General features: G+C 52.0%; 10 protein-coding genes and 3 pseudogenes across 23 annotated transcripts; 6 read left to right on the top strand and 7 right to left on the bottom strand.

Moving 5' to 3' along the window:
* The first annotated feature begins 579 nt into the window (after positions 1-579).
* On the top strand, positions 580-60,864 carry DNAJC11 (DnaJ heat shock protein family (Hsp40) member C11). Its single transcript, XM_063104678.1, has 16 exons — positions 580-659; positions 18,627-18,756; positions 21,004-21,077; positions 24,980-25,081; positions 40,450-40,578; positions 41,554-41,676; positions 42,745-42,818; positions 46,150-46,339; positions 46,968-47,053; positions 47,444-47,560; positions 55,311-55,466; positions 56,494-56,563; positions 57,693-57,750; positions 57,861-58,003; positions 58,661-58,790; positions 59,213-60,864. Exons 1-16 carry the CDS (start codon positions 588-590, stop codon positions 59,236-59,238), a joined length of 1,680 nt encoding a protein of 559 aa, XP_062960748.1. The 5' UTR covers positions 580-587; the 3' UTR covers positions 59,239-60,864.
* LOC134385275 (U2 spliceosomal RNA) lies at positions 32,180-32,256 on the top strand (annotated as a pseudogene).
* A 361-nt stretch (positions 60,865-61,225) lies between the features above and the next one.
* THAP3 (THAP domain containing 3) lies at positions 61,226-67,077 on the bottom strand. Its single transcript, XM_063105989.1, has 4 exons — positions 66,974-67,077; positions 65,544-65,736; positions 62,350-62,454; positions 61,226-62,071 (listed from the first exon to the last, which is right to left on the bottom strand). The coding sequence occupies exons 1-4, from the start codon at positions 67,045-67,047 to the stop codon at positions 61,802-61,804; spliced, it is 642 nt and encodes a 213-aa protein (XP_062962059.1). The 5' UTR covers positions 67,048-67,077; the 3' UTR covers positions 61,226-61,801.
* A 905-nt stretch (positions 67,078-67,982) lies between these two features.
* Positions 67,983-75,885, bottom strand: PHF13 (PHD finger protein 13). The gene is made up of 4 exons (XM_063104946.1): positions 75,522-75,885; positions 73,014-73,115; positions 71,064-71,598; positions 67,983-70,579 (listed from the first exon to the last, which is right to left on the bottom strand). Exons 1-4 carry the CDS (start codon positions 75,558-75,560, stop codon positions 70,353-70,355), a joined length of 903 nt encoding a protein of 300 aa, XP_062961016.1. The 5' UTR covers positions 75,561-75,885; the 3' UTR covers positions 67,983-70,352.
* Positions 75,886-82,546: 6,661 nt separating this feature from the next.
* Positions 82,547-93,080, top strand: KLHL21 (kelch like family member 21). Its single transcript, XM_063104807.1, has 4 exons — positions 82,547-83,630; positions 85,792-86,197; positions 88,758-88,830; positions 90,128-93,080. Exons 1-4 carry the CDS (start codon positions 82,610-82,612, stop codon positions 90,419-90,421), a joined length of 1,794 nt encoding a protein of 597 aa, XP_062960877.1. The 5' UTR covers positions 82,547-82,609; the 3' UTR covers positions 90,422-93,080.
* Positions 93,081-98,131: 5,051 nt separating this feature from the next.
* Positions 98,132-106,370, bottom strand: ZBTB48 (zinc finger and BTB domain containing 48). Of its 2 annotated transcripts, none has more exons than XM_063105092.1 (11): positions 106,257-106,370; positions 105,085-105,846; positions 104,206-104,447; positions 101,439-101,550; positions 100,693-100,785; positions 100,195-100,281; positions 99,836-99,990; positions 99,327-99,463; positions 99,093-99,257; positions 98,543-98,631; positions 98,132-98,467 (listed from the first exon to the last, which is right to left on the bottom strand). In XM_063105092.1, exons 2-11 carry the CDS (start codon positions 105,769-105,771, stop codon positions 98,171-98,173), a joined length of 2,064 nt encoding a protein of 687 aa, XP_062961162.1. In that variant the 5' UTR covers positions 105,772-105,846; positions 106,257-106,370; the 3' UTR covers positions 98,132-98,170. The 2 variants fall into 2 exon arrangements, with proteins under 2 accessions (XP_062961162.1, XP_062961163.1); XM_063105093.1 differs by having other exon boundaries at positions 105,085-105,774.
* Positions 106,371-106,828: 458 nt separating this feature from the next.
* Positions 106,829-116,567, bottom strand: TAS1R1 (taste 1 receptor member 1). The gene is made up of 6 exons (XM_063105692.1): positions 116,329-116,567; positions 113,203-113,509; positions 109,802-110,563; positions 109,156-109,368; positions 108,735-108,855; positions 106,829-107,760 (listed from the first exon to the last, which is right to left on the bottom strand). The coding sequence occupies exons 1-6, from the start codon at positions 116,565-116,567 to the stop codon at positions 106,829-106,831; spliced, it is 2,574 nt and encodes an 857-aa protein (XP_062961762.1).
* A 902-nt stretch (positions 116,568-117,469) lies between these two features.
* On the top strand, positions 117,470-144,311 carry NOL9 (nucleolar protein 9). Of its 2 annotated transcripts, none has more exons than XM_063106631.1 (12): positions 117,470-117,840; positions 118,876-119,095; positions 120,456-120,583; positions 123,784-123,919; positions 124,044-124,140; positions 124,898-124,995; positions 135,329-135,490; positions 136,028-136,088; positions 136,748-136,859; positions 138,760-138,937; positions 140,234-140,367; positions 140,978-144,311. In XM_063106631.1, exons 1-12 carry the CDS (start codon positions 117,472-117,474, stop codon positions 141,110-141,112), a joined length of 1,830 nt encoding a protein of 609 aa, XP_062962701.1. In that variant the 5' UTR covers positions 117,470-117,471; the 3' UTR covers positions 141,113-144,311. The 2 variants fall into 2 exon arrangements, with proteins under 2 accessions (XP_062962701.1, XP_062962700.1); XM_063106630.1 differs by having other exon boundaries at positions 136,028-136,325.
* On the bottom strand, positions 123,275-123,605 carry LOC134383208 (large ribosomal subunit protein eL33-like; annotated as a pseudogene).
* Positions 130,982-131,315, bottom strand: LOC134383000 (large ribosomal subunit protein P1-like; annotated as a pseudogene).
* Positions 144,312-164,899: 20,588 nt separating the features above from the next.
* PLEKHG5 (pleckstrin homology and RhoGEF domain containing G5) lies at positions 164,900-190,631 on the top strand. Of its 8 annotated transcripts, none has more exons than XM_063104320.1 (21): positions 164,900-165,011; positions 180,391-180,520; positions 181,497-181,599; positions 182,003-182,063; positions 182,408-182,499; positions 182,841-182,977; positions 183,269-183,414; positions 183,954-184,148; positions 184,226-184,417; positions 184,775-184,870; positions 185,588-185,638; positions 185,742-185,891; positions 186,201-186,311; positions 186,390-186,539; positions 186,628-186,765; positions 186,886-187,005; positions 187,599-187,731; positions 187,809-187,924; positions 188,018-188,193; positions 188,669-189,448; positions 189,702-190,631. In XM_063104320.1, the coding sequence occupies exons 1-21, from the start codon at positions 164,988-164,990 to the stop codon at positions 189,709-189,711; spliced, it is 3,111 nt and encodes a 1,036-aa protein (XP_062960390.1). In that variant the 5' UTR covers positions 164,900-164,987; the 3' UTR covers positions 189,712-190,631. The 8 variants fall into 8 exon arrangements, with proteins under 8 accessions (XP_062960390.1, XP_062960389.1, XP_062960391.1 ...); XM_063104319.1 differs by having other exon boundaries at positions 183,227-183,414; XM_063104317.1 differs by lacking the exon at positions 164,900-165,011 and adding an exon at positions 175,082-175,201.
* Positions 190,632-190,978: 347 nt separating this feature from the next.
* TNFRSF25 (TNF receptor superfamily member 25) lies at positions 190,979-195,486 on the top strand. Of its 3 annotated transcripts, none has more exons than XM_063106305.1 (10): positions 190,979-191,017; positions 191,551-191,674; positions 191,926-192,060; positions 192,424-192,591; positions 192,685-192,763; positions 193,534-193,589; positions 193,697-193,804; positions 194,068-194,105; positions 194,556-194,736; positions 194,970-195,486. In XM_063106305.1, the coding sequence occupies exons 1-10, from the start codon at positions 190,979-190,981 to the stop codon at positions 195,296-195,298; spliced, it is 1,257 nt and encodes a 418-aa protein (XP_062962375.1). In that variant the 3' UTR covers positions 195,299-195,486. The 3 variants fall into 3 exon arrangements, with proteins under 3 accessions (XP_062962375.1, XP_062962374.1, XP_062962376.1); XM_063106304.1 differs by having other exon boundaries at positions 193,514-193,596; XM_063106306.1 differs by lacking the exon at positions 191,926-192,060.
* A 1,006-nt stretch (positions 195,487-196,492) lies between these two features.
* ESPN (espin) lies at positions 196,493-232,682 on the bottom strand. 3 transcript variants are annotated; one of them, XM_063106376.1, is made up of 15 exons: positions 232,389-232,682; positions 229,341-229,534; positions 213,263-213,449; positions 212,975-213,157; positions 212,761-212,892; positions 209,623-209,824; positions 208,284-208,555; positions 205,556-205,717; positions 205,273-205,465; positions 204,028-204,054; positions 202,758-202,903; positions 202,419-202,676; positions 197,802-197,881; positions 197,696-197,707; positions 196,493-196,640 (listed from the first exon to the last, which is right to left on the bottom strand). In XM_063106376.1, exons 1-15 carry the CDS (start codon positions 232,680-232,682, stop codon positions 196,493-196,495), a joined length of 2,490 nt encoding a protein of 829 aa, XP_062962446.1. The 3 variants fall into 3 exon arrangements, with proteins under 3 accessions (XP_062962446.1, XP_062962447.1, XP_062962445.1); XM_063106377.1 differs by lacking the exon at positions 204,028-204,054; XM_063106375.1 differs by lacking the exon at positions 204,028-204,054 and having other exon boundaries at positions 205,273-205,717.
* Positions 232,683-235,094: the final 2,412 nt, after the last annotated feature.

The raw sequence follows: 235,094 nt of genomic DNA, 5'->3' as shown, positions 1-235,094 counted from the left end.
AGGAGGTGGCCAAGAGAAAACACAACGGAGGTAAGAGAGAAATCTCATCTTAGAGATCTTCTGTGCAAGTGGGGCCACGAGCAGCCCCCGCCGGGATGTGCTGTCCCGGCCCGGGTGGGGATATTCGGGCTCCGGCTGCGCCCTGCACTGGGGGCGCCTCAAGCTTCTTCCCCAAATTTGGAGCAGGGAGGTAAGACACCGTGGTGTCGCAGAGGCCTGTCTCCACAACCTCCCAGATCTGTCTTTGAAGTTTCCCTTTCTAGTCCAGCAAAAGGCCCAGGGCGACCTGGTTGGAGCCCAGGCCCCCGGGCAGGAAGCCACCCCGTGTGCCGCGAGCCGTCGACAGCACGTGGAGGAGGGTCCCGCGCTGCCACTCCGCCCCGCCCCGCCCCGCTCGCCGGCGCCGAGTCCCGCCCTCAGCCGCGCGGGGGCGCAGGGCGCAGGCGCGCTCCTGCCGGGCGCGGGCGGCTCCCGGCCGCCAGGGGCCGCTGTGGCGCAGCCGGGCCGGCCCGCGCTGTCGGAGCCGCGGATCGGAGGGCCCTCTTGGGCACGGCCTTGCCGGCTTAGCGGGGTGAAAGGTTGCGAAGATGGCGACGGCCTTGGGCGAGGAGGAGCTGGACAATGAAGACTATTACTCGTTGCTGAACGTGCGCAGGGAGGTGAGGCCTGCGGCAGGACGCCGTCGGGGCTGAGGCCGAACCCGGTCGTTCTGGAGGGCCGGGCTGGCAGCGCCCCCGCTCCGCCCTCGCCACGGGCGGCCGGGGCCAGCGGGGAGGCCGCGTGACCCTGCCGACGTGCGCGCCCGCCGGCAGACGGAGCCGTCTCCGGGGTCGACCTGTGCCCCTGCTCTCGGCGGCCGGGGCGCCGCGTGCACTGTGCCCAGGCAGAGCCAGAGGCCGTCGCACCCACCGAGGGAACAGGGGCCCCGAGGGGGCTACTGGCGTGGGATTCTCAGTCCGCGGGGACCCGGTGCCACGCTCGGCTCACATACCTGCCCTGGCTGAGGTGCTTTGTCATCGCCCCGAGCCAGCAACCTGTCAAACTGAGTCTTAGGCACCAAGGTCAAGGCCACCAGGGAACCTCCCAGGGCTCTGTCAGGTCCCTGAATCTTCATGGGGACGTCTTGCCTCCGAAACGAGGCCAGCCTCGGAGGCACGTGTCTCGTGCCCTTCTCTCTTCCCCTGCGCCGCTGTCCAGAAATTGAAGGCAGAGCCCCCCGGACGTGTCGCCTCGACTTGGAGGCCGCAGATAGGAGGAAGCCCTAGGCCAGGAAAGAAGCGGTTAACCTAACAACGTGTTCAGCATTCACGCCAAGTGCTTGTACCCCGTCTCCTCATCTAATAAAAGATACTGAGAGGGAACCTCACACTGTTTGGCACGTAGTAGGGCCCCAGTTCATTTCCTTTCTTGATAACTAGCAGTTGAAATGGATGCGAAGGGCAGGAAAGCTTCCAACGTCAGGCCATGAGGTGGATCGGTTACCTCTAAACTGCTGGGTCCTGTCTTTTTAGCCCTACCAGAGAGTCCCTAATTCCATTTTCAGGTTTTCCAGTGGTTATCAAAACTAGCCAAGTTACCATTCCAAGCAGAAATGGTCCAGTGTAACTTGTCAGTAAACGTTGGTCTGTGTGGTGTTAATCACAGCTAACGTTTTTTGAGTACTGAATGAACACTTTACGTTATGTAATTCTCATGGCAGCCTTTATTATGGGAATCCTTGATTTATAGTTGAGGAAGCTGAGGCTAGGGAGGCTAAGTAATTTGTCCAAAGTTACACCATTAGAAAGTACAAGAGCCTGAATTCAACCCTGTGCAATTTGACTTTGGAGCCCCCGCTCTTGACCTCTGTGCTGTGCTGCCACCTCAGCTCACCAGTCCTCAGACTACAAAGCCGCTAGTTATGCTGCTTTGTCCTTGGGTTCCCCACATAAGCATCCGTCAAATATATTAGCCACTGTATACTATGGAAATGTTTGATGAAATATTTTTGAGAATTGTATATCTTGTTAGGGTGCTATGGGGCACCTGGGGGTTCTCCATTCAATGATGAGGCTTTAGACAAATCACTTCTTTGACCTTTAGTCTCTTTTCTTCTCAATGAAAGCTGTCTGGCTAGTTATTCTGGCTAGTTTTTTACAGTTCTTAGAAGCAAAGTAATAAATGAAGCCAGGCTTTCTGAAATCAGCCTTTCTTTTATAGACAGTTTGGGTTATCAGTAATGGAGCAGCCATTTACCAAGCTTACTCAACCTCAGGCAACTGTAGATAATCAGAGATCTAGAATAACAGGCTTAGCCAGAACCCTAGGTAAACATTTATCAAAGTTATACCTTAAAACTGCTGGAATTTTAGGGCCTATCATTGTTATTGTGCTGGGAGGCAAAGAAATATTTCTTTAAAAGAATATTTTACTTCTCCCCATGAGTGAAGGCACTATAGTGAAGGCTATAGGTGAAATCCTTAATGAAACTTGCCCTCTTGCTTAAGTCACTTCGTGTTGCCGTTGTAAACAAACCCTGTTCAATGTTGTCATCAGGCATAGTGTGCTGATTTTCTGTTTCAGGATTCCACTAGAAGAGATACTCTGAAGGTGATGACTGGACGTGGTATTTACTAGGATTTTTGTGTGTGTGTGTAAAATCAAACCTGAAGTTGAAATAACCTGATTTAGTTGGAGAAAAAGGTAGAAGTAATCTTAATTCTTACAGGAGTGGTTGGAAGAATATAATAACACCTGTTTATGTGTTTTCTGTCAGTTCTGGAGCTCGATGCCATTTAACATTTAAGTAGAACTATAGGAGGTGAGATCCTCTTCTCACCAGTACTTCAGAGTACCTTCAAGTGAGTTTCTTAAAAACCGAGTATTCAGGCTGGCCAATTAGCTCATTTGGTTAGAGCATGGTGCTGATATCAGTGAGGTCCAGAGTTCGATCCCTGTATAGGTCAGCTGGAAAACAAAACAAAACAAAACTCTCAATACTCAGTAGAGTTCAGACTTTTCCTTAGAAATCTCAAATGAAAGCAACCCAAGACAAGCCAGGGAACCTATTTAAAAACTACAGCATAATAGAGTTTACAATTGGAGTAATGTAGTAATGTCAAAAATCAGCCTAAGAATCTCCCTTTCCAAGTTTTAAACTTTAAAATTCCCCTTATATTTGTACTCCAGAGAGTGAAGCAGGCAACTAGACAGGACCACCGTATAGTGCTAATAAACAGGACTCTGGTCTTTATGATTTCCTTTCTCTGGTGTCCTGGATTTCCTGTTTATAGAGTGGAGCCATCATCTGTCTGCCTTCCATTAAGGGGAGGGAGTAATTTCTCATTAATTGGGCACACCAAAACCAGATGGGCTTTCTGATTTAGTGTTGTTAGATGCATCACCAGGTGCCTAAAACCTTACTCATCTGAGGTTTCTGGGGTGATTTTCTAGAATTTATTTTGAGAAAGGATTTCTTAACCATAAATCAGAGTGAAATTTTCTTGATCTTTATGTTTTTGGTTTGGGGTTTTTTTGGTGGCTGGGCGATATAGTGATCAAACCCTGCACTTTGGTGTTATCAGCACCACCCTCTAACCAACCAAACTAAGATGTCCAGCCCTATACTTTTTATAGAAATTTCAACTGACATATTTTAAACCTAATTGATTCCTAAATAATTGACTCTCGTTCCCACTTATCAATGTCATATTGCCTTTGAAAGAATTTAATTTTTACAGCATGTCATTCAGCAGTGTTTATAACCTGTTTTAAGATCTCTGGTCCCAATCATTTTAGCCTTGAGGAACCAACCTCCTTTTCAAATCTTAAATACTTTTGAAAAAAACACAGTTGTTAAGTAAAAATAAAATTAAGTAAAAAAAAAAAAGTTTTTTTCTCACAATCCATGGAGGTCAGCGTTCCAGGGTCTTCATCATTCCAGAATGGCCATGAAACTAGAAGTACAAAAGTATCACCTACCAGTAAAAAGTTGTCCCCAAGTCCCTGCATTTTCATTGCTTCCCTGGTAAAGGGTACGTGTTCTTTCCACAATTTTTGGTTGTCTGGGTTCTCTGGCTGCAAGTTACAGCCACAGTGTGGCTAAACAATCAAGTTTGGACTGCAGATGGAAGAACAGACTAGAGCAGTAGTCCACTGGTCACTCTCAGGATTGACATAGGATCAAAGTCACCCGCAAAGAAAGAGGCAGCAGCAGGGCCGAGCCCGTGGCGCACTCGGGAAAGTGCGGCGCTGGGAGCGCAGCGACGCTCCGGCCGCAGGTTCGGATCCTATATAGGAATGGCCGGTGCACTCACTGGCTGAGTGCCGGTCATGAAAAAAGAGAAAAAAAAAAAAAAAGAAAGAAAGAGGCAGCAAACCCCCCAGTCAGGATGACTGAGCCTTCTGCAGAAATTGTGTTGTAAAAGGGTCAGCTGATCCAGGTGTACACGCAGGTCCCCAGAAGCAGTGAGGAGGTGTGTGTTTCTTCGTTTCTTCATTCATTGCTTATCTGACTTTGTGCTGGGCAGCGAATTTAATATTAATGAGGGAAATAACAACGGGTCTGAGAAGGTTGATACCTTCCACGAGTTCCCTATCTACTACATTATGTTGAAAGTTTGATATTCATAACAATGACCTTGGTTAAATGTATGCATTGGGCACATAGGGTTAAGCCTTGGTTGTCCAGAAACAGAAATTGTATACAGATGACTGCCTTCTTCAGGGTAAGCCATGAGGCTGAGGAGCAGAAATTTCAGCCCATGATGCCTGCCTCTTGGGTGACCTTGAAGGGTCATTTAACCTCTCAGAGCCTCCATTTACTGATCTGCAGAATGGAGGCAACAGTACTTCATAGAGTTATTGAGAGGAGGGAGGGTGAGGCTGTGTCGGGCTTTGCAGCCATATAGTCATATTTCATTTTTACTCAACTGGGAGTTTCATGCCTCTAGGCTAGGAGTTTAACCTTTCTGCTCCTCCTTTTCTTAAAAGTTGAAGTGCACCCGACAGGTAATGTATTAAGCACCTGCTTGCTGTAAGCCAGGATGACATGTTGTGTATGTGTTGTTACGTGGTAAGGATGTATGCTAGTATACGTGTACTGGCGTCAGTAGGTATTCAGTTAATACTTCTGCTGTTCCTTGGGCTTTGATAAGCATGAGGGTTTGCTTATTTTAGAAAGACATACATGTGCATGGAAAGCCTTGATATGCTTCATCCCAGCGAAATTTCATCTGTTGTGTTCTAAAAAATACAGTGCCGGAGTTTATGCCAAGCATTAGGTTATGAATTTCTGAAGCTTTCTTTACTCTTTTTATTCAAAATGCTGAGTTTATTTTTTTCAGAATACCGTTATCTCTCTGCACTGTGTTTCCTGCAGAGTTGACTTGGGATGGGGGTTGCTTTCATGGGAGGAGGGTGCAAGTTCAGGAATAATCCCCCCAAAAATATTGTCTGGGGTAAAGACAGAGTGGGACCCAAAGATATGAGGGTGCTTCAAAAAGTTCATGGAAAAATTAGTATTATCTTTTAATTCCATTTTTTCACAAACTTTCTGAAGTACCCACGTATAGTTATGAGCTATCAACTCTGAAGGGTCCAGGCAGAGTGGGGAGGAGGCAAGGAGCCTTGGATGGGAGGGGAGTCAGGTGGGTGCCCAGGAGGTAGAGTTCAGAGAAGCTGCCTGTGTTCTTGCCTCTGGATGGGGAGGGAGCTGTTGGGGAGCCCAGCCAGTTCTGATGTAATCTCAAAGATAATTAGCAAACAACGTAAGGTTAAATTTAAAAATTGTGTTTCTTTAAAGAACCATAAGCCAGTTATAACTTTTCTGCTTTGGGCATTTAAGACAGTTGCTTCTTGAAATTTTAATGCACTAATTTTGCATTATCTATCAAAAAATACTTTCTTCTTTCTTTCTAAAAGAGAATTCAATTGAAAGCTTTTGTATTTGCTGTGAGTTTAGTAATAAAATAATGGAGAAGAAAATGAGGGACATGCAAGCAGTAGTGTTTTGCTTGGCTATGGAATTTTAGTGTTTACTTTCATTAAACTTTCATTTTAATTTCATTTATACCTTACCTTGTACAAGAAAGTATTTAAGACAACTAACAGGTTGATAAATAAAATTGCATACATTTTTAAAAGGGGGCACACATTTTAAAAAAAGAAGACTCTTGGGAATCTTGCTGCTTTACTACTGCTGCTGTGGCACTTGCACTGTATTAGTCCATTTCTGTTGCTTATAACAAAATACACAGAACTGGGTAATTTATAAGAAAGTGAAATTTATTGCTTACAATTTCAGAGGCTGGAAGTCCAAAATCAAGGGAACACATTTGGTGAAGGCTCTCTTTGATGGTGACTTCAGTGACGGCAGAGTATCTATCACATTGTGAAATGGCAGAGCAGAGAGTGAGAGATTAACCTCCTCATGCTCTCTCTTTTTAAAGCCCACAGAACCACACCCCTGACCACCATTTTTAATCCATTCACTATGGCATGGTCCTACAATCTAATCACCTCTTTAAAGCCCCACCTTTCAGTCATCGTAGTAGGATTTCCCACCCTCAACAATTACAGTAGGAATTAAGCTTCTGATAATATAGACTTTGGGGAACACAATTCAATCAAGCCACAGCACGCTTTGTACAGGTCCCACTCCCTGGAAGAAGGTTGGAGCTTGGAATGGAACCTCCTCCAAGACGATGGCCTATGGCTAGATTCCTGTTTGGCTCCTGGCCTGTCAGAACCACTTCTGCATGTCATGAGTATACAGTCTACACTCCCTAGCTTGCAGGAGCAAGAAAATTCTTCAGCAGTAAAATGCCAAGCCAATAGACATCGACCACAAGAAGTCTACATGAGTGAGCAGGATGTAACAGATGAACATGGACCAGAGAAAGTACAAGGTTAGGCTTTTAGGGAAAAATAAACCATATTCTTAAAGTGAAGATAGGATCGGAACCATCAATTTTGATGGGACTCAAAAGTTCGAAAGGAACTCGAGTTTGTTTTGAGAGGCCCTGGCCTTTTTATTTACCATTGTGTTTCAAGGTCACCAAATAAATGTATGGACGTGACCAGGAAGAGTAATGAAAACAAAGTTGTACAGTGATTGGAAAATATTTCTTAAGCCCATGGAATGATTTCTGATCAGGCATCAGAATTTTGCTCCTTTGACCCATTTGTTCTCGAGTTCTGTTCTATCAGCAGAGATATGTGCTGGAGGACATGATGTCCCCTTCCCCCTATAAACCTTAAAGGCCATGTGTGTCCTCCCCCCCCACCCCCCAGTATTTAGGTTTCTGTTGTTACTGGTTGTTTAATTCTTTTTTTCGAATTTATTTTGCCATCTTGGGGGTATTGTGTTCTGTGCATTTTATAAGTTTTTCCTTAACTCTAGGTTAAGTGGATCTCAAAGTTAGGTAGAACTTAAGTTCCAAAGGTTATTTCTAGTTGTAGAAACTGGGAATTGTTTTATCAACCTGTTTAGCTTTTCTGATTCACCCATGATTTGATTGTCTCCTAAGCTATTGTCTTTCCAAAGTAAAGTGTCCTGAAATGGCTATAGGAGGCAGACTTCCAAAATCATGTGAAATGTAGTGTGTCCACCTGACCCCTCAACAGAGGTGTGATACAGCTCAGAGTTTCAGAGATTGACAGCTGAGATCACAGCCTGGCACTCTGCATGTTAAGCACCTATGAGCGTTGTTGATGGTTTGAAATGGCCAGAGACGATAGTGGAGCTTGGAAAGGGTTCCAGTGTGTGAAAACAGTGGCTTTAGAAAGCACAGCGGCTGGAGTCATGTCTGAGTTTGACTTTCTAACAGCTTCACCTTGGGCAAGTTACTTAGCCTCACTGAGCCTGTTTCTTCATCCTTAAAATCCAGACAATTTTACTGTCATAGGGCTGTTGTGAAAATTAAGTGAGAGTGCATGTAAGTGTGTGACATAGTAATGAAAAACAAACAGACAAACGAGCAAACAAAGGGCTGGCCTGTTAGCTCAGATGGTTAGAGCACAGTGTTGTAACACAAAGGTCAAGGGTTCAGATCCCTGTACCGGCTGTCACACACACAAAAAATACTCATGGGCACATTACTCCGTATAGTAAATGCCAGTATATTTTTATTAGTGCCATGAGCTTAAAAGTTAATGAGGAATGCTCTTATCGTTTATATAGTTTGGAGGGGTCCTTGATTGGTATACGTATAAGATATCTGTTCCCTCTCTGTAGGTTGCCTTTCATTTTCATGAAGTGAAGTTTGGTTTGAGCCAGGCCACACAAATTATTAGTTTCCAGCCAGCTTTCTGGTCAGGAGTCCATAAACAAATAAATTCCCTCTCCATCTTAGAAAAGTTGTTTGATCTTTTTGATCCTCAGTATTTTTATCTGTAAAGTGGGGATTCTGATACCGGCTACAAGACCGTCTCGTGAGTGTTAAAGTATCACATGAGGAAATATCAGTGGAATGGTTCTGTAGCTATAATCTGTACAAGTGCATTTGTGACAATCTTGAAATCTTCAGCTTCTGTGACACTCTCAGTCCTCCTTTTTTCACTTTGCCAGTTGCTCCTTCCCTGACTTCCTGGGATAGTGCTTTCCAGAGTTCAGTTCTCACTTGCTGGGCTCTTCTTTAAATCTCGTTTCAGCCCTGCATATCATGTCTATCTGCTGTCTGGACACTACGCCTAGGGGTTCGAGTTCACGTTCCCCCCAGGTCTGACTACTTCCCAATTTCTCCCTAACCCCTACATTTGAGTCAGAAAGCCTGGGATAATCTCTGGTTCTCCTTCTGTATTTAGCATTCAGTTATTGAGCTGTTTTTTTCCAGGATCCATGAGTCCTACAGGACTTCAGCCAACTCTGATCCCTTCATTTCTGTTTCAGCTTCTAGGCTGCCGGCCAGCCCCCATAACCTCAACTCTGAATTTCTTCTGCTGTTTCCTTCCAGTCTCTCTGGTTTTGGTTTTTACCTGTTTTAGTCAAGCTGTACCAAACTAATATTAACAAACAATACTGGTCACATTATTTCTACCCAGAAACCTTTTATGGCTTCCTCTCGTTTCTCTGGTAAGGGTCAAACTCTTTGGCTCCATTTTTAAAGCCCCTTGTAAATTAGATGTTTTATATATTTTCTGTCTACTTTGTGGTGATGTACTCTCTTCTTCCACTACAAAGGAAGCTACATGTCGTCAGGGACTGGCTGTGTACTTCACCATTACATCCCCTGCACAGTGCTGGGCACATAACAGGTCTTTTTTCTGTATGTTTGCTGAGTGAATGGGCAGATAGATGGATGTCCAAATTAGTTTCTTGCCTATTTATGTTCCTGTACTCTTTTTTTTTTTTTTTTCAAAGATGACCAGTAAGGGGATCTTAACCCTTGACTTGGTGTTGTCAGCACCACACTCTCTGAAGTGAGCCAACCGGCCACCCTTATATAGGGATCCGAACCTGCAGCCTTGGTATTATCAGCACCACACTCTACCAAGTGAGCCACAGCCTGGCCCTTATGTTCCTTTACTCTTGCCAGTTTGGTCAGTGCTCTGTCTTTCTGTCCCCAACGCCAGCCTGTTTCCTCTGGGTTCTCTTTTCCCCTGAAATGCCTCAGCCCATCTTGGAGACCCAGAGCAAATCAAAATCCACCTTTTGTGTTCCATTTCAATCTTACCACTGTGAAGTTTTCTTTGTAATCTGACTGCTCTGAACTTATTCCTGCACCATTAATATTAACATTTCTGTTTTATATTGTTTAACTAAATCCATGTGTGTATGGGTTTTTTAGTGGGGGGGGAACACATTTAGTTTGTACTCTTCTTGAAGGCAGGGACCTTACTGTATTTCGTTTATACCTCTGGTGGTACCTAAAGCCAGACTGGCATTCAGTAGACTTGCTGATTGAAGTGCTGAGTATTTGCTAACGCCATGCTTACCTGGTCTAGGCTTATTTGACTTTGTGGAATACCTGTGTTCTTGAGGAGCACATCGCAGTTTTAGCAGTCAAATCGTTCTAGAGGAATTTATTATTGGAAGGAGTTTATTATCAATTTGGTAAACCTAAATTTTCACTTATGAAAATTGTTTAGTCAGGTACCAGAGGAGGAGAGCAAATTCAAACACATCCCGTTAGGCTTAGGCCCAATGTCAGCCAAGGCCTGTGGGGACCCAGTCCAGGACTGAACAGCATGCTGGAAGGTGAAACAGTGGCTTTTCCCTGGCTAGGCTTATTCTTTTTCATCTGGCAGATATTGATTATCCTCTTCTTACGTTTCTTTATTGCAGTAGGAAAAGGTTGCTTGTTTATCATCTTTTGTACTAGCACCAGTAATGAAGACTGTAAAAGAAAATAAGTTTCAGATGGGTCAGATACCTTTTTGTACAGTTATTTTTCTTTTGTCAGTTAAATAGAGCCAAATTTTTACAACAGATATAGATTTGTCTAGTCTCACTTTAAATCCTGTTCTACTTGAAATGTTCCTTATAAAAATCAGTCCAGCAGAATGAGTTAGTTCAGTCTGCACTGTGCTTGACATCGTAGAATGATTCCAAATACATTGTCATTGTCGGGGTCTATTACTGTTTGTGGATGGATCCCATGTACAGGAACTTATTTCCAGACCCTTCAAAGAGATTCTACATGTAAATGAAAAGAGGAGAAGGCTGTTGAGCAGGACAAATGGCATCAGAATATGGTAGGGCTGAGTTTGAGAGGGATTTTATCGTGTAAAGCTTCAGGCTTTACAAAACAAAGTAGGTAATTTTTTATCAAGTCCGGTGAAATAGTTGATTTTAGTGCCTGAGCTAGTGTCTTAGTCTCTTAGTATAATCAATATCTACTAAATAAAACCAAATAATGTGTGACACCCTTTCTGTCCATGAAACAGCTCTTAGCACAAAGCACCCATGCTGTCTTGGTGTTTGTTAATTAGCTGTGAAATCTGCTTTTTCTTTTAAAGTCTATGAACACCAAGTAACATTAAAAAATTACAGGTTTTTATTAGCTGATACAATTTATTTTAATCAGATTATTGTGGAGCATATGGACAGTAATGAATCTTCAATTGTGGTAATTAGGCAGACTTCCCAAAATCCAATAGGATAGAATTTGTGGAGACTTAGTTGCTGAAATTCAGTAGTACAGAGACAGCCTGGAAGTTTGGGTTTGGAATTACAGGCTTTGGCAACAAAAAGCCCAGTAGCTTCACCCAGTAGTGCAGTGTGAGGGGTTGTGAAGTTGTCGCTTGCGGGCTTTGTCCATCTTCAAAATGCTGAAGCCAATACCATCATTATGGCGGTTTTAAGTGCTGTATGGCACACATCACTGGCTCCTTGCTCACCTGGCACATGGTAAGGCTGCACTTTCTGGTCCTCTTGTGGTTGAGTGAGAACGTGTGACGAGTTCTAGCCAACGGTGTGAGTGGAAATGATGTGTGTCACTTCTAGGCTCAAGCACTGACAAGCCATGCGAGCCGGAGCATCTCGTGCTCTTCCCCCTGCCCTGGTGATTGGCAGTGGTCCCCAAGGGTGAGTGCTCTGTCAACCTGGGACCTGAGGAAAGCACTAGCTGACTAGAAATGGACATGTAAAGTGAGGGAGAAAGAAACCTTTGGAATTTGGGGATTCTTTGTCACCGCAGTATCATCTAGCCCAGCAGTTCTTGAGTTTTCGGTGTCAGGACCCCTTTACATTTTTAAATGATTGAGGACCCCAAAGAGCTTTTGTTTATGTGGATTATAGCTATCGATATTTGATTAAATTTAAAACTGACAAACTGATGAAATGTTTTAAAACAAGACACAAATACAAGTGTACTTCTTGAATTTCAGTATAAGCATAGGAAAAATTAAGGATTTTAAAAATAACTGTATTGGACAATGATGAGGTTACAGATATTACAGCAGTTAACCAAAGATAGTAAGACAGTAAAAGAACTGAGAAGCAATTGAGATAATCTCTGAAAATTCTTATATTTCTAACCTTAAACTACTACCTTAGAAATTTCTAGAAAACATAAGACAGTACACATTCCTTTAATCGTTAGAACAGTTATATCGTCACACATCATGTAGCCTCAAGAAAATTCCACTGTACACTCATAAGAGAATGAGAGTGAAAAGGCCAAATAGCAGGTTAGCATTACTATGAAAGTAGTTTAGACCTTGTAGACCCCCCAGAAGCATCTCAGGGATTCCCAGTGGGCCCCAGAACACACTTTGAGAACCCTCATCTAGCCTTTCCTGACCAGTATGACTGTTGTTCAGACTTAGTGACATACCTCATGTGTTTTGGCTTGCTTTGTTCAATGAAGAAAGAAGGTAAAGCAGAGCAGCAGTCTCCTCTTCGAATATGTGCTGGCAGGTTGATTCCAGAGATGGACTCCACCACCAGAATTTGTTTGTTTATTTGTTTATTACTTTTTTTTAATCACTAGAATTTAAATAAATGAAAATATAGCAACTTCTTCAATTGCTTAATTGTTTAAGGGAAGCAAGTGTGATGAAATTGGAGTTAGGAGACTTTTCTAACCATGACATCACAGCAGAAATCAGAAAAGAGACAGTTGATGCGTTTAATTTTAACCTAAATCTATAAAAATGGGAAAATTCCATGTTTGTTAAAGGAAAAAAACCTAACATAAACAATTAAAAGACTGAAAAAGAAATTTGCAATATATTCGATAAAAGATTCATATTTCTAATATATGTAAGGAACTCTTGGAAATCAAAAATAAAAGATGAATACACTAATAGGAAAACAGTACAAAGGAAATGAATAGGTTATTTCATGAAAGAAGAAATCTGAAATGCAAGTAAATATATGGAAAAATGTTCACTCTCACTGGTAAACAAATACAAATTAAAACAAGAATTTTTTTAGTAGTAGTCATCCTGATGTGTGTAAGATAGTATCTTATGGTTTTGTTATTCATTCCACTAATGATTAGTGATGTTGGGTGCGTTTTCATCTGCTTCTTGGTCATCTATATATTTTCTTTGGAGAAATGTCTATTCAAGGGCTTTGCCCATTTTTGAATTGGGCTGTTTTTTTTTGTCGTTGAGTTTTAGGAGTTCTCTATTCTATGTATTAATCTCTTATCAGATACATGATTTGCAAATATTGTCTCCCATTCCATGGGTTGTCTTTTTACTCCATTGATAGTGTCCTTTGGTGCACAAAAATTCTTAATTTTCATAAAGTCTAATTTGACTATTTTTTTCTTTAGTTGCTTGTGCCTTTGGTGTCATATCTGAGAAATCATGGCCAAATTCAATGTTTTGAAGCTTTATCCCTAGTTTTTCTTCCAAGAGTTTTATATTTTTAGCTCTTTTTTTTTTTTTTTTTTTTTAAATTTTTTTTTTAAAAGATGACCGGTAAGGGGATCTTAACCCTTGACTTGGTGTTGTCAGCACCACGCTCAGCCAGTGAGCGAACCGGCCATCCCTATATGGGATCCGAACCCGTGGCCTTGGTGTTATCAGCACCGCACTCTCCCGAGTGAGCCACCGGCCGGCCCTATATTTTTAGCTCTTATGTTTAGGTGTTTGATCCATTCGAGTTAATTTTTGTATTTGTTGTTAGGTAAGGGTCCAACTTCATTCTTTTGCATGTGGATGTTCAGTTTTCCCTGCAGTATTTGTTGAAAAGACTGTCTTTTCCCCTGTTGAATGATCTTGTCATCCTTGTCAAAAATCATTTGACCATATATGCAAGGATTTATTTCTGGGCTTTGTATTCCATAGGTCTGTATTCTATCTTTATGCCATACTGTTTTGATTGTAGTAAGTTTTGAAATAAGGAAGTGATCCTCCAATTTTTTTTTTCCAAGACTGTTTTGGCCTTTTTAAGACCCTTGCAATTCCATATGAGTTCAAGAAATGGCTTTTCCATTTCTGCAAAAAACATCATTGGGAATTTGATAGAAATTGCATTGAATCTGTAGATTGCTTTGGATAGTATTGACATTTTAACAATATTAACAGTATTAAGTCTTCCATTTCATGAATATGAGATGTCTTTCCATTTGTTGTGTCATTTTTCATTTCTATCAGCAATGTTTTGTAGTTTCTATTAAGTAATTCTTTTTGATGCTGTTATAAATGGAACTGTTTTCTTAACTTCCTTTTCAGATTATTCATTGTTAGTGTATAGAAATGCAACTGATTTTTTTTATAAGTTTGTTTATTAATTTTTTCTCTTTTTTTATTGAATCATAATTGATTATACAAATTTTGGGGATTCAATGCTGACATGTTGATCATATCAATATTACTAGTTTGTATATTGTTACAAATTGTACTTATTCTTTATGCCCCTTGTCCAGTCTCTCTCTATCCCCCTCTCCCTCCCGCCTCCCATCACTGATAACACTGATTTCTTCTCTCCCTCTGAAAGAGTAATGTTACTCTGTTGATTTGTTGCCTAGATGATCTGCTCAATGCTGAAAGATGTGTTCAGGTCCTTCAATATTATCATAGAGCAGATGCTTCTTCTGTCACTCTGGAATGGACTTTGTGGAGAGGAACATCCTTTTTGTTTCTTTGGACTCTGCTGGTGACTATCCTTGTGTCAGTGCACTCCAGTGGCTGGCGGACCATCTGTGTGGTGGTTGTGACATCCAGTCACTTTCACAGCAGCTGTGGTTACTTTGGTGGCTGTGGTGGGCCACCCACATGGAGGTGATGTTTTTGGCATGCTCCTTGGCTCTGGTGGTGTGCTTGGTTGTAGGAGGAGGGGGGGTCCAGTCCCTGGCTCCTATGCCACAGGGCCGCAGTCTTTCTTGTTTTTTAACGTAAGAGTTTATAGCTATACATTTCTCCCTTAGCACTGCTTTCACTTCATCCCATTAGTTTTGGTATGTTATGTTTTCATTTTCATTTGTCTCTAAGTATTTTTTAATTTCCTTTGTGATTTCTTTTTTGATCCATTGGTTTTTTAAGAGAGTGTTGTTTAATTTCCACAAATTTGTGCATTTTCCAGTTTTCTTTCTGTTATTGATTTCTAACTTTATCCTGTTTTGGTAGGAAAAGATACTTTGCGTGATATCAGTTTTTTTAAATCTATTGAGACTTAATTTGTGCCCTAACATATAATCTGTCCAGTGAAAATATAACCAGATGATTGAGATGATGAAACTTTTCAAACTTGAAGCATGATACATATCTTAATTTTATTTTGGAATTTTAGAAATAAGTATGTAACTTTAGGTATCATTCTTAATGATATCTCATTACATTTTGAAATGATATCAGTATTTTTATGATAGCAAAAGAGGTTATCATTCATGAAATATTGAACCAGTGACCTTAGTTATTCAGTTATGATAAAGGGCTCAATCTAACCTTTCATTGAATATGATATTTATTAAAAATGAAACTTCTCATTCCTATTACTTAATCAATAGCCTGCTAAGCCATTTATTAATATGATTAAGGAGGTCTTGCAGACTAGATATTCTACTCCCTTGTCATCTAGTATAATTTTAATAACCGGGAAATAGCAGTCTATCCTAGAGTCTGCCAAATCTGTGTAATCCTATACTTGTAACTTTTACGAGATACAGAAAAGAACAATTAAAATTTAAAGAAAGAAAATAATTTATGCTGGCCGGTTAGTTCCATGGTGCTGATAACACCAAAGTCCAGTGTTCAATTCTTGTACCAGCCAGCAAAAAAAAAGAAAGAAAGAAAGAAAATAGTTTGTTATGGCTGTTTAGGAAAGAACAAGCCCCTTTTACATCATCACATAAGTAAACATACGTGGAGAAGATATATTGATATATTTTATTTTCCTGTTGTTTACTAATATTTATGTTTTAAACAGTGGGACTTGGTACAGTTGGCATATTGGTAAGTGTGGCAAGAGATGCATCACGTAAATAGCATTGGCAAGGAAAGGAGCCTTTGGCAGGAAGAAGAAAAAGAAGAAAATGCAGAGCTGGAAATATCAAGGCCCATCTCTTCTCAGGAGCCCTGTATTTTTATTGAAATAGAATATACATACAGAAAAGTGCCCATCTCATAAGCACACTGCTCAATGAATTTTCAGAAACAGGTCCCTCTCTCTGAGTTGTTCCAGTTTCAGTATTTATGCCACTGAAGGGATATCGAAATTTAATTGTGATGATAAAAATAGCCAAAGCGGTTACATTCCTACTATGTACAAGGCATTTTTAAGCACCTGTGCATGTATTATCTTATTTCTGCCTCACCATACCTTTGTCAGAGAGACCCTGTTGTCCACAGTGTTCAGATGAGTAAACAAGGGGTTTTAAAAGAGCTATAATTTATAAGTTTTTGTGTGAAGCACTTGATAGTCACTGTCTCATTTCATTCTCATTCCGTCCCTAACCCTAACCCTGACCCTAACCCTAACCCTTTTACAGATGAGAAAGATAAAGGTCACAAAGCTCATCTGCCCAGTCACAGAGCTTGGAAGTGACAGATCGGGTATCCAAACACAGGCTGTTGAACTCCAAGGCCTGTGTTCTTAACCACTAGAAAGGGCGGTTGGTGAATTACCGCACTGCAGAGTAAATCACGTAGATAACCCGACAGAGAGAAGAGAGGAAGGCAGTCAACTAAAACTCATTCAGTAGTGTGATAGGGCTGGCCAGTTAGCTCAGTTGGTTAGAGTGAGTTTTGTAACACCAAGGTTAAGAGTTCCAGTCCCCATACCAGCCAACTGCCCCCCCCCCCAAAAAAAACAGTATGATTTCCAAAGGCTGCCCAGAAGAGAAGATGGAAGAAAGGGATTAGCGGGAGATGGGGGCAGAAGTCTACCTAGTTTTTGGAGGCAAAGGGTTGCCAAGTCAGCAAGATCCTTGACATTTGCTGATGGAAGACTTCAAGGAGCTCCTGCATGAAACAGCGTGCGTGTGGATGTGCCTCTGCACAGCAGCCAAGCCCTCTATGGCCTGGCTTAAAGGACAAGCTGAGTGGCTCAGGTCTAACTGTTTCTTTTGTGGATGACAGAATCATGTGAAGTTGGAGAGACTCTTGCAGGTCATCCACCCAGCCACCTACTCCTCATGAAGAAACTGCCCTGGCCTGAGCACACAGAACCCAGGCCACCCCCGCAGCCTCTCCTCTGGGGCACAGGACCCGTGGGCCATGCATCCTGTGTGTGTCTTTCCAGTCACATCTCTTGTCTTCCTCTTGGAGTTCTTCAGAATTTCTTGTTTAGAATCTCTGGTAAACGGGCACAGATTTCCTGGTTTTCTAGCATCTGAATAACTTAGTCTTACAGAAAATACTTAAATTACCTGCCAGAAAATATTGCTAAACTACAGTAAAATCTTACTTTCTTTTGTTGGCAAAAAAAACCCGTTAGTCCTAGAGTTGAAAGATATTGAAAATCATGGCAATTATAGAGAAATAAGTGTAACATTCTCCTTTGTAAATGTGGTCCCTGGACTGATTATGTCATGTTCTTTCTCCTTGAGGATCTGTGTTCCAGGTCCTGATATTAGAGCACCATCAATCCTGGGCCACTGGGGACCTGGACCCATTCTTCTGTCCAGATGACTGGTTTTTTGGGCCCCTCTGACATGTTGTCAGTGACCCAGAAATGTGCTCCAGCTATCAAAATGGCTGGGTTGCGTCCAAAATAAAATGGTCTTTCCTTGACAAATCATCCAGATCTAGAGGTGCCCCTTCAACATCACCTCTGATAGACCAAAATGTTCCCCAAAACACACCCAAAGGGCCACTAAATAGACCATAAGTGTTCCTGGGGCTTCTGAGAACTTCTTGGCAGCTGAGACAGGCCAAGGAGAAGGCGGATTTTACCTCTGCTCCTTCTTCCTGCCTTCCACATGGTTAAGCACACCCAGGGCCCATTCTGCTCTTCGTGTCCTCTGTGCTTTGAATAAGGTGTGTTTTTCCCTTTCAAATGGACCACTCAGGAGAATTGGAGAGTTACTGTGTTGAGAAAAGGCCTTTAGGTTTTGGGGAGATGGGGGAGTGGGGGTTTGGTTACTATAGGTTTATAAAGCCACTTTATGTGCTGCCTTTTGGAATTCGAGGTTGAGTTAGAGGGTGTGTTGGTTTTACAGTTTATTTGTCTTTGTTTTTTGTTTTTTGGCAGCTGGTGGGTACAGGGATCTGAACCTTTGACCTTGCTGTTATCAACACTGCACTCCAACCAACTAAGCCAACCGCAGCCCCCTTGTCTTTGATTTTTAAGGATTAATATTCACTAAATCTCCTTTGTCAAAAACTGATTAAATAGATGTTATTTCTGTCTAATTGTATATAGCTTTCTTCTTCCTGAATATATTCTCTGTTGAGAGTACGTTGGCATGATTTACTTGAAACAACTTAGGTTAAAGAGTGAACAGGTCTCTATGACATTTTAGTTTTCAGCTCAGAGCACACTGAGCCAATGTAGAGACATAAGCTTTTATTCCATCTGATAGCATTTCCCAGCAAAATTCAGTCGCTATTGATGTACATAATTGATCACTTTATTAACTGTGGAAAAAAGAAGCTTTATTGAGGTAATAAAGAATAACTTCATTATGTCCTGTATGTAGAGAGCAAACAGTCGGAATGCAGCTGAAAGGTTCCCATTTCAAGGCTGATTCTGATAATGATAATGTTTAAGTGGCATTGATTGTTCTCTAATTGAATTTTTCTTTCTGTAGGCCTCCTCTGAAGAGCTTAAAGCTGCCTACCGGAGGCTGTGTATGCTTTACCATCCAGACAAGCACAGAGACCCAGAGCTCAAGTCACAAGCGGAGCGACTATTTAACCTTGTTCACCAGGCTTATGAAGGTCGGTGGAGGGCTTGGTTTCATAGAAACACCATGGTAGCAGATATTCGATTTTTAACAGACTTGATTTGTAGAGGATAGAAAAAGAGAGTCCTTAGAGGTATATAAAAGAGGTGGTTAGTTTAGTACTTTTTACTGACAGGGTCCTTTGAAAGAGTAGTATTTTGCTTTGGAAATCAATATGTGTCCAGTACGTAGGAAATGAGAGTCCAGGTGAAGTAATAGACCAGAGTCTGAATTGCAGGGGAATGCTCAGGTTTTAAATCGTTTACCAGCTTTCTTCTAAAGGGAAATCTTAGAGGTAAAAGGCTGATCATTACAGGGAAGCCTTCTTTGTTCTCCTCTTTTGTGAGGAGATACAAGGACATTTTTTCATCCTGAAGTGATTTTATTGGTTCTGTAGCATTCAGTCAAAGAGAGGTTCTAACAAAAGAAGGAAGATGATGTTAAGAAGGCTGATAGGAAACAGAACCAAGTCACTCAGATTTTTACACTTACATCTTACATGTATTAGAAAGAAAATTTTGTGATACATGTTTATAAAATATTGAAGTCACTTAGGGGTATCGAGTTTCTGTTTAGGATGACGAAAAGTTCTGGAAACAGATACTGATGATGGTTACACAGCATTGTGAATGTACTTAATGGTACTGAATTATATACTTTAAAATGGTAAATTTTGTGTTATGTATATTTTACCATAATTAAGTAAAAATTTTAAATATGCTAATCACTCCTAGGATATATGCAGTCTTCAAAAAGTTCATGGAAAGATATGTGTTATCTTTTTTTTCCCCTGAAAATTTTGTAGGCAAGGCGGTATTCTCTTTTAATTCCATTTTTCCATGAACTTTTTGAAGTACCCTCATATATCAAGTAAAATAATTATTTATTCCAGTACCATTTGGTGATTTACTCCTTAATTAGACGAAAAAATAGATAATGTGTTTCTTTACAAAATAATAAAGACTTTACTGTGGACATAATAGCTTATAGTGTATTTCACTTTATAGTTTTATCAAAAACTTAGATTTTAATGACTAGTAAAAAGCCGGCTGTAGTACATGATAAGTGTGTGTAGTTGGTGTTGTGTTATTACCAAATTTAACTCTATTCAGAACATTTATGTGGCAATCGAGACCAAAAGCCTTTCCTTTTTGTTATAATCTGTTGTCTAAATGGCTGCATTAATTTTACTGTTTAAATTATCCACATAGTTTGCTTGTATTGTTTTGGAGATTTGGGGAAGAGTTAACAGAAAAACTACGGGTGCTTATGAAAGTACTGCAGCAGCAGATCTGGCCCCATGTTGAGCCTTAAAGGGAAACTAAAGTAAAATAGTAAATAAATATTTCCTTATTAAATCCCAGAGGTTAATTCAAGAGGTCTGGCTCCTGTGTTTTCCAATGGTCAGCATTTCTTTCTTTTTCATTAGATTTGAATATGGATAGAATTTATTTACATCATTTTTGAATTGAGCCTAAAAATATATGGTAACTCTCGGGGGAACAAAGATGTAAAAGTCTTGAACAGAACTTGGAATAGTAGAGTCGAGGAGGGAGCTGAGGAACGCTGGCTTCACTGACATTCACGTTGGAGATCCTCAGAATAGCCTTCACCCTTGCTGGGAAATCTTCTCATGTACTTTAGGTGATGTGGCCCACAACATTGTGAGAGGTGTTTGTACCTTTTAAAATGATTTACAAGTAAAGAGGAGAGGGGCACCAAAAAAAATGAAGACTGTCTTTGGAATAGGTAAAACTACAGAGTAAATAATAAATCATATTTTTCTAGTATCAGAGCCTATCCCTAGTTTTACATTAAGCTTCTTTAGAAACTGGAATCAGTTCTTTCAAGCCAGTGTATTTTTTGCACTGTGGCAGAAACTTACCAAATTCTTTTGAAAATAACTATCCTCGAGTGATTCAAGTGCCAGCGCAGCTTCCTTAACAGTGCAACTTATATGCCTTATTAGCTACAAGATGTACCTTACAATTAAGAGTAACTTGGACATTGGAAAAATCTGACTTTTCTCACTCATAGCCACCTTTAAGCACATCCTAGGTTGGCTTGGAAACACAATTAGGAGGAAGGACGCTTAGGAAATGAAGAGGGTCTCTAGGAAGCTTATGATCAGACCAGGAGGAACGAGAGATGGACTTACCTAATAACATTGTTGTCATTGTTTTCAGAAAAGACTGAAGAGTGAATTTTGTATTTGTAAACATGTTTGATTTTTAATTTGCAGTGCTTAGTGATCCCCAAACCAGGGCCATCTATGATATATATGGGAAGAGAGGACTGGAAATGGAAGGATGGGAGGTAAGAGAAGCTGTGCGTCTGGTGTCCCAGAAAAGTCATTAAACTACTACGAAACAACAATCCCCCAAAACCCTTCAACCTGTGATAATTGTCTTGAGAATATTTGAAGACACTAGAATCCCTTCCTTGCCTTGTATTTTAGTTTCAGAGGTTGAGTTCTAGACTTGGCTTTGCCATTCTGTTACTCTGTAAACTTGGGCATGTCAGTCATCTGACTTGTCCTTAGTTTCCTAACCTGCCACGTGAATTCCTAACCTGCCACGTGAAAAGGAAGAGGGATGGGACTGTACCAGGACTTTTTAACCTGGAGGTGGGAGCGGGAGTAGGTGGGCCGGGGATTGATGGGAGATGATTTCTTCAAGGGTGCAGTTCTTTCTACACATACACTCTCTTCCACCCTCCACAATTCTGTGCCTCTCTCTCCACCTTAGCTAGGAATAACCACATTCAGCAGTGTTTCTGCTGGGAATGTGTTACGCATGTAAACATCATGGAAGCAGAGAAAAGTTGAGAACTACTAGACTACATTGTCTGTAATGACCCTTCCAGTTCTAATGCACTGTACTATTAGAACGTTGTCAGATATAATGAGTAAAACAAAATACATAGCAAGTATCTATGAAATAGGTTGCCCTGGACAGCCATGCTGAGTGAGAACAGTCCCTAAAATCCAGATGACTCTGTTTTCATTCACTCTGCCACTGACTAGCAGGAGAGTCTCAGGCAAGTCATTTGTCTCCTTTGTGCTCCTATGTTATTATCTGAAAAATGAAGATGTGAGGATCAAGTAGAAAAATGAATATGAAAATTAGTTGTAAAACTCTAAATTGCTATGGGAACATAAAGGTGTTATTACTTAATTTCATTAAAGAAACTTGGTTCTGATGCCCAAGAAATTTTGGTAAGCTGTTAATAACATTGAATTGACTCTCTTTGAGTTATTTTTCTTTTCATCATCATGTAAGATTTCCCTTGAAGTTCTTTGGGGTCTTAATCTCAAGTACGTGTGCCTGTTTCTTCCAATCCTAGCATGAAAACCTAGAGACCTTCAGATAAAGGAGTGAAAGAGAAGTAAAATGGGGTTTTGTTCCTCTTCCCACTACTGCTTAATATTCCACCTACAGCATTGTTTCGACCCCACACAGTGAATTGTAGTTGCTAACATTTAAAACTTGGGAGATTTTGCATGAAAATCCAGTCTTCTGTCTTCTCTTGAAACATCAGAAGATCTGGTAACACTGAATCAGAATTCCCCTGAGAAGCAACAGTCAACCAAATCTGAGGAGCCTGTGCCCTTTAGACTGGGCTGTGCTGTCCAGTTTACCCCAGTCCCCACCACTCCCTATCGTATGACACCTGGCCCTTCACTCTTCTGCATGTCCTGCCTGTCTCCAGTAGGCAGTGGGTCATGGCCTCTGGCTTAATGGAAATAGCAGCACCTCGTATCACATTAGTTTGTTGTAGCTAAATGTTAAGTCTCAGCTGAAATGCTGTAGTTCAGCATTTTTTTTTATCCAGAAAGGAAAACAGAATTCTATTGTATTTACTAAGTTTCTCCTTACACTTTATATACCAGTGTAAAGCAAGCTTCCTTGTTTTCTAAGATGTGGGTTGGTTACAATTTTTCAAGGCAGCAGTTAGGGTCACTGAAAAACTGTAGGCCCCTGTTACATATTCCCATTTCAGAATGTAGGTTTTTAGTTCCCAGTAGTGTTATGACAACGCTAATGGAGCAATGGGGTCTTCTGGCAAAATATTGCATGGTTTCCTAGTGCCAAACCAGGTTATCTCCCCATTAGAAACAAAGCAAAACCACACACAATAGTGTTTATAAGAATATGTAGGCAGTTATAGGTGGTGAATGGATAAACTTTATATTCATATGTTTCAGTAATCTACTTTAAGGAAATCTAGTTCTTATGGATCAGAATGGGCTTTTTTTTCATATTGATAGTAAGCCTTCACTGCGAGATAACAAAAAAATGACTTAGGGCTGGTGGGTTAGCTCAGTCAGTTAGAGCTCGGTGTTAGAACACCAAGGTCAAGGGTTCAGATCCCCATACTAGCCAGCCACCAAAAACAAACCAACAAAACCTTCAAGGAAGACTACGTGAAGATACTCACCCAGATATTATTCAGAGATGTGTCAGTGTTTACCATGCAATAGGAAAATTGAGCCATTGTTCATACTGTAAAGGAAAAGTCTCACTGAACTCCAGCACCTCTTGCGGAGCTGCATCAATGCTCCTTCAAGGAGTTCCTTCAGCTAGATGGATGCTTCATGTGAGGATTCTCCCGCTGCAGTAATAGCTTACACCCCAGAGAGGAAGCTCTGCTCCCTTCATGCTGTTGCTGGTACAGTCATGCACCATGTGACATTTCAGTGAGTGGCAGACCACATGTACGACAGTGGCTATACCTTATAGCCCAGGTGTGCAGTGGGCTGTACCATCTAGGTCTGCATGAGTACACTCTATGATGTTTGCAACAACAGTGAAATTGCCTAACAGTGCATTTCCAGAATGTGTCGTGGTCATTAAGTGACATGTGACTGCACACATGCGAATATATGTGCAAACATGTATTCATGCATATGTACACATGCTACATACATACACATACATGGAAGATTTTTAGAAAGTGACATAAAAAGTTAAATGTTAACCTGTGAGAAGAGAGAATGCAGTTAAAGGGGGAAACATACTTTTTACTTCATAACCTTCTGTACTATTGATTTTTTGCTATAAACGTGTATTTTTAAAAAATAATTTAGAATTTTCAAAATAACTTTTTGTCACATTATCCATCTTTTTAGTATTCTCTGAGTAGCATCTCATGACTTGCCTGTATTGTATGGGGAATATGCTTTTGGACATCCGCCCAGTCCACCTCATGACTTTGGCCATGACAGAAAAACAGTAACTACTTTTTCTGTCCTACTCCCATGCTCTGTGTTTCTCACAGGTCCATGAAATTTTGCAGCCATAGACAGGACCCTTAAAAATCAGGTAGTGCCTAGAGGTGGTGGTCACAGTGCATTGTGAATGTTATTAATTCCACAAAATAGTACGTTTAAAAACAGTTAAAATGGCAAACCTTCTGTTGTATATATTTTACCACAATAAAAAAAAGAAAAATCATGTAGTGCAGTTTCCTCTTTCAGAGAGGTGGCACCTGAGGCCCACAGTGGCCTTTCCTTTCTTATGTTTCTTTCTGCCTCTTTGAAATATCAGCTAGATTATCTTCCTTTCATATTGATCTAAGAAAGGCTAAGACAGAATGCCTATTTTCTCACAGATTTGACATCGTTGTGCATCCCTGTGTTTTACGTGGTATGCTGCTTGGTACCTGACCATTGTTATGGTGAAGTACAGGGCTCCACATGCCAAGGTTCATAGCATTTTGCAGGAGGAATCCCATGATTCAGAAAACACACAGGTCTGATAGCTTGAGAAGAAGCTCAGGAGTCTCTAGTGATCGCCCCAGCACGCTAGGGAGAGCCGGTGTGCCTTCGTTTTGATGTTTAATATTGGTTATCTGGGACTCATTAGGAAATTTAACCTATGATATTTAAGGTGATGTTTTCCTTGTAAGATTCCTGCAGCCTCAGAGATAAGTCACTAAAATAAAGAAAAGAAAAAATGTTTAAGTCTCCAGAGAGTTGAGAGAGAGCATGACTTGGGAATGACCAGGAGGGAGACAGAGCCCTCACCTCACGGGGCCTGGGGCCTCTGATGGAAAAACTCGTGGCAGTTTTATTGATGTCTTTTAAGGTCCTGGGAAAGAGCATGGCCAAACCCCAGGCAACATGTACATGCCGAGGTTAATGACTCCAGTGCTTTGGGTATGTTTTCCTTACTTCCTGGGTCCTCAGTTGTCCTCTCTTCTTGATTCTGCCATAGGTTGTGGAAAGGAGGAGAACACCTGCAGAGATCAGAGAAGAGTTTGAGCGTCTGCAGAGAGAGAGGGAGGAGAGGAGGCTGCAGCAGCGAACCAACCCCAAGGTGGGCCGGGGCCCCCTTTTATGAGGACACGTTGAAGGGCTTTGTTACCAGCAGGCAGGTCTAAAATAACTAGGTGCCAGTGGGTGTTAAAGCAACAATATACAAAATTGGATGGGACAGAATTTCAGTTGTTTTCTCTCAAAGTGGTATCTTTCTGGAAAGCAGCTCCTGGTAGCTCTCAGCAGAGCTGTTGCTGATGACCAGGCAACATGTGTTTTGAGCCATCTGGAGAAAAGACAAAACCAGTCCCCTGGTTTTCCCAGAAGCCAGGGAGATTTCCCAAGCAGAAACACAGGCTAGTTCTCTAAGACCTTTCCCCCAGCTCTGCTGCCCATGTCCTTGACATTGAATATCAGTTAGAGGACAGTGTCAGGGGAAAGGACAACCACCTAACAGTGTAAGCATTTAGGCAATTTTTCGTGTTAGGACCAGTTAGGATAAAGAGAGCCAAATAATGCAGAGGGTTTAGGGCATTTCCAACTTGCATTAAGCAGGGGTTTCTTAACGTAAGTTGACTCAAGTCTCCATTGGAGTCTGAGTCATTTAACCCAGTGACACTACTGAGTCAGAGAGTTATGTTTCAGTCCTGCATATATCTTTTTTCCTTTGATTTACTGGGGAGAATGTTCTGAGGTCTTCTCCATCCCTGTGGCAAGTAGAATATCTCAGTCAATGTGAGATGCCAGTTGTATAAATGGCTAATTGAACATGGCCAACGTGCTGTCCAACTGTGTTTGATAAGAGGACTCAGCGGCTGCGCCCTGTCAGTATAGCCAGGATGGGCTGGCAGACAGCCTGTATCTGTCAAAAGGAGATAGTTGCCTCCCCAGCTTTGTCATTGGCCTCTTCTCGAAGGTTCATCATTGGAAGGAGAGGTGAAGCCAAACAAAGTAATAAGAAGCATCATTACTTTTTAAAATCTTCTAAAGAAAAAGAACAACTGCTAGCTTAAACCGGGAAGCATGATAAGATGAACCTCTGATCAAATACATTCAAGAAAACAGATTTTTAAAGACCCCTACAGCATTTAAAGGACCATATATTCAGAACATGCCCATCTGTTTGCATCCTGCATCTCCCGTCTCCTCTTCCCACCCTCCCCTCGACAGGAGATGACTTCAGTAGTGCAGCATGGAGGTGGGGAATCCAAACACTGGGTGTACCAAGGCAGGGAGTTAGAGATGATTGGGAGAGTTGGAAATCTCTGAGGTGCCCTGAGCTGTGCTAGTGGTTCCCTTCCCACATCTCTCAGCCCAGTGCTAAGGGCCAGTGCACTAGGGGGAGGTGAGTGTTGGCAGGTGGAGGTGAGGATGGCGGGGATAAGGTAGGGCCTGGCAAGAGCAGGCTGGTGCTTTGATGTTTTTGCTGTTCTGGCTGGAGTTTGCTGCATTCTGAGCAGTGAAAGGGAAAGAGGACCTCACTGTGGTCCTGAGCCTGTGTCCTATGATCAAATCGGCCATCTGGGTGTGTGCGGAAGTTACTTATTGGGATTCTATGCAAATGTGTCTGCAGGCCATGTTTTTGTGGAATGAGGGAGCACAGCTGTGACTATTTCATACAAGCAAGCAAGTTATTTTAAAATCTCCAATACTTTGCTATTTCCATAAACTGCCTCCAAATAAATAAAACATTTTCTAACCAGAAATACTGAGTGATAACCAGATGTTGGCTATACAGCATTTTTGAGGAGAGAATTTGAGTTGGGTCTTTTGTTTCATTTACAAGGGGGGGAGTTTTGCTTTTCAAAATGAGCAGAAAGGTTTGGGGTGTCCTCATCCTAAGAAGAAAGGGGTGATCTCTTATAAGAAGACAGTAGGGAGAAGGACACTTTTGATGACTGTAGAGATCAGCCTGTCATCTGGGCCCCCACAAAGGCCCATAGTTTGTACAGGATCAGCAGACCATATGACATGTGTGATACTGCCACCTGAAACTTGGATGAGTATTTCTCTCCATTTCCATCAATACGAGTGTTAGGTAGGGATTTTCCAGCAGGATGTTATGTACCAAGCAAAAAGGCCTCATGGCAAAAAGCACAGGTTAGAAATAATGCCTGACACAAGTAAGGTAGGACACAGAACAAACTACTAGACCTATGTTTAGTGTTTTCGTTTGTAAAATGAGCACATCTGTCCTAACTACTATGCCAAGTTGTTAAAAGACTGAACAAAACATGAAATAGATGTTATTTATTAGAGAAGGATAATCCTGCTATATAAATGCAAAGTGGTACTAGTACCAATGTGAGGTTCAGAACTAGACTTTGTTTTGGTATTTCATTTGGCACTGAGTTGGAAATACGTGGCTCAATCAGGCAGTTCCTTTGCCCGTGGTGGTGGGGTTTGAGTGGGGTCTGTCTATTAGGTTATGAAAATGACCATCTTCCAATTCCCTCCACCTTCTCCTGTGGCCAGGCCCGATGCCGTTTGCAGCATGGCCACTGCCTGTATTCTTGTCTTGTGTGAAATGTGCTGTGGAAAGCACTGTGGGGCCCAGGAGTGAGGGGATACTCAGCTCCAGTGTGCGTCCGCCTTGCCTCCTGGCTCTGTGGCTGACGGGATGCAGGCATGTGCACACACATACACTGCAGGCAGCATGGCAGACTTGGACTTAGAGACAACAGCCCTGGATCTGGATTCAGATTCCAGCTTCCAGTCTGTGCCCTTGGTCAAGTCCTTTCTCCAGCCTCAGTCCAGTTTCTCTCTGCATGAAATGGGAGGTTTGCCACGAGGCTAGCCGCATGGGGTTGAGTCCTTGGACCCCACAGTCCTTAGTTCTAATTCCCTGATTTCTGCCTTTGCTACTGGAAAACACCAAGCTCAGTTGCTGGGGTCCCAGCATCACCAGGGCCCTCCACATGGAGCTGGTGCAGGAGGGAATTTTGTGGCTGGACAGAACGTGAGGTTCATCCACGACTACTGTGTGAAACTGGAATCTGACTGGACCACCCTGGCCATCCTCCCTCCATCTTTGGATTTCTATTTCATGTACATAATTCAGCTACATTTCTTGCCTTTTAGAGATTAAGATCATATAACCAGGTTGTTCTGTGCTCTACTGACTTCATATTAATTCTTTTGTTAATGCCCATAAATTTTATCTCTCTGTGGACAGCAGCCACTTTGAACATCCTTAGAAGATGACCAGCCCCCAGGCAGCTTGTCTGAGTTTATTGCTGCCTTCTTCATGCACTCCTTTAGGTCCCAGGTAGAGCAGAGGATTAAGTTAGGATTGTTTTGGGGGGCGTGGCTGTCTGTCTCTAATGGTATATATTGCTTTATTTTTTTAATCCTGTTAGAGAATAGTTTCATGGAGATTGTTATTGTTACCTTATTTTATGGACCATTCCTTTTTTTTTTTTTTTTTTGCTATTACAGAGGTTGATATAAACTCAGCAAGACCTCCTGTCTGATTTTAGAAATGCTCTATGATCAGTGTGGTTCATGCAATAGTTTAGAAACACAATTCAGCTGTATCAGAAAAAAAATTAAGGGCTAGCCCATGGCTCACTTGGGAGAGTGTGGTGCTGATAACACCAAGGCCATGGGTTCCGATCCTTATGTAGGATGGCCGGTTGCTCACTTGGGAGAGAGAGCGTGGTGCTGACAACACCAAGTCAAGGTTAAGATCCCCTTACCGGCCATCTTTAAAAAAAAAAAGAAAAGAAAAAAAAAATTAAAATAATATATTGAGGAAGGCATATAACCATAAAAATTTTTTTAAATCCCAAAATGTTTTCATAAAGATGTATGAGTACGTTACTCAATTATTTTTAAAGGATTTTAAGAAAAAATTTTTGATTGCCCTGGTTAATGATTATATCCATCACAATGAGCCTGTGGTTATGACTTCTGTCTATTCTGTGGAAATGATTCTGATGTCATAAAACTGACTCGACTTGTCTGACAGGATAATAGTGCAGAAGAAAAGCTGTTGGAACTTATGTGTTTGTTGTGCTCAATGGCAGGAAGGGGCAATTTGCCGTATGCAGAAATGGGCTGCTACTGAAATTGGAGAAATTGGGAAGTTGTCATATAAGGGGAAGGGACAACTGCATATTTAATCAATCAGGGAAAGTGCTGTAATATAAAACTGAGACTTTGGAGAGGAGAAGAGGTGGCTGTCTATGTAGAAGGCACAGAGGGATTCAAAGACAAAAAGTTCTTTGTCTTTAAGTGAGTGAGAGTTGGAGGGCCGTCCCCCTCTCCATCATGTCAGCCTGACCACTTACACACAAGATTTCAGAATTAAAGTCTACTGCTTATTTGGGTGCTGGGGGAGGGTGGTAGGGCCAGGAATGGGGACCAGTAGTGGTTGGGCTGGAATTGTTCTTAGGAACCCTGGTAAGTTTGAGTTTGATCCTCCATAAAATTTGAGAATATCGGTTCGGACATTCAGCTCAGAGACAATGATTGTGTGGCAGCAGTCATCACAAGAGCTGTCCTGCGTTCATCAGTTATAAAACAGGCAAACTTCACATTGCCCTTTATCAACTCTTTTGGTGGAAATTTCAATTAGTAACAAGTTACTATTGAGATTGCGTTTGACAGAAATTTCTCATGTTATCCTTATGGACAAATAAAGAAATATAAACATGAAAGCAATTCAACATGGATAGTAATGATGTGTTAATTTGTGATAATCACCACACAATGTATATATATATATCAAATCATCACGTTATACACCTTGAATATATATAATCTTGATATGTCAAATAAATATTTTTTAATTTAATGATTTCAAACAAAAAAAATAAAAATAATTTAGAATGGCACATTCCTGGCTGAATAAAAACCTGATGCTACTCAAAGAGGGCTGATGAATGCAGCATTTCCTACCTGGTGAGAAACTGCTCATTGTGGGGGGAAGGCTCCTGCTCATCACTAGGAGAGGCTCCTGCTCATCACTAGGAGAGAGGCTCCTGCTCATCACTGGGGAAGGCTCCTGCTCATCACTAGGAGAGAGGCTCCTGCTCATCACTGGGGAAGGCTCCTGCTCATCACTAGGAGAGAGGCTCCTGCTCATCACTGGGGAGAAGGCTCCTGCTCATCACTAGGGGAGAAGGCTCCTGCTCATCACTGGGAGAGGCTCCTGCTCATCACTGGGGGAAGGCTCCTGCTCATCACTGGGAGAGGCTCCTGCTCATCACTAGGGGAAGGCTCCTGCTCAACACTGGGAGAGGCTCCTGCTCATCACTGGGAAGAGGCTCCTGCTCATCACTGGGGAGAAGGCTCCTGCTCATCACTGGGGGAAGGCTCCTGCTCATCACTAGGAGAAGGCTCCTGCTCATCACTAGGGGAAGGCTCCTGCTCATCACTGGGAGAGGCTCCTGCTCATCACTGGGAAGAGGCTCCTGCTCATCACTGGGGAGAAGGCTCCTGCTCATCACTGGGGAGAAGGCTCCTGCTCATCACTAGGGGAGAAGGCTCCTGCTCATCACTAGGAGAAGGCTCCTGCTCATCACTGGGAGAGAGGCTCCTGCTCATCACTGGGGAAGGCTGCTGCTCATCACTAGGGGGAAGGCTCCTGCTCATCACTGGGGAAGGCTCCTGCTCATCACTAGGAGAGAAGGCTCCTGCTCATCACTGGGGGAAGGCTCCTGCTCATCACTGGGAGAGGCTCCTGCTCATCACTAGGGGAAGGCTCCTGCTCATCACTGGGAGAGACTCCTGCTCATCACTGGGAAGAGGCTCCTGCTCATCACTGGGGAGAAGGCTCCTGCTCATCACTAGGAGAGAGGCTCCTGCTCATCACTGAGAGAGGCTCCTGCTCATCACTAGGGGAAGGCTCCTGCTCATCACTGGGAGAGGCTCCTGCTCATCACTGGGTAAGGCTTCTGCTCATCACTGGGGGAGAGGCTCCTGCTCATCACTGGGGGAGAAGGCTCCTGCTCATCACTGGGGAGAAGGCTCCTGCTCATCACTGGGGAAGGCTCCTGCTCATCACTGGGAGAGGCTCCTGCTCATCACTAGGGGAGAAGGCTCCTGCTCATCACTGGGGAAGGCTCCTGCTCATCACTAGGGGAAGGCTCCTGCTCATCACTGGGGGAGAAGGCTCCTGCTCATCACTGGGGAGAAGGCTCCTGCTCATCACTGGGGAGAAGGCTCCTGCTCATCACTGGGGAAGGCTCCTGCTCATCACTGGGAGAGGCTCCTGCTCATCACTAGGGGAGAAGGCTCCTGCTCATCACTGGGGAAGGCTCCTGCTCATCACTAGGGGAAGGCTCCTGCTCATCACTGGGGGAGAAGGCTCCTGCTCATCACTGGGGGAGAAGGCTCCTGCTCATCACTAGGAGAAGGCTCCTGCTCATCACTAGGAGAAGGCCCCTGCTCATCACTAGGAGAAGGCCCCTGCTCATCACTGGGGAGAGGCTCCTGCTCATCACTAGGAGAGAGGCTCCTGCTCATCACTGGGGGAAGGCTCCTGCTCATCACTGGGGAGAAGGCCCCTGCTCATCACTGGGGAAGGCTCCTGCTCATCACTGGGGAAGGCTCCTGCTCATCATGCTTGACATTTCTGTGAGTGATGTCAATAAAGATGTGTTTATCACATTCACTGGTGACCCAAGGCAGAAGGACAGAACCAAGATTCTAAAAGAGCCTAGTGAACAAGAATGAGTTAAACTACAAAATAAAATTTAACAGGGATAAATGTACTAGGAGAAATGGGGAAAAAATGGAAATGGTAGTCTTTGATCAACTTGCAGGCTTAATATCAGCAACAATTTAGCCTATTTTGTGTGATGGGTAAAGATGGCCGTGGCGCTCTGGGTAATGTCGGAATCCTGTCAACACAGCCAACTGCACAGCTGCTTATCCTGCTCCTGACGCTAACTGTTAAGCTACATGACCACGCCAGTTGTCTGGCTCGGGCTGGGTAACTGGCAAACAGGTCCCTAGGAGCCAGGTTGGAAACTCCAGGCCAGGTGGCGGCGCGTGCAGGCGCACTGACTCCGCCCACAACCTATTCACAGCAAATGCTCAGCAAGACTGAACTTGTGAGGGGCCCTGACCATTTTCCTATATTTTCCTAACAATGGCTGATTTATTCAGAAGGTCCTCTAAATTGGGTGCCCATAATGTGCAAGAGAGAGAGATCGCTTCTCGGCCTTTTGGCTAAGATCAAGTGTAGTATCCATAATGTGCAAGAGATTGTTCGAGATGTCATTCCACAGAAGGGTAATATGCAATAAGCACAATAAATACATTATATATTAGAAGGTGATCGATACAATGCGGGAAATGGAGCGAGGTGGGGGAAGGGTCACAATTTTAAGTAGGGTGGTCAGGCCTCACTGAGAGAGTAAGCTGGATCAAAGATGAGAGTCGTGTGGCTGTCTGGGACAGCATTCCAGACAGAGGGGAGAGCCAGTGCAAGGGCCAGAAGGGACAGTGAGTCTGGTGTGTTGGAGGAGCAGCAGAGGCTGGTGTGTCGAGAATGACCATGGAGGATATTAGTAGGAGTTGACATGGAAGAGGTGCATCTTCCATTCCCTGATGTGAAGCAGGGACTGGGCTTCACCGCAGTGGTTCAAGAGACCAGAACCAGCGGCAGTGAGTGGATGTTACAGGGTGATCTGGGCAAGCTGGGCTGCTGGAGATTCATAGAAACTGCATTTTTACCTAGTGTCTCACTCTGGACCAAGTGTAATGAGGACCTCCACCTTCCAAGTGGGGCAAGGGGTGGTCAGGATCTATAATTAAGATAGAAACTAAGGGGCCGAGCCCGTGGTGCACTCGCTCCCGCCGCGGGTTCGGATCCTATATAGGAATGACCAGTGCACTCACTGGCTGAGTGCCGGTCACAAAAAAAAAAAAGACAAAAAAAAAAGATAGAAACTAGGTTTTATAGGCTGTCCTGTGAAAGCTGAGAGTGGAGGAGAGGAGGGCAGAAGTGGAGCCCCATCTGGGCTGGATACTGCTGGATGGGGAGTGGTTGGGGCCCTGATGACAGTTCATGGCCAGCAGGGATGGAAATGTTCCCTACCTTGAATGAAGTGGTGGAAATAGAAACCCTGATAAAATTGTAAGAAAGTAATACATGCACACAAGTGAGAAAAAATTGAGGAAATCTGAATAAGGTTGTTGGATTGCAGTGTCAGCATCCTGGCTGTGGTATTGTACTATAGTTTTGCAGGATGTTACCATTAGGGGAAACGAGGTAAAGGGTACATAAGCTCTGTCTTATTATTTCTTACAACTACGTATGAACCTAATTATCTCAGTAAAATTTCAATTAAAAATAAAGACTGAGGGTGGGAAGAAGTAAACTAATGGGTACAACACAGTGCTATCTGCCCTAAGTGAGTCATTGTGCAGTATATGCATGTATTAAAACAATGCACTGTACCCCACAAAAATAAATATAAGCAAAATTGAAAGAAAAAAAGATTATGAACTTTTTTACTATGAACTTTTTTAGTTTACGGTACCCAAAGCCAGTCAGTTAACTCAGCTGTATCACAGTAATATTTGCTCATTAAAATGCTGATTTTTAAACCATACCTCAGGACATCCAAATGGCAGTCTGTCAGATTGCTGCCTGGGGATCTGCATTGTGACAGGGAATTCAGATGGGTGAGAACTTTTGAAGTAGGCTGGTGGTGAAAGAATAAAAAGGTATCTGTTTTTAGGGTGTTTGTTTTTAATGGGTAAAAAAAAAAAAAGGCATTGACTTACGAATAGAGCATTTGGTAATCCAAGGGGAAAAAAATGGTGATCCCGTGGCGTTGTAGTTAGCAGGTTGGAATAGATGCCTATTGGTGGTCGCTTCAGCTGCTTCCCCTCGTGTTTCATTCCTTAAACCTTCGAATCTTATCAATTTGTGGTTTTTATTGGGTAGCTCAAAACCTGAGGAACTGAGTAAATCAGATTCCTCTGACGACTTGTGTTACACTCTTGTTTCTCTGACCTGACTAGTTGAGTAGTCGGAAACTGGGGGGCAGGGTCCCCATGGAGTCTGGTTAGTGCTAGTACAGGGGGAAAAAAAGTGTTCTATACTATAGATTGAATCTTTTAACTCCAAAAAAAGTCACAAAGGTCTCAGTTGAGTATCCATAGCTGCCGGGTGTCCCACTGATCATTTTTCAGTAGTATCATCTTTATGTGCAAAGGACTGTATATAAGTTGTCACTTTTATACACTGATAGCAGAATTAGGTACTCTGTAATAGGGGTTGGCAAACTATGGCCCACAATCTGTTTTTATACAGCCCATGAGCTAAGAATGGTTTTTACATTTTTAATGGTTTTGTAAAAATCAAAAGAAGAATAATATTTTGTGACACATGAAAACTATGTGAAACTCAAATTTCAATGTCTGTAAATAAAGTTTTATTGGAATACAGCGAGGTTCATTCATTTACATATTATCTATGGCTGTTTTTGCACTACAACAGCAGAGTTGAGTCGTTTCAACAGTAGTTGCCCACAAAGCCTAAAATATCTGCTATCTGCCCTTTACAGAAAAAGTTTGATGACCTTGCTTTAGAAAAATAAGATAAAACATGCTGGTAGCAGAAAAGTAAACAAAATGCTTTAAAAGGTTTGTGATTTGGACTTGATAGCAGGGGTTACTTAAAGCAATATATTTTCCTTTGTAAACCCTTTTTATTTGAAAAATATGATCTAATAACAATTTAATAACAGGACATGAACCTGCATATATTGTTACAAGTTGTTGGAAAAAAATCTAACCCATTTGATTTATGTAGTGTTAAATTTCTGTTTATCTTTGGCTTTATATTTTTGATCCTGTGTCAAAATTCAGGTCTTTTTGTTGTTAAAATTTAAATCTTTCATTTCTCTCAAACTTGTGACTTCTCATATGTAAAGTTATATTATCTTGCAAGTGAAAATGAATTGCAGCCAAACCCCTGTTGGGCACACAGAGAGTAAATCTATTCCAGTGCCATGTCCAGTCCATTTTCAAAAGGTTATTTCCTTGAAATGGAAGAAGATTCTTCAGAATCAAGAAGGTGGGGGGCCAGCCTGTGGCTCACTCGGGAGAGTGCGGTGCTGATAACACCAAGGCCGTGGGTTCAGATCCCATATAGGGATGGCTGGTTGGCTCATTGGGTGAGCGTGGTGCTGACACCACCAAATCAAGGGTTAAGATCCCCTTACTGGTCATCTTTAAAAAAAAAAAAAAAAAAAGAATCAAGAAGGTGGGCGTCCACACCACTCTCTAAACTAAAAAAAATGGCCTTGTCAACTCAGAATGACTTGATCAGTCACTTTCCGGGACAGTTAATTTAATCAGGCGCGTTGGCACTTGAGCCTACTATTCTCCTTGGCGCTCTGTGACTGTTCTACTTTAGTTGTTTTCCATAGACTTGGATCAGCACCAGAGGCTGTTGAAACTCAGAAGTCACTGGCTCATTGGGTGTTTGATTATTTTGGCCTTATTTGAAGAAACCACAGAAAGATTAAAAAAATTATGACTTGACAATACTTTTAAACTTCTAAAGACTACTTTATCCTCTGGTGAATAAGTTGATTGGCAGTGTGGAGTTAACACAAGTATTTATCATTTAAAAAGTTTTCTTTGGGAAAGAAAATAATAATGCATGCGATATTTCATGTGCACTATTTGCATATGATATGATTGCCTTTCGCTAAAGAACCAGCTGAAAATATCAGGTCTGATGAGTTGAATGAGGTGGCTGATTATGAAATACATATGTCATTTATATACATAAATCATTAGTTTTTGCCAGTGCTGTCGTCTTGAGCTAAACTGTTATCATCTCTTCATGGATCGTGTTGTAGCCTTTCCTGCCTACTCTCCCTACTTCCATACTTGTGTCTGCACGGCTGCCAAAGTAAGCCTGCAAAACTCGGGTCAGACCAGGTCATCCTGCTCAAAGCATTCCCACAGCTTTGCCATCATTCATTGTAAGCCAGCATCCTTACAGTGGCCAAGAGAGAGGAGGACCATGTCATTCATCATCCAGACAAACTAGGACATTTTTGAGAGTGAAAGGGGGTGCTTAACATAATGAAAATTATATCATTTTTTGAAATATTTATTGATGAACATTGGTTTTATTATATTGGAGAACCTGTAAAATAGTTTATTCAAAAAATATTTTCTCAAGTAAACATGTACTTATGCACATTAAAACAAATTTTAAAAATTACACTGATTATGTGAACATTAAGAGTAGCAGAAGCAAGGGCTGGCTGGTCAGCTCAGTTGATCACAGCATGGTGCTGATAACACCATGGCCCAGGGTTCCATCCCTGTACTGGCCAGCTGCCAAAAAAAAAAATAGTAGGAAAAGCAAAAACATTATTTTTGACATAAACTGTATTCACATGCTCTAATCAGGTCTTTGGCGAGATGGCCTAGCATCTCTCTACACTCAGCCTCTTCCCTGGCTAGCTCGGGCTTCCTCACAACATAGCAGTGTCTGGGTAGTTGGATTTGCTATGTATTAGCTAGCTTCCCCCACCCAGATAGGGCATCCCAGAGACATAGACAAAGCTGCACAGCTTCTAAAGCTGCACCTGGTTCTAAAGTCAGCACCATCACAACCACACATTCTGTTGAACAAATGCACGTTTCAGGGCAAGTTCAGAATCAAGGAGAGGGCCCTGTACAAGGGAGCGAATACCAGCAGGCATGATTCCTTCGGAGGTCTTCTTTGGATTCTGACTTCTGTACTGTGTCACCACTATTTTTCTGAAGATTGTATTTCCAGTGTCTTCTTTTTTTTTTTTTTTTCTTTTATAACATTGCCTACCATCTCTATGAAAGTTGTGTTTATATTTAGTAAATTTTAAAATTTTTGACACATATAATATTATTCCTAATTATTCTTAATTTATAAAATACTCTCAATTCTAAATTGCTTAATATTTGAACATATAAGTATCTTGGCCCCAGTATTTTCACAGGTATTGTCTTTTTGCCTCCATTCAGAATAGTTTTCTTTGACTGATTTTTTAAAAATTGTCTTTATTTATGATCTTTTGAATATTTCATCAACTTTATATGCTACAAAACTAGGCCTTTTCCATTCCATTCCATTCTATTCCAGGACAGAATATAATGTCATCAAAAGATTCTTAGTAAAAATTAAAACATTCCAAAATGCCACTGTGGACTTTCAAAATTATATCTTATAAACTGTTTGAGCTCTTAACTTGTTCCATTTTTTTTCTCCTAAAACAATTTTAGGGCCAGCCCATGGCTCACTTGGGAGAGCGTGGTGCTAACAACACCAAATCAAGGGTTAAGATCCCTTTATCTGTCATCTTAAAAAAAAAAAAAAAAATCAATTTTAGACTATTCTTGGTTACAAGCATTATTTTCAATGATTGCAATTTCTTAATATTTTTTAAATTGCAGGGTTTTTTGTGCTCTATTTTTAAAAGTTCTACAAAGGCTTAAATATTCCGAACACAACTGTTAATGTACTGCCATGCTGCAGATTTTTTTGTATTCAGAACATTGTCATCACAAAAACCTATTCCGTTACTCTGAATATACAAAAATATTTGTAAATTTTGACAACTACAGATTCATTTTCCATAGGTAGAATACCACAGCTTATTTTGACACAATGATTTGTTATGTGTGCACTATAACTAATTCTAAGAATGTTTCTGCTCCACAGGTTTCTTGATTTAATCAGAATATTTTTTTACCATGACACCGTATTCCCCCCAAACTGGTATTTGAGTATCACCACAAAAACAATTTTACATTAAATGTGGAACTTTTTAACTGAGTTTGCGGTAGCATTTATAATGTCAGGTGTATCACCCTCAACAAAAATCAGGTGATTATTAGGGTGAACTAATCTTCTGTTTGAAGCATCTGATGCACTGATATAAAGCTGGCACTGTTAGCAGTTGTAAGGTTCTGCTTATGGAGCCAACACAGAAGCAGCTGTTGCTTTATCTTTCATTTGTGCATCATAAACCTTGGAATGGAAGACTGGGTGAAATTAACATAGAGCAACCACCATTTGATCTAAATGAAAAGTCATTTTTCATAGTTATGTGTAAATACACATGCTGCTGCAGCCTCACTTCTGGGTGCAGTCTTCTTAAAAGGACAACTAACGGTTAGAGATGCTGCTGGTACTTCTTTAGCAGATCTGAGACTTTTGGTTTTCATGTGGTTGTAGTTAGCATTTTGGATGGCCAATGTGGAAAAATATTTTGTACAACTTATAAATTCATCAACTGTCTGAGAACATGGAAATACAGTACTTAATTTTTTCATTAAACATGCACTATGTTTAACCTCATTGCTGCCTGAAGAGTTTACCAAAAAAGAAAGCATTATCAGACAACAACAAAAACCTTAGATTTATATCAGGGGGTTGCCAAATTCAAGCTGCTGCCTGTTTTTGTATGCTCGTGAGCTAAGAATACTTTTTGCATTTTTAAATGGTTGAAAAAAATCAAAAGAATAGTTTGTGACATAGGAAAATTATGTGAAATTCAGAATTCAGGGTTCATGAACAAAGTTTTCTTGCAACATGGTAACGCCCAATCATTTACTACTCATCTGGCTGCTTTCCCACTACAGCAGCAGAGCTGAAGAGTTGCGACAGAAGTTGGATGGCCCACAACACCAAAAGTATTTACTCTGGCCCTTCAGGGCAGAAGTGCCAACTCCTGATTTACATCATTCAACAGATGACAGAAACACTGTGGCAAGGTGCTCAGAGTGCTCTCTAGTAGATTCTGCTGCAGACCCACCTCTGGTCCCCATACTTTTTCCTATTTACCTAGAGTTTTCCCTGGAGGGGGCTGACTGGCAGCTTGACAGTTGCATACATCCCACAGGCCACAACACTGGGCACCTGCTGGATGCATAAAATGGGCAGAGTATCTAATCCTTCTCCCACCACCAGCTGAGACTGGAGGGAATTGGCTGAGCCTAGCCATGCACCAGCGAGCACTGTGCATGCCACTCCAGAAAATGTAAGGCGCTACTTACATTTCATCTGGGAAGAGAAGAGCCGTGGTTTATCACTGGTATTCTAAAGTCGCCATCATCTAACACACCATCAGATGAGACCATGGCAGATGCCAGCAGGACAGAGAAAAGGTCTATCTGCCAAACGTACTCTGGCACAAAAATGAAAACACTGGGCTAATTGCTAAACTGGTGGAAACAACAGGGTTAAACCTGTGCTATCCCCAATGAACCCCATCTATGACACTTGGGGAGACCACCCACACTCCACCCCCTCTGGACACTCAGCCCACGACAGCCCCTTCACTCCTTCAGGATGAGCCAGCCCTCATTTCTGTCACACATCACCTTCTCGGAAATGCCTTTCTTGACTAGTTAAAATTAAAATACACCATCCCAAGCTACTTTTGGGGTGATAGAAATGTTCTGTCTTGATTTTGGAGATGGTTTCATGAGTGTGTATACATATGTATTCATACTGAGTATACATACTACTCATTGAGTTGTACACCTCAGATGGGTACAGCCTATGTTAGGATACATAAATCAAACCTCAGTAGTTATTTTTAAGCATGGGCTGCAGAGAAGTTAATAAAAATTGTGTGATCATGTTTTTTATACATTGGATTAAGATATATGCTCATTTGAAAGGTCTTATAAGAGAAAATAATAAACATTGATTTTCTACATAAGGATTTTTATCAGTCAGAAAAATCTTTTAAAAAAATTATTAGCATATTCATTGTTACAAATCATACTTGTTCTTTATGCCCCGTATCCAATCTCTCCCCTTCCTCCCCCTCCCCTCCCCTCCATCCTCTAATAACCATAGATTTGTTCTCTCCATCAGTCAGCAAAATTTTAGCTTAGAATTTGAGAAAATGTGTTCTGTTTCTCATAACTTAATTCTCAAATTAATTTTAGAAGGTGAGGAATTTTTAAATTACCCATTTCTTGATAGTTTATTTTGTTTGTGCTTCTTTATCTTTGGAGGTACTTTTCTGTTTTAAGGTAGTTTTGTGATGTAAGAATGTTTAGAGAAAAATGTTTAATCCATGTACCTAGTTTCTGCTAGGTTGTTTTATGCATTCAGGGGTTCTGTTTGATCTTTGAACATCAAATTGTGTAGATCTTACTTCTTTTTCTAACACTTGTCTTTGGCAGGTCATTCCTCTGTGATGTGCACACTGGTTCTCCTGGTCTACAGGATGCTTTCTAGCTCTGGATGTTAGTGACATTCTGCATTTGTTTGCTTTGAACTGTGACATTCACACTTCGTGGTTTTCATGGTGGAGTGTCCTACCTAAACCCGTTGCCGTGAAGTCACATGACTTGTTCAGTTAAACTGAGCAAGGTGCTAAAATGTAGTATAGTCTTCATCCCACAAATACCACCCCTTCATGCTGACTGCCTGTTGTTCTGCTCCAGGGAACGATCAGCGTTGGAGTAGATGCCACTGACCTTTTCGATCGCTATGATGAGGAGTATGAAGATGTATCTGGAAGTGGCTTTCCGCAGATTGAAATTAATAAAATGCACATATCCCAGTCCATTGAGGTAAAGCACACAAACACCTCTCCAAGTACAGCAATGGCTTGAGTTAATGAGGCACAGCACTCCAAGCAGCTGGAATGAGAGTCTGCTCAGGGTTTTTCTCATCTTTATTCATGAAAGGATGTAATCAGCCACTTTAAAAAAAAAAAAAAGGAGCTTCAGTCACAGCCTTGTTTGTTACTGCTTTGCCTAATGCTAGCCAGCATATGGCTGGGGCTGGGGGTGCTTAGCTCCCAAGGCCGCAGGTCTCCAGTTAATGGAGTTAATGGTCTGGGAGAAGTAGAAGCCCAAGGTCATGGTGATTTGGGGAGTGAAAGCAGTCCTCCTAAGAAGGGGTTTTAGTTTTAAGGCACACTATTATGTGCTGAAAGGCTGGAACAGCTCTGCATCCTGAGCCCTGGGGCCACTAATGCGTCAACTTCCTGCCCACTATTTGGATGCGGCAAAGTCAGTCCATTCTAAGAACTGAGGGTTACAGTAGGTCTGTACCTCCTCAGCTCACTCATTCATTTTCAAATGCGTGGAGTCCTAACCCAAGGAAACTTGCCCCTTCTTGGAGCTACCAGTCAGTTAATATGGCTGTGGGAACGTCTTTGGTCCTTTCGAGGCTGTGGTGGTGAGCCAGAACTGGAGAGGCCCAGACATCCCACAGTGGGAGGCACACGGTGAAGTTGCTGGCATGGTGCAATGTCATTGGTACACTAAGAACCCAGCATTTAGCCCTCTGCTTCCTCCTGGTTTTTTGTGGCTTATTAAAGCTTTTACAAAGCATTACCTTCACGGCCACATGCAGTTCGGATGACAAAGTGAGAAAAATAAAGCAGCTGAGGCCATCCCACATCCCTGTGTGCTTCCTACCCTGGAGCCCGCTGCCACCTTGGCCTTGTACTCCCAGTACTCCTTGTATTTACTGGGCTGCTGCCGCTGGCACTTCTTGTTGCTTTAATTCATTTATTACCAGCAAATTTCATTTCCTAGGCACCCTTGACAGCTACAGACACAGCCATCCTCTCTGGAAGCCTCTCAACCCAGAATGGGAATGGAGGGGGTTCCATTAACTTTGCGCTCAGACGAGTCACTTCTGCGAAGGGATGGGGAGAGGTAAGAATGTCGATTGGCTGGATTGTGCTGTCCAAGCAAATCCTTATTTCTGGATATTTACATTCTAGGGGCTGGCTGGTCAGCTCAGTTGGTTAGAGCGCAGCCATGTGACACCAAGGTCATGCGTTCAGATCCCCGAACCGGCCAGGTGACAAAAAAAAAATACATTCCAAAAGTTAGTCTTCAGAATGACCGGGTGTGGCCACGTCATTGAGTAAGGGTACCAAGTGTCAAACTACCATAAGTGGACTGGCCCCAAACGAAGAATGTGTCTTATACCTGAGCAGCAGTCCTATAAGTCTTCCAAACGGTTTAAAGTTAGGATAGAAAAACAAAACAAGATTTCCTTTGAGATAACAATTTCCAGAAATCCAGCCTCTAGAAACTCAGCATCTTTGTTCCCTTTGAGCAAATGCCTGTGGGTTCACCCCTTTTCCTGCACAGCTCACAAGGCAGGTGCTTGTGTTCCAGTGCTCTGGTCCACTGATGGGTGGTCATTTAACAGCTAGTTCTGCCCGGCGAGTTGAGCTGCACCAAATTAACATTGCAGAGTTGCCTTGAAGGTCACCCAGACTGGTAAACGAGGCAGCCAGACCGCTGCGAGTGAGTTCCAAGCCCTGTGAGTGTAGAACTGCTGATGGGCTTTCTCATCAGGCCGCTGAGGACCATCTCCAGCCACCTGTGAGACCTTCAGAGTGGCAATAAAATGCAAAGGAGTCGGCGTGGGGTGGGGGTTGGCCACACCTGACCGCTGCAGGCGCTCTGCAGATGGCGGCTCTGCTGAGGGGAGGGGATCTGGTTGACTTCTTCTAACCTGAGCCAGAAAGGTGAGGATCAGAGGAAGCAGTGTCTTAACCCGGGCCTCCTTTGGTTCTGTGGCAGCAGTTATCTCCATTTGGCAAAGGTTAACATGAAATATTGAGAATCTTCCACCCCCTACTTGTACAGCTCTGACAGCAGCATTGAATTAAATGAAGAAATTGTAAGCAGATGTGCGTACCTGAGACTTGGGTTGCTGCTCTGAGTTAAAAGCACCGTTAATCCTTTCCCCTTTTCTTTTTCAAACAGTTGGAATTTGGAGCTGGAGACCTACAGGGGCCTTTATTCGGTCTCAAGCTGTTCCGTAATCTCACACCAAGATGGTAAATATAAGAGATAAATCCTCTTTGATGATCCTTATTGTTGTAGGAGGCTGGAGCCTGTGTGTTCTTTTTATCAAGGTCATCTGGAGATGTCTGTCCTACAAGGTTCCCGAGCACACTGAGGGCCGATGCTGCAGCACTGACGTGCAGCCTGGGCAGTGCGCAGGCTGGAAAGGGCACCGGGTTGCGGGGGCCTGACCTGCCCCATCCCTGGCCAGGCTTTGCCCTCTGTGTTGCCTCTTCCCTCGTTGTACCCTGCCTGCCTTACGGTGGGCTCCGAGGACCACAGGATGATGGAGGGAAAGTGTCTTCACAGGGAAGTTGGACTTGTGGATCATTTCCTTGTCCCAGAGAATGTCAGTCTGCCTAGTAATCTGATCGGTTTCCACAGGCCAGAGCTTGTTACCCCAGCCTCTGCTTCCCATCACCTCTGCTGCAGTGATGTCACACCCTTAGACCTGTACATCCCTGCCCCTTCCAGAATGACAGCATTATTTCCCAGGTGGTGGGGGGCTCATATCAAAGAATTGAGTGGAAGGTAAATGAAACCTCTTTCCTCCAGGGGAAAAAAACATAGCTAAAAGAGTCCTGGAATGGAGTACATGTTTGATGAGGTTATTTCACTTCTGGTGGGACGTGTGTCTGTGTGCCTGCCAGGTTCTGCAGTGTACGACCCATCCCTGCCCGCCAGCCTGGTCGTTCAGTCCAGAGGGCAGGGAGGCAGGGAGCACAGGCAAGTTTGCAGGTCAGTCTGACATAAGGAGAATAAGAGAAGTGTGTAAGGGAAGGCAAGAGAGCAGAGAAAGAGAATGTGGCATGTGGGACAGGCGGAGACTTCAGCCTGGGCAGCTCAGGCAGAGGCACCAGAGAGACTGGAGACAGCCATCACCAGTGGTCACCTGGGTGCTGCTCAGAACACAGCTCCTCAGCCCTCTGCTCTAGGAATTGGATTCAGTGGGTCTGGGAAGCAGACAGGATGTATCCTGTTAATCAGAACATCAGGTGATAGAGTAAATGTACATGTCAGTGTTGTCTTAACCTTGTCTGCTTAGAATTGTCGTCTTGGATGCTGATTAAAAGCTGAGTCGAGTCCTCTGAGGGAGGGACCTGGGAATCCGTGTTTTCAAGCACTGCGGATGATTCTTCAGATCAGACAAGTTTACGAGTGTAGGGAAAATATAAGAAAATGGTCAAGGCCCCTCAGATGTTTAGAATCTTGCCGAGCATTTGATGTAAATATGCGCGTGCACCCCGGTGTTGCTTGGCCATTGCCTCATGTAATTGTGCATATATACCCAGGTGTCCTGGGTTATGGACTTAAGTATAAAGGATGAGTGGCTCTGATCCACAGTGCCCCCAGCCCCGGGGGGGGCCATGGGGAGGCCGCTACTGCTGCTGTTACTGAGGAAGGTGAGCTCATGTCTGCCAATGGCTCCCAGGATCTTTCCCAATTACCTAGAGCGTGGACCTGGCATGAGAGGGGTTCAGTGACCCAGCCATGTGTGTGAGGGGTCTGTGACCCAGTCTGTACAATGAGTTTGAAGGGTCTGTCGGCCCTAACCCTTAGCAATACAATTGGCTACATCAGCAGGAGTCTGACGGTAGCCCCGAACAGACAGACAGTGTAGCTATTGCCGCAACCAGACAACAAGACACTTAACTGAAGAAAGTTTTTTGGTCACTTCATTCTGGTTGAGCCTCAAAGCGTCTGTCCATTGAGTGGTCACCAAAGGGTCTTAGGCTGGCTGGTCATCGGCTTTCAAAGGTTTGGAGATTGAATTTTGTTATAGTACCCAGAGTTTATCAGACTTGAGAGAGGAGATTTATGAACAGGGATGCCAGTCTGTTAATGTATAGTGACCGGACTAGTTATGTCTGCTATTCAGGGCTCCCTAATCAAGTTATTTGTAAGTCCAAACTGCAATAAAAGGTTGCTGTTCTAAGAAAGGCAACAGCCTTGTAGAATGTTCTCTATCTCCCCACCAAAGTCTGTTTTTTCTCTCTCTAGGACAGTGCTGGACAAAAATAGTAAATCTCTTTGGTAAAACAGGGATCTTATTCTTTGTATTTTGATTCTTTTAAATTTCCCTCTGTAACTTTCTCTTGAAATTCTGGAGGTGACTTTTTCTTTCTTCTCCCTGCTTGCTCTCCTGATGCCAGTGTGGCTAGAGCAGGAAAATGTTGCTGTTCTCCAGTGCGACTTGGGAGCAAGGAGTTAGTTCTTAATTTATTTGGCCCTGGGAAGCTGCTAGAAGTGAGGAGAGGAGTGATAATAAGAGTTAATCATATTTATTGGTATTTTAATGGCAAAAGTGTCACCTCCAGAGCTTAGAAAAGAGAGAAAGAAACTAAGGCAATTTAGTGAATGTTGGGCTGTTTTCTAAAGAAACCATCTATTCACCTTTCAACACCTTGAAGGAAGTGGTGTGAACTCCTTTGTTAGTGAAATGAAATACTCTTTTTTAACCAGAAGATGGGGCTGGACTCTCTTGGAAACAAACTTCAGAGGCCTTTCATGGACACTAGTTTGCTGCGTTAGCTTTTCCAATAGCTTCAGTCAATAGTGGGCATGTGTGGGTATGCATCAGAATCACATGGGGGCAGTTTTCAAAATGTACTGATGCCTGGGCCCCCACCCAGAAATTCTGATTTAATTGGTCTGGGGTGTGCTTTGGTAAGTGGTTCTCAAACTCTGTTGCACAATTGAGTCTTCTGGGAGGCTTTGAACATTCCGAGCCCATACTCAAGAAATCAGAAAGCCTGGGGGGTAGGGCCGAGCCCGTGGCGCACTCGGGAGAGTGCGGTGCTGGGAGCGCAGCGACGCCCGTCGCGGGTTCGGATCCTATATAGGAATGGCTGGTGCACTCACTGGCTGAGTACAGGTCACAAAAAAGACAAAAAAAAAAAGAAAGAAAGCCTGGGGTAGGAGCCGGCCATTGGTGGTTTTAGATCAGCCAGGTGATTCCAGCGTGCAGCAGTTTGGGAACCACTGCCCTGGGCTACTTGGTTTGAGAGCCTCCCCAGGTGATTCTGCGCTGCAGCAGGATTGCCTCTTCTTGCCTACCAGCACAGGCATTTAGGAGCCTCCTTGAGCTGCAGCTCAAGTTAGAATGGACGGGGGTAGGGAGCACAGCTCGCCAAGGAGGATTACTGGAAAGATTCCACTGTATCACTCTCCCTCTCCCCTGCGTGGATAGAGGCTGGGTCTCCTGCCTTTTCTTGCTGGGAGCTGGTCCAGGGATTCATGCCAGGACTTAGCCTGGCAGAAGGAAGTGACAAAGAACAGCTGAGAGCAGGTGCCATCCAGGACTCTATCTGTGTGTCCCCCCAGCTTTGTGACGACAAACTGTGCTCTGCAGTTTTCATCCCGTGGAATTCGGCCTGGCCTTACCACTGTCCTAGCTCGGAACCTAGACAAGAACACTGTCGGCTACCTGCAGTGGCGCTGGGGAATCCAGTCGGCCATGAACACTAGCATCGTCCGGGACACTAAAACCAGCCACTTCACTGTGGCTCTGCAGGTGAGCCCAGGAGCTGCAGTCTCCCGAACACTCAGGATGCCTCTTAAATCCTTTACCCCGATCACCCTGCTCAAGCCTAAGCACCATGGGTCCCTCAGGGGCAGGGTTTGGCTGTTCACACTCAGTGTTAAAATACTGTTCTCAGGTGCCCAGGATAGCTGTATTCGGATTATCCTAAAGCATAGTGACATTTCAACATCTTCTGATGGGAGAAGCCCACAGAATCAGGGTGGAAGCCCTGGTTGGGAGTCAAAGCCCCAAAGCAAAATCATGTGCTCGGGTGCCTTGGTGGCCAGGCAGTGAGTGGAAGGGACCAGGACTGGGAAATGAGAGGCCACCCCCTCACAGACAGCTACTCCTCCACTCTCACAAGCTACTGCCACCTAGCAGCACAATCTTGTGGCAGGAATTTTTATTTTTCATGAGAAGCTAGAGAACTGGGTTTTTATATGAAATCTCCCAATTTTTAAATACTGTGGTAAATTTTCACACACTCTGTGGCTGCCAGATCACAGCCCCTTCCTTAAAGAACTGGGCATGGTGGATGCCCAGTGTGTGGGGGAGGGCGAACCCCACTTTCCCAGAGTCTCCGGTGGCCGCCACGCATCCCTTCCCCCTGTCTCCTCAGCTGGGAATCCCTCACTCCTTTGCACTGATCAGCTATCAGCACAAGTTCCAAGACGACGATCAGACGCGCTTGAAAGGATCCCTCAAGTGAGTCTGTGCCCGGCTAACACAGAAGCAGGGGCTATGCAGGGCTTTCTCAGAGGCGAGCCGGTGGTGTCAGGTGCCTGCTCGTGTGGGCCTCTTTGTGCATGTGGTGCTTCTTGAGAGCCCTCTGGTGTGGGTCGGCAGGGATTTCATGCTCTGCAGTCCCCACCCTCAAGGAACGCAGAGTCTGATGGAGGAACTGGACCGTGGGTGTACTGACTTCGCTCAGTTAGTGACTGAGAGCATCGGTCATGAATCTGCTCCCTGTGGTGGGGAGGGGGCCCAGGGAGGGAAGGGCTGGGGACCCAGCCTCTGCTCAAGTGGTAGCCACACCATGGGGTGGTAGGGGAGAGGGCCACAGGCGCTGATGGCCCGGTGGTTTGCTCCCCACAGGGCAGGCTTCTTTGGGACGGTGGTAGAGTACGGGGCCGAGAGGAAGATCTCCAGGCACAGTGTTCTGGGCGCAGCTGTCAGCATTGGAGTCCCACAAGGCGTTTCCCTCAAAGTCAAGTAAGTTCAACCCAGATCTTTCTGGCCAAGGAATGTCTGGCAACTTGACTCAGCTGGACTTCAGCTCAGTTAAGGGTGAAATAGCCTTTGCTTTGTGATTTTGTTCTTAAAGATGCAGTGGCCTTTATCTTTTGCGCAGAAGCAAATATCAAGGAACACAGAGTCGGTGAGATCTGAATCTGCTTCACGGCCCAGGCTGGCCCACGCCTCGTTGAGACACTGCTCTGGTGGTCTAACCTGCACGCCCGGAGCATTCATTTACCCTCCTGCTGGATGGTCCCTTCAGTGCTCCCACCCTTTCTCCTCTCTGGCTAATCCCTGACCTCCTTTCTCCTTAGCTCTTCAGGAGACTTGTCTGTGTTGGTTCGCATTCGCTCTGTGTCTCTAAACCCTCTGCAGCCGGATTTTCTGCTGCAGCCCTCTCCAGAAGCCAACTTCCTTGTGTGTCGGATCACAGAGTAGTGCTTAGTCTCTGCCCCTCTTGGTATCTCTGCAGCTTCTGCCTCAGTGGCTGTTGCTTCCTACCGTACAGCCCCTGCACTGGGATTCCAGGATGCTGCACTCTGGCTCTGGGTTTACCTTACCACCTGGCTGCTCCTTGTCTCCCAAACTTCTAAATGTAGGACGCAGTCCTCCTCTGTCAAAGCTCCCTCCCAAGTGGTCCCTTCCAGCCTCGTGGCTTTCAATACCTTTGCGTACTGACAGCTCTCATATTGGGAGCTCCAGCTTGGGCCACCCCTGAAATCTCCAGCTCATGTATATGTCCAAATTCCTTTTCCAAATCTCTAGATGGATATCCACCACCATCACAGACGTCACTTATTCAAAACAGAACTCTGGGTCCCCTCCCGCTCCCCTCAGACACACATCAAAACCTGCTCGGCTGCAAGTCTTTCCCCATCTCAGTACATGACAGCTCCAGCCTTCAGGCTGCATCATCCAAAAACCTTTGAGTTACCCTTGATCACTCTTTTCTCCCACACTCCAAATCTGACGTATCCCAAGATCATCTCATGTCTGCTGTGAAAGCGAATCCTGAATCTGCCCATTTCTCTGCTTGTCTGCATAATTTGCATTGTCCTCCTGACTGACCTCTCTGAGGCCATCCTCCCCACAGACAGAATAATCCTTTTAAAATGTAAGTCAATTCATGTCTCTTCAGGGCCTCCAGTGCCTCCATGGTGCAGCTCCTCCCTGTCCTCTGACCTACGCCCCCCCCACACCCCGCAGCCATCCTGGCCTCCGAGCTGCTCCTGGGACATGCAAGTTCACTCCTGCCTCTGAGGTGGCATTTGCTGTTCTTCAATCCCCAGATGAACGTATGGCTGGTTCCTTTGCTTCCTTCAGTCTCTGCTCAAATGTCACCTAATTGCGAAACCATCCCTATCGGCTTATATAAAATGGCAACCCCTCCCCTGGCGATTCTGTGTATTCTCCAGTGCACCAGTCTCCCTCTGACAAGCCATCTGTCCCCTGCCCCTCACCAGAAATAAGCTCTTTGACTTAGTCCATGGTATTCTGTACCGTACTCCTGGAGCCTAGAACCCAGCCTGGCACTCAAGAGGAACCGAGTGTACACACATGAACCAGGGAGCGGATCACATCGCGGTTTTGAGATGAGAGCCAAAGCCACTTACTAAGATCAGAGCTGGCATCAGCCATCTCTCCTCAGATAAGACATGGGAACACCTGAGATTTAATAGGGGTCTTACAGAGACCTGTCAAATTTTCTGCACTTTAATCCCTACCCACCCTTCCCACCTTTTTCTTATCTGAATTGGGACCACTAGTAAGCAGGGCACATCAGCGAGGCACAGTTCTCTGTGGTTCTGTTTGTTTTTCAGCACTTCTCCCGTGTGGAGGTTACATGACGTAATGTGAATTGAATTCTTACCCCAAGCATGCCACTCTCTTTGAAAGGAAGCATTTTCATTTCAGCCAGGTTTTCTGTGTCAGTATGGCTGAATGATCCAAATTGAATTGGTATATAAACAAGTTCTGCCAGAAGGCACCAGTTTCAACACAAGCAGATGATCTTACTTTGCTAACTTTGCTCTTAGATTCTGTTTATTTGATGAATCACGTTAACTTTTTGATGTTAAACCAACCTTACAGTCCTGGGAAAAATTCCACTTGATCATGACATACTCCTTTTTATATGTTGCTTGATTTGATTTGCTAATATCTTAGGATTTTTGTATCTATGTTTACAAGGAATGCTGATCTATAATTTTCTTTTTTTATTATAGGGCTGGCCAGTTAGCTAAGTTGGTTAGAGTGCAGCCTTGTAACACCGAGGTCAAGGATTCAGATCCCCATACCAGCCAGCCGTCAAAAATATATATATTTACTTATTTAGATACATATATAACGTATGTATATGTCAGGTTTGGGGTTGAGTTCAGCTAGCCTTAAAAAATAAGTTAGGAAGTGTTCCTTCCTCTATTTTCTGAAAAAATTTGTGTAAGATTAGCATAATTTCCTCCTTATTTTTGATAGAATTTGCCAGTGAAATCATCTGAGCCTGAATATTCTTTGTAGGAAGATTTTTGATAATAAGTTCATTCATAAATACAGGGCTTTTCCAATTTTGTTTCATCTTGTGTCAACTTTACTAATTTGTATTTTTCAAGGAATTTGTCAGTTTCACCTAGGTGTCAAGTTTGTTAGCATAAAGTTGCTCATAATATCCTTGTATCCTTTTAACCTCTATAGTTATCTGTAAATGATCGTTCTTTTTATTTCTAGTAGAGGTTGAGAATCCCTAACCCAAAATCCAAAATCCCAAATTTTTTGAGCACTGACATGGCACTCAAAGGAAATGCTCATTTGAACATTTCAGATTTTCAGATTAGAGATGCTCAACCAGGATATATTCTGGAAGTACTACAAAACTCGAAATCCAAAGCACTTCTGATTCCAGTCATTTCAGATAAGGGATACTCTACCTGTATTGGTAATTTGTATTCTTTATCTTTTTCTTGATCAGTCTGGCTAGGGTACTTATCTTTTTAAAAAACCACATTTTGGCCTTGTTAATTTTCTCTATTGTTTATCTGTTTTCTATTTCATTTCTCATCTTTATTCTTTCCGTCCTTGTACTTACTTTGGTTTATTTTGCTCTTTTTTCTAGCTTTGTAAGGCCAAACCTTAGGTTATTAACTTGAGACCTTTATTTTCTAATATAAACATTTAAGGCTATAAATTTCCCATTAAGCACTATTTACTTCATCCTACAAATCTTGTTTTTTGGGGGCAGCTGGCTGGTATGGGGACCTGAACCCTTGACCTTGGTGTTATCAACACCATACTCTAACCAGCTGAGCTAACCAGCCAGCTCCATCCTACAAATTTTGATGTTATAATTTCATTATCTTTTTTAAAAAATTTCATTATCTTTTAGTTCAAACTATTTTCTAATTTCACTTTTAGAAATATACTGCTGAGCCGAGCCCATGGCGCACTCGGGAGAGTGCAGCGCTGGGAGCGCAGCAACGCTCCCGCCGCGGGTTCGGATCCTATGTAGGACTGGCCAGTGCACTCACTGGCTGAGTGCCGGCCACGAAAAAGACAAAAGAAAAAAGAAATATACTGCTTAATTTCCAAATATTTGTGGTTTTTTTTCATAAATATTTGATTATAATTGGTTTCAAATTTAGTTTCATTTTGGTCAGAGAACATATTCTGTGTGATTCCAGTCTTTTTAAATATATTAAGAATTGGGGGCTGGCCAGTTAGCTCAGTTGGTTAGAGCACAGCCTTATAACCCTAGGGTCACGGGCTTGGATCATCATGCCAGCCAACCACACACACAAAAAAAAAAGTACCATGTGTGATTGAAAAGAATGTGTGTTCTGCACTTATTAGGTGTAGTGTTCTAGAAATACCTATTAGATCAAGATGTATGGCATTTTTCAGAATTTCTGTGACTTGGGCAGAGGCAGGCAGGGGTAGGGCTTTTATCAGTTGCCGACAGAGATGGGTTAACATCTCCAACTATGATTGTGGAATTCTCTTTCTCCCTTTGTTGATTTTGCTTCGTGTATTTTGAAGTTCTGTTCTTCGGCACATATGTTTTTTATTATGTCTTCCTGATGAGTTGACCTTAACATTATGAAATGTCCCTTTTTATCTCTACTAATACTCTTTGTCTTTAAGTCTACTTTATCTGATATTAATATAGCTACTCCAACCTTCTTTTGCTTCCTGTTAAAATGATTTATCTTTTGCTGGCCATTTATGTTCATCCTATCACTGTTTATTTTATTTTTTATTTTTTTTAAAAGGTGACTGGTAAGGGGATCTTAACCCTTGACTTGGCGTTGTCAGCACTACGCTCTCCCAACTGAGCCATGGGCTGGCCCCAAATCTGAGTTCTGACAGTCACGTATAGTCATGTAAACACCCTCACAATCAATATATAGACCATTTCCATCTACCCCCAAAAACCTCTCCTGCTTTGTGTCATCAATCCTTCCCCCCACCTTCAGGCCCTGGCAAACACTAATCTGTTTTATTTCCCCATATTTTTGCCTTTCTCAGAATGTCATAAAATGGAATCATAGAGTATGTAGCTTTAAGTCTGGCAGCTTTCACTGAGCATAATGCATTTGAGATACATCTGCATTACTGTATATGTCAGTTTGTTCCTTTTCATTCCTGTTTAGTATTAATAGATGCACCATCATTTATCTGTTTATCAGTTTGAAGATATTTCAGTTGTTTCCAGTTTTTGGTGATTACAAACAAAACCAATATAAACATTCACATACAGGTTTTATGTAAATATAAGTTTTCATTTCTCCTGGGTAAATATGTAAGAATAGTTGTGCTGGGTCATATGGTAAGTGAGTGTTTATAAGAAAGTAAGAAACTGCCAAACTGTTTTCCAGAGTGGTTGTTTTGTTTTACTTTCTCACCAGCAGCACATGAGCATTCTAGTTGCTCCACATCCTTGCCAACCCTTGTTATGGTAGTTTTTAATTTTTCTTTTTCTTTTTTTTTTTTTTTTTAATATTTTATAAGTATATCTGTGGGTAAGGAAACTTACTCAGTAACAGTCCCAACAGAAGACAGACCTCTGACTTCTGTAACCAAATGGTTACACCACCAGGAAGCAAGTAACCAGTTCTGCAGTGGACATCAGCTGGGTGCCCTCCAATTCAATTCCGACACCATCTACCTGGATAGCATCAGATCCCACAGGTTGGGGACTCAGTCCCCAAGAGTGCCCTCTACTTCAGATGCCAGACCAAGTCCCAGCCTCTGGAACTTCAGACCAACCACCTGTAAATTGGGATTCCCACAACCCCCGACCTTGGGTTCAGTTAACTTGCTGAGTGGCTCACAGAACTCAGAGAAACACATATTTAGATTTACCTCAAAGAATATTTTAAAGGGTACAAATAAACAGCCAGATGAAGAGATACATAGGGCGAAGTCTGGAAGGATCCCGAGTGCAGGAGTTTCTGTCCCCGTGGAATTGGGGTGTACCACTCTCTGGGCACGTGGAGGCAAAACCACATGTACTCACTATCTGGAAGCCCCCAAACCCTGTGCTCTTGGGTTTATGGAGGCTTCATTACATAGGCATGATTGCCTAAATCATTGGTCACTGGCAATCAGCTTAACCTCCAATCCCTTTTCCCTCCCAGAAGGTTGGGGGGGAGGGACGGCCTTGGTCTTTCCAGTGACCAGCTCTACCCATCCTGAAGCTACCGAGTAGCTGCCAGCCTTCAGTCAACTCATTAGCATACATTTGGAGATTCTAAGGATTTTAGGAGTTGTGTGCCAGGAGACTGGAAGAAGACTAAATACGTATTTTCACAATATCACAGTATCCCATTGTGGTTTTGATTTGCATTTCCCTAACGTCTGTTGATGTTAAGCATTCTTTCAAGTACTTATTTGCTATTTATATATCTTTTTTAGTGACGTATTTATTCAAATCCTTAGTCTGTTTTATTATTGGGTTGTTCAATTTCTGGTTTTTTGAGTGTTCTTTATAAATTTTGGAGTTGCTTTTATTTTTGAAAGATATTGTCACTGCCTAAAGAATTGAGGGTTAAAGGGCCGGCCCGTGGCTCACTGGGGAGAGTGTGGTGCTGACAACACCAAGTCAATCAAGGGTTAAGATCCCCTTACTGGTCATCTTTGTAAAAAATAAAATAAAAAAGAATTGAGGGTTAACAGTTTTTTCTTTCAGCATTCTAAAGATGTTCTGTGGTCTTCTGGCCTCCATTGTTTCTGATGAAGAGCCGGTAGTCATTTGAATCATTATTCCTGTGCATGTAACGAGTCTTATTTTTTTTCTGACTGCTCAAAATTTCTTCTTTACTTCTGCTTTTCAGCAGTTTGACTATGATGTACCCAGATGTGGTATTTGTTGTACTTATCCTGCTTAACGTTTGCTATACTTCTTGCATCTACACATTTGTCCTACAACAAATTTGGAATTTTTAGGTGATTAATTCTTCAAATATTTTTTCCTGTCTTATTCTTCCTCCTCTGTGGGGCTCTAATTACCCCTGTGTTAAACCTCTTGATACTATCTCGTGGGTTTCTGAGGCTCTGTCCATATTTCTTCAGTCCTTTTTCCCTTTGTTCTTTATATTGGATGCTTCTGTAGATCCGTCTTCAGATTCACTGACTGTTCTTTTCTCTGCAGTCTGTTGCAAGCGCATCCAGTAAATAGTGCATTTCAGATACTGTGTTTTTCACTTAGAGAATATCTATTTGATTCTATTCTATAGTTTCTGTTTCTCAGATGAAAGTTCCTATTCTTTTCTTTCTTTACAAGTATATTTTCTTCTATGTCTTTGAACATAGTTAAAATATCTGCTCTAAAATTCTTATCTGCTAGTTCCAACAACTGGGTCATCTGTGGTTGGTCTCTGTTCACTTTTCTCAGGTATGTATGTGTGTATGTTTGTAGAGTGGTTTGTATTACATCCTCAGTATTGGAAATGATACATTGCAGAGACTCTATATTTTATTATGTTTCTCAAAAAAAGTGTTTTTAATTTTAAAAGGTAATTAATTTGGCTGAACTGAAACTGCAAACTGACTCACCTGTCAAAGTCGCTCTCCAATTATTTTAGCCTTAGCTAGGTCACTTGAGAGATCAGGGGTCAGCAAGAAATTTGTGCCACATTCATACCCAGAATTTGGTGCTCCCTATCTCTGGCTTTCCTTTTCGGGGACATTTCAGCCCTCTTTTAGTATCTGCCCGCTTTCAGTTGCTGTTCACTACCTTAAAGTCTTTGTTTTTTACATGTGGTCCAGAGTTTAGTTCTCCATGGGATGATTGGTCCAATAGTGGCTACTTAGTCATTACCGGAAGCAGAACCTCTTTTATTTGCTAACTTTTGAAATCTTCACAAACTTCTTTCGAACACATCCATTAGGGACTGAGATGTGACTCTCTCCAGGACACCTGGAAGATGTCCATTCCTGTCCTCTAAGGTCTTTGACCTAACACAGTTGTAGGGAACATTTATTCTGGCTAAGCATTAGCTCTATTGCTTTGCTCTCAAGGTCAGCAGGAAGTAGGACCTTTCTTCTGCACATATGTCAGATCCAGCAGCTAAACTTTGGAACAGGGAACTAGCAAAGGGGAGAGGACTGTGGCACAAGCAGTTAGCTGGTAGTCTGTGTATCTGAGAGGTATCTTCCCATGGCTGAGACCCCCATTACCCTTCCCTGGAAAACCTGACTCATCCTGGGTGTTTTGTTTCTGTTTGTTTCCCAGGTTAAACAGGGCCAGCCAGACTTACTTCTTCCCTATTCATCTGACGGATCAGCTGCTTCCCAGTGCTGTGTTCTATGCCACTGTGGGGCCTCTCGTGGTCTACTTTGCTATGCACCGTCTGATCATCAAACCATACCTCAGGGCTCAAAAAGAGAAGTGAGTTGAAAATGTCACGGGGATATCACTAAACAACCCTGTGCCTCAGTTTCCTCATCTTTAAAATGGAGACAATAATAGAACCAACCTCACAGAGTTACTAGAAAATTAAGTTAATTAATACATGTAAAGTGTTTAGCATGGTGTCTAGACCATGCTAAGTATTCAATAAATGTTAACTCTTATCATCAGCAGTAGTAAGTCTACTATTATCCTTTCACTGGTCATTCTACTTTCAGAAGGGACTAGAGGTGGTTTATAAAATTTTTGAGACTCTTAGACCATGACCACAAGAAATAAGAAGTTTTCCTTTTTCTCATTCTATTTCTTTTCCTGGCACTGAGTTAAAGAGGAATTGGTTCTGGGTTCTTATATAAGGGATATGCATTAAGTATAGTCTTCGAAATCTTAGAAATGTAATTTATTTTGCAGCTTCTTGTAGATAATCTATTAGGACATAATATTATATCTAATCTCTTAGTGAGAGCATCACTACAGAAAACTGAGAGGTGGTGTAGATTTGTTACTTTATAATGATCTAATTTAATAAAACATTTAGAATTTGGGAGAAAGAAATGAATCTCCTCTTCTGGGCTCCTCTAGCCTTTAGATTACTGTAGTTTGGGGTCCTAATTCCCCAAGAAGCTTGAGGCTTGGAACAAAGAATGTGCTGGGTCAGGTCTTCTGAAGGGACAGTGGTATGCTGACCCCAAGTCTCTCTACTTTGCCACAGGAGTGCTCTCACCTAAAGTGTTATGTAATGATCTCAGAAGTTTGGTAGAATCTCCTGAGTCTGCTCTGTGAGGAGGTGGGGGTTCGAGCCTTCCAGGGATAAAATGAAAGCTGCACAGGCCTGGGACTAACATATGTGCTTGAGATCGTCTTGGAAATATTTTTTAAAGTTCTAGAACTAGAAATCCAACGAGATCACAGACTGTTTGCTGGGCTCAGGTCCAGCAAAGGGCTCTTTTGACTCACTGCTGGGTAACACCACGCTAATGTGTGGCTTGTGTTTTTCTCGTGTAAGGGAATTGGAGAAGCAAAGGGAAAGCACCGCCTCTGACATACTACGGAAGAAACAAGAGGCAGAAGCTGCTGTGAGTGCTTTGCAGACGTCACCAGGAGGTCCTTCTGATTCACCAGCATCCCCAAGAATGTTCCCCCTGCTGTTGTGTGGAATATAGAATGCAGTGAAAGCTCCTCCGTCTCTTCCAGCCCACACTTAGGCTATGGCCACAGGGAAAAATAACCACATCCTGCAAACTGGTCTCAAGGGCCTTAGGTCTCAGACTTTTCTTCTCCAGTAGATTCATTCACCGTTTTAATCTTTATTGCCTTTGGGATGCAATCCTAGGAACTTCTGTCCCTGTCCTAAAGATTATATACATTTACCCTCAAAAGGCATAACAAGGTTTTTTTTTTTTTAAAGATCACCAGTAAGGGGATCTTAACCCTTGACTTGGTGTTGTCAGCACCACGCTCTCCCAAGTGAGCCAACCGGCCATCCCTATGTAGGGATCCAAACCCTTGGCCTTGGTGTTATCAGCACCACACTCTCCCAAGTGAGCCACGGGCCGGCCCTAACAAGGTTTCTTTAAAAGTGGTGGGTATCCTCTTTTTCTTCCCTTGAAGTGTACTTCCTATTACAAGATACAAGGGAACGGACATCCTGGATAAACAGCAGGGATACTGCCGGTTCTCTGTGGCCAGGGAAGGGCTAAACACAGAAGTGTGTACAGCACCCAGGCAGAGAGCCTGATGCAGGCTGGGGGCCATGTGTGTGGCCGGCAAGCACGTGCCTATCTGAGGGGACAGTGCAGCTCTGCCCTGTGGGATGGCACCTGGGAAAACAGGTCCTTTCTCAAGAGGAGCTGGGAGTCCAGCTTCTCATGTGAAATCTATTTTTAAATGCTGACAGCATATTCAGTGTTTTCTTTTATTATGATCCCTGGAAAGGGAGCTGAGGCACCATCACTCCCACTGGGGTCACGGGGTCAGGGGGTCATGCCATTTAAGGTGCTTCTTGGCCTGCTGACTCCAAGCTGCCTACTTGAACTGAGGGTTTCAAAGCATGCCAGTTGGGGAGCCAAGCTCTCAGGGCTCCCTTCCCTTACAGACCCTGAGCAGGTGTCTTGGTGCAGACACAGACTGCATGTGTGTGGCCCTCTACACAGGTGGAACAAACCTGGTGGGGCCCCGATGGTGCTTATCTTTGTTCTTTGGCAGGTGCGGTTGATGCAGGAATCTGTCCGAAGAATAATCGAGGCAGAAGAGTCCAGAATGGGTGAGAAGGCGTGTCCTCTCTGGGGCTGGGGTGGGTGCTGAGAGTCTCAAAGCAGCTGGGGGAAGTGCCCAAAGGGAGCCCCCCTCTGCACTGACTCAGTCTGTCCTCAGGCCTCATCATCGTGAACGCTTGGTATGGGAAATTTGTCAACGACAAGAGCAAGAAGAGTGAGAAGGTGAAGGTGATTGATGTGACAGTGCCCCTGCAGTGCCTGGTGAAGGACTCGAAGCTCATCCTTACGGAGGCCTCCAAGGTATAGCAGCGCCAGCCACCTCCTGCTGTATGCTCACAAGACCCACAGAGCCCAGGCCAGTCGGGACAGGCTCAGTCTGACAGGGCAGCCTGGCTTCTTGCAGGGGTCATTTTGCTGCAGTAGGGTCTTTCACATTGCTGGTGTTGCTGTGTAGGATACTCGAGTCATGTCCACGTTGGAGCTGTTTACTTCATTCATTCTTTCAATCTATTCACTCAACAAGTGTTTATATTGTGCCTGGTACAGCAGCAAACAGAACACACTCTGCTTTTGTGGCACTTACTTTCCCTTTGTGAGCTTACTTGTAGCATGTGTGTCTCACCTACAGAGCCTGGAGTAGGGACGGTACAGAAGAATTAAAATGCAGATTAGCTCAGGCTAAGGAAGCTCCCTGAAGTTGCCTTGGTAGGGCTTCTGGGAAGATTGAGGTCTGTTTAGCATGGGGAAGGGGCCTGTATTGAGAGGCAGGTCTAGGACTGCATAGGCAACGTTTTGAAATTCTCATTTCTTTTTCCTCAAGTTCCAAAGTTTGCATCTCCCAAGGGACAGTTCTGCCCCTCTATAGAACTGCCCCTCAGGTGATAGCAGAGAGGAGTAGAGCTGGGTTTAAAGTGACCACCTGGAGTAGTCCTGAGACTAACAATCTGTTCGCTGCAGGCTGGGCTGCCTGGGTTTTATGACCCGTGTGTGGGTGAAGAGAAGAACCTGAAAGTGCTTTATCAGTTCCGAGGTGTCCTGCATCAGGTGATGGTGCTGGACAGTGAGGCCCTCCGGATACCAAAGCAGTGTGAGTAGCTGCCCTTCACAGCCACCTGCCCTGGGCATGGGCCAGGGAGAGGGGGCAGGGACATCAGAGTGGCTGCTCAGCATGTAGGATGACGACCACCATCCCTCTGTTGTCCATCTGGGGACAGGGAGGCCGACCGACTTTGGCTTTGTGACTTGCTCAGAGTCCATGATTTACGCCCCAAGGAGGGGCTTTTGGCCCTTTTCCAGGTGGAATTAGAGTGAACTCTTTGCTTGGAAACTGCAGTTTGGGTGGCTGGGTATGAAAGCAAACCTCTGTGTTCCAGAAGCAGTTGGCGGCTTGTGTTTAGCCAAGCCATCAGCCCAGGCAGCTGCTGGTTGGATGACTGCTGAACCCTAGGTAGAAGGAGGTTGGGGAAGAGGTTGCCTTCTGACAGCCTGAGTTGGTCTTTGCCTTTACAGCTCACAGGATTGATACAGACGGATAAACTGCTCGAGGACCAGATTAAAAAGCAGCTGCAAAAAAATCTTTTCCTGGGAGTCTACAAATTTGGAAGCAGGGAAGAACCCAGACATGAGATGTTTTTATTTTATATTATTCCCATAGAAGGTGGCACCCTATCACTTATGTGAAGGGACACACAGACACCCCAGCTTTCATGGGTGCTGTAGGTAGGATGGAGGCAGCCCCACCTGGACCAGACCACAGCAGGGCCCATGGCTGTCTTCCCAAGGATCATGTTCCTGGAGCGAAGGACCTTGGGCCCATGGACTCTTCCAGGTCGCTCCCCGGGTTTCCCAGTATGTGTGCTGGCACAGCCTGCCTCCCATAGTTCCTGGTTCTGTCTGGAGGTATTTATGGAACACCCTGCCCTCACACATAGGACTGTGAACTACTTTTCCTCAAATGCACACTAAACATGGAAAACAAAATGGAAAGGAAGGCAGGCGTTTTCACATGCCGAGGCCTCCAGATAAAGGGAGCATCTGTTCAGTCGACTTCCCACAAACCACGTTATTTCTGCTGAAATATTACTAAGTGAATCTGGAGAGGAGTGTGGGTTTATAAAACTGCTTTTTATCTGAGAACAAACAGGTTTGGAAATTAGTCTTTTTTCCCCACTCCCAGAGCTTATCAAAAATCATTCCACCGGCTCCTGGCTTGGGACAGAGTGGCATAAGTCCTGGTCCTGAAGACCTTCCCTGTTACCAGTCGCTTCCCATATCCCTGTGGGAAGAGACCCTACTGCCAGCCAGCGGGTGCAAGCTGATCTATGTCCCTGTCACCCTACGACACAGCGCAGCTTGGCCTGCCTGTGCCCACCCCGGCTAGAGTGCAGGGCTGGAATGAGGAAAGGGCAAAATGTAGACGAAGTGGGGGTGAGGCCCGGGCTCAGACAAGCGCTCGATCCCAAGGTGCGGGCACCACGGCCACAGCCCTTCCTCCTGGACTCCCTTCACTGGCCTGCTGTGTGGGTACAGAACGGCGTAAGAGCTGGGATGCCCCCGAGCAGCCTGCCCTGCAGTGGAAAACAGTTCGGATGAGCAGCGGAAAACAGTTCGGATGAGCGGAGGCCTGTCGCGTGGGTCCTGGAATTGCAGTGGTCACTTGCTGACCTCCAAGCAGGTGCTGCGTGGGCAGTGGTTGTGACAGCTGGATCTGGAGGCTGGCACCCACTTTTGGCCTGCAGCTGTTGCCAAATTAAGGCCTCCCTCTCAGGCCCCTGTATCAGAGTAATTGCTAAATAGCCTCTTCCTCCAGTTAAAAGCAGTTCAGGCTGTCTAATTCTGTAGTATTTATCTCCATTTAAAAAAGAAGGCTGGCCAGTTCAGTTGGTCATAGTGAGGTGCTGTAACACCAAGATCAAGAGTTTGGATCCCCATACCGGCCAGCCACCAAAAGAATAGAAAAAGAAAAGGACAAGGAAGTTCTCAGGCTGTCCCCCTGACTGAGCCGTGCAGTAAAAATCATGTTGCATGAACCCCGACTTGGAACGCGGCCCTGTGCATCCTCTGCCATGGGAGGTTCTTTTGGGCACCAATCCTCTCTTTTGTTTGAAGTTGACTGTACAGGAGGCACTCTCTTACCACAATAAACCTTTCCTGAAAGCTGAGGACAGTAGTTTTTAATTTAGTGGGGTGTTCATTTTTAGGAGTGAGCAAAATATCAGGGAAGTGCCCCCTTCCCTGAAGGCCCCGTTCCCATCCTCTATTCCTCACTGTTTAAGCCACATTGTAAACCATGAGGCTTAACCTGAAGCTGTGGTTCTGTCTTCTACATTAAACATTTGCCTGAGAAAGAGAATCCAGAGTTAGGAAGTCAGTTAGGCTAGAATTTTTGTTTTGTCTTAATTAACTGAAGTCACAATTTTTTTTTTTTTTTTGGTAGTCAAAGGTAGTCACACCCTGCCCGCTCTGAAAGAAAACCAGAAGTCAGTCGTCTTAGCAGCAGTGAAATATGGCAGGCGAGAAAGCTAAATGAGAGACACTTTATTACATCATGTGCTCAAACCAGGCCAGGAGAGGATTCACTCTGTAGGACAGAGACTGGTCTCTGCCACATAGAGCTGGCTGTCCAGGCTCGTGGAGGGGACCCACTCACCCTGCCACAGGGCCAGCCATTGTCCCCTCCATGCGCAGGGTCAGGAGGAACCCCACGAGCTAAGTATATGCCTGGACACAGCTGTCCCTCAAGGAAGTGCACTCTGGGAGAATGGCTTCCCCTCCTGTGGGGGAGTATCTGCTACCCTGGGCCTGGGACAGATCCTCACGCACTGCGGTCCCCTCAACACTTGCTCAGCTGTGCTGAGAGGACAGCAGTACAGACGGGCTTCTGTTACCACAGGGAGGACAACTTGTCACGCCCGTGGCCCTGTTCTCCCAGCCTGATGCCTCTAACCTCACAGCACACAGCAGTTGCTGTGCTAATCCCCTGCCCTTGGGGCCTCGCTGCCACTTTGTGTCAGCAGCAGATGGGAATGTCCACAGCTAGAGCCCCAAAGCCACTGCCTGGCCTGGGTGCTGCTGCCCATCCGGGCTCAGCTCCGCTGCTCAGGCGGAGGTGTGGCCTGGAGTCCCCACTGCCCCTCTCTGGGCACGGAGGCGGCGGGACACCCTCTGCATCGCCAGCCTCTGCGCCTTCAAACGCCTGCGGAGCTTCGCATTCTCCTTCAGAGTCAGGAAGAGTTTTTTTTTCAGGGCATCTAAGTCCAAAAGGGCATAGCTGTGATCAGATGGCTGCTCAGGGAGGGGACTTCTCAGCCCTGTGGCGCTGGCCAACCGGCCAGGGGCCTCCGTGGCTTCTGTTCTCTGTAGCAAGACCTGAGGACAGAGGAAGGTGGTCCAAGGTCAGGGCCCCATGGGAGGCACGTCAGACTTGCTCAGCACCAACCCTGGGCAGCAGGACTCAGTGAAACCTAAATGTGCCCAAATCGTGGTGGTAAATGCACTGGGAAGTTGTGAGATCAAGGCCACGTGCCATGCTCCCCAGGGTCCCTGTGGGTGGGTTCTTTGGGGCACCAGCCTTCGTTGTGCCTGAAGCAAATCATCTCGTGCTGAGACTGACCACGGCTGCCTCCGTACTCGTCCCCATGTCTTACCTGCTTTACGGGGCCTTTAGCATTTGGGGGCAACTGAAGCTCTTCCAGTGCAGTGTCCATATTTCTCCCTGAGCTGTACTTCCCGGCCCCTGCCTCGGGGAGGACCTGGGAACAGCAGAGTGGAATCAGGCTGGGGAGCCCCACAGACACCGGATCCTCCCCCAGCCCTTACGTGGCCATCCCTTCCCAACGGCTTGTCCCGGGGAGCGGCTACAGCAGGGGACCAGCTATGTGGTCTGTGCAGCGGCATAAACAACCAGCCTCTTCCTACGACAAACTCTGGAACCGGAGCCTTGAGAAATCAGGCACGCGCCTTGTTACCAACTGAGATTTCTTTGATAGAACAGATAGAAGGAAGCCTGAGGGACTTCAGGTTTCTCCTCCCTAGGAAAACAGGCAATTCAAAACTCTAGCCTATGAGGAAACACGACATACCCTAGCAGGCCAGCCTTGCTAGAAAAATGCTGCCCACTCGGCCAGTGTCATTTAAACATCCAGGCAGTGGCCTGGCGCAGACTCACCTTTTCTCTCTGAGAGTTGGCACTGCCTCTGTCGCTGGTGGGGGTCTGTGTTCTCCCTCACCAGCTGCAAGAGACATGCTGGAACTGATGCAGACCGGCTCCATGGCCCAGCTCCCTTGGGGGCAATTAGGAGATCATCCCCCAAGGTCCCTCACAGCCAGCCTCAGGCATCTGTGCCCATTGCTCGACCAATGCATGACATGTGTGATAAGTATCTGCTAGATTAACCTGATCTGAAGTCCAGCCCAGCTCTGCTCTCACTGCCCACTTGGTGTCCTTATCTTTCTCCAGAGACGATCCCAAATCATGGCCTCGGAGGCCTGTGAGCAGGTCCCTATAGAGCCAGGGATGTAACTCATATGTGTCACCCAGGGCCTGGCACCAGACCTCAATACGTGTTTGCCTTGTGAGAGCCAGCACGTAGTATAAAACCCGTCTCACACCCCAGGTGCGATCCCCAGGTGCAATCCCCGGTACTGCCGGGCAGGGTGCCCTCAACCAACTTCCCACCAAGCTGGCACTGGAAGCACCAAGGACAAGTTACAAATGTCCTGCACCCCACCTGTTACACTATAATCTTACTTCAGGGGCAAGCATTTTACCACAAGTGCATGAAAGTGACTGAACCACTCCATTTATTAACAAACATGCACACACACAGCAGGAGCCGGTGCCAGGCAGCGTCCTGCGTGTCCGGCAGAAAGTGAAAGTCCCTGCCCTCGTGGAGCTTATATTCGACGGGAAAAGACAAAGCAAATGAAGGAAGCATCAAGTATGGCAGGTGGTCCAGGTGCCAGGAAGGCCACTGAGCAGGACGGTAGGGAGGGCCGGCAGGGGTGCGGGGACAGGGTGGGCAGGGACCACCTTCCTGAAGGAACAGGAACGCAGGCCGGAAGGTGGTGAGGAGGAGGCGTGTGGCTGTCTGGCAAATGGTCTGGGCGAGGCAGAGCCAGGCAGAGGCCTGGACGGGCTGTTCCCGGCATGTCTGCTCATGAGCAGCCCCTGCCTTTCCTCCCGCCCCTCCGCTCACTCCTGTTGGTCTTTCACTTGTCCCACCACTACTTTGTCTTCCAGCTTCAAAGGGGTGTGGCCCTGCAGGCCCACACTCTGGGACTGGGAGCCCCTGCAGGATTTATGAGACGCAATATAATCCCCTCATGGCTTCAGTGTCCCACTGTTCATGAGCTCGCTCCTGAGCCAAACCCACACATCTGCCCCTCAAGACACGTGCTCCTCAGTGTCCGACAGGTAGGTCAAACTCCACAGGCACAAGACCAAGCTCCTCCGGGAGTGAGGGAACTACATTCCAGGGCTTGGTGAGCTCTGTGCTCCCAGCCCTCCAGGTCCACGGAGTCTGTCCACTCTGGCCACACCTTTCCTCACTTCACTGCATCCCGCCTTCTGCTCAGGCCACCATGGTTATTCTCACCTGGGACACTGCAGTGGCCTCCAAACGAGTTTCTCACTAAGCCACTCTTCACCTGCAGCCAGAGAGAGCTTTCCAAAGCCTTATCCCTCCCACTGCTGTGCTCTGAATGTCCCCAAGTTCATCTATTGAAATCCTGACCCCAGTGTGATGGTAGTAGGAGATGGGGCCTTTGGGAAGTGATTAGGTCATGAAAGTCGAGCCCTCATGATGGCATTAATGCCCTTCTAAGAAGAAACAGAGGACCAGCTCACTCGGGAGAGTGCGGTGCTGATAACACCAAGGCCACAGATTCGGATCCCTATATCTACGTAGGGATGGATGGCCAGTTAGCTCACTGGGTGAGCGTGGTGCTGACAACACCAAGTCAAGGGTTAAGATCCCCTTACCGGTCATCTTTTAAAAAAAAAAAAAAAAGAAAGAAACAGGAGAGAGCTTTCCTCCTCTCTGCTGTCTGCCAGACAGCCGTCCACAAACCTAGAAGAGAGCCCGCACCAGAACCTGACTGTGCTGGCACCCTGATCTCAGACTTCTCAGCCTCCAGAACTGTGAGAAGCAAATGCTGGTCCTTTAAGCCATCCAGTCCATGGTACTGTGTTAGAGCTGCCTGAGCTGCCTAAGACATCCTAAAACCCCACAGCCTGTCCAAGCCTCTCATGTCCTGGCCCTGCTCATCTCTCCAGCTTCTGATGACTCTCCAACCAGCCTGAATTGGTACTGTTCCTGAACATGCCAACTCTTCCACTCCAAGCCTCAACCTGCTGCCTCCAAATCTCCCTCCCCCACTTCCCCCATAACATCCTTCATTCTCCTGCATCCCAATGGCGCACAGTAAGACTTTAATGGAGACTTGCTGACTGACAGCGGCACACAGCCAAACCCTAGGTGGATGGGGACAGAGCACTGGGTCCAAATGCAACACTGAGCCTGCTGCCTTCCACGTGGGAAGGTCTTCACTGTGTAGCCTTGAGCCTACATGAGACCAGCCAGAGCAAAACGCATAGAGGACCCAGCATCCTGTTGTGCAGTATGATTTATCTTTTTAAAGTGGCTTTAAATTGTTACTTCTCTTAAAGCAAAGGTCTCAGCCAGCAGGGGCCACAGGGCTAAGGACCCTGGAGGCTCGACAGCACCACTCTCACTGACCTTCGCTTTCCCTATAAATGCTGCTGCCCCTGCTCCCCAACTGCTGGGTGAATCTGTGCAGGCTGGATCTGAGAAGATAAGAAACAGCCGTGTGTTCCTACCTGCGTGGGATCCTGAAAGGCAAACACCGTGGGCACGGCATTATGCTTCAGGTTTTTGCGGTTTCCAAAAGCACTGAAGCACTCGGGTCTGAAGTGCTCGGAGCAGATGACCGTGTGCTGCTTGGGCTTGAAGTTGCCCCGGCCAATGTTCAGCACCCATTCCTTCAGCAGCTCCGGGCGGCTGAACGGGAACCTGTGGGGCAGAGGCAGGAGATGTGCGAGATCCAGCAATGACGAATGCAGCACTTCAGAATCTGGTGGAATTGTCACATCACCAGAGTATTTCACTGGACAGCTTTGGAAATTCAGTAAGCTCACACTGTTAAATCGTACCTAATTTCTGGAAGCTTCTGTCATGGCTGTTAATGGCATCTGGCATCCTTAATAGGAAACCTCAGACCATAAACGTGGCCAAAACGCCCAAGTGAGCTGCTTCTGAAGCTATATTTGCCGGGAGCCTTCACTCATTCCTTCAGGAGCCTGCCATGCGCCAGGCCCTGCTCCAGGTGCTGGGGGTGTGGCAGTGAAGAGACAATGTCCCCGCCCTCAAGGAGCCTACATTCTAGCCAGGGGACACAGCTAATAAACTGAACAGATGCAGATGGTGTCGGTAAGCAGGGGCTACAGAGAATAAGCAACAGGAAGTGCTGAGGTGGTCAGGGAAGGTCACCTGAAGAGGTGACTTTGAGCCGAACTGCAGGCAGTGGGAGAGCGAACCGTGCGGGCTTGAGAAGCGACAGCAGGAGCGAGGCGCTGTGACAGGGGCTGTCAGGGGCAGGTCCGGCTGAGGCACTGAGAGCCTGGGGGTCTTCCGGGGGCTGGTGACGTTCTAATAAAGCCGTGTCCACTTGCTGAAAACTGCTCGGGCTGTGGACTTCGGATTTGTGCATTTTTCTGCACAAATGTATGTTAGGCTTCAATGAAAGCATTTATTTAAGAACAGAGTGTCATGGCGGCAGAGGGGGTGCGGACAATGAGCACAAGCCGCCCTTTGGAGTCGTGTGCTGAAGGGGACAGAAATGGTGCAGCGGCTGGAGCCCTGGAGAAGGTGGGCGGCCTTCACTGCGCCCCGCACGGGCTCTCCGGGGAGGACCCGGCACGCCGGGTGGGCAAGGACAGACTGCAGGGTCCCCACCCGCCCCCCACGACCCCGCCAAGCCCCTGCCCCCCCCGACGCCCTGGAGAGTCCCCACTGCTCCCTCCGGCACGGGACGCACGCAGGGGCTTGGGATCGCGCCCGGTGCACAGCGAAGCCTGCCCAGCTCGGCCAGCACGCGCCGAACACCTGCTAGTGCCGGCCGCGCCTGGGGACGAGGGGCGCGAGGCCAGGCGGGGGCGACACAGCCGGACACGCAAGTCGTTCCAGAAGAGGACCGCCACACGCGCCCCGCACGTCCCCGGGCCTCCCGCCCCGCGCCCCCGCCTCTCACCGGTGGAAGGTGAGCTGCTTCCTGCGGCTGCTGTAGCGGTTGCAGCACTGCCGGGCCGCGCACGACTTCGGCATCTCCGGAGCCACGTCCGGCTGCCCCTCACAAAGATGGCGGCGGCGAGGCCTCGACGCGGGGCGGGGCCCGGGACGGGGCGGGGCCTCGGGGCGGAACCTGCGGGGCGGGACGAGGCCGGCGGGCCTCCCGGAGGTGGGGGCGAGCCTGGCTCGGCTCCGGGGCGCGCTCCTCCCGCGGTACCCCACACCCGCGTCGCCTCAGGGTCCGGGGGGCCCCGGGGGACGCCACACCAGGGGGTGCCCCCTGCCCCAACTCGGCCCCAAACCCCAATCCTCAACCTTGGCCCGGTGCAAGTATCATCCCAGTTCGCTAAAGCCCATCGCCCTTCACCTCCTTGCTTTGGGGCCCCACCCCAAGATTCCCCCCGACAGCCCCGGAAACCAAAAAAAGGAAAGAACTGGAAACCAGACACAGGCCTAACCCCCAGTTTAGCCAAAATCTTGAGGTTTAGAGAGGTCTTAGTAAGTACGGTTTGTGTCCTCTGATGTCATGGAGGACGTAGAAGTTGGCCAGTGGTTGGTCTCAGAGAAGAGTCTAGACAGGGCTGGTTGACAGAACAGGATCCGGAATTGCGGACCAAGCGGGAAGGGGCAAAATGAGCCCCCAAGGGGAGATTCCCATGTTGCGCTTGCAGAACCTCAGAGAAGACTGCAGCTTTCACTAAGCAGGCTAACCACTCACTGGGGTTTAAGCTAATCCACAATTTGACAAGTACACCGTGAAAGCGATTCGTGTCTACTCACACTGTGGTTTGTTTCTTAAGAATTCACTAGAAACGTGTACTAAGGGCTGTAGGCGTTCTTCATCCTGCTAAATGCAAACTCAGACTTTAATTTCCCAGAGTCTTCATGCAATCATGGTTTGGGGGCGGATAAGGGGAGAAGAAACACAATTATCCTGCAGCACAGGACACAAGCACCTGAGGCTAGACGTGAACCTCAAAGTAGCAATATATTTATTTACAAAATATACAGTTTCACAGAAACAGCTTTGCTTTATACACATAAACTTTAAAATTACACAGAACCATGTAAACGATGTTAATTGTGGCCTGGCCAAAGCCGATGGGAGGGTCCTACTTTTGGGATGACATCTTTCCCTCCCTTCACTTCACTAGCCACCAACCAGGAGCCCCTAGATGGGTCATGCCTAATTTGCATAAAGAAGCTGATTGCAGCTGCCCAGCTCAATCTAACACAAAAACCAAGATATCTGACTTCGTAGACACCACCCACAGGGATAGATCTGTTAAAAGAACAAAAATGAAATAAGTGAAACAGAAATCGAGATGAATACTGAATGCGTACCAGAGGCATCAAACATTAGCACGTGTAACAATTGCCAGGGCTGGCAGCTCCACTCTAAAATCACGTGTGTTCTTAAATGCACTTGTAAAATCTAGTGGAGTTTTTTTAAAAAAGAAGAAAAACACTTTGGAACTTTGGTTATTCTCACGGTGAAGACACTGGACAGGCATTGTCATGGGGCAGATCTTTGGCAAATTCCTCTCCAACTTGTCAGGGACGTTTGCCCTGGTCAGAGCCAGAAAACTGTCTGGAGAGAATGTTGTTTCTGAACCAGCTTACTATTTTTCTCTACAGAACTTCTCCCTTGGGATCTTCACAATAAACTGGGTTTTGGAAACAATTACTCTCCACTTTTGTGTTTCTATAAGCAACAGAATTAAAAAAAAAGAAAGAAAAAAAAAGTTGGTTGGACAAATGTGAAAGATGCTAGGACAAAAAATGGGCTCTGATTACCCCAGATGATGGTTCAACCCCCTTGGTACTTCAGTGAGAGAACATGGGAGGAGTGTGCCTGGTGACCCCATACAAAGGTGGCACATGGAGGGGGAAGCCCCCCCATTGGGGAGACTACATGCCCATCCTGCGGCAGATAAATATGACTAACTTGGGCATTCTCCCCTTTTTCACGCCTTACAAGAAACAATGCTTATGAAAACATACCCATCAATTCACAAAACATTTTTGAGAGCAAGTACTTGAACTGCTGAGGGCAATGTCAATTTCAGAGAAAGCTGAAGGCCTCCTCTCACTCCAAGCCCAAAAACCACCAGTGTCCCAGGGCACACTGCCTTTGAGCGAAGTTCTGCGGGACTCCAGGCAGGAACTCCCTGGTTTCTCCAAGGGTGGCCCTTGCAGGGACCTCCCCAGTCCAGATCTAAGAAACTCTGCACAATGGTATATTCCTGAAAGCCAATGTTACCCTATCACTCACTCATCAATTCAAACCAAAAACAGGACTCAAGCCCTAACCTTGCTCCACAGAACCAGCAGGCCAGCCTGTATAAAAGGCATACTAAGCACCACCCATGGGAGAGGCCTACCTCCCAATTTTTCTGTACCCCTTTATTTAGAGGAACACCACTCGTTAGATTGCCTAACCTTTACACTGCTACTAAAATAAGGTAAGAGGAAGAGATGAGGAGAGAACCTAAGTGCTCCCACACTTGAACACAGTTTGCCTGGGCCCCACCAGGACCTCACACACCAACTAGAGATAAAGGGCACCCAGCAAGAAACTGGCCAATATTTTTGGCTGTATCGTGCAAAAAAGACAGGTTTTTTTACATCGTGCAAAACAGGAAACTGAGTTATGAACACAGGCCACCTCAACCCCCCAACCAACCCCCTTTCCACAGAGAAGTGGCCACATACTGTCCCTTTTAATAAACAGAAGAAAACCTAAGAATCACTAGCTAGCCTGCCCTCTGGGGCTCGCGAGGACTCCAGCCCGCAGCTCCTACAACTGACTGGAAGCAAAGGAGGCAGAGAGAGAGGGCGTGCCACTCAGGTAGGGGCAACTTTGATGGCTGCTGTACAGACACTTTTGGTAAAACACTTACACGCAAGAAAAAGCATACACATATGGCTGTTCATTAACAGGCCGGGGAAACTGAACATCTCCTCTCCCCAACACAGGGGAAGCAGGAATAACAGCTAGCACTTGTTCCAATCGGCGGGAATTTGTTAACAATGATAGCAAAAATTCACAACTACCATGTGCCCTCAGTTTCAGCTGAACCAAACCCACTGTACTTGGGTGTTTAGTCCACCTCCACTGCAGAGAACAGAGCTCTCGCAGCAGCTTTGGCCAACAGAGATTTTATTCGGTCACTGGCTATGTACAGTTTCTACCTCGGACAGCCTGTCCTTTGCTTAGGCACCTGAATGGCAGGGTTCTGCCCGCACCAGAGCTGAGAGTTCTGCTCAACTAAGAGAGGGACCAAAAAGCCCACCGTCCCTTCTGATTCCTTGCTCGCAGTCTCCTCGCCGGCCAGCAGTCAGTCCAGAAACAGCTTCCGGGAGCCCATTCGGGAACGGTTGGAACGACGGATGTCAAACTTGGAGTCCCGGCACTTTTGGCAGACAAACACTTCCGGAACGTTGGATTTCCGGATTTTTGCACAGGACAGGTGAATCCAGGTGTGGCACTCATTACACTCTATCATGGGGCGGCCGGCAAATGGCTTCATGCAGAAGCAGGTGACAAGGTCCCAGGAATCGTCATCTGGAAGGAAAGGAACACTTAAGAGGAAGGGGAAAAAACTTTTCACAGTCCCTCTCCACCAAGAACACTGCTCATTCAATGGGACAGAGCAGCTGAGTTTTGATGAAACCCATTACCCGACTAACAAAAATGACTTCAACTTTCACTTACCGCTGATATTTCTCTCTGAAAATGCAACAAACGCACAAGGGGCACTAAGTGTGCGGTGGCCTGGGTAACCTGTGAGATGTTCCGCACTACATGGATTCTACAGTCTAAGGCCTGGCTCCAAATCTCAGCTGCTTCTAGCAGCGATCAACCCCTTCCCTAATCGCCCCGCTATCCACCTGCCCGCACTTTGCTCCTCCCCGGACATGGGGAGGGACACGCTGCAATCGCATTCCAAGGAAGGGAATGGACCCTCTGCACCAAAGACATGACTGCTTAAAAGAACCTCTTCTAGCCACGATCCAGCAAGCATCTCCATCCTCCAGGGACCACTTACCTGAATCCACCATTATGTCCTCATCATTGCCAGTGCTGTCCTCATCTCGGAACACCACCTGCTTTCCCTGCCGGACAATAGTCCGTTTGCCTTCAGTTTTTATTTCTTTGACCTGATCAGGTGACACGGTGGCACAAGAGCCACTCGAGGGAGTGTCGGAGTCCCAGCCCGAGCACGCGTCGCTGGGGGCCTGGGGGATATCCTGCAGGGTGGGGCTCGTGGGGGTCTCTCCGTATGGATCAGCAGCTTCCAGCTTCAGCAAGCCCCCCCTGTACCCCTCCTTCCCAGGCACGTCACTGTCCCTTCGCTTCCTCTTCTTCTTCTTCTTCAGCTTGTCTGTTTTCTTTCTGTCGAGCAGGAAGTTACTGGGCTTGGCTCGCTGCAAGAGGGTGGGCTGCAGGTGGCTAAAGCAGCGGTCAGAGACTGGCAAGGGGACCGAGGATGCGATATCACTGAAGCTCGCGTCCCAGCCATCGCTGTCAATGGTACCAGCAGTGCTGTTGGCAGGGCTGGGGCTGCTCCTCAAAGGGAGTTCCTGAAAGCAGAGAGGCAAAGGCGGCGGGTTCTGTTACTCTGACCAGTCTCGGGAGGTGACAAGAACCCCCCCCCCCCCGAGCAGGTTGGGCCTCCAACCATATGCTGGCACAACCTCAAGCGTCCCAGCTCTCACCAGCATGACACACGAGGAACAACGTCATGAGGAGTTTAATGTGACACCATGAGGGGAAAAATCACCTTCCCTTTCTGAACTCTGAGCCCCTGTCCCAGAGCCAGGAACTCAACTGATGGTCACTAAATAGGTGCGGGAAGGAATGCTGGGGACAACCTCTCGTATCCTCTTATCCTCCCCTAACTGTAAAATCTCTCCATTTATCCTCCCAAGAGAGATATCTTTTAATTAAGTGAATTTAAATTAGTTTTGAGAATTTCCTGACACTCTTAAAAACCTGGAGACATCTCAAATGTTACAAAATCAAAGTAGGCAATTACTGTCCCGAACCAATTACTGCCCCCAAAACTCTGCGGTTACTTCAAATAATTCAAGCATATTATCTGCAAATAGTGGCAACATTCTGCTTGGTGAACAAGCTTTACCCACCTATACAGCAAGTGGAAATACTAAACTAGTGCTGGCATTTTGTCTCCTAGAAATACTGGATTCTTTTATTTTAACCTTAGTACAATATGATGCAGACCCTAAAGTCTGAGCACCACAGCAGCTCTGGTCCACAGCTGTGTCCTTTTCACAGCAAGGAAAAACAAATCCTTTCATTTACATGGGATTTTGGCCATGAGTCCCTGAAGACTCTGTTATGTGGTATTCACAACAACTAGGTGGCCGTTTGAGAGGCAGGTGTGCACCCCAAGTCCAGCCATCTGGTTGAACCCCAAGCTCCACCACTAATTTGTTGGTGACCTAGCACAAGGTAGGCCCCTCTCTGTGCCTCTATGTCCTCATCTTTCTTTCTTTCTTTATGGCAATTGGCTGGTACAGGGAACTGATCCCTTGACCTTGGTGTCACAAGGCCATGCTCTAACCGACTGAACTAACTTGCCAGCCTCTGTGTCCCCATCTTTAGATTGGAGATAAAAAATAGTACCTACTATATATTATAAGGGTCAAGAACAGGGTCTGGCCATGGTAAACACTCAATAAGTACTGGCCATCATTAAGAGCAGGTATATATCAAATGTACTATTTACAAATAAACTTTTAAAGTTTATCAAATCGTTTCTACCCAAGTGTGAATTTTCTATCAGTTTTAGAAACTACTTCCCTGACTGATCTAAATCCCCAAGAAATAGGTTTCTGCCAGACTGCTGCTTGAGCTCATCACAAGCAACCCCTTGTAGATCCACTGTCCAGTCAGGTACCCAACAGCATATAGCAAAGACACTGGAGTTCCACTGCCCAGCAAGAAAGTCTCAAAAGCTCTGAAGACTAATTACCTCCTTCGGATAGGGGATATAACCAGCATAGGCCAAAACAAAGGTGCAGAATTTGTTGAAGTCTTCCACAGTCCTGCGCCTCTTGTAACCGGGGGAGTATTCCTGTTAACAGGCGAGAAAAGGGAGTGTGTTTGAAGACACTTCCAGGTGGAATCGCAGAAACAATAACAAAGCAAACTAGAGCTTTTATTGTCAATCACTCAAAAAATACAGTTAGATTTACATACAGTCTGGAAATAAAATAAGTTTAGGTCAAAAAATAACACCATTTTCAGAAGGTTGAAAGAGGAGTATGAGGAGTTTATGCCAAGAACACTGGGAAACTGGCTGGGAGACAAAGGCCTGTCCACGAGTCTATTTCTTAGCACTCGGGGCATTTTCTGACCTCTACTAGTCTCCACAGGCCTATCAGGAGCGTTAGTAACTACTTTTTTGCTACAGATTTTCCACGTTGAAGATAAACTACTGCTGCAACTGTATGGAAAGTATTCTAAGTAATTTCAAAAATCAACTACTTCTTTCTTCCAGGGCTCCCTCAGGCCTGGTACTCTGGAGCTGAATCCCACCAGACCCTGCCCCACTCTCCCGCCAAAGGGTCCCAAGTGTTTCCTGACTCAGAAATAAACCAGAATCATTCCTGCTAGGTTTATCTGCACATCTAAGATGGAATACTAGAGATTATTCCTTGGGAGTTCCATCCCCATCCAATCTAGCGACACCCATAACAAAAAAGGATTTTCTTTTCTTTTCTTTTTTTTTTTTTTAAAGATGACCGGTAAGGGGATCTCAACCCTAGACTTGGTGTTGTCAGCACCACGCTCAGCCAGTGAGCGAACCGGCCATCCGTATATGGGATCCGAACCCGGGGCCTTGGTGTTATCAGCACCGCACTCTCCCGAGTGAGCCACGGGCCGGCCCCCAAAAAAGGATTTTCTCTTAAGAAAGAGAGCCCTTATTTGCTCCAGAGCAGAACCACGGGGCTTTATAACTGTCTATCCGACCAGCATGCATTTACCGAGGTCACCGTAAAGCACCTGATCGTCCCCCCACCCCGTCCTTCCTCAGGTGCTCAGCTGATCTCTGCAGAGCCCGGGCCCCCGCCGTGCTACGGTGAAAGCGAGGGGGGAACCGGGGGGCGGACTCCCGGGAGCAGGGAGAGCAGCGCGGCACAGGCTGCAGCCTGAGGTTTTCCTCCAAAGACTCGGCTGTTCTCTAACTTTTCTCAGCTCGGTTCTGGCGAGCCCCCTACTCCCCCGCCACCCCGGGCCGCCGGCCCCGAGGGCCGCCCGATGAGCCCGATTGCAGCCGGAGCCGCCCGCCCACCCCGAGGAGCCGGCCGCTCGCCCTCCTGCCGTCCTCCAACTCTCGGGAACAACTTTTATTTCGGCGGGGAACGTGCACGAGCGGGTCGGGAGCCAGGACGCCAAGTGCAAGGCGGCGGGCGGCATCGAGCCCTGGGCGGGCCGGGGACACCGGCGCGGGGCGCTGGAGGGACCCGCGCGCCCCTGCCCCGCCCCGCCCGCCTCTCAGGAAAGCAGATGGCGCCGCGGCCCCCTCCCCGCCCTCCCGCGGAAGCCGCCCCCCGCCGAGACCCGGCCCCGGAAGGTGCGGGGCCCATCCCGCGGGGCTTGGGGGGGCGCGGGACGCTGGGCAGGGCTTGGGGGTCCCGGGGCAAGGAAGGCCCCCACTCACCCCCCGGGGCGGCGGCGACACGGGCGAGTGTCCGGAGTCGCCTCCCCTCCCCCACCCAACCGCCCGCCGTGGCCAGACCCGCACCCGGGACCCCGGCGGGCCTCGGTGGGGGAGGGGGCCTGGCGGGGCCGCCGACCGGGAGAACCGAGGGCCGATCCCCGGAAGGAGGGGGAGCGAGGGGGCGGAGCGAGCGTAGGCCGCGGGCGGGGGCCCCGCAGAGAGACGCGAGCTCGCCGGGGGGGTGGGGAGGCAGGACGGGGGTCCCCGACGGGGGGGACCCTAAAAGACGCGGCCGCCCGAGCGCCGGAGGGGGCGGGGGCCGATCCGGACGCGCGCGGAGCCAGGGGGCGGGGCGCGGGCCACCGGGCCGGGGGAATTAGGGGAGTCGCCGGAGGCCGAGCGGAGCCCCCACGGGAAGGGGGAGGGGGACGCCCCCCAGAGAAGCGGGAGCCCCGGGCGGGCGGCGGCTCGGACCGCGTCCCCGAGGGCGGGGAAGGAGTGAGCAGGCCGGCGGGGAGGGGCTGGGGACGCAGACGGGTCCCGGGGCTACGCGAGACAGGAGGAGCGTCCCCGGGGAGAGGGGTGGGCCCGGGAGCCCCGGGGAAGGGGCGCGGGAAGGACGCGGACGTCCGGGGAAGGGACGCCGAGGCCAGGGCCCGCGGGGAGGACCCGGCGCGGGCCCGAGCGGGGGACGAGGGTTGGGCTCCGGGGGGACGACGAGGGAATCGGGAGGGGCGGCCACGGGTTCGGCTTCCCGGGGAGCTCGGGGTGGGGGTGGGGGTGGCCGGGGACGATCGGGGCGCAGCTCTCACTCACCTCCGGGTGGAAGGCGGCAGCGCAGGAGTCGGAGTCCATGTTCCGGGTGGGGGGCGGCGGCTGCGGGAGTGCAGGGGCTGTGATGAGGGAGCGGGGTTGCTCCGGGCTGGGGGCTTCAGCGGCCGCGCAGGGCGAGGGCGGACCCGGGAGGGGTCGCCCCGGCTGGGGGTGATGGCGGGCTCGGCGTGTCGCTTCCCGGGCTCTGTGCTCCTGGACTGGCGGCTCCCCGGTCGAGTAGAGTGGGCGATGCAGCTCCCGCGGCCGGCGCGGCGGGAGAGGCGGGAGAGGCGCTGCGGGGGGCGGCGGCGGCGGCAGCGGCGAGCGGGAACCCGACCGGCTCCCCGACCTGACGCCCAGTTCGGCTCGTGTCTCGGGAGGGAGGGCGGGAGGGCCGCGAGGGCTGTCGGGAAATGTAGTCTGGGGGGCGACTGGAAGCCGAAGTCAGGGGGCGTGGCGCGGGTGGGGTTGGCGCGTGGCATTGTGGGAGTCGTAGTCCCCGGCCCGCCAGTACGTCGCACAAAGGCTGCCTGAAGGACTCCAACCCCCATGGAGCTCCGCGGCGGCCGCCCGGTGTGCGGAGGCGGTGTCTCCGGGACTCGAGGCCGCGGAGCGGGGGAGGTGCGGGGGTTCGCGCCGGCTCGGCCGGTGGGGGAGGGGCGGAGGTAGCGCGTCGATCTCAGTGGGGGCGGGGGTCGCCCCTGCAGTGGGGGCGGGACTGGCGCCTCCTCTTTCTGCGCTGGGGCTTGGGGTTCGTGCTCCTTTGTGGGGCGGGGGGTCCCCGCTGCTAGGGCGGGAGGGGCGGGGGCCGGGGCCACGCGGGGGCGCTGACGTTGCGGCCGCCCCTGCCCCGCTCCCCGAGGGCGGAGTCGTCGCCGGGTCCCCGCGCCTCGGCTGGGAGGAGCGAACTTGTTTTCGCGGCTGCGGGATCCGCAGGGACCGTCGGTCCTGAGGCCGGCAGAGTCGGGACTGTGCCCGGCAAGTTCTCGTGGGCTCTGTCGGATTCACTGGGCGCCGGGGTAGTGCGTTAAAAAGCAAAACTCTGGATCGCGTTATCAGCGTTTCACGATGTTGGCTTTAAATTCGCCTTTTTGTTCTCTTGGCTTAACCTTGGGACCGCCCCTGAGTCTGTTCCTCGTAGGATTCCCGCGGTGGAGGGTGAGGTGAAGACACGGTGTGCGACATTTGGTATTGACATTTACTTTTACTTGTTTATTGATATTTAATTGAGGAGTTGGCAGCGTTCAGATAGGGGACCGCAGAGTGTTTTACAACGTTACACGTTGAAGGTCGACTCTCAACACTTAGTTGGCTGCCCTGGTGAGATTACCAAGAGGAGGCCTGCTGTTCTTTAACGTTTTAAATAGACATTTGAAAGGGAAAATCTATATACCAAATGCAGATGACTCAGTGACATCAACTTAGTTGCGTGGAAGACAAAAACTGTTAAAGGGAAGTGTCATAAAAATTTTAAATCTAAATCAGAAAATGGACTCTTCCACACCCTGGAAAGATGAGATTATTTGAGAAGCGGTGGACGCTGCATTAGTTGGCCATGGCTATTTCGGTGGTTAAGATCATTCTGATGGAAACGTTTAGTGGTTAAGAGACTGGGGTTATCTTAGAAATACTTGTCTGAGCCTCAGTTTCCTAAGCTATAAAATGTTTAGTGTAGTGCCGGACTCAGTAAATGATAGCTTACTGTTATCGTTGTTATTTTATTATTGCTGCAACATCACCCCAGAGATGATAAAGTGACGTGCCTTGCACGATAAAATAGATAAAATTACTAAGACAAAAACTGAGACTTTGAGCTTGTCTATCAAGACTTCATTAGCAAATTCTTACACAGTTGTCACATTCAGATGGTTTAGCCGCAGATATGAAAAGTGGCCAGATGTCCTGAGGTTAGCCAGTGATGCCCAGGGTCAGGTTCACCAGGAGCAACTTTTTTTGCATCAATAAGAAAGGGCTAAAAAGGCTATTATCCTAAAAAAAAAAAAAAAAAAAAGGCTATTATCCTATTGCTAGTTTAAAGGTGTACAACCAAAAAGAATAATTATTACAGGTGAAACTCAAATGAAAGAAGGATTTTTTTTTCTTTCTTTTTTTTTTTTTTACATCTGATCATTATTACATATGGTAAATTTTTTACATAATAAATATTAAATCCCCCCACACACAGATTAAGAAACTGATTCTCAAACTTCTTGTGAATTAAAGGACTTGCTTAGAATGATAAAGGACTTGTTGACAAAACTAAGCCTAGAATTCAGGGACTTATATTGGACCACTTGGTCACACTTAGGAAAAATCCCAACGTGGATTGTATCATGTGGCAGATTTTCAGACCTAAGCGAGAACTCTTGCTCAGAATGGGTATTCAATAGATATTTATTGAATAAATCCTCAGTAAACAGTAATTCTTAGTACATGGATGTGACCAGTACTACACTGTGTACTGCACTGCTCTCCCTTCCTGTCACTCCTGTGCAAGAGAAGACATCATGAAGGACCTTTTTGTCTCTCCTTAGATTTCCCTTAGAAATGTATCCCTTTGGAGGAGGGTTTTTTTGGGTGGATGGCCAATGCGGGATCAGTACCGTGACCTTGGTGTTACCAGCACCACGCTCTCCCTGGTGAGCTAACCAGCAAGCCCCTGCAGGAGGTTTAGACATTAATGTTTACCATCTGTTCCACAGACACAAAAAAGGACTATAACACCAGTAACTGACCCAAACTCAACAGCATAGTATGTAGTAGCTAGCTATGGGGTAATAAAGTTGATTTTCTCTGTATGACAGGCTTAGGCTTGTTCAGTGTTTCTACTTTATTCCTCAGGTATTCTGTACTACTCCTGGGCTCCAGGGGGCGAATCTAGAGTTCCCTGATTAATTCAAGAGCCTTAGCCACAGTAGCCAGGTCCTTGGAGTCTATGATTCTTTGTTTTCTGGGGAAAAAAAAAAAAGATAACTGCTGCCGAATGCTAATTCTCAGATAATTATAGTTACTTAGGAAAGAGGAGGGAAAAAAGCCAACGTTAGCACAGGTTGTGACAAGTTAAAAATACTAAGAATACCATGGTTTCCTAGTAAGAAACTTGAGAATGTAGTTATTTTAATTGTTACCAAATATAGTGTCACCTTCCTAAATCTCACTGGCTACACTCCATTCATTTGGGGGAACATTCAGGAAAGCTTTCTGCTTCCCATTTTAACTCTTTGTGCTTGAATGTGGCTGGGAACATAACCAAAGGTTTATTTTTCCCAGAATCATTTTTTTGAGATGTTTCAGCTTTTCGTTCAGCTTTATCATGTCTCCTATGAATTCTTCCCATCAGTTTTCTGCCCGTCTCACTTCCGTGTTCAGGAGATGGGAAAAAATTAATTCCTTGAAATCATATTGTTTCAACATTTTTTTTTTTTTTTTTAAAGATGACCAGTAAGGGGATCTTAACCCTTGACTTGGTGTTGTCAGCACCACACTCAGCCAGTGAGCAAACCGGCCATCCGTATATGGGATCCGAACCCGGGGCCTTGGTGTTATCAGCACCGCACTCTCCCGAGTGAGCCACGGGCCGGCCCTTGTTTCAACTTTTAGTACCCTGACTACTGCCTGTATATATGTGTGAATAATTTGAAATCATTAATAATTCCTAGACTGTGTATTGTCAGCTTTTCACATAGTGAGGAATATAACCAATGGATAGGAGAATCAATTGAATTTTTTGAGTTACGGTTCATACCGGTAGTATGTAAGGATAATAACTAAACCTATTTGCCAAACACAACACTCTGTCAGTGTTTTTACTTCCAATAGCTTATCTACGTATCTAGATTAATAAATAGAGAATACTGTAAGATTCCTTAAAGAAGAAAGTTTATGTATAGTAAGTGCATTACAAACCACACCTTAGGAGGTCCAGAATCAGAAAAAATCAGGGGCTATCACAGGGGAAAAAGGCATAATTGCTCCTGATGCTCCAAATGCTATGGTATGTGTTCCCAAATGTTCTCAAAAAAAAAAAAAAAAGGATATGTAGCTCATACGATGTGAATTTGTTTTTTGTTTTTGTTATTTTGGTTTTTGTGTAATAAACGTGTTTCTGTTCACATAAAAGAAAGGATAATAGCAGCTTTTTAAATGATCTGTCACCTCTCATCCTGTGCCTAAAATTAGGATTCAAATATCAAAATTAAGTAGTTTGATTTTTTTGTTGTTGTTGTTTTTTTTAAAGATGATCAGTAAGGGGATCTTAACCCTTGGCGTGATGTTGCCAGCACCACGCTCTCCCGAGTGAGCCACAGGCCTGCCCAAGTAGTTTTATTTTTTAAATTAAATAGTACCATTATTTTTTAAGTCATTATCACACATTAAATCACATTATCATAAACAAGTTATTTAGGCAAAGACCATTTTCCTGATTTTAGAAGAGGTAAACTTCTAAAACTTTCATGACTGAAGAAATTTAATCTATAAACACAAACATTTCTCATAAAGTACCACTTGTTTGGCAGAGTTAATATCTTCTCCACCAACAACAGTGTTTCTACCACACCAGTGCGTTGGATCATCTTTGAGGAGTTTAAATCACATTAATTAATATAGTTTGCTGACTGTGTCAATGATGTTGTCATACTATGGCAAATGAATTTCTCATATTCCCATTTTGAACTCATGAGATTGATGAGCAAAAAGAGGAACTAAGTAGCATGCCTGGGTTAGTAGGTTGTTCACAATCCAAACACAGTTGATAAGTCTAAATCTGTTCTGTTCAAGGGCCGGCCTGTGGCTCACTCGGGAGAGTGCGGTGCTGATAAATCTGTTCTGTTCTTTTCTAACTATATTCCTTTATTGACTTAGCTATACACACATGGTTTCATATACTTTTTTCTTCTCAAGAACTGAACTTTTTATTTCATTTGAACATGCATTATTTCTTTAATGCACAGGTTACATATGTTCAGTACAGTAAGAGAAAATGTAGGCAAGCAAAACCTACAAAACAAACCTATCACCTAGGGAAAATGTTAACTTCACTATTTTTTTCTAGGCATGTGAACGCATATGACAGATGGGGTCATATTATGAGTAATCTGGATTTTTTTTTTTTTTTTTTCAAAGATGACCGCTGAGAGGATCTTAACCCATGGCCTTGGTGTTATCAGCACCGCACTCTCCCGAGTGAGCCCCCGGCCGGCCCCAAGTAATCTGATTTTTCACTTAACACTGTACCATGAACATCTTTCCATTTCAATAAATATGTACATCATTATTCTTCCAGGCTGTGTTAGTAAGGCTGAAACATCATGTTTAGGTAACCCCCTGTTGTTGTTAGGAATACAAGAAAAAAACAAAAACAAAAAACTGTGCTCCACTCTCAACTATGGAAACATTATTGATTTAATCATTTGATTTATGCAAGGTGGATGAACTGACCCAAAGGGACTTTAGTAGTTTTCCCTGCAAACATCCCACTTCCTGGCTACTCAGACTTTCTTGTCACAAAGCCTGTGCAAGTAAGCTATTGGCCAGGATTCTGGGCCCAGGAATGCTGCTGCTGCCGTTAATAGCTGTGTGAACAGTCCATCTATGGGCAACAGGCAGCCCGCCTGGGTACCTGACTGTTTTCTCTCTTAGGCCTGTGCTTCCCATGCTGACCCTGAAATTTCTACCAGACGCATTCTCACGGGGAAATGATGTGAGATTCCCAAGTGGAAGACAAAGCCAACGGTTCTCACTTCGGGTGGAACAAAAACAAAGTGTCTCCTCCAAAGAAGGCTGTGGGGACCTAGCTGGCACCAGGGCATGACAGCCCCCTCCCAGTGCGCCTGGCCTGCGCTGGGACGCAGTGGGCGGGCGCCTTCAGCAGGAATGCTTTCATAAAGCTCCCCCCAGGAGTGGGCGAGGGCTAGGAAACAGCCAAAACTCAAGTTTTCTCCACCAAATCGGAGGACTGGAGGTGGAACAGGGTCTTGTTTGAAACTAAGCGAAGCGTACCTTAAGCTAAAGAAAAGACGGCTTCCCAGCGAGGGGTCTTTTTTCCCCTGTGGTTACTACGTTCAGAGTGGTCCTATATCTATTAGGACTAAAGTAAGGGAGATGCCTTTCTTCATCGTCACCTGTCACGCCACGAGTGACTGTGACTTGAACGGCCTCATCAGCTGGTCTTAAGGCAGTGCTCCTTCTGACCTCAACTCTCTGAACCCCTCGTGCCCCTCTCATGGGACAGGAAAGGCTGCTCGGGGAGGCCAGGGGGTCCCGAAGGAGGCCTGTCCCTTGGGAGGCAGCCCTGGAGCCCGAGTCTCTCTGCCTCGGAAGCTAAAACGGTGCCTCTGCTGACTCAAGTTAACGACTGTGCTGTTGAGTCTGAAACTCCTGCAGGAGCACAGCGGAGCAGATGGCTCCGATCTGGCCCCGTGTCACTTTTAAATGCGCCAAGAAAAGACGTCACCGAAACACCCTATCGGTTCGTGCTTTGGTCCTGAATTGTGAAAGTCCTATCGCTTGCAAACTGTCCCGTGACAGGGTTAACTAGCAACCCTCGGAACAAGTAGAACTGGGGGGGGAAAAAACCCAGCTATTGTGCCGCCCCGGGGCCTGGGGGCGGGCGCAGCTGGGCAGCCCGGCGCGAAAGGGAGTGTTTTCGGCTTCGGGCGCCGAGCTCGCCTCCCCTGGGTTTTGTTCAGCGGCCGGGCCTGGGTGGGTCGTGGCCAGGCCCGGGAGGCCCCGGTCCCGGCGCGCGGCGGGGCCGCTCCTCGCAGCGGGCACTTGTCACCTCCCGTCCCCGGCTCGGGCGTCGGCGGGAGGCCCGGAAGGGCGGAGAGAGGGAGCGGGGCGCGGGCGGCGGTGACTCAGCCGCGAGCCCCGGGGGCGGGCGCCGCGGGAGGGGGAGGCGAGGCCGCGCGCTCCGGCCAGCGGCGGGGCGGGCGGCGGCGCCGGGCGAGCAGGGGTTAAGCGGGCGGCACCGGCGGCGCCCCGCCCCCCGGAGGCCGCGGCGCCCGGCCGTATTTATAGCGGCGGTGCCCGCCGCGTCGCGTCTCTCGGTAGGCCCGGGCCGCGGCGTCCCCGAGCCCCGCAGCGAAGGCGCCATGGAACGGCCGGCGCCCCTGGCCGTGCTGCCCTTCTCGGACCCCGCGCACGCCCTGAGCCTGCTGCGTGGCCTGAGCCAGCTCCGCGCCGAGCGCAAGTTCCTGGACGTGACCCTGGAGGCGGCGGGCGGGCGCGACTTCCCGGCGCACCGCGCCGTGCTGGCGGCCGCCAGCCCCTACTTCCGCGCCATGTTCGCCGGGCAGCTGCGCGAGAGCCGCGCCGAGCGGGTGCGCCTGCACGGCGTGCCGCCCGACATGCTGCAGCTGCTGCTCGACTTCAGCTACACCGGCCGCGTGGCGGTGAGCGGCGACAACGCTGAGCCGCTGCTGCGCGCCGCCGACCTGCTGCAGTTCCCGGCCGTGAAGGAGGCGTGCGGCGCCTTCCTGCAGCAGCAGCTCGACCTGGCCAACTGCCTGGACATGCAGGACTTCGCCGAGGCCTTCAGCTGCGCGGGGCTGGCGAGCGCGGCCCAGCGCTTCATCCTGCGCCACGTGGGCGAGCTGGGCGCCGAGCAGCTGGAGCGGCTGCCGCTGGCGCGCCTGCTGCGCTACCTGCGCGACGACGGGCTGTGCGTGCCCAAGGAGGAGGCCGCCTACCAGCTGGCGCTGCGCTGGGTGCGCGCCGACCCGCCGCGCCGCGCCGCGCACTGGCCGCAGCTGCTCGAGGCCGTGCGCCTGCCGTTCGTGCGCCGCTTCTACCTGCTGGCGCACGTCGAGGCCGAGCCGCTGGTGGCGCGCTGCCCGCCCTGCCTGCGCCTGCTGCGCGAAGCGCGCGACTTCCAGGCGGCGCGCTACGACCGCCACGACCGCGGGCCCTGCCCCCGCATGCGCCCGCGCCCGTCCACCGGCCTGGCCGAGATCCTCGTGCTCGTGGGCGGCTGCGACCAGGACTGCGACGAGCTGGTCACCGTCGACTGCTACAACCCGCAGACGGGCCAGTGGCGCTACCTGGCCGAGTTCCCCGACCACCTGGGCGGGGGCTACAGCATCGTGGCGCTGGGCAACGACATCTACGTGACGGGTGAGTGGGCCGGGGGATGGACAGGGGGGCCCTGGGCCTGTCGCCACTTCGCCCCTGGAGGAGCCCGCCTACGTGCAGGAGAAACCCACACAACCTGGAATCCAAGGGCCGCACCTGAGTCTACGCGGGGGAATGGGTAACTACGTTTCTTGGGTTGGTGCTTTCAACCTGGAAGAAGGGCGCCTTGTGTGAGCGGGGACACGTAGCTGCTTGTGGTCTCCCTGTGCCCCTGGGGGCGGGCCCGCCTGGCTGAGCCAACTCGTTGCCCTGAGGTGCCTCCGCTCCCCGCCCCGTTTGGTTGGAAGATACTGGGGCATTGACCCGCACAATGGGTGCCTTCTTTCTCTCCCTAAGGCATCCAGGGACAGGCGGGAGGCTGACGCCGGTGAGACATCCCATGCTGAGCCACACGGGGCTTCCTGACTCACTCTCTTTGTCACCAGTGACAGGTTCCCTTGGGCTTGCACCTAGGTTGTGCACTGTGGGTCACATGGTGTTTAGGCTGAGCTCGCTGGCGACTGTAAACACGGTCACATGTTGAGAGGTTTTCTTCCAGTTACTTGGCCCAAACCCCAAAACACTGCCGAGTCATGGTGGGCGGGTCCCAGCCTGTCCTGGGCTTCTCCCACATTTTTTATGAAAGATAAATCCCCGTTCAAACACGAGGCTACGTCCTTCCGAGGGTTGAGGAGGGGCGGTCTCTGTGATCGCTATATAAGGAAGGAGCCAACGAGGCAGGCATCTGCGGCTCTTATCAGGCCCCGGCTGGGTTATCGCAGCAACTGCTTCCAGCCTAAGTATTCCGGAGAAAGCCCACTCTTTAGACGTGCTCCTGTGGGGCTCTGAGCTGACACATGGGACACATCCCGGCCCAGGGACATCTTTAGCTCTGTGGCCACAGCTTCCTTGGTCTTTGGCTTCTGATCCAGCCTCTGCTGAAATCTGCCAGAATCTGTCCCTCTTTCCAATCTGCAGTTGGTCCCATGTTTGGGGACTGTGTCTGCACTCCACCCCACCCCTACGCCTCCACACCATGTCTGGCCAGTCGCATTGAGCATAGAACTTCCTCCCAGAACTGGCCAGACTTGCCCCTGCCCTGCACACCCTTCTGTAAATATCGCAACTAAGCAGTTAATCCTTTGGGTTTAGGCAGGTGGCTGGGTCATTCCATTCAGCTGCCTGTAGGGAATTTCGTGGGGGCGAGGAAGCTGGCTTCAGCTGCCTTTGACACAGCTCTCCTTTGGAAGGAAGGAGGCCGGCAGAGTGGACTCTTCAAGAGCTTTATCTTTCTCCTCTTAAAAGCTCAGGGCTGTGAGACAGATTGAATGTCGCATCTGCTCCGCCCTGTGGCGCCAGCCTGGGAGGCCAAGGGATACAGGTCCCAGGATTCTTGGGATCCCTTTATGCCCTGGGAGTTCTAACGTCCTTAGCATGCCTGGTTTAATTTATGATTACACGCATACTGGCTAGCCACCAAAACACACACACACACACACACACACACGACATTTTTAGTTATAACTAGCGTATTTTTTTTAAATCGAAATAAAAAATACATACATAAGAGTACACATCATACCTGTAAAGCTTGATGAATGTTTCCAGACAAGACACGCCTCTGTGACCTGTACCAAAGTCAAGAACTATATGCCCGGAGCGCCCTCACAGCTTTCCTTCTGTGTCAGGTCTCTTGCTTGCAGCATGAGGTGGATTTTCTTTCATCTTGTCCTGGCACAGCCTTGGTCGTTGGGTGCTCGGGAAGCCTAAATTTGGCGAGCAAGCCCCTGTGCATCCCACCCATGTGCTTTGTGGCTCCCCAAGAGAATTGACCCCGAGGCCTGATGCCCTGGTCCAGCTGAGGTGTTTGACCATGTACATGGGGGTCCAGAGGCTGAGTGTTTATTTAGCTCTGCCCCTAGGGCCCTTGGCCTGTGGAGGTTCTGTGGGGTCACCCTGTCGCGGGTGGTGAGTGCCAGTGTACACATTGCCTTGGCCACGGCGTGGCGATTCTGGCCTGGGTTCTGGGGGGAGAGGATATGTGTTCAGGGTCAAGTCTGCCGAGGGAGGCTCCTCCCAGGGAGGCCCTCGGGGAAGTTCGGGAAGGCACAGGTGGTTGCTCAGTGGGGTGGGCTGACCGTGTCCCTGTCGTGCATCCCCGCAGGTGGGTCCGACGGCTCCCGGCTCTACGACTGTGTGTGGAGGTACAACTCAAGCGTGAATGAGTGGACAGAGGTGGCACCCATGCTCAAGGCCCGCGAGTACCACAGCTCCTCTGTGCTGGACGGGCTGCTGTACGTGGTGGCCGCCGACAGCACAGAGCGCTACGACCACACCAGTGACTCCTGGGAGGCCCTGCGGCCCATGACCTACCCCATGGACAACTGCTCCACCACCGCCTGCCGTGGCCGGCTCTATGCCATCGGCTCTCTGGCCGGCAAGGAGACCATGGTGATGCAGTGCTACCACCCGGACAGCGACCTGTGGTCGCTGGTGGACTGCGGCCAACTCCCACCCTGGTCCTTCGCCCCCAAGACTGTGACTCTGAATGGACTCATGTATTTCGTCAGGTGAGTCCCCAGGGCCTGGTCCATTGCGTGTCTGGCATTTCTTACCGGGCTGTGCTAAGCGCATTGTCACTGTTCTCCCTGCCCCACTCACAAGGAAACTGAGGCCAAGCTGGGACTGGAGGCCTGGAGTTTCTGACTGCAGAGCGCTTACTCCGCCCCTCTTTTGAGAGAACTTTCTGTGGGCCTCCAGGTTTTCTTTTCTTTTCTTTTGTCTTTTTTCCTTCATTACTGACCACTTCCAGGTTTTCTCAGTCATGTGATCCCAAGAGTGGTGGAGTAAGGTCCTTTCAGAGGAAGGGCCCAGCTGCAGCCTTGGCTGCACCCACTGGTCTTGATAACCTGTCTGGTCATGTCCAAATGCCCCCTCCTGACTGGCTAGTGGGCATCCAGCAGGGTACTAGGAGCTCCCTGCATGCTGCACACGGCTTGTGTGTGCGTGCAAGCATGTGCCTGTACACATTCATGCACTGCTGCTCCCCTCCCCGGCCTAGAGCCTGCCTGAAGGTATGGGACCAGGAGGGAAAGAACAGGATGACCCTGGGTGCACGCCATTGGCATCTCCACCCACAGCCTGAGCAGTGCTGCCCTTTGTCTGCCCCACCCCCCCAGTCGGGAGGCTTCTTCCATGGCTTTCTGGCTGAGCACCAAAGGGAACAGAGGTAGACTCGCTTGTCATGCAAGTGGCTAAGGGGCCCTGTCCCGATGGCCTGCTGTGAGAAAGCCCTGGAATCTCAGCCAGCTCTGGTCCCGTCATAAGACATCATCTGACCCAGCGCCCGGCTCTCCCTCCCCCAAGTGTGGAGATGTCTTCAAAGAGGGGGTGGAGATGGCTATAAATACAACTTATCAGAGTGCCAGCACTTGCGCTTTAGCCTGAGTGCCTCTGAGAATGTCCCGTCCCTGTTCCCCACCCCCCGTGATCCTGGAGCAAGATGTGCCCGGGGTCTGGTCTGTGTGCATGAGACCCACCCACTTTCCAGTTGTTAAATCGTCCCATGTGGGAGCATTAGGGTGCCCCCCACCCCACCCACTGTTGGCCTTGGCAGGCGGCTTACCTAAGTCATCGGGCAGGTGGGAAGAGGCCACTTGTCCTAGCTGTGTGACCTGTGGGGGAGGAGTGGGAGCCAGCCTCAGCCTGGGAATGGAGGCTGTTTGAGCAGGAAAGAGGAGGTCTGGGGGGAGGGCAAGACCTGGGGCGTGGCGCTGGAGCCCCTGGAGTGTCAGTCCCGATGCCGCCCTGTTCATGCACTTTGGCTCATCACAATCTGTGTTACCCCCTGTCCGGGACCTGCCATCGTCAGGGAGGTAGCCAGTGCTGTGTGGAGGCCACAGGCTCAACTGCCATCCTCGTGGCCAGTGAAGGGGGCTGCTGTCCTAGGCCGCCGCCTCCAGCCATGCCCCCATCTGGGCCCCTGTGAAAGGTGGCTCCTTGGCTGGGATGCGGTGACCATCACAGAGGAAGGACTGGGGAGCGCTGTGGCCTGTATGTCTCTGCTGGGGTAAGGGGGGCGGGGAGCTGCCTAGCAGGTTCCATTATTTAATGAGTGTCATCATACGGCCCACACACTGAGGATGGTTTTTACATTTTGAAATGGTTGGGGGGAAAAATCAAGACGAGTGATTTCACGACATGTGAAAAGTTACACGCCCGTAAATGAAGCTTTGCTGGAACACAGCCGGCGCCCTTGTTTACGTAGCGTCTCTGCTGGGTTTTGCACAACCGTGGCAGCGTTGAACGCCTGTCTGCTCCTTTTGTCGACCCCCTGACCTGTGAGCATCGTTATCATTATCATCACTACTGTTTTTTGGGGGTTTTTTGTTTGTTTGTTTTGTTTTTTTTCCTACCTCTGCCTTCTGAGGCTGTACCTTGGAGCTTTTTATTGTGGGGGTAAGGAGGGTGTCAGACGAGGCTTGAAGGATCTTGATGCCAAAGGCAGGGGCATTGCCAGTATCTTCCTTCCTGGAACCAGGACACAGCAGTGCACAGGACAGGGATGGGGGCTCACGGTGACGTTGAGGGTGGTGGCAAGGAGTGTTTTGGGGCACGGGGGGGACAGGGGATGCAGTGGGACAGATGCCCGGCCTGGTCAGCCACGGAAGGCTTTCCTGAAAAGGTGGCTCAAGTCCAAGTCAGAAGGACAAGTAGGGAACTGGGGCAGGGTTTGGAAGCCTGGGATGGGAGACTGATGCCTTCATGGTCTGAAGGACGCCATCGTGACCACAGGGAGGAGTGGGTCGATCATGATGGTGCTGGGCGATGGGGAGTCACAGAAGGGCTTCAAGCACCCGAGACCATGACCTTTGGGTTTGTAGAGCAGGGCTGGGTTCAAGCCTCAGAGCCCAGACCAGGCAGGTGCAGGGGCCTAGAATTGGCCCCTAAGAGCTGGGGATGGGTCCCACCCAGCAAGGGAGCTGCCATGTAGCATCAGAGAACACCAGGTCACTGGAGGAGTCAGTGGCCCAAAAGAGAGGGGCCTTGAGGACTCTCCTCCAGCCCTTTCCCCCCAGGAGTGCGTCCTCCTCACGCTGACCTGCTGTCCTCCCCTCACTCCCTCTGCAGGGACGACTCGGCCGAGGTGGACGTGTACGACCCGATGAGGAACGAATGGGACAAGATCCCATCCATGAACCAGGTAAACTTGCAGACAGGGCAGTGTGCAAGCACGGGCAGGTCCTGTACTGCAACCAAAGTGTCATCACAATGAGTGTTCGGGAGACAGCGTGATGGGTCCTCTCTGGGTATTGCCTCAGTTAATAGAAGGCTGGTGGTGTCGTCATTTTGCACTTGAGGCCCACTGAGGGATGTTAAATAGAATCCCAGGATCACAAAGCTTAGAGAGTTCATCCCTTCCACCAGTCTTTATCGAGCACCTACTTTGAGCCAGACAGCAGGAAGAGGTGGGGGAGCAGCCATAGTTACTTGGAAAAGAGCTTTCCATAGAGGGACAGTGAGGATGAAGGCCCTGGGGCAGGGTGCACCTGGTGTGTTCATGGAACAGCCAGCAGCCCAGTGTGGCTGGAGCAGAGGGGATGAGGTCAGACAGGCAGCCTTTGAGGACTGACCCACCCTCAGCTGGTTCCTGAGGAACTGACCTTGAGAATACATTTACTGAGTGCCTGCCTTATGCTCTGAATGGGGCACCCAGACTGATTCTGCTGCTGCCTGATCAGGGCCTCCCTTTCTTTATCTGCTAACTGGGAAGAGAGATGCTGAGCCTGACAACGTGGTGGTGCTGGGGAGCCCAGTGGCTTTGGCACATGGGTGATCTTAGTCCCAGATACACATCTGTACCTGCCTATGTCCTTCTCTGACTGAACGTTTTCAAACCTCCTCTTACAGTGTCTCTGCATGGCAGATGTCACAGTTTACATCACAGTTTAACATCCTTACATTCAGGAAATGGACCTTTACCTTTTCCCCACAAAAAGCTGCACACATTTATGCCAAGTTTGGGAAAGATGGACTAGTCCAGCCTCATAGTTCAGAGCCTAGGCTTTGGGTCGAGTCCCTGCTCTGCCTCTGTCAGTCATGTGAGCCTCGGCTTCCCTGTCCATAACATGGATGGGACAGTTGTCCCTACCCTAGAGGGCCTTTGCAAAGATCACGAGATAATGTGAGGAAGACCCAGGGGCGGCCTTCACACAGGAAGACCCAGTGCTGCTGTGGCCGCCCTGACCACCACAGGGAAGGATCATGGCTTGAGACCCCTGGGGAGCCCCCTCTTTTCCTTGTTGGGGTGTAGGAAGGGTGTTGGCCTATCCTGGCTAAATCATTTCCTGGGAAGTCCACTGAGGACGGCTCCCTGTACTGCTTCCAGGATGTGCCCAGGCCACCCCTCTGGGGGGCTGACAGGGAAGGCCTCGTCTCCCACGGGGCCACAGGGGCTCTGTGGCAGCCGCCCTCCACTCACCCATCCCCTTGGCCCACAGGTGCACGTGGGGGGCAGCCTGGCCGTCCTTGGAGGGAAGCTCTACGTGTCTGGGGGATACGACAATACGTTTGAACTTTCGGACGTGGTGGAGGCTTATGACCCAGAGACTCGGGCGTGGAGTGTGGTGGGGCGGCTCCCGGAGCCCACCTTCTGGCACGGAAGCGTCAGCATCTTCCGCCAATTCATGCCCCAGACGCCCCTGGGCGGGCATGGCTTTGAGCTGGACAGTAGCAGCAATGACGTGGACGCTGGCTACCGCCGGCTGCTGCCAAACCCTGCTGAGCTGCACTAGCCCCGGCCTGGCCCAGGCAGGGCCTCGGTGCAGGTGACCCAGCACCTCTTGGGGGGCAGTTCCCCCTTTGTGCACGAGGACAGATTGGGTTCACCAGGTGGAGTATGGGCTCTTGGGCAGCCGAGTGAGCCCCAGGATTGGTCGCCTGAAGGTTTCTGTGCATTTAGAACTTGAGTCACAGCTACTGGGGCCAAAGCTGGTTGCGAATGCCCCTCCCTCGGTCAAGGAAGAGCCACCTCTCTGCCAGCACATGTCCCAGAGATCACCTCCAACCTTCGGACCCCCAGCTCAGCCACGCAGTACACACCTCTCCAGCTGTGCCTGCTTGTTTCCATCTTGGGAGGGCCACTTGTTGGGGGCAGAGGGGAAAGAGAGGGGTCCTCCCATGAGGCTCTCAGAATGGCCTGGGCCCAGAACACTGGGAACCAGGCAGGTGATGGTTGCAGTGGGGTCCCACGCTCCTCGTCTGGTCCTGGGCATGCCCAGGCAGGCCAGCTCCCCAGATGGAGCTCCCCGGATGTGCTGCCTCGCTCCTCACCAAGTCTCACCCACAACACCTCGCTGGGGTGGCCCTCCAGAGGCTGAGCACAGCTTTGGGACCGAGTAGGAATGGGAGCCTGAAGGGGGTCCAGAAGGGTCTGCTGAGTTTTCTGTCACAGGAGGATCTTGCCGTAATGGATGCTGCATCCCCCCAGCCGGTGCATCCTCACCCAGCGTGGAGACTCCCTGGACCTTTGTCTCAGCTAGGGAAGGGGAGGGTGAAAGCCTGCCACGCAAGGTGACAGCATCTCACCGGGAGGCCCTGTAAGTCTGCCATTGACACCCAGGAAACAACCGCAAACACCCACAGCCTTGCCCCGACAGTGAAGAGTCCCATTGCTTCCTAGGGACGCCCTGGGCAAGGTGGCCTTGGTGGTTGGGTCCTGGGTTTGAAGTGCTTGCAGTTTGACCCTCAAAGAGGTGGAGAGGAGGGGGAGCGAGAATCAGGGTCAGCTTTGATTTTCACATCTATGAAGTGCCATTGGCAGAGCTTTCTGTGGAAGCTCGGGCCCGGATCCAGAGGGGCTCCAGGGATCACCGTGACTTGGGGGACCCTGGCTCTCTCTCAGAAGTGGGAGGGTTTCGATGGATCGTGGGGCACGGGCCCTCGAGGCACCCGCAGTAGCCTTCCCCATGTTTTCTCACTAGGTGACGTGAAAGCAAATGTTTAGTGAGTTGCCTTTTCCTAGTGAACTGGTTTATGGAGATATGTTCTCATCAGGGGAAAAATAGTTGCAGAGCCATCACTTACAATTGTACTTAAAGCCCTTTAATTGGCTGGATGGCATGTGTGCTGCCTTAATTTTCCTGGGACACCTAGCAGGGCTGTCGGGGTCCCCTGCCTTGCCTCCCTCGTGCTCCTGAGAGTTCCTGGTACACTGCCATACAGTGCATGTCATCGCTACTGGGTTAGAGAATCTTGTTCTACAGCCTGGTTGGAGAAGCACCAGCTCATAGCAGCCCTTGTCCCTCCCTTTGGGTTGTCACTTGGGGTAACAAGTGAACGCCTGCTGTGTGCCAGGCACTGGTGGGAGGGCTGGGGCTGATGGGGGACAGCACTGTCTAGGGCCGTGGGCCTCTGTGGACCACAAGGACAGGCAGCTGGGCTTCCTGCAGCCTGCACCTCTCTGGCGCTGCTGTGTGCTCTGTGCCCCAGACCTCCTCTCTTGGGTCCTGCCTTTACCACTCCTGAGCCAGGTGAGCCCCTCTGCTCCTGTCAGCCCTAGAAAGATCCCTCCCACTGACCACTTAAATTTCCTGGGGTTGCTGAGCCCACCCAGAGGTTGTCCCTGCTTGATCTGTCGGCAGCAGGGGAGCTGCAGCCTTACAGGACTGATCAGGCCCTGAGCTCAGTGCCAGAGAATGCACCCTGTCTGGTCTGCACAGACACATTGGGTTGACTGTTGGGCCGGGGGTTGGGTACAGGGGGACAGGCTGGGAAGCCTCCAAAGTTAGGAGGTAGCCCTTGCTCTTATGGAAAAGATCTCCAGATTCCTGCTCTTCTCAGATGAGGGTCTTAGTGTGGGACGGCACAGGGAAGACGGGCCTGGGTTTGTGTCCTTCTGTGTCTGCTCTGCTGAGCCACCCGGGTCTCCACCATCAGGACCCCGTCTTTTGGTTTGAAAGACCAAGGATGGAGAAGAGCAGGCTACAGCCTCAGTAACAGCAGGTCCCTCCAGCCTACGGACTCCAGCTGGGGTCCAGGACCAGGTCTCTCCCCTCCCCACTTCCCCTTGCCTGGACTGTCACATACCTACCACTTACGGATGTCTTTACACTGACTTTGGGACAGATGCTGGGCCATGTGGGGATGGAACTGTTACTACGTGTTACATGTGCAGAACTTTTATCTGTCTACAAGACAACTTAAGTTATGAAAACTCAGTGACTGGTATTTAATGCTGATCTGCTACTGTAAGGTATTCTATATTTATATGACCTCAGAGACTTATGTGCTTAAAGGATACTCTCTCTCCAGTGTCCAACATCCACTTCCGCCCCAGAGGATGGGGCAGATTTGTGTATTTATTTTTGTCTATTCTGTAGGCTTACATGTCTAGAACCCTGTTTAAGGTTTTAGAATGCCGTCAATCCTTTTTGAAATAAAACGTTTCCTATACATTTGGTGTCATTACCTTTATCCTCCTGCTGCTGTGTCTTCTAGGAATTCTTTGGCCTGAGGCCAGACAGGAAGGCGAGCAGAGAGGTTTGGAAGAGCAGAGGGGAGGGAGGGTCCCCGAGCTGATGGGGGTGGAGAGAGAACAGAGTTTGGTGAGCCCAGGGTGCATGCTAATGGTCTGAGGTGGAGTTACCTTTACAAAGCCCTCCAGGCCCATTCTCATGACAGATCATCTCAAAGTGTGAAGCAGTGGGGCCAACCCATTGCTCACTCGGGAGAGTGTGGTGCTGATAACACCAAGGCCATGGGTTCGGATCCCATGTAGGGGATGGCCGGTTAGCTCACTGGGTGAGCGTGGTGCTGACAACACCAAGTCAAGGGTTAAGATCCCCTGACCGGTCATCTTTTTTTTAAAAAGTATGAAACAGTGGAAAGGAGGGAGGCCCAAGATGCAGAGGAGCGTGGGGTGATTCAATCTCTCCGACTTCCGGGGAGGAATCACCTCACCTGCCTGTTACAAAGCTGGTCGCAACCCCTCCTGCAGGGCAGCGATGAGACCCCCACATGTAGTGGGATGAACCTTGGACCTGGGGAGATAGAGCCCTTAAAATAAAGGAGGATCCCAAAATAGGCCAAGTCCACACAAGCCATCAAGTTCTGGATGTTTTTCACATCTGCAGAACCTGTCAACCTCAGGAGAGGCCAGTTCCTGGGCTGGTGTATTAGTCCATTTTGTGTTGCTATAACAGAAATAGCTGAGACTGGGTGATTTATAAAGAAAAAATGTATTGCTTACAGTTTCTGAGGCGGGCAAATCCAAAGTCCATCTGGTGGTGGCAACGGTGACCCAAGTCTCACATTGCAAGACGGTGGAAGCAGAGAGAGCAAGAGAGACAGACTCTCTTTTAAATCCCTCAGAACCACACCCTTGACCACCATTTTTAATCCATTCACTACTGCACGGTCCTATAATTCAATCACTTCTTCAAGGCTCCACCTTTCAATTACCATAATAGGATTTCCCACCCTCTTAACAGTCACAATGGGAGCTAAGTTTCTTTAAAAAAAAAAAAAAAAAAGACTGGTAAGGGGATCTTAACCCTTGGTTTGGTGTTGTCAGCACCACACTCTCCAAGTGAGCCATGGGCTGGCTCCTGGAGCTAAGTTTCTAATACATAAAACTTGGGGGACATAATTCAAGCTTCAGGGAGTTTGGGGACAAAGTTCAATCCACTACATTCTGCCCCTGGCACCCCAAAGTCATGTCCTTTTCACATGCAGATACATTCATTTCATCCCCAAAGTCTTAACTTTTTTCAACTCAAAAATCCAAAGTTCAAAATCTCATCTGTGAAATTATTACAAGTTATCTACTTCCAAGATACAATGGTGGGACAAACGTAGGGTACATATTCCCATTCCTAAAGGGAGAAATAGGCCAAAAGAAAGGGGTAACAGGTCACAAACAAGTCCAAAATCCAGCAGGGCAGTTGTTAAATCTTAAAGCTGGTGAATCAGGGCACCTTAATTCCACGTTCAATGTCCTAGGGCTCCTGTGGCTTTCCTGGCTTCAGGTGGTGCTTTAGCTCTCGCAGGCTGGTGTTGTACGCTGGTAGCTCCACAGGTCTGAGGTCCTGCTCTCACGGCTCCACTGGACATGGCGCTGTTGGGGTTTCTCTGCTGCAACTCTGACCCCATGCTTCACTGGGCATTGCTCTAGTGAAGGTTGTCTGCGGTGACTCCGCCCCCGCGACAGATCTCTTCCTGGGTCCCCAGACTTTTCCATACATACTTTGAAATCTAGGTGGAGGCTCCCAAGCCTTCCCAGCTCTGGCATCCCAGGAGCCTGCAGACTTAACATCACATGGATGCCGCCAAGGCTTCTGGCTTGTATTTCTCAAAACTATGGGTCCAGCCACACCTGGGGCCAATTTAGCCACAGCTGGGGCAGCCAAAGCAGCTGGGGTGCTGGTGCTGGAAGCAGCTTCTGGAGGTGGCCCTGAGCAGTGAGCCTGTGGAGGGTGCCTCAGGCCTGTTCCCAAGACCATTCTGTCTCCCTAGGCCTCTGGGCCTGAAATGGAAGGGTTGGCCCCAGAGGCTTCTGCAATGCCTTCAGGGCCTTTTTCCCCCCCTCTCTCGATAATCCCTTTCTTTTGTACTAATCTTAGCTAATGGTTGCTGGGCTGCACCATTGCATGCTCTCTGCCTCTCTACCACATGGCTGGTCCGCAAATTTTCTAAATTTTTACGCTCCCCTTTTAAAGGGAATTTTATTTTACTTATTTATTTATTTTTTTTTTTTTTGCCTTTTTTTTTTTTTCGTGACCGGCACTCAGCCAGTGAGTGCACCGGCCATTTATATAGGATTCGAACCCGCGGCGGGAGCGTCGCCGGGCTCCCAGCGCCGCGCTCTCCCGAGTGTGCCACGGGCTCGGCCCACTCTGCTCCCCTTTTAAATTCTGGCTTCACGTCAAGCTTTTGCCGCCATAACTCAGCGTAGGCTCTTCCAAGTAGCCATGCAGCTTCCTTAATGTTCTGCTGCCTAGAAATTTTTTCCACCAAATACTCCAGTTCACAACTCCTAAATTCCAACTTCCACAAAGTCCTAGGGCGTGGATACGGTGCAGCCAAGTTCCTTTCCAGTTCATAGCAAGGGTGACCTTTGCCCAAGTTTCCAAAAAACTCCTTATTTTTATCTGAGACCTCCTTAGAATGGTCTTTACAATCTGTATGTCTATGAGCATTCTGGTCACCACCATTTAACCAATCTCTAAAATTTCGCCTGGTTTTCTTATCTTCTAAACTTTCACTAGCATCTAGGCTTTTTCTAGCCTGTTCCTCCAAATTCCTCCAGCATCTCGTCGACACCCAGTTCCAAAGCCATTTCCACATTTTCAAGTATTTGTTATAAGCAACACCTCACTTCTCTGGTACCAATTTTCTGTATTAGTCTGTTTTGTGTTGCTTATAACAAAAGACACAGAACTGGGTAATTATAAAGAAAAACAAAATTTATTGCTTACAGTTTCTGAGGCTGGCAAGTCCAAAGTCCATCTGGTGGTGGCGACAGTGACCCAGGGGTCTCACATTGCAAGGTGGTTGAAGCAAAGAGAGCAGAGAGACAGACTCTCCTCTTCTTTTAAAGCCCTCAGAACCATGCCCCTGACCACCATTTTTAATCCATTCACTACTGCACGGTCCTACAACCCAATCACCTCTTCAAGGCTCCACCTTTCAATTACCGTAAAAGGATTTCGCACCCTCTTAACAGTCACAGTGGGGGCTAAGTTTCTAATACATAAAACTTGGGGGACACAAATCAAGTTTCGGGGAGTTTTGCACAGAGGACACGATTCAACCCACTACAGCTGGGAAGGGGAGCAAAATTTTTTTTTTTTCTTCTAAATAGGATCCGAACCGTGGCCTTGGTGTTATCAGCACCACACTCTCCCTAGTGAGCCACGGGCCAGCCCAGGGAGCAAAATTTTGAGGCTAGTATTTGCCATTTTATTTTTCTGTGTGGGTTTTGTTGTTTCCTTTTTTCATACCCTTCCCAGAAGATCTGAAGAAGTTCACACCCTGTAAATCAGGAACCTGGGGTGTCAGTTACTGCATTTGAATACTGTCTCTACCTCTGAGCTCCCAATGGTCAAGACATAAAAGGAAAGACAGTTGGATGGTTCTGAGTCTAAAATAGGAGAGACTTTTCCCTAGTGTCCAACCCCAAGAGGAATTTAGCAGGGAGGGATGGCATTCCAGGAAGCCTCTGGTGATGGAATTTAAGTAGTGCCTGGCACTGAAGCCATTGGGTCGTGACCATCATTACCACTGATTCAGAACTTACTCTCTGGAGGAAGCACTTCTAAAATGTGTCTAGATTCGCTGACACACCACCCATGGGGGGGCAGGAGGAGGGGGTCTGTCCTTCCCCTTGAATCTGGGGAGTGACTTCTTTTAGTGACTGCCTTGACCCACAGGATATGGCAGAGGTGATGCCACATGACTTCCAGGGGTAGGTCATAAAAAGGCCTTGCAGCTTTGGCCTTGATTTGGGACATTTACACTTAGAACTGAGCCACCATGATTCCAGGAAGCCAAAGCAGCCCATGGAGAGGAACCCAGGCCCCCAGCCAGCACCAACATGCCAGGCATGTGAGTGAGCCATCTTGAGAGCACATCCCCAGCCCCCAGATAAACTTTGCAGTGGTTTATTATGCAGTAATAGGTAACTGAAACAGCGAACTTTCTTGTTGAATAATTGTCTGTGAAGCATGTACTGTTACCAATTCCATTAAAAGGAAGAAAATGAACCCATTAGTAACTTGCCCAGGGTCACAGCTATAATTAAGAAGTTGGGAAAAAATTTAAATGCAGGCCATCTGTTCCCACACCCATGCACTTTTCCTCCATGACACACAGCGCCCCACAACTGGAGAACCCAGGGACCACCAGGCCTCTCACCATTCCAGGCTTGGCCTCACCTGCACCCAAGGCCCCCTGGACACACAGACCAGACACGCAGACCAAGCTAGGGCACTCCCGAGGAAAGGGCCCCCTCTGTGGACACACTGCCAGCCAGGGCCCATAGCTTGCTTAGCCACGCCTGGCCCTTCTCAGGCCCCCAGTTGTGCATGGCTACACTCTAACTGGACCTGGGTATTGACCCTGGCCAGCAAGGCCATCATCATGGACCCTGGCCATGCCATTTGGACACAAGAGGCTTAGTAATAAATTCTACCCCCACATGCTGGCATCACCTCAACTCTAAAATAGGCACACTACTGCTCTATCTGGCCAATACTCCCAGTTCTAAAATCCTGAAAGGAAGGACAGAAAATAGATGTGGAGAGCAGCCAGGGCCACAGGCTTGGCCCCCAAAGCTACTCCGTGAGGTCTCTCAGCTGAGGTCTCCCTGCTGAGTTCTGAGGCCCACAGAGGACTGGCCAGGACACCATTTCACCCTGCACTGGAGTCCAGGTCTGAGGCTCCAGGGTGGTGGAAACAGACCACTAGAGAGGCTGAAACAAGTGAGTCCAAAACCATGTGGTTTATTGAGGACTGGGGCCAAGTGGGCTATGTGGGCAGGTGGGCTACGTGTCACAGTCCTCAGGGACAGAAGCCGTGATGATGAGTGAGGGCTCCAGGACTCCCGGGCTCGCAAAGCTCTCTTCTGCACACAGTCTCTGGCCAGGAAGCTGGGAGGCCAGGCCACCCTGGGCCAGGGACTCCACAATGACCTCGGCGGAGCCCACCTCCAGCTCTGCAGGTGGCTGGAGTGCCACCACCACCATCTTCTCATCCTCAATGACCAAGTTGCGGAGCTTGCGCTGCCGTGGGTTGTAGTTCTCCACTCGATCGTGGATCTCCATGTGCCTCCGCAGATGGGCCTGAGGGGCGGGGGGAGGAGCTCAAGACCGGTGGGAGGGGCATGGATGGGGGGCGGGGCCCAAGGCCTGGCCTACCTGCCGGGTGAACTTGTAGCCGCACTCAGTGCACTCGAACTTCCTCACCCCCTTGTGCCGTCTGACGTGCACACGCAACTGCTCCACAGCTGCAGAAGGGAAGAGACCACCCGGCATCAGGAGAGGTGGGAATATGGCAGGGATCTTGCCCAGAGATGGGGGACCAGGAGTCCCAGGGCCCACAAGGAAATGCAGCAAGAGGCTGGGGCAGGGACAGCCAGTGTGGCGGCCGAGCAGTCGGCAGGGCAGGGGCTTCTTCTCTGTCCTTAGGGCCAGCAGTTTGCAGCTGCTGCACAGGCCCTGCCCAGCCCTACAGCACAGCCCCAAGGTCGCCACTGCACAGGGTCTTGGAGATCTGCCCCCGCTTCAGTCAAATCAGCTCCATGCTCAACTCTTTAACACATGGGGACGGAAGAGATCTGCAGGCAAGAAGGTTCTGCTGCTACGAATAAGCGTTGGAAAACGACTGTTGCCCCTGACCTCTCCAACTCAAGTCAGCGGGAAGTGGAGATGGCCGGGCCCTCGGCTCCCCACAGGCTTGCCCGGGTACCTTTGAAGGTCTTGCCGCAGATCTGGCAGAAGTGAGGCCGGCCCTCCTGGTGGCGGCTGGCCACATGTCTCAGAAGGGGCCCCTTCTCGGTGAAGCGCTGGTCACAGAACTCGCAGCTGAAGGGCCTCTCGCCTGTGTGAGTGCGGTTGTGCTTGTCCAAGCTGGCTGCAAGGATAAGGGGGGCTCGGTTGCTGGCCTCAGCCAGCGGGCAGGGAGGGGATGGGCCTGCCTCACCTTGGGTACGGAAGGTCTTGCCACAGAGGTGGCACTGGAAGGGCTTCTCGCCCGTGTGTGTGCGCAGATGCATGTTGAGATTGGCCTTCTGGGTGAAGGCGTGGCTGCAGAACTCACAGACATATGGCCTCTCGTTCCTGTTTGAGTGGGGACACAGGGCAGAGGCCATCACCCAGGGAAGCAGCCCCCTTCACTCTGCTACAGCTGAGAGCAGCCCGGAAGGAGGGCACGGGCACTGTCAGGAAGGGGCACCACCTTCATCCCAGGAGTAGAGGGAGATCTATGGAGGGAAACTAAGAATTTGCCCCTGGAAGTACAAAGCCTTTTCTTGGCCTGAATCCCCCTCCCCCAGCCTCTCTCTCTCTCTGGTAAACTCTAGCTCATCCCTCCGGTGTCCCCACCCCAGAAAGGCTGCAGGCGCTAGACTCAGGGTGGATGGCAAGCTCATCCATGTGAATGTTGGCAAACTCTGCCTTGTGGGGCTCCAGGAAAGGCTGAGTTGACCGCACCTGTGCTTGGCCTTGATGTGCATCTGCAAGCCATTGCGACTTGAGGCCCGGTGCCCACACTCCTCGCACACAAACAGCTTCTCGCCACGGTGCTTGAAAGCCTCGTGCAGCTGCAGCTCTGTCCGGGACAGGAAGCACTTGGCACAGGTGGGACACTGTGGGGCAGACGGGTTGGACAGAGGGACGGGGGCCAAGGTAAGGACAGGGCAGGGCCACCTGGGAGCCCCATGGGTCCCCTATGCCCCCAAATGGTAGAAACCACAGAGCCTCCTGCCCATCCTTAGTCCAGCCACAGCCACCTCACTCTTGCTCGGCCCAGTGTCACAGTGCACCCAGCCCCAGCCCTGTCTGGCACTTACTGCATGGGGCTTGGGGGCTCCGTGCAGCTTGATCATGTGGCTCTGCAAGTCCTTCTTCTGCATGAACTGCTGGGAGCAGGAGGAACACTGAAAAATAGGCCGACAGTCACCTCCAGGGCAGCCTGCACCAACAGAACCCTGGCCACCCACCCCCCAGCCATCAGAGTGCGGGGAGGCAAGGGCAGGACCCAACACAAGATGCAGGGAGTTTCCCTGGTCTGGCATGAAGGGTGGCGCCAGGGAGGGCCCCAGTGCTCAGTGGGATGCTGAGCCTGCCCTCTGTGGAAATAAACAAGGGCCCATAAAGGATCCTAGAGTGAGGCTGCACCCCAGTGAGCCTACCCACAACTATGGGGGCACTGGACTGGCAGGGAAGGCAGGCTCCTGGACAACAATAAGGGGGAGGCGCCTGACACCACCCCACGCAGAGGGCTCAGTGGAAGGGATCCTGGGGCTACTCCACCCAGCCTGTGGCCCTGAGGACAGGCCGAGCCTGACCTTGTAGGGCATCTCCCCCGTGTGGGACACCATGTGCACCCGCAGCTCCATCCTCCGGCGGAAGGTCTCCTGGCACACGGAGCACGTGAAGACCTGGCAGTGTGAGGGGCAAGCAGGGCCGGCATCAGGGGGGGCCTCTGCCCGCTACAGCAGCCTCTGCCGGGGCTTCCACTCGCTGCTGGGAAGAGTCTGCCTGATGGGGGGGACGCTAGGGTGGGAGAGGGCAACACGTAACCTGCCTGCCCTGACCGTCACTGAGCACGGCAAACCCACCACACACCAGGCCAAGACAGGCTGTGGGGGCAGGGGCCAAGCGGCCTCACCCACAGTCCCTGGCCCCCACTGCCACCAACAAACTCTAGGAAGAGAAGGGCAGAGTTTAGCCAGACCCCACGACATGGGCCAGCAGTGGGTTGGGGAGACGTAGCCAGGAGAACTCTCCCAGTAGCCACCCCCTAGTAAGGCTCCCCTTCACCAAAGCTCAGGGTGGAGCTATGCCAGGGGCCTGGGAAGACAAACCCAAAATGCCTCCCACAGAGTCCCTCCTGGGCTTGTCCCTTCCACCCCCTGTGACCTGTGTCCCCACCTGCACCAGGGTGTGGACTTAATGATATCCAGGGACCCTGCAGCTCTCTTGAGTTTACAGTCCCCGTCTGAGACAGTCTCCTGGGGACCCTTCCCGGATGGCATGAAGACAGAGGCCAGGGTGCCCCTGCCCACAAGTACCTGGGCCAGTTCCCAAGTACCTGTTCTGAGCGGTTCATGCAATTCCGGGCTTCATGCTCCAGGAGGTTCTCCTTCCGAAAGTAACACTTCCCACATTTGGGACACTCAAAGGGTTTCTCCCCAGTGTGTTTCCTGCCGGGAGGAGAAGCCACAGGGGGTGCAAGGCTGAGAGGATTTCCCAGCTCTCCACACCCGGGGCCCCTCCGGCTCCCACTGCTGGCCAGTGCTGTGCTTCACAGCAGGGAGCAGAGATGTCCTGAGGCTGGCCCGTGCTCACCACGTGGGCTTGGAGAGACGCTGGCTGGTGAACATGCAGGGGCAAGCCCAGATATCACCCTCTAGCATGGAGAGTTAGCAAGGGACAGTGCCACAGCCAGAAGCCCACACAGGTGCGAGCTAGAGGCGACACCCCAGAGCCCTGAAGCAGTCCATGAGCCCCACCTCCGCCAACCTCCTAAGTGGCGGCCATGAGGCTAACTGGCACAGAGGCCAACAGGAAGATCTGGCCAAAGCCTGGCGTTCTCTCTGAAGGCACTAATGACCCCCAGGGCCTGCCTACCTGGAGAAATAACTCAGTGTTCCCAGAGCTTCAGGGGCCTCTACCTTCAAAATCGTGGCCAGGATGTGACCACTTTGCCTCACTCCACTGCTGCCACCTAATGGGACAGCAGCATCTCCTGGACTGCCTGTGAGCCACCCACCTGGTCTCCCTGCTCCATTCCTGCCTCCCCGGCAGGCTTAAGTTTAGTAGCCAGAGGGACCCTTTAAACATAAGTCAGGCCTCAGCACCTCTTGGCTCACAAACCCCCAGTGCTCCCCGGTTCACTCTGAGAAGAGGCCCAGGAGGCCCCCTGAGGGCGCAGGCGGCCCTCCCTGAGCTGGCCCACCCTCCTGCTGTACATCAGCCTGTGGGGCTCACTCCTCCCCAGAGCCTTCATGCTGGCTCTGCTCTGTCCAGAGCCCTCTCCCCAGTCATCTGTTCATTAACTTCCTCACCTCCTATAAGTCTTTGCTCAAACCTCACCTTCTCAGTAAGTCTCCCTAAACCTTTTTGTATTTTTTTTTTGGTGGCTGGCCAGCATGGGGATCCAAATCCTTGACGTTGGTGTTATAACACTGTGCTCTAACCAACTGTGCTAACGAGCCACCCCACCATACTTATTTAAAAGTGCAACCTGATCGCACCCTGAACTCCCAACCTCTTGGGCCTGCTCTTTCTTTTTTCCGTAACACTTCTCACCTTTCATGCTGCAGACTTCCCTATTTGTTACGACTTTTATCTGCATCACCCTGCAGAAAGGCACGCTCCACAAGGGACCTTTGTTTTGTTCACTGATGTACCCCGAGAGCTCACAACAGTCTTGTCAGCTAACTGGCAAACAGTCTGTTGAATGAATGAAACCAAATGAACCCTAAGCTCAGAGCCCGTGTACGGCACTGGGAGAGCTGTTACAACCTGCCAGAGGCCAAGGGTTTCTCTCATCCTCTGCTACTGTCCTCATGCCCCACTGCAATGACCTCATGAAGCCATCACTCTCCTCCCAGTTCTCAGGGCCAATCCAGCAACCTGAAGCCCAAGGTAGGGACAGAGATGAAGTCTTATGCTGGCAGAGTGCCCAGGAGCATCCAGGCAGAACACGTACTACTCCAGGGTTCCCCACACACTAGGATTACTCAAAGACTCCACTGGTAGCAGCTGTTCCAAGCAAAGCACACAGGTATAGCAAACAGGTGTCACCCCCAGCTCCAACTCCAGATGATTGCTTGTGGCTTCCGAGTGTCTGACTGAGAACAGGTGTGTGGCCCAATCTGACTTGGCAAGGTGGCACACCATGATGGACTAGTGATGTCTTGGGCTGGGAAGCAGGAAGGTTGGAAGGCATGTCACCTAGCTGCCATCCCCAGAGGCCTTGCAGGAACTCTACAGCAGCACTACCCAAGAGAACTCTGTGATGATGGAAATGTTCTATATCTGCACTGTCCAATTCAGTAGCCAGGAGCCACATGGCTACTGAGCACTTGAGATATGGCTAGTGATCTGAGTAACTGAATGTTTAATTTTCATTAATTGTAAGTTAAAATAGCCCCATGGGGCTCCTGGTTAACTTACTGGATACTGGTGCTTCAGACAAAAGATCTTTTATGCTCCATTGACACCCCAGAGCTAACATTTACCCAGAAACGCAGGTAGCACCAACCCAAAAGCTAAACATGTTGGCCCAAAGCCCAAGCTGCCAGGCTTTAGAAATACCTAAGGTCAGGGCCGGCCTGTGGCTCACTCGGGAGAGTGCGGTGCTGATAACACCAAGGCCACAGGTTCGGATCCTATATACGGATGGCCGGTTCGCTCACTGGCTGAAAGTGGTGCTGACAACACCAAGTCAAGGGTTAAGATCCCCTTACCGGTCATCTTTTTAAAAAAAAAAAAAAAAAAAAAAAAGAAATACCTAAGGTCAGTCGGGCCTCGGCTCCAGCACAGAGGCCACAGGCTCTCTCATCCCCTTGGCAGAAGCCAGCTGGAGGTCAAGGTCCACAGTGGGTGGAACCTGTTGACAAGGTATCCACAAACCCATCTCCTACCAGAAAACTCACAGTAGGAGGGGAGGAAGAAGAGTCTGAGCCAGAGTTAGCTTTTTAGTCCCTGATGATCAGAGGCGTGCCAACTCCAGGCCCTATGTGGGTCTGAGATGAAGCCCCCTACACATCCCAGAAGTGGGGAGCACAGGTCCCCTCCCCCAACATGGGAATGGCAGACAGAAAAAGAAAATAGAAAAACAGAAGGTTTACCTGTTATGAACTTTTAGGTAATATTTGCTGAGGAACTTTTTATGACACGTAGGGCATTCAACCGGCACCGCTGTACCTTTTCTGTTCTCAGCGGGCTCAACGGCGAGGGAGCCCATGCTCAGGGCTGGCTCGGTAGCACAGGGCTTTCTCATTATGTTTGGTTTCCTCCTGGACAGCACAGTCTCAGGCTCAGAAATGTAATCACCATCCCCATCGTCCTCAACTTGAACCACCACTTCCCACTAGAGCAGAAGAGGAAATAGGAGGGGGTGGGTCACCAAATTAATAAGCAGTGTTGTGGGGACCCAGCTTCAGTTCCATCCCAAACCCCAACTTAGAGCAGTCCCTTCATCAGGGACTGTTCCCTTCAGGGGCCCAGGGCAGACAGCATCTGAATCTTCGATTTGGAGGGCAGTGGCTCTATTTGAGAGAAACTGGAAGGCTGAGGGCCGGCCCGGGGCTCACTCGGGAGAGTGTGGTGCTGATAACACCAAGGCCGTGGGTTCGGATCCCTATATAGGGATGGCCAGTTAGCTCACTGGGTGAGCGTGGTGCTGACAACACCAAGTCAAGGGTTAAGATCCCCTTACCAGTCATCTTTTTTTAAAAAAAAAAAAGAAAGGAAGAAACTGGAAGGCCGGCTGTATTTCGCTACACTGTGGAAACCCTGATGCTGCCCACTACACTCCCAAGAAGTTGGTAACCATAGAAAGCTGTAGAAAGGTCAGCCTGAGGCCATCAGCTTCCTTTATTTGGAGAAAGCCTGTTCCAAACTCACGTTAACAGAGATTCTGCCTTGGGCTCAAGATTATCCAAGAAATGTATCAGTCTTTTCCCCCCACTCTTATCTCCCCAGTCCCAGCACCCTTGGCACAGTACCTCATTACTGCCACCCTGCAGCTGGGCACCTTCAGCCTCGAAAGGCTTTGGGGGGACTTTGCAGTCCTCAGGCTCCTTGTCATCTGGGGGACATGGCTTCAAGGCCTGCTTGAGTTTCCCACAGAAAGAAGGGCTCTCACTCTGAGAAGGGGGACGAAGCTGGGGCCTCTGGGGGCTATGACTGCCTCTAGGCCCCTGATCCCTGGGAACAAGACCCAGAGTCCTTGAAACTTCCTCTTCCTCCAAGCCCACTGGCTCCTTGAGGTGGCTGTTCACATGCCGGGAGGCAGGCATTCCCAGCACACTCTGGCCACTTGGTGCCTGTCCCACCAAGGTTTTGGGCTTGAAGCTCTGGCAGAGCTCCACAGCTTCTGGCACTCGCAACTCCCTGGCTGCCAGGAGCACCTGATCGCGGTTCCCCGAGGTGAGGGCGAGGTGACCAGTGTAGAAAAAGTCCAACAAGAGGCCAAAGATCTCAGCGAAGCCGGCAGGGAGGACAACACTGCCCCCTGAACCATCACCATACAGACTCTGGAAGAAGTGGCTGCAGCAGGCAAGGACACTCCAATGCGCCTTGAACACAAGGCCCCCAACATCCAGGGTGGCATCGCAGTACTGGCCCTTCTCCCGCTGCTTGTTGAGCTCCTGCAGAACCCTCACACTGTGCTGAACGAAGGAGCCGTCCATGGTCTGGAGGGGAGAAAGGCAGAAGTGACGACCTGGCCAGGCCACCCGAGGATAAGCAAAACAAAGTCCCTGGATCTGAAAAGAGAGAAAGGTTGGACTCTACTCAATCACGTTTATCAGAATGAGGACTCGGGTCAAGGTTAGAGGGTGCAGGCGGAGAAAAGGAACAGACTGACAGCCTCCGGGGGGTGGGGCATATTGAACCGGCCGGAGAGCACCGTGGCTGGGGCGCAAGCAGACTAGCTGGGGGAGGGGGCATAGCAGGAGAGAGGACAGAAGTCAGGAAGGGCGCTGGCAGGAGGAGTCAAAATCTGGTGGGAGGAAAGGAAGCAGAGGATGAGCGCGAACTGACTGTCCGGGCACAGCGAGAGGACCCCGGGTCAGGAGGGCGGCGGCCGCGGGCAGATGAGCGGAGCCCACGCCGCGCCCGCGGCTCCGGAGCGGCCGGGCAGAACCCCTCCTTCCCACGCCCTGTGCCTTCCTACCTGGGCCGGTCCTCCCTGCTCCGGCCCCAGGGCCCCCGGGATCCGTCGCCTCCACAGCCCGCGGAGCAACTGCCCCGGCCGTACGTGCCCGACCGACCGTGCCCGACGGACCGTGCGGAGACGGCGCCGTCGCCGCCGCCGCGCCGGACGTGACGTCAGAGCGCTCCGGCCAGGAGGGGCGCGTCGGTGACGTAGGCCTTTAGCGCCAGCTCCTGGGGGCGGGACCCCCCGAGAACGGCCAATGGGATGTAAGAGAGGCGGGGCCAGGTCCTGTTCTTTCGCTGTTGGGCCGTCTCCCCGGAGTTGCCTAGTAACGACACGCTGGGCACCGGTTCTCTGCGGCGGTCTGAGCTCGCTCTCGCGCGGGCGACGCCCCGCGCTTTCCCCAGACAGGAAGCGCAGCCGAGACGCGGACGCACATTTCACCGCTTTATTGGCAGCCCTGGGCTTGGGCGGGCTCTCCCGCGCGTTTACACATCCCAAGCCAAAGGCCTCCCAACACCCCAGGACCCTCATGGCAGGGGAGGCCTACGGTGCGCCCCGCCCCGGCTTGGCCCTGCCTGGCCCATTGGTCAGGTGGAGCCACCACGCCTCGTGTATTCCTGGATTGAGGCCTGGAAGTGCTCTGTGCTGTTGAGATCGGGGCGGCGAAGGATCACATAGCACTTGGGAAGGAAATAACCGCCGAAGCCACCGCTCAGGCTGCTCAGCACGGCGAGCACATTGACAGCGGACAGATACTGGCCCTGGTAGACGCTGGCCACGGTGAAGAAGGCGATCCAGGACACTAGGTTGAGGAGCAGGCTGAAGGTGACACATTTGGCCTCGTTGTAGTTCTCTGGCAGGTCCTTGCCAAGGTAGCTGCAGGCAAAGGCACTGACCAAGAGGAGGCCATTGTAGGCAAAAGCCAGCATGAAGCCCCGTGAGTTGGTCTCTGTGCACTCAAGCACCACCAGCTGGGGGAAGCGCTGGTATTCCCTGGTGGGCAGAGGGGTCCACACCACAAGCCAAGTTAGACAGATAAGCAGCTGGGCCACTGAACTGATCATTACACACAGGCCAGCACCATGGTTTTCGACCCAGGCATGGTAGAAAGTGGGTACCTTGGTGGAAAACTTGAAGATGATGACCAGTTGGAAGGAGCGAACTGTCAGGCAGGACAGGAAGATGGTGAAACTGAGGGAAAAGAGGGCCTGGCGCAGCAAGCACGTGGGAAGAGTGGGCTCCCCAAAGAAGCCATAGAGACTGCAGCTACCCCCTGCCAGGGAGGCCAGCATGAGGAAGCACAGCCTGCCCCCAGCTGACCTCACCACAGGGGTGTCTATGTGCCAAGCAAACAGGCCAGCAGTCCCAACCACTAACAGCAGCAGCAGTGTATTAGCCGCCAACAGCACCCAAGAGACGTGTTCATGCCAAGTCAAAAACACCACGGTGCGTGGGAAGCAGGTCTGGCTTCTCTCAGGTGCCCACTCTTCTTTCCCACAAGGCTGGCAGCTGTAGAGGTCTGAAAGGGAGGGCAAAGAAGGTTGCTGAGATCCAGGTGAGCAGAGTAGGGATGGAGAAAGGATGTGCAGGCCTGCAAGATGCTGGGAGAGCCGTAGGCTCTAGGCCTAGCTCTCTAGGCTCTCTAGGCTCTCTAGGCTCTGCCAGGCATAGTGAAAGGGGGGTGGCCTGGAGTTAGTTACAGACTGGAGACACATGGGTAAGTTCTATGTAGGTCATGACCCCAGAAGGGGGTTGTAAACCAAGAGATCCCTGGGGCTTTATACTGGCAGCTGTGCCCACATGCCGGAGAGGCTGTGATCCAATGCGAGCAGCCAGCCCCAAAGGAAGAGTGTTTTCATCTCTCTCTTCAGCACTTTCGCTAACCAAATCCACCTTCCTGAGCTACCACTCTGTTTTTTTCTCTGAGTCCTGACTGAGGACAGAAGAGATGCATTCCCATCCCCACAGAGCTGGTGAAAAGAAAGAATGTGACCCCTGGAGTCCAGCTCTGGACTGAGCCCTTAGCTACCTAATTTGCTTTCTGATCTCGACCTTACATCACCGGGTGGGGCATGCTGCTTTTTTTCTGCTACAGACCTTCTAGTATCTGTATTCAGGCCAAGCCATTCGAGGTACTGGCTGTCTTTGGCATGGGCAATAGAAGGACTTTATACATATAGGAGGGAGGGTACAAAGGGAACCGTAGCTATATCTATTTGGATAAAAAGCTTGAATTCAGGATAAGAATTGTGATGGGAGTTCTCTAATAGAGAACATACCTTAGTCTAAGGCTTTCAGTTGGTTGGGTTTTTTTTGCTTGATCAGAATTCAGTCTGGTGGCAGGTGTCCTTCAACCTGTACCTAACTGGCAGCCCAGTGACCGGGGCCCTGGTTCTGGAGCGGTTGCACGCACATGGGGCCCAAGGGAGGTCCTTCCATCCACTGTGCAGCCCTGGGGGTGTGGCATCACTCGCCCACTCGCTGTTCACTCACCACTCTCGTTGAGGAAGGTCCCATTCTCACAGGGCACACACTCAAAGCAACAATGGTGAAAACCCACAACCACTCGCCGGTACCCTTCAAGACAGTTGCTGGAGCACACAGACTCGGGCATCTGTAAGAAGCCACAGGTTTTCTGCAACCATATGGACGGGCCCAAGTCAAGGGACATCTCACATGTGGAACAGATAATAGAATCTATCTCTATCTGCCCTTGTGGCTCACTCCCAGGGCAGAGCCCCCAATCAGGTGAACCAACGCCCAACTGGCATCTGTGAGCTAGCCCATGGAGCCAGCTTCCCTGCTTCTCTGACGGGCTGGCACCCAAGGTCCCCCTCCTGCTGTGTCAGCATCACCCCCAGGCTCCAGGCTGCCCATAAGGTGGTCACCTGGTGAGTAACCACATCCCCATTACCTGGTTGTTCTTTCCATGCCACTGGATTTTGGTCTTATTTATGTCCAGCTGAACTGGAGACCTCGTGGAGGAGCCAATGACCCTGAAGGTCCACCTGGGCCCACTCCAGTCCCAGGCAATTATGTTGTAGCTATTGATGGGGTCCCCGTTGTCGTCAAATGTCACAGTGTCATTGTGTAGAAGAAAATTCACCTTGTGGATCTGCTCCAGAAGCTAAAACAAATAGATATTCTGAAGCCACCGTGAACAACACAAAGACGGCCTGGAAGCAAGTACCTGGGGCCTTCTTGGGCTTCCACCCTGTGTAGTTTCAGCCCACCTAGAAGGTCTGGCCCCTTCCTCAGAGCCCCTCCCCTCCTACAAAGCCCCTTGATCCTCTTACCAACATCCTGAGAAGGGGCCCTCTAACAAAGGACTCCTTTACAGAGATTTTTAGCCCTGGAATTTGTCCCTTGATGCTTCTGAGGCATGGTGGGTGGGAGAAGGCAAGATTCAGAGAGGAGTAGACTTTGTCTAAGATACCAGCCCTCAAGGCAGTGGCTTTTGTTCCCTCTGGCACTTAGGGTGGCCAAAGAGTGCCCAGTCTGCTTGTCTTAGGATTGGCTGTCCTCCCCCAAACAGGGTGCCTGGGGCTGGACTCTCTTACCTGCCAAGGATAGACTTGGCTCCTGGAACAGGCTCCAGAGGCACAGCCCAGGAGCTGGTGGAGGCCGTGAGCCACAGCGTACACAGCCTGGTACGTGTTGTAGGCAGAACTCATGGAGAAGGCTTCAAGCGTGGGCATCGTGTGTGCTGAGAAAGCATGACAATCTGTGCAGAGCTGATTGCTGCTGCACCAGGAGTCCTTGGAACAAGGCCTGGGAGCCTCCTTGTCTGCCTGGACATAGGCCTCTTCAAACTCCTTTAGGCCAGTGATGAGCTTCTTCTGGATGGCCACACCCAGCACCATCCCAATGCCCCGGATCCCAGGCACCTCAGTAATGTGTCTGGAGATGGCCCAGGCTTCTGAGGCGATCCACACCTTGCCAGTCAGGTTGGTCAATATCACGGACTCGAAAAACACCCTGGCCAGCTGCCGACTGGAGAAAACTACCACGACGGTGGCCTTGACTTGGGCCAGGTGGCACATCATTCTCTGCATCTTCTCATTGCCCACACGGGCAAAGGAAGGCACGGTGTCCTTGAAGGCAATGCAGATGCCATGACGGGTGGCCTGGTCCTCCAGTGCCCGCAAACCCAGAACCCCGTAGTCATCGTCACTGCCGACCAGTGAGATCCAGACCCACCCGAACTTCTGCAGCAGCAGCAATATAACCTCCACCTGGTGCTTGTCACTGGGGATGGTGCGCAGAAAAGAGGGGAACTTCCACTTCTCGCTGAGCATCATGCTGCTGGCCCCATAGCTGATCTGTGGGAGTCCCATTCAGTGAGTTCAGTGGCATGGACCTGGACTGAAGGCCCCCCAGTGCCTGGCCCTGTGCTAGGTGTGGGGATGCAGGGAGGATGGAGATCAGGAGAGCAGAACTTGCCACATGAAACCAACAAATCACACCTAAAGAACTGCACAGGCTCCACAGGGGAGGCCTCTTGGAGGGGAGTGGGGATCTGCCTGGTAGATGAGGCAGAGGAGTCACGTATTCTAAGCAAAGGGCACAGGACCTGCATACGGGGAGTGAGAGAGTGTTGTGTGCTGGGGACCTACAGGCACTTCAGTTTGGCCAGAGGTCCTGTGCAGGGAGGAAGGGGAGCTTGAGCAGGTCAGGGCAGGAGCCTTAACTCTCCATCTGAGGGGCTTGGTGTTTATCCTGTGGGTCATGGGGAGCCCTGAGGGTTTCCACAGGTAAGTGATACATTCAGACTTGTGTTTTAGGAGTATGTCTCTGACTTCAGTAAGGAACGTGTTAGAAAAGGCTCAAGACTAGAGTACCCTTAGGAGAGAGGGAGAACCCAGGGAGAACCCTTAGAAGTCTCATGAAATAATCTAGACGAGAGATGACAGTGGGCGGAATTAAAGCTGTGATAGTGGCAATGGAGAAGAGGGGATGGACTTGGCAGCGTTTAGAAGGAAGTAGAGGCCTCGGTAATAGGGGAAGGCGGAAGGTAGGTAGCTTGGCCTGCTGGGTTTCTGGTCTGGATAGAGACGGTCGCTCTAATCACCACGTGGGCTGGTGGGGGTGGAGTGCAGGAAGAAAAGAGGCTGCTGTTGTGTAGCGGGGAAAGGTTAAATCACAGCCTGCTGCGGAGATGCCAGGTGAGCATCAGATGCTCAGAGGCCAGGATAAGAAGGGACTGAGAATGGGAAGTTAAGCCACGGAGCCTATGGCCTGCCTGGGGGTGGGAGAAGAGGAGGGAGTCACCTGCCTTCTCAGAAGAGGTGGGGCCAGAGGAGCCTCTGTGGAGCCCAAGAAAGGTGCTGCAAGTGACAGCTGAGGGGTCATAAATGCCCAGGAAAGAGTGTCATAGGAGGACTGGTCAGAAATGTCACCAAGAGGGCCGAGCCCGTGGTGCACTTGGTAGAGTGCTGCGCTGGCAGCGCGGCGACGCTCCCGCCGCGGGTTCGGATCCTATATAGGACTGACCGGTGCACTCACTGGCTGAGTGCCGATCACGAAAAAACGACCAAAAAAAAAAAAAAGAAATGTCACCAAGAAGTCCCATGAGATAAAGAAGGCCTGAGAAGCGCTCACAGGATTTGGAGAGCTGGAAAGCCCTGCAGCTCACAACAGGAGCAAGAGTGGAGGGGCTCCGCGGTCCGCAGAGAAGTTCTGGGAAAGGTGCAGAGAGAGCGCGCAAAGCAGAGGAGCCTGCAAGCCGGAGAGGGGTCCCGGCCAGCTTGTGGGAATCCATCTGGTGAGACCGATGAGCACAGCAGGGAGCCAGGCCCGAGGGATGGGACTGGCCTCAAGAAGGTGAAAGATGCCACCACCTCTGAGCCTGAGCCGGGAGGGAGGGCAGGCAGGCAGGTGTACAGCCAGGACAGAAGTGACTCCATTTCGTTAAACCTTTGAATTTAAAAACTTGTTCTTTCCTGTAACCCAAAACTTGTTCTGTCCTGTAGTTAATTGTCAGAAAACAATGACTCTTGTTCTCACAATGTACACAAATAATTAGAGAAACATTATCAACCCAGATGGCCACTCTTTACTAGCTTCCTAACCTGATCTTATTTGAGAATAACAGGAAGTGAACCCATGGAGAATGAAGTATGACACTGGTCACCTCCCACCCAGGAAGTTCCTTGATTATTGTCTGAAACACTCAAGCATGTCTGCTTGGTCAACATGAGTCAACTTTGTACCACAGACCCCTATAAAAACCCTTTGGCAAACCTGGGAGAGGCGGAGATGGTCTTTGAGACACGTCTGCCATTTCCCCAGGCTCCCAGCTTCCTGATTAAATGCTGACTTTCCTTACACTAACACTTGTCTCTCAATTATTGGCTACTGAACAGTGAGCCAAGGGACCTTTGGGGTCTCGGCAACAGTGAGGTGGGGGAGATGTGGAGAAGTTTATGGGGTGGGAAGTGAAGGGTGTTGAGTTCTTAATGGAGGCAATGGGACCTTTGGACAGATGGAGGGGAGTGGAGCCCAGAGGGTGTACAGCCCAACAGCGACAGTTCCAAAGGAGAATGGGTTTCCCAGGGAGGGCTGAGGCTGGGAGATCTGGAAGCACCCCTTGGAGAGGAGGGAAGGTTGGGGCAGGGACCATGATGGGCAGGGACCTCTGGATTGTGTTTATTTTTTATTTTTTTATAAGATGACTGGTAAGGGGGTCTTAACCCTTGACTTGGTGTTATCAGCACCACGCTCTCCCAAGTGAGCTAACTGGCCATCCCTGTATAGGATCTGAACCCGTGGCCTTGGTGTCATCAGCACCACACTCTCCCAAGTGAGCCACAGGCCGGCCCCCTGCATTGTGTTTAGAGAGCAGTGTCCACCCAAGAGATCCAGGGGGCCAGACTGGCCTCAGGGGGCAGCAGCTCCTGCCCACCCATCCCAGCCCACTTGCCAGAAGGGAGATGGGCAAACCTCAGAGGCTCCAGCTTACCAGGGGCACCAGGAAGGAGCCCAGCAGGGCAGCAGTGGTGGCAGCTCGGGTGGTTGTGTCGGGCCCAATCACGGCCACCACCTTGGGGGAATAGTGGGGAAGGCTTCTCTGGATCTCTATGTGGTTTGTCCCCGGCAGGGAGAGCATGTTCAACGTGGCATACACATTGGCAGACTCTGAACACACATCATACAGCTCGTACCCCAGGGTGATATTGGGCAACAGGGTCGTGGAGTTGTTTATCTCCTCAATGCCAAATCGCATGGCCTGCAAGAGGTGGTAGCCGTGGCCGTTGAAGCTGTTGGGCCTGTGGGGAAGCCAAGCAGAGTGCTGAGAAGGACAAGGCCCTGCTGAGACCCTGTGGCCTCCTAGAATCCCAGGCTTTTGGGGTAGAAAGGAACCTCTGAGATCATCTGTCCAGTCCCCTACAACCATGACCTTGCCGTGGGCCCTGAAGCACACACTCAGTCCCTTCCAGTGGGTGTCAGCCCAGGGTGAGGTGGGGAGCAGGGTGGAGAAATGGACATAGCACACTCCCCCGCTCCCCAGGAGCATATTAGCCTGTAGCAGAGAAACATTTTAGTCAGGGTTCTCCACAGAAACAGAATCAATAGGATATATATATGTAGAGAGAAAGAGGTTTATTTTATTTTATTTCTTGGTGGCTGGCCAGTATGGGGATCTGAACCCTTGACCTGAGAGAGATTTATTTTAAAGAAATGGTTCACATCATTGTCAGGGCTGGCAGATCTGAAATTTGCAGGGCAAGCCAGTAGGTTGGACATTCTGGCAAGACTTGATATTGTGGTGTTAAGTCCAAGGGTCGTATGAAGGCAGAATTTCCTCCTTTTCCGGGCACCTCAGTCTTTTCTCTTAAGGCTTTTGACTGATTGGATGGGACCCACCTGCCGTCTGGAGAGGCATTTGCTCTTCGGTCTATTGATTTACATGTTAATCTTAATTACACCTTAAAAAAATACCTTCACGGCCAGCTGCAAAAACACCCCAAAATACAAAACCTTCACAGCAACATCCAGACTGGTGTTTGACCAAACTACTCTGGGCACCATATCCAAGACAAATTGACACATAAAATTAACCACCAACCTGTTTAACCTTGTTAAATTAGTGCTTCTCCCCAGGACACTTATGAATGTGTTGACAGCCTGTGTACCTTGTTGCCCCTACTTTGGGAACTGCTGTCTGGAACGCAGCAGGGACAAGCTGGGGACGTGGCTCAGCCCTGTTAAAGAGTATACTAGCCTGTTCCATTTTCCAGCCTCTCCACTCGTTAGAAAGTTCTTCCATTGCTTCTTTCACCTCTGTCCCTTGAGTCACTCAGAGGGGGCTCAGTGCCTCCAGCATGCAACAGTTCTTCAGTTATCTGAACCCAGTTTTCATGTGTCCTCCCCCTCCCCCTGCCCCAGACCTAACCCGTCTTCCCAGACCATTTTCTTTTCCTAGTCTCCCAGCTGCAGCTCTTTGGGCTGGTCATCATGCGCCAAGATTTCCAGAACTTCCTCCTGGGCCAGTTGTTCGGGGTGCTTCACATGTAGGGCATCTTGCAGCCACGCACTGACAGCACCCTCCTGCCTGCAGACCTTTCACTTGCACGGTCTGCAAGCAACTCTCTTATTTAATTTTTTTTTTTTTTTAAAAAAGATGACCGGTAAGGGGATCTTAACCCTTGACTTGGTGTTGTGAGCACCACGCTCAGCCAGTGAGCGAACCGGCCATCCGTATATGGGATCCGAACCCGGGGCCTTGGTGTTATCAGCACCGTACTCTCCCGAGTGAGCCACGGGCCGGCCCCAACTCTCTTATTTAAAAGCGAAGCAGTTTTTCTGTACCTAGACCATTTGACTTCATGACGGCACCTACTTAATTTATCTTTGCTAAACTCCTGAAGAATCTACTGGTGTGTGTCTCCCCTTTCTGCCCCATGGAGAACCATACTTGCCATCTGGGAGACTAAGGAGCTTTGAACTTGGGTAGGAGTGGGGAGAAGATGGAAGGGGGGAAAGCCCACTGTAGGGAAAGTGAAGGAAAATGGTCAGGGCCCCTCAGGTGTTCAGAATATTGCCGAGCATTTGATGTAAATATGCACGTGTCCAGGTATTTTTGTTTGTTTGTTTGTTTGTTTTTTTTTGTCTTTTTCATGACTGGCACTCAGCCAGTGAGTGCACCGGTCAATCCTATATAGGATCCGAACCTGCGGCGGGAGCGTTGCTGCGCTCCCAGCGCCGCACCCTCCCGAGTGCGCCACAGGCTCGGCCCTTGTTTGTTTTGTTTTTACTTAAGAGATGACTGGTAAGGGGATCTTAACCCTTGACTTGGTGTTGTCAGCACCACGCTCTCCCAAGTGAGCCACGGGCCAGCCCTTCCTTGGTTATTTCTAATGTAATTGCACATTTGCACCCGGGTGTCCTGGGGTATGGACTTGTATAAAGGATGAGTGGCTCTGGTCCACAGGGCCCCCCACCCCCAGGTGGGGGGTGGCCACTACTGCTGCTAGGGGCTGTTGCTGCAAGCTGTTGCTGCCAGTGCCTCCGTGATGCCCCTAGAGGCTGCTGCTGCTGCTATTGCTGCTACTGCTACTGAGGACTGAACTCGTGTCATCTGCCAGTGGCTCCTGGGATCTTTCCCAGTTACCTAGAGCACGGACCTGCTTGTGAGGAGTCTGGTGACCCAGTGTGTACAACGGGTTTGAAGGGTCTGTGAACCCTAGCCCTTACAATACAAATGGAAACTTAGTATAACTAAAACAACAAAACATTTTGCCCTAGTTATGAACTGCCTAGCCATACAACTGGTGTAGCTTTACACCTACTTGCTTAATCCTAGCCAGCTAGTTATGGCACAAAGCCAGGAAACAATTTCAGTTACAATACAACCCATTCTAACAGCAAGAACAAAATAATGTACCACAATGTGGAAACTGGCAGAAGTGTCTGGGAAGGTCCAGCCAGCACTTACAGGTGCGACAGGATTGATGGGGAGGGACTGGGTGTAGTTCAAGTGGCATCCACAGAAACAAGAGGCAAGGTCCTGGCTGAGGGGGGGCAGGCAGAGGGGTCCTGCAGCCACAAGTCCCACTAAGTGATGGTTTCCCAGCCCCTCACTCACCTGTCACAAAGGGTCACCTTGGGTCTGTGTCTCACCTGCAGACACTCAGCGTGGAGAGGGAACAGGCCTGCAAGGAGGTAATCCCCAGGCAGGCTGAAGTCAGGAGAGGACTCTGTGGCTTGGCAAGTGAAAGCCCAGCAGCAGGAGATGGAGAGCTGCAGGCCGACCAGGAGAGCTGCAGGCCGACCAGGAGAGCTGCCTGGAGTAACATGCTGGCCGGACGCCCCTGTGCCCAGCATGGCAGAGCAGCACCCTCTAAAGAGGCCAGTTGCTTAAATAGAATAGACAGCAGCTGCCCAGACGCTTCGCAACTTCATGCCTGTGAAAGAGGTGGGACGAGCCCAGTTGTAGAAACCAGGTTGTTTGCCTTGGCCTTCCGGGCCTGTGGTCTCCCACTCAGGAACTGGGCAGGGCACAGGCACAGATGCAAACCGGGTGGCAGCCAGTGACCCATCCTCTGGACGGTTGTGGGTTCTGTCCTTGCTCTGTTGCGTGTGGCTTTAGCTGGCTCAGGAAGGGAGCTCTGGCATTTTGGTGAGAGGCAGGAGGTTGCGACACAACTTCCCAAGCTATGTGAGGGACGGGGTAGGGAGGATTGCTATCAGGGACCTGCGAGCTTTCGAACTTCTTAGCTGGATCTCAGTTTACCAGATGAGACGTAGGTTTGCCAACCCTAACCTCTCAGCACCCAGTTTTCTGACATTTCGATTCTGAGGGAATCATCATAGTTTCACCTTGTTACCCAGGGTTGCTCCCTTTAGCCTAAAGACAAATGCATGCAAACCGAAGAAGGTATGCAAATAGACCAGTTTTGTTTAAAATGCTAATCCTGGAGGTTTTTCTGCAGGAAAAAAAAGACCTAGGTGGATTTCCGGAGAGCTGGCCGGGTGGCTGGGCTCAGGGTTTCTGATTTTCCCTCTCTAACCCGCCGGGGTGGAGCTTTTGCATAATGTAAATAGCAGAGCCGCCCCAGGCCGGCTGGCGCCTCCGCGGGGTCCACAGATTCCCCTCGTGCGCTGCCGGGGGCCGCCAGCAGAGGGCACCAGCGGCTCAGAGGCCGCTCCTTTGGGCGTCTCGACGGGCCGCGGGGCGGAGCGACGTCAACTCGCGAGATTCTCGCGTCGTAGGCGCCGGCGGCCCAGCATGGCGGACGCGCTGCTCTTGCCCAAGCGGGACCCCGGCCGCCCGACTTGGCTGCGGGTCCGCAAGGCCCGGCCCCAGCTCGTCCTCAGCCGTCGGCTCCGCCGCCGGTTCGGAACCCTGCGCTGGTGCGGCCGGCGGCGGCTGCGGCGGCGGCGGCGGCTACTGCTGGCCCGGGCGGCCGGCGTTGATTGGAAGGAGGGCGCCCGCCAGGGGTTGCGCGCGGCGGCGGCGGCGGCGGCTCGGAGGCCAGAGACCGCCGCCCCCAGCCCGGCCCCGGCCCCCGCCCCGGCGTGCCCCGCGAGCGTCCCTATCCCGCCCGTGCGGCCGGTGGGCCCGGGCCGCGTGTTGCTGCTGCTCCCGGTGGAGCAGGTGGGTCCGGGAGGGTGGAGACGCAGCCCCCGGGAGGGGACCGTGGTCCCCCTGGGCCTCTTCTCCGGCTGCACGTCGGGTTCAAGTCCCTGGCGGTAGTAACAAGGCCTCCTGCTGAGGGGTCTCTAGGCCTTCAGAGCCGCAGGGACTTTAATAGCAAAAATAATAACAGGTTGCATTTACTGGGAGCTTAGAAATGCCAGGGTCTGAGTGTTCTGGATGCACGAGCCGCTTTAGTACCCCCGGCTCCCTTACGCAGTAATCACCGCTCTGTTTGTGCGGGAACAGACGAAGAGACTGAGGTGAGGGAGCCTGCCAGAAGTCGTACGGTAGAGGCAGAGCCTGAGCGCTGGACCCCTGATGTCCACAAGGTTGCCGGTCTAGGAGAGTCCTCCTCTAAAGTCGGTGAGAAATGAAAACCCAGGAAGGGGAGAGACTGGCAAGTGATGGGCTTTTGTGAGGACTGGGTGGTAGGGTTTGTGAGCCGTGACCGCAGGACGGAGTTGATGGGACCCCCTTGTTCTTTATGTGTCAGTACTCACCAAGCTTTCTCTGTAACTGTCATGGGGTATGATCTTAGGTTAAAAATATAATAAAGTGTATGATGGTCACCTAGTACAAGGTAATCAGTTACTTAGAAATCAGCTGCTTTAAAAAAATTTTTTTTATTAAATCAAAATTGATTATACATATTTCGGGGGTTCAACGTTGAGATATGTTGATCAAATCAATATTCCTAGCATATATCTTGTTACAAATCGTAATTATTCTTTATGCCCCTTGTCCAATCTCACCCCTCCCCTCTCCCTCCCCCTTCTTATTACCCTAGATTTCTTCTCTCCTTCTGCAAGAATAATGGTTACTCTGTTGATTTGTTGCCTAGATGATCTGTCCAATGCTGAGAGGTGTGAACAGGTCCCCCAATATTATCTGCTTTTTTATATGCAAATAGTGAATTAAGATTTTGGAATATTCCAGTCGTTGATAACAGGGTCTGTAATGTTATTTTTCTTTTCTGTTTTCTTTCCCTGTTAGGGTTTTACTTTTAGTGGGATCTGTCGTGTGACATGCCTCTATGGCCAGGTGCAGGTGTTTGGTTTTACCATCAGCCAAGGCCAGCCTTCCCAAGATGTCTTTTCTACCTATACTCACACTTTCCTGACTATCAATGCAGTTCATTACTCGATGCCTGAGAAAAGCAGGAAGGAGATGAAAAGGGAAGCCCGGACTTTGCTCAAATCTCATCTTAACCTGGGTAATGAAAAGAACTGGGTAATTTACTGAGGGCTTACTATAATAAGGCTAATACTTTTTATTTTTATCTTTTTATTTTTTATTCAGTGTCCAACTCAGTCTTTATTGACTGTTTCACTTTGGGGCCACCAGTGCTAATAGGTAGAAGGTTGTGGGGGGCACCTTTGTGCATATCAAGGGCCCCAGAACACCCCCCTCAGAAGAGAGAATAAATCCAGTTACAGAATTTACATGGCAGTGGAGAGCGGAGGAGGAAGGGGCACAGCATGTACAGAGGTTTAAGGGGATGTTGGTGGGAAGCTGGAAGAGCTGTGAGCACTCCGAGCACTTGTAGAGGAGCAGCTCCATCTCAGTTACCACCTCAATGGTGGTGGCAGCCACAGATGGGACAGCTGCTTCTTCCCCACCTCTTCTGCCTTTCAGTACGAGTGCTCCAGAGCCACGTGGGCCTGGCCCACAGGGGGCCCTAGGACAACTGGGGACCCCAGGACAACTGGGGTGGAAGCCTTGGTGGTGAGGCCCAGAGATGCATCTACCATTGGTTTAGCCGGAGCTCCTGGCTGGCAAAGAGAGCCTTGCAATCCACATACTCGCAGTGGGTGGTGCTGGGGGGCGGGGGGGGGTGCCTTGGGTGGTGGCTCAGCTGGCACTGCCTCCTGGAGCACCATCATCTTCAGGTGCAGCTCCTGGTGCTCTAGGAGCTGGCTGGGTGACATCAGCAGCTGCCCACACTCCAGGCACTGGTACTAGCTCTCCTGCACTAGGGTCTGATAGAGGCCCGTGCCTGAAGCTGCCTCTCAGGCCACAGTGATTTCAGGGTCGGCCAAACCTACTAGCTCAAAGTGCTGCTGGGGTACATGGGAGTTCTGGTGCTTAAGCACATCCTCCAGGGAGCCATAGAGTGGGCTTCACTCAAGAGTATACATAGCAGTGCTCAGCATACAGGACCATCTCTTCTGACTCCTCGGTCATAATGGCAGCCAGGCCCTGGGCCACTTCCACTGTCTCACATGCCCCCCGAAGGCTAATAATTTTTAGGTGCTTACTATGGACTACACTTTGCACTAAGTACTTTATCGATTTAAACCTTCACAAGGGTCCTGAGAGTGAAAGTACTATTGTTTTCACCATTTTACAGGTAAGAAAAATTGTCTGAGGCCGTGAAGCTACTACGTGGCAAACCTGTATTGACATCTCTACCCAGATGTGTTCCTATTAGGCAATATGGTTTCCTGAAAAAGACACTCAAATACAATTCCTACTCAAAAAGTTTACAGTTCAGCTAAGGAGATGGCAGTCCTAAAGGGCATAGAAGTTAGTGGAGTTACAGTTTCTAAGGTGTTTTGTTTTTCTCTTTACAGATGACAGATGTTGGGCAATGAAGAATTTTTCTCCTCTGTGTTCCATTGTGATGCTAGAACATCTGAAAACCTCCACTGTAAACTTCATAACTAGCTATCCAGGTTTATCTCACGTTTTCGAACAAGAGGTAGAGCCAGTTTTCATTCAGCGTTTTGCTAATTACTTGCACCAAAACAATCATATCAAATGAGTATGTAGGATCAGTCTGTCTGTTAGTGCTGTAGGTCTTACAGAATGTAATACATGTGTACAGTTAGAAAATAGTATAGAAAGGTGTATCATGAAAAGAACTCTTCTCCCCTCCTTGGTTTCATTCCCGCCACCCTTTCATGTTGTAGACGGTTAAATGCCTTTTGCATTTCTTAATGGTTGTTGTTGTTGTTTCGGAGGCTGGTCAGTACGTTTAATGGTTATCTTTGTATCTTGATTTGGTAACTTGGGACAGTATAAATTTTCTGTGAATGAATAGTTTAAACGTACTTGCATTTTCTTCCATCTCTCTCTTTCCTCTCCTGTAAATTTTTGCTGCCCATATTATTAGATTCTTAAAGTGAAGTTCTGTTACTGTTATTGTATCCCATGAGCCAATAGGTTGAGGCTAATCTACAGGACTAGTAAACAGACTGGATATGAGGTCTGAGGAATAAACAAGGAATAACACCAGGCTTTTTGGCCTAATCACTTGGGTGCATGGAGTTGCCATTAACTGAGGTAAGGGCACTGCAGGAGGGGCAGATTTAGATTCGTTAACTTTGAGATGCCTGTTAGACATCCAACTGGACATGTCAAGTAAGCGGTTGAATGTGTGAGTCTGGAGTTCAGGAAGGGGTTGGAGATGGAAATTGGAGAGCTTTCAGCAGAGAGGGTAAACCCACAGCCATGAGACGGGGTAATAACACTGAGGGCGTTGATTCAGATAGAAACCAGAGGGTTCAAGATCTGAGCCCTGGGGAAGTCTAGACAAAGCTGAGGGGTCAGTAGAAGAGCCTGCAAAGGAGTGGTCATCAGTGTTAGAGGACAGCCAGGTGAGCATGATGTCCATGTGGGCCTGGCCCACAGGGGGCCCTAGGACAACCGGGGACCCCAGGACAACTTTTCAGGGAGTCTTTGAAGGAGACATGCGTGAACAGCTGTGGCACATGCTGCTGATGGTAAGCTGAGGGCTGAGAAAGGAACATTGGATAAAGAAGCAGGGTCTGCACAGAGTGGTCTTGGTGGCTTCCTGGAGGGAACAGCCTGACTGGAATAGAGCCAAGAGCCTGGGAGAGGAACTCAAGGGTTCAGTAGTAAAGGATTTTGCTTTTGTAGACTTTAGCTATAAAGGACAGAAGCAAAGCAGAGGCTGGAGGGGTAGGTACGATCAAGAGAGCTTTGATTTTGTTAAAGTGCATGGAGAAAACAACGTGCTTGAGCGGAGCAGGTGAGGGTGGTCCAGAGGAGAGGGGACAGCTGACGATGTGGTAGAGGGGGGGGGCTTGCGGCTGGAGCTGGCCGCGAGGGGCGGGTCTGGTTCTGGGGTCCGTGTGGCCTTGGCACTGGCCGTTCATTCATAGTAGCCGGAGGAAAGCCAGAGAAGGCCAGAGGCAAGTTGAAGTTCTCCTCTGATTGTTTCCTGCTGCGCTGGGAAATGGAGTCAAGGTCATCACTGAGTCGGAGAGCAGGTGGTGGGTGCGCTTCAGAGGCTTGAAGCAGGCGGAGAGAGATGAAATGAGAGCGGGACACTGAATGGACTGTTGTGGTGACATTTTAATCCGCTGTCGAATCCAGTAGCTTGATCAGGGCCACAGGAGAAGTGAAATCCTGGGATACCAAGCCTTTGCTACTTGAAAGTGAGCTTTCCAGCTGCCATGGATCAAACACCTGCTTTTTTCATTTATTTTCAGCTCCCCACCCCCACCCCTGGGACTTAACCACCACTGTTGTTTATACTCCTTAAACTCTTTCTTGGATAACTTCCCACCTGACCCCCACTATACGTCAATACATTCTGTAGCAATTTTTTCATATAAGGCAGATAGTAAACTCTTATAAGATATTCCTGTTTTGCTCTCAGTGATTGATAATTGAGCAGAGTGTAGAATTGTAGGTTCAAAAGAGTTTTTTCTGAAAACTTTGAAGCCCTTGCTCTGTTGTTTTCTAGCATCCAGTGCTGATGATGGGAAGTTTCACACTAGGCTGCTCCTCACTTGTTTTGTGGTATCTCCATCCTTCGTGTTGATGGTGGCACGAGGACGTGTTCATAGTGGGTCCCTTGCTTCATCCTCTTCTGCACAGTGGGCTCATTCTGTCTGAACCTCACCTGCTTTGGCTAGGGCATGCTCTCCCGTCCCTTGGGTCACTCTCCCGTCCCTTGGGTCACTCTCCCGTCCCTTGGGTCGCTCTCCCAGTGTTGCCTGATACTTCTGGTAGAAAGCCGTTGGACTTCACGGACCTGCCTTCCACAGCCTTTCAACTCTATTTGTATATGTTCTGTCTTTGTCTTCTTGCTTTATGTTCTTGGAGATTGCCTTAACTTTATACCAGGTCACCAACCTGTTCTACTATTGAACAGGCCTTCTATTGATTTTTTCTTATGGCAATCATTTTTAAATTTCCATGTATTTTCTTTTTCTCTGGAGTCTCCTGCAGAAGCGATGGCAGCTTGGGAGGAAGCATAAGCTGTGGAAGCAGACACGGACAGCTGCAGGGGAGGAGTTGACAGGACATGCTGATGGGGTGGATTTGGGGGGGTGGTGAGAGAGACAGAGGGTTCAGATTTATCTTTTTTTTTCTTTTACAAGAAAACAAACCCACTTTTATTTATTTACTTTTCATTTGTTTAACTCCTTGAGGGGTACAGTATCACACAGATTCTGTGTCCGTTGACTTTAGCAGGAATGTTGCTGGAATTTGGCATGAACCATGCCCCTGTTTCTGTGGGCACTAGCAACCTGGCCCCACATTACTCTGGTCTTGTCTGGTTTGCAGCCAGGAGTCACTGTGGCGTTCTTTGCATTGTACACATAAGCATGTCTCAAGTAGAATTTGGTTTCATCTAGAAACTGAACATAAACACATTCAATTTTAAGAAGAGCTGTGTGCCCCCTTTGGTTCTGGAGATCCAGCTTATAACCAGCAAAAATGGCCTTGGACCACAGCCTTCCAGGCATACTGCCTTTTAGAAGTCCTGTTCCCAGCACACCTCCACAGGTTGCAAGATGGCAGAAAGAGAAAGTTCCCACATTTGTTTTTTGTAGCTCACAGTTATATAAGGCTTAGTTGATTTAGAACTGAGAAGAAAATTACCTTTTTTCCCACTTTTCTTATAGTTTAAATTATTAATTTCAGAATCGGACTTGCAAGATTAATTCTGAATATTTGGCGTTGACATCTGTTGGCATCAAAAAAGAAAAGAAAAGAAAAGGCCTTCATTTAACTGAGAGTGCCCTTTCAGCGCTGGAAGAGTTGGTCAGTGTTTCCTGTGGTGAGTCATACGTAATTGATAAATCCAGGTGTTCATCCACCAAAACCTCAGAGGACCACTCCTCATAATTAGAGTCCTAAGGAGGGTGTCTAACTCTTAGGGTCAATGTTTGTTTCACTTCCAGAAGAAGTAGATGGCTGCCCTGTCATTCTGGTTTGCGGATCTCAGGACATTGGAAAGTCAACATTTAATAGATACCTGATTAACCAGTTGTTAAATAGGTAAGACTGCTTTTATTCTTGTTTTGACATATTGCTAGATTTTTGGCATGAAGTGGGATTTTTGATTTAAGAAACTTGGTGGGAATGCATCTTGACTTCTAAGTAGAAATTATATGCAACTTTGTAAAGCTGCTAAGGTGAGCGATGACTTCTTTATAGTCCTGTTTAGGAGTGGGGTGATGATGCTATAGAGTGAACTGACTGCCTTGCCTTTGGGCGAGCTTGTGAGAGGAGACGCTTAGTCTCAGATCTGTGTTTGTCCGGATCATGTTTCTGAGATAAGTTCTGTTGTGTTTTAAAGATAAAATTTTAGGAAAGACTAAGTTGTATCCATGTTATGAATGGACACTGTGATCACACCTGCAGTACATTTTCTCTTGTTTTTTTTTTGTTTGTTTGTTTGTTTTAAGATGACCGGTAAGAGGATCTTAACCCTTGACTTGGTGTTATCAGCACCACGCTCACCCAATGAGCTAACCAGCCATCCCTATATAGGGATCCAAACCCACGGCCTTGGTGTTATCAGCACCACACTCTCCCGAGTGAGCCACGGGCCAGCCCCTTGACTTTTTTTTTTTTTTAACACCAATTGTCATCTTTGGAGCATTCCAACTAAAAGGCTCTGTAGGGTGGGTTATGCCTGTGTATTGCATAAAATCTTTACTATAAGATTTATCCTTTCTACTGAGTAAAGCTAGTTAAATTTTTTTCTTTTTTTTTTTTTTTTTAATTTTCTTTCTTTTTAAAAAATTTTCAGTATTTCCTGCGTTGACTATTTGGAATGTGATCTGGGACAGACAGAATTTACTCCTCCTGGTTGCATTTCCTTATTTAATGTTACAGAACCAATTCTGGGTATGTATTATATATTTCTGAAATGTCTTGGTTTTATAAAATTCAAAAGTAATGATGTTTACTAAAAGCTCACTCAAAGAATATGAAGAGTAAACACACTTCTACTAAACTCATGGTCTTTCCATAAATGCTCCTAGCCTCTGAAAAACAAAATCTGGTATTTTTTCATTCTAGGAAATGGAGCTGCCACTCATTTTGTTTCATACAAATTGTTTTATGCAAAAACATACCTTCCCCTAATATTAACATCTTGAATGCAACTCTCTACAGCTGTGTAAACCAAGGAATTAACTTTGATGTAGTACTTTAGGCAATTTATAGATTTTATTCAAAATTCACCAGTTATCCTACTAAAGTCCTTTTTCTAATTCAGAATCCAACCCATAATTCCACATTGCTTTTTTTTTTTGTGGCAGTTGGCCGGTTTAGGCATCTGAACCCCTTGACCTTGGTGTTACAACACCATGCTCTGCCCAGCTGAGCTAGCAGCCAGTCCCACATTGCTTTTTTTTAAAATGATAAAATATACCAGACATATTTATCATTTTAACTGTTCATTTGTGTGCATTCGTGGGTGACATTAAATACATTAGCAATGTTGTGTAACCCTCACAACTATCGATACCTAATATCTTCTCTAAATATCTTCTTTTTATCTTCTCTAAATGAAACCCTGTACAAGTCTGTATTAGTCTGTTTATGTTGCTTATAACAAAGTACATGGAACTGGGCGATTTATAAAGAAAATGAAATTTATTGCTTACAGTTTCTGAGGCTGGGAAGTCCAAAGTGCATCTGGTGGTGGTGACAGTGACCCAGGGGTAGAAGCAGAGAGAGCAGAGAGAGAGAGACTCTCCTTTGTCTTCATTCATTCATTCATTCATTCATTCATTCATTTATTTATTTTTTATTTATTTATTTTTTATTTATTTTTTTTTTTTCTTAAAAGATGACCGGTAAGGGGATCTTAACCCTTGACTTGGTGTTGTCAGCACCACGCTCTCCCAAGTGAGCTAACCGGACATCCCTGCATAGGGATCCGAACCCGTGGCCTTGGTGTTATCAGCACCACACTCTCCCAAGTGAGCCACGGGCCCATCCCTTCCTCTGTCTTCTTTTAAGGCCCTCAGAACCACACCCCTGACCTCCATTTTTAATCTATTCACTACTGCACGGTCCTACCATCCAATCACCTCGTCAAGGCTCCATCTTTCAATTACCATAACGGGATTTCCCACCCTCTTAACAGTCACAGTGGGGCCAAGTTTCTAGTACATAGTACTTACAATTCAAGCTTCAGTGAGTTTTGGGGGGACATTATTCAATCCACTACAACTACTCCTTAAACAATAATTCCCCTTTCCCCTAGCCACAGCTGTTCTACTTTCTGTCCCCATGAATTTGCATATTCCATGCACCTCATATCAGTGGAGTCATGCAGTACTTGTCCTTCTTTGTCTGGCTTATTTCATTTTGCATAATGTTTTCAGAGTCCATCCATGTTGTAGTATGTATCAAAATTCAATTCCTCTTTATGGCTGAATATTATTACATTGTATGCATATTTCACATTTTGCATATCCATTCAACTGTTGATCGACATTTGGGTTGTTCCACATTTTGGCTATTGTGAACTACACTGCTATAAACATGGGTATACGTATATCTATTCAAGTCCCCTGCTTTCAGATATTTACCTGGGAATGGAATTTCTGGGTCATGTGGTAGTTGTTTGTTTAACTTTTCGAGAAACTGCCAAGCTTTTTCACAGTAGCTGCACCATTTTATATTCCCAGCCAGCGATGCATGAGGATTCTAATTTTGGCACGTCCTCAGCAGTATTGTTATTTTGCTTATAGCTGTCCTAGTAGGTGTGAAGTAATACGTCATTTTGGTTTTGATTTGCATTTCTGTAATCACTAATATTGAACACATGCTTATTGGCCATTTGTATATCTGCTCAGAGAAATATCTATTCAAGTAAAAATATTGCTTGTTTTTGAATTGGGTTGTTTTTGTTGAGTTTAGGAGTTCTTTATGTATTCTGGATATTAATTCCTTATCAGATATACCATATGCAAGTATTTTCTCCCATTCTGTAGGCTGTCTTTTTGCTTTCTTGATAGTATCCTTTGCACAGAAGTTCCTAATTTATCTTTTTTTTTTTCCTTTTGTTGCCTATGCTTTTGGTGTCATATCCATGATGTCATTGCCAAATCCCATGTCTTGAAGATTTTCCATAATGTTTTCTTCTAAGAGTTTTACAGTTTTAACTCTTAAGTTTAGGTCTTTGATCCATTTTGAGTTAATTTTTATAGATGGTGTAAGGAATGGGTCCAACTTTATTCTTTTGCATGTGGCTATCCAGTTTTCCCAGCACTATTTGTTTGAGTGGCCTTGGCACCCTTCTGCAAAATCATTTGACCATGTATGTGAGGGTTTATTTCTGGGCTCTCTGTATTCTATTCCATCGGTCTATGCTATATGTCTGTTGGTATGCCAGTATCATACTGTTTTTTTTTTTTTTTTTTTTGTCTTTTTCGTGACCGGCACTCAGCCAGTGAGTGCACCGGCCATTCCTATATAGGATCCGAACCCGCGGGCTCCCAGCGCCGCACTCTCCCGAGTGCGCCATGGGCTCGGCCCTCATACTGTTTTTATTACTGTAATTTGGAGTAAGTTTGGAAGTCAGTTAAAGTTCTTTGCCCATTTTTTAGTGGGGTTATTTGTTTTCTTGCCTTTGAGTTGTTTGTGTTCCTTGTATATTTTTGGATATTAGCCCCTTATCAGATATATGGTTTACAGGTATTTTCTCCCATTCTGTGTCTTGTCTCTTCCCTGTGTTAATTGTTTCCTTTGCTGTACAGAGGCTTTTTAGTTTGATGTCATCCCATTTGCCTGTATTTTCAGGATCATACCCCAAAAATTGTTGCTGAGACCAATGTCATGGAGATTTTTCCCTATGTTTTCTTCTAGTAGTTTTACAGTTTCAGATCTTACATTTAAGTCTTTGATCCATTTCGAGTTGATTTTTGTATATAGTGTGAGATAGGATCCAGTTTCAGTCTTCTGCATATGGAAAACTGGTTTTCCCACCACCATTTATTGAAGAGGCTGCCTTTTCCCCTTTGTCTGTTCTTGGCACCTTTGTAAAATCGATTTTAAATGTGTGAATTTATTTCTGGGCTGTCTATCCTGTTCTGTTGGTCAGTGTGCCTGTTTTTATGTCAGTACCATGCTGGGTTTTTTGTTTGTTTGTTTGTTTTTGGGGGGTTATGGGGACCAGAACTTTTGACATTGGTGTTATCAGCACCATGCTCTAACCAAGTGAACTAACCTGTCAGCCCTATTCCTGGTTTTGTTTTGTTTCATGTTGTTTTGATTACAATTGTTTTATTATGTATTTTGAAATCAGAGTGCGATACCTCCAGCTTTGTCTTTTTGCTCAAGATTATTTTGGCTATTTGGGGTGTTTTGTGATTCTATACAAATTTAAGGACCATTTTTTTCTATTTCTGTGAAAGATGCCATTGGAATTGTGATAGGGATTGCATTGAAGCTTTGGGTAGTATGGACATTTTTACAATATTTATTTTTCCAGTCTCTTAACATAGGATATCTTTCCATTTATTTGTAGTGCTATTTTTGTTTGTCTGTTTTAAGTCCTTTTATCAGTATTTTATAGTTTTTGGTATACAGGTCTTTCACCTTCTTAGTTAAATTTATGCCTAAGTATTTTTTTTGGTTGTTGTTGTTGCTGTTATAAATGGGATTTTCTTAATTTCCTTTTCGTATGTTTGTTATTTGTGTATAGAGATGGTACTGATTTTTGTGTGTTGTTTTTGTATCCTGCAACTTTACCAAACTCCTTCATCAGTTCTAACAGTTTTTTGGTGGAGTCTTTTGGGATTTCTAAATACAGGATCATGTCATCAGCAAATAGAGACAATTTCGCTTCTTTCTTTCCTAGTAGGATACCTTTTTTTTCTCTCTTTTTGCCTACCCATTGCCCTGACTAGGACTTTCTTGCGCTGTGTTGAAAAGAAGTGTGAGTCATCCAACTTTATTCTTTTTCAGGATTGTTTTGGCCTTTTGGGGCTCTTTGCAATTCCATATGAATTTGAGGACCAGCTTTTCATTTCTGTAGAAAACGCTGTTAGGATTTTGATGGGGATTGCATTGAGTCTGTAGATAGCTTTGGGTGGTATTGTTATCTTCACGATGTTAATTTAAGTCTTCCTATCCATGAACATAGGATGTCCTTCCAGTTTTTTAGGTTATCTTTAATTTCTTTCAGCAATATTTTGTTTTCAATATATGTCTTTTACCTCCTTGGTTCGATTTATTCCTAAGGATTTAATTCTTTTGGGTGTTATTGTGAATGGAATTGCTTTCTTAATTTCATGTGTATAGGCTCAGCATATACTTACCATCAGTACGGAACAGTTCCTTCAGACTTTGCTATCTTTTATGACCTTGACATTTTTGAAGATTACATTTGAAAAATGTCCTACATATTGGAAATTTAGGTTGCACATTTTTGGCAGGAATACCACAGAAGTGATGGCTATCTTTTTTTTTTTTTTTATTTGACATTTTGAACAATGTTTATTGTGAAACAAATAACAGGGGTTTTTTTGTTGTTTGTTTGTTTTTTAACTTTTTTTGCTCTTTATTTTAAGGCCCGAGATCTTTTTTTTTTTTTAAATTAATTAATTAATTGATTTTATTTATTTATTTTTTCCTTAATTTTATTTTGTCGATATACAATGTGGTTGATTATTGTTGCCCGTCACCAAAACCCCCTCCCTCCTCCCTCTCCCCCCTCCCACCCAACAATGTCCTTTCTGTTTGCTTGTCCTATCAACCTCAAGGAATTGTAGTTGTTATGTCTTCTTCCCCCCCCTGGTTTTTTTTGTGTGTGTGTGAATTGATTTATTTATTTTTCTCTCCCACCAATAAGTGAGAACATGTGATATTTCTCTTTCTGTGCCTGACTTGTTTCACTTAATATAATTCTCTCAAGGTCCATCCATGTTGTTGCAAATGGCAGTATTTCATTCGTTTTTATACCTGAGTAGTATTCCATTGTGTAGATGTACCACATTTTCCGTATCCACTCATCCGATGATGGACATTTGGGCTGGTTCCAACTCTTGGCTATTGTAAAGAGTGCTGCGATGAACATTGGGGAACAGGTATACCTTCGACTTGATGATTTCCATTCCTCTGGGTATATTCCCAGCAGTGGGATAGCTGGGTCATATGGCAGATCTACCTGCAGTTGTTTGAGGAACCTCCATACCATTTTCCACAGAGGCTGCACCATTTTGCAGTCCCACCAACAACGTATGAGAGTTCCTTTTTCTCCGCAACCTCGCCAGCATTTATCGTTCAGAGTCTTTTGGATTTTAGCCAAGTGATGGCTATCTTCTAAGTGTATCACATGTTGCCAGTATGAGAGCTGTTAACTTTGATCGCTGGTTAAGATAGTGTTTGCTAGGGTTTTCTAATATAAAGTTATAGTGATCCAGGATTAGTTATAGTGGAAATATTTACACAGTCTTTTTTTTTTTTTTTTTTTTTTTTTGCTGGCTGGTACAAACCCTGAACCTTGGTGTTATCAGCATCACACTCTAACCAACTCAGCCAACCGGCCAGCCTACAGTCGTAAAGCATCTTCCCACAAAATGTCTATCAGTATTTATTTACTTACTTGTTTGTTTGTTTGTTATAGCAGCATTGTTTTATTTTTATCTTTAATTTTATTTTTTTTCACCTCAAACATTTATCATTTCTTTGTGATGGGAACGTTTAAAATTCTCTCTTCTAGATAATTGAAAGTATACAATAAATTGTTAATTATAATTACCCTGCAGTCCTATAGAACATTAGATCTTATTCCTCCTATTTAACTGTAATTTCCCCTACAAAATTTTTTTTGTTTTAGGGTTCAGCTTTTTATTTAACATGTCACAAAAAAGGTTTAGTCAGAAAGATCAAAGTTCATGTCATCATCAGACTCCTCAGGTTCTTTGCTTGCTTCTACTTTCTTCTCCTCGGCTGGGGCAGCAGCGGTGGAGGGGGCAGAACCTTCTGCTGGTGCCGCACCAGCTGCTGCGGCAGGTCCACCAGCCCATTTTGCAGGTAACACTCCCAGTGTTGACATTGGCCGGGGCCTTTGCAAACAAGCCAGGCCAAAAAGGTTCCACATTTACACCAGTTGCTTTAATGAGGACACTGATCTTATCCTCTGTGAGGGTCATCTCGTGCAGAATGAGAGCCAAGTAGGTGCAGGTGAGCTCAGAGACGGAGGTCATGGTGCTGGCTAGGGCATTGCTGGCACTGCTGGGTGCAGTGCTAGTGGCCTTATGAAGGGAGGGCCTCTTCCCAGTGCAGCCTCAGCTCCTCAGAAGGACCGAGCACCTTGGTGACAGCTGAGGAAAAGGGTTCCTACAAAATGTTTTTTAATTGTACTTATCAAGTAATAAGTAAGAGTAAAATTAATTCATTGAAAGTTTTGAATCTACCTATGTGTAAAACTTTCAATTAATTAATTTCATTTTTAGTTACTTATTACTAGATAAGTAATTAGATATTACGAGAGGGCCAGGCCCGTGGCGCACTCGGGAGAGTGCGGCGCTGGGAGCGCGGCGACGCTCCCGCCGCGGGTTCGGATCCTATATAGGAATGGCCGGTGCACTCACTGGCTGAGTACTGGTCACAAAAAAGACCAAAAAAATTAGATATTACTAGATAAGTACAATTAAAAAGTAGTTTGTGGGGAGATGCTTTAAGACTGTAACTATACTGTTCCTCACTGAGCTTACACACAGTAGGTTCAGCATTTATTGATGATTCTTGCCTTAATCTGTATTAGTAGGGACTCATGGATTCCTGTTGTATTCAATAGGTATAAATCGTACAATCATTTTTCATTTTGATGCTCAAATTGTCTCAGATCTGGCCAGAGGGAGCCCCTTAAGCTGCCCTTATGTCCTTTTTCTTTTTTAACTTTATTTCAAAATAATTTTAAACTTATAGAAAGCATGTGAATAGAGAACATCCTTGCGCCTTTCACCGAGGTTCTGCGGTTGTTGGTAGTTTATTACATTGTGTCATCATCCTCTTCCTCTAGTGTGAATGCACTTATGCAGGTGAGAGGAAGCTGTAGCTTGCTGTAGTGTTACTCTGCACTGTGGATTGCCTCAAAGACAAGGGTACTTCCCTGCATAACCAGTTCAACCATCTAAACCTGGAATTAATGTTGATAAAGCACTACCATCTGATCTGTGGGTCCAGTTTTGCCATTTGTCCCACCCAGTAATGTTCTTTATGGCAACCTTTTTCCCTTCCTCTGGTCCAAGATCCAATCCTGGATTATATATTGCATTTAGTTGTCGTGTATCTTTAATTTCGTTTGACGTGGAAAACTGCCTCTGTCTTTCCTTTGCATCCCCATGACCTTGGCGTTTTGGCAGAGGACAGGCCAGTTATTTTGTAGAATGTTTCTTAGTTTGGGTTTGTCTGATGTTTGTTCATGATTAGATTTCAAGTTCTGCATTTGAGACAGGAATGCTACAGAAGGGGTGCCGTGTTCTTCCCAAGGTGTCCTCTCAGAAGGCACACAGTGTCCCTTTGTCCTACTCCTGGAGTTGTTAACTTTCATCTCTTGGTTAAGGTGGTGTGTCTGCCAAGTTTCCCCACTTATTCAAGATACCATTTCTCCTTTTGTAATTAAATTTTCTCATGAGGAGTTAATTTTAGAAAATGTAAATGTCACCCATCAGGTTTTGTTTTGTTTTGTTTTGGCAAATTTCACATAACATAAAATTCAACATTTTAAAGTTTACAGTTCAGTGGCTTTTGGTTCATTCACAATGTTGTGTCACCCACTGGGTCCATCATTCATTGGGAATTCTTACCTGAATCAGTTATTGTTATGACATTTGTCAAATGGTGATCTTCCAATCTCACCATTTCTTCTACCTTCATATTTTGGCATTCTTTTCTCAAGATGCACTTTCCCTTCTTTGCCATTTATCTTTGTTTATATCTTGGACTCCTGTTTTATTTTTATTTATTTATTTATTTTTTTGAAAGATGACCGTTAAGGGGATCTTAACCCTTGACTTGGTGTTGTCAGCACCATGCTCTCCAAGTGAGCCAACCGGCCATCCCTGTATAGGATCCGAACCCATGGCCTTGGTGTTATCAGCACCGCACTCTCCTGAGTGAGACACAGGCCGGCCCAGGACTCCTGTTTTATTCCATGGGTTATTATCTGTTACTGTCATTTTGATGCTATGTTGTCCCAGATGTGGCCAGTGGAAGTCCCTTCCAGGTGGCTCCTGTGTCCTTTTGACACCTCCTCATCATTTCTTGAGCACCTGCTTTCTTTCTGGCACAGAAAAGAAGTTCTGCATCTTTTCTTTTTGTACTTTTGTACTTTCCTTGTGCCAGCCCTGGAATGAGCCACGTCTCCAAGGAGCCCTGGTTTCTTGGAGAATGGTACATAGAAGCCAGGATTCAGGTGGTAGGTGTGCTGTTTTCTTCTGGGATATCATTGTCTCTGTGTCCCCTCAGTGAACAGATCTAGAGAATAGATGAATGTATTCTCACACACAGATTTTATGTGTGTATGTTACACTCATAGATAAACATCTCTGTTTACTTCTATATCTTATTATCAGGATCGAGAGATAAAACCAGAGTTCATATCAGTTCTCCCACTTCCAGTCCAATATCACAGGATTCATTCTGGTCTTCACTCCTTCTTCATTTGTAAACCCTTTTCCAATAGTGAGAAACCTGGCTCTTGTTATTAATACGTTAACTTACTTGCCCAGTGTCTTTCTATATAACCAGGCTCTCAGCTCTGCTGGCTGAGCTGATTCTTCTTAGACCCATCTGCCTTCTGAGCGCCCATCGCCTCCTAGGCCCCACAGCTCCTCTGACCTGCCCATCTGTGGCCCCATCCTTTTTTGAGCACTTACTTACTTTCTGGCAAAACAAGGTTTTCCAGGGTTCATCTTTTTGTTGTTGCCGTTGTTGCTGGCCAGTACAGGGATCGAACCCTGGATCCAGGGTTCATCTTTTACTTACCCTTCCCTGGACCAGGAATGAGCCATTTCCCCAAAGAACCCTGGTTCCTCTTAGTGACTTTTCAAATGATGTTTGAAAACCAGAGTCTTGGTACTAGGCTTGCTTGCTCACTGCCTCTGGGTATCATTGCCTCTAGACCCCCTCAGTGACAACTAGGATATGTGTAAGCCAGCGCTCACCATATGCATGTGTGCATACGTGCATGTGCACATGTATGCCTGTACTTCTTTGTGTATCTTTTCTGTCTGTCTAGTAAAAGCCATGAGTTTATGCCTCTCATTCTCTCCGCAGCTTAGTACCTCAGGATGCATTCTAGTTAGCCTTCCCGTGTCTGTGAGCTGCTTCTCTGATGGGAAGCAACCTTGCTACGCCTGTTCTCGGTACATTTACATGTTTGCTCAGTCCCTCCGTATTTGTTCGATCTCCCTACCATACAAGCCACTGACCGCCCTGCCTCTTTGGCCCTATTGGCCGTAACCTTGAGGAGAGCCAGCAGCTGAGTTCCCAGCTCTGGTCACAGTGGCCATGCCACTGGCCGAATCTGTCCCGTGGCCTCACACCAACCAAGGGCCTCGTGTTGTTGATCCTGCTGCCACGAGGCCCAGCTTGGACTATGCTGCCCCAGCCTCACTGGATTGCTTTACTCCCTGTCCCCAGCCAGAGGAGGTAGGAAGTGGCTTGCACTGTGATTAGGACTGTCAGTTTGAGCTGGGCCACCTGAGTTCAAGCCAAGCTTGATATCTATTAGCTGTCAGACCATTCAAGTCACTCCTCAATTTCCTCATCAATAAAAATGGGGATAATAGTATTACCTGCATCGTAAGGATGCTATGAAAGTTAGAGTCTTTTCCAGTAAGTGATGCTATGACTATGAATCACTCTCTCATTAGGATGTAAGCCCTATGAGGGTGGGGATGTTTGTCCGTTTTGTTCGCAGGTATATCCCAACTGTCTGGAATGAGCCCAGCAGGTAGTAGGTGCTCACTAAATGTTTGTTCAATGAGTGGCTGTATTAGGACATAACTGGGGTTAACTATGTGTTGTAAAAGTGAGCATGTCTTTGCATTAAGTTGAAAGCTTAGATTTTTGAAAATGGGATTCCAGCTCTTCTTGTTGGTAGGCTGGTCTCAGATTTCCTAAGGACCTTTGTCAGTTATGGTGGCTGAAACAAAACCCCACCAGCCTTGAAGTAGTCATGGATTGATTGGTCTTATCTTTATCTTCTTAGGACCACCTTTCACCCACCAAAGGACACCACAGAAGATGGTATATTATGGGAAACTTTCTTGTAAAAGCAACTGTGAGAGTTATATTGAGATCATAAAATATGTGTTCAGCTCTTACAAGAGAGAGGCCCCTCTCCTCATCAATACGATGGGCTGGGTGGCAGGTAAGCTGCGTGCGTGCCTCTGCAGAGAAAGGATGGGCCGTGTGAGGGAGGAGTGGCGTTCGGACCTCCGTGTTGAAAGCCAGTGTCTAAGGCTCTTCTTACCAGTTGTTTCTTGGTCTCAGAATAAGTGTACCCGTTGCTCGCAGGAACGTGTTGTTGTTCTTTTTTTCCTTTTTAGTTTAAAAACATTTTTTGTTTTTAACATGTATTTCAAAATTCTTTTTTTTTAATATTAGTATTTATTAGATACAGAGTCATCTCAAGGTTAAAGTTGAGAAACAGAACAGGTGTTTTTATATACATGCATAACACTGCCGGCCAAAGGACTGGCAGACACAACAATTTCTTTTCTTTTTTTTTCAAACAGAAATATATAATTCTCTTTATTCTAGCAGAATTTCCCCCTTGTTCAAATTATATATTTTTTGATATTCAAATCAGGACAATTAGTATATTTATCATTGCACAGGGTAATCGTTTTTCATGTCATTGTTCTTTCATATGTCACCTGTGATTATGTTGTCTCCTTCCTCGCAGATGAAGGGCTTTTGCTTCTCATCGATCTCATCCGGTTGCTGTCTCCCAGCCACGTCGTTCAGTTCAGTTCTGTTTCCAGTAAATTCATGCCAAACCTCACCCCGGAATATGTAGACAGTGTGAATGGCTTGTACACCAAAAGCAGGCGCAGAATGAGAAATCGAGGTTTCCCACTTGCAGAATTTGCAGAGAATTTTGAATTTGCTGATGAAGAAAAGGAGAGTCCAGTTATGTTTACTGGACATAAACTGATAAGCGTTCATTCGGAGTTTACATTCAGAATAACTTCAAGAAATAGGTAAATCAGTCATTTAACTGAGGAGTTACAGTTCCTTCAGTTGAACAAGGCATTCTGTTCTGAATTCCTGAAAAGGAGTAAGTCTTCTAAAATTTTTCAAATCTCTATCACACCATACATTTATAAAGGAAAATCGGTTATTTTCTAAACTGTTATTTTCCCAATGGAAATGTACAGACGTGGCCTCCAGCTTTGGTTTCCAGGAGCTTTAACTTCGAGGAGAGTTTTTACACTTCATGTTTCCCCAGTAGGGCTGTATCAGGGCAGAGTCTGCAGGTGTTAAGGCAGGAACGTCTTAAAGCAAAGCCCAGCACTCTGTGTAAATGTAACCTATGTAATGACGAATGCACTTCAGTTTGTGAGTGGGAGGTGGATGTACAGGGTTAAATCTCTGCCTAACCTCGTTCTCATTTACTTCCCAGACAGTCACATAACAGAATTCTTCGTGAGCTGGCAGTATTAGGTTACCTTGGCCAGCTGCAGCCCCCAGTGCCAAAACCACTGAGTCCTTTACATGGTCTGACACCCTATCAGGTAATCTGAATTTGTGGGAAACTGTCTTTATTGTGTGTACTGAACAAACACTTCCATGGCTTTCTTTGCTGGGCACTCTTTTATCCACTTTGTAACTCTTCACTCATTTAATCCTCGGAATAGCCCTGTGATGTGGGTTCTGTAATTACCTCCATTTTACAGATGGGTAAACTAAGATGCAGAGAGGCTAAATGATCCATCAGAAATGGCAGAGCTGGCGTCCGTGCTTGCAGCCATGCTCTGTGCTGGGTGCAGGAATGGTTCTGTGCTGGTTACATGTGTTCTACCTGATCCTAGTGGTAGTTCCAGCCCTTCTATTTATTATCTATGTGTGACTCAGTTTCTCATCTGTAGCACAGAGTGTAGCACCAGACCTCATAGAATGGTTGCACACATTCAGCAAGCATTCATAGCAACACCTGGCAGGCACTCTTAAGTGTTTCATATTATTGTCACAAGTAGACTCTAACATTGGAGTATTTACACCTTGGAATCTAGGATGCTAAGGATTATTTTGGGAGGCACAGTGTTAGGATTCAGGATGATGAAAGAATAAAAATAGTGCATTTTTTTTTTTTTTTTTTTTTTTTTTTTTTTTGTCCTTTTTCGTGACCGGCACTCAGCCAGTGAGTGAGTGCACCGGCCAGTCCTATATAGGATCCGAACCCGCGGCGGGAGCGTCGCTGCGCTCCCAGCGCCGCACTCTACCAAGTGCGCCACAGGCTCGGCCCAAAAATAGTGCATTTTTGCATTTCTTAAATGCTTACTGTGTGCTGTTCTAAGCCAGTGTAAACTCTTTTACTCATAGTGGTCCTGCTAATAACCCCATTTTACAGATAGTAAAACCGAGGCCAGGGACTTTGAGTGGTCTTGCACAAAGTGGCATAGTGAGAGTGGGTCTAGGGTTCAACCCAGGCAGCCTGACTCCAGAGTCCTTTTGCTGTCCACTGCATGGCCTGTCCCATTTTCAGCACTCACTCTGTGCCAGGCACTCTGCTGAGTACTTAAGTGGAATGGCTCAGTGATTTCATGGCAACCCAGGGAGGGAGGTGCTATTTCATTCTTTGTTTACAGCTTTGAAAATTGGGCACAGTCAGGGGAAGGCACTTGGCTGAGGTCACACTGGCAGACCTGGACGGCAAAGTTGTGTCTCCTGGCCCAGTGGTGGGATGGGCTCTGGTACTCTGAGTCATCTCTACCAGAGAGTCTCAGGCAGTTTGTTTAATGGGATTTTGGTTTATGGGGTCATTTATTTGCTTGGAGATGCACTGCGATTGAACTTGAAATTTATCTGCCAGTAATTTAATCTGCCTTTTGTTGTTTCACATTTATTTTTAAAATCTAAGTAATATGTATAACAAAATACTTTTCTCCTTTAAAAATTTGGAATTACCCAGTAAGTTATGTGTTAGTCATTTATCTTGTACTCCAGGAATGTGATCCATTTTTCTTAACTCATTACATTACATTAGGAAATGAGTAGGCCTTTTCTCAATGAATTGGCTTTTACTTTCTAATATCAGAAGACTCTCAGTTTCACAGGTTCTTGGCTATTTCACAGGTCCTTGGCTGGAAGTCTTACTCTTTTGTAACTTGTTTAGGACGTCTTCAAACTTGAATCATATGCATCTCTTCAGACAAGAAAGTTGCAGGCATTTGGTTTAGATTTCCAGCAAGTGCTGCTGGCATACGAGAAATTTGCGCACATTTCTTAGGGTGTCTGTGTCAAAGCAGTGTAACCATGACCAAGCACTGGATAGTGTTTTCATTCTTTATATATACTTTTTGGTAGGTGGTTTGGCAGACCTAGCTTTGGATAGCTGGCCAGTTAACATATAAAAATTAAAAGTAGACTTTCAAAGTAGAAATTAATTGAGGGAGATGCAAATTTATTTTCCAGGTCCCTTTCAATGCTGTTGCCCTCCGGATTACTCACTCTGATGTCGCCCCTACCCATATATTGTACGCTGTGAATGCCAGCTGGGTCGCTCTTTGCAAGATCCTGGATGATGTCAGAGGATACACCAATGGGCCCATCCTTCTTGCCCAGACTCCAATCTGTGATTGTTTGGGGTTTGGTGAGTCTTAGAGTAAAACGTGTTCAAAAACCTATTGAAATCGATCCATTTCTTCAACTGTAGATGACTGGTCTTGACCTGGTAGCTGTCTCTCGGTTGGACAGGTCACAGAACTCTTCACTGTTTCATACAATGTGCCTTGGGGGCTGGAGGCTAGGAAGGAAGCAGCTCTTCTCTGCTTCTGCCAGCTCCTTTAAAAATTTAGAATTCCTAAGAGGCTGGGCCTGGTCTCCTCTTCTCATTTGATGCTTTTTCCCTGGGCTGTCTCCTTGGCTGTGGGAGCTTTACATGCATCTTTAGGCCAACTGTTCCCGTAGTATCCCTCCAGCCATGCTCTGCCTTCCAAACCCCTGTTACCGGTGGACGTCTGGACTAGGGGGGGGTCTCGCTGGTACCTAAAACTTATGTCCAAATATGAGACCCTGAGAGTTCCCTGCCACATGTCCTCCTGTCCCTAGGCCTGTGCAGTGTCCCTTCCAAGTTTCACTCTGGTGCTCAGGTCAGACCCCTGGCCGCTTGGCACCCTCTCACCTTCTGCACCGGGCAACCAGAAAGGCTTCTTAACTAGGCTCTCCACTCCCACTCTTAAAATTCATCCCCACAGTCAGGAGTGACCTGAAGACAAACCCAATGTGACAGCTTCCATCACACAAGTCCGGGATCTGTGTGTGATTCTGGAAGGGTGCTAGAACTCAGTAACCCCAAATTAGCAAAATTCTTTTTTTTTTTTTTTTTTTTTTTTTAATTTTTTTAAAAAGATGACTGGTAAGGGGATCTTAACCCTTGACGTGCTGTTGTCAGCACCATGCTCATCCAGTGAGCAAACCGGCCATCCCTATATGGGATCCGAACCCCTGGCCTTGGTGTTATCAGCTCCGCACTCTACCGAGTGAGCCACAGGCCAGCCCAGCAAAAGTCTTAAAGAATTGAATGCATAATTCAGATTTGTACAACACTGTACATCTCAAAGCATTTCCACAGAAATTATCATTTTAGTACAGACCATAAAGAAGGAACTGGTGACAGGGAAAGATCGAGTCATTGTCATTGTCCTTTTGTTCCTCCATGGTGGCTCTTCTCTCTGTCCTGTGCTTACCATAATAAACAGCTGAGGACGTTGCGTGTAGACCATTTTGGTTCCTCACAGTTAAGCAACGGAAGGTACACAGTCTTTGAATGATCACTTGCTCCATCTCTTGGCACGCTGTATTTGCCGAGCCATTGTGCAGTTTCTAGTGGTGGGGAGGTTTGATGTCTGCCATCAAGTATGATCTTTGTGCTGTGAATGTCTCGAAGGGATCTGTAGAGGCGTCGACATGGAGAAGCGCCTGTACCTCATCCTCACCCCTGTGCCCCCGGAGGAGCTAAGAACTGTGAACTGTCTGCTCGTAGGAGCCATTTCCATTCCACAGTGTGTCTTCAAGAACCAGGTGAGCCAGCTGGGGACAGCTCTGCAGGGGTCCGGGTCGTGCCCACGGGAAGTAAGGAGCTGACGCAGGGCAAGAGTCACAGGAGCAGGTTTTCTGTCAGGGAAGCTCGCTCTTTGTTGTAGAGCCTGTGAATGAATCACCATCACTCACAGCCATGGGCACCGTGCTCAAGCTATTATCCCAGGATGACCCCTTCTCGAGGACAGTCTTCAGAGGCACCCTTGGGAACTCATGCTGGCAAGGGTGTCCATGTGGCCCCAGAGCCAGCTGCAGGAGCTGCAAGTGGACAGGGGAGGTGGTGGGTGTCCCTACGTCCTTACTTGCCTGCTTTGCTTATTTGAGAGAGACGCACAGACAGCCACCTACTGTCATGCCATTTGATGTGTTTACGGAATTGAATTGGAGAGAAAGGAGGTGCAGGTTGTTGGGTAGTGGGCTGGTTGCTGTAAGGGGGCTCTTCCAGGGAAGGGAGCCACAGGCTGTAGAAGCGAAAGGCCCTCACTCAGACCTCACTTCAGTGCTGCCTTCTGGGTGGGAAATAGAACACTGCAGACTCTTCCAAGCTGGATCTTCAGTGTTCCCAGTTGTCTTCTTTGTGTTTCCATTGCAGCGTTGCGAGGGGACTGTGCCTTATGTCACAACAGATTACAATTTTAAACTTCCTGGAGCATCAGAGAAGATTGGAGCAAGAGAAACTAGGGAAACACATAAAGGGAAATCATACCCAAAACCTAATTTCCGTTGAAAAATAAACTGATACTCATGTTTTTAATAAGGGAAGAAACTTTTTTGTCAGAAAGCTTTGCCTCAAGCTGACATCAGCAGACTTAGTGGGGTTGTAGGGCTGTGAATGGAGCTCTTATGTAGCACAGCTTTCTGTGTAACTCGTGAATGTGGGACATAGCAAATACTTTCAAGTTTCTCTCTTAAAGCTACGTGATCTAGAATTTTGTCCTAGTCGTCTATAGTTAATCATATTTGATGTCTGGTGCTTTTCTAAAGGGATTTAAAGCAGCTGGAAAAAGTGTATGCCATTAAAACAGAAACAGTACGGTCCATTCCTCAAAACGTTCTTCAAGGACCTGGTTATTGGAATCAGGATAAAAATAGGGAAACTGGGGCCACAGGAATGTACCAAGACGGAAGGACAGCTGACCCGCAAGATGCCAGGCACAATGAACATGAAGGCTCGCCGTGGCTCTCGTCTTAGCCATGTGCAGATTGAGGGGCCGGGCCGATGTGGGACACGTGCCTCCTCAGAGCCGTCCGACGGGGACGGTCACATCCCTGGGCGGTCATTCTCATCTCTTCATTCCATGCGACCTGACTTCTCTTCCGCTCACCTGGGTCAAGTGTTAAAGAGAGTGTGTGGTCTGTTACATTCAATCAGGTCTAATAGACAGAAGTTTGGACTCAGGAGTCCTCATTTTCTTTTCTTTTCTTTTTTTTTTAAATCCTGTTTTATGCTGAAGAAATTGCTCTCAAGCCTGGACAGCCTCTCCTGGGGGACTCTTTAAAACTAGATTTGGGCAGGCTGGTTGGCTCAGTCGGTTAGAGCATGGTGTCATAACACCAAGGTCAAAGTGTTCGGATCCCCTGACCTGCCAGCCACCAAAAAAAACTAGATTTGTCCTAATCGACTTCTCATCTGAGGCTGAAGACACAAGCATGGGGCGGAGCTGGAAGGTGGGCTGTTCAGAAGAAGGAGTGGCAGACCAGCTCTCGCGAAGCCCATTCCCGCCTCTGGGCAGCTGGACCTGAACAAGGGTGATCAGACTGGGTCATGTCACTTCTTCATTTAAGACAGTGGGGTACTTACTGAGCCAGCATCATGACCGCCATATTGTTAAAATTCCAGTTGCCCAGATCATCATGTTGAAAGACTGTTATTAGGATGTGCGGGTTTTAATGTTTGTTAATTTAAATTGTTGATTATCATTGTCTTTAGTACTTTGTGGTGGCTCCTGGGTGTCTCATAGACCCACAGCAAAGGACTTACAAATAAGCACAGGAACCCTTGTCACCGTGATTAGTCTTGATACCCTAGACGCCTTAGTTGCCTCCTATTGACATCTGAATTTAGCTTGTATCATATTGTCTATGTTGGCCTTGCAAAGAATTTTAAGGCAGTCTGCCACCATAGACTTTGCCTCTTTTCCCTTGTGTCTTGACAACAGTATTCACTGTAGGTCATTAGCAGCTGGCCTCTGGAAGAACGAAAGTGGCGCCCTGTGATTCGCATTTTCATTAGACTCAGGTTTGCCTTTAGCTGGCTTTTAAGAATGTGATGTCTTCAGTCCCCATCAGTAAAGGAACAACATTGCCACTAGAAGGAGCTAACTGCCATTTACCAGGTGGCTGCACTAGGCCTAGGGTTGGCTGAGGAACCCACACTGGCTTGTGGAGGAAATTCAGAGATCCTGGAGACTCGCTCTGTGGTCAGCTCCAGGTGTGCCAGTCAGACCTGCAGCAGCAGCGTCTGCCTTGGATGTCTGTCCATTTGATTATCAATGTCAGTGGCTTTAAGGGTGTTCAAAGAAAGAGTAAGGTTGGACCTTTTGTTATTTCTGCGATCTATATGGTTCACAATGTGTAGTAAGGAATTCTCCATTGGAGTTATTCTTTACAAAATTCTTAATCGTTTTTTGCGTGTGATTCCCAAAGATATGTGCTCATTTTAAGAAATTTATAGAAATTTATGACTTAGAAAGTAAAAATGCTTTGTCACCAACTTTTGTGGTTCTTTAAAGCCAGTTCTTTTATTATTTTCTTTTAAAGTCAGTTCTTTTAAAGAGATCCATTTATAGGGAAAATAGATAGGAAAATAAATGAGTAGATTCTCAAATCCTGGGATTTGTTTTATGTCATAAACGAGGATAGTTCAATTCCTGTCTGTTAGGCCTCCTTGAAAGCAGGGAATAAATGTATTCTTTGTGAGCATCACTTGGAAATGGAAGATTTTAGAAAGGGGAGAAGGATATTTGAACAGCCTCTTCAAGTGCCTTGGATTATGCTTTTTGAGTGCCTGCCCAGAAGTGGCCTGCTGGAGAAGGTGAGGCTCCTGGCTGAGCCAAGGTAGCCCGTGTCCTCTACGTGGACCCCTCCGATGGGCAGTTACTTAATCTGTCAGCAACTTGGATTTCAACTGCCAGATAAGGTTTGAGGACCAACCACATGGTAAGGGGTTCCTTTTATTGGACCCAGTGGTGATTTTTTTAAATTGTCTAATTGGTATGGGTTTTTTTTCTTTTTTTTTAGGTTTGCATGGTAGTATAGTGATAAAAACAGCGGGCACTGATGGTAGAGCTGTGAGTTCTGATTCTGCCTCTGCCGCTGCCAGCACTGTAACTGAGGAAGGTGTCTGACCTGAGCCTGCCCACTGCCCTGAAGGTGGGATGCTTGTGCTTCCCTCAGGGCTCTGGGGAGGAGTAAATGAGCTCATGTCCATAAAAAACTTAGCACAGTCTCTGCCCTGTAGAGAACGGTGACTCTTAGTGTGTGGCCTGTCTCTGATTAGAAGGCAGGCACCAAAGTTGTATTCCTCACAGCCAAGTTTGAATCTACAGCTACTTATCTGTCTTGCCTCTGGCAGGTTTACCTGAAAGTGGTTCTTGCTGCCAAGTGTCCTTTTGTTAAAGAGCTTTGGGGAGGCAGGTTCCAAGGCCACCATTGATAATTAATTCCTTGAAGTTTTTCATAAACCCCCACTTATTGCTTTTAAAACCATGTAAACAGTTTACATATGGAGAAAATGATCCTAAAGCCCACCGCTAGGTGGATAATAGCTGAATGCTGTGATACAGTCTCGTCTGGAATTTTTCCGTGTGTGTATGTGTGTGCATGTGTGTTTTTTACAAAATTGTCCTGTGTGTGTAGTTTCTATCCAGCTCTTTTCACTTACCATATTGGACTTCTGTATCATTAAATATTTTTGAGAACATGAATTTAATTGTGTAATTTTATTATGTAGATTGACCGTTTTATTTCAGGCAATTGCTAAAATGCTTAGGAGAAAAATAATGCAGAAAACATTGGAAGGAAAAAACATTGACAGGAGGTTAATGAAATCTGGGTGCCAGAGCAGGGAGCACTCAGGAAACTCCAGCACGTGCCTGTGCTTTTTTTCCATTTCGGTACTGGGCGCAGTGGAAGTTTGTTTTCATTTTCCTGACTGGGCCCACATGTAAGTTGAGAGGAGGATGCTGTACCCTTTCTGGACTGTCTTTGAGAGTGTATTAGAAGGAAAAAGGGAGTTTTATCCCCAGAGGAGTTATTTAAAAAAAAAAAAAAAGCCTGGGGTCTGTGCCTGTAACTGCCACTCAGCAAGCAAGAACTCGGCTCTTCAGTCTTCCCGCTCCTTGTAAAGTTGAGGCTGGCTGAGAGCGACACTTGGCTGACCAGCCTAGCCTGAATGGTGGCTAGAAGATATATGGGGCCATCTGTGCAGTGAGGGGGAAGCCCACGTGATGTTCAGGGCCTCTTCACAAAGATCTTGCTAAGTTAAATATGTCCAAGGCCTTGCCAAGCAGAGTGGGCTAGTGGGTGAGCTTTGAAAGGAGACACTGAGGCAAGGGGCAGCAGGTCCCATCTGGAAATGCCAGGAACTGAGTAAGCAAAGTCTGGGAATCAGCAAATAGAGCTGAGTTGGGCAGATGATGTGCTGAGCTGGGAAGCCAAGGGTTGCCATGGTAACTGGCCCTGATGCCGCCGCCGTGGCGTTCAGCAGACTGTGGCGGGGGTTATTCTCATGCTCTGGAACTCACTTGGTCCCCAGGCTGTGACCGTCTGCCTGGAGGGGGGATCTTTCTGGCCTTCCTCCTCACAGGGGTCCAGCAGAGGGGTTGCTGCTGGCTATTGGGATTGCAGACACAAGGGCCTCTGTGGTGTTGCTTTCCGGAGAAGGAGGGAAGGCACCCCCGGAGGCAGTCAGCAGTGTAAGAAGCCTGTTCCAGGGAGCGAATGGGTACTTGGGAATGGAAAATCCAGGGGGGAGAAAACCACCAACAAGGAAACGCAGTGTGAGCCATGGCTACGAAGTCCATATGTTAAAATATACAGTGCCCGGGGGACCTGTGTCAGAGGGGAAGCAAATTGGCAGGAGCTGAGAGCTCCGCGGTTTTCTGTGCAGACAGACTCAGCTGGAGAAACTAAGATTGGGCTGAGTCTGGGAGAAACCCTTCAGTGTTGGGATTGCAGCTGGGCAGAAGGGACGGAGACCCACGTGTCTGATCGAAGAGGCCCGTGGTGTTCGCAGGTGGCTGGAGGGCCAGGCAGGGTGCCACCGCCCCGGGGGTCAAGCATGAATTCAGTCCTGACGAAATACGGGTCTCCACCTCGAAGCTGGCTCAGCCTTCGGTCGGGAACTGGTGAGTATGTTTTCCTCCTCTTTTGTGTAGAAAGGAGGGTTGAAGACAGTGAGAAGAAGAGGCTTTTGGGTCTTGGAGGAGCCACCGAGACCCCATGCTTGCTGAATTAGTCCAGACTCTTTAAGAACAACTCTGCAGGTCGGGTACATCGGTGAGTTAATAAATTCGGTGTATGGAGTTCAGAGGCCTCCGGCTCAGCCAGCTGTAGTCATCAGCTCTGATGTGAGGGCATAAACAATGTCCCGTCTTCTGAGAAGGCAGAGGAGGGGGCTTTCCCTTTCAGCCGTCCAACTCCTGGAAGAAGAGAGAGCAAGACCCCGCTTTTAAGCATTGCGCTGGTGGCAGGATCTGTTTACTGCTGTCGGGGGAGATGGCCTGGCTCGGGCTGGCTCGTGCTGGCGGAAGGTTGCCTTGTTTCTTCTGCAAAACGGAAGGTGGGGGGAGGAAGGTGCCCCAAGCCCCTTCAAACTGCCACATTTGGGGCATTAAAGTTGTGTCCCCATTGCTAGAATGATCTGGAATAGGTTCCCAACCTTGCTTTTGTAGCTCTCTGAGGAAGGGCCTTGAAATTCCTCCTTCACCATCAATATTTTTAAATTCACTGTTAATATATGCCATGACGCATTTTGGGAGTGGGGGGTCAGGAATAGTGTTTATGGAATCCAATAGCATTCCACCATCCCAGAGTCAGAGCCCTAGCCTGGGAAACACCCCATTCCCGGCCCAGGAGGGATGGCCTGGGCCCCTCATCACTGGGCTATCCACCTCCCAGGAAGGGGTCTGAGCTGCCACAACTTCCTTCCTTTGGTTCACCCCCACAAGTAAAACTCACCTATCCAGGCTGGGCTGTCTGCTGGGTAGTCAGAGAATAATATAAGTTAAACTGTGCAATCCATGCTAGCAGCTATGCCATGTTAATATAGGAGCCCCAGTAAATGTTGTCCAGTTAATTCAATGTTCATTCTGCTTAGCTCACTGAACAGAGATTGCATCCAGGCATGGGTAAGATGTGGGGGTACAGGCCTTTTGGAGTGTCCCCCAAGTCATACCTGCCCCATGTGCAGCAGAGAAGAGCACCTGTTCTACTTGAGCTCACACTTGATTGTGTCTAAGCCTCCTAAACGAGCCTGGGAAAGGAAACGCACACACACAGGTGCACTTTTTGTTCTGCTTATAACAGTCATACATGCTCACTATAAAATTTTCTTTTTTATTTTCTTTATTTATTTTGTAATTTTAAAAGATGACCGGTAAGGGGATTTTAACCCTTGACTTGGTGTTGTCAGCACCACGCTCTCCAAAGTGAGCTAAGCGGCCATCCCTATATAGGGATCTGAACCCATGGCCTTGGTGTTAACAGCACCACACTCTCCTGAGTGAGCCACGGGCCGGCCCCTACTATAAAATTTTCAAATGATATGTAAATAATGATTTAATCCCTCTGATTTTTCTGTTGTTTCCAGTTTATTGCACTTCACATTTTTTCTGTGAATTATACACACACATGCACATACCTACATATATGTATAAATGTAAATTTTTTGAGATGAAATCGTAGAAAATATACAGTTTTGTTGCTTTTTTTCAGTTAATACTATATTTTGGACACTTAAAAAATGCCAATACAAGGGCCAGCCCGTGGCTCACTTGGGAGAGCGTGGTGCTGATAACACCAAGTCAAAGGTTAAGATCCCCTTACCGGTCATCTTTAAAAGAAAAGAAAAGACAAAAAAAAAAAAAAAATGCCAATACAGCTGTCCGGGTTAGCTCAGTTGGTTAGAGCCTAGTACTAATAACACCAAAGTCTGGGTTTGATCCCTGTATTGGCAAGCCAAAAAAAAAAGGCCAATTCATAAAAATATACGCTGTTTTTAAAAATGGCTTTGTGATATATATATATATATACACACACACACACACGTATACATATATATATATATATATATATATATATATGGATATACCTTAATTTTTAAACTTGCCTTCTATGAGTGAACAGTTTCTCATTCTTGTAAATGATGTCATAGTGAACATTCCTACACCTGTATCTCTGTGCTCTTGTGAAAGAGTATCTGTAGAATAAATTCCGAGGAAAGTGAAGTTGCTGGGTGGAAGGGTGTGAGCATTTTGCTTTTCTTTTTTTGCTTTTTTTGGTGACTGGCCATTATGGGAACCTGAACCCTTGACCTTGGTGAGCATTTTGCATTTTAATAGGTATTTTCAGGTTGTCATCCAGCCAGCTACTTATTCTCCCATCAGCAGAGGATTTTGGCCTTTCATATGCTCTCTCTGTCTGGTCATCGTCTTCTGTGAGCATGTCTCTGACATATGGGAGTGGGTGGCTAGACAGGTGTCCCCTTCGTAGGTCCCCAGGCATTTCATTTTTTCATGCACTCCCATCACTGAAATGCAGTGGCCCTTGGCAGAGGAGCAAGGGCAGTGCCACAGGATCTGACGTCATGCCTCTAGAACTTCCGAGGGTGGGGGACATAGAGGGTACACCGTGCATAATCTTTTCTCTTTCTTTTTAGATTTCCCACTTCTAAGGAGCCTCTCATATAGTAAGTTTTGAATAACAAAGAATACAGAGGCAACAGACCTGTGTTGAATCACAACTCCCCTACTTATTAGCTGTGTGACCATAGGCCAATCACTCTAGCTTTCTGAGCTTTAATTTTGTTATCTTTAAAATAAAGATAATAATAGTGTCTACCACCCAGGGTTATTGTGGAGACCAGATGACGTAATGCTTTAGTCTGTGTCTGGTAATTTCAGTATCCCAAGTTTTGTGGGCCTGTTTCTGTCGGTTTTCAATCCATGGGTCTTATTCGCTTACATGTCTAGTTATTTCTGTTTGTTTTGTTTTTGGCAGTTGGCTGGTAAATTGTCTAGTTATTTGTAAGTGTGTGTCAGATAATGTATTTTAAAAATTATTTGCAGGAAAAATTTGAGGCCTAGGATGATAGAGGATTTTCATGTGCTTTTGCCATATGCCTACCAGTCTGAGATGACCTTAATCCAAATTCAAGGTCTGAGGTTCCCTTAGCCCCATAAGCCCATTAGAATTGAAGCTCAGTTTCCCAACTCTTCCTTCAGAATATGTAAATACCTTGAGAGCAAAAACAGCTGAGTTTACCTCCCTGAGACCGGTTTGATGTTTTTTAGATTTAATAAAAATTTTTGTCATCCAGCTTTTTTGCTTGTCCCAAATGGGTGGGTTGGCCTGATTTACCTAATCCACCATTGTAGAAAGCAGAGTCCCCACTGAGTGGTCTGAATGTTCAAGGAGAGCATTTAGCACATTGTTTGTAGTTGTTGTTACATCTGAAACTTTGGTGTAATTTTTAAGACAAGAAACTAAAGTTTGTTAGACTCCTAATGAGATGGGACAGAGGATTTCTGTGGCTAATTCAGAGCCACAACAGGATCGGAAAGTTCCCTGTGCCCCCTAGTACTCTCCATGTTCCTAAGCTCCTCCTATTTCACCCACAATTACTTCTGTGATAGTGGCCTTTTAAAATCGAAGTCAAGGGCTGGCTGCTTGGCTCAGTCGGTTAGAGCGTGGTGCTGATAAAATCTAAGTCAGATCATGTCCCTCCTCTGTTAAAACCTCCAATCGCTCTTGTCTCAGAATAAAAACGAAAGTCCTCACAGGCCTTTATGGGATCTGGTGCCCTGTCACCTCTGACTTCTCTTCCCCCTTGCCTACCCTGCTCTAGCCACGCTGGCCTCCTTGAGGTTCCCTTACTAGGGTGAACAACTCATCTGGTTTTAAAACTAAAAGTCCTGTGTCCTGGGAATCCTCAGTCCAGGGAAAACTGGATCAGTTGGTCATGTTAGCTCAAACACAAGATGTGTGTCTGCCTCAGGGCCTTTGACATGGCTAGCTGCCTCATGTCACCCCAGGCTCTGCTCAAAGTCACCTCCCTCAGAGAGGGACTACTTATGTAGTGTGCATGTGCATGTGCATGCATACACACACACAGAGTCACCCTCTGTCTCTGTAACCCACTGTCTATTTACTGAGATGTAAAGAAACAAGATCCAGGTAGAACCTCTCCAGGCCCACATGGGAGGCTCTCAGGGACCAGCATCCACTACAGGCTAGAACCCGGCTGCTGCCCTGCCTAGAGACTGACTCTGTGGCCTGGGCTTGGGGGAAGGAGGGGCCCCTGGCCTCTGTGGGCCAGCAGAAAGACAGAGCCTGCTGGAGGTGGCCTGCATCTCTGCTGGGCACGTCCAAGGGGACAGTCATGATAGCTTTCAACCAATGGGACTAGTGTTCCAACAATGGGGTGGATATTTTGAAACCCCAGCTGTCCTGGAAGTTGGGCATGTCTTTTCTGTGGTCGGGAGCCTGGCCCAGAAGCCTTTGTTCCTTGGATAGACTTGGCCCTGAAGAGGGCCCAGCCTCTCAGTCTGTCTGGCCAGGTTTAAAAGTCTGCAGTGGCCAGCAGCCGGCAGCAAGGCTGGAATGGGCCGTCCTGCCTCTGCCGCAGACAGCCTGGGGACACAGCCCTCGCTTCCTCTTCTCTCTGACCCATGCTGAGCTTCCCTGGCACGCCAGCTGATAGGTTGCCTGGGGCAGGGGACAGCGCTGGCTCTTAGCCTGAGTCTCAGCTCCTCCAAGGGGAGAGGCCAGACAGGACTCCAGGCGGCGTGTGCAGGCCTTTGGGCTACCCGTGGCGCCAGGGTCCTTGGGGAGGCCAGGGAGCCCTAACACCTTTACCCACAGGGGAGGCAGAGCCCAGCTGGACCAAGCCTTGAGGTATTTGGAAGTTGGCTCTGGGAGAGATGGTTGAATGTGAATGGATTCAAGTTCAAGTAAACAAGCATTCCCCTGGCACCTGCTCTGGGCCAGGCTGGGCCTGGGCCCTGCATCCAGGAGAGAACGAAGCCAATAGCTGCCTTCAAGGGGCTCCCAGTCTAGTGGCACAAGTGAGGTCTCCAAGGTGAGGTCACCTGAAACAGGCAGGCCCCCAGCAGAGTGGCAGGAACCATCATTTCCACCTAGAAGTAGTAAATAGGGCAAGTCCTTAGGGTCTAAGCAGCCATGCCAGGGATGGTGGCCTTGCCCCGCAGCTGGTGGAGAGCAAGTTCTTAATCAAAGCAGTGACATTTTCAGACTTGTAGTCTGTTCTTCTTGCTGTGCTTTTTAGCTGCTGTCCAGGGAGCCCCCACCATGTGTAGACCCTAAGTGTGAAGATTGCTCTTCTGGATTAACTCATTTAATCCCTACAGCCACCCTGTGAGATAGCACTGTAAGTACCACCACTATGCAGATGAAGAAACTGAGGCCCAGAGAGGCAAAGCCACTTGCCCAAGGTGACACAGCCCACAGGAGCTGGGATTTGGACCCATGTAGCCTGGCTGGTTCTGGAGTCTGACCTAGAGGGGATGGGCAGTGGTGGCCTGAGCCTGGACCAGGACAGTGGCTGATGGAGCTGAGAGACATTCTGGAGGCTGAGTTTAGGATGGTGAGGGCAGCTGGTCACGGCTAGCCCACCCCCGGCTGCACTTGTCTGGCTTGCAGTGGGTAAATGGTGGGTGACAGTGGTCAGGCCAGATGTTGGACACTGACTGGACCTCTCACCCCACTGCCTCTGAGGAGCTCGTGGGTCTGAGGGGCCTGTTGTCTGGCTGCCCCACCCCCCCATTGGAGCCCTGGGGGGACCCACCTTCCTTGAGGCTCATGACCAGTGGGCTCAAAGGTCAGGGAGGTCTGTCCAAGCCCTATGGGCTCCCGGAGTCTAGGGCAGGGGTGCGTCTGAGGAAGGGAGGAGCCCACTTGAGCTTATGTGGCCTCTGGGCAGAAAGGGCCATTGACCGAGCCTGGGATGGACACACAGTCGTGTGGCACTTGAATATCTGGGCCAAAGAGGGAGCAGCCAGTGGCATGGAGGGTGGTAGGGGGACTCTGGCGGCAGCCCCCACCCTCTGAGCCTCAGCCGCCTCCTCTGTAAAGTGGGGTAATAGTACTGCAGTACAGGATCATCAAAGGAGATGCCACCTCGAAGGCTCTCGGTCCAGGGCCTGGCACACAGGGGGACTTGGTTAATGTTAGTGTCTCTGCTGTGTGCCTTGCTGGGAGCTGGGAAGGACGACTGAGACAGGGTCCCTGGCTGAGCAGGAGCCTCTGCTTCCAAGGGACACACAGGAGGGGTCTGTGCAAGAGCACGTGGAGAGCAGCAAAGGCTCCGGCTCTGGCCATCGGGCCCGGCCTCTTCTGCGCCTGGCACCAGGCTCCCTGCCAGCAGAGCTCCCTCTCCCCTTCCCTCCCAGGCCTGGCAACAGATCACACACATTCACACACTGCAGGGTTGGGGGCAGTGTGGCTGGGGGGCATAGTCAGGCAGCCTGCAGTGCCCACTTGGGGTAGAGGAGAAGCCCCCTGTGCAGATCTGCTGGCCTTGGTCCTGGGCTCTGCAAGCCCTGCCCAGGCCCTGCTGTCCCTGGTCCATCCCACATGCCTGAGTCCCAGCCCCCAGGCCCTGGCCGGTCTGGAGTCATTGGTCCTCACCAGTGTGTGGGACCCCGCTCAGGCCCCTCCTGGCGTGTGGGAGGTGGGCCCTGGTAGCTGTGGGTTCCCCTCCGGCCCTGTGCAGACATTTTCTCTTAGGCCTGCCAAGCTCCAGGACAGGTCCTTTAATGCAGGCGGTCTCATTTCATCGCCCTAGTCATGGACTTCTCAAAATTGTTCCCCTTTTACAGAAGAAACCGAGGCTCGAAGAGTCTGTGACTGTCCTTGGTGGTGGCTCTTGCTCCCCTCTGGTCAGTCGACCCTCAGAAGTGCCAAAGACTAGAACAGGGCCTGTCAGAGGCTGAGGAGGGTTAGCGGGGCAAGGAGCAGGGTCTGGGGCCTGGTCAAGGCTCAAGGGATGGGCTGGCTGCTGGCCAGGTGGTTGTGGTCCAGGTTTCCACCAGCATCTTCCAGACGGATGGACCTGCAGACAGGCTGGGGCTTTAGGCCCACGTGTCTGGCCTTCGGAGTTGTTTAACTTGGAGGTGTGGGGTCTGTGCCACCCACACCAGCCTGATGTTCACCCCTCCTGCAGGTGCCAACCCTGGGCACACTGCAGGCCAGTAGGTTCATCTCCACCCCACGTGGGCCCCCTACCAGGGGTCACCAGCGGGTCCTTGGCCCATGCCTCCGTAGTGTAGTGATGATTCTTCCCTTTACCTGCAGCTGGAGTTCTGGTTGGAAAATTGGGGGGGCCTAGCCAAAGGGAAAAAGACAGGAGAGCCAGAGCGCTGAGGGAGGGGGTGGCCAGCGCCATCCCTCACCACATTATATAACAGGCTCTGCAGCCCTACCTGAGAGCTCCCTCCCCCCATGCAGCCCGCCGGCCACTTCTCACGCAAGCTGGTAGTTGGCCCCGGACATGGCCCGGCGGCGCCAGCTCTATCCCTGGCCACCCCCAGACGCACACAGCTGGCTCCTGCTGCTGCCCTGGGGGGCCCAGACAGGCCTCCTCAGACACCAGAAGGGGGAGGAAGAGATATAGTCACCTGCTCCTGGGGGCCTCAGGGGACAGGGGGGGTTATAGCAGTCCTTGCCAGGAGCAGGGCCCTTTGGTGGTATACAGGGACCCCCCCCATGTCTTCATCTCCTTGGCGTGAGCACTGGCACTCTGCCAGATTCCCTGCTAAGCCCTGTGTGTTCAGGGTCTCGTGGAAATGACACACTGGGGGGCTCTCTCCTTAACCCATTTTATAGATGTGGAAGCTGAGGCTTCAGGAAGTGCCCTGCCCAAAGCCACCCAGAACTCTGAGCCATGTCATACCCTGTGGAGAGCTGCCCTCAGGAAGCCAGGGACCCAGCACTGTGGGAAGGGAGAGCCATCCAGGACATCTAGGGGACCCAGGGGCTGCACCCCAGCCTGTGAGCTCAGGCAGGAAAGGCACCCCAGGGCCGAGGCCCCTCTGTCAGCCAGGGCTTCCTGGGAGGCTTCCGGCGTAGGGATTGTGGCCAGCTTTTGCGACCTGCTCCTCTTCCTCTTCTGGCCCCTTACTCAGGGGGAACTTGTGGGGGCCCCGCTCAGGTCTTTATGTGGCATTTGTGCTCTCAAGGAAACAGCTGTGGTTTGCAGAGGACCCAACCCCCTCCCCATGCCCTGTCTCCAGCCCCCTGTCCCTCTGCCTGTGCTGGCCCTGGCCCTGCTCAGAAGGAATGGGAGATGGGGATGAGAGCAAACCTCTGGGATCTCCCTGCCCAGGGCCAAGGGTCCCTGCCCCAAGAGGGCAGCCCAAGTGGGGGCACAAGTTGGTTGTTCTCTTTGCTCCCCTCACATCTCCTTGTCCAGAGTTCTGGGAGGTTCCTGGGGGACTGAGTCCTGCAAGGTAGGCCTGGGGCTGTGGGGTACAGGCTTCCAGCTCAGGGCCACCCTGGCTCTCTCTGGGCCTCCGGGTCCCACCTGCCCCTGGCAGTGACTGCTCCAGGGTGGGTGACAGGGGCCAGGCCTGGGTGCGGCAGGCAGTGCGGCTTTTGCCCTCCTAGCGTTGTGTGGCCTTGGGCAAGTTACGATCTGTGGCCTCAGCTTCTCCATCTCTGCCATGGGGACGAGAGCACCTGCCTCACGGGGATAATCTGAGCATTAACAGAGATACTGTGTGAACAGCACTCAGCGTGGTATCTGGCCCTGGTTAAGTGTGGTTGTCACTACCCAGTGCCCACCTGGGGCTGGGGACATGGCAGAATGCAAGAGGGACAAGCCCCTGCCCCAGCCGTCCCAGAGGGATGAAGAGCTACCTCCAGGTTTGGAAGCAGCACGACAAGCACGTCTAGTTTCCTAGGGTCCCCCAGACCCTAGGCAAAGGCCGGGTGTGTCCACCTGCCTTTGACAGCTCATGCTGAGGGGCTGGTGCTGTGCTCTTGAGCACCGTGGGGGCTGTTTCTCCAGCCTGGGGGAACCTCTAGCCTTGCATGGAAGGAGTGAGGGGGACTCTGCACTGGAGACGGAGGAGGACAGCCGGGCAGCAGGACTGGCCAAGAAAGGCAGGGAGGTGGGAAGCAGGAGGTATATGTGGGGACAGAGAGGACAGGGAGATGAGGCTGCCTGTGTGGCCGGGCTCTGTTCCCATGGAGAGGCGGGGCGGGCCGGGGGTGGGGCCTGAGCACAGCCAGCCCTTTCAGGAGGGTCCAGCCTCTGGGCCCCAAATGGACCCCTGGGCTTGGGGCCTCCTCGGGTGGTCGCATACAGTGGGGGTGGGGCTCCTTGAGTTTAACTCAAAACTGAGGGTAGGGAGAAATCTTTGCCTCACCCGGGCAGGGCTTCTCAGGGGTTGGCAGTTCTGAAATCATAACCAGGTGTGGCTCCCGCCAGGCCCAGACGAAGAGAAGTCAGGCTGGGTAACAGCTCCAGGACGGACCACCCCCCAGTCTGCAGCCCTGGCCCCTGCTGGGGTGGGTGCTGAGACCAGCGATGGCTGGCCATGCGACAGGTCTTCCCATTCCCCAAGCCTCGGTCTGACACCCCCATGCTGGCCACTTGACATGTGAACATGAGCCATGGGTGCCCCAATCTCCTGTGGGCTCAGGCCCAGGCCATGTGGGTGCCAGTGATCAAGGACCGAGGGGCCTGCATTTTTCCTCCCTGGCCCTGTACTGGTGCAGGAGCGTGGGCGGCTGGGCAGGCATATGGTTACAATTATTCAAGCCGCCTCTTGGCACCTTAGCCCGCAGCTGGGGGCGTGCTGGCTGCCTGGATGGCCACCCCTACCGCCCCCAATCCCCCACCATGGCCCTGGGGTGACCCCTCCACTACCTCCAGGGAAGCAGAGCCTTCTGCTGCCAGCTCTCTGCCTGGGTCTTGTGTCCCTCTGTTGCCAGGCATCCGGTCTGGTGGGGGGGCCAGCTCCTCAGGCCTGGCAGGCTGGGGAGGCACCAGCACAGTCAGAAAGAGGAGGCTTGGCAACCTGGCAGAACCCAGCTGGGAGGCCCAAGTGCAAGGTGCCCTTTGCCCCCTTCCAGTCTGGATTTCTCTTTTTTTTTTTTTTTTGTCGTTTTTTCGTGACCGGCACTCAGCCAGTGAGTGCACTGGTCAGTCCTATATAGGATCCGAACCCGCGGCGGGAGCGTTGCCGCGCTCCCAGCGCAGCACTCTACCAAGTGCGCCACGGGCTCGGCCCTTCCAGTCTGGATTTCTGAGGCCCCCTGCCTTTGGATCGCCCTGCCTTTCCCCCCAGATGGTTGTCCAGGCCCCCAAGTTGGCTTTGAAGTCACAGTCCTGGGGTCAAATCCAAGTTCTGCTGCTTCTTAGCTGAGCCTCAGTTTCCTCATCTGTGCCGTGGGGACAATACCCACTTCCATGGGGAAAGCCACAATAATTGGGCAGGAGATAACGATGGCAGAGGTCTCTCTGCCGGAGGGCTGCCATAGGTTTTTAGTTATTTTCTAGCTTGAAAAATCTTCAGTTTTTACAAGGCTCTGGAATAAATTGACCAGTAGCTTCTTATTTTCCAACCCACGTAGCTGGTTTTTTCCTGATGATGCTGGAGGCCAGCCCACCCATGGCTCCAGGCCTGGCACTGCCATTGGTGTGGGTGACATAGTCTGAGGAGGGAGGCAGGGGTGATGGGCATCCTCGTGAAGTGTGGGCAGCCCAGGGAGGGGAGAGACCCTCGATAAGAGCCCAGAGGGCCAAGCCAGGCCTCACAGGCAGCCTGGCCACCAGCTCCTTCCCTCTGACCCCCTGGAGGCCTTCTTGGGGCCTTGGCTTGGGGACCTGGGGACATGGCTTGAGCCTCCTGGGGAGGGAGCCCAGGCAGGAGCTGGCAACAGCTCTGGGGTGCATCCTATAGCATCCCCACAGGTGGTTCCGGTCCTCATTGAGAAATCCTGCAGGGCCCAGCTGGGGCTGGGGGCTGGGGTCAGAGGTCAGGGGTGGGGAGCTGGAATTGTTCCTGGGGCAGCACATTTTTCTCCTCTGGAAATTTATCTTAGCAAGGAGACCACAAACAATTGCACTCTTTTCCGGGCCTCTGCCATCCCCAGACGGCCGGCCCATCTCCTCGGCGGGGGCTCCGAGGGGGCCGGGAAGGCGAAATTTGTAAAATGTCTGTAGGAGGGGAAGAAAGGCGCTTTGTGTAGCGCTGGGGCCCTGGCCATTGGTCAGCTCCGAGGCCCCCGGCCGCTCCCAGAATGCTCCCCTCCCTGGGGAGGGCTGCGCTTGCTGGCCGAGGCCAGCCCCAGTGGTCCCTGCAGCCCCTCTGTGCCCCTGCACCCACTGTGTCCAGGCCGGTCCCTAGGGCCACCCAGGTTTGAGGGTGCAGGCCGGGCGGTGAGGCCTCCCCAGGACTCGGCATGTTTCTCTACTGGAGGAAGCGGGGCGCCTACGAGCTGGAGGCTCTGCCCGGCGACCTGGCTGAGCTGGAGCTGGGGGCTGTGGAGCGTTTCTCCTGGAGCTCCACCCTGGACATCATCGAGGACCTCGGGGGTAGGTGCAGGCCCTCCTCCCAGGAGGACTTCTGCAGGCTCTGGCATCTGGTCTACCTGGCCGCCTCCTTCTGGCCAGAGCCTCGCCCGCGCACCATATACACTCTGCTGTGGGCCATTTGCTCTGTGGCCGTGTGGCCCCTCCTGAGAGCCACTGCTGGTGGAGAGATGGGCCGGAGCATGAAGACAGTGAGGGCCAGAGGGCAGCGAGGGCAGCGCCAGGGGCCTCTCCTTCCTCCAGGGCTGGCCCGGCCGGGCTGCGTGGGCCCTGCGGCTGGGCTTCAGGCCTGGGCTCTGCCTCTGCCCTACCCCCCACCTCCAAGATCAGGCTGTGGGGTTCTCTCAGGGCCGTGTAGAGGAATCAGCCCTTCTGGAAGGTTCATGTTCTAGGCCCCGGGAAATGGGTCACTTCTCCTATTATCCCATTTTACAGATGAGGAAACAGAGGCCCAGCGAGATTAAACCCTTGGAGAGGCAGGATAAGGTTGTGGAGGGGGATGCCAAGCTCCACAGCCTGTGTTTAGATGCCAATCTGGCTGTTTCCCAGGGCGAGATGTCAGGAAAGTCATGTAAATGGGGATAATGATGCCACCACGTCGTGGGAGCTGAGAGCAGGAGTTAGGGTGACACAGGGGCGCTGGCAGAGAGTGAGGGCATGGCACGGTCATGCTGCTGTTCGGAGCACTGCGATTTCTTAGCTCATTAGCACTGGGCCTCAGGCTGTGGACCCTGCACCTGTTAGGATGCTTTGGTGCAATGACAGAAACCCAGGTCTGGTCCGCAGAAGCCTAGCAGAGTGCTATCACCAGCTCCCACTGCCACGGGGCTGCACGCCAGCTGGGTCCCAGGCCCTGGTTCTCCTCTCCGTGAGCCTCCTCCTCGGGCCCAGGCCACAAGTCCAGAGGAGCAGGAGCCTCTCTCTGGATGGAACTTCCCCAGCCTGGTTTGGGCCCTTCCTTGGACCCATCCCTGCAGCCATGGGAAGGGAGATGGGAGATGCTGCTTTCAAAAGGGAGAAGGGAGACCCTGTGAGCAGTGGAGAATGGAGGGGGCGCGTGTGGTTGTGTGGAGCAGAGAGAGAGGCACAGCGTCTGCCTGGGCTGCGAGAGTACTGTCTGCTTGAACTGCTTCACCTGGCAGTTTCCTGCCCACCTGAGGCAGGTAAAGCAGCAGAGACTTACCTAAGGTCATTTAGCCAGTCCCAGCCATAAGCCAGGGAGGTCCCTGGCTTAAGCAGGAGCTGGCTTATCCCTGGCTCCCCTGGGCTGGGGTGGGTGGGGTGCGGCAAGATGCAGCTGGCAGAGGCTAGCCCTCTCCTATTTATTCTCTGCATCATCAGTCATCCTGCTGGTCCCTCTTCCTGGGACGCCCTCACCACTCAGACCCAGCTCCAGAGTCCCATCTTCGAAGCCCCTTGTCCCTTCTGCCTCTGGGGTTCCACAGTGACTGGCTGCCTCCAGCTCTGCCAGCCCCACAGCAACCATTTAGAGAGGGCTTACCTGTTGCCAGGCACCTACATGGTGCACTGCCTTGGCCTGAGTCCCCTGACCCAGGCTCTGCTCACTGGCAGGTGTCCACCCCAGCTCTCCTGGGACTGGTTGGCAGAGAGGCCCTGGTGGCGGCACACAGCAGCTGGGTAACAGCGTGTGAGCAGATCTCGTGGGTGAGCCAGGGCACACAGCTGTCTGTGTGGGCTCTGTCCTTTGCCACCAGCCAGCCCCTGGCCTGGGCCCATGCAGGGTGGGTGTTGGGCCCAGTGCCAGCCCAGCCCCAGATGGAGGCAGGGCTCCTGAGTAGAGTATGACTGCCCAGAACCTCAAACCGTTTCTGAAGCTGGCTCTTGTTCCTCCCCAGCCACTCTTGGTTCCTCTGGGGACCTTGGGGAGGAAGCCCCTGGTGGGTAGCTGGACAGGCGTCCACATAGCCTCAGCCAGGGGAAGTGGCCGGCCCTAGGCCTGTGGGCAGGAACTTGTGTGCACAGTTTCTCTGGCCCCAGGAAGGAATTCTGAGTGTCCTCCCACCTCTTCTTACTGAGCCCAAGGGGTGTGGGTGGGCAGGGCCATGGCTGGGGTCACTGGGCCCCAGGAAACCGTGCTAGTGATGGTTCTGGGATGTAGGCAGGAGCAGCATCAGGGGCCACGGCCCCTGCTCCTTCCTCCGGCTGCGTCCCCGCTTAACTGCCCTCCCCCAAGATGCCCAGTGGTGCTGTGGGGAGAAGATTGGGACCATGTTTCTTTCCCAGGCCTCCTGTGACACTCTGGCCAGTGTCTGGCGTAGGGAGTGGCAGATGTCTTGGGACCAGCAGCCATTTGTCCAGGACATGACCCTCTGGCCTTTGGCCAGGTTTGGGCCAAATCTTGCTTTTCCCCAGGTCACCCCTGAAGGGATCCAGCCCCAGCATAGCCTGTGGCAGCTGCCCAAGCATAGAGAGGCTCCCAGGAGGGCTGGGTTTGCATGGGAGGGGCATTCAAGGCCACAGCTGCTTCCTGGGAGGGGCAGCCTTTGCATGGCCAGGCCTGGCAGTGGGAGGTTGTGGGCAGGGAGGCTCTGCCTTCTTGGGGAAGAAGGGTTCGTCAGAGTTGGGGGGCTCAGAGGTGAGTGGCTCCCCTGAAGAATGTGAGAACAAGGGTGGTTTCCTGTACACTCATGTCATGATGAAGGCATCAAGTCATGTTTGCCAGACACTTAATTGTGCCAGGCACCATGGGGCACTGTAGCCTGGTGGTTAGGAGCAGAAGCCTGGAGTCAGAGACCTGGGCTCCAGTCCAGTCTCATCACTCACTAGCTGTATGACCTTGGGCAAGTCGCTCTACCCTCTGAGCCTCAGTTTGTTCATCTGTTAAATGGGGACAATGGACCTACCTTCCTCTCTCAATTGTTTAGAACAGTGCTGTCCAATGGATCTTTTGTTGTTTTAAATTTTCTAGTAGCCACATTAAACAAACAAAAAACTAAAAACAAGAGGGTGAAATTAATTTTAATAATATATTTTATTTAGCCCAATATAGTCCAAACATTACCATTTCAACATGTAATCAATATAAAAAAAAAAAAATCAGCAATGAGATATTTTACATTCTTTTTTCCCAGTAAGTCTTCAAGATCTGGTCTGTACTTTACATGTACATTTCAGCTTGGACTAGCCACACTGCAGGTGCTCAGTAGCTGCAGCGGCAGTGAGCACCGTTTTGGATGAGACGGTCCTGCACAAGGTTAGACGGTGAAATGAGACCATCTGTGGAAAGCAGAGTCCCCAGCAGGGGTTAGCATGTGAGCGCTTTGCTTATCATCCGTCATTCCTGAAGTGATCTGGTGGGGAAGATAGGTCAGAAATGAAAGGTCAGTTCAAAGGCCTGTCCCAGGACAGTGGAAGTCAAGGAGGGAGACATTCATCTGGAATTTGGATATGTTGCAACAGGGAGGCCTTCCAGAAGGAAGTAGCATTCAACTTGGGCCTTGAGGAGCAGGCAGGATGTCAGCAGACAGCAATGGAGGGGATGTTGCAGGAGGGCAAAGGGGCAGACCAGGAAGGCGGGGGCGGGGCCGGAAGCTCAGCTGTGGGAGGAGCGGAGTGAGTAGCAAGTCAGGGGCCTGGTGGGAGGCGACAGGGACTGGTGGAGACTGTGGAGGGTGGAAGGGTTTGTGCTGGTCTAAGGCAGACACAACTCGGGAAACTGGAGCCATCAGGAATATGGCTCCAGAGCTGCCAGGCTCCTCTGGTTTGTCAAGAGAAGCCAGAAATCTGGATTTTTATGTGAAATCTCCTAACTTTTCTAAATTGGCAACTAATTCAAATTCTTTTGAAACACTGGGCTCAGCCAAACAAAACATGTCTGCCGGCAGCTTCTGCCCAGCGCCCTGGCGGCCAGTTCTGGTAGAGATTGTGTTGGGGGCGTGGGGAGAAGCCAAAGCTGTGTCCTGTGACTAAGACAGGGGTGGGGGACTGGCGAGTGGGCTTGTCTCCTGGCTGAGGGGCACAGTGGGGGCCAGAGGAGTCATGAGGGCAGCTGGGCTGTTTCAGAACTGGGGAGACAGTCTCTGGCACCGGGGTGGGGTTGGGAGGCAAGTTCAGGGTTCCAGATCAGCGGGGGTCTGGCTAAGGTCAAGGGGCGGACACACACCCAGACTAACCCAAATAAGAGGGGGTACCACAAGGAGGCAGTGCCCCCAGGAGCTGTCCCACTGTCACGCAGCCACCTTCTCCCTCCCTCTCTGCTCTAGGGTTGTCTCCACTGATCAGCTGCTTCTGCAGGTCCATTTGTCCCTGTTCGCCAACAATCTTGGGGCCTCGTACCCACACAGATGGACTCCCCATGATCTCAGGGATCCAGGGCTTAATAAGAGTTGCCCATCACAGTTCATTCTCTCAGCACCAAGGTTCAGGGTTTGATCCCTGTACTGGCCAGCCAAAAAAACAAACAAAAAAATTAATTCATACTCTCAGGAGAGCAAATTTGATTGGCTGAGCTAGGCTAGGTGGCCACCTCTGGCCCAATTAACTACGTCCAGGGTATGACATCACCTGGTACAATACATCCCCCTTACCAGGCCCGCCCTTTCTGCAAAGGCTATAGATGGGGGTAGATGGTCAGGAGGGGAGCAGGCTTGTGGGAACTACTTGTCCCCATACCTGAGTCCCCCCACCCACTGCCCAGCCCCCAGAGGCCCATCTCTGGGCCCTGAGAGCTACTGAATCTCTGACCGGTTTTTCTGTATGCAGTCTCTGGGAGAGAGGAACTCACCCAGACAGACTTGAAATTGGCATCTTTAGAGCTGAGTGCAGGGGGAGCTACCTCCAGGGGAGTGAGGACCAAGCAGTGCGGACTGTGAGGTCTAGAAAGCAGACTGAGCACCTTGAGCATGCTAAAACCAAGGGGTGAGAGGCCAGAGAGCTCAGACAGCTAAACCGCAGCGCCTGCAAGGACCAGGACAAAAAACTCCAGAACCCAAGGGTTGACAACTCCCTGGCAGCCACAGCAACCATGGCTTGGAGCAGTCAGGGTGGGATGTAGAGAACTGCTAAGGCAGTTCCAGACCCCGGTGGTGGAGCAAGTAGCTCAGCCCCCAGAATATGGAGCCAGAATCCAGAGGTCAGGGGCAAAGGATGATAGAAGCTGACCCCAGACCCCGAGTCTCGAGTACTCCAGGAACTGGAAGCTGCCTGGAGCCAACAGGGGACGTTGTCCTGCTCAGTTAGAAAAGTCCCAAGCGGGGTGCATGGGAAGCTCTCCCACTGCTGGCTGAAGGGCTCCAGGTGCCCATGGAAATCCAGATGGCAGAGGAAGGGGCTGCTGGAGTCGTGGGGGGCAACAGTGCTGACTCCCCCACCCTCGAGTCAGCTATCTCGGCAGGCAGGGCTGGGGCTAGGGACCAGCTGGACCACTGACCCCAGGGACCTCATCAGAGTCCTTGCAGGGTCATCTCCCACCTTGGCTGCCCCTGCTTTTAGCCTAGAAGCAGGACAGGTGTTCCTGGCCCGTTGAAACAGCTGAAGAAGCAGAGATTCCAAGATGGAAATCAGCACTGTGGGGATGAAGCTGGACAGGCCTGAGAGTCCCCAGAGTTCCTGTGGCAGGCAGGGGTCCCTTCTCCTCCAGACTCCCAGAGTCACACTGGAAAATGTCTGCACAAAGAGGAGACTGAGGGACACTAAGCGATTGCTTCCTGGCACCTTGGGACACCCACATGAGCCCTCTGTGTAGATGGTCCCAAACACAGCTCCTTCCCTGAGAGCCCCCTCCCCAGTGCACTGCAGATGTACTGCCTCCAAAAGGGCCACCCCACCCACCAGGCCCAAGACTTGTCAGGATCACCGATGGGTCCCAGCCCAGGGATTGACACTTGGCACCTTTGATGTGTGTTTGCGGAACAGAAGAGCCCAGAAGATCTGGGACCCACCACAGTTCCCTCAGCCAAGAGTCCTTGGGGCAGGGACTGGGTTCTGGTCACCTGTGAGTCCCAGGTTTCAGCCCATGTAAGAGATCCTTGCAGGAAAGCTATCACTGTGCTCCTACTGGAGGCCTGGGGAAGGGGTCAAGGAGTCAGGGAGTCAGGGGAACCCACCTCAGCCTGGGAGGGAGGGACCAAGCCCATCGACAAGTGGATCTCCTATACCTAAGTCTTATCAACCCAGGAACTCCTGCTACTGGCGTGCAAGGAGGGATGGGGTCTAGAGCAGGCTCAGGGGCACTGAGTCCCTGGGGGAGTCTCGGCCACCTCTCCGAGACCCTTTGCAGTGCAAAGGGTTTTGTAGCCATTAAAATACTGTCCGAGTACTGCTTGATTTTACTTACATAAAGTACAAGACCAGGCAAAAGTAATCCATGCAGTTAGAGGTCCCGAGCGTGGCGCCCTTGCAGGGAGTGGCTGGCAAGGGGGAGCCTAGAGTGTGTGGCTGGGGATGCCCTGCTGCTTGGTCTGGGTGCTGGCTATTTTGTGCCAATAGGTCTTACGAAAATGTATTGATCTGTGCACTCACGACAGGTGCACTTTCTGTGCGTACTTACACTTCAATAAAGTTTAAAAACTGTGAACAGAGCTGAGACTAAAACAGCAGTAGCAATCAGGCCCACTCCCCTTTACGGAGTCCTCACCCTCTGGGGGCTGGGCCGTGTCGTCCTTTACCCTCTAATCACTGTGAATGGGGGTGGGGCGGGGAGCCGGAGCAGGGCTCAGGGGCGGCCGTCACCCGCGCCCCGCGTCCCGGAGCGCCCGGCCCCCCGGGATGGCACCTTCAGGCCAGGAGAAGCAGCGGCCTTCACGCCCCTCTCCAGGACGAGGTCGCTCGACCCCCTCAGCACGTCTGTGCTTCCAGTTGGGGCTGGGCTGGGCGGGCCCCCGGGTGGCACCCGCACCCCGTCCCTTAGGGGAGGAGGGGTCCGCGGCTCCCCGCCCCCCGCAGGCGGGGCGGCCCGGCTCCTCCCCCCGCCCACCTGCCCCGCCCCGCCTCCCGCCGCGAGGGTCCCGGCTGCGCGCGCCGCCCGCCCGCCCGCCCGCGCCCCCGCCATGGGTGAGTGCGCCCCGGAGCGGCCGGCCCGCCGCGCAGGCCCCGGCAGCCACGCCTCGGCCGGGCTCGGTGGCGGCGCCGCGCGGGCGGGCGGGCGCGGGGCCGTGGGGGGAGGGCGGCGGGGCGGGCCGGGGGGCGCCGGCCTCGAGCAGGGCCCGGGCCGCCCGAGCTGTCGCCCGCGGCCCCCGGCCTCTGTCCCCGCATCCCGCTGGCGGCGCGCGGCGGCCTCTCTGCCCCCCTGCCCTGCCCCCGGAGGGAGCGGCGGCTCGGAGGGGCCACCTTCAGGGTCCAAGATGGACAGCGGGGAAAGGGGGGTCGCCCCCGGCCTTCGGGGGATGCCTGTGCCTGCAGGGGCTGACGTGGAGGGCAGGGTTAGGAGGGGGTCTCGGACCCCTGGATTTCCCCTCCCCCTCCCCCCGCAGCCCTGCCGGGATCCCCCAGGAAGTCTGGGGCCCCCACAAGGTCACCGAGCCCCCGCCCCCCACAGACTAGTGGGACAGACAGACGGGGCAACTTATTTCCAAAGTCGTATTTTCCCGGTGGAATCTGGATAATTTCCCTGGGGAACTGCATCAAGAAAAGGGCTCTGCAGACAGATCCCGTGCAGATAAGTTGGCGTTTGAAAGAGAAAGGGACACTGACCTCCTTTGAAGGGAGGACTGAGGAGACCGCCCCACCCATCCTCTGGCTGGGAGGCCACAGGGGCCCTGGGGAGCCTGGGTGCCCCTGCCGGACTGATACCCTCTGCTCCTCCTCTGCAGACGACCAGAGCCCAGCCGAAGAGAAGGGACTGCGCTGTCAGAACCCCGCCTGCATGGACAAGGGGCGGGCGGCCAAGGTAGGGAGACTGGACAGCCTGGGGGCACTGGGGGCGAGGGGACAGGGCTCTCACTGCCCTCTCTGTCCAAGCACGGGATATCCACGGGGGCCCTGGCAAGGACGCAGTGTCCTCTGGGTTCAGGGGTGGGTACGGCCACACGGAGGCAGAGGGGCTGCCCTGGTTCAAGAAGAGTGTGTGTGTGTGTGTGGGGGGGGGACTTCTGCAAGAACGGGGGGAACGGGGTGCCCCAAGCCCTTTGCTGCTCTGTTGTCCTTGCAGCAGCCCTGAGGGGACAGCAGCTGCAGCCCCATGTCACAGATGAGGAAGCTGAGGCTCAGCAAGGAGAAGTGGTCCCCCGGGGTTCTGTTCCAGTGCCCTGCTGACCCTTCCTGCGGCACCTGGCTATTCTTCAGGCCTGAGCATGGGTCTGGGACACTTTGGGACTTGATGAGTGTGACTGTGGCCACGGGGATGATAAAAGGAAGAAAGGGCCAGTCGGTTTGGCTCTGGAGCTGGGAGTGGGGCAAAACAAAAGTTAGGGAGAAAGGGGGCAAGAAGAAGAAAGACAGTAAAAATGCTGCCTGGCACTTCTGCCTGTGACGCTCCAGCCCTGTGCCTTATGTGCTCTGTGGGGCAGCTCTGCAGGGAAGGCATTGTCACGCCATTTTCTAGATGAAGATACCAATGTTCAGAGAGATGGTGGGACTTGGCTGAAGCCCCAAAGCTGATGAGATGGAGCCAGGGTTTGAACCCAGGTTTACCCCTCCCAGCACACATTTGAGTGACAGTAACTCAATAATAATTAATAATAATAGTAATATCTGCCACAACTTAACTATATCAGGCCCAGGTGCTGCGGACTCAATGACTCTTCCCTCTGGCCGTCTGAGATGGGGCCTGTCCTTATTCCTACTTATAGAAGGGGAAACTGAGGCTCAGAGAGGTAAAGTCGGAGAGCTGGGATTTGAATGCAGTACCCAGGTCTGTGTAAAGCCAGAGCCATGTTCCTGACCCCTGTGCAGCTCAGCTCTGCCAGTTGCAGGAAATTTCACATGCCGCTCTCCCACCTGCCAGCTCCCCTACTCCCTACCTCTACCCAGAAACATGCACATTCATTTTGCACAGGAGGACCTTGGTTAGGAGGAAACTGGAGGACTGTTCTGGGGGTAGGGAGAGGAGGGGGCGGCCTGCAGTTGCCGTGGTCACCGGGCAAGGAGGCGGCTGTGATGTCAGATACAATCTGCGGGCACGGATGGTGTCTGGCATTGGGCTCTGGCGTTGGCTGGTTGCCTCTCTCCCAAATGGGGGTTCCTGGCAACAAACTGGCCTCAGCTCTCGCAGCTTACATCCTGCCAGGGGCCTGCAAATCCCTGAGGCCCTTGCCTGCCCTGAAGGAGTGGCAAGGGGGGCCAAAGCCTTCCGTCCCAGCCTCTCCTCTGGACAGCTGCTCCCAGGGCAGGCCTCCAAGCTACTGCAGGCAGGGGCACAGGGAGGAGGCCTATGAGAAGAGACTGGGTCTCTGGAGGCCTTCTGCAGCCTCCAGACCTCAGCTCCAGCCATGTCCTGGCCTGCCTGGAACTCAGCACAGCTGACATTGGCCTCAGCAGCCAGAGGGTCACCCAGCCTGCAATTGGGAAGTCTGGGTACTGTCACTGCTGGGACCCCCTTAGGGACAAATGGCACAGACTCATTGTGGGGACAAAGATGCCTGAGTGATCAAAGGCAGGAGGGCCAGTCAGGGAGGACATGCTGGAGGAGGTGCTCTCTAATGGACGTGAAAAGGTGGATAGGTAGAGCAGAAGGCAAAGGCGGTCCAGGAAGGGGAACCGCCCAGACAGAAATGCAGAGGCAGGGGCTGAGAGGAGGTGGGGACATTCAGGTTTGGTGAGAAAGAGGAGCAAAGAATGCACAGAGGGTGGCAATTAACCCTTACTGACTGAACGTGTTTGTGTGCCAGGAGGGCGGTAGGGAGCCCTGTGAGAACCTCAGGGGAAGCGTGTTGCTCTTACTACCTCATGGCACGTAAGGAAGCTCAGAGAGGTGAAGGAACTTGCGCACATCACACAGCATGGCTGGCAGTGCTTGGCCTGCAGTAAGGCTTGTCTGATCAAGGGCCCCATTCTTTTTTTTTTTTTTTTTTTTTGTGACCGGTAAGGGGATCAGAACCCTTGGCTTGGAGTCGCCTGCACCGCTCTCAGCCAGTGAGCGCACCGGCCATCCCTATATAGGATCCGAACCAGGGATCCGAACCCGTGGCGGGAGCGCCACTGCGCTCCCAGCGCCGCACTCTCCCGAGTGAGCCACGGGGTCGGCCCAAGGGCCCCATTCTTACTCCCCAGGATGTGACTAGCGTTTTGGTGGAGATGACTTCATTCATTCACCACATCAGCTTTGAGCATGTGCCAGTGCCAGGCCCAGTTCTAGGCCCTGGAGATTTCCAGGGAACAAATGGGATGCTCCTGGAGCTGCCAGCCTAGCTCTGCCGGGAGGAGGCATGGGAAGTGAGGACGTGATTGGCCAAACTGGACCCCAGGCTGCCTTGGGGAAGGGTCACCTTCAAATAGAACTGGATCCTTCTGCTTCTGGGTCCATGCTAGAGGTTTTGTTTGAGGCTCTCCTGGGTGCTGTGGCTTCTGAGATGAATCAGCTGCCCCACCCCTACTTCCTGCCTTTGGAGTTCACACTGGGAGGAGGGGGAAACCAGGATGGGCTTCCAGGAGGAGGGGGCTGGAGTGCTGAGGAATAAGGAGGTATTGAGGTGGAGGACAGCTGAGTGGGCAGGGGAGGGAAGTTGGAGGCTGTAAGGAGTGAGTGAGGCCAGGGAGCGTGGGAAGAGGGGAACATGGGGAGAGGGACGCAGGCTGGACCAGGACCTCCCTGCATGTCCAGGTGAGAGGTCTTGACTGTATGCCACGGACACCCCAGGATAGAAGTGGTGTCCCCGCCTCTCCCCAGGATGAAGACATGTCGCGTAGCCCATAGCTATGAGCTCCAGGATCAAGCCCACTCCCTTCCAGCTGTGTGACCCTCGGCAAGTCATTATACCTCTCTGAGCCTCAATTTCCTCATCTGGAAAATGAGGTTTCTAGAGTCATAGTGAGGATTAAAAGGGGCCCCATTTATAAAGCGCACAGCACAGAGCCCAGCACGTCATAGGTGTTCAAGGGGATGCTAGCTATGATCATGTAATTCATCTACTGTGCAGCAGGAGATTAAAAAGTCACCCCTAGACTTTGGGCATGCCCCCTGTACTCTTTCTGAGATCTGAGACCTCCTGGGTTCCATCCCAGACGCCACCCAACCACGCCCGGCTAGACAGATGTTTATTGCACGCCATAAACAGATGTTGTGTCCCCAGGGCAGGTGGAGCTCAGAGTGTGGGGGAGAGGGAGGAAGTGGTCACTGTCTCCTGCCCTCACCGGACACCAGAGTGAATGCCAGGCAGCTTGACGACGTTCTCCCCCTGTCCTCCTGCTAGGTGGCTGTAGGACAGTGTCTGGACTCCCTAGGTCCTTGATGGGCTCCCTTGAGTTGGACACTCTCATCAAAGACTGCTCAGGACAGCCTTTGTGACCTGGGGACATGGAGGAGGGCTTACACCGGACCACAGGGGACACTGGGCCACCACATTTGAGGGGTCAAAAGACTCAGGGGTATTTATCCTGGAGATAGGAGCCTCAGGGTATAATTTTCCCATGAAAGTAATGATTCTGGCAGCCACCATTCGGCACCTGCTGTGTGCCAGGCCCTGGCTGAGTGCTGCACGACAGGATCCTCATGTAATCCTCACGCCCACCCTATGCAGTAGGGACTCAGCTGCCTCCAGTTTATTGACAGGACACTGAGGAGCAGGAGGTGAAGTGACTTGTCAAGGCAGGACCAGGACTCAAACCAGGTCTGCCCATCCTCCCATTCCTAAGGAGCCGTCAGGAGGAAGGGAGGGGAATTCCATATGGCTGCAGGGCCTGGACAGGGAGGCGAGTTTTGGTTCAGTGTAGGGAAGAGTTTCCAGCAGCGGGAGCTATTCCCCCAATGTGGAGGTAGCGAGCACCCCGTCCCTAGACATACCCAAGCAGAGGCAGAAACGGATGACTAGAGGGACTGCAGTGTGCAGTGCTGGGTGGATTTGATGACCTCAGAGTTCCCCTCCAGCTTAACAATGGGCTGTGAGGTGGCAGTGATGAGTCAGGGGTGTGCGTGTGTGTCTAGGGGAGGGGTGGCCAGGAAGGGGTGGGTCTGAGATCCCCGTGCAGAAAGAATGGGCAGGATGTAGTGGATAATGGGCAGAGGGAGTCACCTATTCTCCTGGGCAGTGCTTTGGGGGTAAGAGGCGGGAGACCAGGGTTGGGGGATCTTTGGAGGTGATGGTCCCTTTAGATGACAGTCAGCTGTAGACAGGTGGTAGTCTGGCAGGACCAGAGAATCAATGTGAGGGGGACTCCTGGGCTTTGGCTAAGTAATTCTGGCGGGGAGCAGGTGAAGGCTTGGGACACCTGGCCCAGCACGTAGGGACGGAGGAGAGGAGCTGCCCTAGCGTGAGCCTAGCCCCCAGCAGGAGTCAGTGCCGCCAAGGAGGGCAGCTCCTCTGGGACGGGCACTGGCTGTCTGGAGGTCCTGGGCTGGTGAGGGGCCAGCGGGATGGTGGTATGGTGGTGTAGAAATGTTGAAAGTGTGGCAAAGCGCTGTTGGACCCGAACCGCGGCCAGGGAAGAGGGGGTGTGTGTGTGTGTGTGTGTGTGTGTGTGTGTGTGTGTGTGTGTGTGTGTGTGTGTGTGTGTGTGTGTGTGTGTGTGTGTGTGTGTGTGTGTGTGTGTGTGTGTGTGTGTGTGTGTAGGGGTGTGTGTGTGTGTAGGGGTGTGTGTGTGTGTAGGGGTGTGTGTGTGTGTGAGTGAGTGAAGGGGTGTGTGTGTGTGTGTGTGTGTGTGTGTGTAGGGGTGTGTGTGTGTGTGTGAGTGAGTGAAGGGGTGTGTGTGTGTGTGTGTGTGTGTGTGTGTGTGTGGTGTGTGTCAACCCCTGTATCCCCACACACTCCCCCCACCCCAGTCCTGAGCGCTGGGAACCACCAAAATGTGGAATGGTCCCCATTTTCAGCTGTGCCAGGCCCAGGAAGAGAAAGGCAGGCTGTTTCTGGGGCACTGCGGAGGGTGAAGTTCAGAATCCAGCCACTTATAATGCAGCAGAAACGAGCCTGGCTGGGTCGATACCGGGGTGGGCTCGGCCTGCGGGTCTCCTTGCCTGGTCCCCCTGGGGTCTCCTCTCGCTGGCCAGGGCAGCTTCCTGTCGTGGGCACTCGCCCCAGATGGGCAAGCTGCAGTCTTCAAGCCTAGGTTAATGACCAGGGACTTTGAACTTTCTGGAGATCTGTAAAGGGCCGGTCCGCTTGGGGACAGCGACGCCCCCCACCCCCTCCCTGAGCCTGGACCCTAGATCACCCCCAAGCCTCCTGCCATTCCCTGGGCCGCGGGGCCACTCCCTGGCCCCTCCTGGGCCCCTCCGCTCCCCCATCCCAGCCCAGCGACAACGTTGGTACGTCCCGGCCCGCCCAGGTGGCAGCGCCCGCGCGGCCTACCGTAATTCCCCTACCTCCGGCGCCCCCGGTAGGCGCAGTCGACTGAGCCCGCCCCGCGGCTCCGGTCCCCTCGCCCCGCGCGGCCCCTGGGGCTCGGGCAGTCTTGGTCGGAGCTCCAGCCACAGGCGAGGAGACCCATGTCCCTAGGTGAGTTTCCTGGGGAAGTGGGGGCTGGGCTCCAGGCGGGGTGGGGGCTGGGCGTCAGGACACCCCTGAATTAATGAACAGGATCTGGAGTCGAGGGTCCCATGCAGTCCCAGTGGGTATCCAAGGTCCCACCTGGCACTACGTCCACTTACTGGAGGATGGAATGGGCTCACGGGCCCGCCTCTGCCCCAGTGAGTCTAGGGTGGGGTCTTCTCAGATAGGGCCCTGAGGACTCTGTGGGACCCCGGCCCCTGGGTGGGGGCTGTTGGTGGGGTGGGGGATCCTGGAGGGGCCTTGGTCCGCGGGGTGGCTGGGAGATTCTGCCAACCCTGCCCCGTCTGGGAGTCCCCGAGTCTGTCCCAGGCAGGAAAGTCCTCTGAAGGCCGGCAGAGGGCGTGAGAGGCTGCACCTCGGGCAGTCTGGGTGGAGCCTGGCACCTGCTTGGGGGTTGGAGATGGGGGTGATCTATGAACCCAGGAGAGGCCCTGGCCCACCTTGATGGAAGAGGGTGAAATGGAGGCCAAAGGGGTCCCTGGGCCCTAGAAATTCCTCAGTAACCTTCTTCAAGTTTGGCGGGGCCCTGGGAGTATTTTAATGCTCCCCTGCCCCTTGGCCAGGGTCCAGGCACACACTAGGACCTAGCAGCCATCTCTAGATAGTAAATTCTAGAAAACTGGCCAGTACCCTCTGCACAGGTGGGGAGACAGGCCCAATCGGGGAAGGGCAGGGGTGGGTGGGCCCCAGAGCCAGGTCTTCTGAAGCCCAGGCATATGCCCTCTTTCCCCGCTCCCTGCCAAGGACCCTTCTGTGTGGCACTGGGGAAAGGGGTGCCCAGATCATGCGCTCTGATGTCGTGATGCCAGGCTCCAGGGCCTGGCACATTTGTGCAGGTGCTGGGGAGGAGGTGAGGTTCACAGACTGCAGCCCCTCCCTCTCTGCAGCACTGGGTTCCAGCCTCTTGCATCCCAGCCAGGACCGCTCCCTTGGGAGGAAGGGGCCTTGCTGGCGGTGGGCCTAGCCTGAGGAGAGGTTTTCTGCATCCCTGCCATCTGTCCAACACAGGGCCAGGCCTTAGGCAGGTCGTGCCTCCAGGTGGGGACAAGAGGTGAGGCCCAGGCCTAGGGGAAGGGAGAAGCCAAATGGCCCTTGCCGAGTGAGCCTGGCAGAGTGAGCCTGGCAGAGCGGCCTGCCCTAGCCAGCCCGCCCACGCACGCCACCTCCACCCTTCGATTTCCAAGGTGGCGGGTGGAGCCTTGGGACCAGCAGGCTCCCAGGGGAGCTCAGCCCTTGTGGAAAACCCCTGGGTAGGGGTGTTCTTCCAGCCAGGGAGCCCCAGCTCCTGGTTCCAGGCCAGTCTGCCGCGTGCAGGTCGTGGAGCAGGCTCCTGATCTGACCCCAGACCTTTGGCCTCTCCTGGACAGGGAGCTTCCTCTCCCACCCCAGGCCGGGCTGGGGCCCCAACCCATTGTGGGGCAGGGATGCCCACAGGATCCCTGCGATGACCTCTGCTTTGCTGGGGTTGGGGAGGTGGAGATGGGGGAGAAAAGCTGGGGGAGGGGGGTCTCTACCTTGGAGATTCCATTATTCATCAGCCTCAGCATCTGGTTTCTGGATATCAGTTTCAACAAGCCAGCCCTGACTCATGAGCCTGAAGCTGGGGCTGGGCTGGGGATGCGTCTGCTCCCCAGGGAGTCAGGCTAGGACCTCTTGGGCCTGCTCATGAGCTACTTTAGCTTCCTGCTGTAGAAAGGAGGCAAGAGCCTGAGACCCCCTCCTCCCCTCATGCAGGGGCTGGGGGTTCTTTTCTCCCCATTTCCCTCTCATTCTTGGCCCTGGGCAACGGGGCCCTGGTCCCCTAAGTAGTGGTTTCCCACCCTGGCTGGCATACCCAAGCAGCAGCATGACTCAGGGATGCTCAGGTGACCTCTGGTGACCTGCCCCAGCCCAGCCCTGATGGTCTCCACTTGATGCCACCTGTTACCACATGCCAGTGGGATCCCCCAAGCTGGCTGTGGGCTCTGCCCTCACCCCAAGAAGGTGGTCCACAAGGCCCTCCTGCCCAAACCACCACTTGGCTGGTCCATGCCACCATTCCTGCCCTGTGCAGAGGTCCGCAGCACAGGCATCCCCTTCTCCACTTACCAGCTGGTGACTTTGGGGAAGTCACCTAACCTTTCTGGCCTTAGTTTCTTACTCTGTTAGGTGGGGACAGTAACAGTATCTCTTCCTTAGAGTCTTTGAGAAGAGTGAATGGGATTTGCTGCCCAAAACTCCTGGGACAGGTGTGACACTTGGGAGTGCTTAATGGAAAGTAGTTGTTTGCTTGGGTGGCAGGGGCAAGGGGCCTGGCAAGAGCACCAGGATTTGAGGTGGAAACGTATGTGCCCAGTGCCAGTGGGCCCAAGGTCATGATGCTAGCAGGAGGGAGAGGACCTTTGGTCCAGCAGTGGGAAGGCTCTGTTGACCACTGGCCACAGGAAGGGATGTCTTGGCTGGAACCTTTCCTGCCCCCCATGTCCTTCTGCAGCATGCAGCCCCTTCCTCTGTCTTCATCCACCATTCATCGATCTAATCTACACTGAGCACACCTACTGGGTGCCAGGACCAGTCTAAGTGCCCAGGACATAGTGTGAGCCTGACAGCCGAGGCCCCCAGCCTCTGGAGAGGGTTTTGTAGCAGGGAAGGGCGATAGTGAAGATGTGAACAAAGAAATAGCATCAGTTCAGGTAGTATTACATGCTAAGAAGGAGATAATTCAACTTAAAGGTTCGAGAGCGGGAAGGTGAGGAGCTGTTTATTTTGAGGAAGGCAACATTTACGCTGGGGTCTGGTGCTAACTGTCTGAAGGTTAGGGGCACCTGCAATTCCAGAGAGAGAATACAGAGGTGAAGGCCCTGAGCTTAGTGAATCGTAGGGACAGAAGGAAAGCCAGCGGGAGGACCGCCATGTGAGACCAGATAGGAGGCCAGGTGGGAGCTAGGCCACGGTGGGGTTTTATTCTAAGCGAGATGAGAAATATTAGTTTGCAAAAGATCTGCCTGTGGTGTGGACAGTGGATGACTTGGGCTTTGGGAACAGAGGCGGCCCTTGAAGGCTTCCAGCCCCTAATAAACTATTGCCCCCTCCAAGCTATCGGCGCCAGCCTGTTCGCCAAGTGGTCATAGCAGGCGGTGTAACAATTCAAGGGTTGGGATCTCCTTGCCCTCCAGCCTCCAAAAAAAAGTCAGAGACCTTCACTCAACTCCCCCACTCCAGCCTCTTTCCCCATGGAATCAGATGAAGGAGGAACTGTCTGGAGGGGTAGGGGGGCTGATGACAGGCAGCATGTCCCCCTTGCCCTTGTGGGTACTAAGTGTCCCAAGGAGGCCATTCCAGAACCCCAGTTGAGAAGACTGGGCTTCAGTCCTGCCTGTGGACTCTTGTCTATGTCACTTTATCCCCCACGAAATGTATGGGGATAATAGTGCCTGCCCCCCATTTCCCGGGAGTGAGTGTGAAAGCCCTTTGACGACCGTGCAGCCGGGACCCCTGCACCCCAGTCCGGGGGTCGGCGTCCTCTCGGGCTCTGGCGAGCGCCCCCTGGCGGTGGAGGTCCCTCCTGGAGCAACAGGGACCCCGGGAAAGAGTGGGGGCTACACGGTTTTCCAGACACCCCCGCCTCACCCTGTGGGACTCCCTCCGCCCTCTCCCGCCCGCCGCCTTCCGTTCGTGGCCCCACGGGAGGTCACAGAGCCTCCTCCGCTCTTTGCCTCCCCCACGGCCTGGGCTCAGGCTCTGGGGGGAGGTCTCCAGGACTGTGGGCGGGGCCGAGGCGACCCCCTGGAGGGCCTCTGAGCTCAGGGTGTGTGGCTGGGGCGGGGGAGCTGGAGTCGGAGCAGAGAGGGGTGCCCGGGGGCTGGCCGAGGAGCAGGGTCCAAGGACCCCGCAGGGACTGTGGCCCTGTCCAGGCCTCCCCGTCTTGTGTTTCCAGCAATCAGGGAGCTCCCTGGGGGAGGGAGCGGGGGTCCCCAGGGTGGGGGGAGGCTAAGGTGCCCTTCCGGCCGGGAGGGGTCCCGGGCATTTGCGGTGGGAGGGGGGTGGGGGTTACAGCAGAGTGGGGGGCTGGGCTGGCGTCAGGTGTCCCGGGCAGGGGCGGGGGTGCTGCAGTCTCAGCCAGGGGGTGTCAGCGGCGCCCCCGTCGCTCCTCTGCCTCCAGCATCTAAGGGGCTCCGGGGGGCCCGGGGCTGGGCGGAGGCGGGGGCTGTTCCCGGCCTGGCGTCCCGCGGGGTCCCGGCGCGCTCGGCCGGGGGCGGGCGCGGCCGCACAATGGCAGGAAGCGGGGCTCCGCGCTTTGTCCGGCGGGCGGCGCAGACCGCCGCTTCCTCCGGCCGCCATGGGGACGGGACCCGGCGTCTCCGGGCGCCGAGCGGCCTCCAGGCCGGGCCCCGGGCTGCCCTCCCGGGACTCCGAGCCCTCCTGGACTGGGGGTCGCGCCTGCGACGGTGAAGGCCAGGTACGGGGGGCGTGGGCCGGGTCCCCGCCCTCAGTCGCCGGGCCCTGCGCCGCGAGGCAGGGGCGGGGATCGGCGCGGTCCCTAAGGCGGGGGAGGGGCCCAGAGGACCGAGCCCCCAGCCTGGGCGTGGGGGGCCGTGGGTGGGGGGACCTGGGGCCGGACGTGTGTCCCCCACCCCTGTGACCCGGGAGGCCAGCCCGCCACCAGCCCCTGGCCTTTTGTGTCTGGGGCTGCCTCAGGACACACCTGTGGGTCCCTGGCCCGCGCCGGCCACCCCTCCCGCTTTCCTTCCTCTGGCCTGGGCCTGCCCAGGCTCCCTCCTACCACGCAGGCCGCTCCTTCTACCTCTGCTATGGCCTCAGCCCTTGCAGAAGGAGGGAAGACTGGCTTCTGGTGCCCCATCCACTTGGGGGGGTCTTGAGCGGACTCCCCATAGGGTCCTCCTTTGTTATTCGTAAAGCCACTATCTTTGGAAGTGCAGTGTGACCTTGCAGTTCAGGCCCGGGGGCTCTCTCCTCCCTTGGACTGAGTCCTGGGAACTTTGGCCCGGGACCCTGCTGCCTGCCTGTCCCCCATTGGCAGGGGAGCTGCTGCGCACAGAGGTGGACATGGTGGGCAGGCACAAGGCCAGGGAGGGGGCACCTGGCTTTAGTGCTGGGGAGACCCTGTTTTGGGGGATGTGTGTGAGGAGGGATGGAGGAAGGAGCAGAAACTGCACAAGGGGACTCTGCCCACCTGCCTCAGCCTCTCAGTTGGGCTCATGGTTCTTCCTGGGAGTTTCCAGAACTTCATTTTCAGACCTGCTCTGAAACACTAGGTTCAGATCCTGGGCCTGGCTCTGGGCGCTGCAGCGAGGTCAGAGGCAGATGTGGTCAGCTAGGGGCTGGGCGCTGGCTCCAGTCAGTAGAAGCAGTTGTAGCAGCAGCTGTCATGTGCTGGTCACTAAAGGAGGGACGGGGCAGGGGGATGGGAGGTGGAGGCAGAGCCTGGGCTGAGGATAGCAATAGTGTAGCGATTTTCATACTTTCTTTAGCAGTAGATTAAGTAAAGATAGAAACCAGAAACCAGGAGCCCCTCACCCCTACTTCAAGCCCCGACAGCACAGCTGAAGAGCACTAGTGAAGGGCGTGGAAGTGGCGGATGCCTGGCAGTCAGGCTGCCATCAGGAATCTGGGTCATAGTGTCCACAACTGCCTGCCCAGAGCCCAGCTCCACAAAAGTCAGCTCCCCTCAAGCAAGTGGGCCCGCTCGGTCTGCCCCCAACTGACTGCCGTTTCTGTGCCCTGTTCCCTTTTCTGTGTGATGGAGTAGAGGGTCCCAGCAGCCAAAACTGTGAGCATCTGACAGATTTCCTCCTGTCTCCATAGCCCCCGGGCTGCCCTGAGGCCAGCCTCCCCCGCTGGCCTCTCCCTTCTCAGATACCCAAGAGATGGTGTGAGTGTGGTTAAAATCTGGGATCTGGAGCTGCACACACTGGCTTCAACTCCTGGCTCCACTGGCTATGTGACCTTAAACAAGTTGCTTAACTTTTCTGAACCTCGCTTTCCTCTTGTGTAAAATAGAGACAGTAATAGCCCCTACCTTGTGGGATGATAAGGCTCTCAGTGCAGTCCCAGGGATATGATGGCCACATTCTAAATGGAGCACATGCTTTTTCTGGCCGCCTCCTCCCTTCTGTCGCTTTCTCTGCTGTCCAGGCCATCCTCACCCTGTCATCTTGGAAATCTCTGAACAGGTTCTGCCCAGCCAAAAACTCTCCACTGCCCTAATTAATAAATTAAGCAAATGTTTATTGAGTGGCGAGGACTGGAGATAGGGCAGTGAATCAGACAGACTAACATTTCTGTCCTTGTAGGGCTGAGGAGGTGTGGAGGCATCAAATTAGAATACGCAGACTGTCAGGTGGTGGGAAGTGCCCAAGAGAGAAAGGAGCAAAGTTGGGGACAGAAGGGCGAGAAGATGACTTTGGAGTGAAGATCTGAAGGAGGGCAGGGAAGACAGGGAGCCAGACTTTTGCTTTCTGGGGGAAGAGCATCTCAGGCCAGGGACTAGCAGAAGCCAAGGCTCAGAGGTGGTGGCTCGCTTGAAGGAGCATGTCAGAGATGGCCCAAGTGGCCAGCAGTTGTAACAGTGACCTGGGATGGGACAGCAGGATGGGCGGTCCCTGTATGGGGACATCTGGGTTTTAGTCGGAGTTGGATGGCACTGTTGGAGGGTTTTGTCTAGGTATAATATGACTCCTCTTTGGACAGGGTGCACTCTGCCTGTCCATGAACAGAGGGGGATGGCTGTGAGTAGGGGGTGGCAGAGACCAGTTAGGAGACCCTTGTGGTCATTCAGCTGAGAGGTGGCTGGGGCAGTGCTGGGCTGAGGCTCAGCTACTGAAGGTGGAGCCAACAGAATTTTCAGACTGACCGCCTGGTGGGTTAACAGTCAAGGGTGACCCCAAGGTTTTTGTCCTAATGTAGTAGTTTCCTGGGGCTGCTGTAACAAAGTAATACCAACTGGCTCTAGAACAACAAAAATCTATTCTCTCTGAGATCTGGAGCCCAGAAGTCTGAAGACAAGGTGTCAGCAGGGCCACACTCCCTCTGAAGGCTCTAGGAGAAGATCATTTCTTGTCTTTCCAACTTCTGGTGGCCCCAGATGCTCCTTGGCTTGTGGGTGCATCACTCCAATCTGTGCTTCCATCGTCACAGGGCCTTCTCCCTGTGTATCCTGTCTCTGTGTCTCTTCTCTTCTAAGGACACCAGTCATGTGGTTACTCTATACTCCATACTTTATGATTACACACTCCAGTGAGCAAATCTTAACTAATTACATCTGCAATGGCCCTGTTTCCAAATAAGGTCACATTCTGAACTACTGGGGGTAGGACTTAATGTGTCTTTTGTAGGGGGGCACAATTCAACCCATAACACCTAGCAACGAGATAAAAGCTGCTATTAATTGAAATGGAGGGGCTGCAGGGAGACGCTCAGGAGCTCACGTGTGGACGATATAAGTTTGAGATGCTTGTTGGAATCGGAGTAGAGGGCTGGCTGGTTAGCTCACTAGGGAGAGCATGGTGCTGGTAACACCAAGGTCAAGTGTTCAGATCCCCATACTGGCCAGCTGCAAAAAAAAAAAAAAAAAGAAAGAAAAAGAAAAAAACTCCAAGCAGAGAGCTGAGGAGGTGGGTCCAGAGCCCTGGGAGAGGGCCCGATGGGAGATTTAACTTTGGGAGCCCTTGGCACACAGGTAGTGTTTCAAGTCATGACAATAGACCAGTCACTAGGGAGTTAATGTAGAAAATACATAAAGTGGAAGGTGGGGAGATGGGCAAGAAGCAGCGGAGGGGACTGGGGTGAGAGAAAAATAGGGGGCCTGGGCCCTGCCAGGGAGGAGGCAGCTGGGAGAGGCCACCTGAGTCAAGTTCGGTGGCTTGAGCCTCGTGTGGATGAGGGGCTGAGGGAAAACAGTGAACTAGACAGTCTTCACAGGCAGCCATTGTGGGGACATCGACTTAGACAGAGGTCATCAGTGTATGTGAAAGCCCCTGAGGGTGAGATTACTGGGGAATAAGACATTTCAAAGTGTCACCCCACAGAGGACTTACTAAATACCAGGAGGAAAAGAGACTTTACAGATCCCCAGATGATCTGCTATCACGGGTGCACTGACAAGAACACAGCGCCCGCTCTGTGGTGTCCCTGTCCAAATGCTCAACTATTTGAGGACCACCAGCTAAATCCACGCTGCCAGACTGTTGTCTTGGATGCTTCAAAAATGTCAATGTCACGAAGACCAAAAAAAAGGGGGGAAAAGACTAGGGAGTTTATTTTTTTTCTAGCAGTTGGCCTGTACAGGGATTTGAACCCTTGACCTTGGCGTTATAACACTGCGCTCTAAGGGGAGTTTATTCTTAAAGGGGTAAATAGACACAACCAGATGCCATGTGTGAACATTGATTGGATCCTGTATGGAGTAAAAAATCTATAAAGCACGTTATTCAGACAGTTGGGAAAGTGTGCATGTAGATTGTAGATAGACTGTCTACCAAAGTTCAGTTTCCTGAACACAACTATCATAAGGGGTTTTGTAGGAAAAGGCCCTCGTGCTGAGGCGAGGTCATGATTTCTGCACCAGGTAAGGGTGAAGAGGAGGAGAGGCAGAGAGAGAAAGCGGAGGTGGCAGGTGTTAGCGACCGGGGGATCCAGAAGGGGGTATCGATGTCACTGTGCTAGTCTTAGCACTTTGTGTTGGTTCGAAATATTTTAAAATGAGAATTGGGAGAAATAAAGAGAATGGGAGGAGAGAACTAGGAAGTTTGAGTGTAGATACCTGCTTTACAGACCTTAGTTATGAAGCAAAGGAGGGAAACAGCCATAGCTAGAGGGTGAAGGGAGGCCAGGACGGAGAAGCGACAGCATGTCAGTATGCCGACGGGAATGACCCGGTGGAGGGGAAACGATGTGGGGTGGGGAGAAGGCAGACCTGTCCCTGCTCCTCCCGCTGGAGGGGCGCACCTGGGAGGAAGGACTGGCCTCACATTGGAGCAGGGTGGTTCATCCGAAGCCCCTGCGGCCCCCTGGCAGGTGGGTGGGCGTACAGGTGGGAGCTCACAGGCCTCCTTCCAATGGCTTCTGTTTCCTGGGAAAAGAAGGAAGCAAAGTAGTCAGTGGGGAATGAGTTAGGGGCGGCCTTTTCAGGTGTGGGACAGAGAAGATATGAAACAGTTATCCGTGAGGGTGGGGGAGAGTAGATGGGGCCATACGGTAAATTAAGGCTCAGGTCACCAAGCAATGGCCCAGGCACCTCGTGGCACTGATCTTTAGGAATCAGGTGGAGTCTGCTGTTCAGGGCCCAGGCAGGCCATAAACTGAGGGCAGAAGGCCTGGGCAGAGAGGGTTGGAGGGGTTTGCCAGAGCTCAGGGTGTCCTGGTTCCAACACTGAGCTGACAAACTGAATAGCAGCCTCAAGCTTCTTTTTGGGGGTCCCTTTCTCCCTGTGCCCCAGGAAGAGGCTCTGGTAGCCCCAGCCTTGTGGTTAGGGCACAGCTTTGCTTTTCTCTGCATCCATAGGGAAGGACACAGAGTAGGTGCTTGCCAAGTGAACTAACGAGCCTGAGGCACCCTGCAGGGAATGGGCGGTTGGATGATGAGAGGCAGTCCGTGCAGGCAGCCACCTCCCCATCCTTGCCCCACAGGTATGCCACCACGTGGACTGCCAGCAGCTGCATCGGCGGGGGCCTCTCAACCTCTGCGAGGCCTGTGACAGCAAATTCCACAGCACCATGCATTATGACGGGCATGTTCGCTTCGACCTGCCCCCGCAAGGTGAGAATGCAGGGGGAGGCCCAGCCTGGCCCCTAGAGCTCTTGGGACAGCTCTGAACCCCCAGTCTGAGGGGACAGCGTTTTGGTAGCTGTTGGAACCGTGATAGGGCCACCAGAAACACAAGAGTGGACTCTAAATAATGAAATCCAAGTATGTTGCAGTTCCTTTTATTCCACAAGTTTTTTAGCAAGATTACAAATCGGGGGACTGTGCCCCACATTGAGGGCAGGCCCATCTCCATCGGGTGCCGTGTTCTCTTTGCTGGTTCTCACCTGCCGAAGTTGCCCCTGCCCCTGTCCTCACAGGGAAGTCCCTTTCTTTCCAGCTCTGCTTATCCTTGGGGCACATCCTCTAAGCCAGGCTGTGGGCCTAGCGAGGTAGTGTGGGGTGGGGGCAGAGGGTGGATGGGCAGGTCAGCAAGAATTTGTAGCCGGAAACAAGAAACCCCTCCTGCTGAATAGGGACCTGGCCCAGGCCGGCGCCCCACCCCCCTCCCCGCTACCAACTGGCTGTGCAGGGGTGGCTTGTCTCCTTTCCTAGCTGATCAGAAGGACAAAAGGACTCTCCCCCTCTGCCAGGGCCCCCTGGGACTTCAGGTGTGTTCGCAGCAGTGGGGGAGGGGAGACCTGAAAGAAAGACCCGTGCATAGACTTTGGTCTCCACTTGCAGCAATCCCAGAGGCAGGGCTTCATCATCCTTATTTTATAGACAGGCAAACTGAGGCCACAGGTGGATTTGTATTGAGGGCAGAGCATAACCTGGGCTGTCATCCCAGGGCCTTTGTGTCCTTTTGGGCCTGGGGGGAAATATATAACAATGACTGAGCTCCTCGCCTTGCAGAACTGAAAGGCTTTAGCTACTTGCCGGGGGGGTTCCAGGGGTAACAGCCTGCAGTCCCTTTGGAGATGGCTGTGTTGGAGGGATAAGGAGGGGCCAGGAAGGGAGCAGGCACAACCCTTCCCACTTTTGTCCAAAGGCTCTGTCCTGGCCCGGAACGTGTCCACCCGGTCATGCCCGCCACGCACCAGCCCTGCAGTGGACTTGGAGGAGGAGGAGGAAAGCTCCATGGATGGCAAAGGGTAGGTGAGGGATAGATAGGTGGGCCGAGCAGATACCTGGAGAGTCCCAAGCCTGGGTGTCAGATCACAGATACGGGGACCAGATACTTTGGTGCCTTCCCCCGGAAGGGCTCATTGGCAGACCCCTCCCCACCCCTGATCCCTAGAGGTGGAGCCCCGGGCCAGCCTCCAGGGTGTCTGGAATCAGACACAGACACCTGACTAGGTCCCATTGGGTGTTACTCCTATACTGGCCACCAGAGGGCGAACAACCCCATGTGGGCCCAGCCAGATGCACCTAAGTTACTTGTCACCCGGGGTGAGTGACGGGTAGAGATCCAGCCAAGGCCTCCCCTCCCTCACATCCCACCCTGGTGAGGGCCCACTGGCACCCCAAACCTCTGTGCTATCTGCTCCCCTGCAGGGACCGGAAGAGCACAGGCCTGAAACTCTCCAAGAAGAAAGCAAGGAGGAGACATACAGATGTAAGGAGCCCCCAGGGCTGGCAGATGGGGGCTCCCAGACGGCCCCTGTCCCTCCCAGGCCCTTTTCTTTCCCTGAGGTGGGGTCTCCCTGCTGTCATCTCCAGGACCAGGGATGGGGTCTGCAGTGAGTGTCCCTCTCTGCCATCCTGCCCTGCAGCCCAGTGCTGCCCACCTTAGTCCAGGTGGGGGATGCTCCAGGAGCACCCGGGGTGGGAGGGGCCTCCCCGGAGGAGGAGGGGTGGAGAGGCCCTTGGCATTCTCTTCCCTGCTGGTTCCCAACATGGACCATAGGATGCGCGATGAGGGGTGACAGTGGAGAAGCTAACGGCCCCGTGTCCTCCCAGGACCCGAGCAAGGAGTGTTTCACCCTGAAATTTGACCTGAACGTGGACATCGAGACAGAGATTGTACCAGCCATGAAGAAGAAGTCGCTGGGGTAGGACCTGGTGGGGCTGAGGGCAGTTGATTTTCTGCAGGTGTGACCATTTGTGTCTGTGTAGTAGCCTGTGCATGAACAAGTCCCCACCTGTGGACAGACCTGTGCAGGTGTGGAACATGACAGGGTCTGTGCACCTTTGCATTCCAATCATGTATGCAGGGCCTAGGCCTTGGTGTAGGCAGGCGTGTGATGGGTCTGCCCTGGTGTGCAGATGTGCCTGTGTGATCCTGTGTGTGCCTCCCTTTTCCGTTGTGAAAGTGGGTGGAGCTGGGGCTCTGGATGGGGCAGGGGAAGTGTGACTGCCCCCGTAACACACATGCCTCCTGTCCTGGGGGCAGGGAGGTGCTGCTGCCTGTATTTGAAAGGAAGGGCATTGCGCTGGGCAAAGTGGATATCTACCTGGATCAGTCCAACACGCCTCTGTCCCTCACCTTTGAGGCCTACAGGTTTGGAGGCCACTACTTGCGGGTTAAAGGTAAGCAGCAGGCTGCACAGGCAGGCTGACAGGGTGGGGTGGCTGGGGCCTAGCTGAGCCTCCGGAAGATGGGAGCCCTTCCCAGGCTCAGGTTCCTATTGGCCCTGTCCCTGAGCAGGCTCATTACCATACAGGTGTCTTTGCTGGGTGCTGGTGGCGGGTGCTGGCAGGGCGCGGCTGCGGGGGAGGGCGACAGGCCTTGGTTTGGATCCTGGAGGGAGAAGGGACTCTGGGCCTCTCCTCCACCAGACCTGGCGCTGAGAGACTCTTGTTGCCCCACACGTGCCCCAGCCAAGCCGGGGGATGAGGGGAAGGTGGAGCAGGGTGTGAAGGACTCCAAGTCCCTGAGTCTGCCAATCCTGCGGCCGGCTGGGGCCGGGCCCCCGGTGCTGGAACGTGTGGACCCCCAGAGCCGCCGGGAGAGCCTCGACATCCTGGTGAGGAGGAGGGGCTGTGTCAGGGCAGGGGGTGGGAGGTGCCCAGGCTGGATTCTCAGCTCTGGGTCCTTCGCTGCCCCTTCTTGGGGCTTTCATTTCCTCTTATGGGCAATGGGACTGCTTGTGAGACTAGGGGACCCTCTCTGGATCTAACCATATCCCAAGGTGATGGGCCTTGTCTCTGAGAGTCTTGTAGTGCCCAGGGGGTCAGTGCATGTGTATGTCTGAGTGTGAGGTGTGTACATGACCGAGCAGACATGCGAGCATTTGTGCTGGGAAGTGTGAGTGTGTTGTGGGACCCCTTGGGAGGTGTATTTGTATGTGCATCGGAGTGTGTGCGCTTCATGCTTGTGACGGGGACTATAGATAGTCCAGGTGTATCAGTCTCTGGACCTTCCAGCCTCCAGTCATGTCTGGGTCTCAGGAGAGGTGGCACCCTAGGGTAGGGATGCAGACACCCTTCCCCATTCCAGACTGGCCTGAGGTCCTGCAGATGGGGGTTGGGGGGTGGCTGGCCTTGATCATCCCTCCCCGGCCAGGCTCCCGGCCGCCGCCGCAAGAACATGTCAGAATTCCTGGGGGAGGCGAGCATCCCTGGGCAGGAGCCCCCCACGCCCTCCAGCTGCTCTCTGCCCAGCGGCAGCAGTGGGGGCAGCGACAGCTGGAAGAACCGAGCAGCCAGTCGTTTCAGCGGCTTCTTCAGCTCAGGCCCCAGCAACAGTGCCTTTGGCAGGGTATGTGGCCTTGTGGGCCCTGGGGCAAGGCAGCTGCTGGCCCTGCCTCCTGCCCCTGACCACACGTTTCCTTCCAGGAGGTGGATAAGATGGAGCAGCTGGAGGGCAAGCTGCACGCCTACGGCCTCTTCGGGCTGCCCAGGCTGCCCCGGAGGCTGCGCTTCGACCAGGACTCCTGGGAGGAGGAGGGGGACGATGAGGACGAGGATGAGGACAGCCCCTGCCCGAGGTTGGAGGACAGCTGGCGAGAGCTCATTGATGGGCATGAGGTGAGTACAGTCCGCAGCCCTTCCCTCCCTCCTTGCCTGTGAAAGGGGGACAGCCCTGCAAGGACCCAGTGTTAGGATGTTCCGTGGCACAGCCCCACGAGGCTGCTGTTATCATTAGTGCACTTTGGGGAAACTGAGGCTAGGTGAAAATGGTGTACTGCTTCGCTGCTTTAGTGGCAGAGAAGGGCCTAGAACTTGAGCGTCTCAACTGTAATCTGTGTGATGGCAAGGGTGACCCTGGCCCTCTTGAGATCTCCATGTTCTCACTAGGAAGTTGCATGCAAGGTTGCTCACCCTCCACTGGCCATCCCAATACACTCCAGGGCTCCAGGTTGACCCACCCTGTCCTCCTTCTAGAAACTGACCCGGCGGCAGTGCCACCAGCAGGAGGCGGTGTGGGAGCTTCTGCACACGGAGGCTTCCTACATCAGGAAACTGCGGGTGATCACCAACGTGAGTGTGGGGTTGCAGTGGTCCCAGTGGCCACTCCCCCTGCCTGCCCTCATGCTGTCTTTCTGAGTGGCTGAGTCTGAGCCTTTGCAGAAGGAGCAGGTGCCCAACAGTGGAGAGGGGGGCAGGAAAGTAAGAGATGGGCTGCACTGGCAGGTGACCCCACAGGCACCTGGGAGGGGCTTCCAAGTTTGCCAGGTTAAGCTGAATTAACACAGGTGAGGCCTCATTCTTTTCCTCATCATTCAACGGCTATTTCTGAACACCTGCTGTGTGCCAGGTGCCCAGCAGCCCACACCTAGGCAGGATAGAGTGGGTAGGCCCTGTGGGCATTTCGGCTCCAGGAGGGGAGCACCTGTCCTGGGCTTGGAGGTTCAGGGAGGTCTTCGTGGGGAGAGGAAGCACCGTCTGAGGCAAAACCCGGAGGCTGGGCCAGGGTAGAGGGGAGGAGAGAATTCCAGGTGAGACCAGGCTGCAAGGCCAGACTCCCCAGGGCTGCCCTCCAGGTGGGGCCAGGGCAGGGTGACGCGCACGTGCACTATGGGGGCTGAGCCTTTCCTTGGGGCTCCCAGGTGTGAGGGCCAAAGGGTACACCGTCTTTATCCCTGGCTGCTCCAGGGCCCCCCGGGAAGAGGAAAGGGTAAGGGAGAGCTTGAGAGTCTGGGTGGGGGTTCTGGGCTGGAACCCCCTTCCCAGCTGTAGCATCCCTTGCCCCCACAGCTGTTCCTGTGCTGCCTCCTGAACCTGCAAGAGTCGGGGCTGCTGTGTGAGGTGGGGCAGGGCCTGGGGGCGGTAGTCGGAAGGGGCGGGGCCTGGACCCGGGGCGGGGCTCGCCGGCGGGGGCGGGGCCGAGCGCACCTCCCGCCCCGCCCAGGTGGAGGCGGAGCGCCTGTTCAGCAACATCCCGGAGATCGCGCGGCTGCACCGCGAGCTGTGGGCCAGCGTGATGGCGCCGGTGCTGGAGCGGGCACGCCGCACGCGGGCGCTGCTGCAGCCCGGGGACTTCCTCAAAGGCTTCAAGATGGTACGGGCGGGGCCCCCACGGCAGGGCTGGGGCGCCGAAAAGTCTGCATGGCCGGACGCTATGTGCCCATCACCCCCAGCCTTTACCCTGCCCAGTGGCCGCACATGAACCCCAGTGGCCAAGGCGAGGAAACCCCCCCGGCCATCTGTCTACCTTTGCCACCTGGCCGCGGTGGTCGCTCTAGCTGAGGCTCAGTGTCCTCACCTGGGGACGGGGATGATAAGCTCGTCGTCCCCTGGGGTGGTCGCGGAAGTGCAGTAGGAAGCGCGGGAGCGCGCGGTGACCGCGCTGTGCTTCTGCCCGGGCCAGTTCGGCTCCCTCTTCAGGCCCTACATCCGATACTGCATGGAGGAGGAGGGCTGCATGGAGTACATGCGCGGCCTGCTGCGCGACAACGACCTGTTCCGGGCCTACGTCACGGTGAGGGCGGCCGGGCGGGCTCCGGGGCGGGGGCGGGGCGGGGTGGGGCCTGCCGTGAGCCCCGCGTCCCTGCCGCAGTGGGCCGAGAAGCACCAGCAGTGCCAGCGGCTGAAGCTGAGCGACATGCTGGCCAAGCCCCACCAGCGGCTCACCAAGTACCCGCTGCTGCTCAAGTCGGTGCTGCGGAAGACGGACGAGCCGCGCGCCAAGGAGTCCGTCGTCACCATGGTAACCGGGCGGTGGGCGGGGTCCTGCAGGGCTGTGGACCCCTCCCGACCCCCCACCCCCCGCCTGAAGCCCCGTTGCCCGTCCGCAGATCAGCTCCGTGGAGCGCTTCATCCACCACGTGAACACGTGCATGCGACAGCGCCAGGAGCGCCAGCGGCTGGCGGCAGTGGTGAGCCGCGTCGACGCTTATGAGGCGGTGGAGGGCAGCACCGACGAGGTGGACAAGGTGGGCGCACGGGCGCATGGGTGGCCCAATTGGCAGCCTGGGACATCCTGGGAACCTCGCTGAGGACCCCAAGCTGAGTTGGGGGTCAGGCCCTGACCTCACCTCCCACTCCGTCCCCAGCTCCTGAAGGAATTTCTGCACCTTGACCTCACAGCGCCTATCCCCGGCGCCTCCCCTGAGGAGACACGACAGCTACTGCTGGAGGGGAGCCTGAGAATGAAGGAAGGGAAGGACAGCAAGGTGACTGAGGGGACATCCCGCACCTAGGGCCCCTGACCCACCCTCTCCTGCCCTGTGGTTTGGTACCACCCTTGGTGAGGACCTCCTGGGCCCCAGTCAGTTGGGTGGACACTCAAGACCTAGTGACTTTGTGGTCACAGTGAGGGCTGATTACCTGCCCTCAGTTTACTCTGCAAATACAGCAGCAATGTCTTGGCTTATGGAGGTGCCAGTCTGGTCCACCTGTCAGTGCCCCTGGGTTCCCTGTGGGAGGGAAGGGCACATTCTACAAGTGTCCAGGACCCATCCAGAGCCTTGCTACTGTGCTATTCACCCTTCAGGCACTGGGTAGCCCAGAGTCTGTAAATCGTGATTTTAAAATCATCTCCCTTTACTTCTTTTTAACGTTGACTTTTATTGAGATAACTCGTAAATGCACGTCTCAATGAAAGAGAATCGCCTTCTCCTTCATTTTAGTTTGACTTGAAGGTTCATAGGAGTACAGGAGACATGGTTGATGCAAACCAAGTTCCCAGGGGAGGGTGTCGCAGCAGCCCCAGGACCCTGGCTCTGATGGCCTCTCCTGTCCCCCATGAATGGACCCCTCCCCCCAGATGGACGTGTACTGCTTCCTCTTCACGGATTTGCTTTTGGTGACCAAGGCAGTGAAGAAGGCAGAGAGGACCAAGGTTATCAGGCCACCGCTGTTGGTGGACAAGATCGTGTGCCGGGAGCTGCGGGACCCTGGTGAGGAGGCCTGGCCCCCTACTCCTGGTCAGGGGCTGTGGCCTTGGCTGACACTGACGCAGGCCTTCCCTTACCAGGCTCCTTCCTCCTTATCTACCTGAACGAGTTCCACAGTGCTGTGGGGGCCTACACATTCCAGGCCAGTGGCCAGGCCTTGTGCCGTGGCTGGGTGGACGCCATTTACAATGCCCAGGTGAGAGCAGAGTGGTGTGCGGGAGGGCAGGGCAGACTATGGGGGCTCTGCTCACAGCTCATTCTCCCCTGCACACTTCCACCCCATCTGCAGAACCAGCTGCAGCAGCTGCGCGCACAGGAGCACCCAGGCAGCCAGCTGCACCTGCAGAGCCTAGAGGAGGAGGAAGAGGAGGAGGAAGAGGAGGAAGGCGAGGAGAGCAGCACCTCTGCTGCCAGCTCCCCCACCATCCTGCGCAAAAGCAGCAACAGCCTCGACTCCCAGCGCTGGTATGTTTGCTCAAGATCACCCAGCAAGTCACAGCGGGACAAGTCCCCAGCCCAGGACTACTGACCCCAAGACCATTAACACTGGGCAGGGCCCGGCCACATCCCCTTGCTCTGAATGGCCTCGTGTTGTGAACCTGTGGGGGCTGTCAAGGGGCTCTGTCTTGCAGGAGTCCAGGTGGGAAGGGCAGTTTTCAACTTGAGTGCCAATGCCAATCCATTCGTGGTGGCTGCTAGGAGCACTGTGCTGAGGATTCTTAGACCTTATCCAGCCCCAGCAGGAAAGAGTGCTGTGATCCACTCCTGCTGTCTGCTGTGGGCACAGGTGTTGGAAGATCTGGCATGTGTGGCACATGCTGCCATCTCTGAGCCTCTAGCTCCTGGAGGGCAGAGGCTGTAAACCTCAGTGATCGCCCAGAGTGGGGCTGCTCCTGGGCATCTAGGTTTTCTGTGGCTGACTCTCCTCCTGGCCCCACAGTGCCTCGGATGGCTCCACAGAGACCCTGGCCATGGTAGTGGTGGAGCCTGGGGAGACATTGTCCTCCCCCGAGTTCGACGGCGGTCCCTTCAGTTCTCAGGCGGATGAGACCTCTCTCAGCACCACTGGTTCATCCGTCACACCCACGAGCGAGCTGCTGCCCCTGGGCCCTGTGGACAGCCGCTCCTGCTCTGTGGACTCCGCCTATGGCACCCTGTCCCCAACCTCCCTGCAAGACTTCATGGCCCCAGCCCCTGTGGTGGAGCCAGTGCCCCAGCCCCCAGAGTTACTACAAGCCCCTTCACTCCCACCCTCCCCCCGCCTCCGCCGCCGAATCCCTGTCCAGCTGCTACCCCGCCTGCCCCACCTCCTCAAGTCCAAATCTGAGGCCAGCCTCCTCCAGCTGCTGTCAGGGGCTGCCATCCATGGAGCTCCCCTGGCCCCCAGCCGCAGCCTTTCAGAGCTCTGCCTGGCCACTGCGGCCCCTGGCACTAGAACTCAGGGCTCCCTTCAGGAAGCTGGGCCTGGCTGGGATTGCCAGGGAGCACCTACCCCTAGCAGTGGCCCTGAGCCCCCAGAGCCTGAGGACAGAGGCAGCTACTTGGCTGGGGAGCCTGCAGGCCCTGCCAGGAGGAGTGGCAGAGAGCTGCCCTCAGGTGCCTTGCCCAAGGTCCAGCCTGAGCTCCCCCCAGGGATCTCTGCCCAGCACAGGAAGCTGACCCTGGCCCAGCTCTACCGAATCAGGACCACCCTGCTGCTTAACTCCACGCTCACTGCCTCGTGAGTGCCCTGACCTTGGGTAGAGGGCAGGTGGCTCAGTGTGCTGGCACTGGGGGCACAGTCATGACTGGGAGCATGGGCATTTGGGGATGGTAATGGAGAGGGGACCTGAGACCCATCCCAGTGCCTGGTCGTGGGGTCCATGGCAGGCAGCAGTGAAGGGGCCTGAGGATTGCAGTGGGAAGAAGGTGGCCAGAGCCACTCTGAATGGCATCAGCCAAGGAAGGACTGTCTCTTCCCCACCCCCCTGCAGGGAGGTCTGAGCAGAGGGAGGCCCCCAAGGGTGCCGTTGACCAAGAGACAAGCAGACAGCATGCCTCCTGGGGTGTGCCAGCACCTGCTTCAGCTGCTGCCTTGTGTGTGCATGAGCCGGAGTGCCTGCAGGACTCCTGCCTACAGCCCCCGGCCCAATTTGCACTTTGCCAGACTGGATGGAGTGAAGGAGGGCTCAGTAGAGCCCCAGGCCCAGGCTACAGTACCCTCCCCCACGCCCCATACACCTATCCAGGCAGTCCCTTGTGCCTAGTCCCTAAAGTCACTATCTCTAAACCTCTGGGCTGGGCTCCCAGGCTATCCTTCCCACCTCCACCTTCAGCTGGCCTCACGTGGGCCATGCCCACGCCCCGTCCCCCTCCCTCCCAGTCCCACTGGCCACCCCAGGCTTCGGTTGGGATCTGTATAAAGTTGCATATTTATTGAGATTTTGGTTCTTTTATAAAGACTTGTATATACTCCACTGGAAAGAGTCCTTTGCTTTTGGAGCCCATCCCCCTCCTGCCTCGGGTGCACTTGAGCTCTGGGGCAGGCACCCCTCTGTGCCCCTGTGTCCCTCCACCTGCAGTGGGGCTCCAATGGAAGACACTGTGGAAAGCAGCAGGGAAGTAACAGCGGGGTGGTGGGGTGGTGAAGGTGCGTGTCACCCAAGACCGAGCCTCTTCCCCTGCCGCGGCCACGAGGTGTCCACCATTAGAGCCCCTCAGGAGGCGCCTCAGGGCCCTGCTGTTGGGCCACATGTCCAGGGTGGGGGACATGTCTCAGGCTCTACCTAGGATGAGCCCTCCCCTGTACCCACGCCCAGGCGAGTTCTCTGGGGAAGGTGGGTCTTTTCAGGTACTTTTGGCCCATCCCCTCCATGGCTGGGGCGCTGAGGCCCGGAGAGTGGAAGTCACCCTGGCTCCACCTCGCAGTGGTGGTTCTCAGGGTTAGGGCCAGACCCGGGCTGGGGACCTGGACGCAGCTCTGTCCTCTGTGTGCCTCGTGGCAGCAGGCAGCCCGGCGCTTCCCGCCTCTGCCTAGGGCCTGGCCGCCAGGTGAGCTCAGGTGCGTCGAGCGGCGCGGGCTGGGGGACTCCGGGGACGTCCCGTTCCACTTCCAGGGAACGGCGGCCCCGCCCTGGCCCCACGCCTGAGGCGGGCTCTTCTCCACGGCGCGGGGCGGGCCCTGCGGGGCGGAACCGACGGCGGGGCGGGCGGAGCGGGACGCCCCCGGGTCGCGCACGCCCGTCGGAGGGCCCAGCGCGGCGCGGAGGGCATGGAGCGGCGGCCGGGGGGCTGCGCGGCGGCGGCGGCGGCGGCGGTGAGTGGGGGCGCGGGAGGCAGGGGACAGCCTCGAGCCCGGCCTCGGGCCCAGGCCCAGCGTCGGGGCGAGGGAAGGGGCCCTCCGGGCGAGTCCCCACTCCTGGCCTCGCAGGGAGCTGGGCCCGGGCCCCCCCTTCCGACCTAGTTAGAGGCTCCGCCGGGGCGGGCCCTTCCGCCGAGAGGAAACACCTCTCGGGGCAGAGGGGTCTGGGGGCCCCAGGAAGAGAAGGCTCAGTGTTCCCGCCTCAGCGAGAGCATGGGAGGCGGTGGGATTGCCCGATTCCTGCCCTGGCGGAGGGGGAACGTGAGAGGGGCTGGCGGGAGCTGCCTCCTCTAATACCTGGTGTGTGCACCCGGGGAAGGAAGTGAGTCTCACCCCACCCGTGGGCACCCCTCCTGCCCAGGAGCCTGAGAAGCAGGCTGCCCTGAGGGCAGATGCTGGCGCCTCTGAAGTGGAGAGGACTGGGCAGGGAGAGGCCCTCACCCGGGACAGCTATGCGGGACTCAGCAGTACCTGTCCCCTAGGCTCTGCTGCTGCCTCTGCTGCTGCTGGGTGCCCAGGGCCAGGGCAGCACGCCTAGCCCCAGGTGTGACTGTGCTCGTGACTTCCAGAAGAATGGTCTGTTGTGTTGCAGGGGCTGTCCAGCAGGTAAGTGGCCACCGGGATGGAAGGGGCCCAGGGGTGGGGGTGGGAGGGAGTGAGAGCAGGCTGGGCACGGAGGAGGGGCAGCCAGGCTGGGGATGGGGTGGGGACAGGCTGGAGTGGGAGGTAGGGGCAGGCGGCCTGGGAGGGAAGTAGGGAGCCAGAGATAGGAAGGGAGAGAGGGAAGGGAAAGGGGGCGAGCAGGTTGTGGGGTGTGGCAGCCCTTTGACTGTCTGACCCCTGTCTGGGTTCCTCAGGGCACTATCTGAAGGACCCCTGCTGGAAGCCCTGTGGCGACTCCACTTGCCTTCCCTGCCCCCAGGGCACCTTCTTGTCTTGGGAGAACCACCATGAGAGACACTGTATCCGCTGCCAGGCCTGTGATGAGCAGGGTGAGGGGCTGTGCAGTGCTTGGTGGGGGGCTCTTGAGGACAGGCCGTGGACAGGGTCTTTCTGAAGGGAGTGGCTGGCTTGGGCCCAACCTTTGGGTATGAGGGCCCTGTGCCCACCCTCCCTGATCCTGTGTCAGGATGCCCTTGCCCTCTGTCTCTTCCTGGTGACCTTCCTATCTCTTTATGTGCCTTTGGGCTGCAGAGATCTCCGAGCTTCTCTTTTTGGGGGGTAGCCCTGTCTCTGTCTTTCTCTCTCTCTGGCCTAAGCCTGTCTCCGTTCTCTGGGGGACCTGCCCCACCTCTCCATGGGGGTCACTGGCTCTGATCACTTCTGCACTCCCCATCTCCCTGCGTCCCCACCAGCCTCGCAGGTAGCCCTGCAGAACTGCTCCACAGTGACGGATACCCGTTGCGGCTGTGAGCCTGGTAGGTTTGCTGACTGCTCATTCAGACAATGTGTTGCCAGTTCACCCTTCCGCTGCCGCCCTTGCTCAGACTGTGGGGCCCTGCACCGCCACACACAGCTGCCCTGTGAGTACCCCATCCTGGGCATCTACTCCCAAACCCCCTTCTCCCTGTCCCCGTACTGTTCCATCCTGACCCATGTCATCTCTTGGACTTAAGGTTCTGACAGAGATGCTGCCTGTGGGACCTGCCTGCCTGGCTTCTATGAACATGATGGCGGCTGCTTGTCCTGCCCCACGTAACTTCCTGGCTGTTCTAGGCCAGAGGGAAGGGAGGCTGGGAGTAGGGTGGGGCAGGTGCTGCTGGCTCAGGGATAGGAGGAAGGGACAGGGACAAGGGAGCTTGGCCCTGGGTTGGGTGGGCCCCACTTCAAACATAGGACGGTGAAGAGAAATCTGGAATCACCTTATGCTAGATGAATAAGGGCGTTATTTTCACTTTCTGCCAGAATTTCCTTTAGTAATCCTTCCAGCCATATAGGATAAGAATAGATTTGCTGCTTATACAGAGGGTCACATCGATATACTTTCAAAACTTGGGCTGAGATTCAGGATTTGCTGCTAGTTCTCTGGCAGATCCTGTGCAAGTTCGGAGAGTTAACCTCTCGGATCTGTGGTTTCCCCATCTGAATGTGGGAACGTTAGCCCATCACAGGGCTATGATAAGAGCTAAGGCACTTGATTCATTCAAATCTTTATTGAGTATCTACCATTTTCCAGATGGTCCTAGGTGCTGGGGCTACAACAAGGAACAAAATAGGCAAAAATTCCTGTCATTATGAAGTTGACATTCTAGTGACCCTTATCTAGTCCAGAAGAAGCTCAATAAATAGTGGTGGTGGTTCTTGCTGTTGGGGACAGCAGTACTTCAGGAACATTCTTGGGTAGAGTGAGGCTCACAGGAGAGAGGCTTGGGGAGGGAAGGGCCTCTGGGATGGATAAGATGTCAGGTAGTCCTGGGGGGCCCCTGCTGTTGTGTACTCCCTCAGCCCATCCCCCCCCCTTGCAGGAGTACCCTCGGGAGCTGTCCTGAGCCCTGCGTTGCTGTCTGTGGCTGGAGGCAGAGTAGGTGGTGTGCTGGGAATGTGAGCAGGAGAACTGGGATGGACCAAGGGGAAATGTGTGGCAGGGGCAGGGGGCTAGGACCTGGCACCCACTAGCTGCTCTTTCAGTGTTCTGGGTCCAGGTACTCCTGGCTGGCCTGTTGGTCCTACTCCTGCTCGGGGCCACCCTGACCTATGCTTACTGCTGCTGTCAGCCTCAGAAGCCCATGGTTCCTGGTAAGTACACACACACACACACACACACACACACACACACACACACACGCACGCACACACGCACACACGCACACAATACACACACACACATTCCCAGGGGCCTGGGGTCAGGATGGGTAGCCCAGAGTCCATTCAACCCGGATACAGAAGGGGAAACTGAGGCAGGGAGTGTGTGGTGCAGAGGAACCCAAGGTGACATGGACTAGAACCCAGGTCCAGGATCCTTGCCTGGTTGCCGACCAGACTCTCTTTGTCTCTGTCAGTGGATGAAGCTGAAACGGAGGCCTTGACCCCACCACCGGTAAGAATCTCAGTATGTGCTGGAAAGAGGGTGAGCAAACGTCTGGGCTGCCTTCTGGAGCTGGGAGATCAGGCCTTTTTATAACTCGTGATCCCCAGTGCTTGGCACCATAGCCCGCACAGGGTAGACCAGTGGACAGATGTGCTGACAGCTGAGTTATCTGTCGATGAGACCAGCACAGTGCCTGCCCTGGAGTGGGCATCAGTCTCATGGGGGCCAGACAAGTACATAGGAGCTAATGGTTCAGTGGGATGAGTGCTTCATGGGGCGGGGGAACAAGAGGAGTGCAGCCGGGGCAGGGTATTTCAGGCGGAGGCAGTAGCTCTGGGGGAGGCAGCCTTGGGGGATATCTGCTGACTTGAGCCAAGGGGTGTCCACTCCTGGCCAGAGACTGCAGCAGAGGGGCCCTACTAGGTAAGTGGGGCTGACCTAGGGCCTCTTGGCTTCCAGGCCACCCACCTCTCACTCTCGGACGGCACCCACACCTTTCTGGTGCCCCCCGGCAGCAGTGAGAAGGTCTGCACTGTCCAGTTGGTAGGCAATAACTGGACCCCTGACTCCACCCAGACCCAGGAGGCAGCCTGCCCGCAGGTGGCTTGGTCCTGGGACCAGCTGCCCAGCAGAGCTCTTGGTAAGGGACCTCAGTAGCCTGAGCCCTTGATCCCATTCTCCTAAGTCCGGGAAATTGTGATTTCACAACTTGCACGCTTCCTGTCTGCGAACTGACCGGGGCAGGCCTCCCTGCCGGGTCCAACCAGCCACCTGCCCGGGGTACCCGTGCGCCCTGGCCCCGCCTCCCGGCCTCAGCCCCGCCCTCCGGCCTAAGCCCGCACTCCCCATTGGCTCTCTCTGGCCCCGCCCCAGGCCCGCCCCCTGAGTCCGCGCTTTCGCCAGCGCCCCCTGCAGGCTCGCCGGCCGCCACCCTCCAGCCGGGCCCGCAACTCTACGACGTGATGGACGCGGTCCCCGCGCGGCGCTGGAAGGAGTTCGTGCGCACGCTGGGGCTGCGCGAGGCGGATATCGAGGCCGTGGAGGTGGAGATCGGCCGCTTCCGCGACCAGCAGTACGAGATGCTCAAGCGCTGGCGCCAGCAGCAGCCCGCGGGCCTGGGCGCCGTCTATGCGGCCCTGGAGCGGATGGGGCTGGACGGCTGCGCCGAAGACCTGCGCAGCCGCCTGCAGCGCGGCCCGTGACGTGGGGCCCACCCGCCACCTTGGCGCTCTGGTGGCCCTTGCAGAAGCCCTAAGTACGGTTACTTATGCGTGTAGACATTTTATGTCACTTATTAAGCCCCTGGCACGGCCCTGCGTAGCAGCGCCAGCCGGCCTCACCCCTGCTTGGGCAAGCAGGGCTCCGGTTAGGGCGAAGACGCGTGAACGAATATCGGGAGCTTGCTCGGCTGGTTCTCAGCCTGAGTTTGGCTGAGGCCTTGGTATTAAACCTGACGAAAGCGACTTCGTGGTGTTTCTGCTGGGCCGGGGGTGTTAGGTGGCTTTGGTGGCCCGGGCCTGGTTCCCTCAGGGCGTCACAGGGGCCCGGAGTCTTAGCGCCCCAGGGGCTGGGACCCACGGTAGAGACCAGAGTGGCTCTGAGCTCCCGAGCCTGCCCCTCCCGCGTGCGTCGTGGCCCAGTTACCCCGAGGAGCGAGCAAGTGGCGGCGAGTGAGTGGCCGAGAGCTGCGGGCAGCCGAGAGCTTTAATCGGGGTGCGAGGCGGCGGGGAAGCGGGGTCTGGGGGCAGCAGTTGAGGCACGGGTTCGGGGCCTCTCGTCCTTACTCCACCAGGGCAGTGAAAGGATCCGGGGAGCCAGGGGGCCTGGCTGGGGACGGGGCGCAGACTTCACTGGAGGCAGGTGGGGGCCCCGGGGGCGGCAACTCCGTCCCGAAAGGCAGTTTTCACCGTTTCTGGTAAACAAATGACTGAGAGGAAACCCTCGGCGGGGATGAGAAATGCGGCTCGGCCTGGGCCGGGCGCAGATCTGGGTCAGGGAGGGAGGAAAACCCCTTCCCCGAGCTCGGGGCCCGCCTCCGCCCAGGATGCGCTGGCGACGCCGGTTCCGGGGTGCGGGGGACGGGCTGCAGCCAGCCAGGCGCGCGCCCCGCAGGGAAAGTCACCACCCACGGGGCTGGGGAGGGCTCTGCACACTTTGACATTCAGCGAACATGCAAATCTACGTCAGTCGGCTTGCAAATAAGCAGCATCTCTCTGCGTCAGCAGCTTGGGCACTGTTTCTGGGCGACAGCGGCAGCGGGCGCGCTCCAGCGTCGCCCGGGCTGGGAATGCGGGGGCCGGAGTGGGGGCTCAGGAAGGGGTCCCAGCGTGGGAGGCCGGGGCGGGGCTGAGGGGCCCCTCCCAGCTCGCGAGGCTGCGGGCAGGAGGCCGCGACGTCTAGTACTTAGCAATGTCCCCCTTCTTCAGGATAACCTGTCGCTGCCAGGGCGCCAGTTTGGTCTCATCGTAGCCCAGAGTCCGCAGCTTCTCCGACTGCTCTTTCTCCCGCTGCATCTCCTCCTGCTTCTGTCGCTCCTCCTCTTTCCTGGGGACGGGGTGGGTGCAGAGCCCAGTGAAGCGGGGGCGGTCAGAAAGGGTGGGAGGCCGGCACCAGGACGGCAGCGGGCCGGGGTCACCGGTGGCAAGGAGTGGGTTACTGAGGCCAGGGGCTGTGTTGCTGAGGACAGAGGGGTTTGACTGGGGACGGATAAGGGTTATTGGGGCACACACAGGAGCTGAGTAGGAGGCTGAGGTCCGGTTATTGTGGGCTGGGGTGTTACGGGAAACAGACTTGCTGGGGCGCTGTGTGACACTGTGTGAGAAGCGGTGTTCCGGGGTGAGAATATTGGGGCCAGGGCATGAGTTGTTCAGAAGCTGTCAATCTGAATTCTTGGGGACTGGGGTTGGACTGCTAGAGAGCAGAGGGACCATATTATCGGGAGACAGGAGCTGGGGAATTAGCAACAAGCTGTGAGGATACAGGGGTAGGTCTGCTCTGCCCACAAGTTAGCTGCTAAGCACAGGTGGCTGTTGAGCATTTGAAATGTGGTCCAGATTGGGATGTACTGTAGGTGTAAAATACACAAGGTTTTTCGAAGACTTAGTTTAAAAAAGAGTGTAAAATGTCATTAATAATCGAATACGTTTGAAATATTTTTTATATAATGGGCTAAATATTAAAATTAAGTTCATCTACATGTTTATTTTTTCGATGTGACTACTAGAAAATTTAAGTTACGTATGTGGCTAGCATTATTGTCTATTGGACAGCCCCGAGCTAGATGACTGTGTGCAGAAACTAACTTTTTGGGGGACAGATGATCAGGGTTATTGGTAATGGGGTTGTGTTTGCCGTAGGACAGAAGGCTCTGTTAATAGGAGATGGAGACTCGCTAATTTGGGAACAAGGTTATCAGAGCATAAGAACTAGACTTCGGGGGACATGGGGCCAAGTTATTGGGGGACAGGGGTCTGGTGGCATTATTGGGGACAGAGGCTGTGCTACAAGAGGATGTGCTCAAGATAGGGCTCTATGAAGGGACAGGCCTCCATGAGTGGGTGTAGGTAGCAGTGACAGGCTGGGGCCAGGCCCACACTTACCGCTTCTGCTCCCTGGAAGGAAAAACAGACGTTACTTGGTGTCACCACCTCATGGACAAAGTCAAGACATCCTGCCTGGCCAGCCTCCTCCTGACCCCCAGCTCACCTCTCCTCTTCCAGCTTCTTCCGCAGGATGTCCCGCCGCCAGGCAGGCATGCTGGCCAGCCGCGCCTCCTCCTCCTCCTCCTGAAACACAACCACAGAGCTTTAGGGCCAGCATGGGCTGGGAGGTGTGGGGCCCGATAGGTGGCAACTCCAACTGGGAGACCTGGAGGAGTTAGGGACAACGGCACACAGAAGTAGTTGCAGGAAAAGACCCTTCTATGGGACAAGTGAATGAAGGCGCCTGGTCACAGCTCCCTTGGAGAGGGACCTCCTACCCCCCAGTGAACCAGCCCATGGTCCTACAGGCGGCGCCAGAGAGACAGAGCTGAGTATAGGAGGGGGGAGCAGAGAATAAAGTAGCGGAGCCACAGACGTCCTGAGCCTCATTCCCCACAGGGGCAGGTGGACTGATGGCCCCACCCATGACCCAGAATCTCTGGGCAGACACAGACTTGGGCCCCCATACACTCTGCCAGCTCAGGGAGGCTCAGGCTGTCCCTGGCTTCTCTGTGAAGGCCCTTCTGGCCCATACTTGCTGTCTTTCCAATGGACTGGACATCAACTTCTACGATGATGGGGCTGCAGTGCCACTGGGGGCGGGGGGCACCCAATGCAGGCAGCTTACAGCAAAATGTTTTATTTCTTGGATGTCAGAGATGAAAGAGTCTGTACACATCACAAATCACATGGGACACTGCACACGTGGCTCCCCTGACCTCAGTCAAGGAGAGAGCTGTGAACTCCAGTTAAAAAACACAGAGAGAGAGAGAGAGAGAGAGAGAGAGCGAGCGCACCACACTGCCCCAAGGCGGACCCACAGTCCCTCACTCAGAGAGGCTGCCTCTGGCTACACACAGAGCCCAGAAGGCCACGGGGCCAGAGGGGACACCTGGTTTGCTCAGTGCCATGCCCCGCTTATCTCGGCCAATGCCCCATGTCCTGCCACAACGGGATCTCAAAGGCTCAGGAAGCCTGGTCCTGGGCACTCTGGGCTGTCCAAGGCCACCATTCTAGGTTCTTCCCGCCTGCCTCTGACCTCTGGAGGGCATCAAACAGGCATCCAAGCCCAGGTCATCCTGCTGCTCAGATGTCAAACAGCTCTGCCTCCTTCTCCTTCCAGAAGGAGAAGCTGCGGTCGATGTAACGGCAGATGTCCTCGTTGCTGAACTCGCCCATCTCGGACACCAGCTCCAAGGGGTCTTCGGCGGGGGCTTCGGAACTAGGAGGGTCCGAGGTCGGGGGAGGCGCGGCGGGCGGCGGCGGGCGTGGGGGCTGCGGCGCGGGGGCGGGGGACTCAGGCCGCCCCTCGGGCAGGTCCCCTGTCTGAGCTGCAGCAGCCTCTTCGTCCGGCTCCTCCTCCTCCTTTCCTGCCTCCTCTCCGTTTTCCTTCTCGGCCTCTTCCTCCCGGGCCAGCTCAGCCTCGGGGCTGTCTCCGAAGAACCGACGCCTGAGGTCCTCGAAGCCGTCGCTCCAGCCGCGCCGGCCGGCCTCCACCTCCTCGAGCACGACGCGGTGGAAGAGGCGGATGAGCTCCCAGGGGTGGCTGCCCAGCCGGTCGAACATCTCGTAGCACAGCAGGTGGCGGAACTTGCGCTCCTCGCGGCTCAGGCCCATCTCCAGCAGCTGGAAGTAGCCGAGCATGAAGAGGTCGAGCGTGAGGCTGTCGTAACGCGGGGGTGCCCGGCCGTCGAGGGGCGGCAGGAAGTGCTCGGGCCAGTACAGGCCGTGCGCCAGGCTCGGGCCCCGCGGCTGGCGCGCCGGCACCTGCCGCAGCAGGCTCCGCCAGTGGCCCAGCAGCTTGCCCACCACCTGCCGCCGCTGCAGCAGCTGCAGCAGCCGCTCGTCGGGGCCGCGGGCGCCGCCTTCGGCCGCCGCGGGCTGGGAGGCGCCGGCGGCCACCACGCGGGGCAGCAGCCTGCGCAGGCGCGCCTGGGCGCGGCGCCCGGGGCCGCGGAAGGCCCACTTGCGCCAGTGCTGCAGGAAGAGGTAGACGATGCGCTCCTTGCGCATGTCGAGGTAGTCCTGGACCCCGCGCAGCCGGGTGGGGAGCGGCGGCCTGCGCGCCAGCTGCTCGGGCTCGGGCAGCGCCGCCTGGCGCTCCGGTCTCTCGGGCGGGCCCGGGGGCTCCCCGGCGGCCAGCAGGCCGTTGGCGGCGGCGGCGGCGCTCGGCTCACGGGAGCCGGCCGCCGCGTAGTCCTCCTCGAGGATGGGCGCGCGGCCCGGGGCGCCGGAGGGCTGGGAGGGCTTGCGGCACGGTCGGCGCGCGGGCGCGGCGTCCTGGACGCGCAGCTCGTAGGTGGCGCGGAGGTGCTGCACGGAGACGCCGCACTCGAGGATCTCGCGCGCCACGGCCTCGCGGCACCAGCTGAGCGAGTGCGAGCGGCCCAGGCAGAGCGGCCCGGGCCGCCAGGGCGCGTCGGGCAGAGGCGCCAGCGGCTCGCCCGTGTCAGCGGCCAGCAGGTCGGCCAGGTGCGCGGGCCGGCCGCCCAGCGCGGCCAGCAGCGTGGCCATGCTCTTGAGCAGCGTGGAGATCTTGGTGCACCAGGCGGGCAGGCTGGCGGCGCGACCGTGCATGCGGCGCGGGTCGACGGTGAAGCGCGGCGCCGACAGGGCGGCCGAGATGGGCAGCAGCTGCTCCAGCTCCAGCTCCAGCTGCTCCAGGCGCGCCTCCAGCTTCTGCGCCTTGTGCAGCACCTGCAGGTTCTCGATTTGCTGCTCGATGCGGAGGATGTCGGCCTCGGTCATGAGCTCGCCGAAGGGCCCGAGGATGGCGTTGTGCTCGCGGGAGTACCTCCAGCCCTCGGGAGGGTAGCAGCACGAGCTGGCGGCCGTTAGCTAAGGCGGGGAAGACAAGAGAGGGGAGGGAGGCGCGTCTCCCTCTGGCCCAGCTCCCGCAGTGGCGCCGGGGGAACTTTTGCATGTCCCAGGTGGTGTAATGGCTCCGTGGCGCTGCGATTGCAGGGACGGGCCACGCCTGGCCGGCGGGCGATTACGCTGGGGTGAGGCTTCGGCCCGGACCGTCGCTCTGGACTCAGGGCAGTGTCCACTTGGGTCGCTGGCGGAGGGCACAGCTGGTCGCTGGGCGCTGCTGCCGAGGCAGGGAGGGCAGGCCGGCAGAAGGGTCTCCTCGCCTGACTGGGTCGCTCATTACACCACCCGAGGAACATGCAAAAGGGATTGAAACTGAGAGGCAAGGCAGCCCTCCCTCACTCCATCCAAGGCCTAATTTGAGGCCACCCGCCCCAGACTGCTGACCCCTTCTCAAGCTCCCCTACCGCCTAAGCTCTCCTTGTCCCCGTGGTCAATGTTTCACGTGCTAAGTGAGAGGCCATTCTGCTTAAAGAGGCTGAAGGTGCAGCTTCCACTGGGACTCCCACCCCTCCCCTCACCCTATTGGACATTAGTACAGTGTAGGGAACGAGGCTTGCCAGGCACTTCTGATTTATTCCTCTAGGCCACCACAGTAGTGCCCACCTTTCCCACCCTGGGGGCTGCCCTCACCTCTACACAGGCCTCCCAGTTCATCCTGATCCACAACAATTTGTCCCCAACATACAAATATGATGACACCACTTCCCAGCTTAACACCCCACCTCAGGCTCCCCCCTGCGCCAGGAGAAAGTCCATTCTCTTGTAGGCAGCCAGCCAGGCCTTGGTAACCTGACCCCCCCGACCTCTCCAGCTCAGTCACCCCCCACCAGTGTACAGTCACATCCACTCTGACTTCCAGATCGCCCCTGTCCTGCCGGCTTGGTCTTCACCCCACTCTTCCCAGGCACCTCTTGCTCATCTTCCAAGTCTCACTTTGGACATCACTTCCCTAACACCATCCCTGGCCCAAATAGGGTGACCACTTTAGGGCTGCCCCAGTCCCCTGCACACCCTATCACAGTGCTTTGTTGTAACAGCCCAGTTACTTGTCTACCCAGTTGGCCACTCTCTCATATTGTCCTGGTTTGTCTCCTGGGGGCACTTATCCGATTGTTGATTGACACACAACCCACAGCCACCTTGAGAGCAGGACTTGACATATTCACCATGAATCCCCAGAGGCTGCAACAGTGTGTGTGGCATACAAATGGTGCTCAGGGAACTTTTGTTGGACAAATGAATGACAAACCATCCTGCCAGCTAGTGATGATCAACCCATTTTTCAGATGAGGAAACTGAGGCTGACTGAGACTCAGTATCAGCAGCTGGAAAGTGGCAGTGCAGGGACATAGCCCGGGTCAGACTGTGACCAGAGCCCTCTTGGCTACTCAGAGTGTGGTCCCTGGACCAGCATCATCATCTGCATCACCCAGGAGCTTATTAGAAAGTCTCTGCTCCACCCACACCTCCTGAATCAAAATAGACGTTTACACAAGATCCCAGGCGATTTGAAAGCACCTTAGGGTTTGATACACTTTGTCATCCCACGTCAAAGAACAAGCTGCTGGGTGTGGTGGTGGGGGGGAGAAGAGACTGGGACCAGTCCTAGGAGGTGGGGGGAGTCCCACAACTCTGCTTTACCCGAGGTAAAGGGAAACACTGAGGTTGAAGGGCCCCGGCAAGTTGGGGGTGGCTTGGGGGATGGGCTGCAGACCCCAGGGTGCTCCAGGAAGCCCCAGCCACCCACCTTCCGCCTCTGCTCCTCCTCCTCCTGCATCTTCAGCTGCAGCTTCCGCACCATCACCTGGCGCTTCCACTCCGGGATCGGCCGGCCCTGCTCGTCGTGCGTGGGGACAAGAGCCTCCACGTCGAGTGGCACGCCAGGCGCAGGGGTGGCGGGCGGCGCCGGTGCCACGCTGCCGTTGAGCAGCGGCTGGGGCCCCGTGGCTGGTGGGGTGGGGCTCCGGGCTGGTGATGGCGACACCGACGGCAGTGGCGAGTCAGGCTGCGGGGAGAAGCGGCGGGGCTGAGTGCCGGGTTGGCTCAGGCAAGAGGAGCCAGGGCGGGGGCCGTCGTGGCCGCCTACCTGGGAGGCCGGCTGCCCGCTGCCTGAGAACACTGTGGTCAGCCCCTTACTCTGTGGCGTTGGCTTCAGGCTCTTTCCCGCCTTGATCTCAGCCAGTAGCTCCGAGTTGTCGCCAGTCGGGGACATCATGTTGAAAGATTTGGTGCCTATGCAGGGGCAGGAGAGGAGGTGCTGGCCGGGGGCGGGGCCGCGTCCCCACCGCCCCCCCCCACCCGTCCCTCTGCAGCCCCCTCCCCAAGCCAGGACGCGCTGTCCAGGGCCCTCCCTCGGGCTCAGAAGGCAGCTCTCCAGATCCCCGTAGTGCGGGCGGCTGTCAGGGCCCCCAGAGGCAGGCCCTTGGCTCCCAGCCTATGGCGGCCACACCCTCCTCCCAGCCCTACTCACAGGGTATAGGGCCCCCGCCTGGGGGCCCCTGGGAATTCATGTTGGTTCTTGGGCTGGCTCTGGGGACTCTTGGTATGGCTCCGCCCAGCCACTAACTGCCCAGCTCCAAAACACTACCTGGGGCCAGCCACCCGACCTTTATCCTGGGGTGGAGTCTCCCTCTGGCCCTCTCCCTGCATCAGCAAAGCCCAGTGACCCTTGGACAGAGTTGACTGGGGCCTTCATGGCCCTACAGACTCGGGACCCCGGAATGCCAGCACCCAGCCAGCCCCTCCTCCCCCCTGGCACCCACAGACAGACTCGCGAGCAGACACACTGGTTGCGACCCAGCAGCACACTATGGCAAAGCACTCCCAGCTCTGGGAAACCCGGGAAAGCGGAGCCCTTGCTGCGGATGTGGGAGGGAGCACCCAGGATGAAGGGCTGGGCCGGTAACATGCAAAGCTTGGTGCACGTTTGCATTTTCTGACTCCCGGGTGGAGGTCAATGGGGATTTGGGGAGGGTTATCTTTAGAGCCCCGAGGAAGGGGACAGGTCTGGGTGGAAGGAACAAAACAGGCCAAAGATTCTTGGATTCCATGCTGGGGATCCCAGAGCACTGTCACAGGGAAGGGGATGGAGGGAAAAGCCACGCGGCTGGCTCCTTCATTTAGGCAAACCCATCAGTCGGGTAGAGAATGCTCGGGTGGGTATGTGGCTTTGGTGGAGGGGTGCCCCCTCCAGTGACGTTCAGGTCCCCTCACCTGCCGGCCTCTGGCCCTACCCTTTCCTCAAGTCCCGGGCCCTCCTGCCTCGCTTTTCCTGGGTGAACCCTCTCTCCCACCCCACGCCTCAGCCTCAGCCTCAGCCTCAGCCTCAGCCAGGAGCCGCGCACGCAGCTACTCACTCTTCCTGTGCCTCAGGACTCTCACTTCTAGGGACCAAGAGGAGAGAAGTGACAGCAAAGTTAGGAGGGAGAGGGGGCCAGGGTGAGACTGGGACAGCTGGGGACAGCAAGAGAGGGCCAGGGAGGGCAGGAGGGGGGAGAGGGAAGAGGAGCTTTGCGGCCCATCTGACCCTGGCTCAGGCTGCTCTGGGGCCCCACAAGGGTGGTCCAGCCCGGCTGGTGTCGCTGAGGGCTGGGCAGGGCTGCCACTGGTCCTGGCCCCACTAGCAAGGGCCTCCATCTTGGCATTGGGTTGAGACAGGGCACCTGGCCCAGGCTCTGCTAGGAGGGGATGTCTGGGGAAGCCCAGAGTCTATTTTTCTCCTGCTTCTAGCTTCGGCTCTGCTGCGGGCTGCAGGGGGAGGGAGAAGAGGCCTCTAGAGCTGGGGATGGGCTGAGGGCTTTCTGGAGCCCCAGCCACTGGCGGGCATGCTACCACAGGCTCCGGAGGAGCACTAGGGGGCCCAGCGCTGCACTCCTAGGCAGGGGACGAAGATTTGGATGGTGCCACTAAGCATGGTCCTTACACGGAGTGGCTGGGTGAGGAAGTCACCCCCATTGGGCTGGGATGGGAGCGCCAGTACCCAGGCACCACTTCCTGGGCCCTCTAGGAGGTCTGGTGGGTGGGACACTGCCCCATCCTACAGAAAAGAAGCCCAGGATCCTGGTCACCAGTCTAGCTCTTAAAAACGGATGCCCCGGGGAGTCACCAGGACAGGGTAGGGGAAAACCGGCCCTGGCTGGCCCAAGGGCTCCTGGTGGGATCTGGCTAGGAAGTGTCCCCAACATATGTAAGAAAGGCTCAGGTCTGTGCTAGCTTGGAAGACGAAGAGAAAGAGGTGGGGCGAGGGAGAGAGACTCAGGATGGACCAGGAGCAGGAAGAAGCTAGTTCCACTCCTTAGAGCTTCCCTCCAGCACCAGCTCATCAGAAACAGCAACCCCCAGAGCCGGGAGGCCCTCCGGAGCTGGTAGCAGGCAGGCCCAGGGACAGGAGGGCACTGCCCGAGGCCACCCAGCCCAGTCCGACTCTGGCATGAGCTCGAGCGACTCAGAGTCTCCCCTTAGGGTCAAGTTCTCGGTGGGGTGGGGGCTGGCAGGAAGAACCCGCAGGACAGGAGGAAGGACGGGGCAGTGGCGGCTGGGGAGGGGGCGGTGTCTGCAGCTCCCTCCCGTTCAGGGCGAGCCCCCCACCCGCCCCCACTCACTGCCGGTGGACGAGGAGGAGCGTCGCTGCCCGCAGCCGGGGCCGGTGCCCTCCGAGGGCAGAGGCGGGGCAGGCGGGGGCGAGCTCAGGGCCTCGGGCAGAGGTGGCGGTGGGGGCGGCGGCGGCAGCTCCCTGGACGCCTTGGGGTCGGCGGCGCAGCCGTTGTGCACGTGGCTCCCGGGGAGCGGCGCCGCCTGCGGGGGAGCGGAGGGGCCGGCGAGTGAGACGCGGGCGGCGGCGGCGGGTCCCGGGCGAGCGGCGGGCGCGGGCTGGCGGGCACGCACCTCCTCGCTGTGCGCCATGCCGGGCCGAGCGGCCGGCGGCTCCCCGGGGCGGCGGCCCAGCTGGCGGTAGTAGTCCCCCGTGCTGGGCTGCTTGCCGAAGGCGCGGGGCTTGCGGCCGGAGTCCTGCCTCCGCAGCCCGCTGTAGCCGTCGCGGGAGCTCGGCTGCGGGAAGAAAGCGGCCCAATGGGCTTCGGGCACCGGCCCCGTGCGGGTCCCTCCCCGCGCCTCCCTCCCCAGCTCTCTGCCTCCCGGGCCAGCAGCCGTCGAGGGGCGCAGCCGGCCGCGTTCCTAGACCGCAGTGTTGTCAGAGCGGGGATGGGGGCCTCGGTGGAAGGGCAGGCTCGGCTGGCCCTCCAGGGAGAGGTTCTGGGCACCGGCCAACGGGCACCGGGGCCCCCACGGAGGCCAGAAGGGGCGGGCCCAGGGGCGGGGTGGCCCAGCCCAGACGCCAGGGGGAGCCGGAGAAGGGGCAGCTCCCAGCTTAGCGGACACTAAGGCCTCGGCCGCAGCCCACTCGCGGCCGCCAGACAGACCCTGCGTCCGCAAGACGCTGTCGAACCCTCTCCTGCGGGGGTCCCGGCCCGGGGGGAGCCCTGTCGGGAGCCTGTGCCCTGTTAGGCTCCCGCTTGCCCACGGCCCCCGGCCCCCTGGCCCCGGGGCTGCTCCTACCTGCGACTGTGCCGGTGGCCCCCGCTGTGCACCTGGCAGCGGGGGCGGCATGGACCCGACACCTGCGTTACCCGATCCTTCCTCTCGGGTTACAGCCCGGCCCATGGGCTCGGTCGGCCTGACATCACCCAGGGCCCACCAATCCCAGGCCGAATCCCCCAGCAGTCGGGGATGCCACTGGGCACCCACGCTCCGCCACACCTGGCCGCTGTGCCGCGCCTGCCCCACGGGCCAGATGTGGCCCCGCCCCCGCGCCTCTCTCCCTAACCTGGGTCCCGGGCACCCCGCCCTCCGTCCCCCGACTGATTTACCCAGGACAGGATGAGGCCTGGCCGTGGGCGGTGGAGCCTCTCCTATGTGGCCCCCCGGTTCCGGGTCGCGCCCCCGCCCTCCCCTCCAGCATCTGGAAGCCATGGCCATCCACCTAAGCGACACCGACACCCGCGCCCAAGCTTCAGGTTTCAGGGGTGGCAAAGTGGGCTCGGGTGACAGCACAGCGTGCCGCCCCGTCGCGGCTGCCCCCTGCTGAGCCCAGGCAGGAAGAGGGATTTGAAGTCGCCAGGGCCAAAGGCCGAGTGACCAGGCGGGTGCTGTCCCCTGCACTACTGCCCTACCCCCAGCCCGTGTGCGTCCTCCCGGTGGCCTCGGACCCTCCGCGCCCCGCCCGACCAGGCTCACGTTGCAGGAAACGCGACACCGCAGGATTTGTTTTCTGGGCCGGCCCACCCCCTCGGCGCCCCCTGCAGCCCCGGAGGCGAGGACGCCACGACCCTGCTCCCGCCCGCGGGGACTGGGCAACCGCGCGGGGGGCGCGGCGGGCGCACAAAGGACCTTTTGTGGAGCGGCCCTGGAGCCTGCTGCCCGGCACGCACACACCCGGGACGGGCGCGGGACCGCGCAGTCCTGGTGCTTGGGCTCAGGGGTGGAGAGGGGTCACCAGCCTGGCCATCTATATCCCGTGGCTTTGGGCAGGGCCCACAAGCCAGGCAGCAAAAGTCCTCCGGCCCCAGATCCCCTGCATCTCTGCCCAAGACCCCTCCATGTCACAGAGATGAAAGGGGACCCAGACCTGAGAGCTTGGTCTGAGGTGGCATGAAGGGAGTAGTGGCTGGAGTCACTGTGGAGGCTCAGTGTCCCTTCCATGCTTCCCCTGCCCAGTGGCCTTGTGACCTGGGTCACCTGTGCAAAGTGGTTACTCAACTCCGCCCTGGGGTGGCTTGCCTTGGGACTGAGAGAGAACTTCAAGGTCCCAGCTTCAGCAGGACCCTGGGGGCTGCTACCCCACACCTGACTAGCTGCGATCACTCGCTGACCCCCAACCTCTCAGACCAGTCTTGCTTTGTCCCTTTGGCCAGTACTCTGGGCTCCCCCTGGGCCTCCCTGCCAAGGACTATCAGAGATGTCCAGACCCGACCTCTGCCCCCTCCCCTACTCCAGAACCTCAACCAGGAGCCTGCAGACCCTGCACGTCCCTAGGTACCTCACATTCAACGTGCCCACACTTGGGCTCATCTCCTCACAAGCTTGCTTCCCCCAGGGCTCCCACCTCCCCACCCAGGAGCTCTAGCCCCACACCGGGGAGCCAGCCTCAGCCTCGCTCCTCCGGCAGCCCCCACTCCCTCCACCTTCCCTCCACCCTCCTCCTGGCCCTCAGCATCACAGCCACGCCACCCGGAAGACACCTCCCTGGGGTGCCATTCTCCACCTGAGCCCAGGGCTGTGGGCGTGTGCACATCTGTGAAGGGGCACTCTACATATGTTGTCTGTCAACTCTGTGACAACCTTACACTCTGTGCAAGAGGTGGCACAGACCCAGTTCCTGGCTAGGCAATGGCATCGGGGTATATGTTCCTTCACCTCCCAACTCCCCACGAGGGAGGTGGCTTTGTCTCATCTCTCTGTCCCCAGTGCCCATCCCTGAGCCCCCATTGGACTGGCCCAGAGCTTCACCTCTTGAACATGCCATGGACCCAGGGGTCCCCCCAGTACCTTGGCCTCCTTTGCCCCCCATCAGCCTAGTCCCAGTGCTGGGAGGTGGGCAAGGGTGAGGACTCACTACCTCCTTCTTGAGGGTCTCAGTCTCCACGTGGCGGAGTTTGTTCTTGGTTTGCATGTAGATGTCAGCTGCCTGTAGACCCACGGGGGGCTTGGGAGCCGGGTAGCCCGGTGGGGGTGGGGGCAGTTGGGTGCCTGGGGGCGGGGGTGGTGGAGGGAAGCTGGGCGGTGGCAGTCCTGGCGCGGGTTTCCTTATCTGGCCCTGAGGCAGGCCCAGCTCTGGGTTCAGCATGTCCATGTAACTCTGTATGTCTGTAGCTCTTGCGCTGGGAAGCCCTGGGGAGTAGGAGGGAATGCCAAGTTCAGGAGCTTGCAGAGAGGCTGTCCCCCACAACTGAGACTCTCCACCACCTGGAAACAACTTGCTGAGGGGCAAGGCAGGCTCAGGGGCAGTAGCCCGCTGTGGCCCCTGGCAGTGCTGGCCAGTTCCTCCCCCGGCCCTGCACTTATTGGGGGAAGATCATGTGCTCAGGTTTGGAGGGGAAGCTCCAGGGCTCCAAGGTGTATCTGTAGAGCAGGGCCACCTGGAGGGCGGAGGGGCAGGGCCTCAGGGCAGATCTAGCAGGGCAGGTGGCAGGAGTGCAGATGGGCACACACGATCTTCACAGGGCACCCCTGCCAGCTCTGCAGGCAGCCGCCTGGCGGCATGAAGCAGCATTGCAGGTGGATGGGCACCCATACTCAGGGTGTGGTCAGCACGTGTGTACACACATGCCTGGCTTCTGCCTGAGCGTCTGTGCATTTGTGTGTTTGAGTGTGTGTATACCTGTGCACGTGATTCTTTGTATTTATGAATGTGTCTGCATTGTTTTGTGGATGTGATGTGTGCGTGTGTGTGCATGCACGTCTGTGCTATGGAAATGGGGGATTGTGTGCCTGTGTGTAACGTAGGTATGTGCGTATATCTGCACGGCCCTGTATGTGTGCTTGTGCATTCATATCTGTATATTGTGTGTTGTTTTTTTGTTTGTTTTTGCAGCTGGTCAGTACGAAGATCCAAATCCTTGACCTTGCTGTTATAACAACGCACTCTGAACAACTGAGCTAACCAGGCATCCCCCATATCTGTATACTGTGTGTACACATGTACGACTGTGCACTTTTGAGTGTGGCTAGGTGAGAACAATGAATTGTGTGAAGGGTGCATGTGTGTCTTGTGGGAGGAGAGTACATGTGAACGTACATGAATGTTTGGTGAACACACACAAGCGTGAGCGTCCCCTCCCAGAGTCCAAGACCGCAAGTGATGAGAGCAGCCTCGGTGTGGGCTGTGGACAGGGTGGACCCAGGGGTCTGATTCCAATATGCTCTCCCTCCTCCCCATTCCTGGTCGGCCCACTCACCATGTGGGGGGCGCTGGCCCTTGATGCTTGAGTGGCTGGAGGAGCAGGAGTCGTAGTTGGAGAGGGTGCTGGTGGGTGAGCTGAGGTCAAAGTTTGGCGGCTGGACCGACATGGTGGTGTTGGGTGAGGACATGCCCGAGTCGGGCTGCTTTGCCTCAAGCTCAGCGGATGGATCTCGGGACAGCACGCGGTGCTCCACGCTCTGAGGGGAAGGCAGGGGGGCTGTAGAGGGTAATCCCATCCTGAAGACCACCACTGTCCAGGACAGGGTCCTGCTCAGGCATGCCCTGGCCGTGTGACCTCGGTCAAGCCACTTCCCTCTCTGGGATCCTTTCCCCATCACTAGCAAGTCTCTCAAGTTTTTTTTCCAGGTTAGGATTCAAGCTTAGCCCACCTCTAGCCCCTGGCAGTAGGACCAGAGGGCCCCGGGTTACTCCCACCCTGGCCTCTCCCTGCTCCAGAGGGTGGAGAAACTGACAGGGAGGAAGGGGTCTGGGCTGCACCCCAAGGGGAGAACTGCCATGGGCCAGCCTTCTTCCTCAGCAGTGGGCACAGAGCTTTGGCTCCAGTGTGTCTGTGGGGAGGGGTACAAGAAAGGCCCATTCCCCATTACCTGGCTGGCAACCCCTGTCTCTCCTTGCCCGACCTGGGGCAAACTCCCAACACCAGCCCAGCCTGTCTCCTGATGGGGCCACTGGGGAAAGGGTGGGGCCTGGAGTAGCCCAGCTGAGCTGGGATGGGCAGCCCGAGCTCAGGCTGCCAAGCCCGTCATACTCCCCACCTCCAACCTGCCACCGTCTGTGCCTCTGACCCTGTATAGGCCTTTCCCCTCCCAGCGTGGGAACGGGCTGGGGTGGGGGCCCTGCTTACATTGCCCATGTTGTCCCTGCTGCCGGCAAGCCCGCTTGCTCCGCTGTCTCCTGCCCAGGCCTGCTCCTCCCTGCCCCATGCCCCCTCCCTGCCTGAGAAGTGTCACAGGCCCCCAGGGAGAGGGAGGCAGGCCTGGCACCAGGTAACGGCTCAGCAGCCACGCTCATTGGCCCCGTAATTAGGGGCTCTGTGGGAGTGTTTGCCTTTTCTGGGCCAGAATCCTTGGTGGCTTGGATCTGTCAGTGCCGCAGCTGCACCTGCCTGGGTGAGGGAGCCAGCACTCTCACACCCCACACAGTTCAGGGGGCCAAGGTCCTGCTGCTTACCCCACGAGCCAAGGGGAAGCCTGAAGATGTTCTTTTCTTGGATGACAGTAGTGGCCACAGAGGGCACCCAGTCCTGACCTCCATGAGCAACAGATAACAGAGGTCAGGACCCAGGCTCTGCAGCCTGGGACATGGCTTCAAATGTCACCTCCTCCACTAACTAACGATATGACCTTGGGCAAGTCACCTATCCTTTCTGTGCCTGAATTTCTTGATCTGTAAATGGGGATAAGAGTACAGCCTGCCCCACCGGGTTGCAAAAAAGATTTTAAAAGTTAGTGATGTGCCAAGGTATGGCATCCAGTAAATAAACACCATATGTGTCAACGATTAACCTGTGAAGATTACTGAGATTACACCTGTACGGTGCTTGGCAGGGTACCTGCCAGAGTCAGAATCCAGTGAATGGCGCTTGTATTACGGCCAGCAGCTGCAGCCAGAGAGGCTTGCAGGGGGGATGGGAGATGTTGGAGGGCTCTGGGCTCTGGTGCCACCCCCACAGCCTCACGACAGTCACAGACTTTCCCAGCTGGAAGGAACCTACCTCTGGTACAGAAATGCCCTTCACAGTGTCCAGCCCTGCTTGTATACCCCAGGGACAGAGTATTCACTACCTGCGGGGCCACCCACTCTCTTTGGGAGGCACTTTCTGGGGGGAAGTTCCTACTCAGGTCCACCCGCAGTCTCTGACCCCTGAGCCTTGCTGTGCTCTGCAGTCCCCAGAACCAGGATCATCCTGTGTGCTCGCAGACAGGGCAGATGGACACATGGTGCTCAGGGCAGGGGCCTTCTGCATCCTCTTCTAGGCGTCATTTCACAGTCCCTCATGTGGCCAGGCTGTCCCCTAGAGCTGGCTAATGTCCTTCTGAAGGTGCCTGTGAGGCCCACACTCTTTCCTCCCCTCTGCCCCTTAGCAGCTATTGTACCAGATGGGGCAGGGCCCTGGACTTGGACACACCACACCTGAGGTCAAATCCCAGTGGGTCACTTCATGGGTGTGTAACCATAATAAAATAATTTTATTTTATTTTATTTTTTTATAAGATGACTGGTAAGGGGATCTTAACCCTTGACCTGGTGTCATCAGCACCACGGTCTTCCATGAGAGCTAACCGGCCATCCCTATATAGAGGTCTGAACCCATGGCCTTGGTGTTATCAGCACCACACTCTCCCAAGCGAGCCACAGGCTGGCCCTATAATAAAATAATTTTATTTTATTTTATTTTATTTTTATTTATTTATTTATTTTTTATAAGATGACCGGTAAGGGGATCTTAACCCTTGACTTGGTGTCGTCAGCACCACGGTCTTCCATGAGAGCTAACCGGCCATCCCTATATAGAGGTCTGAACCCGTGGCGTTGGTGTTATCAGCACCACACTCTCCCGAGTGGGCCACAGGCCGTCCCTATAATAAAATAATTTTAAAAGAATAACATAGGTGTCCAATTTGGAAGTCGCTACCAAGTAAGCAAACATACAGCATGGTGGTCAGGTGAGGTGGCTGCTGGCCAGGCTGTCCCCGGCAGGTCCTGCTCCACCACTTACTGGTGGTGGAACCTTGGGTGTCCTGGAGACTCAATTTATCCATCTGTGAAATGGAGGCAGTAACACTGCCTGCCTCAGAGGGCGGCTGTGAGAGGTAAATGAGCGAGGACACACGGGCAGGGGAATGAACCTGGCTGTCGCCAGGGATTCTCCCAGCCTGAGCTCTTAGGGTACCTCTGGTCCTCCCTGTCCTCTTCCCCTGGTCCTTTCGGCATCTACCCCCTCACTCCCCAGTGGGCGGTGGTTCTGGGCCGAGAGGTCCTTGAGGTAGTGGTCAAGGTCACGCACTTGTCTGACCCCCTGGTAAAAGGTTAACCACGCCTACCGCCGGCGCGGGGGGGGGGGGGGGGGGGGAGGCGAGACCCCGCAGCGGGAGTCGCGCCCGGGTCGTACCAGGTCCTCGACGGTGCGCAGGTAGCGGGTGCAGTGGCTGTGGCCGTGGTAGTCCGACAGGTCGGCGGCCGTGTACCCGTCGCGGTCGCGGACGTCCAGCTCCGCGCCGTTCACGACCAGGATCTGGCAGCACTGCGGGGCGCGCAGTGAGGACCCCGCCGCCTGCCCGCGCCCCGCCCCTGCCCGGCCCGGCCCGCCCCGTCCCCCTTCTGACCTCCAGCTCCCCGTTCTCGGCGGCGTCGTGCAGCGGGGTCCCGCCCCACAGGTCTGCCGCGATCTCGCCGCCGTGCAGCAGGAGCCAGCTGAGCACTTTGGTGTGGCCGCGGCTGGCCGCGAAGTGCATGGCCGTGGCACCCTCTTTGTCCTGCTCCGATAGGCTCACGTCGGTGCAGCTCACCTGGGCGGGAGGGGGCGGCGAAAGAGGGGCGGGGACTGGGCTCCAGGCCCCTCCCGGTCCCACCCGGCCCCGCCCCGCCCCGGCCCGCCCAGGCCCCGAGCTCACCAGCCACACGATGACCGGGCTGTGGCCCATCTGCGCCGCTGCGTGCAGCGGGGTCATGCCGTCGTGGGCGCGCACGTGCGGGTCCGCGCCGCACTCCTGCACCAGGTACTGCGTCACCTCCAGGTGGCCCTCCTGGCACGCCAGGTACAGGGGCGTGGCACCGTTCTTGGTTTGGGCATTCACTCCCCTGCGGAGACACAGCACTCACCCTGGGCTCTCAGCTCCTGTCCCTTTCCCGGGAGCCCTGGAGGCCTGGGAGAGTGGGTTGGAGAGGGTCTAGTCACCGGGACCCTGCTGTCCTGACTCCCTGCAGGCTTAGTCCTGTACCACCCTCCTTCAGGGGTCCCTCTGGCTTGCCCACCCCCCTGCCAGCGGCCTCCTTTCTATAACGCACCTCTGACTGAGCACCTCCGTGCCTTGGGTAAACAGTTGCTCTCTTTTATAAAGGTTTGCAAGGACGAGGTGCCCTGGCCTCTCCCTACCTTTTCAGCCACAGCCAGCCACTGTCACCAAGTCCCCAAACTTGCTGTGTCTGACCTCTGTGTCTTTGATCATGTCCTCCCTCCATCTGGAATGCCCTTCCAGCCTCCTCCCTCTCCTTTGTTTTTGTTTTGTTTTGGCTTTTATTCTTCTCTTTTCTCTTTAAGACTCAGTACAGATTCCTCCTCTGCCCGCCTCTGTGCCCCATGCTGCCCTGGGCCCACTCCATGTGACATAGAGCTCCCCACACCCTCATAGTGTATACTATCTGCTTCTGTAGAATTGCTTGCTTAACCTAAGTAACTCCATTTTACCCCCGTCTGACCTGCAGGCGACCCCCTGCCCCGCATGAGAAACCGTTGACCTTCTCATAGAAACAAAAGCTGTTGCATAGAAACAGGAGCCATACACAGTGAACTATCACGTGGGAACAGGAGCCACGCACAGTGAGCTATCACGTGGGAACAGGAGCCACGCACAGTGAGCAATCACGTGGGAACAGGAGCCACGCACAGTGAGCTATCACGTGGGAACAGGAGCCACGCACAGTGAGCAATCACGTGGGAACAGGAGCCACGCACAGTGAGCTATCACGTGGGAACAGGAGCCATGCACAGTGAGCTATCACGTGGGAACAGGAGCCACGCACAGTGAGCTATCACGCGGGTACAGGAACCATACACAGTGGACTATTATGTAGGAACATATGCAATGAAAACTTGTATGTTTGATTGCCCTAACGGCTCATTCTCAGCCTCTGTGACCTAGCTCCCTAGCTTGCTTTGTACACCTGGACAAACCCGTGGGCCAACGGGATGTAGTTGTTGCCTTTAAAAACCCCACAAGACCAAAGCCCGATGCTATTCTTCCTTGATTGCTCCTTGGGAGACGGTCACTGGCCAGCTGGAGTGAATCAACTGCCCTTTTCCGCATGAGTGGTGTGTAAGTGCATTTCTTGTGGGAGGGGGCCTCACAACATTTTGGAGGCCCCAGCGAGATTCTTTCTCTCTTGAGTATATCCCTCCGTGCACTTTTCTCCTAGGAGAAGATAGAGAAGCTGTTCCTCTTCTTCTCCCTTGGGGCAGATGGGGCACTTTACTCTCTCCCCAGGTAGGTGAGATCTCAGTAAGGGATGGTGCACCAATGGTTGGGCTTAGTGGGAGGCTGGATGCAGCATTAACTCCCCTAGTCCTTGGGCTCCTGAGATGTCGCTGGGCCCTTTGATAATTTGGATTTGGATTGGGGGCTTGCAAGTCAATAGGAATTGTGTTTCCATGTTCCTTGTTCATCTTTGTCATTGTGATTGTTGTGCTTGTGGATATTTTAGAATAATTTTGGACATGGCCACTTGTCTGTCTTTTGTGGGTGGCCAGTTGTGTGTCATTAACTGTGGTCTTATATAACAAATGGGACAAAATTCCTCCAAACAGGTCTATGGGACAAGCCCCTTACATACAGGTTTGGACTGATATAATCTCTGACAAGCCATCATGACTAAAAAGGTGCCTTAAAAAAAGGCCCAAGGTGAATGGAAATAGAACACCATCTGTGCTTTTAACTAAGCCTTCTCTTCCAGCTTCTCTGAAGAAGAGCGCCTCCCCCCACACAGTGCCTCCCGTACTCTCTGACGCCTCAGAAGACCCAAGGTGGCTTTAAAAATTGAAAATAAGCTAAGAGTATTTCCTTTAATAATTTATTCTCCCTTCACTGGAGAAGATTTAAAAATTTGGGGAAGGTTGATGATAAGTTAAACAGCAGTAGTTCATAACAGCAATGATTTAATCTCTGAATATACTGTAACCAAAGAAAAGAATTTGAAAAACTGTTGTAGGACTGCTAGATTAGTCCCAGAATGTCAACATCATTTCTGATTTATTGGCTTTTGTTACTTTATGTTCTGCTGACCTTATTGTTAAACACAGGTTTGTTTGTAATCTTTCCACTCATGGAGAAAAAGGGGAAAACATTACTTTTAAGTTAGTTGAAAGCATTAACTTACAAAACACTTCAGAAAAATGTGAATTAGGCAGCTAAGAAAGCATACTCTGTTCATTACTTTAAAAAAATATACAGCCTTGTTAACTCCACAGCGTAACAGTTGTCAGAGTCAACATTTAGGTAGATATAAATAAAATATTTAAGTGGTAGTGTAAATAGTTTTCAGGGCATACACATAGCTTTTTCCTAAAGAATTGCTCTGGCAACTTTGTTAAAAACCAATTGACCAGAACTATGGGTGTATTTCTGGACTTTCTTTGCCTGCTTCCCATACTCGGAGTGGCACTGCCTCTCCCTGATATTCCTCCAACCCCCCTCTAGCTCCCCCACCTGATCCTTCCCTCTGCATACTTGGAGTGGCACTGCGTACCAGTCCTCTCCCTGCCATTCTTCCAACCCCCCTCTCGCTCCAACATGCTCCCTTGCCTCCTGGAACTCCTCAAGACCAGGCTCCTTCATGGTTTACAACTGGAAAAATCAAAATCCTTCTTTCTCAGAAAAACCTCAGGGCCTCATCTCCCTCCTGGAGACTGTTTTTCTTTACCCACCAGCCTACGTGGGATGATGGTCAGCAGCTCCTGGGGACTCCCTTCATGTCAAAAGAAAGCAAGTGGATCTGGAGGGAGGGCCTGAAAACTGTTACCGGTCACAATGGTTGACCCTCTGATGACCCCATTCACCTCAAATGCATGTTCCCCTCTAACAGACCTGGATGGGACCCAAAGACGGACCAAGGTAAGGGGGCTCTCGACCTGTATCACCAGACTCTCCTTAGGGGACTCCACACAGCAGCCCGGAAGCCCACTAACCTATCAAAAGTAAGTGAAACTATTCAGGGACCAAACGAACCCCCCGCCGCTTTCCTGGAACACCTTAAGGAGGCTAACAGGACCTACACTCCTGTAGACCCTGAGACCCCAGAAAACCAGGCAGGCGATAAATATTGCCCTTGTTACCCAGTCAGCCCCAGACATTAGGAGAAAGCTTCAAAGACAGGAAGGATTTAAAGGAAAATTGTTATCTGAGCTGGTTGAAATTGCCCAGAGGGTCTTCAATGACAGATAGTCCAGAAGAGAAACAAAGCAAAAAGCTAGATCTTAAGGATGCCTTCTTCAGCCTCCCGCTGGCCAAAGTAAGCCAACCTCTCTTTGCCTTTGAATGGACTGACCCTGGGAGGATACTCTGGACAATTAACTTGAACTCATCTCTCCCAAGGATTTTAAAATTCCCCAACCTTATTCGATGAAGCCCTTCAGCTTGTTAGTTGCTGAGATGTGAGGCATTGCCAAGGGGGTGCTCACCCAAGCCCTGGAACCATGGAAGAGGCCTATCACCTACCTCTCCAAGAGGCTGAACAGTGTAGCCGCATGATGGCCAACCTGTCTCCGAGCCATAGTGGCAACTGCTTTACTGATAAAAGAGGCTAACAAGACATATGCTTAGTGGACCCCCACTCTGTACAGATTCTTTTACAAAGTGCACCTGAGCGTTGGCTCACCAACTCCCGCTTCACCCAGTATCAGGCTTTACTTCTAGATCAGCCCTTAAAAACCACAGGTCTAAATCCCTCCTCCTGGGCCGGCCCGTGGCCCACTCAGGAGAGCGTGATGCTGATAACACCAAGGCCACGGGTTCGGATCCCATATAGGGATGGCCGGTTAGCTCACTGGATGAGCGTGGTGCTGACAACACCAAGTCAAGGGTTAAGATCCCCTTCCCGGTCATCTTTAAAAAAAATAATAATTAAAAAAAATCCCCCCTCCTGGATGACAACCCATCCAAGCCTATTCATGACTACCTCGAAACAATCGAGACTCTCCAAGGCCTCCGGCCAGACCTGACTAATATTCCCTGGACAGAGCATAATGAAATGCTGTTCACTGATGGAAGTAGTTTCGTCTCCAATGGAATCAGGTATGCCAGGACAGCCATGGTAACTTTAGATCGGGTCATTTGGGCTCAAACCTTAAGCCAAAGAACATCTGCTCAAAAGGCTGAACTCATAGCCCTAACACAGGCTTTAAAGCATGAAAAAGATAAAACTGGTAACATATATACTGACGACAGATATGCTTTTGCCACTGCCCATGTTCTCAGGGCCTTATACAAACAGAGAGTACTATTAATATCAAATAAATAAATAAATAAATAATAAAACAAAAATACTAGCCCTCCTTAAGGCCATATGGTATCCAAAAAGAGTGGCCAGCATACATTGTCTGGGGCACTGAAAGATAACTTGTTTGAGACCCAAAGCAACGCTGCTACAGATTTAACTGCCAAAGAGGCCACATTAAAACCAGTGGGGCCATTTGACTCTTTAATAGTCGTTCCAGCACCTCAATTGCCACTGGCTCCCCATTATACTAAAGAAGAAGTAAAACATGCTAAGACCTTAAAAGCCTCCAACAATGCCATGAATTAGAAAATTCTGCCAGACCACAGGATTTATTTGCCACAGGTTCTAGGCAGATTGCTGATTAAATAGATACATCAAGGAACACACCTTGGATCCACAAAATTAACTGAACTTTTAAAAAATATTATTACATCCAAGATCTTGACAAAATAACAAAAGACATTGTTACCAGATATGAAATTTGTTCACAAGTAAGTCCAGGGCCAAAATCAAGGCTGCCCATTGGAACCAGAAAGTAAGGAACCAACCCTGGTGAACACTGGGAAATTGACTTCACCGAGGTAAAACCTGGACAATATGGGTATCGCTACCTTTCGGTGTTCACAGACAGTTTTCTGGATGGGTAGAGGCCTTTCCTACCAAAACTGAAACCACTCAGATAACACTAAAAAATTGTTACAAAAATTGTCCCCAGATTCGGCCCACCTGTAACCTTGGGGTCTGACAATGGCCCAGCTTTCACAGCCCAAATTTCCCAATTATTAGCTAAAACATTAAAAATAAATTGGAACTTACATTATATTTATAGGCCACAAAGTTCAGGACAGGTAGAATGAATGAAACGGACTTTAAAAGAAACATTTACCAAATTAAAACTAGAGACTGGTGAGAACTGGGTGATCCTCCTTCCCTTTGCCCTCCTGAGGGCTAACTGCACCCCCTACATACAAGGAATTACACCCTCTCTGTTGCCCCTCCTCAAAGATGACAAACTTGCTGAAATCACTAACCATAACCTTCTTCAGTTTACGCCAGATTCACCCGTTGGTCAGAGAGGCCTACCCACCGACAAAAGCAATTGGTCAATTCTGCAAAAAGACCTCCTGAAATTTGAGAGGGGTTAAATCTATTGATCAATTTGGGAAAAATTGACATCTTAACAATATTGTCTTCTAGTCCATGAACATAAGATGTCTCTGCATTTATTTAGATTGTCTTTAATTTCTATTAGCAGTATTTTGTAGTTTTCAACAGACAAGTCTTGTATGCTTTTGTTCAATTTGTTCCTAAACATTTTATTCTCTTCAATGCTACTGTGAATGAAATTGCTAAGTTCATTTTCAGACTGTTAATTGCTATTATATAGAAGTACAATTGCTTTTTTCATTTTAATCTCAGGTCCTCAAACTTGCCAAACATGTTTAGTTCTAGTAGCTGTTTGTATGGATTCCTCAGTATTTTCTACACACAGGACCATGCCATCTATGGATAAAGACAGTTTTACTCGTTCCTTTCCAATCTGGACCTCCTCCTTTGTCATGAGCAGACTGGGTAGTATGCAATTCTGGCCCCATACCATGCTGCATAAAAATGGCAAGAATGGGCATGCTTGCCTTATTCCTCAGTTTATGGGAAAAGCACCCTGTCTTTCACCATTAAGTATGGTGTTAGCTGTGGGCTTTTTGTAGATGCACTTTATTAGATTGAGAAAGGTGCTTACTATTCCTAATTTATTGAGAGTTTTTCCAATTAAATAACAATTCTAAAATGTAAAGTGCTTTGATAAAAAGATTTACACCAAGTGGTCAATCTGACAGTGTTTTAAAAGGTTAATTTTTCCTTTTTGCTGTGGTCATTGTGTCCTACGCAGAGGCTGAACCTATCTGAATGTGTGGCAGCAGCTGCACCCATATGTAATCCACACAATCAGACTAACAAGGTGGATTATATATGGCTCTAGGGAAACCTGTTGTTTCTATACCAACCATTTGGGTGTTATTAAAGACAGCCCTGCATTAGTCAGAAAACACATTTTAAAAGGAGAAAAGTCATATAGTAATAATAAAAATTGATTTAAAAATATTTTTTTCCTGGTCACCTTGGTTAACGAACAATCAGTCAGACTCCTTATTTTACATACTAAATACAACAGATTAAGTATCGATGAATCAATGGTTTGATTCTTTCCTAAAGAGGAGTTGGTAATGAAATAGAGCTCCCTACACCCTCATAACTAACGTACGCTATCTGCTTTTGTAGAATTGCTTGCTTAACCTAAGTAACTCCATTTTACCCCCATCTGACCTGCAGACGACCCCCGACTTCTGCATGAGAAACCGTTGACCTTCTCATAGAAACAAAAAACAATTGCATAAAAACAGGAGCCACACACAGTGAATTATTACAGGGGAACAGAAACCATACACAATGAAAACTTGTATGCTCGATTGCTCGAAAGGCTCGTTCTCGGCCTCTGTGACCTAGCTCCCTAGCTTGCTTTGTACACCTGGACAAACCCGTGGGCCAACGGGATGTAGTTTTGCCTTTAAAAACCCCACAAGACCAAAGCCTGATGCTGCTCTTCCTTGGTTGCACCTTGGGAGTCGGATGCTGGCCAGCTGGAGTGAATCAACTGCCCTTTTCTGCACGAGTGGCGTGCAATGCATTTCTTGTGGGAGGGTGGCTCACAACACATGGACAGCCTGTCATGCTTGGTTGACCATAACTGATTTTGGCCTTTGCCTCCCCCAGAAGACTGAGTTCACAGAGGGCAGGGTGGCAGGGTTGCCAGATAAAATACAGGGTGCCCAGTTAAGTCTGAATTTCAGATACACGACAAATAACAATTTAGTATATTCTGAATATTTTGTGGGACATACTCACAGTAAAACATTATCTGTTTATCTGAAATTTAAAGTTAAGTGGGCATCCTGGGTTTTTTTGTCCTTGTTCTCGTTCATCTGGGGACCCTGCGGTTGGCCACCATATGCTGAGCACTTCTGGCGTGCCACTGCGGTGCTACGGTACCAGCAGGTGGGCTCTTCTTAAGTCCTGCTGTCATTCCCATTTTGCAGAGGGGCGATTGAGGCTAGGGCCATGTCTTGCCAAAGGTCACACAGCTTGTAAGTGGCATTCAAAGGCATGTCTATCTATGTGATACAGACAGAGCCTGGCCGGCAGTAGACCTGCAGGAAGTGAGGACATGGAATGGAAGAGGAACAGGTGGCACCTGTGCCCCAGGGACTTCTCCTAGCCCTAGCTTTTGGCTGTCACTGCTCCGCATCGTTGCTCCCCCAGCCCAGAGGGTCCTAACTGGGGAACAGGGAGCACCCATGGGGTGGAGTGCTGCTGGGAACTGGGAAGCTGGCCTGGCCACTGGGCTGATGGGTGTGCACAGCCCAGCGTGCAGTTACCAGAGTGGAGCACTAGGTGGAGCCACAATCTACCCTAGACCCAGGAGCTGCCCCCCAACCCCCCAAGTTCAAGAAGCTCAAGGGTGGGGGGAGGGGCGAGTGTGTCCCATCCCGCTCTGATCAGCCCTCTGTGCCCCTCTCGGGAAGGGCAATTCTTCCTCTGACTTCACGTCCTCCCCCCGTCAGCCTCCCCCACCTCCCATCTATCCACCCACGACATCAATCCCACGCTCACCCCCAACCCACGAAGCCTCCCTCACTCGGTGACTCATCCAATTGCAGGCCTGTCTGTCCATCCACACACACACCAGGCCACCCCCTCCTCCTCCATCTGCCCATTCACCCACCCTCTTGTGCCCAGCATGACTTAGCCCCTCTTCTGACCCCCCCACCCCACACTGGGCACCCAGTCCCTTCCTCCTTGGTGTGGGTGACCCCCTCCCCAGACACAGAGCTGCCATTTGCTAGGGCTGATGCCAAGCCTGGCCCTGGGCGAGTTTGTGGAGGGGCAGGCACCATGCTGGCCTGTCCTTCAGCACCCCGCCATGTCCAGCGCAGAGTGGGACCCACCCAGGTCATGGCACGAGGTGGACAGAAGACCCAGCCACACACTGTCCTCAGAAACACGCTGGCTCGTGGCCACCAGCCTCCATGCCCCAGTGCTGGCATGGCCCGCACACGCGCACTCCCATGGCGGTGTGTCAGCAATGGCCTGTTTAATATTTCATGACCAACACTCAGTGGCCTGAATTATTCACCCCGTAACCAAGGCACAGCGAGTGCCGGGGTCCTGAGGAGTGGAGGCTGGTGGGAGGCCCCGAGGTTATCTCTGGGCGGCCCAAGGCAGTGTGCACAGCTCGGGGGGCCAGATTTGCCCTCCCAGCAACCCTCACTGGGCAGGTATCCATGACAGCATGATGTCAGGGAGGCTGGTGCAAAGCACGATCTGAGCAGCAGGGGACAGTGGTGTCCACAGCCTCCTGCCAGGCCACCAGCCAGCCCTCCCAGCCAGGGTCCCTGGCACAGAGTGAGCTCTCAATAACCTAACTGCTCGAGCTTGTCACCTTTGTTATTAGTATTTCAGCCTCTGCACGCATGACTCCCATTCTAGAGTCAGAGCCTCCAGCCTGGGAGACCCCAGGATATGGCAGGTGAAGGGGAGGTCCTGGCCTCGTTATGGATGAGCAGAAGGAACATCCCATCACTGGAAAGATGACTTAATGATAGGACTAATACTAATAGTAATTAATAACAGTGACAGCAGCTACCATTTTTTGAATGTACTCTGTCCCGATCACCATGATTAGCACAATACCTACATTCTCTCATCTAGTCCCTGTCATGACCTTATGGAGCAGATGTTAGCATTGTTTCCCCTTTGCAGATGAGGAAACTGAGGCACAGAGGGCTAAGGTCACTTGATGAGAATGAGGTAGAGCCACGATTTGAGCACAGAGCCTGCTTCTGACTCCATCTGTTCTGTGTCTACACCCCTGTTGCCTTCCACCCTTCCCTGGGAGCTCCGGGGGGTGGGCCCAGGCTCTGGCGTAGGGAGGACCCAGGTGTGAGTCCCACACCTGCAAGCCATGCTGGGGTCTCGCTTCTATCTCTGTTCCCAAACCAGTACATGCAGCTGGTCTTATGCAGTAGCTGAGACACCTTGTGCCCTGAGCAGGGGCCTGGCACCCGGCACGTCCCTGGAGGTGGGAGCCATCCTTGCACTGTAGGACTCTTTGTTCCTGTGCCTGGGAGGACCAGCCACCGAGATGGGGGGTCACTGCTGGCCTGGGGTGTCCAGGCCCTGCCAAGCATGGGTCAGGCCAGGCATCATTTCTGCTGTGGGGAGACAGTGCCTGGAGGGGAGGGGAGAGAATTGGGGGAAACCTTAGGGGAAACCTATGGGAAACCTCCAGACCCCTGCCCAGCTCCAGCCCATCAAGTTTCAGCCCCGACCACAGAGACACCCACAGGAAAATATTCCCAGACCAAGCCCCCGCCCTTGCCCAAGCCTCTGCCCACCTCCTTCACCAGCCAGGCCTTCTCCGCTTCCTTTGCTGGGCCTTCGGACCCTGCCTCACCCTCAAATGTCAACATGTCCCTGGGCTTCCTTCTCTTTCCTAAGGGACTCAACCCTGGTGAGGTCCCCTACTTCCTGGGGCCCGTGGCCACCTGTTTACTCAATGCCACTCACCTCTCTAGCTTGGACCTGCCTCTCCATCTGGTCCCTACCTCAGGCCACTCATCCATTTGCACATCAAACAGGCTTCTCGAACTTTACATGCCTAAAGCAGACCTCTCTTCATTTTCTCCCTCAACCCCCTCCCCCTGCCAACCCCGTCTCCGTAAAGGACACCACACCACCCTCCTCTTTGAGCCCAAATTCTAGGAAGCTTTGGTGACCTTTGACCCAAGCCCTCTGAGTAGGTCAGAGGCTCCATAGTGATGATCATATAAATCGCGATTTTTTTTCTTTCCTCTTGAGAAAAAAGATGATATGGCCAAACTGTAACTATTAAGCACGTCTCCGCTGATCACACAAAAGAAACATGGGCCGCTCTGGAGGGTGGGTGGGAAATCTCCATTTAAGATTCGTGCCATTTACAGAGAACATTGCCGCCAGGAAGGAGTGATCTGCCCACAGAATCAGACTCAGGTCAAAGAACAACATTCCAGCGGCCCTTCCCACTGCCAATAATTTCTGCCCCGAGGGAAGTCACAAAGGGGCTCACGCCTAGAGGGTCAGCTCTCGCTGTGGGCTGAGGCTGCTCCGGATAGACAGTCACTGAGCCTCGGGCAGCTCTATGTCTCCTGGTGTCCTCCAGTCATGCCTCCTGATTCATGTTAAAAGAACCCAAGGAAGACATGGCTCAGGGAAGAAAGGCAGCTCTGACTTGAGGAAGGTTCTAGAACAGTCAGCTTACACCACAATCCATTAGCAAGCCTGGAATATCTCCAGAAGTCTACACTTGCCTGCAACTCTTGCAGCCTCCCAGACCTTCCTCCTGGTCTTCGATCCCCCTCAGGCCTCTGCACCCACCAGTGCTGCCAGCCAGCCGTGCTCTCAGGGCAGAGCTCTGCACGGCAGGTCCTCTTTCTATTCAGCTCTCAGGTCTCACCTCCACAGAGAGGCTATCCCTGACCCCCTCAACTTAAAGAACACCCCATTGCTACCTGCCAAACTGTTCTGTTTCACTATATAGTGCTCGTCACTCCTGAATCATCTTGTTCCTTTTTTCATTCAGTCCACAGGGCTGCCGCATGCTGAGCTGGGGACAGCAGTGAAACAGCAGAGCTCCTGCCCTCTCTGATCTGGCTTCCATGGGGCTGCGGACGGCAGGCCAGTACACGTGGGGACAGGAGGCATGCGGATGTGCGCGGGGCATGCCACGCCCCTCACGCTGACAGGTGGGGCGGCCAGGTGCGCTCGGTTGCCACTTGTTGACTGAACAAATGTGAGTGACTGAGCAGGGACAGCCAGACCAGGAGCTGTGAGCTGCCTCCTCTCAGCAGCCTTGGCCTGGGAGGGCAGGGGAGGGCGACCTGCAAAGGGAGCTGTCTTTGCTCACACACAGGGAGCTGTAGGCAGAGCCGGAGGAGACCCAGGCATCCCAAACTCGTCATTCATTCAACAGATGTTTAGCATGTGTCAGGAACGGGCCATCAGAGTGGGGAAGACAGTAAGGAAACACGCAGGTCACACGGAATGCAATGCCAGCGAACCATGACAGCAGAGATGGCGGGGAGAGCCAGGCAGGGTAGGCCTAAGAGCGGGTGTGTGTGGTGGGGATGGTGACTGTTTGCAAGAGGCTGAGGGCCAGCCTCGCTGAGAATGTGAGATCCCTGCAGACTTGAAAGAGGGCTGGGAGCAGCGTGGGCTCACCGGGGAAGAGCTGCAGGCAGGGGGCATAGCCTGTGCACGGCCTGAGGACGGTGGCCTGCGGGAGGAGCAGTGAAGGGGGACAGAGGACAGGGAGGGGGGCAAGGTGAGATGTGGGGACAGGGGAGCAACTGGGAGTGGGGGCAGAGTGAGAAGGGAGGGCCTCTGGGCCACTGTGAGGAAGTGGCCTTCCCTGTCATTGAGTCCAGAGCCTGTGGACAGTCCGGCAGTCGGACTCACACTTTCAAGGGCTTCGGGCAGAGTTGGATGGGCAAGGACAAGGGACAAGGCAGGGGGACAAGGCAGAGGTCATCAAAAGGTTAGATGACAGGCTGGGACCAGGAGCTGCTGGTGGGAAAACAAGATGGGGGTGATGGCCCCTCTCCCCAGTGAGATGGGCTTCTCCGACTCCACCAAGCCCTTCCTTTCTCAGAACCTCCACCTGGGTGCGGGGGCAAAGACCACGCTGACTTCCCCATTATGGATGTACTAGCGCAGGCCCCTCCCCCAGGCCCTGCTGCCCAGGAGACCTGACAAACACCAAGGGTCGACCTGGGGGGAGGTAATTAAGAATGAATGAGCCCCCGCTGCCTGTGGCAGACACAGGGGCCCAGCAGGTAAGGGACAGCCCAGGGCCCAGGCAGAGCCTCCAGCCTTCTGCGGTGGACAGCTGAGCCATGAGCCCTGGGTCCTGCTGGGACCCTTCAGGCTTGGCTTGGCTGTGTGAGCAGCCAGTCTCCAGTGCAAAGGAAACTTTGCAGTAAGGAAGGAAAGAGGGGAAGACCCAGTGAACTAGAGAGGCCCTGAGAGATCAGGGCCTGGACCAGGAGTATGAGAGGGACGGATCCAGAGTGGGAATGCAGTTTGCCCAGGGCCACACAGCAAACCTGTGGTGACCACACACCATTCTTGTATCTGTCAGTTCCAAAAGGCAGGGACATTTGTCTGTTTCACTAATGTGTCCCAAGCACTGAGAATAGTGCCTGGCACATAGTAGATGCTCAGCAAGCATTAGTTGAATGAGTCGATCTGTAATATGGGCTGATTATAGAGCTACTGCCTACGTGGTTGTGAGGCTCAGATAATACTGTGTGGAGCTGGTGCCAGGCCACAACTGGGCCCTTAGCAGGTAGGAGCTGTTCTGGGTTTATTCTGACCTCTGGCTAGGGCACTTTCTGTCAGGTCCAGGGACTGGGGGAGGCCTTGGGGGAAGGAGATACCTGCAGGGAGCTAGAGTTGATAACAGCTTTGGGCCGACTGGTTTTCCAGCTTCTGTGATTGGCAGAGCCCAGGAACCAGAGAAGAGCCTGGAGCCTCCCCACTCTCCCCAGCCTAGAAGCTCAGGCTTCTAGATCCCAACTGAGCCTGGGGTTGCCCTCCAGCAACTCAGGCCCCAGCAGCCAGAGCAGACATGGCAGAAACAGAGGGAGCATGAGGTGGCTTCTGGGCCCCAGGACCCTGCAGGAGGGTAGTCCTCGTCCCTTCTCAGTCTGCCCCAGCTGGGGATCTGGACACCTCATTCCCACCCACCAATCACTAGCGCTCCTGCCCAGGAGGGTCAGCCCGCCTGACTCCATCCCCCCCAGACCCAGGGCCTTGGACAGCTCCAGCTCAGCTCCTGCCAGGCCCCTTGCTACAGGCATCTCAGAGGGAGAGTACCCACAAAGGCAGCAGCCTCCAGGGTCACTGCGGCAAGTCCCCTGCTTCTGGGAAGATTTGGCCCAATGAACCAGGAAAGACTAGAGGAAAGGTGGGGTGTGTGCAGTTTTCCTGCAACTTCAAGCTCTTTCTAACACGCCAAGGTATAGCCCTGGCATTAGCTAGGCCATCCCCTAATGCTGCCCAGCCTTCCAGCTTCTCTGCAGCTTGTCACTGTCATGGCCACCCACAGTCTCCCTGGGCAGGATCAAGTTTCCCACCCATAGGTATGGGAGCCCTTCCTCCCTTGCTGGAGAGACTGAGCCCTTGTGAATAATTCACTGCGATTCACAGCAGGCCTGGGAGGCTCATGAGAGCACCAAGCCACCGCCTCCAGAGCTGGGCTGCCTGGGTCCTCTGATTGGACCCTGTGGCCTGTGACAGCCCAAGTCCCTGCCCTCCCCAGCTCCCAGCTGTGGTGTCCACAGCCATGAAGAGGGTGGGGAGGAGTCTCCACCCCAAAGTAGGAAACTAAGTGTGCACACCAGCCCCGGACCCCAATTCCCAGCCACCCCCTCCTGCCTGAGCCAAGCCTGGCAACCACCCAAAGGTGCCTCCTTATTAGCCCAGCCCCACGTTGCTGCAGGGAATGGAGCCCAAGCCTCTGTCCACCTCCCTGAGATTCACGACTCCTGGGGGGCTGGTGGCTCATCAGCCCAGGCCATCTGGCCATGGAGCTGGCACCAGGGCCCAACCATGCCCAGCACCTGCTATGGCCTCAAGGTGGTCAGAGTCCCCAAGGCCCAAAGCCCATGAGGGTGTTCCATGGCACAGCCAGAGTCCTTCTAAGGCCTGTCCTCCCAGCTGGTTGCGGGATCATGGCTCGTCCTATGCCCTGGCTTCTCAGTGGGAGGGCTCATGGGCCAGCGTTCCTCATCAGCACTTGCAGGGGATGGGCTGGGAGACCTCCCATTTCACGCTGCTGGGCTACGCTGGACCTGCCATCAGCCCGGCCTTCTGGGGCGTGCCATGAGTGATGGGGTGGCTGGCAGGGGTGGGAGGGCCTCCTTCCTTTGCTCGAAGTGAGGGGGTGGGATGGACGCATCCGATTCACCAACTGGGGTGGGGACATGTCACAGGGGCTGCTCCCAGGCCCCAGCCTGGACAGTCTAACTCAGGAGTCCGGGATAAAGCCTTCCACAGGTGCTGACCAGTGCCAGGTCAGGACCCTGCACTCAAGGGTCTCTGGGGCCTTCCTACTCTAAATTCCACTGACTTTGACATGACCCAAACCCTAGCTTTTCCGGAAGCAGAGAGACATGCCAAAGCAGCCACCAAGTGGCCCCTGGTAGGAACCCCAGGTACAGCACCTGCTGGGTCTCCCACTAACCAAACCAGTGAACCCCTTGCTTCATAAGGACAGAACCAGCTCAGCCTGTCCTGGGCTGAGGGGACAACTGGAGCCCAGCCTGGTGGGTCTCAGGGCCAGCCTATATCCATGCCAGAATACCTGGGCCCAGGAGGCTGCCAGCTACAGCCACCCTGCCATAGGGCCATGTGGCTGGACTGGCCTCCAGCCTGCTCCCTGGTGGCCAGTAGTCTTGCAGGTGTCCTCAGGAATGGAGCAGTGGTGGGGACAGGCCACGCCTTCCCACTTGTAGCTCCTCTCCTCCCCAGGCGAGGTCCACTTTCGTGGCTTATGTTCCAGGCACCTACTCAGACTGACGGGGTCAGTGGTCAGAGCCGCCACCCGGCTCAGGCACTGGCGTCCCACTCCCTCAGACAGGGTCTGGGCAACTTTCCTCCAGGACCCCTGCCTCCCCCTCCCCCAGACTCCCATACTCAGCCCCATTCTTCCACATGCCCCCATCCCGCCCAGGGAGCTCCCAGCCCATCACTTCCTCAGACCAGCCACTCAGGCTGAGAGCCCTGGGAGGTCTGGGAGCCCTGCCCCCACCTTGGTAGTGGGAGTGGGCAGAGGGGCCACAGGAAGGACACGTTCTGTGTGGCCTAGTCAGCGGCTAAGGGCCGGGGGGGTGTCTGGGAGGGGCAGCTGTCTCCCTTAACTGCTTGACGACTGATGTGGTTCCTGCTCCAAGGGTCCTAAGGGGTGCTCCAAGGGTCCTAAGGGGTGCCCCTGCCCCTGCCAGCCCCCCACCTCACGTAGAACTGTCTTGCAGATGAGAACAGCCAGAGCTAGAGGGCCACCTGCTATAGTCTGCTGTGTACTGGGGGGAGCACATGCTCTTGGCCTTGGTGCCCGGCCTCCCAAGCCCAGTGCATGCTGCCAGGGCTGCTGAGGACTCGGGGGGCACTGCTTACAGGCTCTGGAGCTGGTAGCTGTGGGCAGCCCCTGAAGGAGAGACACTCCAGCTTGGGTAGGACCTCTCTCTGGCCTAGCCCTCTGGCCACCAGGATGGCCACTGGAGGAGTCACTCACCCGGAATGCTGGAGACACATTGCAGACCCCAGGCATCCCCCAGAGCCCTGGCCCACCCCACCCAGAGGCCTCCTCAAGAGGGGTGTCCTTACTCAGGGTAGTGCCTGATGAGAAGCCTCAGGGAGGGGAAGTCTCCTTTGGCGGCAGCATAGTGGACAGGCAGGGCGCCCATGTCTGTGGCCACGGTGGGGTCCCCACCGCCATGATGCAGCAGCCAGTTCACCACCTCGGGGTGGCCGAAGCGGGCAGCCAGATGCAGAACTGTGGCACCAGAATTGTCTTTGTCCTACGGGAGAAGAGCCAGTTAAAGTCCTAAAGCTTTGAGTTGTCCTCCCTCCCCCAAGGTTTGGACCACTTCCAGCATCCCACCAGGCAGGGGACAGTTCTGTCCCCTCTGCCCTCCCTGGAGGGGGTGGCCAGGCTTCGCTCAGCAATGTTCCCTGGGGTTGATCTGATCCTGGGAGTTCGAATTGTTTCTGTCCTCAAGCAACTAATTGGCCCTCTCTGAACCTCAGTCCATAAGCAGCGCCACTAGGCTGGGATTTTGGAGGCCTGCGGGTCATGATTGCAAAGTGCCCGCACACAGTAGGCTCTCAGGATGGGGCACCCTTGTTGTCACAGCTGGAGACCTGGCTTCAGGCCTAGGGCTACAGCTCCTAACACTCAGGGGCACAGGGAACACCTGAAAAAGTGTCACTGGGTGGAACAGGGCCAGAAAGGGTAGGCTGGCATCAGGATTGTGGGGGGCACCCCTGCATCCAACCCTTGCCCCTCTCTCTTCCCCCTCCCCAGGTGTCACGTGGGAACAGAGCCTCCACCTTGGTGCACCTCTAACAACCCACCCTCAGTGCAGAAAACTGCCTCTCAGCAGACTTCCCTGTTCCTGGCCACAGGAACAGGCTGTGTGTCCTTGCCCCTCAGGAGGGGGAGGTTTCTGGGTACTGGTGGGCAGGGCCTGGGGCAGTCAGCCAGTGGTGGTAGGTGCGGACTAGTGGCAGCCCCTAGGAGGGGCTTGGGCAAGACACCGCCACCCTAGAGGGAATGGGGCCAGTTGTCCGGGTCCAGAACTGCTGAATGGGTCATCTGTGCACACCCCATCATGTGTGTCTGTTGGGCAAGGGGCCAGCAGCGGGGGCTGCTTATGGGACTTGGGCAAGGAAGAGAATCACCGAGAGGCCAGACGTCTGACTCAGAGGCTGGTGCATTTGGGAAAGTGGGCACCAGTCTTAGAACAGAACAACCTCCCAGCACAGGGGACAACAGAGAGGTGGGCAGGGACAGGGGAAGGGGCTGGGGCAGCAGTGAGGAGTGGGCACAGTTCACTAGGGTCATGGAAATGAAGCCTCTTGGCACTGCCTTGCCCAGTGAGAGGGCACTGGGGGGACAGATGTGGCCAAGGCAGTGGGAACTGGTGAGAGACCCAGAGCTTGAAAGAAAGGGAATCTCGGTGGGAAGAGAACCTCTGAGGACCCAATAAAAAATGCAAAGAAAAGGGGACACAGAGGGTACTGGGGAACACAGGGCATGAGTGGTAAGTCATTTGTCAGACTGTGGGGATGGGGACAGCACACTGGCCGTCCCCTAACTAGTCATGGAAGAGGATGGGGTGGAGAATAAGTGGCCAATAGGAAGCCAAGGACCATGCCGAGGCCCCTCCCGTAAGCCAGAAAGCCCAGTGGGGACCAGGGACTGGTTCAGTCTGTCCCCCTGAGCCTCCTGGCTAGAGGTGATCCAAGCAGGACCATGATGACATATGTCCTAACCCCCAGCTCTTGAGAAGAGCTGTCCTTCCCACTGGCCTTGGGGACTGTGGGTCTGAGGCTTCCTGGGGTCCTGAGGGCTCTGGGCCTCTGGGTGGTGGTGGCCATAAGGAAAGGGCCTAGGCCTATGGGCTCTGGCCTGTCCCTGAGGAACCAATAGCTGTGTAGGACCAGGAGCCTCCCATGCTGTGACCCGTACCCTAAAGCTGCTTATCTCCCAGGGATGGAGGTCATCCCCTCCCACCTGCTGGGGCTGGAGGGCGGGAGACTTGATAAGCTGGGCACAAGGCCACTTGCTTCTTCCAGTTCCTCCGCGGTGGCAAGGAAGGCTTCTGGCCAGGGCTGGACACTGGGATCAGGGAGTCATGCCACCTCCCAAAGAGTGGGCATGGGCTACATGGCCAAGAGCTCCTGATAACAGGGCCTGCAAGGAGATAAGGGGCATCTCCCAGGAAGGGTGGGGGTGGGTCTGGCCATCTTGAGGACACAGCAGGCCAGCTTAGAGCTGCCCGTGCCCCCTCCCCTTCCATCTCCAGTTAACCCCTGGTCTTCCGGTTCCTCCCTCCGTTGGCTACCCCCAGAATATCATCCAAATCCCTAACCTCAGCCTACGAGACCCTCTGGGCTGGCTCTGGCAGCTTCTGCCACGCTCCCCCCGCTCCCCCCACCCCCGCTCCCATCACGCTTGCATCCCAGCTGCTCCTCTGACGCCTCAGAGCCCTGTACTTGTCCCTTCAGCTGAAACTCTCTGATCGTCACCTTCTCATCAGCCAAGGCTTCCCTGAGTGACTAGGTGAGGTCTGCGGGCAGGGAGACCCAGGCTGGGCTGGAGGAGCAACTTAGAACTGGGAGGCCCAAAGGCACTGATGTCCTGGGGAGACCCCCACTTGCCATGGCACACCACCTCTCCCATGTCTTTCCACCCCTCCCCCATGCCCCGGCCTTAGAGACCCTGCATCTCAGCCCTGGGGTGGGCTGAGGGACGTTGCCCGCCCTCCCTCCAGGCCTGATCCTGGAGGACATGGGCTTCTGATTCCGCTGCCCAGGCCCTTCAGGCCCCCATCCCCTTTCCAGGTCTCCCTGCACCAGAGCTTTTCCTCTCCCGGGAAAGAGTAGCCCCACTGAGCCCAATTCCTTGCCGGTTCCCCATCGCCCGGCTGCTCTTCCAAGGAGCGGCCAGGGCTTGCCCGGTCGTCTGCGGGGGTATTCTCAGTCCGGGGAGCCCATCCCACTTAAAGCCCTCTGGAAGGAGCTCCGTGCAGGGCTCAGCTCGGCCAGGAGAAGCCCGATCCCACCCACCCTTGAGCCGCGGGGGCTCTGGGCCAGAACCCTTTCCTGGGGAGGAAGCTTCAGGGCGCCCGGTGAGCGGCGCGGACCCACCTGCACTCTGCAGTCCCCCTGCGAGAGCAGCCACTGCAGGCAGGCGAGGTGGCCGGTGGCGGCGGCGTCGTGGGCCGGCGTGGCGCCGTTGCGCGCGCGGGCCGCGGCGGGCAGGGCCGCCTCCTCCACCAGGAAGCGCAGACAGTGCAGCTTGCCGGCGCGGGCCGCGTGGTGCACGGGCAGCGCGTCCAGCGGGTCGCGCAGCGAGGGCCCCAGCAGGCCGGCGACGTGCAGGGACCTCAGCACGTCCAGCTCGCCCTGCCGCGCCGCCTGCAGCACCTGCTCCAGGGCCATGGTGCCGCCCGCGGCGCCGCGACCCCGCACTCAGCGAGTTCCCCGGGGCGCCATGCGCGTGTCCTCCGGCGCCCGGAGCAGCCCGCGGCGCGGCCGTCGGGGCAGTGCGCGGGGGGAGGCGGAGCGGCTGCAGGCCGGGCCTCCGCTCCGCGATGCTCGCGCTCCGCTCCGCCTCCGCCGAGCTCTGGGCCGCGACCCACGGGCGCCCGGCTTAAGGCGCGGGCCCGCCCCCCGCCCCGCCCCGCCCCGCCCCGCAGCCCTGGCCCGAGGCCCACGCCCGGCCCCGCCTCCGGGGACAGGGACCGTGCGCCCAGGGGCTCCTCTCCTAATCCGTCAGGGGGCGGCAAAACTGGGTTAGGATTCGACGGCCGTCCAGGTGATTGTCCACCATACGCTGTTGCAGGCGCTGGGAACACAAGCCAGCACACACAGTTCCGGAGGGTGACAAGTGTCATCGGAACAGGAAGACGGGGTGATAGGGAGTGAGGTCTCGGGGCTGCGTGAGCGGGCACGAAAGGTCTGTCCGGGGAGGTGCCGTGGCTGGGTTCTGCCAGGTGCGAAGGGGTATTCCAGGCGGGGGAACCGCAGGCACAAAGGCCCCGAGGCAGGAACAGGCTAACCAAGTCCCTGACGGGCTCTGGGTCTGCGCCTCGGTGAAGCGCAAGAGGTGCCGGGCGCTCGGCCCTCCAGGGTCCCTCCAGACCCGAGCACTGCCTCAGAGCCTCCGGGAGGCTGATCGGGGTGGGGGGAGTCGACCGTGGCTTTGAGGGCCTGGGGCTGCCAAGCCAGGAGAAGAGAAAGCGGGGGTTCGAGGGCTGGGATCCGTGGGGGAGACGCCGCGGCACCGCCATCCGGAGAGAGGGCGCGGGCGGGCAAGTGCACGTGCGCCTGACCGCCCTGCGGCCCAGGGTGAAAACCAGCGCGGGAGGCGGAGGAGGCGAGGCCCGCGGACAGAAGGTGGGGGCTGCGTAGCCGCGGGAGCGCAGTCAGCATCTCGGGCAACCTTGAAACAGCGTGTGCCCTTCCTTTCCCACCCTCCACCCCGCCGGCGAGTGTTGCACCAGTGCCTACCCCCGCTCGGCGCAGGCTGGCCCTGGAAGTGCTGTAGCATGAAGCCGCTTCCAGGACCCGTGGGAGTCCTAGTGCGGGACTCTGGGGCTGCTCCATGGTCATTTCCCGGGGCCACCACCTAGTGGCGCTGTGTGTGGTGGCCTCCAGCGCTCCCAGGTGCCCGTGTAACCGGAGCCACTGTAGGAGCTACCGTGCCTGCATGGCTAGGTGAGTTTCCGACACTTTCACCCGGTGAAACCGGGCTCACTCCCGCCAGGGGACCCGTGGCCCCTGGGATCTGGAACCCCTGCCCAGCGGTCTAAGGACAAAGGGCAGGAGGAGTGTTTTCCTGGCATGGGTGCTGCCGTGACTGGTGGCCTTGCTGCCTGCGGGAGCTGCCCTTCTCCAGCATACCCAGAGGCAGGTGCACCCTGAAGCCAGCAGGTGGCAGGGGTACTGCAGGGAGGAGGAGCTAAAATGGCTTGTCTTGGTATCCTTCCTCTGTGACTAAAAATCCCTGCAATTCACATCCTCTACCCCCAAGTGGCTGCGCTGGCCCTGGATACCCTCATCTTTCATAGGATTTCGGCATTTCGTCAGCCAGGGCCAGGTAATGTGCTACTGCTATCCCAGCGGACAAGGCAGGTGCCCACTGCTGCTAGGGACATCTCCCTAAAAGCCAGGTGTGAGCACCCAGCCCTGCTGACTAACCTCTCAGCTTACTCCCAGGCTGGGAGCCAGGCCTTCTGCCCTCTCTGGGCTCCCCCATGTCCACTGGGTCCTCCCCAGCAGCCCCAGAGAGCCCAGGCCAGCAGTAACACACGTACAGAACCCCTGCCTCTGTGCTAAGCTTCCCCTGTACAACTATTATCCCCACTTTACAGCTGGGGAAACAGAGCATAGGGAGTTTCCTGTTTGCTTTTGTTTTTAAAGTACTTTGCCTGAGATGACACCAATGAAAAGGGGCAAAGCTCACTCTCCAGCCTCCTTGCTGTGCTCCTCTTCCCTCTGCCCAGACACCCCTTGTGTCTCCGGTCCTCCAGATGTCAGCTTATGGGTTCCTCCCCAGGAGGCCTCCTCTCACCCCTCTGTTGGGCTCACACTAGCCAGCTCACCCCTGTTGGGGGGGAAGCAACTGTCTAGGCTTCTCCTGCACCCAAAGGCCAATTCACTTCCCAAGGGCAGGGACCGGGGATGGAGTGTGTCCCCACTGTACCCTAGGTGGCCCCAGCTCTCCTACAACCTGCACCCCACACACAGCCCACCCAACTGTCTTACCTAAATTCCCCTGATTCTAAATGGCTTTCTTCCAAGTAACCAGCAAAACCCCAGATCCTTCAGCCGAAGGGAACTGTGGGCTCC

Source organism: Cynocephalus volans, chromosome 8 (assembly GCF_027409185.1).
Source record: "Cynocephalus volans isolate mCynVol1 chromosome 8, mCynVol1.pri, whole genome shotgun sequence".
In the NCBI taxonomy this organism is placed as follows: domain Eukaryota; kingdom Metazoa; phylum Chordata; class Mammalia; order Dermoptera; family Cynocephalidae; genus Cynocephalus; species Cynocephalus volans.
This window is presented reverse-complemented; position numbering and strand designations above follow the sequence as displayed.

Bases quoted from the DNA above. Each gene is read 5' to 3' on its own strand.
- ZBTB48 (XM_063105092.1), bottom strand. From the start codon at position 105,771: ATGGACGGCTCCTTCGTTCAGCACAGTGTGAGGGTTCTGCAGGAGCTC. The intron at 100,786-101,438 runs GTACTTGGGAAC...TCACACTGCCAG, and splicing joins GCATGAACCGCTCAGAACAG to GTCTTCACGTGCTCCGTGTG. The intron at 99,464-99,835 runs GTGCGGTCAACT...CCACTCAAACAG, and splicing joins CACATCAAGGCCAAGCACAG to GAACGAGAGGCCATATGTCT.
- TNFRSF25 (XM_063106304.1), top strand. From the start codon at position 190,979: ATGGAGCGGCGGCCGGGGGGCTGCGCGGCGGCGGCGGCG. The intron at 191,018-191,550 runs GCGGCGGTGAGT...CCTGTCCCCTAG, and splicing joins GCTGCGCGGCGGCGGCGGCG to GCTCTGCTGCTGCCTCTGCT. The intron at 192,061-192,423 runs GTGAGGGGCTGT...CGTCCCCACCAG, and splicing joins CCAGGCCTGTGATGAGCAGG to CCTCGCAGGTAGCCCTGCAG.
- KLHL21 (XM_063104807.1), top strand. From the start codon at position 82,610: ATGGAACGGCCGGCGCCCCTGGCCGTGCTGCCCTTCTCGGACCCCGCG. The intron at 83,631-85,791 runs GTGAGTGGGCCG...GCATCCCCGCAG, and splicing joins CAACGACATCTACGTGACGG to GTGGGTCCGACGGCTCCCGG. The intron at 86,198-88,757 runs GTGAGTCCCCAG...CTCCCTCTGCAG, and splicing joins GGACTCATGTATTTCGTCAG to GGACGACTCGGCCGAGGTGG.
- THAP3 (XM_063105989.1), bottom strand. From the start codon at position 67,047: ATGCCGAAGTCGTGCGCGGCCCGGCAGTGCTGCAACCGCTACAGCAGC. The intron at 62,455-65,543 runs GTAGGAACACAC...TGCTGTTCCCAG, and splicing joins CCTTTCAGGATCCCACGCAG to GTCCTCCCCGAGGCAGGGGC. The intron at 62,072-62,349 runs GTAAGACATGGG...CTCTGTCCTCAG, and splicing joins CTAAAGGCCCCGTAAAGCAG to GTCTTGCTACAGAGAACAGA.
- TAS1R1 (XM_063105692.1), bottom strand. From the start codon at position 116,567: ATGCTGGGCACAGGGGCGTCCGGCCAGCATGTTACTCCAGGCAGCTCT. The intron at 113,510-116,328 runs GTGAGTGAGGGG...GCTTCCCCACAG, and splicing joins AAGGTGACCCTTTGTGACAG to GCCCAACAGCTTCAACGGCC. The intron at 107,761-108,734 runs GTGAGTGAACAG...CCTCCCTTTCAG, and splicing joins GACCTTCCTCAACGAGAGTG to ACCTCTACAGCTGCCAGCCT.
- NOL9 (XM_063106630.1), top strand. From the start codon at position 117,472: ATGGCGGACGCGCTGCTCTTGCCCAAGCGGGACCCCGGCCGCCCGACT. The intron at 135,491-136,027 runs GTAAGCTGCGTG...CCTTCCTCGCAG, and splicing joins TACGATGGGCTGGGTGGCAG to ATGAAGGGCTTTTGCTTCTC. The intron at 138,938-140,233 runs GTGAGTCTTAGA...AATGTCTCGAAG, and splicing joins CTGTGATTGTTTGGGGTTTG to GGATCTGTAGAGGCGTCGAC.
- DNAJC11 (XM_063104678.1), top strand. From the start codon at position 588: ATGGCGACGGCCTTGGGCGAGGAGGAGCTGGACAATGAAGACTATTAC. The intron at 18,757-21,003 runs GTCGGTGGAGGG...TTTAATTTGCAG, and splicing joins TGTTCACCAGGCTTATGAAG to TGCTTAGTGATCCCCAAACC. The intron at 47,054-47,443 runs GTGAGTCTGTGC...TGCTCCCCACAG, and splicing joins CGCTTGAAAGGATCCCTCAA to GGCAGGCTTCTTTGGGACGG.
- PLEKHG5 (XM_063104315.1), top strand. From the start codon at position 175,082: ATGGGGACGGGACCCGGCGTCTCCGGGCGCCGAGCGGCCTCCAGGCCG. The intron at 182,500-182,840 runs GTAGGACCTGGT...TCCTGGGGGCAG, and splicing joins ATGAAGAAGAAGTCGCTGGG to GGAGGTGCTGCTGCCTGTAT. The intron at 182,978-183,226 runs GTAAGCAGCAGG...CTCCTCCACCAG, and splicing joins CCACTACTTGCGGGTTAAAG to ACCTGGCGCTGAGAGACTCT.
- PHF13 (XM_063104946.1), bottom strand. From the start codon at position 75,560: ATGGACTCCGACTCCTGCGCTGCCGCCTTCCACCCGGAG. The intron at 73,116-75,521 runs GTGAGTGAGAGC...GCCTGTTAACAG, and splicing joins CTGCCGCCTTCCACCCGGAG to GAATACTCCCCCGGTTACAA. The intron at 70,580-71,063 runs GTAAGTGGTCCC...CTTTCCTTCCAG, and splicing joins GGACATAATGGTGGATTCAG to ATGACGATTCCTGGGACCTT.
- ESPN (XM_063106375.1), bottom strand. From the start codon at position 232,682: ATGGCCCTGGAGCAGGTGCTGCAGGCGGCGCGGCAGGGCGAGCTGGAC. The intron at 209,825-212,760 runs GTACGACCCGGG...CCTTCCCCTCAG, and splicing joins TGCGCACCGTCGAGGACCTG to AGCGTGGAGCACCGCGTGCT. The intron at 208,556-209,622 runs GTGAGTGGGCCG...CCTACTCCCCAG, and splicing joins GGGCCAGCGCCCCCCACATG to GGCTTCCCAGCGCAAGAGCT.